The sequence below is a fragment of the Myxocyprinus asiaticus genome, chromosome 36 (genome assembly GCF_019703515.2).
Source record: "Myxocyprinus asiaticus isolate MX2 ecotype Aquarium Trade chromosome 36, UBuf_Myxa_2, whole genome shotgun sequence".
Taxonomy (NCBI): Eukaryota; Metazoa; Chordata; class Actinopteri; order Cypriniformes; family Catostomidae; genus Myxocyprinus; species Myxocyprinus asiaticus.
Window position 1 is genome coordinate 22,407,343 of NC_059379.1, and position 214,120 is coordinate 22,621,462.

The window sequence follows — 214,120 nt, forward strand, 5'->3', positions numbered from 1 at the left end:
GCAAACGGGCGGCCGCTCTTCTCCAGCTTCATGGTTCGGAAGAGCTGGCAGTACTGCTCTGGACTGCGGCCAGCCTGCTGCAAGATGGACTTTTTGAGGTCTTCATAGGCCAGGAGGTTAGCCGCCGGCAATTGTTGGGCAGCAAGCTGGGCTTCCCCGGACAGCAACGGAAGGAGCCTGGCCGCCCACCAATCATGCGGCCAGCTCCAGATCTCAGTGGTGCGCTTGAATAAATCAAGGAAGGCTTCCGGGTCATCATCCGCCCCCATCTTCAAGAGCATGGGTGGAGGCAGGGGGCTCTGGCTGTCCGAGGATGCGGCCAGGGTTCTCTCCTGGCTGAGGAGGCTCCGAATCGCATACCGGTCCTCTGCCTGAGCTCTGAGGATCTCAAAGAACTGACGATCTTGGTCTTGACATAGCTCAAGCAGAGACTGTTGGTGTGACTGGTGTAGGCCGGCAAGGGACTTGAGGCGAGATCTCAGCCAACTGCGAGGACTCCATGGGGCATACTTCAGGATCCCAGGTTTCGGCACCAGTGTGAGACAACTCAATAGCAGGAAGGAAGTAGACACAGGGAAGCAGGGTTTCTTCTGGCATAGGTAAGATTTTTAATCGGCCACTTCAAGGTTTCTCAAGTTCACAAACTTGTCAGATTCACAGCAGGTAGTCAAACAAACACATCAGCTTCACAGGAACGTAATAACCTCAACACATCAGCTTCACACACATAACAGATTAAACCGTTTCAGCTTTGGATACACCGTGGTCTTTCTTGTGCCAGACTATCTCACTCTGCTGCTGGTGGCGTGGCTGGTTATATGCAGCTCTCCCCATGCTCACTGGAATTAGAGAAAGGTGTTAAACATAATCTAGCTCAGGTGCAAGCACCCTTACCGCTTTCTCTCTCTCCGGACGGACAATTGACCACGCCCCCACTGCCACATTCACATATAATTAAAAAAAAATCTCTGTTTCTAGCATTTGGCTGCTTTGTAGCTAATGAGATTTGTAATGTATTTTTCAGAAGAAAAAAATATATTTATGACATTCTGAAAGTATACTCATTAGTGGATACTGAGAAGTTTTATTGTGATCAGAAAACCCTTATATTTGTACCTGACTGTCACAGTACAGGAAGTGAGAGAGCATGAAGAAGAGGAAGACATGAGTGAGGAGAGAGAACAGGACAAATATGCAGCCTTAGAGAAAGAAATGTACTCAACAGCTGCATCTTTAGATCAGTTTGACTTAGGTGAAAAGGACACAGGTCCAAAACAGTCAAAATTACACCATTATCCCCAGGAGCACTTTGGCCTGCAAAAAAAGATAATTCCAGCCAAAATGGTTTCAAACTTTTGCTTGGCTCGAGTACTCACAGAAGAAAGATTCTGCCTACTGCTTTGCTTGCTGTGTCTTTGGTAAAAATGTGAAGCATGTTGTATTTGTGAGTAGTGGATTCAAAAACTGGAAAAAGGCACCCAACGTGTTTCACAAACATGAGGGGACTCAATCACACAAGGATTGTATTGTCTCCTGGAAAAGTTACAAGGCTAGTGCATTACAAGGAAAGGTTGTACAGCAGATTGAAGCAGCAAATGCTGATGAAATTAGACAAAGAAGAGAGTACATGGAACGTGTTGTGGCTGTGACCTGCATGTTGGAGAAACAAGGGCTACCATTTAGAGGTCATGATGAAACAGCAGAAAGTCATAATAAGGGCAACTTCCTGGAATGCACGGGGCTTTTGCAGCAGTTCGATCATTTCTTGCAGCATTACACACCTCCATCAAACAGCACATACCTCTCATCTGTCAGTCAGAATGAAATGATAGAGTGTTGCTCAAAAGAGGTGACAGCAACTATTATCAAAGAAATACATGAGTTAAAAATATTTGCCATTATGGCATATGAGGCCAGAGATGGATACACTTAACAGCTATCCATCTGTGTGAGGTATGTCACTAAGGGGATGGTTAAAGAGAGATTCCTTTCCCTGACAGAGCTGAGAAGTTTTGATGCTAAGTCAATAACAACAGCATTAGAGAGGAAATTACAAGAAGAAGGAATTGCTGAATGAAAGTGTGTTGCTCAGACATACGATGGGGCAGCAGTGATGAGTGGAGCAGCTGGAGGTGTTCATTCTCTATTCAGGCAGAAGCACCCTGAGGCTATTATGTTTACTGTTATGCCCATGAGTTGAATCTTGTCCTGTGCCACACATACAGAGGGATTACTGAGGCCACAGAGTTCTTTAGCCCGCTGGAAAGTCTGCATTCATTTTTTAGTTGCTCTCTGGTCAGCCACCACAAGTTTAAAGAAGCACAAACAAAATTGGGATTGCAACCATGTGAACTGGTGCAGCTGTCCAACACACGATGGGCTTGCCATCTTCACACAGTGAATGCAGTTCTTGACAATTTGCCTGCCATTATTGATTGCCTTTCTGCCATTAACACAGCTGTTGCAGTGGAGTTTAACACAAAAATCAGTAAATTCTCATTTGTTGATTCTTTTCAAGGATCTCCTATCTGTTGTTGCAGGCTTGCACAAAAACCTCCAAAATTAGACCACTGATCTTCCCCAAGCAGTGGCATACAAAGATGCAGTGTGTGACTTCCTAATGCAGAAACACAGTGATCCCACTCCTGCAGATATGTATGCCAGAACAAAGGCATTATGTGAAGTTAATCACATAACAGTTGAGGAGCAACTTTCTGGGCAGAGACAGAAGACAATTAGAATGGATGATTTTGTGGTTGAAACAGCTTGTGTTGCACGTAGGGGAATCAGCACAGATGCCGAACAACTCAAAACAAAGTTACTATATCCATGTCTGGATTGAACGGTAACTGAATTGGAGAACCACTTTTCTGCTGTAAATGCAGCATTGCTTCAAGGTATTCAAGCATGTAGTCCAACATCTGAAAGTTTCCTGTCTGAGCCACATTTAGCAGAACTGGCACACCACTACAACATTGATCTAAAGACAGAGGAAGTCATGGTAGCAAGACACTTTTTGATACATAAAAACAGGCTGGTGCTGCTCCACAAGACATGCTCTCAGTTTACAATCTGCTAGATTCTGATATGTTTCCATCACTGAAATCTGTCATCCAGGTTGCCCTCACTGTACCTGTTAGCAGCTGTAGCTGCAAGAAGTCTTTCAGTGCTCTTCGTCGTCTCCACACCTGGCTAAGGAGAACCATGGGTCAGAGCAGGCTCCATCAACTGGCAGTTATTGAGCAACTGGACCATAATAAAATTATCAATAGATTCGCTACTCTCAAGGCGAGAAGACACAGGTTGATGCTCCCCATGAAAGACCATTAATTGGGCTACAAAGATAAAACTTTGTCCCTGCTTCTCACAGGCTGCTTCATTTTTGCTTCTCATTCCTTCTGATAGTGAAGTGAATCACAGCCCCCACATAGTTTAATCCATTGTGCAGCCTCATACATGTGTTGTTTACATTGCTAATTTGAATAGTCAACATGTAAGTTTAAATGTAGGTTATATGTTTTCTGGTTAAGGTTTTCTGTTTGTAAGGTTTTTACTTGAGCATAGAAAGACAAACAGTAAAATATCATATTTGACAGATTTTATATTCTCTTGTTATACTCTTCAATACAGTTCCAAGATTGAGAATTAATGAAGTATTGCTTACTTTAGTTTGTTTAATCATAAAAAACAAATAAAAAAAAAAAGAAACACAATTGTTTTGTTTATTTTGTTTTTGTTTTTTAATTATTATTCTTTTTTTTTAATGAGCTTCAGGCAACAAGCCTTTCAGTAAATATGTGTGTGTGGGTGTGTGTGTGTGTTTGTGTTTTTGTGTTTGTACAGTGAACAGGTGTGTGTGTGTGTGTGTGTGTGTGTGTGTATGTATATATATATATATGTTTGTACCCCGTTTGTACAGGGATGAAGGAATCAGGTAGTCTTGTATTTAGCTCAGTACACACAAGTAAAGTTACCAATCTATGCAATACATTGGAATACTGCAGTAGGGTTAGTCTACAACCCTACCCTAGTATACAAACAATATATTATATATTTTTTTATCATACCCTCATTGGGGGCTGATCCCCCCTAAGACTGAAATCCTAGAATTGCCCCTGGTGTGTGTGTGTGTTTTGTTTTTGTGTTTGTACAGTGAACAGGTGTGTGTGTGTGTGTGTGTGTGTGTGTGTGTATGTATATATATATATATGTTTGTACCCCGTTTGTACAGGGAAGAAGATATCAGGTAGTCTCGTATTTGGCTCAGTACTCACAAGATACCAATCTATGCAATACAGTGGAATACAACAATAGGGTTAGTATACATACCCTCTTTGGGGGCTGAGCCCCCCTAAGATTGAAATCCTAGAATCGCCCCTGATGCATAGTATATGCATGCCGCAAAACAACGTGTTTTTCCAACTGGAGGCTGGCCTGACCGCATTGCATCTGCTTTGTCTCAATGTGTGGCAGTGAAGTTCATGGGCTATTCGGGTGACTAGGAAGACAATTACTTGTTGTCAGAGAAGGTAAATAATATAATTTCTCTTTTTAAAATGCATTTTAGGCATTTTTGAGACAGTTCTTATTTAGGCATCATGCACAGAAGGGAAGTTGGAGCTGGTGCAATCGCCAAAAAGAAACTTGCAGAGGTACGAGCACATCACCACCCTTATGTGAGGTGTGTTGACTACTAGTCAAATCATTTGCATTCTCAACAAGTTTGTTGTCACAGGCCAAGTATAAAGAGAGAGGTACTGTCCTTTCTGAGGATCAGATTGCACAGTTGTGAATACCCTGATTTTGTGCCTTTGATCCCAAAGATATGCAAGTCAAGACATGAATTATTCATGATTGTTAGCAAACCTCATAGGTGCTCAAAAATATTCATAGATTATAATCAGATTTTATGTGTTGTCCTTGTAGATGTCAAAACATTTAGAAACCTTTAAGACCCATTTGGAGGAGTTTGCCAGCAAGCTTAAACAAGAAATCCGCAAGAACTCTCATTTCAGATTGCATTTCCAAGAGATGTGTGCCACCATAGGGGTTGACCCACTTGCATGTAGAGTTGAAGTCAGACATTTAAATACACTTAGGCTGAAGTCATTAAAACTAATTTTTTAACCACTCCACAGATTTAATATTAGCAAACTATAGTTTTGGCAATCGTTTAGAACATCTACTTTGTGCATGACACGAGTAATTTTTCCAACAATTGTTTACAGACAGATTGTTTCACTTTTAATTGACTATATCACAATTCCAGTGGGTCAGAAGTTTACATACACTAAGTTAACTATGCCTTTAAGCTGCTTAGAAAATTCCAGAAAATGATGTCAAGCCTTTAGACAGTTAGCCAATTAACTTCTGATAGGAGGTGTACTGAACTGGAGGTGTACCTGTGGATGTATTTTAAGGCCTACCTTAAAACTCAGTACCTCTTTGCTTGACATCATGGGAAAATCAAAAGAAATCAGCCAAGACATCAGAAATAAAATTGTGGAGCTCCACAAGTCTGGTTCATCCTTGGGAGCAATTTTCAAATGCCTGAAGGTACCACGTTCATCTGTACAAACAATAGTATGCAAGTATGAACACCATGGTACCATGCATCCATCATACCGCTCAGGAAGGAGACACATTCTGTCTCCTACAGATTAACGTAGTTTGGTGCGAAAAGTGTAAATCAATCCCAGAACAACAGCAAAGGACCTTGTAAAGGTGCTGGAGGAAACAGGTATACAAGTATCTATATCCACAGTAAAACGAGTACTATATAAACATAACCTGAAAGAAACCACTGCTCCACAACCGCCATAAAAACCAGACTACAGTTTGCAAGTGCACATGGGGACAAAGATCTTACTATTTGGAGAAATGTCCTCTGGTCTGATGAAGCAAAAATTGAACTGTTTGGCCATAATGACCATCTTCATGTTTGGAGGAAAAAGGGTGAGGCTTGCAAGCCGAAGAACACCATCCCGACCGTGAAGCATGGGGATGGCAGCATCATGTTGTGGGGGTGCTTTGCTGCAGGATGGAATAGTGCACTTCACAAAATAGATGGCATCATGAGAAAGGAAATCTATGTGGATATATTGAAGCAACATCTCAAGACTTCAGCCAGGAAGTTAAAACTCAGTCACAAATGGATCTTCCAAATGGAAAATGACCCCAAGGATACCTCCAGAGTTGTGGCAAAATGGCTTAAGGACAACAAAGTCAAGGTATTGGAGTGGTCATCACAAAGCCCTGACCTCAGTCCGATAGAAAATTTGTGGGCAGAAGTTATATTTCACCACAATTACAAAGTACAAAAAAATACATCATATTTCTGAAATTTTGGGAAGAAGAAAGTTATAAGCACTAAATCTGTTTATAAACTAAAGCGCTGTGCGGCACAAGGGAAGCTGGCAAGGCACAGCATTATGAGCACAGCAGCAGCTTGCATAAACTGTGTCCTCTATGCTCTAGTGTCTTCTGTCAATATACAAGAACTGTAATACTGTGATTTTCTGCATATTTCATTTTATTCTGGAAAGGAGCCATTCATTCAGGTACAAGAAACCATCTGAACACATTTAACCACTGATCAAACTTCACTTGTTAGGCAATAAGGTGATTTTTGCCTACAAGGCAGGCAATATTTTAATATTTTAACTGTGTCAAACATGAACACAATGTAGTTTGACGTATATGTGGGGATATCTTGTTTACTTGCTACTATATGTCTAAAACAAACTTTTTATATACCTTAGAAAGATACAATGCCAAGTGTAGGAAATTAATGGGGACTTGGAGCAAAAATGCAACCGAAATTGACCAAAATATCCTAGCATTGGCACGCGGAGGGGTAATCACTGGCACACCAGCAAGCGCGAGGGAGGAATAGACTATTTTATTTATATAAATTCCGCACCTGCATTCCAGTCTACATCTTGATGTAATCCTTCCTCATGATCACGCAGCATGTTTTCATGAGCTGAATGGGAGGCTAAATAAAAAGTTCAAATGGGATGAGTCTGCAGTATACCCAACAGACTCGTGCAGCTCATGCAAACCATTTGCGCATCACGAGCAGGTAGCGCTTCATTTTCTGTTAATTGCTTCGGTCAGACTGCGCGGATGACAGCCTACATTCCGTGTTTCATTTGTTTCTTTTTGTTTTCAGAACAACACGTAATGCAATAAGAAAAACACCACAATTAATAATTGAGATTTCCAACCCAGCATACAGGTACACCCTCCTTAAACCATTGTCACACATGGTGAGGTTCAAAAAGTCCATTCAAAATATAAATTAAACCTGGAAATAAAGTTTTTGGATTTTGTAGGTGCGATTAACTGAAAAGGGCTAAATAGTTGATCGGCTTGCACGCGCAGCGCGAGTCTCGTCACACTTTAATAGGGTTTAGCCTCCCATTCAGCTGCGTGATCATGAGGAAGGATTGGGCTTCATCAAGATGTAGACTGGGATGCAGGTGCGAAAAACTTAAAATATAAAATATATTATAAAATAGCCTGCTTCTCTCTCGCTGTTGCTTGTGTGCTAGTGATTAAATGATTACAGTGACATGCAGGATCATGATTATGTCATAATCATCAGGTTTTGCTCATAACTTTCAATCAAACCCTTTATTATCATTTGTAATGAAAAATAAACGATTAAATTAGAAAAATGCAAAATAGAAACATTTTCACAAGGGGAAATTCTCATACATTTGCATGTATGGGTGAGGGGTTGTTGGCACAGCCACTGACCAGGAAAATAAAAAAATGGCACTCCATGTCAAAAATGTTGCCGACCCCTGTCATAGAGGATACATTTCCTCCTCTATGATATTGCATTATATTAGTTTTGTACAGTATGCTAACTTAATAGCCAATATACTTGGACATATGTGATAGAGAATAAACCTGAAATAGAATGTTTCAGTCACAATGCACATTATGTAGTTTAGAGACGATTTAGAGACATTTAGAATGTTACAAATTGCTATTTCTATTTAAATAAATGTTGTATTCTTAAAATGTTCTATTTGTCCTAGAATCCTCTTGCAGCAATGTAGGTCTTTGGCATTTACAAGCTGCTAGTTTAGGACCCGTGAGGAGTCTGTTTCTTTCTTTGTTGTGCATCTGGCCATCCACTTCCCTCTCTATCCTGGTTAGAGATTCTTTTTTCAAAACAGTAATGCATGGAATAGCCTTCATCACTATAAAACAACAGACTTTAGGAGAAATTTGTTTCTTTTTGCTTATTTTTAAAACCAAAATTTGATTTGCAAGTGTAAATCAACTTGTAAGAACTCAATACCTCAGCAAATGGGGAAAAAACCCCACTGTATTGTGATTTCCGTGTGGTAACGCAACCATTTTCAATTGTTATAATAATAAGAACATTTTCTTGAGTACCAAATTAACACTTTAGTATGCTTTTCTAAGGAATAGGTGACACAGTATATGTTTGCCATCACTGGTAAAGCAAAAATTGAATAAATACCACTTAAAACAATTATTTCAAACCATAATAATAATTTGCAATTAATGATTTTGCCAGTATTTTTGATCAATTTAATGCATCCTTGGTGAAAGGAAGAACAAGAACAGAAATGTCTTTGTGTTCTAAAAATGGAAGCGTATATACTATGTATAAAATAATTTGCATAAAGTAACTTGTAACATAATTGAGTAGTTTTTTTGGCAAGCTACTTATTTACACTTACTTGAGTCATATTTCTTAGTACTTCTACTTGTACTCAAGTGAATTATTTCTTCAGTAGCAGTACTTTTACTTAATTAAAAAAAACAAAATCTGTACTCTTTCCACCACTGTCAAAATGTTGTGTCAAGTTTTTGACAAATGCATTATTAATAGTGCATGCTTGCTTAAAGGAATATTCAAGGAGGTTCAGTACAAGTTATTTGTGGCATAATGTTGACTACCGCAATATATTATTTCAACTCGTCACTCCTTTTATTTAAAAAAATAAATAAATAAATGTAGGACTGTTTTGAGTTTACAGTGAGACACTTACAATGGAAGTGAATGTGACCAATTTTTGGAGGTTTTAAATGCAGAAATGTGAAGCTTATCATTCTATAAAAGCACTTGCATTAATTCTTCTGTTAAAACCCATGTATTATTTGAGCTATAAAGTTATTTAAATCATCTATTGAACTTGTATTGAACCCGGAATATTCCTTTAATTGAAAACTTATCTAGAAAACAAAATATCTAGTGATATGACATTATGAACACAAGTCTGATTCTCTCACTCCTTTGTATGTGTGCAGCTGGGAAAGGATTTTGGTCTGAGATGCTTGGAGTCTGATATTTCTATCATGAGCTTGGCATGCAGATCATTGAAGTCCGTTTAGCTCTAAAACACAGAAATGGTGGTAAGTTGTGTCAGTTCAAGTGGTATTTCAGCTGTAATTTTGCATGTTATTATTATAAAAGGCCTTGAACATGATCACGTTGATACAGCCATTTAAAGGGATTGTTCACCCCAAAATGAAACTTCTCTCATCATTTACTCACCCTCATGATATCCCAGGTGTGTATGACTTTCTTCAGCTGAACACATTTGAAGAAAAAAAGAAAAATATCTTATCTCAGTTGGTCCTTAAAATGTAAGTGGATGGTGATCTGACTTTTGAAGCTCCAAAAATCATAGACAGTCAGCATAAAAATCAAAATCATCCATACGACTCCAGCGTTTTAATTAATGTCTTCTGAAGTGATACATTTCTTTTGGTGTGAAAAAAGATCAGTATTTAAGTATTTTTTAACCATAACCATCACTTCTGTTAAGCTTTACGAGAGCGCCGACCCCTCGTAAACATGGTCTCTCGTGACATATTCGCATTGGCATGTTACGGACGTAATCACGTTCTTCTCTCGGTTGAGACATCTAGTATAAGCAAACAAACACACCATTGTGAGTAAAGAAACAGATACAAATACAGATCTAAATCAAAACCAACGAAGCTTCTGTACAGCGTTCCTCCTACTCGGCTGTAAACAGCGCTGCTCTTCCTGGTGTGTCAGGTCTCACATGCCAATGCAATTACGTCACATGCGCATATCGCTGCTGACCGGAAGTGATGGATTATAGTTAAAAAGTACTTAAATACTTATTTAAATATTGACTTTTTCACACCAAAAGCGATCATGTCACTTAAGACATTAATCTAACCACTGGAGTCATATGGATGACGTTTGCTGACTGTTTGTTTTTTGTAGCTTTAAAAGTCTGATCAACATCCACTTGCATTTTAAGGACCTACTGAGCTAAGATATTTTTCTTCAAATGTGTTCTGCTAAAGGAATAAAGTCATACATACCTGGGATATCATGAGGGTGAGTAAATGAGAATTTTCATTTTTGGGTGAATTATCCCTTTAAAGTCTCTCATCACATACTACATGTCAGTATAACAAATAGTCACACTTTGTTCTGTACCATTTCTTTAAAATCTTTCCATAAATTTCCCCATGAACTTAATATGTCATTTTAAAGTGCCTTTGAAATGCTTTCCTTGATCTCAGATTCCTTTATTTTTGCAAGCTTAATCACACTGGAAGAACTTCATCACCGTGTCTTGAAAGGAAGGGGGAAGTTTGCACAAGATGTGAGCCAGTGAGTGCCTTTGATATTCTAGTCTTGTACATTCTGCTCTCTAGCTGTTCTGCACAAATGTATTCCATCACAACCTATATTTGTCATCACTCAGAGATGACTTGGTGTGGGCCATCAGGAAGCTCAAGGCAATGGGAAATGGCTTTGGGATTCCAGTTGGAAGCTCTTATCTAGTTCAGTCGGTACCAGCAGTGCTCAACATGGATCACACCGTTGTCCTTCAGCTAGCAGAGGTAACTGATATTTAAGAAATTCTTAATAACTTTAAAGTTCAATGATATCAGATCTGATTGTCAGTTTATTACAGAAAAAGGGCTATAAGACAGTGAGTGAGATCTGAGAAAGCGAACTTATGTGCTTGTGTGCAGGGAAGCAATAAAAAGCCATAGGAACCATTCTAAGTGCTTATCTCTGATATTAATATCTTTGCTCTGTTTTTTCAAATCACCTGCTGAAAGAGGGCTTAGCATGGCTGGACTCTCAAGCTGTGGGGGAGCCACAATACTGGCTGCCTGCTCCGTTTTCTGAGCTGTTATCACAAGACGTAATGCCCGAAGAGGCCAACCAGATGACACCTTGAGAATAAGATGTTATTTTGTAAACACATGGTCACGATGAAGGGAAAGTACAGACTAAGGGTCAAAGAATGTCAGTAAATGTTTTGAATCCACACTGTGTGAGCTCAACTTGCTTGAGGTGAGAAAAAATGACAATGGAGAATAAAAGTGTCTACTTTGTCACATTGTTCACAACACAGTCTTAATATGTTTATATTCATTAATAATACCTGATTAACCAATAAAAAAAGTTTGGGTAAATAAAAGACATTGAGAGACTACCACTGGTTATTGCACTGTTGTTTCACGTGTTTATTTGAACTTACACCTGTATTACATCTTGCTTTTCTTTATTTTTATCTGTTTTTTTTTTTTTTTTTAAATGGATATTAGGGAGAAAAAAAAACCCTGACAAGGTGATCAGCACCTTAGCACGAATCAGAGCTCTCATGTATCAAGCATATTTATCTACTTGCCAAATAAATAAATTGACATAAAATAGTGACTTGAATTTAAGTTATTTTATTATGTGAGAAGAAAGTGACCGTTGAGATACATGAAACTAGCACAGCTATCTTGGATAAGAGCTGCCTTGGACAACAGTCAATTCTACAGTTATGTGATCATTACAGAAAAGTATCTTACCACAGATTGCCACGACTGACCAATCAGAATCAAGTATTCCAGAGAGCCATCCAATAATTAAGAAATATCACATCATCAAGAGTTCTGTTGCAGCAAATATCAGTACAGCATGACTGCAAGTGTAATATTGCTTTCATACAACATTTCTGTAAACTATAAATGTATATTTTGACTTGCGTTTCAAACAAAATTTCACCAATTTGTATAGTTTTTTTTTTCTCCGCTAACGAAAATAGTTCTCAAAGAAGACTAAGCATCAATCTTTGCGTGTCACCAAGTTGCACAGACAGCTGTCTGGAACGTGGCGGACAGACGAGTAAAGTGATACAAAGAGTGAAAAGTCCCAGCGCTGTTATCTTAAAATACCAAGCACTCTTGGAAAGCTGCTTGTCCAATTAAATTAGAGGATGAAAAACAGCTGTTGTATAATTGCTAATAATAAAAGACATGCAATGCATATATCTAGAAATCCTGGATCATTCAGTACTTTAACCAGTGCCACTACCATACTTTCCTAAAGACAGTATAGCAGATACAGAACAGGACTTGACTAGTCCTCATGACTATAGACGTGGTCTTCAAACGCTTGCTGATCCCAATCATCACAGATCAGAGTGCAGAATGGACACACTTTGTGAGACTGCTCGTGCTGTGCTAGTTCATCCTCGCCGATTCTAGGAAAGCTCTCCTGACAATGCTGGCACACCCTCATCTACACATAAGGAAATACATACAATTAAATCATTTTGATAACTGATTGGACACTCAATCTTGGAACATTGTGGACTTCATAATATAGTCATTACCTTGCTCTCTGTTCCTGCTGGATCTCCTATAATGCAGATAAAAGACATCATGAAGTTAACATTCCTAAGAAGTATTTTTGAGATGTAGGACAACAATTTGGAGAAATTCTGTCTGATGAGAGATTTTGTCAGTATTGCCAGAGACTATTCTCATTTACTAAATGTACTTTTATTATACCAACCAGTCAAGTCATCGATGCTCTCATAGTAGTGAGAGTCAGATGTGTATGTTTGCTCCTGCGTGTTGGCCAATGCAGGTGGGCTTTGAGGGTTTGGTAGTTGCTCAGACATGGCGGCAACAGATGCGAGCTGGTAGTCAAACAATGCCTTGTGCAGTTTTGCTACTTCTGCCTGCAGTTTCTGGGATAAGATCAAATGGGCATGATTCATTAAACTCCACAAACAGTTTTGGCACCAATTTACTGACATACAGTGGTGTGAAAAAGTGTTTGCCCCCTTCCTGATTTCTTATTTTTTTTGCATGTTTGTCACACTTAAATGTTTCAGATCATCAAACAAGTTTAAATATTAGTCAAAGATAACACAAGTAAACACAAAATGCAGTTTTTAAATGAAGGTTGTTATTAAGGGAAAACAAAATCCAAACCTACATGGCCCTGTGTGAAAAAGTGATTGCCCCCTAAACCTAATAACTGGTTGGGCCACCCTTAGCAGCAACAACTGCAATCAAGCATTTGCGATAACTTGCATTGAGTCTTTTACAGCGTTGGAGGAATTTTGGCCCACTCGTCTTTGCAGAATTGTTGTAATTCAGTCACATTAGAGGGTTTGAGCATGAACTGCCTTTTTAAGGTCATGCCACAGCATCTCAATAGGATTCAGGTCAGGACTTTGACAAGGCCACTCCAAAGTCTTCATTTTGTTTTTCTTCAGCCATTCAGAGGTGGACTTGCTGGTGTGTTTTGGATCATTGTCCTGCTGCAGAACCCAAGTTCGTTTCAGCTTGAGGTCACGAACAGATGGCCGGACATTCTCCTTCAGGATTTTTTGGTAGACAGCAGAATTCATGGTTCCATTTATCACAGCAAGTCTTCCAGGTCCTGAAGCAGCAAAACAGCCCCAGACCATCACACTACCACCACCATATTTTACTGTTGGTATGATGTTCTTTTTCTGAAATGTGGTGTTACTTTTACACCAGATGTAATGGGACACACACCTTCCAAAAAGATTCAACTTTTGTCTTGTCAGTCCACAGAGTATTTTCCCAAAAGTCTTGGGGATCATCAAGATGTTTTCTGGCAAAAATGAGACGAGCCTTAATGTTCTTTTTGCTCAGCAGTGGTTTTCGTCTTGGAACTCTGCCACGCAGGCCATTTTTGCCCAGTCTCTTATGGTGGAGTCATGAACACTGACCTTAACTGAGGCAAGTGAGGCCTGCAGTTCTTTGGATGTTGTTGTGGGGTCTTTTGTGACCTCTTGGATGAGTCGTCGCTGCGCTCTTGGGGTAATTTTGGTCGGCTAGCCACTCCTGGGAAGGTTCACCACTGTTCCATGTTTTCGCCACTTGTGGATAATGGCTCTCACTGTGGTTCTCTGGAATCCCAAAGCTTTAGAAATGGCTTTATAACCTTTTCCAGACTGATAGATCTCAATTACTTTCTTTCTCATTTGTTCCTGAATTTCTTTGGATCTCGGCATGATGTCTAGCTTTTGAAGATCTTTTGGTCTACTTCACTTTGTCAGGCAGGTCCTATTTAAGTGATTTCTTGATTGAGAACAGGTGTGGCAGTAATCAGGCCTGGGTGTGGCTAGAAAAATTGAACTCAGGTGTGATAAACCACAGTTATGTTTTAACAGGTGGGGCAAACACTTTTTCACACAGGGCCATGTAGGTTTGGATTCTGTTTTCCCTTAATAATAACAACCTTCATTTAAAAACTGCATTTTGTGTTTACTTGTGTTATCTTTGACTAATATTTAAACTTGTCTGATGATCTAAAACATTTAAGTGTGACAAACATGCAAAAAAATAAGAAATCAGGAAGGGGGCAAACACTTTTTCACACCACTGTAGAAATGAAGGTATCACAAGGTGTTTAATCTGTGGCATTACAAAACAGATTACCTCATTTTTTTTAATGAGATTCTCTCTGTCTAATCTTGATGTCTCAGCCATTTCATAAATTTTGTCCTGTGCAGTATGAAGCTGTGCCTGTTATGACAGAAATGTTTCAACAAGAGTAAGGATCAAAATATTATTTACTTCCTCAGACAGGAAAAGTAATGGAAAAAAGACCTGGATTTGACTGGTTTTCTCGCCCTCAGCCAAATTCACAGCCATCTCTGCCAGCTCCTTTTTCACTGTCTTCAATTCCTGCTCGGCTCCTTCTGCACGTTTGTTGGCTTCTTTGCAATTCTGCATTTCTCTATGTAGCAGCCTCCTGGCTTCTGTCAGCTGAGTGAGCAGGGCCTGAATCTGTACCTGAGGGTGAAGAGTAAGAGTGAGATTACAACAAAACATCTGCATAATTGTACTTTATGACAGCACAGTAATTACTGAAGATGCTTCAGATTTCCTCACTTCTTTATTGTTCTCTTCTCCCCCTCGCTCCGATATGGATGCATGTAATGATTTGTTTTCATCTTTCAGATCTTCTAGGGTCTTTTTCTCTTTAATGAGCTCCTGGATTTCTGCATGCAATTTTTCATTGTCTTTCCTGCTGCTTTGCACATCCACCTAGTAAAATAATTGCCATATTTACATATATTCATTTCTTGTAAGAGACTTTTATCCAACAGAGCATTTAAGGTATACATTTGATTAGTTTATGGGTCATTCCTGCAATTCGGTTACATTTTGGATTTGGAATTTTTGAAAAGTAAAACAAGTATCTTTTACAAGTATCTTTAAGTTTCATCATTAAAGGGACATGTTAAAGATTCTATTAGTCATACTGGTCAAGCTAAATGACAAAAAAAAAAAAAAGGAAAAAAAAGAAGATGTCCATCCATTTAAATGGGCAGGGTCAGGGTTGAAGAAAACAGGGTGGACAACTACGGGGTGGACATTTAGTGGATAAATTAATCACTACATAGTCTGTGAATGACACAAACATATTTGTAAACATATATTGATGATTTTATTTCTGCTAACATGAATATTACATTTTTAAATTACATTAATTTCCCATATATCTTCCCATAATGGGGTGGACATGTAATGCTTGACCACATATGACTAACACAACAAAATAAAGGAAAACATAAATAAAACAATAGAGTTACAAACTTCAAACAACTCAAAATAATTTAAATTAAAGGTCATTGTATCATGACAACAGGGTGGACAATAAAAAATAAAAATAAAAAAAACTCCACTATCAAGTGTTAAAATTACACATTTACCATAAATTAATACATGTTAGTGAGAGAATGTAATTGTAAACTCTTAATTGTATGGGGGGAAAAAATAAAAATTGAATGATTTAGCACTTATTTTTGTCAATGATTTTTGACGTAAAGCTCTGGGGACATGAGAAAATGGCACAGTGCAATTGTTGAAAATGATTTCAACTATTTAATTTTTCAATTTAATTTAACTTTTAGGCCCACAGCAGTGTGCAATATTATAAACTGTCTTAATTCTTTTTACCAAGCCTATTAAAATTGTAATCGGTTGAAATTAAACAATATAAATACCACAACTTGTATTGGGGAGTTAAATGTCACCGATTTGATGGCATGACCCTTATATGTTTCCTGGGAATCAAACCCAAGACTATGGCGCTGCCACTGCAACACTCTACCAGCTGAGCTACAGGAACGTTGTATAGAAAATTGGGTATGCTAAATGTTTTTCCCAATAAGTAACTGAAATATTGCATTTGCATGGTGCATATTTTTAGAATTATTTTCTAACTGACACTAAAAGAAAGAACACTTAAATGCAAACCTGTAGCAACTGAACACGGTCCTGTAGTTTGTAATAATTTTGCTCTGTCTCTTTCAGCATGGTATTTTGTCTGGAAGAAAGACACAGGTGAACATCCCCAAATAATCTTTGTGCACATAAATCATATGTTGGAGAAACTCACTTGAGGGCCTCTGCTTCCTGGAGTTCAACCTTTTGCTGTAACTCAGCCTTTTCCCCCTTCAGCATGTTGATCTTTCGAACAGCTTTCTCACACTTTTCTTGAAGAAGGCTCAGTGACTAGAGTTTGCAAAGCATTGGGAGAAAAGGTTTCTGTTAAAGTCATACACATATCTTGTACAATTCTTAATTCGACAGATAAAAATATTTAGATCTGTCAGTGTTTGCACTAGAGGTCGACCGATAGTGGATTTTGCCAATACGATAACTAAGGTGGTGGAAAAGGCCAATAACCGATTAATTGGCTCATAGTTTTTAAACTCAATTTATAGAATGTTACAAAAAATTCTTAGTCTTACCATACTATGCCAGGCATAGACATTTAGGCTACAAGAGTCCAAAATGAATAAAATCCCAGATGCAGTTTATTGTTCAACCAAAATCCCAATTATAACCAGGAAAAAAATAATAATTGTGCAGAAGATAGGACTTTTAACAGTAAACAAGCCCCAAACACACAAGGGGCTCTTATTTTGAAATGCTCTACTGTATATAAGTATTTACCAAATTAAGCTTTTAAAAGCCTTCATTCACAAAATGAAGGGTTCGTATCTATTGGTATTTCACCAGATGAGTTTTAATGAGGAATAAGGTTTATTATTATTTACAAGATATGAAGTTGGAGACACAATGATATGCTGATGAGGCATGTTTACATATGGTCGCATTTTTCTTTCCATACCCTCGCTTCAATTTAGAACACTTGAAGTGAGGATAAAAATATGGATGAATATTGTCAATTACTAAAGATTTAGATACAGCAAATCCACATATGATTGTTAAACACAAATAAAAAAAAACATCAGCAACTACTGGCATAGATTTTTACAGATAACCAATAGGTCAAAAAAGCTCTGATTAATAGGTAAAACCGATATATCGGTCTACATCTATTTTCCACAATTCAACACAATTTTTTACTGGGAGATTTGACAAAGACTGTTCTTTGTTGACCTCTTCAGTGGCATTGTAATCCTGTACATCTGACAGTGGTGTTTCCAGTTTATCTTTTGACTTCAAATCATCTAGGCAGCTCTGCAATTGAAACAGCACAAAAGCACATGCCATGTTCAGGACCAGAATCACTGTAGTAATGTATTCACCACTACAGAGTTACACTGACTGGAATTCCCCTTGATAGTCAGCACAGGAAATCACAACAATGGCGAGCTGACTAACTAGTAGTACATTTCTCAAAAGAAAACACATCTAAACAGTAATGTGTATACAGGGAGAGAGCCTGACTAACCCTGAGACAGCAGATTTCATGCAGTCTTTCATCCAGCTCATTTCTCAGGATCTCATTTATTTCTTTTAAGGAATCGATCTCTTTCACAAAGTCCTCTTTCTCCTTTTCCATCTTTTCTGCCTGCTCCTACTCACAAGAACATTCATGAAAACTTTTAGTGGCTAGTATTCATTTCATTTTTACAGACGTTGATATTCAGATTGATTTTCAACATCTGAAATGAAAGTTTTTTAGTGGAAAATAAAACAACAACAAATTTAGTTGTGCATTTAAGCTCTGATAAACACATTGTTCCTGATTGTGCCTCAAGAAAACCACATCAGCTGAAAGTAAACAGAAACTGTACAGAATAATGTCCAAATTGTACCTGTGTTGTTACAACTAAGATGTCCTTCTCCAAGCTACAATCAAGACTGGTTTCTGCTGGATTTTGAAAGCAGAATGGCGTGCTGGCTCCTTTGACACGACCGCTGCTATCCACATAGCAGAACTGGTAAAACTCCCCATCATCCTTGAGTAGGTTGCTCTCTGAGACAAAAGTCAAACTGTGTATTTAGTAGGGGTCAAAGTATTTTGAAATGCTTAATTTCGGAAATGAAAAACTGCCCTGCTATGCCCAGGTATTCCTCGCCCTCTGGCTCCACATGCATTTTAATTGCCAAGAAAGAGCTCATCATGGCAGCAAACCAAATTCTTGATGAGACACTTGATGCACCACAAGGTCTCATGATTTAGGACCCCTGAGTAATGTGATAAGTAGATGTGGACCACTGTGGACCATTCAAGCTAGGGATTCTGTCTTTACAAAAATAGCAGCACAAAATCACATGCATGCTGTTTGATGCACAGTAATAACAGTAACCAACATAGACATCGAGGTGGACACGTTTATTCAGTATATTCGTCCCCTAACATTCACAGGGCTCAAACAAAAAGGATTTCTGAGTGACCAATTCTTAAAATTGTACTGTTGTTTCACAAAAATAATGGATTTATCACATCCATGAGTATATAAAAATTTGTAGAACTGTATAAAACACCAATCTGGCTTCCCCAATTCAGGTCACAAACTACTAGAGAGCCGAATCGTGGAGTTAAAGCTTTAGTATGTCATTTCAGCAACACTAGCACCACCAAACAAAATTGCAAAAATCAACAATGTTTTCAAAACAGCTTTCCGAATACGCCCCTCATCTGCTGTCCTTCGAACCGTCAGATAGTCCCGCCCCCAACTCACGCCATTGGTTGAGTAACGTTGTTGGGTCTAAGTGGGTCACTCAAAACAAACACAGGAATTTTATAGTGCCACAGAGACTAAGTTTTTACAGTTTTCGAGAAAATTAACCTCGGAATGACTTGCTAGTAATTGTCTCTTCATATTAAACTGGGACAGAAGTATTTTTAACACTGAAAATGTTACATACTTCAGCTTTAAAGGGATGGCTCACCATAAAATTAAAGGTCTCTTTTAACTTACCCTCATGCCATCCAAGATTCTCTTCTGCTGAATCAGTTCTGATGGATACCAAAATTTAATAAGCATAAAAGTAATCTATAGGACTCCAGTGTATATATATCTATATCTTCAGAAGTGATATGATAGGTTTGGGTGAGAAACAGATACATTTTTCTCCAATTTCACTTTCATATTCTTCGTTTTTGGTGAATCGCATTCTACGTGCATATTGCCACCATCTGGGCATGGAGGAGAATTTATAGTAAAAAAAGGACATAAATATTGCCCTTTTTCTCACCCACACCTATCATATCACTTCTGAAGACATGGATTTAACCACTGGATTCGTATGGATTACTTATCTGCTGCATTTATGTACTTTTTGGAGCTTCAAAATGTTAGTGCCCATTCACTTGCATTGTGCTGACAGAGCTGAAATATTCTTTTAAAAATCTTAATTTTACTTCTGCTGAAGAAAGAAAGTCACACATCAGGGATGGAATGAGACTCTGTAAATGATGAGAAAACTTTCATTTTTGGGAGAACTATTACTTCAAATCAGGTGTTTTAGATAAAGAGACTTCCACAACATGCAGTGTTGGAGGGTCCGAGGTTCCTACCTTTGAAAACCACATGTTGCGAGACTGGCTCAAGTCCGACATGGTCCAGGCAAGGTTCCACCCATACATAGCACAAATACATCTTGGTTGAATTCCAACCAACCTGAGTATGTCCCATACCACATAAGTTTGATGTAGAAGAGGAAATGAAATGGTCAGACTTGATTTAACTTCTTTGAAAACAATGTAAGGTGTCATTTTATCCATAATCAAATGCAAGAAATGTCACACACTGGTCGGAAACTCAAACCGTAATAAATAAGCAACAAAAGAAAATCTGATTGATGCTTGTTGGACACTTGATGAGTTGGTTACCCACCTTGAAGATGCCGATCCAGTCTCTCGAGTTCGGCTGCAGGCCACCGGTGAGAGTGTACCGGCACGTCACTGCGGTGTTTGGAGGATACGTTGGTGGTACGTCGTTGAAAACTACCTGCGAGAATGATGATGTTTCCATCACAGCAGGGATCGTCTCTTCCTCCGTTCTGTCATTCATTCCGGGGATTTATGAGCAACACAGTCACCTATATATTAATTATATGTAGAATAGACCATTTATTTAAAAGGAAATGGTAATTTGACTTTAAACAAAAACAGCCCGAATAACGACATCAATCGACCCAATGCCCCTTTCACTTTCATTTCTAAGGGCGTTGCAGTCACATTCTAGTACAATATCGGCTGGTAAACGAAAATACTGATTTTGTGTTCTCGGTATGTAAATAAATAAGCGTAAGTGGATAAATATATGTATGCATAAAAATGTTTACAAAAGTGTTTAAGTAAACACGATATGGCTTGTAACTTTTTGCATAACTTTTCATAAAATAAAAACGTACAAACTTTTTACGGTTCAATAGCAGCATAAATAACTGTGTAAACACAAACTTTGACGTGTTTGCACATGTAATTTGTTACTATTTTCACGATAAACAACTTCCATAAATAAAATGTTACCTGAACCTCCTTCTGTCGCAACCAAGACCGTGTTGAACGGGCACTGAAATACACTTCTGTTGCTATAAATGGGAACCGAATGTAAACATGGGATCTGTAGTTCTCCAAGCGCCACTACTGTTCCTTCCAGTATTCATTTCAGACTACTGGATTTTCCCGTGGATTATATCATTAACAAAACACAACCGTACACGTTTAAAAATCACACACAAATGACTAAAAACAAAGAGAAACAATATAAGAAACGAGACAAGAACAATCTGGTAAATATGTACTTTATTTAAAAATGATAACTTTACATAAGAATGAATGAGGCAACCTAATGAAACAGATCTACAGGTCTCTTGGTGATCTTGCCCTTCACTGCCTCACTCAGTGGGAACTCTCTAATTTATTTCCCTCATTAATAAGGCACCAAGGCTGAGGCACTAGACATGTAACGGTACATATTAATAATTTCTTAAAAAGTACATGTCTTAACTGGGACAGAGCACAAATGAGTTAAAATATACATATATATGCAACATGTTACTCAGTGTCCAGGATCAGTTGTATATTGAAAGACAGATAATAAAATGCAAAAGTAGAGTATAAAATGATTTTCCCCCCCCATATGTACAGGTGACCTAAAGAGATAGTTCACCCAAAAATGAAAATGCTCTCATCATTTACTCACACTCATGCCATCCCAGATGTATGACTTTCTTGCTTCTGCAGAACACAAATGAAAATATTTAGAAGAATATTTCAGCTCTGTTGGTCCTCACAATGCAAGTGAATGGTGACCAAAACTTTGAAGCTAAAAAAAGCACAAAGTCAGCATAAAGGTAATCCATAAAACTCCAGTGGTTTAATCCAAATCTTCCGAAGTGATCTAATCGGTTTTGGGTGAAAACACCAAAATGTAACTCCTTTTCACTGTACATCTTGCTATTGCAATCTCTAGGCATGATCATGATTCACTATGGCGCTAGGACGTTTAATCGAGTTTGAAATCATGATCGCCAAGGAGACTGCAGATGTTAAGATTTACCGCGAAGATTTATAGCTTTGCTTTTGGTCTGTATTCACCAAAAAATCAATTAGATCACTTCAGAAGATTTGGATAAAACCACTGGAGACTTTATGCTGCCTTTGTGCTTTTTGGAGCTTTAGTCACCATACACTTGCATTGTGAGGACCTAAAGAGCTGAGATTTTCTTCTAAAAATATTCATTTGTTTTCTGCAGAAGAAAGAAAGTCAAACACATCTTGGATGGCATGAGGGTGAGTATATGATGAGAGAATTTTCATTTTTGGGTGAACTATCCCTTTAATGCTAGTCTCAACGAATTTCAAGTTTGAAATGGCAGAACAGATAACACAAACTTTTTCTAAACACATTAGGACATAGACAAACAGCCCATCATTCAATGTTTTTGAGCTTGTCGCCAAATGGAACTAAGTGATATATATTAGGAATCCCATTTAACTTTTTCACTACATGTTTCAGTGTTGGTTTTCGCAAATAATTTCCACCATGGTAATCCAGTCCATACAATTATCAATTATTTCAAATAAAATTACAATTACTGCGTAACCATTTAAATGTCCAGGTGCAGCAGATGTCACTTTTTCAAGAATTCTAATTACTGTTCTTATTGGACAAAGCAGCTACAACAAGTTTCAAGCACCTGTAGCCACCAAAAGAGTTCGGATACCAACAATGGTCATGTGCACGCATAGCCATGTTGGTTTGAAAAAGGTTTGGAACTTAAGAAAGACAAAACCCAGTGCTTGGTGGGCTGAAAGGACTAATAGATGAACACACTGTAAAAACCAAAAACAAAGAAACAAGATTTAAAATGTTGAGCATGCACACATTCTCAAACTACATTCAGAAATATTTGAATTTTCTGAAATTATTTGAATCCAGAGCTAATCGTGAAGATATAGACAATAACTAATTCAGCTATAACTGAGGCCTGAAATTTCTTTTCAAATATGTTCAGGTGTATTATGAGGTGTGGAACAACACTGATTATGCCAACCAGATCTTTCTACTAACAGTACTTTTTCCAATGGATATTTCCATAATGCCCAATAGAAAAGCCATGAAATTCATTGAATTCAAATACAAGTAATATGCTGGATGAGACTCACCTCATATGGCATAGACAGCGACAATAATGGCTATGATTACTATTAAAACAGCAAGGCATACTGCAATCCATAACTTTTTCTGAGGACAGAAAAATTTTATAATGTGGTCACTTGCACTGTAGGTGGTCAATGATTTCATGTACACAGATATGGCACTCACACATTATCATGGACTCACCTTGCATGCTTTTCTTGAAGATTTTACTGCAGCACCTGTTTCTACAACAGCCTTTTCCACATAGTTATGGGAACTCTTAATATTCTCCTCAATCCGGTCCACCATCTCACCCTGAAAAACAAATTTCATTGATAAAAATGTTCATTTCACTTAAAGCCCTGATTAAGGTGAAATATGGACAAAATCACATTCTGGGCACATTTATAAGACATCACTGTTTTTTAAAGTACATCACTGGTTTCTAAATGATTAGACATTTGGTGAACATTTTACTAAACATTCCTAGTGTTTACATTACCTGTGCTTCTACTTCCATTGCAAGGTATTGAAACATATCATGAAGCTCTTTGATGCTTCTCTCCAATTTGATGATCTCGTCATGTCGTGACTCAATCTCATTCAGAGCCTGCCTGGTTGCTTGAGTATCATTCAAAATCTGCATGAATTTTACAGTTGACAAAACTGATATGAGACCTGATATGACACCAATTATTAACATTGTTATGTTTTTGTAATGATAAAATGGCATCTGTCATCTAAAATACAATTATAAAATGGTGATAATACGTTATTTGCTACTGTCATAAATCTCAAGCAAGGGAGTGGAGGGGTTGCATTAAAAAAAAAATAATGAGGTGATCTGAATATGCAAGGCTGGAATAATGACTGTAATCCAAACTCTAAAAAGGAAGTGGAAATCTATGAAGGAGGTACTGAAAATGAGAGACATTAACTTCTAACAGTGCTTTTAATGATGTTGACAACCCAGATTTCCTTTGTCTGGAATTGTAAAAATAATTGGCAAAAACACCATAGGAAGCAATGTGCATAACCAAACATGACCTTTAAAGTTCCCCCAGGATTTTTATTTCCAATTTTAGGTCTTGTATGTAGTTTTTACAGCATCACAAGAATTATTTTCTAATGACACACAGAAAGAGAAGGGTCATGGAACAAGGCATCCTGTGAACAAACAGCGGCTGAGAGCTTTACTAAATGAAATGAAACTATCCCTAAGCAACCAGTGCCCAGCAGGTTAATCAACTTCATCCAAAGCTAGAAACAATTTAATTTAAGATGGATCTGTTCCTTACCAAGGCTCTTACCAAGTAAAATACATCCAGCAAGCAAAAGAGAAGGCTTGAAATGTGACACTTATGTAATCAGAAGACAATAGTAATATTGCTCTGTTGCTAACTGTTTTCTTTAGATGATTGCAGAAAAAGAAGCAACGAATACACCTATAGACAAAATGCTTGAAGATCTACATTTAAAACAGAGAGCTTTTAATAATCATATAAAAAGGCATGCACACTACACAAATCAACAGGCTTACATTTTGTGTGAAAACAGATGTTTCCCCACTCTCAAGCATCGATTCCAGCTTCTCGTCTGTCACATTGTTACCGGCTGTAATGAAAACCAGACTGACTATAGTTTTATGCACATATTTGTATGAGCTCATCTTATAAGAATAATGCAAATGAAAGCTCTCCACATCTGTAAAACTACTGAAAATCATGTGGTTTATTACATTAAACCATAACCATACACAAATCCCATGACACAAAAAGCACTTACTGATTTTGAGTTGTCTTTGTATCCTCTCTACATTTCTGTCTCTGTATTGGGCTTGAATTGTGTTACAGTGACCCATCAACTCAAAAAATTCTCGAGACAAAACACCATGCTTTCAACGGATGTTGAGAGAAAAGGAAACAGATGGTTATTTTGAGCCAAAACAACATTGTTGTTGTTTTAGTAATGATTATATACATCAGTGACTTACCTGGACTCTCTGCATTCTAACGTTTATAGGAATATATTTGTCATCATCTTCAGCTTTCTTAATTTCAATGCCTGCGATGTAAATGTATGGATCAATCTGTGAAATTCCAGTGGAAACACTTCAATAACAATTACTCTTTTTTTATTTATTTATCGGTCTCACTTTTTAACTTTTTTTGGATCTGGTAGGCCATGCTTTTGATGTCTTCCCTAAGGGACTGAAGTTCCTTTTTCATACCTATGGTACAGGAGGATTCATTTATTATTATAAGGGTTATAAATAACATGCGAACACACAATATAAAAGAGTAGTATTTTGTCCTAAAATGTGGGGGATAAAATACTTACTATGAAAACTAAGTCACTCATACTTAACACTATGTTGGATTATTAAAATGATTGTTTATTAGTTTGAAAAAGCACCATGGAGATAATTTCTATTCTCTCCCAGAGTTACTCACTGTCCTCTGGGAGTGCAACTCCTAACACTGTTTTCTGTTTGTTCTCCAATTCAGACACCTTCTTCTTAAGAGTGACAAGCCCCTCTCGAATCTCCTGAACCTATATAGAGAAAAAGATGATATTACTGTGACAACTTAGAGTATCACTTTAAAAACTATGTAGGCCCAAACCAACCAGACTATGAATGGCATGTAATTAAAAAAATGAATGATGATGTATGATTATGAATTTAAGTATGTTAGAGCTGTATGTTAGATGTGTAATTTTCATCAAGCCCCATAGATATCAAACTTGGTAGAAAAACTTTTCAGCAGTTAGCTGTTGTGATTGGGAAAAAACTTAATACTAATAATAATAATACACTTTTTACAGTTTCTGATTAAAAATTAATACATGCACATATTCTTTTTGACTAGAAACGGAAATTTGCACTAGCAAACGGTAAAAAAGTTTGCTTAAAATGTGCTACAATGCTCAAAGATGACCCATGATGAACCTTTTTAAAGAAGGTCTCATTTTCTTTCTCTTCCTTTGCTGAGTTCCCAGAGCCAGGCTTTATCATGAGAGCTGTGGTTTCTCCATCCTCATCTGACACATTAGCAGTCTAGTGAGAGTACAGGAGTAAAAATTAAGAATTTAGAAAATAAATAATTATTAACAAAGTACATACTTTGGTATTTTGGTACGAAACAGGGCTTTAAACAAATGTGAGATTAAAGGAATAGTTCGCCAAAAAATGAAAATTCTCTCATCATTTACTCACCCTCATGCCATCCCAGATGTGCATGACTTTCTCCTTCAGAACACAAACAAAGCTTTTTAGAAGAATATTTAGGCTCTGTAGGTCCATACGATGCAAGTGAATGGGGGCCAGAACTTTGAAGCTCCACAAATCACATGGAGGCAGCATAAAAATAATCCATACGACGTCAGTGGTTTAATTCAAGTCTTCACATCCAAAATCGGTTCGATTGCTTCAGAGCAGACCAAAATATAACTCGATTTTCACTATAAATCTTGACACCAGCAGTCTCCTTGGCGATCATGATTTTAAGCTCGATTACACTTCCTAGCGCCATCTAGTGCCCTGCAAGTGTCAAGAACTAGGAAGTGTAATCGAGCTTGAAATAATGATCGTGCCTAGAGACTGCAATAGCAAAATCTATAGTGAAAATGGAGTTACCCAAAGCCATTTAGATGGCTTCATAACACATACATTTAACCACCAGAGTCATATGGATTACTTTTATGCTGCCTTTATGTGATTTTTTTGGAGCTTCCAAGTTTTGGTCAACATTCACTTACATTGTATGGATCTACAGAGCAGAGATATTTTTTTCTAAAAATCTTAATTTGGGTTCTGCAGAAAAAAGAAAAACATACACATTTGGGATTGCATGAGGGTGAGTAAATGATGAGAGAATTTTAATTTTTGGAATAACTTTTCCTTAAACAAAATTGAGTCTCAATGCTGTCAAGTTCAACAAAATTCATAATTGAATCAGCAACAAACCATCATGGCTGCAAGTTTGTATAAACGCTAAAAAAATAAAAAAACGCAAAACATCGACCCCAACAAGGGCAATCCAAGTTAGGGAGTGTCTCAAAGGTGCAAAACGCACAATGTAAAAGAGATACATTATTCCATGACTACATTAAAAGTGGTTCTTTTTACATGTGTAATGTTTATGTTGGTAAACAAATTAAGTTAAATTTAGATCATTTTTAATTTTCTTGTGACTGATATCCCTGTTGTAACTATTTAAAGTAAACTGAATGATTTAATGAAATAAATCTATTTAACTTTTTTACCTAAAGTTCTCACATCACCTGCAATGTATTTATACACACCTGCTACATATCTTACACAGCTTTGATTGTGGAAATATGTTTTTGTGTATTTTTCTGGAGTTTATAAAATACTAAAATCCATTTAACTTCTTGTTCATTTCACCTGATGATGTCACACCACCTGTAAAATATTCACAAACACCTATAACACATCTTACACGACTTGAAATTTGGAAATATGATTTTGTGTATTTTTATGAATTTTTGAAATTTTCAAATCCATATAACTTCCTGATCATGTGATCTGAAGATGTCACACCACCTGTTATATATTTACAAACATCTAAAACACATCTTACATGACTTGGATTTTGAAAATATGGTTTTGTGTATTTATTATGAATTTTTGACATTTTCAAATTCATATAACTTCTTGTTCATGTGACCTAGTAATGTCAGACCACCTGTAATGCATTCACACACACTTGACACACATCTTAAATGACTTTGATTTTGGAAATATTATTTTGTGTATTTTTTCTGAATTTTTGAAATTTTCAAATCTATATAAATTATGGGTCATGTGACCTAGTGATATCAGACCACCTGTATTGCATTCACACACATATGACACACATCTTACACGACTTTGATTTTAGAAATGTTATTTTGTGTATTTTTATGCATTTCTGACATTTTCAAATCCATATAACTTCCTGGTCATGTGACCTGATTATGTCACACCACCTGTTATATATTTACAAACATCTTTAACACATCTTACATGAATTGGATTTTGGAAATATGATTTTGTGTATTTTTTTATGAATTTTTGACATTTTCCAATTTACTGTATATAACTTCTTGGTCATGTGACCTAGTGATGTCAGACCACCTGTAAAGCATTCACACACATCTTACATGACTTGGATTTTGGAAATATTATTTTGTGTATTTTGTATGAATTTTTGAAATTTTTAAAATCCATATAACTTCCAGATCATGTGACCTGATGATGTCACACCACCTGTAATATATTTACAAACACCTATAACACATAAATGACTTGGATTTTGGAAATATGATTTTGTGTATTTTTTCTGAATGTTTTACATTTTCAAATCTATGTAACTTCCTGGTCATGTGACCTAGTGATGTCAGACCACCTGTAATGCATTCACACACATTTGACACACATCTTACATGACTTTGATTTTAGAAATATTATTTTGTGTATTTTCTACGAATTTATGATATTTTCAAATCCATATGACTGTATTGTTCTTGTTACTTACATGCAAGTTATTTAGTTGAATATCCAAGCAGATGTTTTCCATACAATGAAAGCAGATGCTGGTGGATGTCCTGCTCCAAACAGAAAGCAAAAGAGTAATACACAGTTGTCCTTATAACTTGTGCTAAAGTACCTAAAGCCATATAATACATATAGTATAAACATTTGAGTGAGGAACTGATCAAAAATATAGGTTGTAATTAATTGAAAACCCAATGAAAACAAGTTTCCCTACGTTTAATTAATTCACATGAGAACTATTCCCTTTCGATTACAGTCTCTCAACATTGTATCGCTGACGCTATGGGAAATTCCTTTCTCAACAACCTAGTTGAAGCCCATTGTACAATAATGGCAATTCTAAAATTGGCAATGGTGTTTGAGCCCCGCCCTTTAGGCATGCATTTGGCCTATATAAGCGGGTGCAAAACTACCATTTCCTCATCTCTCGTCTTGACAAGAACCCTCATCTCTGCTTCGCCATCAAGAAACACTCCACCAGCGGATGGGTTCTTCACCCTCAGAAGCAAGCAAAATGACTCTTCGCCTTGACAGCACAGCACCTGCAGTGAGACGACTGACCTGCTCCACTGCAGTGTTCTGGCAGAGACATTTGTATCCTTTATTATTGCTATGATATATTGTGTACAGTATATATACATTTGTATATCTAAAAGAGTCGCTTGTGTGTAGCGCGTCATTGTAAGATATTGTTCCACAAGTGTTTTCTATGTGAGAGACACATCCCGCCGTCAGATGGGCATAAGATATGCATCTGCTGCCTGGGCCGCACCCATGCTGAAGTGGCTCACTGTGAGGGCATGAGTCTCAGGATGCTCCGCTCTAGAACCATCCTCGTTATGGGGGACAATTCCGCCTCCCGTGCCCCCCACATGCCTCCTCTGACTGGGACCACATGAGGACGACGCAGCATCCTCGCCCATGCAGTATGCCCATGAGGATCTCTGTTGGAGTGCAATGTCTCATTACATTTGGTGGATCTGATGTTGGGGACGATGCCATGTCCATCGCTGCATCTATGGGTGAGTGGTCAGGCCCGACGGAGGATGTTGCCGCTTCTCCCTCCGGTGAGTGCTTTGTGTCCTCTCATGGGCGGTCGAGGAAATCATTTTACAGTGGTCCCCTCCAGTCAAGATCTCACCTGGATGAATGGTTCCTACAGTCCTGCCGCCGTCAAAAGACTGCATCCCAAAGAGTAGCGCCATTCTTCCCAGAGGTCCATGTGGAGCTCACAAAGACATGGTGCACGCCCTACTCAGTGCGCTCTCAGGCCAGAGGGGCTGCTTCTATCATATTGTTTGATTGGACAACATAACAATAGTAGCTTACATAAACCTTCAGGGTGGAATCCGATCACTGCCAATGTTGAGCCTGACACGGCACCACTTCCTTTGGAGCGAGCACCTCTTCCTTTCCTTACTTGTTACAAACGTCCCAGGCTGCCTGAACTGCGACGTGGATCTGATGTCCCACCAGGGAGCTATACATGGGGAATGGAGGCTTCATTCTTAGACAGTCCTGAGGATTTGGGACATATTCGGCAAAGCGGAAGTGGACCTCTTTGCATCCGTGGAGACAACCCACTGTGCCCTCTGGTACTCCATTTCCCAAGCCCTGCCAGGGGTGGATGCCATGGCTCACAAATGGCCCACAAAACGCAAGTATGCGTTTCCTCCGGTATGCCGCCTCCATTCTGTCATCTGCAAAATTCGAGAGGACAGGGAAGCGGTTCTACTGGTTGCACCAAATCAATCAATCATGGTTTCCGGAGATGGTGGAGCTACTTGTCAGCCCCCCTTTAGGAAATACTGCTGAGGAGGGATCTCCTCTCTCAAGCACAGGGCACGATCTGACCTCCCTAGCCGGAGCTCTGGAACCTGCATGTTTGGCCCCTGAATGGAGCCTGCCAAACGTGCCAGGATTAACTTGATTGATTATGAACACCATCCTGCAGGCTAGAACGCCATCCACAAGACTCCTCTACGTGCTAAAATGGTGTGTGTTTGCAAATTTCACATGGCAAAGACCTAGGGAATTGCTCATTAGCTGAGATCCTCACTCCGCAGGTCTCACTCTGTCGAAGCTTAAGGTCTATGTAGCGACTATCTCTGCATACCACACCCCAGAGGATGGCTTCTCTATAGGCAGACATGATCTAATTATAAAGTTCCTCAAGGGAGTGAGGCGCTTAAACCTCCCTCACCCTTCTACAGTTCCAACTTGGGACCTGAACCTGGTGCTGATGGTGCTCACACAGCCCCTGATTGAGCCTTTGGAATCTGAGTTATGTGTGCTCTTTCTAAAGACCGTACTCCTGCTGGCTCTAGCCTCAGTTAAACATATGCAAGCGCTGTCGGTAGGCAGCTCATGTCTGGAGTTTGGGCCGGGACTTTCAAAGGCCACTCTCAAACACAAAAAAGGCTACATGCCTTTTTTTTTGTCCATGCCCTTCAAGGCCCAGGTCGTCCGCCTACAAGATTTCTTCCACCTCGCCGTTTAATTCGGATGAGGAGCAGACACTGCACTTGTTATGCCCAGTGCGGGCATTACATATTTATGTGGATGGTACCTATCAGTTCAGACTGTCGGATCAGCTCTTTGTTTGCTTTGGAGGACACACAAAAGGCATGTCTATCTCCAAACAAAGACTCTCTCATTGGATTGTCGATGCGATCGCCCTCGCCGATGAGTCACAGGGTGCGCGATGCCCCAGCGGTGTGAAAGCACATTCCACCAGAGGCATAGCCTCTTCATGGGCATGGGTAAACAGTGTGTCCTTGCAGGATATATGTTTAGTAGCAGGTTGTTCTTCGCAAAGCCCATTTGCCAGGTTTTATAACCTAGATGTGGCCTCTCTCTCTTCACAGGTCCACACTGTCTAAGAGAGCTAATTGTACCAACACTCAATGAGCCCAGGCTAATTTATACAAGGGGGCTATCTGCTATAATTTTGATACAGCCGCCAGTGTGTAGGCCGCTGTCAAAATTGAGAGCTCTTCTTATAAGTCTTTTCCTTCCAAACCCTGGTTGTGAAGTACTTATACTGTGTGTATTTATAAGATTCATATAAATTCCCAGTCTAGATCAATTTTCCCTCCTGGGTTTTTATTATGTAGGGAGATTGCTCATTACTATATACACTTTGAGGTATATTTTCACCGTCCTATGCAGCCTGTGACATCTTATACATATCCTTCCTCAAGTGTCTATGTCTTGGGCAAGGCCCCTCTGTGGATTGCGACGTCACATGAGTAGTGAGGCGTGATTGGACGCTGTTCCCATAGCGTCAGCGACACAATGTTGAGAGGCCATAATCGAAAGAGAATGTTTTGATTGCGCATGTTGCAGACAATTGAGACATTGCATAAGCTATCTGCACTACTGACCCAGAGCTTCGAGGTGCAAGTGTTGCACTCCTTGTCCCTCAGCTGACAAATTCTGAGGAAATGGTGGTTTCACACCCGGTTATATAGGCCAACTGTGCACCTAAAGGGACGGAGCTGAAACGCCCTTGCCAATTTTAGAATTGCCGTTACTGTACAAAGGGCTTCAACTAGGTTGTTGAGAAGGAATTTCCAATAGTGTCTGTGACGCAAAGTCTTGATCCCTTCATCTCAGGGAACCAAGGTTACATGTGTAACCAAGACGATTTCCTTTCCCTCTTTCCTATGGCATTTGAGTGCACTGCAATTACAGCTGTAGTGTGAGATCATCAGGTCACATGACCAGGAAGTTATATGGATTTTACATTTTCAAAAATTCATAAAAAATACACAATCATATTTCCAAAATCCAAGTCGTGTAAGATGTGTCAAGTGTGTGTGCATGCATTACAGGTGGTCTGACACCACTAGTTCACATGACCAGAAAGTTATATGGATTTGAACATTTCAAAAATTCATAAAAAAATCATATTTCCAAAATCCAAGTCATATATGATGTGTTATAGGTGTTTGTAAATATATAACATGTGGTGTGACATCCTCAGGTCACATGACCAGGAAGTTATATGGATTTTAACATTTCAAAAATTCATAAAAAATACACAAAATCATATCTCCAAAATCCAAGTCGTGTAAGATGTGTTATAGGTGTTTGTAAATATATATCAGGTGGTGTGACATCACTAGGTCACATGACCAGGAAGTTATATGGATTTGAGAATTTCAAAAATTCATTAATACACAAAATCATATTTCCAAAATTCAAGTAATGTATGATGTGTTATAGGTGTTTGTAAATATATAACAGGTGGTGTGACATCAGGTCACACACAGGTTTTACTTTTGAAAATAAAAGTTAAAAATCATAAAAAAAATTATAAAGTGATGATTCCAAAATAAAAGTCATGTAAGGTGGAAAGGCGTTGTGTATACATGTGCTATAGGAGGTCTGACATTCATCTATTACTGTTAGATACAAGTTAAATGCAATTTCATTTACATTACATTGTTATTACATATCATAGGGAAAAAACCATTTATGGCTTTAAATGTTTGTTTTTTGTACCATAAATTTCAACTTAACATGTTTGACAATATTAAGTTACATCTGGATAAAACTACACGTTTTTATAGCCACAGAGTAATCTGTTTTTCAGCCTTTGTCCGTTTCACACTTTAGAGACTCCCTAACTTTGCCTGCTTTGCTGAATGCAAGTATCCCTGGCTGCAGCTTGCAGAACGGGGCGGGGCAATACATTGGGCGTGGCTACACTTGTTGCCCCGCCCATAACTTACTCTCATTGGCTCAGTCATCTATGAAATTGTAGTAGAACTGAGTCACATGGACTGACAAATTGTCTGCAATCATTCAAATCTGTAAATCAAAATGTGCAATTTCACAAAGCCTTCATTATAACGCATGGTTAGAGAAATGAATTATGAATTAAATTCATTATAAAATATGTTAAAAAAAAATTATATCACCATAGAGTTAAAATGAAAAAGTGTATCAGTGTTGTTGTAATATAAACATTTTAATTTATAACCCAACATATGGGTTATGAAAACCAACACCACCGTCTACTGTAAATTATCTGTAAATTACACTCCAATTCTCACAAAAGTTATAAAGATGTAATATGTATATTCAAATATCCTAATATTGGGGGACAGAATACAAAAACCCATGTCGTTCTTTCGATAATTTGTTCATAAAGCATGTGCTTGAATGCAATGGGCAATTCTCGAAAAAAACGAGAGCATGCATGCACTTTTAGTCTCCCGGTTTCTGCCATAACAGATCATCATCGAGTGATTATTTTGCATTATTAATAATAGATTCTTTCATTGACCAAGTTTGCTTTATACAAGCCGTCTGCATCTGCTCAATCTATTGATTACTCTGCATTTTAAGAATTTAGGCATTTTAATGTATGCCATCAACAATAGCAAACAAGAGGCTGATGAACTGATGAAAACTATTATGCCATTCTTGCAGTGCTTTCACTCGTATTCTATATTGATTCATATTAATTTCTTTGATGGATTGTAACCGATTATCTCTCCACCTCGCTCCAAAAAGGGTTAGGTTAGGTTAAAAAAAACAACAACATTTGTTTAAGAACATTTTCATGTCAGTTTCAGCCTTTATAAATCACAATTTGTTCCTCACTTTTAACATAGGATAAAATCAATGGAATTTAGGATTGAAGATCACATACAAGTAAGCAAATGGTTTGGCTCAACTATTCAATATCTCTCAAACAATGATAACACACCAGCAACTACGACCACATCTATCATGTATGTCTATGAAAGATGATCGAGCCAATGAGACTGTTATGGGCGGGGCGACAAGTATAGCTCCGCCCTACATGTAGCCCCGCCTCATTCTGCAGGCTGCAGCCAGGTCCTCCTCGCCAATTGTCGAACGAATGTCCAATATAAAAACAATTTTACCGCAGTCTGGTAGCGTACTGTAGATAGATGGGGTGTTAGCTTACAACTATTTGTCTAATTTGACTAATAAATTCAGACACTCTCGACCTACAGACACATAAATAACCGGTCACACAGCAGCCCCGTGAAAATATGGCAAGAGTGTTCTGACCATCTGTGGGTTAGCCCGTTAGCTGTTAGTCGGTTTCCTGACAGCACTGCTCTACTTTGTCCATTTACTCACATTGCCCAGTTCTTTGGTCCGGTCCCGCATTCTCGATGTATGTCTTGTATCCAACTCAGACGAAAAGTTCCTGTCTTAGGAGTCTTCGTTCATCTGTCTGGGGTAAAAAACGAAATGTGGGAGTTTCCCATTCAAAGTCAAATTGTATAATCAGATCCTGCTAACTTCTTCAATAAACTTTCGGATCAGATCGTTGATGAGTGCTCTAATGTCAATGTGTAGATTATATGGATAAACTCGTGTTTGCTTAGAGCTCAAAATAAGACGATGTACTTGTCTGCGAAGTTAGCGAACTTCTCTCTTTCTTCGTCGTCAATTTTAATTTGCTGTCTGAAAAAAACGTTCACGGATTTTACTGACATCTGGTGGGAAGGGATACCATGGAGGGCCAAATTACTAAAATGTAATCATTAAATAATTACTTAAATATTTAAATAAATCGTTAAATACGTAATTAAATCGTTAAAAAAACTATTAAATAATTAATCATTAAATCTCTAAGTAAATCAGTAAGTGTCCCTTTATTTCATTTTGGCACTAGTTTGCTGCATCCATTTTAATTGAGTATTAGTTTTGGGTAGACTTTTTACACAAGCTTTGTTTATTTTCATTTTCAGGGTTATGGTTATCAGTCCGTCACTCAACTCAACAACAGATTTTAAAGTAGGACCTTTTAAAGTAGGACATCTTCTTCCATAATATCCTTGTTTCACAGAATCAACACCTTCGCCAGTGTTACCATTTACACTACAATACTCACTATTTACATTACATTTACTACATTAAAAAGTTGTAAGAATTAAAAGTTGAAATTTAACTTGATGTTAAATAATTTAGCCTAATTTAAAACCCATCACTTTTTATTTAACAAGTACAGTCAAGCTTTCTTTTTATGTAAACACATGACAAAATAAGAAGGAAAAAATATCTAACACAAACTATTAGCTTAAAGTGTCTGATAAAGACTTTCAACAACAACAGTCTTGGAAATCTGGCATAAGAAGACACTTAAAATAGCAATACAATTTACCAATTAAAGATTAATGATGCAAATATTAATAAACAACACTTCAAACATCTCATTCACATAAAGCTACTACTTAAACATTCATTAATAATTAGTGAAACAGCTCAATTATCTACAGTACTTTATAATTTCCACAATAGCAAAAATCTAAATAATTTGCATAATAGCAAACATTTTATTACTGCAAGAACATATCTTGAAAATCCTAATATACTGCAAAGTTTTCCCTTTTTAAAAGAAAATACAGAGAACGATAAATCAAGCTTATTCACAGGCCAATTTGCCATCAAAGGAGGACAAAGTGATGGCAAATGCTTGAAGAGCACACATAGGAAAGCTGTAATCCATGGAAAACACATCTTCTGCAACCCGCCCAAACTGCATCACAATATAGTCCACTGCAGAAAGAGATTAACTACAAGCATTAGAATTAGGCATTGTTATATTGTCATACATTTCACATCTACATGTGATAGAAACTCTACAGTAGAATTTGGAATGTATTTTGATAGAAAAAGGTTAAAAAGGATCATCCATCTCTCACCATTATCTGGATGGACAATCTGAAAGTTTTTCACAGATGCCTGTGTAACTCGGCCATGGAAATTGAGCACATATGACTGAGTCTGCTCATTCCAGCTGGGTGACTTATTGACAAGGGTGACAAGATTCTCTTTGTTGCCATTCTCAAATCTGGTGAGTAGAGATTCTAGCTCCTGGGACATGGAAAACAGAATGAATCTATTGAGAACACCATGAATGATGCAGGTGATTTAATCAGTGAATGAATGAGGATGAAGTAATTTGATATTCCTTATTTGAAAGAAGTGTGGCAAATACTTCTAAATTAAACATCCAAAAGAAATATTGCACAGCGTCTCACAACCATTCAGATATCTCTGGTGCTTGCCAGTGATCAACTAGAATCCACAACAAAATACTCACACTTTTTGGACGAATAACAACTCTCTCATCATTTTCATGCATACCAGGGATGATTACTGTCATTTTTCTGGGACCTTTGAAACCCAGCACATTTTTCTCCTGCGTGACAGTACAGAACAAATAATATGAAGCTTTTTTTTTTTTTTTGCAATCAAAAGAACCAGACTAGATACAAAAAAAACACATTCAGTGCTGTAGATATCAAATCACAGTCTTCATAACAAGCATACATAAAATATTGCCGCTAGTTCTTGTCTGAGGGTGTCCGTTTCTTTGATGAATGGTTTCCTTTCTGGATTCTCGCCATTATCATACACCGTGAATTTAGTCCCCAAAACATTTGATCTGAAAAGATAAATCATATATTTTTTTACATGGAACGAATTCTAAACAATAAAACATAATGGTAGAAAGAGAGAGTTTGATGAACAGTTGGCATGAGGTTATTGTGCGAACCAGACACTGCAATGGCACTGACCTTAGTTTGCCTATGTAGCTGTCTGTATCTCTGGATAAATCGGTTGGATCGACTGATATCAAATAATTAGAAGTTTTGCATTTCTTTCTTTTCCTGCCAGCCATCAGAAAGACCTACCCATTTAAAGTTTTGGAGAAGAGAATTGAAATGTATTGAGCAAGATGCTTTAAAACTTGATCTGTAAGCAGACACAAGCCTCTTCCCTCCCCTGCTCACCTTCTTCCCATCCTCCTTTTCTATGTGGAGGTAATATGTGGGATAGATTCCTTTCTCCATTCCTCTCCTGTCTCTGGTGATCCGGCACTGAATCGTCACATCTCTTGGAGCAGGACGCATGGCAAACTGTTCCAAATCCTCCAAAGACACTGGAGAGGACTGGGCCAGAAAGAGAAAACAAGGGAAATAAATAGAAATGAAAGAGAAATAATTATTTAATAAATTAATACATTTAAACTCATTTGATGCTCTCGTAACATTAAGGCCATGTTCTCATCATTTGAAAATGCATTGATAGGCTTCATTTACGCTTCTCTTCCACACTAGAACAGCTTTTTCCTCCACCAAAAATGGGAGCGTTTTAAAAAGTGCTCACCATTATCGCATGCTTTAGAAAAGGATGACATCATTTTCAAAAAGAAAACAGATTAGTGTGGATGTGGTTTAAATGTCATACCTTTCCCATGTCCAATGAATCACTGTCAGTGGAAGACTCCTTATAGTTGGAGTTTAAAGAAGCGAGATTTTCATTGTTTTTTGCTCGTTTTTTTGGCTTCTTTGGTGTTTTTTTAACCTCCTTTTTGTATTCCTCCTCCTTCTCGTCCTCCTTTTCTTCGCCACTGTCACTGAGATGACATCTCACTATAGTGACAGAGAGAGCACATTAAAAACTGATCCATCAAGCCACATCAAAAGAAACCACCATTAACCTAAAAGGTTAACATATGTCATATCTGTTTACTTCTTTTACATTGGAGATGTTGAGACTGAGTTTTCAACTTACTTGGCGTCAGCTGTTGTTGTTTCTTTGGTGTGGGAGGGACAGGGCTCTTGGACCAGTCTTTTCTTTCATCCTCACTCTCTGATTCAGGTTTTTTCTCTGCATTCATGCTGAACTCTACCACTGTATCAGTCTGCATTGCTAAAATAAAGACCATGGGTGTTGAAGTATTTGGAATGTTAACAATGCTAATGTCAGGTTATTTCCTATTTATGGATGATGCACTGGGCAGTGCAGCAGGAAACGGCCTTTCAACTTTTGTCATCATACTTAACAATGGAGACACATCTCCAGTCCACTTACAAGATTTTTCCACTGCATTCCCTTTCACCTTAGATTCATTTTTCTTGTCCTTCTTCTTTGCAGATTTCTTCTCTTTCTCATCATTTTCCTCTGCTTCTTGTGCAGTTTTTGGCTCAAGTACTTGAAAAGAATTTGCAATTTAACAAAATGTCGAGACACGGCACTGTCAGATACGCAAAGTATCGATGAAATTTGAAAAATCACTTACATTTTGTTTGCCCCTTTTTCATGTCTTTCTTCTTTGTTTTCTTTATATCTGCCTGGTCCTCTGTGTCTAGAGTGCATTTAGGGCTGTTTTTGGGACTGATCTCCAGATCGATTGTCTTGGTGATGACCGGTGCAGTCTCTTCTGATGTCTCTGCTGCCTTGGATGAAATGCTCAATTCTCCTAAACTGATCTCCTCCACAGTGTTTTCATAAACCTGCTCAGGTTGTGTGTCTAATGATTAAAACAAAAAGGGTGTCATTTTCTGTAAAATGACAAATTGTTTGATAAGATGCATGTATGATGGATCATTTTGGTTCCAGCAGAGTAAACATTTACTTTACTAACCATTTAGGGAAGTGCTGCTCTGAGACTGTCTTATCAACAAAGTTGTATCATCAGATCCAGCTTTCTGTTTGCATGTCTTGAGACGAATGTCTTGATTCGCTGTGACCATCCGGGCATCTGCCCTTCTTCTTTGTTGTTTTTTGATCAAAAGTGAACGCTGTGCAAGATATTGATATGATAAGAACTGCTCTTCGACAAACAGTTAAAGCAGGGGTGTCCAAACTTTTTCGGTCGGGGCCAAATGCAGAAAAAAATAAGGAGCCGCGGGCCGTATTGCTGTAATAATTTAAAAAATGTCTAGAAGGTATTAGATTGCCACAATGCATAATCTTCATATTGTACGCTTAATATAATGCACGTTTTAATCATAATTTGTGCTCTATGTATGCTTGTGTAGGCCCTACATTTAAATAAAGGATAGGGTATTTCACTCACAAAGAACACTTATGATGGAACAGTGATGCATCTTAAATAAAATATTATACTCATTTATTCACATTTTTATCTTTTTGACGTCCATTCAGTGGCACTGCAAAGAACATAGATCTGCTACTGTCTTTATAGCTATAGAATTATAACTTCTGTTCTGTTGTTACTTGCGTTACAAATACGATTTTAATTTGATCAAAATGATTGCGCTTCATTTTATTTTGCAGACGTGTATGTGCAAGTGTTTTCAGCGCACTATTCTACAGTGTGTCCTCACTCAAATAGTGCTGGGAAGCCCATGAATCATTTTTCTTGTTTCAACGAAATATTAGAACGAACCAATTAATGACAGTATACTTCCCAGTGCAACAGAGGACGTCCTGGAAGAGTATGTTCGGTTCGCGCGTCTCTGTGCGCGCTCAGTAAACTCTGTACAGATGCTCGCACAACAGCAGCTCTACTCAGTTGTATGATGTGAGGTATCAGGACATTTTTACAAGAACAAGTACATGAGTAAAGTATCTAACCTGATACCAATCCTTTAATAAATGCATCATTCTTTCAGCGGGGCGCTTCATCCTAGGAAATAAGGAGTATTCCTCACCAGTGGATGAAGCTGGTGATGACACAGAACGCACTAGCGGAGACGATGAGCGGCTGCACGTGATAGCGACATCCAGTGCCCAGAATATGCATTACATATAATTTATCCATAGCGGGCCTAACTCTGTTCTATTTCTAAAGTCTCTCGCAGGCCGCATCGGAGCAGTCGGAGGGCCGCAGATGGCCAGCGGGCCGGATTTTTGACACCCCTGAGTAAAAGGAATAGTTCACCTAAAAATGAAATTTCTCTCATCATTTACTCACCCTCATGCCATCCCAGATGTGTATGACTTTCTTTCTTCTGCTGAACACAAATTAAGATTTTTAGAAGAATATCTCAGAATTTCTCATCAATGGAAGTGAATTGTTGCCAGAACTTTGAAGCTTCCAAAAGCACATAAAGGCAGCATAAAAGTAATCCATATGACCCCAGTGGTAAAATCCAGGTCTTCAAAAGCTATATAAGATTTAGTGAGAAACAAATCAATATTTAAAGGGATAGTTCACCCAAAAATTATAATTCTATCATTATTTACTCACCATCATGCCATCCAAGATGTGTATGACTTTCTTCCTTCTTCAGAACACAAATGAAGATTTTTAGAAGAATATCTCAGCTCTGTAGGTCCATACAATGCAAATGAATGGTGGCCAGATCTCTGAAGGTCCAAATATCACATAAAGTCATCATAAAAGTAATCCATATGACTCCAGTGGTTTAATCAATGTCTTCTGAAGCAATACAATTGGTTTTGGGTGAGAACAGACCAAAATGTAATTCCTTTTTCACTAAAATCTTGACAACAGTCTCCTTCGTGATCGTGATTTCAAGCTCGATTACACTTCCTATCGTGCCATCTTGTGCTCTGCACATGCGTTAAGCACTAGGAAGTGTAATCAAGCTTGAAATCATGATCCTGGTGCCTAGAGACTGCGATGGCAAGATGTAGAGTGAAAAGGGGGTTATATTTTGGATTGCTCTCACCAAAAACAAAGTGGATCACTTCAGAAGACATTAACTAAACCACTGGAGTCATATAGATTACTTTTATGATGACAATATTTGGACCTTCAGAGTTCTTGCCACCATTCACTCGTATTGTATGGACCAACAGAGCTGAAATATTCTTCAAAAAAATCTTTGTTTGTGTTCTGCAGAAGAAAGAAAGTCACACACACATCTAGGAAGGCATGAGAGTAAATGATGAGAATTTTAATTTTTGGATGAACTATCCCTTTAAGTCCTCTTTTACTATAAATCTCCACCTTTGACCAGCCCTAACCAGGTGGCGATATGCATCAAGAACGCGAATCACCAAAAAACAAAAGAAGAAGAAAGTGTAAGTGAAAGTGGAGATTTATAGTAAAAAAGCACTTAAATATTGATCTGTTTCTCACCCACACCTATCATATCCCTTCTGAATAAATGTATTTAATCACTGGAGTCTTATGGATTAATTTTATGCTGCCTTTGTATGCTTTTTGGAGCTTCAAAGTTCTGGCCACCATTCACTTGCATTGTATGGACCAACAGAGCTGAGATATTCTTCTAAAAGTCTACATTTGTGTTCTGCAAAAGCAAGAAAATCATACACATCTGGAATAGCATGAGGGTGTGTAAATGATGAGAGAATTTTCATTTTGGGGTGAACTGTCACTTTAAGTTAAATATAGACCGCTAGCATAGATACTTATCTCAAAAAATATAATGAAAATCGAAAATCAGAAGTAACTATTCTATATGTTCATAACATAACATGTTAAAAGTAAAAATGGCATTTAAAAATAATGTAATAATTTTGGCATTTTGGAGTAAACTATACCTTTAAGTGTGACATAAAAAGGGTCAAATAAAGTTTCAAGTCAGATAAAATATAAAATGGAATTTCTGAGATACTTACCTGATTGTCCAGCTTTTGCTGACGGATCTCTGTGTCCTCCATTTCTTCGGTTGGAAAAAAAAAACAGAGACAAGCTTAATGCCAGTACCGTTAACACTTCAAATTTTATATAAATGATACACCATGTTACTATTAAGAGAAGGGTAATGAAGATACACAAACTCACCAACCAAAATGCACTCTCAAATCAGCAAAGGAAACTCATTTCTCATTCTCCCTCTCTGTCTCTGCCGCTCCATCTGACATCCCCACCTGCATGCAACAGAAGCTAAAGAAGATTACAAAGGATAAAGTTCTTACACCCACCACACCACTGAGACGCCACGCAGAATGGATTGTCCATCATCGCTGACATCAGATGCTATTTTATGACTGCACTCTGTAAAGTAGTCTACTGTAAAAAAGTAAATAATGATATTGGCTGTAGAATAAAATACCAGCACTATTAATAAGTCTGAATAAGTAAGACAACTTTATAAGACTAAGTATTTTTGTATTATTATTATTTTAGTGTAAATCTTAGTGTTATTAGTGAATACATTTTCTTTCAGGGGGTTGGATAGTTATATTAGGTGTGTGTGTGTGTGTGTGTGTGTGTGTGTGTGAAGGCCTAGTCAGTGCGTTGCCTACCCAGTCAGCCTGTTTGAGCTTCAGGCAGTGACGTCAGACGCTATGAGACTCTCCAGTACATTAGATGGCAGTATTTCATCTAATCTCGTTTACAAAACGGAAGCTGGTCACTGTTTTTGCTTGCTTACATTCAATCATGTTTTGACGTAATTTTTTTTTTTTTTATATCTCTGAACTGTCTTACTCCTTGAATGGATATGTGCCATCCAGTCTCCTTTTGGCAACCGGATCGGATGAAGGCATTGATATTACTTTACTGCTATTACTTTCTGTTTTGACGTCCGGATCTGTGTGCTCATTGATTTGCGTTGACACTTATACAACCTGGAAATAAAAAGAGATTAGTAAAGTAAGTGTCAAACCAAACAATATACATTTTCTCTTTGTTAGTGTAAGAAGTGCTGTGACCGCTAAAAAGACAATGGATTCCTATTCAAATCCACGTAGAAAGTTGTAGAAAGCCAGAGTTGTTTTTTATGTAGGGTTGTTAATACTGTGTTCAGTGTAAGTCTGTTTTTGTGGCTATGACTTCTTTTTTTTACCCTGTTATCACGGGTGATTCTTGATCACTCTGTTGATCAATAATTATGATTAATGGCCTTTTAGAGGAAGAGGAGGGGCAGATGAGTCATGATGACAGGGGTAATAGAGCAAGTCAGTTGTTGGGCTCCTTTTTTCAGCTTAATACACAAATCAACAATTTGAGATGTTTTGGAAAGTAGACAGGAGCAACAGTTCTGAGGAATCTGTTGGTTTCTCCTTGTATGGATTTGTGAAATTATTTGCCTTGCTCAAGTTATGGACAACAAAAAACAGAAAAGAAAGAATCATGTGAGTTAGATTGCCTTGATAGCAGATGTTTGTTGGTGGTGGATGGATTTCTCTGGTTGATGATTCATATTGTTGTCTCTGTTTTTCCACAGATGTCCATCGTGCCATGTTCCCTCTGGCAAGATGATCAAAAGTCAAGAACAAGATGTAAGATTTCCCTCTCTCTCTACTTCTTTTTCTCTGTCTCTCCCATTTGTTTGTGTGATAATGACAGACTTGGACATTGTGCTAAAGTGACTCACACGGCAATGCAGACCTCTGGACAGACATAAAGTCCTTGTTTGTTTTAAACATGTAAACCCTATTGTGACCATAATAGTGTGTGTTCTGTAATGAGCATAGGCTGATGATCATGTTTAGGACTTATCTTCACTTATCAAAGACTGCAAAAAAACATTGTGAGGCCAAGGCATTCAGTTGTCAATGTTTAGTCGGATTTAGTCGTATTTTAGTTTAGTCTGATTTTTAGTATGAAGCAAAAAATTCAGTCAAATAGTTTATTCTGCTGGATAACAATTGATTTTCTTTTTAAGGGTATAATGTAATGTTTGATAGCTTGCTTCATTTTTCAAATATTGGTCTTGTTTTTGTCAAAGGAATTAATTGCTGTGAGGGTTCAGGATCCTCGCATTCAAAACAAAGGTTCGTGGAACTCATATGTGGACTTCAAAATTTTCCTTCATGTGAGTATTTTTGCTTCATCAAAAATGTGTACGTGACTCCAAATTCACAAATTACAAAAGTTCCAATACTTAATAAACAAATCTTATTAGAAGGCTGATTTTAGAAAGTGATTAGACCATGGTGATTTTTTTTATAAGAATAAAAAAATAAAAAACATTGTTTTTGTTTTGCATATGGATAAATGCATTTTACATCTCACTGGGAACCTTTGTTTTTTTTATTATTATTTATTTTATTTTATTTATATTATCCCCTTTTCTCCCAATTTGGAATGCCCAATTCCAACAAGTCTCAGTTGCCTCCGCTTCTGAGACCGTCACTCCGCATGTATCACGTGGCTCGTTGTGCATGACACCGAGACGACTCCGCATGTGGAGGCTCATGTTACTCTCCGCGATCCACACACAAATTACCACGCGCCCCACTGAGAATGAGAACCACTAATCATGACCACGAGGAGGTTACCCCATGTGGCTCTACCCTCCCTAGCAACCAGGCCAATTTGGTAGCTTAGGAGACCTGGCTGGAGTCACTCAGCACACCCTGTGACTCCAGGGGTGGTAGTCAGTATCAATACTCGCTGAGCTACCCAGGCCCCCGGGAACCATTGTTAATGTATTAGTATTGATTGGATCACATAATGAAGTGCTCCTAGTTTCATTATTATGGTTGACTGAAACACTGAATTGCTTGGAGGGTTTTTTTATGCCATTTGAGTGGTTTATTAATGAATGTAATGGAAATCTTAGTTGACCCTTTCCCTTTTTTTTTTTTTTTTTTTTTTTAATTGAATATTAATAAATATGTGTGTATAGTAACATTTTTTATTGTTTGTCTGATATGGGATTTCAATTACCGATATCAATATCTAGGGTAGCTGATAGGTTGTATATGTTTAAAAATAAAATTTATTCACAGCAAATGAGATGTACACAAAATTTCTGGAATTAAATTTCGACAAGAATTACACAAGATTAAATTTACTTAGAGAATTTGAACAGAATTGTTTATTGCCCAATGACATGGCTGTTGGTAGAGTTTGGAACAACTCAAACAAGTGGGATGGGTGTTGGGGGGGGTACCACTTCTGTTAATCAGTCATGTGGACATGGTTAATGTTGATGGCATTAATCTCAGAATGGGCAAATATCAACAGTTGTTTTTGTCTGGCATTGCATTGTGTTGCCTGTGGTCTGAATTTGTTTTCTTTGTCTCTGTCACCAGACAAACAGCAAAGCGTTCACTGCGAAAACATCCTGTGTGAGGAGGCAATACAGTGAGTTTGTGTGGTTAAAGAAAAAACTGCAAAAGAATGCTGGTCTTGTGTAAGTTCACTTGCATAAAAAATTCCAAATTACTGTGTAGCTGCATATCTGTGTAGATGCATGTCTAAAATCTTTTACATAATGTTTTGTCTAAAATACTCATGATCAATGGTAAATTGAAATTCACAAAAACATACTGTGGGTGGTTGAAATTTTTTATTTTCACGAAGAAATCTTCTAATAAAAATAAATACTTATTAGGAAATTATGCCAAATATGTCCATTTGAAATGGAAATAATTCTGTTTAAAGTTGCTGTAAGTGATGTTAGCTGTTTCGCTAAATTACAGCAAAAGTCCCTCAAAACCTTCTGTTTGGTGAAACTCATAATGCTTGCAGCACCTTTAATTACAATTAATTAATCATTTTTTCTAGTTAGCCATAATGCATTGCTATATTTCCCACAGGCCTGTTCCTGATCTACCCAAAAAGTCATTATTCTCATTTATTAACGATGACTTCATTGAAAGAAGGAGAAAGGGTCTACAGAGCTTCTTGGACAAGTATGTTTTAGATTTGTATTCATAATTTCCCAGTGCTTGCCAGTGTTTTCTTTTCAGAAAAATAAAATCTGAATACTTTAAATGACAGATATTTCAGTGTGCAAATATATAGTTTATCTATATGATTATACATACTTTTCCTTCAGATGAAACCTAGCATTAATTGTCTTCATCTACAGGGTGCTGCACATGACAGTATGTCTGTCTGATAGCCAACTCCATCTTTTCCTGCAAACTCAGCTTCCTGTAAAGCACATTGAGGACTGTGTGCAGGGTCACACCCCCTACACTGTGACAGAGGCCATTCTTACCTATGCTTCCTCCAACTGTGGTTGGGTGCAAGAGGAGGGGAGCGGAGCCCAAGAATTATGGCCAGCCCCTGCTCCATATGAATCCGTAGAGAGGTAGAAAATGATTACCAGTCTGGTCTTTATGAATACGTTTAGGCAGTAATTTTAACATACAATTTGCTAAATCTAATATTTTACTGTCTTGATTTATGAGACTAATTGGCCTATAATTCCCACAATGTTGAGAGTCCTTCCCTTTCTTATGAATAAATGTTATTAGTGAATCTCTAAAAGAAATAGTGTGAGACTTATATTTTTATATATGGTTATAGGTTTCTAATAATATAAGTGTAATAATTGTAGTATATGTTTTGTAAAATGTAGTTGTGTAAATTTTGCAATTACATAAAGGACATGATGATTAAACATTACGATTGCTTATTCTAATGCCATCCTTTTATGCTTTTCTTCACAGCCCTGCTCCTCCCCTCCCTACTTTACAGTGTGCAGGAGCTACATCAAGTGGATTAGTAACTCCAAATGAACTTTATGATGTTTCAGACCTAGAAACAGAGTCAAGACTGAGTGAGGTAGAACAGACTGCACCTGTACTGAAGGATGGTAAAGGTCATGAACAAATAGTTCAAGAGAAAGAGAGTTCCATTAATCTAGAGTTTGAAGTCCACCCAACCACTCTTCTTAATTCTGTAGAGACTGATCTAGAGGTTGAAAACAGTGGATCAAAAGAAACACAATGGCTTGATAAGAAAAGCAAAGATCTACAAGGGAATGGATGTGAATATACTGTCCCACAGAGCACAGGGCTGCTTGAAGACAAATCTTGGCAAGGAGATACACATAGCCAAGGGGAAGGTCTAGATAAAGTGCTTGACCAAGAAACGTCTGTTGAGATTACTTCAGTAGATAGGGTCATTGAGAAGAGAACGCCTGGTGCTATCAATGATGGGAAGAGGGACAGTCAAGACGCTGCCTGTAAGCAGGAATGCACTGTAAGACAAACCCTTGATAAGGATCTTCTTGAAGAAGATCTAAGTGTAAGAGTCCATTATAATGAAGTAACTCTGGATCTCAGTGTTGCCAAAGACACTGCTGAGCAGAGTGACCACAGAGGGCAGGAGCTTGTAGAAACTGTAGCTAAAACTAGGGAAGTTCATGAACTGAATGATGTAGACAGCGTCATGAAGGAGAACACACCATATAATAACGACCAAGAACAAGGTAAAGCAGAGATAACAGTGGATGAAGCAGTCAACGAGAATGGAGTCTGTGATGAAGACTTCAACATAGATGCTTCAGTCAAGGAAGAGGCCACTTTGAGACAAACCCTTGACAAGGATCTTCATGGAAAAGGTTCAGTGGTCCATTATAATGTAGTAACTCTGGATCTCAGTGCTAATCACAGTGACCAGATGCTTGTTGAAAACACAACTAAAATTGAGAAAGATGTTCCACTGTTGGATTGCCATGTAGCCAGCATCTTTGAGGAGATCTTGCCACATACCAAAGACCAAGAACAAGGCAAAGCAGAGATAACAGAGGATGATGCAGTCCAGGAGAACAGCGTCAGTGATGAAGACTCCAGCATAGATGATGCTGTCCAGGAAGAGGCCATGAATGAGACCAGCTGTAAGCATACAGAGATCAATTAAATAAGCCTTCCCTGCTCAAAATGCAACAAAGACATGTTGGTGAGGTGAACAAGCTCAATGCAAAATGTGTCCAAACCGAAAGTGGCATTTTGAAACTTGGGGGAATTGAGAAAGCAGCAATCACGCAAAATGCCCCAATGACAGGGAATGTGCAGAATGACAGCACTGAGGAATCCTATGAAGACAGCAATCTTGTTTTACAAGCCATAGAGACTGATTTAATACAATGCCAGGAGAAAGATAGTCATTTAGTTCTCTATACCCACCAACCAGATGCTAACTGATTCCCTTTAGTAGGGCTTTTGAACTGAATTTACTATAGCCTGTAGTCAACACAAACCGTGGACTCATAGTATACTATGCCATAGTCTTCAGCTGTGATCTCAAAATAGTTGGCGCATGCAGCTGTAAAAGGATGAATGCATCTCTTTTTCCCTGCACTGTTACAGACTGTTTACAGAAGATACACTTGATTAGACGGCTGTAGTTTTCTCCTACAGACAATGTGAAAGGTAATGCACTGACTAATGTGACATTCAGGATGGTGAACAAATTGCAAATGCAACATATAGTTAAAAACACATGATAGGGTGCGAGAAAGGGAACTGTGCAAAGAGCAATGTGCATCATTGTGTTAACTTGATCCTAATATTCACCATTCTTATCCCTAAATATTGTTTGTTTCATGTGACTTTTACAACTTTACTGTCAAACAAGAATCACTCCAAGAAAGGTGCAGACATATCTATTTTAGCATTTTTAAATGACAATTTTGGCTGACTTGACACTTTCTTATGCACTTTCCTCTAATGGTAAAATGTTGCTCACAAATGTTCACTTTACTGGAACTATGGGTGATTAAAATCATATTGCAGTGTGTTATTTTACGTGTTTCTCAATTGATGTCAGCAAGTTCCTGGTATTCTTTGGAATTCAGTTGCCTTGTTTGATTTGTGGACAAAACACTAATTTCCATACTGAAATGTTATGAGCTAAGATAAGCATATTCCTTTTATACAAAGGAAATTAAAGTACACTTTGTTTGCAAGGGTAATAGATTTTAACATGCTAACTTAATGTTGCACTAGGTCTGAGAGTCGGTAGCTCCTTGATTGTCTATTTTATATTCTGATGTGAAATTGTCTTACAGTGGCTGCTTATAATACTCATGAGAATGGAAAAAATGACTCAAAAGGGACTTGCTGGTGTAACAATCCAAATTTACATGAAAATTACATGCTTTATGTCCTTTGAATACTTTGGTGTATATAAGTTCTTAATTCTAAAATGAGTCTTTACAGCACATACAGTTTATTTATTTTTTATATATAAATTATTAACGCACAATCACAATATTTTGATTTGAAAGCATTCTACATGATACATTTTCTATTTATGTTTTAAGGTGTTTTTAACTTACTGCATTCAAATTCAAACATTTCAATATTTGAAGGGTTGTTTTTTTATACTTTTGTTATGAAGAGGACATCTCAGTTAGGTTTATTCATAATGTGTTTTTTAGGTTCACACATTAATTATAAAGGGCCACACCTGTCTACCTTGACTTCATTCTACATGAGTTCCAGAGCTGGTATTTATCACTGTATGTATGGATTCACCAATGTGCTTTCAAACAAGAAACAAACAAATAAAGAGAGGCTGAAAAGTGAGAAAGCTTGGTTTTGATCAAGCATGAATTGTGTACAGTGATGTGTGTCATGTTTTATTTGAAAAACAGATTGACATTCATTTGACAGAAATCCTGTAAATGTAATTAATGATTGTGTTTATTGTTAAAATTGCACTTTATTTCACAGTATGTGTACTTTCAGTATACTTACAGTGTATTTACCCAAGAAAGTACTGAGTAATATTAGGGAACTACATGTACTTAATATGGGTTAAGGTTAGGTTTAGGGTTAGTTCCTAGTAATTACTGAAGTACAGAATAGTGCTACCGTCAATTCTATTAATCTGTTAATGAGTTAATGTTATTTCTCTAAAGTAATCAGCTGTACAAATACAATACCCTTGATTTCTATTATCCAAATAAAATGAAGTTAGTCTGTAGTGTCAGTTATAGAAACAGAATTACCACTAGATGGAGACGTAACAAAACTATGAAATAGTAACAGATGTAAACAAATTAGATACACTAAACAATAGGATAAAATGATTATGATCTATTTTCATCTGTATCTCATAGTCATATTCTTTAAGAAATTGTCTTTCTCAGCAGTACAAATACATATTGCAACATCTTGCACGTTAATGCAACTTCTTAGTAAACTAGTGCAGTTTTCTGGGACATTCAATATTTGAACTATGGTCTTACCAGTGTATGAAAATACACAGTGCTTTTCAAAATGTTGATGTGATCTAACACATTTGACAAACAACTCTGAGTTCAAGGCTGAGCCCACTGACCTCATTTCAGACTATGACATTGACAGGCGGGGTTATGTGGCCAACAGCAGGGGATTGCAGCTGGAATCACGGTGTAGTCGGCCATCGATACATTATCTGTGGCAGTGTCACATAGAAGGGCCTCCCTCTCTCTCTCCACTTCCTTTAGAACAAACCTCTACTCCTCACTCTCAGGGTTCAGAGGTGTTTCCTCTGCCTCCTCCCGTGAAAGGTCAAATATCAGAGGGGGGTCATGATACTGCTGTTTTCCACGTCCTCCACCACACGCCACTGATCCACCTGACAGAGCACATCAGAACTATGAGTGCATTCACTAGAACAAACCAGTAATTAAAGGTGCACTCAGTAATTATATGTTGTGCAGTAATATTAAAGTAAATGTAATAACGTGTGATGTGATTTCTCAGCCTGACGGTTTGAAGGTCGCCAAACTGTCCTGCAGCACCACTATTGGATGCATAAGACTCTGTTGATTGGAAAAAGTCCTTTGATTAACAAATTCCAGACCTGCAAATTATTAAAAAAACTACACTTTTTTTTTGTTGTGCTCAGTACAGTGGTGTGTTTTCCAAAAAGACTGTACCTTATGTCCTGTGTCAGAGTTGTTGCGCAGAATGTCTGTTATATCAATGCCGTCATAACGTTGATCTGATGGTGGTTTTACACCAGCCAAGGAGAGGATGGTTGGAAAGATATTCAGACCACTAAGGAGTAAAAGGAAGTGGTCATATGGTGAAAACAATAACAATGTCACAAAACGTTTCTGATCCTCCAGTACCTCAGCAGGGTGCTGTTGGTGCTGTTGGGTTTGATCTTCTTAGGCCATGTGACCACTGTGGGAACTCTATGACCTGACCTCCTTCCCATGTGGGTCTCTTAGCTGAGCCACCACCTGCTCAAAAGAATGACAACAGACTTTAATATGCTAAATCAATCAGTGGGTTTGTTTTCTGAAACAACTGAAGAGGCATAAGGTATAAGTAGGCCTGCACAGAACCGGCAGCCACAGAATTCGTCAGAAAGCTTTGCAGATTTCCGATGAATTCGATCATTCACAAACTTCTACATATTTCCCGTCACCTTGGATGTTCATTCTTTAGATTGATTATTCTTTCATAAGTTTGTGGTGGCTATTACAGTTGTATTCTTGTAGCTGATAAAGTATGGCTCTTGCAATACCAAGGCCATGGATTTGATTCCCAGGTAACACTCATACTGAGAAAATCTTGAATGCACTGGAAGTCATTTTGGATAAAAGTGTCTGCCAAATGCATCGGTAAATGACTGTCCTTGGTTAATTCTGACATTTCTACATGACATGATATTTTTGAATTCTGTAATATTGTGTACATACAGAGTCATATGTATAATATATAATCAGGCAGTGTAAACTGCATTTTTGTATGTCAGGTTAAATGTATGAAAGTTTATAGAAACAGAAAAAGCACAGTAAATAGAGAGGATCACTGGTAAAACTTTCATATAGCAGCATCTGCTTTACATCTGCTTGTCTGCCATTTTCCAACAAAAGGTCCAACATTTCCTGCAAATTGGCATTTCTGTTCCCATGGCCCATTGTCTCCTGTCAAGTATGGAAATGCATAACAATTTGCATTTCTAAGTAAGCAGAAGAAATTAACATTTGCATATACAGTATGGGACTAAAAACATGCAGTATGATCCAGGTTAACATCAAATCAGTAACTAACAATTTTAGATTTTAGCGTTCTGAAGCTTTCACGTGACTGAGTGTTGAATTAGCCACGCCCCCTCATTCCAAAACCCCGCCCTCCAAAAGAAAATTTTGAGACAAAAACCAAGCAAAAGAGCAACATTGTTTGTTCTTGTGGCTGTCAAATTCAACAGTGGCACAGTGGCAACCTTAACTGACAAACATTATGAATCATACCCTCAATGATCCGCTTCAAATGAGAACGAGCAAAATGACTGAGAGGTGAAAAGCATCAATGTCCGCAGACACATTTGTGTTTGCTGTTAACAAAGTTTACAGCTGTCACAGAGACCGGTGAGATATCTCAGGACACTTATTTCATTCATATCTTTAAGTGAGTAGGACATTTTTTTGCATAATTTTCCATAAACAAAATCACTTACAGCACCTTTAATATTTGATTGATCTCTAAAGAAAGTTACTATTAGTATTCACCAGCAGCCATGGAAAACTCTTGCTAGCCTCTTTAAATGCATTGAGGAAAATAATGCACATCTAATACGTTTAAAATCACTCACCTGTGAACCATACCAATGTGTTTTCTAACTGCTCATAGCTCCTGCATGATTGTGCCCACCAGAGAATCCTTGTCACTGAGGCTGGCTGTGTAGGGATCCTGCGTTGTAACATTTAAGAAGATGTTATGGAACACTCACTTTATATTAGGTGGCCTTAACTACTATGTACTTAACCATTTGATACAATGTACTTATTATGTGCATGCATGTTGTTGAATTGTAATTACATTTAAAGTACCTGCATTTAATTGCATTTGTAGTTACACTGTTAACTTTACCCCTAACCCTAACCCAACCCTTACCCCAAAACCTAACTCTAACCCCTTATCCTAACCCTAACCCTACCCTTACTCCTAAACCTACCCATACCTCAACCACAGTAGCAGCAAATGTGGATATTTTTCAGAACAACCTGTAGACACACAGTAAATACATAGTCCTGTACACCAATCAGCAACAACATTAAAACCACCTGCCTAATATTGTGTAGGTCCCCCTCGTGCTGCCAAACTAGCGCCAACCCGCATCTCAAAATACCATTCTGAGATGTTATTCTTCTCTGAATTCCCTGGTCTCTTTTACAGTTTACATACTCATATTACTAAATATTACATTTATACATAATTATTTATAAATTATCATTCATGGAAGTGGTAAACATACCTGGCAAACTGCTGCTGTGGCATACCATTCTTTAAGGCTCCATGTGTCCAACGGTTGTTCAACTCATTTTCAAAAAGAGGTAATGCCACTTTGGTGTAGCATCCTTCATGCTTCCTTGCAAGGAAAAAATGAACACATTCAGTAAAGGTTGAGACGTCCATATAACGTTATGTGGAATCTGATGTGTGTTTTGACCTAATGATGACCTAGCCAAAAACACACTTAGTAGTATATTGACTGCATACACAGGGAGGGCAGCTGGAAAGGTCCAGGCCTGGTTTGTCAGTACAGCCCACGTCATTACTATAAGGAATCCCAAAGTAATAATCAAAACCTGTAGTGTACACACACAAAGGTAAGCATATCTTGATAAAATAATATAAAGGACATGAATATCAGCCATTAATGTGAGAATTATTTTTTAAATATATGTGTATAGTGTCAAACAATAATTATTTTAATCAGGAAAAAAAATAATTTGAATTCTATTTCAAGAACATCTACTTGTAAACACCATAGTTCAATAATAACAATCTTTCATGTTTAAAATTATTTAAAATATATTTTTCATATTTAAATATCATGCATAATTAAAACAGATTAGAATGGGCACAGAAGAAGCATTACAAGGTAAGCATTTAAAGTTAATACACCAATTTTCCAGGGTTGCCGAATTTGACGCTTTTGTTCAGTCCACTAACCTCTATGAACTGGATTGTAGGTACCATTGTGTCCAAGGTGTTATTTTCCTGTTGTAAAAATCAAGACAAGCATTATAAATAACTGGCACTGAAATATTGCAACACACAATGCATTCGGCTTGAGAGGCTTATTAGTTTCTATGGTGACAATGTGGCATGCATTAATCAGGAGCTAATCTCAGCACAGATTTGAGTTCATTGCACTTCGAATGATAATCGGTTATCTGCATGTTCTAAGAATTTTGCTGTGCTCACCAATCAAAGCTGTATAATAGCCTGCAACATGCAGGAGCTGAGTAAATGTTGTCTCATTCAGCGGCAGTCCTCCGAATGACCCCTCTGAAAAATTGTGAGTGACCCCGTTGTGTAGCCCGTGTCTGCCAGTCAGGAGGGCAGCTCGTGAGGGTGAGCATGTGGAGACAGGAGCTTTAATGAGTCCAGCAAGGGTTTTGGTGTGGAGTTGTCAGGCCTTTTCACCCACAGGTCACCCCATCCAATATCATCTGCTGAAATTTGGTCAGTCCTTCTCATCCGTTTTTCCTACCTTCCTGATAAAACATTTGATGTGATGAATGTGCCATTTTTTTTATGACAAATCTAAAAAAGAAGTATGAAAGTCATTCAAATTACAGAGATACTAAGACTTAGTTTAGTGATCAGAAGTGATCCAAAACAGTTATGAAACACAGTGTGACCAACAAGTGACCTTAATACATTAAATCAAGGTTTCCCAACAGGAGGTTCGCAGACCCCTAGGGGTTTGTGAGATTGTGATAGATGCCAATGCAGAATTAAATTGATTAAAATTATATAACTTTAAAAAAAAGAACACAATGATTTAAACAAAAAAAAAAAAAAAAAAGAAAGAAATAGCATTAGGCCTACTTAAAATTACAAGAAATACTTCAAGTAAATAATAAAATTATATATACATATATATATATATAAAGGTTGGAAACCCCAGAATTAAATAATTACAGTATGTACTGTACTGCCATTAGATGATGATACTGTGCTTCATTTATGATATTGTGATTTGTGAGATTGTGATTGATGCAGAATTAAATTGAACAAAAATTTATAATTATTTTTAATACATAAATGTATCAAATTAAAAAAATCAAAACAGAACATAATGATTAAATAAGTTAGCATTAGGCCTACTTAAATTAAAAGGGATCCTCAAAGTAAACAAACAAAAAAAAAAAAAAAGGTTGGAAACCCCAGAGTTAAATAATTACTGCACGTACAATGGTCTAACTAACTACACACTAAAATCATGTAGGACTATGAGGAGCCAAAATCAAGCTGAGGTTGCTTTTCATGGCATAAGGCCCCCTAGACATCTCGAGAGTCTGTTCACTGTCTTGTTTAAGCAGATCTTGCTGCCTCTTATATAATAAACTTCACCTGATGCACCATTCCTTTTAAAACAGTCAGTACAGTCACTTCTGCAGCCTGCTACCATTTTACACTATGGTGGGGCACTCTGCTTAGTTCCTTTGACATTTCAGCTGAAGGGAAAGGGGGTTGTTGGTGTGGCCTTTCATTCAACATTGACTGTAACCAATCCACAACTAACTGCTAACAGCTGTTACCTCCCACTAAAGAGGCACTCAGTATTTGTGACAGAGGAACCAGCAGCACATGGACTCTTAGGAGTAAACACACCAAAGCAGGGCAGTAGAGTTGCAACATTCATCTCAGACTGACAGGAACAGGTAAGCACTCCATGTTTTGATCATATAATGTTACAAACTACATACTAAAAGAATCTTAAACTATTGACCAGTCAGACAGTGCAGCAAACTGCATGCGTGCACACACAAACAGTAGAATACAGGGACACACATAGATATACATGTGTGTCTTCTTGACCACAGAAATGACCACGTGGCAAACTCACAGGAGCTGAGAAAATTTAGCATGTTCTCACTTTATTGGTACAGAAAATCTAATAAAATCAGATGGTGAAGGATTGTTGGAAGAAATCTGATGATTTACCTGATTTTGGGTGTGATTTAAAAAGTGATTTAAATAGACTCTTTGATTTTTTTAAAATAAAATAATAAATTATTCATTCAAAAGGTAAAATATAGCTATACAGGTGTGGTGGCAAGACTGCCCTCAAAATAGAATGAAGACCACTATTATGAAGGGAAAATCCGGTCAGAATTATCCAAATAAACTTAATCGTGTTTGATGAATATTTGAATACTTCATATCACATATTAACTGTTGTTAATGTATGGATGTTGTGGGTGTTATGAAAGTTGATAATGTGATGAATTACAGCAGTAATAATATAGCTGCAAGCAGCGATGATGGGCCCAAGCACAACTAATCCATTTCCACCCGGTGGCTTTCGGAAAACATTGAAATTTTGAAGCAACTTGGGTAAATATAAGAGGACTATTTTAAAGTCTGTTGTAAGAGCCACACTTCCTGCTGCCAGATGGTGGCGCTATGACTGTGACCCAAAATAGTCAAATCCATGTGATTAGCCCCCAAGTCTAAACATACATCTTAATTTTGATCTAAATCACACATTGCACACAGAAGATATGACACACTTATTGTTTCCCATTTTTCACCATTAATTTAATGCCTCGCCATGGAAACACCATTCAATGTATCAAAATCTGTTTGCAATTTAGCATCAGTGTCTTGGCATAATGTTGTCTAAATGTGGTGACAGTCTCATGAATCACCTAGGAGGATTATTTAAAAGTTCAGAGACTGCAATATTTAAAGAAAATCCAAAATGGCCGACTTCCTGTTGGGAGGAGCTTATGACTATAATTATGAAAGTTGTTCGTCTTGGTGAGAACTATATATGTGAAAATGGGGGTGCTACAGAGGCCGTCTTACACGCCCATTTTAAAGGGGCCGCTACAGAGCCCCCCTTCACTCCTCCCCTCCTTCAACTTTTGCCCAGTCCTAATGGCTGACAACTCTGATGTGTGTGCAAAATTTCTTTAAATTTTAAGCATGCCAAGTGCCTCAAAAATACCCAAATATAGGAAGAAAGGAATAATAACAATTAATGCATTGCCATGGCAACAGTATTTAAGATATCAAACATTCCTTTAAAATTTTACATCAGCAGTGTCTTGACATTATTTTAAAGAATTTTGAAGCAATTCATGTAAACACAAGAGGGCTATTTCAAAGTCTGTTAAAAGTGCCATACTTACTGATGCCAGCTGGAGGTGCTATGACCTTGACCCATAATAGCCACATCAATGTGATAAGCACCCATTACCAAACATACAGCTGAATTTTCATCAAAATCACACTGCACACAGAAGATATAAGGCACTTCCTGTTTTCCATTTTTTACCATAAATGTATTGCTTTGCCATGGCGACACTTTTCAAAATATCAAAAATCTACAATGTCTTGGCATGATGTTGCACAAATTTGGTGCCAGTCATATGAATCCCCTAGGAGGAGTATTTAAAAGTTCAGAGCCTGCGATTTTCAGAAAATCCAAAATGGCCGACATCCTGTTGGGTGAATTTTATGACTGTCAGTGCGAAAGTTGTACGAGAACTTTATATGTACCCATTTTGGTGACTGTAGGGGAAAATAGGGATGCTACAGTAGCACCCCCTTGAAAATGGGCATTTAAGGGGGGGCTTAAATGCCCATTTTCAAGGGGGTGCTACTTCACACTTTCAGTGCTTGGGCCCTAATTATGAAGGAACTTTTAGAGTCTGAATAAGGGAATATAACTGCTGTCCTTAAACTTCTGCCCTATCGAGGCAGAAAATAGCAAAAATAAGCAGAACTCCACATTCAAACTGTATTGAATTTAGAAACCATTATTGTTGTTAGACAGAGGTTAATTGCTCTCCACCCAGTGCTTAATGAAGATGTTGATGAAAGTATTTCTTCAATAATTTTTCAACTGTATGAACATCAGTTGTAGTTAACACTCATGTTTTTGCTGCCGCTAGTGATGGGGAGTCGACTCCAAAAGAGTCGATTCCTCGACTCTGACTCGTCGTAGAATTGGAGTCGACTCTGATAAAGGAATTGATTCTTTTGTTCCACTCCGTAACTTTACGAACAGGACGTTGTGATTGGCTCAAAATAATGAATTGCCGTTCTTAAGAACCAATCACATCCTCCACAAACACCTTTTGGTTGGTAGGACACCACCTCATTCATCATGTGCATTTGAGTGAGAGATAATGGACAGGTTGGGTCATGTGACGTCATGCAAGAAGCAGACGTGTGAACGACGAGCTCTGCGCACTTTGCTAAATTTTTTATTATTCTCATGTTATAATTCGGTGAAATTCGATACACCCAGTTACACATTTGCTCTTTGAGGTAAAACAAGGCAAAGAAGTCAAAATCATTGGGCTCTGGAGACATTAAAAGACACTTACGTGTTCAGGATGAAAGCCCAGACAGACCTACAGACCGGGGACTTGATTTGGATGGCGAGGCGGGAGAGGAGATCCAGCGTCAGTTGTCCAACATGTCGGTGATGTTGACGAAGGTTCTTGCTGACTTGGAGGATCTCACTGTAATACGTCGATCGATTACGGCGATGGAAATAAAATTCTCTGAGTTAGTTACAAGAGTGACTGATGTTGAGAAACTAATCGATTATTTGGAGTCTTCGGAGAGGGAATTAACCGCTAATCCGCCCGCGACCAAAGTTGATCTGGAACGTATTCTTGAAAAGCTTGAAGATCTTGAGAATTGAAACCGCGGGAATAACGTCAGAATTGTTGGAATTCCTGAGCATGAGGAGGGCAGAGATATGGTGAAATTCCTAGACAAGCTCTTCCCGAGTCTGCTCGACATAACAGGCCACAAGTTGGAAATCGAGCAAGCTCACAGAGTCCCAGCTCACAGATCTGCTGAGGGAGACAGGCCCCAACCGATTCTGGCCAAATTTCTGAGGTCATCCGATAAAGATCTCATGTTGCGCCAGGTGAGGAGCAAAGGGAAGCTTTCTTGGAGGAATCATAATATTTTCTTGTTCCCAGACTTTGCGAGTTCGACAAGAGAGAAACGCGATCGGAATGCAAGAAACTCTTACATCGGTGAAAGATCTCGTTTGCTCTAATGTTTCCGGCCAAACTGAGAATAGAAACGAAGAACGGTCGCAAAGTATTTACATGCCTCAATGTCAGGCAATGTCTTTTATTGAATCAATGGGTGAGTAAACCATTGGATGTTTCTCATATGAGTGGGTCTAACTCGCTGTACTTACTCTGGCTTTTGAGGAAGCTGGGCGTCATTTTGGTTTCTTTTTGCATTGGCTCCGCCTAGCGGCTGGAGTTTGTTTTGTGAATAACACTTTCCTTTTAGAAGTTTTTGCATTGATGAAAGATTATTTTGCATTGAAGTTCCTGGCCAGTTTGAGAGTGGACACTACGGATGACCGCAAACTATCTACATGCTCACACAAAGGATTGAGTATATCATGGTAACTTTTATGCGGCCTCCGAGTGAATTGACTTGACCATCCGGGGAACCGGGATGTCGGTTTTGTTTCTTTTTGTGTTGGCTCCGCCTAGCAGCTGGAACTGTTTACGGGACACTGGAATGATTACGTCATCCACTGAACTCATAACAGCTGGCTCACTGATCATTTGTTTGTCTATCTGTGAAACTGAACAGTTTTATATCAGCTGAAATTTGTTTTGTGGAGGATCACACCTTTAAAACAATTCTGTGAATTAATCTACATGCTCTGTGTTCATTCTTCCTTTTGGCTGGGGGTTATTTTACAAAGTATTTTCTGTTATGTAATTTAGCTTCACAAATTTGTGAGGCAAAATTGAGCAATCCGATGGCAAAGATGTCGTGGGGGCTCGTGGGCGTTCATGGACCTTTTGAGTTTAAAGAGATTGACGCCGGTTGGCGCTTTCGTGCGCGGGGTTAATGCACACATTTTTCTTTTTTCTGTTTGTTTTGTTCGGGGGGAAGTTTGGGGTTTGATTGTTTCACCAATGGGGAATGTGGTCTGTATAATTTTGTTTTTGACACACATTTTTTTTTTTATTATTATATCAATATGTCAGTTGTTAATATGAGTGTACTATCTCTCTCCACATGGAATGTGAATGGGTTGGGGCACCCCATAAAAAGAAGGAAGGTTATTACTTTTCTTAAACTAAGAAATATGATATAGTGTTTCTTCAAGAAACGTATCTTTCCCCGCAGGAAGCTGAAAAATTTGGGAAGATATGGGGTGGACATGTTTTCTTTAGTGTTGGCTCAAGTAAAAGCAAGGGAGTCATTATATTAGTAAATAAACATTTACAATTCAAATTTCTCAAACAGGTTAAAGATAAATTAGGAAGAGTCATTATTGTTTTAGCTGAAATTCAAGGGCAAAGGTTGACTTTGGCTAATATTTATGTGCCTAACGCTGATGATCAGGGCTTTTTTATAGATCTTGAAGGAATGTTGCAAACCGCTGGCACCCCTCATGACATAATATTGAGAGGAGACTTTAATCTTTTGATGGACTCAGTCCTTGATCACAGTGAAGCAAAAGTGTGTAAGCCCCCTAGAGCAACCTTGACGCTTCACAGGATGTGTAAAAATCTTGGTCTTACAGATATTTGGAGACTTTTGAACCCATCTGGTTGGGACTATAAATTTTTTTCATCAGTCCATAAAATGTATTCTAGAATAGATTTTTTTTTATATCCAAGTCCCTCATTTCATCTGTTGTTGATTGCTCAATTGGAAACATCTTAGTCTCAGATCACGCCCTGGTGAGTTTAGAGGTGGTGCCACACACGGAGAAAAAGAAATCATATAGTTGGTGCCTTAATGTGTCCCTTTTGCAAAATCCTGACTTCCAACAAATGCTAAAGGCTGAAATCAGTGTTTATATGGAGACCAATTGGTCCTCAGTATCCACTGTGGGCGTGGCTTGGGAGGCACTTAAGATGGTTTTTAGGGGTCGGATCATACAGTATGCCTCATTCATCAAAAAATCCAAAGCACGAGAACTCGTGGTGTTGGAAGGAAATATTAAAAATGCCGAAGCAGAGCTGAAGCGCCGTTTGTCATCCGATGGCCTCAGAGAATTTACTCGATTGAAATACAGATATAATACTATTTTGTCGCGGAAAGTGGAGTTTTGGTTATTCAGGACAAAACAGTCATACTTTGAGTCGGGGGACAAAGCAGGGAAACTTTTGGCTAGATATATAAAGCAGAGAGAGTCTTTTTCTACCATTCCCTCAGTGAAATCTGCTGGTGGTGAAATATTTACCTCAGCCATTGATATTAATAATGCTTTTAAAGAATTCTACTTTGATCTCTATAGTTCCACGTCTTCATCTACTGATGAAGATATTATAAACTTTGTGGAACCATTAGATCTCCCTAAACTGACGACTAAGCAAAAAAATTCTCTTGATTCTGAGATAACCTTGGAGGAGCTTGGCGAGGTTATTAAGGCCTTACCTACTGGCAAAGCTCCAGGGCCTGATGGCTTTGCTGCTGAGTTTTTCAAATCTTATGCTACAGAACTGGCTCCACTTTTGTTAGAAGTTTATACTGAATCATTATAGAAAGGAAGCTTCCGCCAACCATGACACAAGCCCGGATCAGTCTGATTCTTAAAAAGGACAAAGATCCAAGTGAGTGTAAAAGTTAACATCCAATTTCCCTGATCCAGTTAGATGTAAAAAAATTTTACAAAATTCTGGCTAATCGATTAAGTAAAGTTATGACATCACTTATACATATAGATCAGGTGGGGTTTATTCGGGGCCATAGCTCTTCTGATAACATTAGGTGTCTCATCAATATCAATATCAATACATGTGGTCAGTAGCGAATGAACAATCTCCAGTCACTGCCATCTCACTTGATGCCGAAAAGGCGTTTGATATGGTAGAATGGGATTATCTTTTTAAGGTTTTGGAAATATACGGGTTCGGGAGTACGTTTATTGGATGGATTAAGTTACTTTATAGACACCCAGTAGCAGCGGTACAAACAAATGGACTAATTTCAGATTATTTTACTTTGGATAGGGGCACCCGGCAGGGTTGCCCTCTTTCCCCATTATTGTTCTGTCTTGCCCTGGAACCATTAGCAACCGCGATAAGAAAGGAGGATGATTTTCCAGGGGTGGTGGCTGGAGGTATGGCACATAAACTCTTGCTTTATGCAGATGATATTTTATTATTTGTCTCTGACCCCAGCAGATCTATGCCTTGCCTCCATAGAATTATTAATTCCTTTTCTAAGTTTTCAGGATATAGAGTCAGTTGGTCTAAATCTGAAGCTTTGGCTCTGACAGCGTACTGCCCAGAAACGGCTTTCCAGCCGGGTGCTTTCCAGTGGCCCAAACAGGGCACTTTGGATTTGGGTATTTGGGTATTTTATTTCCAGCAAATTTGTGTGATTTAGTTAGTTAATTTTGACCCCTTAATAAATGGTTTTCAAGTGATGTGGGCAGGTGGGCTTCATTACATTTATCTATGACTGGGAAGGTTAATGTTATTAAAATGAATTGTATTCCAAAATTCAATTACTTACTGCAGCCTCTCTTATTTCAAGCAATTTGATAGCATAGCAAAGTCTTTCATTTGGAATGGTAAGTGTCCCAAATTACATTTCAATAAGTTACATAGGCCGATTGACAAAGGTGGGCTAGGCCTACCCAAGATTTTATTTTATTATTATGCATTCAGTCTCAGACATTTGGCTCATTGGTTGCTTACACCTGAGAGAGCCCCTCCCTGATTCCCCTATTTCGCCACTGCAGAGCCTTTCTATCAAATTAATCAGAGAAGCTAAGTTACATCCCGTTATCTCGCACTTGAACTCGGTGTCCAGACTGTTTAATTCTGACATTTTTTTAAATGTTGCCTTGAGCATATGGTTGAACCCCAAACTATGCATCAACAAGTCCCCTTTTTGCTAGTCAGAGTGGATTGGGAGGGGGGTTATAACACTTGGTGACCTGTATGAGAATGGAGTGTTGAGATCCTTTCAAAATTTGGTTCAACTTTTTTTTACAGCTGCGCCACCTGCTCTGTACTGTTTTTGGGAGTGGTTTACACCCTCCTAAAGTGGCAGACACTCTGGGAGAGGTGATTACTGCTTTTGGAAAAGGTCATGAGGCATCGGTGTATTACTCCCTACTAATTCAGAGTCTGAGAGACAGAACTTCAACTTCTCTTTAGAGATTATGGGAGAAAGATCTAAATTTGGTATTGGAGGAGGGAGAGTGGGCTGGGATTCTAAAAAATGTCAAATCTGCATTCAGAGACACAAGGGTTCGCCTCGTGCAATTTAAGATTTTAGAGTCTACTGGACCCCCTCTAGATTGCATAGGCTTGGTCTTAAAGACACACCCACCTGCTGGCGATGTCAATTAGAAGATGGAGACACAAATCATGTCTTTTGGGGATGTGTTAAGATGCAGGAATTTTGGATCAGGATTCAGAGTTTTATGTGCGAGATAGTGGGGGTTGTATATTGATTCTGTATGTGTGTGTTCTGCTATGTATATATTTAATGGTTGAATCAATAAAAAATGTTAATCGGAGAGATAATGGGCACGCATCCAAGAGAGAGAGAGAGAGAAAGCGAGAGAGAGAGAGAGAGAGAGAGAGAGAGAGAGAGAGAGAGAGAGAGAGAGGGGGGGGGGGGGTGACAGATGTGGCAGTGGTTGGAGAAGTGGATTCTCCCAATTTGTCTAGTTTCTATATGACAATGCAATTATTTTCGACACAGCCTGTTTCTTGTTATTTTCCCTCTTCAAATTGGATGTGAGCAGCAACAAGGGAATGACATTGTTACCAGTCGTTTTAAGATAAACATCTCCAATTTGAACAGTACTAAAAGTGCGCTGTTATAATATCAGGAGTTTATGTCTTCATGTCACACTTTTAAAAACTTTTAAGAGAAAATAAAAACTGCATTTAGTGTGGGATTAAAGACGGCAATCTTCACATGGCCATCGCCAGAATATATTGAATAGCAAACACTATTAACTTACAGGCAAGCAAGTGATATTTTATCAAAGCAATAACCACAACAATATATCTTAATTACTCCTACTGATATTTAGTCTGTTGTGGACGAGACAGTTGAGTTTAAAAAGCTGCCGTTTTAAAATTGTCACCATTTCACGTACCATACTGTACGTTGCGTTTAAAAACAACGGTCCAAATTGTTTTTTTTTGTTTTTTTTTTATTCTATTACGTCTCCATAATATGCTTATTAATAGTTATTGAAGTGAATCTATCTAGAAAATATGTGTGATTTGTTTTTCCATCGGCATGGATCTAGACTAAAGTAAGCTTCTCCCGTCCCACTGACGTTAGTGATTGGATTTGGGTAGGAGAAACTGACCAACTGTTACAGAAAAACTTCAACTTTATCATGGAGCGGCAATCGGACGCAATAAGCAGTGGATTGAGTAAACTATATACGAGTGAAAATTAAACTGTGATTTTTATAATCCTGTTAATTTTTCCACTCATGCCTGACAAGCAATTTTGGGGGTGAAAATATGTCACTTGGGAAGGCACTTAGTGTCCACTAATGGCCACCCCTGGGGCAGGTTGAACCTGCTGTGCGTAAATTCAAATTTAGCCTAGTTGTTGCGTAAATGGGCACTAAGTCACAATTTACGCACTACTAAATATTTGAGCATTGCACCATTAAACTTAGGTAGGATGTAACCCTACGTATAAAGTAAATATTTACGGAAGCCTCCGACCATGAGCAAGTGATGGAATAAAAAATCAGACTCATTTAATGACATCAATGAGCTCATGTTTTGCATGACAGGCATCAATCATTTCGACATACATTATGATGTTGACATTTACGAGAGAGAGAGAGAGAGAGAGAGAGAGAGAGAGAGAGAGAGAGAGAGAGAGACGTACTTTTAAGCGGCTCTTCAGCATGAAACGTTAATTTGCGTAATCGTTATGGTAACGCCCCATATAGGGCAAGCGTGCGCTTCGTGCTCTATCTGTGGTGCAGCTGTTAGCTATTTCTCTCTGATCTAACCATTAAAACTAGGTTTATTCATTGCTGTTTTGTTATGTAATCATTTCGTCAAATAATACCAGTTAATTTAGATGTTAACACATGTATTTTAGGTTAGTGTGATTTTAAATCTGGTGTAAGAGGGGCTAAAAGCTCCTTTGGAAGGCTGCGTCCTCCGCAGGTCGCATTTGTCGGCCGCATATGTCATCGAGGCTGTCTCGTTTCAGAAAAGCGAGTAGGACACTTCGAATGCGACCTTCTTTCACGGGAATTCGGAGGATGCATGAGATGTATCCTTCGTGGCCACTCACAACCCACAATTCTTTGCTTCAACGGAAATGTCAAAAAAATATAAATAAATAAATAAATAAAAATAAAAAAAATGACGCCAATTTGCCCGTAAATATGATGTTCAAACGCAAGGAATGTTAATTCCCAAGTTGAAGTACCTCAGTAGATGGGTGCAGAGTATATAATATGTATTATTATATTAATATATAGTTAAAATATAATTAATAACCTGTAATATCTATTTTCTTGTCTCACATCATTATAACTCTCCTAAAATGTACCTCATACATTCCCTTCTAAAGGGACTTTGTTCCCTTCTCACTCAAAGCGCTCGCGCTTGTTAAAGAGTGGCGTGCTGTCATAACAACCGTTTCCGTTTGTCCTACGAAGGCCGTCTCGTTTAAACGAGGCTTGTTTAAAGGAGGACGCTCGGTATACTGCAGCCTTCAAAGGACGCGTCCTACCTAGCACGCAGCCTTCGAAACAAGACACAGCCATTTACTACCTCATTCACACAATTTAGTTATCGTCAAATAAGACTGAAGAGTATTTCATTCATACCACTAATTGTGTGCCATTGAACAAAGATATTATGCGCAAACCAAAACCAATAAGTACACCAGCATTTCAAGTGAATATCCAATAACACTTTTTTGTCCAACGGCCTACTCTTTGTTTTTGTCATTTGCACAGGTCAGTGTTCTCAATATGGCACAGTGGATTTTCAGACTGAAAGGTTGCCTTGGCTCAAAAGTGTACTCGGAGGTCCCAGATGGTGGTTGGGGCTGGATTGTTGCTTTGGCCTTTTTCCTAGTAGAGGTATTCACTTATGGGGTCATCAAAAGTTTTGGGATTTTTCTCAAAGACCTAAAGTGTGACTTCGAGGACAGCAACAGTCGAGTATCATGGATCATTTCAATATGTGTCTTTGTTATGACTTTTACAGGTAAGAAATGAACAGGGTTTTATATATGTGTGGTAACTGTGCAGTAACAGCATTCTAACTATAAAATCATAACTTGATTCTGCTTAGCTGCATGGTAATTGTACTTAATACGAGTATGTATTTTTTCTTCGATATGTGTTCATTTCCTTTACATTGACATCCATGTCCATTTTCTTGTAAGCCTTCAGCTCCTTTATCATCAGTGCTGAGTAATCGATTTGGCTTCCAGCCAGTTGTGATGTTTGGAGGTTTCCTTGTATCCCTGGGCACAATCTCAACTGCTTTCACCACCTCTGTCAATCAGATGTACCTCACTATTGGGATAGTGACTGGTAATTAAAGCATTGCACTCTATGCAAAACAGAAATGACAAATTAGACTTAAATTGTTATAAGGCAAGAACGTTTTTTTTGCAGAAGTGATGTGCTTCTGTTTATTAGAAATTTTGTATATTTGATACATTTTATTGGTTTGAAATATTGGTTTATCTTTCAATTAAGCGTTAAAGAAATATTCCAGGTTTAAAACAAGTTAAGCTCAATCGAAAGCATTTGCAACAATTTTGATTAACACAAAACAATTAATTTAACTTGTCCCTCTGAGTTACAGTGAGGCACTTACAGTGAAGTGAATGGGGGCCAATCTTTAAACGTTAAAGTACTCACTGTTTCAAAAGTACAGTATAGCCTCTGTGTAAAGTTATATCCAATTTTATAGCTTCGTTGTCATTATGACGTAATGCTGCAAACCCTAATATGACGATTTTAAACAACTTTATAGATCAATTAATACACAATTTTTCATGGAAGCTGCTTCTTAATGGAAGATTAATGTAAGTGCTTTTATAAAATTATAAGCTTCAAATTTCTGCTTTTAAACCCTCCAAAAATTGCCCCCATTCATTTCTATTGTAAGTGCCTCACTGTAACTTCGATTTTTGCTATTTATAAAGAAAAGGAGGGACGAGGGATGGAAAACTGAATTTTTGTCAACATTTTGCCACAAATGCTGTCAACTGAGCTTAACTTGTAGTGAACCCAGAATATTCCTTTAATGTGGTATAATACACAACTGCATCATAAGTACATGTTTGCATCTGTTATGCTGTTATATGTAACAAAACTGCTCTAACAATGATAAATATAGCAATTGTACAATGAAACATTAACTATGTACAAGTGTGACTGAAAACATGATTTACTTGCAAATGGCAAAAACAAAGATGGACAAGGCATCTCATGATTTTCAGATGTCCTTTCCTCTCTGTAGGCCTGGGTTACTGTTTGACGTTTCTGCCAACTGTCACAATCTTGTCCCAGTACTTCAGCAGGCGTCGCTCTGTGGTCACTGCCATGGCCTCCACAGGAGAGTCAGTTGCTATATTTGCTTTTGCTCCAGGTGAGGGCAGTCTTGCTCGATTGCAATATAATGTTATCTAGATTTACATGCCTCATTGTGTTATAAATATACTAAATGGTTTTCATGATGAATTGAGAAAGTGTAATGGTAACACAAGCACAGTGATATGCATCCCTTTCTTGTTTTTGTAGCGTTCACAGCTCTTAAGAACTACATTGGCTGGAGGTACACTTTGGTGGTGATTGGATCATTACAGGGGATCATTATTGTTTGTGGGGCTCTGCTTCGGCCCATAGTCATCAAACCAAAGACTTCCCAGACAGGAATAGAGCCAAAGCCCACATCCTCTCTCCCTGAAGAACAACTGAGAAGCTCTGTGATCTCTGGAGATTCTGGTGTGCAGTCACTTGATGAGCTGGAACAGAGCCTCAAATCTGTGAGTGATAAGGGAGAGGTAGAATCACTACAAGTGCCCCCAAAACAACAGGAAACTAAGATCCAGGGTCCAAATAAGCTGCTGGATTTGAGTGTATTGAAAGAAGGCAGTTTTTTATGCTATTCGGCTTTTGGCCTCTTTGCAGCGCTGGGCTTCTTTGCCCCTCAGCTATATGTGGTGGAGCTCAGTGCAAGTATGGGCACTGAGAGGGACAAGGCCGCCTATATGCTGTCAACAATGGCTATCGCAGAGATTTTTGGACGTCTCTTCATTGGATGGGTCATGAGCTGGGGGCGTGTCAGGAAGATCTTTGTACTGCTTGGATGTGTGTCACTGATGTGTCTGGTGTTGGTGTTGTTCACCGCGGTACATGGCTTCTGGGGACTAGCAGTGTGTTGTGTGCTTTATGGCTTCTTGCTCGGCAACATTGCATCCAAACACATCCCCATGTTAGCGGAAGACGATGTTGTAGGAATCAAGAGGATGCCCTTAGCTGTAGGCGTCTACATCTGTATTCAGAGCTTTGCAGGGCTTGCTGGCCCACCTTTAGGAGGTAAGAACATTTAAGTGTTTTATTTAGAACACAAAACTCTCTAAATAAGCAACTAACAACAGTCATTTTCTCCTCAAAATGTTTTAGGTGTCCTTGTAGATATTACACAAAATTACAGCTCTGCATTCTACTCCTGCACCGTGTGAATGGGACTAGGCGCAGTCTTCCTTGGGCTTGTACGTCCAGTGAAGACTGGTTATCTGTGCATAAGAAGGGACAATGGACGGAATAGCCCGGCAGTGGAGCAAGTGTCCAAAGACCAAGACAAGCCTGATGAATTCCTAGAAGTGGAAATACTTACAAACCCAGAAATTAAATCTTGAAACAAAGACATCCTTTATAAATTTAGCTGGATGAACAGAACTTTTGGAACAATCAGAGCTGCTAATATAATGGAAAAACATAGAATTTAGTCTGAATGTATCCACAATAATTGCTTTAGACATGCAATTGTTAAGTTAGACACTTAAGTTTACGAATGACATTGTAGGGCTTTACTGGTTGTTTAGATCAGTGTTACTATCAGAAATAATTAATTATTTCTTTAGTTATTAATTAATATTTAAATTAATTAATTGAATCTAACTCATTAAAACCTCATATGGGGCTCCAGTAAATGTAGTGCACTACGTTTAGGAGCGGGTTTGGTTATTAGCAATAATTAATAATTATCAAAGACAATTATTAATTATTAAAATCAATAGAACATTGATGAGAATCAAAGTTAGCTTTTTCTAATCCTTTAAATCAACAATTATCAAAGATAATCGTTAATTGTTAACATCGATGAAACATTAATTAAAATTAACACTAGCTTATTGATCATTCAAATTCAACAATCATCAAAGATAATTATCAGTTATCAAAATCAATAGAATATTAATAAGGATTAACATTGACGGGGCACCACCCTGGAATCAGGGACTAATAACCAGATAGTAAAACAGTCTCAATATTAGATTGTTTTCTTAGGAAAATCGACATCCGAAGAATATCGATTTTCGGGAAAAAAAAACAACGAATGAAGGTTTGAATCTGAGCACTGACATCCCATCAGCATGACACAGGTGTATGCAAAACAAACCAAAACACTTCTCTTTGTAATATAACAAAGTTTATTTATGCAGTAATATCAATTAATAATCAATACAATGCAGTCAGTAAACTTCCGACTTACAACTACAAACTAAACAGTGATATGATTAGATATGGAAATCAAAATAATCCTATAACACATGAGGTGTGTGTGTGAGAGTGTGTGTGTAAGGAGGGACGTGCACAAAATGGCGGACGTGACTCTCGTGGAGAGTATGTCACGCGAGACTTCCGGCCAGGGAATATGGCCGCGAATGTGGGCGGAGAGAAACCAGTCAATGGCGTCTACAAGTTACCGTGTGTATCTGCTTGTACGATAGCTTAGGGACAAAGCTAAGCTTTATCACGTAGCTATCTACTAGCCAAAAATGTGTCCGAGAATGTTTGTGAGGGATCGCGCGTGTGTGTGTGTGTGTGGTTAGTAGGAGAGAGAGAGAGAGAGAGAGAGAATTAAGTGACGGTTTCACGATCGTGGGAGAGAAAGCAGCTGTTAGTTTATCACTCAGAGACGTGGTGGACGGCTCGTAAACCGTCCCGCGTTCTTTGATTCTTTAATGGATAAACTCAGTTTGCCGGTCTCACCAGCGATGGTGGAAATGCACAACAGCCCAATGTGGTTGGACCACAATACAGCAAATCAAATTCGTGATAATTAATATCCTGAGTATTAATAATGAGCGGACATGGCGGTCCGTAAACTGTACAAGCAATAACCTTGGTACACAGGAATAACACACTATAATATTCTATCTCTGCCCAGACGTAAACCTCTTACTTGAATCGCATGAGGATGTAGAATGTGTGTTCATCCGTCCTTTAACTCAGACTCGGTTCCTCAAGGCTCGGGTGATGACGGGAGGCCGTTTCCTCGCTCTGTCGGCGGGCGGTACGGCTGCTGATTCTCGGCGGGCTGGCGGAGAAATCAGCAACGTTGACTTGATTGAAGAGGGAAGAGAAATCTTTTCTCTTCACTTCTGCAGGCAAACGGATGAAGATGCGGATTGCTCGGCGGTCTCCATCGGATCGCGATTTTTATCAGTATAATTTATGACCTGGTATGTGGGGGCCTGAGTTAGGTTTACGACTGTGTTAGGCCTGCCTTTGTCTTCTATCTGAATACATGAGGCCCAACAACATTTTTACAATAGCTGTCATGAAAAACAGTAAACTAAAGTTGAGCACATACACTATATTGCCAAAAGTATTCGCTCACCCATCCAAATAATTGAATTCAGGTGTTCCAATCACTTCCATGGCCACAGGTGTATAAAATAAAGCACCTAGGCATGCAGACTGCTTCTACAAACATTTGTGAAAGAATGGGCCGCTCTCAGGAGCTCAGTGAATTCCAGCGTGGTACTGTGATAGGATGCCACCTGTGCAACAAGTCCAGTCGTGAAATTTCCTCGCTACTAAATATTCCACAGTCAACTGTCTGTGGTATTATAACAAAGTGGAAGCGATTGGGAATGACAGCAACTCAGCCACGAAGTGGTAGGCCACGTAAAATGACAGAGCGGGGTCAGCGGATGCTGAGGCGCATAGTGTGCAGAGGTCGCCAACTTTCTGCAGAGTCGATCGCTACAGACCTCCAAAGTTCATGTGGCCTTCAGATTAGCTCAAGAACAGTGCGTAGAGAGCTTCATGGAATGGGTTTCCATGGCCGAGCAGCTGCATCCAAGCCATACATCACCAAGTGCAATGCAAAGCATCGGATGCAGTGGTGTAAAGCACGCCGCCACTGGACTCTAGAGCAGTGGAGACGCGTTCTCTGGAGTGACGAATCACGCTTCTCCATCTGGCAATCTGATGGATGAGTCTGGGTTTGGCGGTTGCCAGGAGAACGGTACTTGTCTGACTGCATTGTGCCAACTGTGAATTTTGGTGGAGGGGGGATTATGGTGTGGGGTTGTTTTTCAGAAGCTGGGCTTGGCCCCTTAGTTCCAGTGAAAGGAACTCTGAATGCTTCAGCATACCAGGAGATTTTGGACAATTCCATGCTCCCAACTTTGTGGGAACAGTTTGGGGATGGCCCCTTCCTGTTCCAACATGACTGCGCACCAGTGCACAAAGCAAGGTCCATAAAGACATGGATGAGCGAGTTTGGTGTGGAAGAACTTGACTGGCCTGCACAGAGTCCTGACCTCAACCCGACAGAGCACCTTTGGGATAAATTAGAGTGAAGACTGCGAGCCAGGCCTTCTCATCCAACATCAGTGTCTGACCTCACAAATGCGCTTCTGGAAGAATGGTCAAAAATTCCCATAAACACACTCCTAAACCTTGTGGAAAGCCTTCCCAGAAGAGTTGAAGCTGTTATAGCTGCAAAGGGTGGGCCGACGTCATATTAAACCTTATGGATTAAGAATGGGATGTCACTTAAGTTCATATGCGTCTAAAGGCAGGTGAGCGAATACTTTTGGCAATATAGTGTACCTCAGTACATGTAATTGTAGAGTTTGAACTGAAAAACAATTTATTTATGTTAGTGTTATTAAACACTGGAACTTTTGTTGATGAAAAGTTCTGGGTGCAAAAGAACAAACATTATCTGTGACAGGAAACCACATTTTCTTGGTTTTAGTGATTATAGGCAATGGCTCAATGGTTACTAGGCAGGCATTGGTAAGTAAAGCAATTACCAACGTTAACGTAGAATTTAATGATTATATTTAGCTAAAATTATATAAAAAATTGGTACAGATAAGGGATAATGAACAGGATTTAATGCTTCATTTAAAAAAAATAAAAAATGGGTTAAAAGGTTAGTTCACCCAAAAATGAAATTTTCTCATCAGTTACTCATCCTCATGCCATCTAAGGTCCATTCAATGCAAGTGAATGGTGGTCAGACCTTTGAAGCTCCAAAACACTGATCAAGTCAGTATAAACATAATCCATCAAACTCCATGGGTTAAATCAATGTCTTCTGAAGTGATCCAGTTGGTTTTTATAATTTATAATTATATTTATTTATCACACATTATACATTTTGCACATATACAGTGAAATTCTTTTTTTTCACATATCCCAGCTAAGCTGGGGTCAGAGTGCAGGGTCAGCCATGATACAGTGCCCCTGGAGCAGTTAGGGTCAAGGGCCTTGCTCAAGGGCCCAACAGTGGCATCTTGAACCCCCAACCTTCTGATCAGTAACCCAGAGCCTTAACCGCTGAGCCACCACTTCTTTTGTGTGAGAACAGACCAAAATGTAACTCCTTTTTCACTGTACATCTTGACAGCAGTCTCCTTGGTGATCATAATTTCAAGCTTGATTCTTCCTATTGCATCATCTAGCGATCTAAAATGTAAGTTATTTTTCAGTAAAAAAAAATCTTGATGTCCGTAGTGCGTTCATGAGCACTGTGAGAGAAGTTTGCTGAAAGTGGCACACGTTCACATGAGAACTTGTGTGCCACTGTGAGCGGGCTTTTCTCATCCATTTATGAACAAGCAACGTCAAGATTTTCACTGTAAAATAACTTAAACTTCTGGAACAACATGAATAAATTATGACAGAATTTTTTTGTTTTGAAGGAATTTATCCTTTAACTCTGAATGCAAAACCCGGAGTGTCAGTTGTAAGTTGTTTACTATCATTGCACTTCCAAAGCTTATGACATTGTTCTCAACTGTGAATAACATTTGCATCTGTATTATGTAGAGATGACTGTGAATGCAGAACTCTACAGAGCTCAGCCTGATGCAACTCTGAAATCAAGACAAGGATGGCTAAAGTAATGCAATGTCTTAGTTAAGAACTAAGCCATGACTTTAAATGTGAAAGTGTCTGATATCACAGCTTCATAATGTACTTCTTATAGTAAAACTGAACATGTTGTTATTGAACAACTGTCACATAACTACAATTTGATATATTTGGAAATAAGTTGTATTTGCTGGACAATGAGGCTTTCTATTTCAATGCATAAAAGACAGTATTTGTTATAATCATTTTAAAATCAGATTGAAAAATAAAGATGTTCTTATTTTTTCTAAATTGTTTCCTGATCGAACAGATACCAGGAAACTACTCAAAAATGTGCATGTAGCTTAACTACTAGTTGTCAGCAGGTAGCAAAAACAAAACAAAACATACATTTATGCATTTGGCAGAGCAATTTTCAGTGCGTTCAAGGCATTTTTATTCTGTATGTGTGTACCCATGGACGTGAACCATGACCTTGGCATTGCTAATGCCATGTTCTAGCGGTTGAGCTACACGAACAGATCATACTGGTAGATGAAAGCAATGGATCGCACTCTCACAATGTTTCATCCTCCAGTATATTTGAGCACTTACAGTATACAACCAGTGTCTAGACTCTTGGAAAGCTTATGTTGGTATTGTGTTGCCCAGTGCTGTCAGCTCTATCTTCAATCCAGTACAGTAAAGCCTGTAGAATACATTCTACATTAACAATGTGTGGCATACCGTCTGGCCCATACTAATTGATTTAACTAAAAAATCAGGCTACATCAGTGGGTCAGTTCACGAGAGAATTTGGTGGGTGACAGAAAGCTTATTTTATGTTTTATGTACATTGCAGTGAGACACAGTAAGTTGTCAAGTTAGGACACTATTCCATTACAAACATCTTAAAAATGCTAAAGAATACCTTGTATCTATCAGCTATTTTGAATCCAATGGCAGACTTTAGTTTCCGCAAACAGATGGGGCAGAGGTCAAGTGGCTTACAGTCACACTCCTCTAAGTGATTAGAGCCCTGCATGATACATTGTAACCACTGGCAGTGCTCCACATAAAATTTATATCATATATCATGAGTCAGGGTCTAATATGGATGCACAAATAACAGCTGTCAGTGAAAGAGCACAACGCAAATAAATAGTGCAATTAGAGTACAGACATAACGACGCAATCAAGTGCTACCTCACCTTGCAGGAGCGGAGGAGGAGAGTACTGGTGATTGGAGGTCTAGTAATTCTGGAAAACAGAGTAATCTCCTTGATTTATTGTTTTTATCAACTGTCCTGCATAGCTTCTCATAAAAGTGATCATGGTATCAGGCAAAGCTGAACACTCACATTCCTACACCAAAAAAAAAGCACTTTCAACTTTATAGCAGTGCAAAGAATTATTAAGTCAACCAAGAACACTATACTACAATCAGGGTTGGGGAGTAATGGAATACATGTAATGTGATTACGTATTTTTAAATACAAAGTAACTGTATTCTACTACAGTTACAATTTAAATCATTGGTAATTAGAATACAGTTACATTCAAAAAGTATTTTGATTACTGAAGAGATTACTTTGCATTTTATTGTCATTTGTTTCATTTAATATTTCGTTCTTTCAGATGGAAAACATTTATACATATAAATGATGCGATCCAAATTGCATTTGAACAGTAGTGAAACACTTTCTTATGATGTGTTACATTCATATGAGCAGACAGAGAAGTTTGAAGTAAGTTTGGAGCAGAAGAAATAGAAATAAACCTTGTGTAAATTGTCAGCTTTACGCTAATTTAAAATGCTATTTCTAGCCATTTTACATGCACGTTACCAGGCATGATCATATTTTTTTATCAAGTAAATTCAGTTTAGGTCACAATTTCTTTTTTTCTAGTAAGACCTTTGATATTAGGGCAAAAATTGTATTCTTGGTAAAAAATGTTGTATTGTTTTCCTGTAAAAATATCTAAAAATCCTTAAAACAAGATCAATTTGATTTATCTTGTTTTAGAAACAACACTGCATAAGATATTTAGGTTTTTCAGATAATGTATTTTGTCTTACTGTACTGGCAGAGTTTGTATAGTCAAAACAAGTGAAAAAATCTACCAGTGCTGAAGAAGTAATCCAAAGTATTTAGAATATGTTACTGACCTTGAGTAATCTAACAGAATACGTTACAAATTACATTTTACACCTTTCACACCTATGGGGCATCGTGCACCCTGCGATTCATAGGCGAGGGTGATTGCATCGACGATCCAATGAGAGAGCCTTTGTTTGGAGATGGACATGCCTTTCGTGTGTCCTCCAAAGCAAATAAAGAGTTGATCCGACAGTCTGAACTGACAGGCAGGGCACACTCCACATAAATATGTAATGCCCGCATTGGGCATAACAAGTGCAGGGTCTGCTCCTCATCTGAATTAAACAGTGGGGGTAAGAATGCTTGGAAGCAGATGACCTGGGCCCTGGAGGGTGTGGATAAAACCTTAGGCATGTAGCCTTTTCTCGGTTTGAGGGAGGCCTTCGAGAGTCCTGGCCCGAATTCCAGACATGAGCTGACCGACACCACTTGCATATCACCCACACGTTTAACTGAGGCTGGAGCAAGCAGGAGTGCAGTCTTTAGTGAGAGCACATGTAACTCAGCAGATTTAAAGAGCTCAAATGTGGGGCTCTTGAGCGTCTTCAGCACCAGGTTCAGGTCCCAAGTTGGGACTGTAGCAGGGCGAGGGGGGTTTAGGCACCTTCTTCCTTGAGGAATTTTAAAATTAGATCATGTCTGCCTATAAAGGAGCCAGCCTCCGGGGCGTGGTATGCCGAGATTGTCACTACATAGACAGATCCCCAGTGCCCTGCGCTTGAGAGAGGAGGTCCCTTCTCAGTGGTATTTACCAAGGGGGGGCCGACCAGAAGCTCCACCATCTCCGGAAACCAGAACTGATTAGGTCATTTTGGTGCAACCATTAAAACTGCTTACCTGTCCTCTCAGATTTTGCAAATGACAGAATGGAGGCGGCATACCAGGGGAAACGCATACTTGCATTTCGTGGGCCAATTGTGAGCCATGGGACATGGAGTAACCGAGGGGACAGTGGGTGGTCTCCACGGAGGCAAACAGGTTCACTGTCCCTCTTTGCCAAATATGCTCCAAATCCTCAGGCCTGTCTGAGGATGAAGCCTCCATTCCCCGGGCATCGCCCCCTGGCATGACAGCAGATCTGTGCTGCAGTTCAGGTGGCCTGGGACGTATGTTGCACGTAAGAAGAGGAGATGGCACTCACTCCAAAGGAGGAGGCGCCATATTAGGCTCATCATTAGCAGTGATTGGATTACGCCCTGCCGATTTATGTAAGCTACTACTGTCATGTTGTCCGATCGAATCAGAATGTGGTGATTCGCTACTTCGGGATGAAAAGCCTTCAAGGCTAAGAAGACAGCTAGTAGTTCCAGGCAATTTACGTATGTGCCATGCCCACTTTGCGCCTGTCCAGGTGTCGAAGGCCAGGTGTCCATAGCATAGTCCTCCCCAGCCTGCACTGGACGCATCCGTGGTTACCACCTTTCGCTTGGAGACCTGACCCAGCATGACACCCTGCTGGTAAAAGATTGGAACTGTCCATGGTGCTAGAGCAGCCAGACAGCGGCGAGTTATGCCAATGCACCCCTGGCACCAGGCGTCTCATGGTTCACGATGTTTTAGCCAGCACTGGAGAGGTCTCATATGTAAAAGACCTAATGGTGTGATGGCAGATGCTGCGGCCATGAAACCCAGTGATTTTTAAATGACTTCAGTGGAAGTGTTTTCCCCAGTTTGAACTGAGATAGAAACTGAAGAATGGTCTGGACACACTCGCTTGTGAGATGTGCACGCATGCTCACAGCGTAGAGTCGGACCCCCATATAGGAGATCTGTTGGCTGGGAGAAAGTGTGCTTTTCGCCCAGTTGACATTGAGGCCCAGGCTGTTCAAATGGCAGAGTAGTAAATTCCTGTGCTCGCACAACAGAGCCTCTGATCAGGCTAGTAATAGCCAATCGTCGAGGTAGTTCAAAATGCGTACGCCGTTCAGCTTCAATGGAGCGAGCGCTGCATCGATACACTTTGTGAATGTGCGGAGAGCCAGGGATAAACCCAAGGGAAGAACTCTGAATTGATAAGCTGTTCCCTTGAATGCGAATCTCAAAAACAGCCTGTGATGAGGTGCAATTTGTACATGAAAGTACAATGTAAGAGAGGGAGCGAGCCAGGTGAGAGGAGGAGCTGCTTCTCTTTGGCAAAAAGTGTTTCATCGTTTGCAACTGTTTTTGCACTACAATGAAGCAATCTGCAAAGCCTTCCATGACGTCGCCGAATAATCCAGCTTGTGAATCATGACACAGGGGTGTCGAGGAGAGTGGCTTTTTCTGCATCACACATCTCCGTGAGGTTTAGCCAGAGGTACCGGTCTAGCACCACCAGACTGGCCATCGACCTCCCGATGGCCTGAGCGGTGACTTTTTTGGCCCACAGCCCCAGGTCTGTAGCGCTGCAGAGCTCTTGATACAGCTCTGGATCAGGACTCTGCCCATCCATCCATTTGAGGAGCTTGGCCTGAAACACCTGGAGCACCGCCATAATATGGAGTGCTGAGCCGGCCTGGCCCGCTGCTGTAAATGCCTTGCCAGCCAGCACAGACATCAGTTGGCACGATTTAGAAGGATGGGAGTGGTGGGTTTTCCATCCTAGGGCAGTGGTTGGACAGAGGTGGGCCGTAACCGCCTCTTCCACCGGGGAGAGCTTCAGATAGCCCTTCTGTTTGGTGTGGTCCAGTGTGGTGAAGGCGACAGCCCCATTGATTTGAGCGTGCGCAGAGTAGGGTGTGCACCTCGTCTTTGTGAGCTCTGCGTGGACCTCCGGGAAGAATGGCACTGCTCTTTGGTACACAGTCTTTTGATGGTGGCTGGACTGCAGGAACCATTCATCCTGGTGAGATCTTTCCAGCTTGACTGGAGGGTACCACTGTAAACCGAGCTCCTCAATCGCCTGTGAGAGGATGCGAAGCAGCTCAGCATTAGTGGTGTGTACTCGCTCTTCACCCTCGCTGGGGGGAGGGGCAGCAATATGCTCTGCCAGGCTTGATCACTCGCCCGCTGATGCCGCGAGGGACATGGCATCATCCCTTCGTCAGATCCGTTGAATGTGATAAGACTGTGTGCTCTGATGGAGGGCTGGATATCATTATGGGTGTCCTGCATGGGCAAGGATGCCACGTTGGGAGACTGAGGGGTTTGCGGGGCTTTCGCCAGCACAAGATCCTCCCCAAATTCTTCCAGCTCAACCTCGCTGCCCCACTGTGCCTCCTTGTATAGTCCCTCGGGAGTCACAAAGGAGGCAGACGGAATTATCCCTCAGAACAAGGGATTCTATAGCGGAGCGTCCTGAGACTCATGCCCTCAAATTGAGGGCAGTCTGTCTCCATAAGAGCTGCCTCAGTATGGGCAGCAGATGCAGTTCTCATGCCCATCTGATGGCGGGATGTGTCTCTCAGAGAGTGAACACTTGAGGAACAACATCTTTACAAAGACATGCTACACACAAGCGGCTCTTTTTGTATATGTGCTCTTTTAGATATATATATATGTATTATAGTAATAAAAGGATACAATTTCTGGACAGTGTTGATTTATGGCTTCTGCTTTGCACAGTAAAGCCTCAACTTACATCTGTGGATGCAGTGGCGAATAATGTTAACTGAAAAAGTTTTACTGAAGTATTCCTGCATGACAGTTTTTAGAGGCATCGGAGATCACGCACATCCAGAAGTGGTTTTCCAGAAGGACAGTGGCAAACCACATACTGCCTGCTTTACAAGTGCATGGCTGCATAAGCAGAGTGCGGGTGCTATCGGCCTACCTGGAGTCCTGACCTGTCACAAATTGATAATTGTGGCGCATTAAGAAGCGTAAAATAAGGCAATGAAGGTACAATTGTGCAGCTGAAGACCTGCATAATGGATGGATGGGGGGAAATTCAGCTTGCTGAACTTAACAAACTTGTGTCTTCGGTGCACAAATGCTTAAGTGTTTTTAGAAGAAATGATGTTACACAGTGGTGAACACTTGACTGTCCCAACTTTTTATGTAGCGTTGCAATCGTCTGATTTGAAATGGGTGTATATTTTTTAAAAAACACCCGATGATTCACATTAAATGTATTTTACCCAACATAACGAAATAACAGAATGAAACAATCCTGTAACACAAACAAGTGTGCAACAAATTAATCCTGGCAAGAACATCATACAATTCCAAAAATGCAGCATGATTTTCAAATGGAATTGCATCATGATTTGTAAAATGGAGTAAAATCTGGAACGGTGTTCAGTAGTGGTGAAACACTACAGTATAAATTGTTAAAAAAAACATCCATCACATTATAGAGTTTAGATAAGTGGGACATTATCCATTTTTCACTCAAGCAGGTAGACTGTCTATAGTGGAAAAGAATAATAATAAAATAAACCAATACAATTTTTTTTAAAAAAGCCATTCTGGTAAAACAATCAGATTTAATAGGCAGAACTGGGATCAACAAAAAATTTTTTTTTTTTAAAAATGAACACATACTATACAAAAAGCAAGTGATTATGGCCATAACAAAAGATACACAGCAAATAATTTTTACAGATTTTATACACAGACCTGAATGCAGGCAATCAGCTAATTTCAATGTACTACCAACATTCAGATTACAGTGCTTCTTTTCATTAAGATTACTTTAAGACTTAGTCTCTCCATCAACATATTTCAATTGGCCTAAAATCAAACCAGCTTTGGTTGATCTCAAATGAAAGTGTCCTGTATAGATACTTAAGGCAAACAAAGGTGACCTCTATGGCCTATAAAAAATGAAAACCGTAATGTCTGTACTAAGCAATAAACAGGAATACACATGGACTGCTTTAACAGTCATTTTATAAAACCCTGAGCTAAAGCAGTCCACATCAACCTACACAGGAGCAGACCAAAAAAACAACCAAAAAAAAAAAAAACATTTCTAAAGCGTTCAATATAACGGCTTTCAGAAAACTCTTGATATTTACTGGACATTCAGCAATGCATATTTAAGACTCATTGGAACAGTTTTCAGTGGTTAATGAAGGGTGTATGTTAAGTGTAAAATAAAACATGATTTCAAAAATGTAAGAAAATGAGACACATTGTACAGTCTTGAAAGGCAAACCTCAAAATGTACTTTCCCTTTTATAGAATTGAAAAGTGTACTTCATGAAAAGGTACCTTAAATGTTCTACTTTATTATACTGATCCGAGTGCAACAAAAAAGGCATTTTGATTGTGGGGATGAAAAAGGCAGCAAAACCAGGCTCTTCTATATATATATATATATATATATATATATATATATATATATATATATATATATATATATATATATAAAAAAAATTGCTCACTGGTGCAGAAGATCTGTCTGAATTAAATATTTAGAGCCCTGAGTTTTCTGTTTCTTTCTGAAAAGCTTCACCAAAACAGGGTGCCAAGCCTATGGTTTACAGGAGTGTTCACTGATCCATACAAAATATGCATTCACAAACAAAGTACATCAACACAATTACAGCATTTTGGTGAATAACTAAGGACTTTTCCTTAAATGATATGGCTACAACAAGCTTAAAACAGTTGTCTTCTGGCACATAACAAATTCCTGGCATATACTGTATATGACAGTAATATTATGCAATAATTTGAAGTTTGCATAATTATCCTGTCCATTTTTCTTCAACCACAATATGCATTGAACCACTTTGTATTAAATAAAGTAAAAACCTAATTAAAATGGAATGTTCTGAAAGGTCACCTGGGGTCTTTCATTGTAACATAAGCTGTTTGAGGTTGTCGTGTAAGATGGTGTCTTTGACATCACGGAAGACAAGGCGAATGTTCTCTGTGTTAATGGCAGTGGTGAAGTGATGGTAAAGGGGCTTCTGCTGCTGTTCCCGGCGCTTGTTACGGAAGCACTCCACCAGGAACTTTTGCACATCCTGCAGATTGTTGGACTCCCCTGTGAACTCGGGGAAGTAGTCATTGATGTTCACAGTCATAATTTTTTCTTCCAGCAAGTCTGTTTTATTGAGAAAAAGAATGATAGAGACATTGGAGAAGATGCGGTTATTGGCGATAGTTTCGAAGATGTTGAGTGACTCTGTAAGCCTGTTGGTCAGACGATCTTCCATGAGAACCTGATCGAACTCACTGGATGAGACTAGGAAGAGGATGGAGGTCACAGAGTCAAAGCACTCAAACCATCGCTTACGCTCCGACCGCTGCCCTCCCACATCCACCATCTTAAAAGGAACATTTTTAATTTCAAAGTCGTACTCATGGATACCCTTGGTGGGCTTCCGTGCCAGAAGTATATCCTTTTGGCTAGGCAAATAGTCCTGAAGATTAAATGGAAACAAAAATCAGACAGGCATAAAAACACAAGCACATAAAAACATCCAGTACCTGTATAAATGTTACAATTGAATCTGATTAATCTAATCAAATTTGGCCATTTAAAGATTACCTGCTCGGCCAATTAACAGAAGGGTTCCCTTCCATTTGTGTCCGTTCCAAACTACCAACTGCCTTGTCAATTAATACACTATATCGGTTTTAAATTTTTTCAGTGAATTTTGAGTAAATTATATACAAGACGTCTTCATTACATTTGAGCATTTTTGGGAACATCTCTTTTGTTTTGATTTTGGTATCGGTCAATCACCATCCACAACACATTTCTTTTAAGGATACTAAACGTTAGTTACCGGATGTCCAATTTTATCCATATTGTCCAGGAAATATTTCACAGATTCACCCTATAGAGAAAAAAGAAAAGGAGAAAAACACAATCAGAATTAGGTATCTAGTCTCTGAGCTGTTGTGGAGGGGTTGTGCATGTTTGGCTAATTCTCCTATTTCTCCCTCCACTTTTCTACCGCTTTATACAATCCTGTCCATTCAATACAATAAAAACATTCAAATTAATAAAAAAAAAAAAAAAAAAAAAAAAAAAAAATTTCACCAAAGTTACCATACCAAAAATAACATAATTACCTTGAACAATCTATAAAACATTGCCTTATGGTTATAATCACACCAAATTTGCCAGTTGTTCATGAGTAGGGCTGCATAATTAATCGTAATTTAAGCCTGATCACGGTTTCTGCCTCTTACAGTTAATTAAACAATCATCAGCAGTATTACTGAGCTAGTAAGAAAAAATGAGCAGCCAGGTAAAGTTGCAAATTGTTGATTAAATCACAAGCATTTAGAGGTCCACTTTCACCTCAACTGCTCTATCAGGCTCTCTTCAGAAGTTCGCTACTGACCAATCACTGTTTCACTTTCAAGCATGCTCTGGAATACGTAGTCGCATATCACATGGCTCGTATGTGCTCTACTCTTTTCTATCTGTAGAGTATTAAACATATTGGGAATACTCACGAGGCTCGTGATACGGTGTTTTCAGTGCACTCAAAGTGATTCTTTGAACAGATGTGCTCAGAGTTTGGTTTGTGTGGTTTGCTAAAGTGTGCTGATTGTGTTATATTGAAAGTATTCCAGATTTACTTTAATTACACATTTGCATCATTCCAAATATGTCTGGCCAGCACAAGTTACCAAACAAAATCGCAAGTAACTTCATGACACAGGGGTTTGCGGACAAAAGAGGAGATGAGGGCATTTCACCATGTTTGGAAAGAGGAGTACAAAGCTGTTGTCAACTACAGTACATAGAGAAACTCAAAAGTCTTCCTGCAGTTTTCTGGCATTATAAAAGCTTGAGGCTGCATAGCAATGCTGCGTGCAAGTAATTATTACAGAAATATTAATGTATATTAGTATTTTTAAATAATAATAATAAAGTATATTACCATAATATGATATTCAAGTTGTCTGGATTCCAAAAATAATGCAAATTGAGCAAAGACTCAATTACAAAGTTTCACTAATTTTATTTATTTTACATTGTCTTATTTTTAAATACAGTGATAAATGTTCTTTTGATTTGGGCTAACATAAGTGCAATAAATCTGTTGAAGTGTACTAAAAAACATTGTTCTCAAATGACAGAATAATCATGAATAGAAATTAGAGCAAAATAATCATTATTTAAACCATTCGTGTACAGCCCTATTTGTGAGCAAATTTGCCTACCTCAGAATCAGGAAAATAAGATTCCATAGTGTGGCCTCTGTTGGATCGTTTCATGGGGTATGCAAATCGCAACCCGTTTAACAATGGAGCTTTCAGTTTGAAAACTGGAGCTAAATCCTAATCTCAGTCATGCGTGTTCTACCCCTGAACGTAAATGATCTCGTATTCATAATTGAAATGCAAACGAAGCTCATGCGCAGACAAAACGCCCTCATTGTCATGACTTACAAGTCACTATTTTACATGTGCTCAACTCATCGCTAGGCTTTAATCTCAGACTTCCCAACATACACAGACATGAACCCTGAGGGGAAAAAAAGCACAGGTTCCTTAAGCCTGCAGAGTGCAGACTGAATGCAATAAAAGAGAATCATTCCAATAAGATCAAAAATTACTCTTAAATTCCATTCAGATGTACAAAAAACACAATTAGGCATTACACCAATATTTTACTTGTCTTTGTGTATGGAATTTAGCGACACTATATTCCATACACAAAGACAAGTAAAATATTGGCATAGCACCTGACTGGAAGACCTACTTTGAGTAATTATGCAAGTACAGAACAGAACTGTGTTGGCTTTACTGCACGATTCACAGCTGTTCTCTACTTATCTGCCATGCTTCACAATACCAAGCTGTTTAACAACAGATCAACATTCCTGCAAACTCACTGCCCCCACAATCACACAAAACCTATGAAAAAAATAAAAATAAAGCTGAATAGATTTTAGAGTTACACTTTACTTCATGGTCACCAAGAACAATCAAGCCAATTGATTTGCAGAGCATACAAAAAACAAAACAAATAGAAGGTTTAATAATAAATGTTATAATATAATGAATGCAAAATTATTTCGCATTTACCAGTTGAAACTCTCTTCGTCTGTCATAGGCAATCTGAATACCACTGTCCTGCCACAAGGCACTGATGGAGGGCAGGTAGTTCAGGAAGACTTTGGTCTCCACCATCCCTTTGGCCATCATGGATGAGCGGGTGTCGAAGGCCATCACAGTCTCCATATGAACCTGATTTTCAGGGTCTCCCCAAGGGATGTGCAGTTTCTCACGTGCATCCACCAGCACCCGGATACCTAATCAGACCATAAGAGATAATTACGTTTCAGTGAGAGGAGGTCATGCCATAATTCTCTAATAAGATTACTGAGAACACTTCACATTAAGGTTCCAATTGTTATCATTAGTTAACAACATTAGCTAACAATAAATTAGTGTTTATTAATCTTAGTTAATTTTGACATATACTAATACATTTTTAAAATCTAAAGTTGTATATGTTGGCATTAGTTAATGCACCATGAACTAACAATGAACAATTGTATTTCTATTAACTTACTTTAAAAAAAGGTTAATGAAGGCAGTACAAAATATATTGTTAATTGTTTGTTACCTTATGCATTAACTAATGTTAACAAATGTAACCTTATTGTAAAGTGTTACCAGATTATTACATATATGTTGACATTGTGAAGCAGCAATCTGGTTATTGTTAAATTCATTTTAGGCCCCTGACATGCCATGGTGTGCTTTATAAGAAATTAAAATGAAAGCGATCACGACACATATAAGGATGTCATAAAATGACACGTCCAAATGACTGAACCAGACTTAAGTGGGCGCTGTACTTTCTCTATCGATGCCAGATGTATTGAAAGTGTATTTGTGGCGGTTGAATACAGGCTACATAATAAATGGTCTCCAAAACAGCTGTGTTCGTTTATTTACAGCCAATATCTTATATAAACATCAATAAGTGTTGGTAGATAAACCTCAAACTTAAAAACGCTGGCTTTCGCGTCGTTTCTGCGCTAGCAGAGGAATCGAAAGTTGACGAAAGTTACTTTTCACACGAGAACATCAGTAAACATTTCCACCTGCCCCTAAAATAGTCGACCGTTCGCTTTAAACAATGGACCTGTCAGTTTCGATTTCAAGCCGTTGGTGTGGTACCTTTGATCACATTGCTGTAGATTGTAGCCCGGAACTCTTCTTTGGCCTGCTGATCGAAGTCCTGCCCATGAATTATGCGCATTTGTTTGAGGAAAGTTGACTTGCCACTTTCGCCCGCTCCTAACAACAATATCTTCACCAGTTTCTTCACATACGTCTTCTCCCGAGACAGGCTTTTGTCTATCTCCTTAGACTTTCTGATTTGGTCGATTTCACCGCCCGAGAGGAGACAACTGGGAATACAAACTAAAGCAGTCCGGGAGGGCAGGAAATCCGCCATCTTTGTAGTAACGATTTCATGGATACATCAGTCGCGCTGTTCGCACGCGGCGCGTTCACGTGTTCTTTTCACACATGCGCGGAAACAGCGGGGTGTGGTTAATGTTTGTCTATCCAAACAAGCAAGTCCTTTTAACCCTTTTAGTATGGAGGGCCAAATTAAGCTAAATTAAATAGTTAAAAAAATATTTAAATACATCTTTAAAACATAATTAAATTATAAAAAAAACTATGAAATTAATAATTAGATCAATAAATAAATAAACAAATGCCCCTTGTATTTTATTGAAGCACTAGTTAGTGTCCATTTTTATTTTAGCATCATCTTGTTTCCCACTGTCGTTGCGTGACGTGCCAAAAACCATAACCCTAAAAATGAAAAGACAATGAGATCATGTTTAAATGAAAAATCAACCCAAAGGTAAAGCTAAAATGAAAATGAATGCAAACTAGTGCTAATATGAAATATTACAAGGGAAATTTATTTATTTATTGAGATATTTAATGATTGATTTAATGATTTTATATTTCATTATGCACTTAATGGCTTATTTAAATAGTTAAATATTTAATTCATAATTTAAATTTGAGTAATTTGGCCCTCCATATTTTAGAGCTCCTCGCTTTTGACATTTAGTCATGTGTAGGATATGAAATATAGATAGGCCTATCTATAATACAATTTTCACTAGTAAAAAGCTAACTGTTGATATCAACAGTGGAATTACTACTATTGTAAATGCTAACTTTTTATATCAGTGATTAGATTTGGACTAAACATGTTGTTATTACTTGCGGAATTACCCATTCTTGTTGTTAAAAATGGAAATTCAACTACTAAAACACAAATTACTGATATCTCTAACTGCATTTTCATTAGCAGAATTTTACAATGATCTGTCATTTACTCCTGTTCAAATTGCAATTACAGATACCTGTAATTAATTTCTTACTAGTTGATATTCCAGTTTTACATATTAGCAATGTAGCGCTACTTACTAGTAAAAATGGTAATTTTGGTGTCAATAATTACATATTTAGTTAAAATGCCCATTCCTAAAATCAACAATTTGATTATAACTAGCTAAAATGCTAATTTTTTTATGTCTGTAAGTTGGTTTTCACTACTGGTAATGTTAATTTCAGATATCTGAATGTTATTGTAACTAGTAAGAAAGCTTTTCAAATATCTTTAATTACTATTCAGTTTATTGATATCTGAAAACCATTTCCAGATATGATATCTGAAATACCAAACCTAACATATTGAAATACATTTATAGATTTCAAAATTAGCATTTTCACTAGCTGTAGTTCAAATGTTGATATCAGGAATGGACATTTGCACTAGTAACATTGTAATTATTGATATCAAACATTATTGTTTTCACTAGTAACATTACTGATATGTGAACTTGGAATTTCAACTAGTAATATATAAATTATAGGTAGGCTATCTGTAATTGTGTTTTGAACATAAGTGAATGACAGATCATTGTGAAATTCTACTGGAGAAAATGCAGTTATAAACACTACCGGTCAAAAGTTTTGAAACACTTGACTAAAATGTTTCTCATGATCTTAAAAATCTTTTGATCTGAAGGCGTATGCTTAAAAGTTCAAAATTAGTTTTGTAGACAAAAATATAATTGTGCCACCATATTAATTTATTTCATTATAAAACAAAAAAAAAAAGTTTTTGAAACTGATAACTTGGACCGAATAATAAAGAAAAGCAGCCAATAAGTGCCCAACATAGATGGGAACTCCTTCAATACTGTTTAAAAAGTATCCCAGGGTGATACCTCAAGAAGATGGTTGAGAAAATGTCAAGAGTACATGTCTGAAAATTCTAGACAAAGGGTGACTACTTTGAAGATGCTAAAATATAACACAGTTTTGATTTATTTTGGATTTTGTTTAGTCACAGCATAATTCCCATAGTTCCATTTATGTTATTCCATAGTTTTGATGACTTTACTATTATTCTAAATGTGAAAAAAAAAAAAAAAAAAATTATAATAAAGAATGAGTGTTTCAAAACTTTTGACCGGTAGTGTGTGTGTGTGTGTGTGTGTGTGTGTGTGTATATATATATATATATATATATATATAAATTACTTGTTGAAATTACAATAAACATCAGTTTAATCACTTATGGTGATTGCATATTTATTTTACCAGTGCAAACCTAATTACTGATATCAAGATTTGGCATTTTCACTAGGATTAGGCCTAGTTTAATTGGTTGTTCGCGATTAAATAATTCACGATTAAATGTCAAAAGGTCTTGTGATACATCCTGGGTATTGTATTAAGTAAAATAACTTTGAATAATATACTGTGAAAACTATTTATAGTTTTAATAATGCAAGACCACCTTTATATTAGTAGTTAAAACAATTTTTTTTTTAAATGTGTTGGTCAAACAGTTATTGCTGTTGCAAGTGGTAGGTCTACACATTTTTTTTCCCTTCTTCTTCTTTGTAAAATTTTTTAATGGAAGTTAAGGACAATTATTAATGATTTATGGACTATAGCCAAAGTAGACTTGTAGGCTATGAACCACATTTTGTGTGTGTGCATAGTAGTCAAAACAGGTGCACGAATCTGAAGAAGACAGTGAGCTGAGTCAATGAATGTTGCCATCTACTGGACACAAGATGTTATAGCACAATCATTGCGCTCTATTTTTCTAATGCAAGGGGACTGCATACACAGGTTTACCTACATGAGCGGAGCGGTTAACTTACACAGCCATCGTCTTTGTGTGCATTAATGATGATTATTGATTAGACATAGCCAACGATAGTGCTATTACCTATAGAGTGTTTACACTTTCATTCTCTAACTACGACCGTCGACAGACTGTGCGGTGTGAAGAAGCAAATATGATCATTAGGAATGTAAGGGACCATGGCCAGCGTTACAGACCGCGTATCGCATGCCTGAAGAAGGTGGGTTGAGAGGACCATCCACAGCTCATCATCACCGTCTGTGCTATTTACATTCTCACAACACTCTCGGTTGAGTTAGGAAAAATATTACATTTGATGAGTAGAATCTAACAAGAAACCCTTCGAGCTTAGTGTTTTATAGACAGTCATTATAACAATCAGTTGTGATTTCCACTGTCATTATCATTATCAGTGTTAATTTCCGCCTATTTAGAATATTAAATCGTGTTTCTTAAAAAAAATGAAAGAATAATGTTACCTGAACAATTATTTTTTCAAATAATCAGGTGTATCTTTGTTTTAGTTACAGAGGAACTTTTTAATCAAATGAATTCATTATTAGGAGAGCAGATTCTAATGCCTTCATCAAGTTTGTATTTCAATTAATCATTTTTAATTAATTTACATTATTTTGGCAGGGCAGAATTCTACTACATTGCTTCTTGCAAGTCTCTTTTTTTTCAGTCTTTTATGACACTTGGTTTGTTTCTTTTGTTTTTTTGTTTTTTTTGTAAGTTGTTGGCTTTGATTTGTGACTGATTTTGTGAGTTGTTTTCTGTGCACACCTTAAATTTGTTGTTTTCCTTTTTACAAAATATATTCCTAGTGTTATTTACTGTTCATGTGGTATTAGTGTAACTTTGCTTTGAGCCTCTGGTATAATGCAGCCCTTCTTGTATCACTATGATACTTGAAAGTGTGTGTGCCTGAAGTGTTCTCCCCACAGTGTGACATACTAGGCCACATTTTCTTGCTATATTTCTTTGCTCTCTGCCAATACAGAATGATAGTAATGACCCAATCACTTGGTCAAGTGCTTTCTGTGATCCAGACCAGTCTTCAAAAGCCAGAGACCGTGACAAAGCAAGGCAAACTTCAAACAGCTGAGTCACAAATTAATCTGAACACATTTCTAAGCGGTCAGCTTCAGCCCCTTCAGACCATAAAGCAGCAGGGATGAATCAGACTTCATGGTGGAATATTTACAGTAATGTTATAAAGCTCAGTGTAAAGTGCAAAAGTACCTCTGGTAATTAACTCAAAAATGAAAGTCCTGTCATTATTTACTCACCCTGATGTTGTTTGAAACCCGACTGACTTTCTTTCTTTGGACCACAAAAGGTGATGTTAGGTACAACCACAGCCTCCGTCACCATTCACTCTCATTGCAAATTTTTTTTCTACATACAATGAAAGTGAATGGTGACTGAGACTAACATTGTGCCTAACATCTCCTTTTGTGTTCTACTGAAGAAAGACATACAGGTTTAGAACATCATGAGTGTGAGTAAATTATGACATAATTTTCATTTCTGGCAGAACTATCCCTTGAACTAACCATTTTCTTCGCAGATTTCTATATTGACAAGATGTTTCATGTTATCATGTTGTGCATCCTCTTTCTTTGGCATTCTGTGCATGGTAGATCGAGGCTGTGGTGTTGGAGATGCAGGACCCCAAGACTGGTGTGAAATCTCAGACCCAGAGGCTTGTTATCACCACCATCCCACATGCCATAACAGGTAAGATAAGAAATGGCTGCCTATTTTCACATCATGTGGTACTATTACCCTAGGTCAAGTTCTGTGCAAGAGAGAAGCTTCACAAGAGGTTTCATGCTGATTTGTACTGATTTCTGCAGTTGGATTACTCCTTGGGAGTGCTAGTTATCTGTGTGGTCCATGCATTTAGAGGCTGCTTATGAAGGTCTGAGACTGAAGAATGTATTGCCATGACAACCCCTGAGCAGCTGCCTCCGATGACTCTCTCCTCTATGCTGTGTGGTCTCAGGGAGAAGCGCTCTTGTAATCCCCATTACTAGTCTTAATGCTGTTCTGCACCTAGAAGCTTGAAATAGCTATTTTTTCCATATAATTAAAAAAAGCATATACAGGTTGGTAGTTAATGTCACACATGTTAAATAGGCATAACTGATTCATTGCATTGCTTAAACTTAATTGGAACGGGTGATTATTCGTCTAATGATTATTCAAAGCATTTTTTATGTAATTGATATAATGGAAAGACGCCTGAGGTTATTTATTGAAAAATTAATTTAAATGATATGGTATACTCCACAGGCTAGCAGGCCTCCCACCTTCCTCACTAATGAAGCCACACAAATTCACCCCTGCAGAGTTCTACTCATTAGTCTCCTATCAAGAAAGCCACAGTGGGACACACAGTGGTATACTAAGCCATAGTGCGATACCTATTTTGAGAACCTACAGTATGTTTCTGTTGAATACCCAGTGTGGTTACTAGATGTGCCATTTTCATAAATCTCTCATTTGGAAGCATTTAGTGTTTAGCTTCTATCTATATTTAAAGGAATAATTCACCCAAGAATACAAATTCTGTCATCATTTACTCAACCACATGTTGTTCCAAACACGTTTTTTATTCTTCCATGGAACACAAAAGGTGATTGTAACAGTATAAGGATGGGCAAGGAGGAGGTGGGAACCGGCTGAACAGTCAATGTAAAGTTTAATCAGAAACACAACATAAAACAAACATAAACATAAGGACAGACATGCAACGCGTCCACGTGCGTCTCTCTCTCTCTCGAACTGGTGCCTCCAGCTCCCCTTTATCTCGCTCTCCTGCTGATCAGCTGTTTCAGCGCCGGCCGTGCACCATCACAGCCTGGCCACGCCTTCTTCCTCCTCGTCACAGAGATGTTAGGCAGAATGACAGTCACCATTCACTTTCATTGCATCTTTTTTCCAGTCAATGAAAGTGAATATTGACTGAGGCTGTCATTCTGTCTAACATCTCCTTTTGTGTTCCACAAAAGAAAGAAAGTCATAAAGGTTTGGAATGAAATTAGGGTGAGTAAATGATGACTGAATTTTCATTTAGGTTGAACTATTCCTTTAAAGGAATATTCAGGGTTAAATACAAGTTAAGCTCAGTCGACAGCATTTGTAGCATAATATTGATTACCACAAAAATTAATTTAGACTCGTTCCTGCTTTTCTTTAAAAAAAAAAAGAAAATCTTTGTTCCAGTGAGGCACTTACAATGGAAGTAAATGGGGGCCAATGGGTAAACATTAAAATACTCACTGTTTCAAAAGTATATCCACAATAAGTAAACAATAGTCATGTTAACATGATTTTAGTGTGATAAATCACTTACTAACCTTTTCAGTGTAAAGTTATAGCCAATTTTACAACTTCGTTGCCATGACGATGTAATGTCGACAGACCCTAAAACCCTAAAATGACTGTTAAAATGACAATTGAAACAACTTCACATCTCAAATAATACATGTGTTTAACAGAAGAATGAATGTAAGTGCTTTTATAAAATTATAAGCGTCACATTTCTGCATTTAAACCCTCCAAGAATTGGCCCCATTCACTTCCATTGTAAGTGCTTCACGGTAACCTCGATTTTTGCTTTTTTTAAAGAAAAGGACGGACGAGTCTAAATTAATTTTTGTGGTAATCAACATTATGCCACAAATGCTGTTGATTGAGCTTAACTTGTATTGAACCCAGAATATTCCTATAATTTTTGCCTACATTTTTTATTCCAATTCTACATCTATATTTTTCTTTTACTCGTATCTCCCACTGAATATAGTTTCTCACAATGTTTCATATATCCTGTTATTAGTATTGATTGTCAGTCAGGAGATCTCTCTCGCCGTATTCTCTCTCTGTTGATGACCCCTGGGTAGGCACATTCAGTCTGAATGCCAACTTTTCCACCCACTGATGCAGCCTTTTATTGCACTGAGATGTAGCGTTGACTCTCACTGAAATGTTTATACTGCAGTATATATTTTTCTTTCAGGGGAAGACATTGTTGCATGGATTGCTAATCGATTCAAAATTGATGCCTTGGGTAAGTCATGAACATGGTCTATGTTTTCTAGTAATATAATATCTTTAAAATGTCTTTATGTTACTGACTGTCTTATATAAAATCTACTCCTTTGTACAAGTGGAGTGGTGTGTTCATGTGAATTTTTAGATGCAATAAGTAACTATCTAATACATAATGCTAGAGGCCAGAGCTATGGGTACCATGATGGTGGCTTTTGGGTACATCTATCCACTACAGGATCATAAAAGACTTATCCTTAAACCAGACACATCTCTGTATCGCTTTCAGGTAACATGCACAAGCCACCTCTTTAAATACTTCACCGAAAAAGTGGTAACCTACATTTGTAGCTCAAAGATCTATTTCTACATGATTTAACCCTTAAAGATTGCTTTAAAATTTGCCATGTTGATTTAATCAAATTACATTAAAGTTTTGACCTGAATAAAACCAGTTATTTTGGATGTTACCATAAGAAGCACATTTTAAGGTTATCTGATCAATTTTTTTTACAGTGTACACTGAGAAAAAAGAATGTTAACCGAATAATATGCTTCATGTGGTAACATTGAAATTAACTAGTTTGATTCAAGTCATAAAAATATGATTTAACATCACTTAGTCAACTTGAAAACATTAGGTTACACAGTGAAACAAATTTTAAGGGTTAGATCAGGTAAAAATAGCAAATTAAGGTAACAAAGGCAGGTTACCACTTTTTACAGTGTGCATGCTTTGCACTAATCTTTCACATTTCTTCCAGACACCATATTTTTGGCCTGCACAGCAATGGCCAGTTGAGGACACAGACTTTGGTGTGTAATTATTTTTCAATTTCTACACATGCTTATTCGTTATCAAAGCAATAATTTAGGTGGATGGTTTTAGGTTTTGTAATTACCTAAGCTTTCAGGCAGACAAAGAAAGTGTGAAATATTGTCATATAGTGTTTGATATAACTTTACTGCCAATGTCTGACGTTTTTGTGTGTATTTCCAGCTATTTATTTGGCAAAGAGAAATATACGCAAGAAAGGGATGTTGGAGCTATATGAACAGGTAATTTTGTTTTGATGCAGAGGAAGGTTTTTAACTGTGTAATATAATTATAGCAATTAGTTAATAAAGACTTAATCTTCTGCGATTCTCTACCCAGGAACAGTACAACAACCTTTACAAATGGATGAATCACAAGTGGGATTTTATTGTAATGCAGGCCAAAGAGCAGTACAGGTGGGTCACAGGCAGTTTAGTTAAAATATTTCGGATTAATTTTTATTCCGAATTTTTATTCAGAAATTATATTCATAATTCCCCCAGTATTTGGGAGATATTCATTGCTTTTCAAAAACAAAATGTATTAATGTGTCCCTATGCTCCTGCACAGGGCCATTATTGATCAAAGGGTTTTTGGGGAGTTGTTGGTGCATGATAATGTGCTTATTTGTGTAGGGCGGGAAAGGAGAGGAAGAAGCCAGATCGAGTGGTTTTTGACTGTCAGGAACGGGCCTACTGGGTTGTACATCGACCACCAGTGAGTTGCCTTAATTAGATTTAGCAGACAATTTAATTAAAGTTATGTATTTCTTTTCTTAAGTGGCTTAAAGATGTGAAAGATTGAGTGAGACATTTAAATATGATTATCCTTCAACTCTTTAAGTCAGGTCACAGTTAAATAAACCCCAGAACTTCAGCATGACATTGCAGTTGAGTAAAATATTTATTTAAATTCAACAGCCAGGGACAGTTAGTGCCATGGACTATGGACACGACAGGATGGTCGACCCCAATGTGGAGGAGGTAAAGGTAGGTGCTACAACTAACTATAACTATTAAGGAGCTACATTTGAAATTAAGATATCTGAGTTTTGTTTAGGACTTACAATGCAAAATGATGCAAGCTAGGTTTGGGGGGGGGGGTTGGCCTGGGCCTGGGTAGCTCAGCAAGTAAAGATGCTGACTACCACACCTGGAGTCACAAGTTCAAATCCAGGGCGTGCTGAGTGACTACAGTCAGGCTTCCTAAGCAACCAATTGGCCTAGTTGCTAGGGTGGGTAGAGTCACATTGGGTTAACCTCTTCGTGGTCACTATAATGTAGTTCTCGCTCTCAGTGGGGCGCATGGTGAGTTGTGCGTGGATGCCTTTTTAGTGGAAGAATCTTTTTTTAATAAGACAAGGGGGTGTATAACCAACATTAATAGACATTACCTTCTGAGATAAGTGCAGTTGGAGGCTCAAGTACATGTACATTTACAGTATGTCAGCTAATATACAATAGGATTTAAATGGTCATAATCTCACCGCTTGCAACTGCAAAGCCCTCATTTGGTTTTCCAACAAGTCATGGCAATATTCTTGTTTTACAGTTATTTACCAGATTTTTCTCTTTTTCTTTATCCACAGATTTGATTCCTAAACTTATGTGAGTAACAAGCAAGAATCCACTTGACAGGAAACAGCAGATGACTTCAAAATGATAGCACATGCTCAATGGATCATAAAATTTGGGTTCTGTGTGTTACAGATTTGATGATGCTTTTTCAAATTACTACTGCAAGTCCACAAAGCAATCATATTCAATCTATTTTCACCATGACTCATAACCTGCACATGAGAGTCTCTTCACATCTTTTGATTTAGACGCAGAATTCTTGACTCACCATTTCCTTTCTTTGCACTTAAACTCTGTCTAAACTTATTTTCAGAAAGAAACATATGACTACTACAGAAGAATTGTAAGTATCAACATTATAAATCTAGCACACATATCTTTGTGAGAGGATGTGCATTTTGTTGTTTCTTGACCGATGAATCATTTTGTTTTTTCGTAGATTATGTTCACTCAGCAGTGTATTATGAGGCCAAGGGTGAAGTCATCTGTATCAATTGGAGCGTATGTTATTACGATATAACAGTTCCAGTTATGATTAGCACTATAGCTAGAATTTTATTCTGGATTGAAAATAATACTTCAACCAGTTACAGTTAATTTATTGAAATCTTCTCCAGACTTGTGAAGTACACGGCAACATACAAAGAGCACGACCCCTTTCTCCATGCCTGCCTCCCAAGCAACCCCTGGTTAACAGATGATGTTACATATTGGACCATCAACATGCCAAAGTGAGCCTTAATATCTAAAACAGTACTGAATACATGAAATTTCAATGACAGACACAAACTTAACATTTTATGTGACAAATGATTTGGGAACATGGCAACAAGGCTGTATTTGTTAAGATTAGGTAACTACATTAGTTAACATGAACTTGAAATGAACACAATTCTACAGCACTTAATTTCAGCATGTACTAATACATTTTTTTAATTAAAAGTTGTATTTGTTAACATTAGTTTATGTATTTTGAATTAACAAGAACTAACAATGAACAAGAGCATTTTGTTTAGTAAAATAAAAAGATTAATTAAATAACATGAATAATAAAAAAAATGATGCATTAATAATTAATATGTTATAATGAATAAAAAAATAAGATTATTAAATACAAAATAAATGTTTATAAAAAAACTTTGTTCATTGTTAGTGTTATTGTAAAGTCTTACATAAGGAATAATTGACGACGGACCGTTGAATTATTGAAAAATAATGCACACCTGAGGTGGTAATGCGGTCACGACGCACAGTGGTTTTCAATAATTCAACGGGCCGGAGTCAATTATTCCGCTTATACCACGGTTACCGCAAATTAATACATCGTTCAGGGTTTTATCTCAAGACATTTTCTGATTTTTGTGCTAAAAGAGCTAAAACACTCTTGTGAGTGGAACTGCTTTCTTCCGCCACAGATTCGGCATCTTGCTCTGATACAGCTCAAGCCTTCGTTTCTAGTTCAAAAACGTCACTTTAGAACTAACAACGGAGACGCTGCTTTACTTACTGGAGTGAGAAGGTAGTGAGTTTGTGTGTGAGTTTGTTTTTGAGGGATCGAAAGAGAGAAGCTCAGAAACTGAGAGAGACCACCTGTGGGATTACCTTTATTTGTTGCAGCTCTCGTCAGAAGTAACATCGCTTCAAAATCGGCAAGATGTAAATTTAAGCACTTTTCAGCAGCAGCGAGAGTCGCCTTATTTCCATCGTAAAACTTAACAGCTGTTTTTAACCCTACTGAGATGCAGGTGTGTGCTGACATGATGGCTCTGTTTTTTGCTCGTGAGTGTGTGCGTAATGCGTATATGTATGTGTCCACGTGTGTGTGTGAGAGAGCTAAAGATAGGGGCAAGGGGAGCGCGAGGGTGTTTCCCACAGATATTTCAGATAATATAGAAACTGTTGTATTGATCAAGTGTATCTAGCTTTGATACAGTTCAAGCCTTCGTTGCTAGTTCGTAAACGTCACGTTAGAACTAGCAACGGAGGACGCACTGCTTTTCGGCATTGGAGTAACAAGGTAGTGTGTGTGTATGAGAGTGTGAGTGTGTGTGTGTGTGTGTGTGTGTACATGCGTGCATGTTTGTGCGCACGTGCTTATGTATGTGTGTGAGCGTGTGTAAGTGCGGGGGAGACAAGGATGACGAGAGCGCATTTCAACAGAAATTGAAATTAATTTAGGATATTATAGATGTTGTTTGATGTTCTTAACCGATTTACTTTAACCAATGTCTTTGTTTTTACGATTATTTGGTTGTGGTAGCCTGTAGGGCTCTTTGAAAAAACTGAAATAATTTGCCGAAGTGATATGGAACCGTTATGCGGTCAAGACCTGGAACAACTTCATAACCATGTGTTTACTTGAAAAATAATTGCACACCTTATAACATCCGTCAACCAATCAGAATCAAGCATTCAACAGATCCGTGGTATAATAATGATTATTTGTTAGGCCTTCAATATTCTGTGTATGTTTGTTTTGAACAGTGTTGAGATCCCCACTAGAATGAGGGTGGAACGCTGGACTTTCAGTTTTGGAGAATTGCTTTCTGATTCTCGAGGAAGGGCTGATTTCCGTCTCTTCCTTAAGAAGGAGTTCAGTGGTTTGTATTGTACTCAGCTTGCACCACTTTCTTTTTGAGTTTCATTTTGGGTCCATTGTGGCATTTTTAAGACTGCAACTAAACAGGACTGATGGTTCAAAACTTCAAAAATTGCCATTAATTTTGGGGAGAATGTGACTATACTGTAATATGATCGGTGAATAGGTGAGAATCTTGCCTTCTGGGAAGCGTGTGAGGATCTGAAATGGGGTGCTGCAGAGACAATGAAAGAAAAAGCTCAGCAGATCTATAAGTGAGTATCATATTTTTTGGCCTGTTTTCCAGTGCACATGAAAAATACAGCATATGTTCCTGTACTATAGCATATATGTACCTGATAGAACTATTAACACCAACCTTTTATAATATATAATATATTACATTATATTATATTTTATTAACCTATATAATATTATATTATATTGACACAATGTAATTCTTTTCTTTTTTCAAATATTTTGCTCTACTTGCTATAGTTATAAAGTACATTATTAACTACAGAAATTAAACCAGACATTTTTTTAAAACTCTTATTTAATTAGGACCTTTTTGGCTCGTGGGGCTCCTCGATGGATCAACATTGATGGCAAAACCATGGACATAACAGTCAAGGGTTTGGCACACCCTCATCGCTATGTTTTGGATGCTGCCCAGACTCATATTTACATGCTCATGAAAAAGGTCTCTGAACTAATGTGAAGTCAAATGCTAATGACCTGTGCAAGCATGAAATTAATGTTAGATTTGTTTTCTCATACAGGACTCATACGGACGATATCTTAAGTCCCCAGTGTTCAAGGAGACTCAGAGGAGGGCCATTGCTCCTGAGGCACACAGATTTAGGTCAGATGTGCACTTCCAGTCAGTTAGTGTTATGTTTAATGTGTGTGTTCATGTATTTCATGTCAGCTTTAGTTCCTGTTTCATGTCATGTGTTCCCTTGTCATGTGATTTCATGTTTTCCCTCCATGTTCATATGTCTTGTTTTCATTGGTTTATTGTCTAATTATCTTGTTTAGAGTTCTGTTTGTCCATTGGTTTGTTCTCCCATGACCATGTATTTAAACCCTCATGTTTTCCATTGTCCTTTGTCAAGTATTGTTGATGTAATGTTGGTTCATAGTCTAGCCATGCCATGCCATGCCATGCCATGCCATGTCAAGTCAATGTCATAGTCAAGTCAAGTTCATGTTTATGTTTTATTTACGTTTGGATTTACTGTTTTAGATTTCACGTTTGGATTAAATTGCCCTTGGGGTCTTCACTCCATCGTCTTTGTCATTGCCAGCACCAGCGCACCATCACATTAATCCTCATGCTCTTTTGAGATTGACAATACTGTTGTTGTGGTTGTGGTCAAAGAGACCCCAATGATGTACATGTAAAATTATTAATAGTAATTTTGAAATTAATCTCAAATTCATTTATTTTCAAATTCTATTAATATTCTGGTTTCCGGCAGTCCGCAGCCTCCTTTCCAAATGTTTAGAATGAGTACCAGTTGAAGTGTGCAAAGAAACAAATGACCTGGTATGGGAAAACAAGCCCAAAATAAGGGACTTGAGTCACTCAAAATAAGTGAAAATAAGCTATTTCATTTTTTTTCCCATGTCAGGAAATTATCAGTAGAGAAATCATAACAAGCATAGTATACAGTATAGTATACAGTATTTTTCAAAACAATTATTTATAATATTAAAAATATCCCCCAAAATATTTCAAATATTTCAAATAAACTTCTGGCCATCTAAAATCAAAATATACCCTAAATCTCTGTCTTTTGCATGCAGGCATACACTGAGTGGGCCAAAATTAAAAAAATAACCTTTTTACTCCAGAATAATTGGGGACTTCCATCCGTTTTCATTATTTGTTTTCATTCTTTGAACCGTTTTAGTCTTTGAGTAGAATACATTCTAGTAATGTTGTGTCTGTTTGGCCCCAGTTCAGTGTTAATCATAGAGGACAGTTAAAGCAAGTTCTCATAAGACTGAGAAGATGAAAATGATTTTTTTGGAGCTTTTACTCAAACATGAACAGAGCATGAGGGTTAAACATACTCTTTGTAAACTCCCTTCTAATGTCTCCTAGTGAGGTCCAGTTGGAGCAGAATGCCAAGAGACGGCGGCCCAGCCTGAGTCCCATCGTTCTGAAACAGCAGGAGGAGGAACAGAAGAAAAAACTCGCAGCAAGTGGCCCGGTGGACATTACACAGGTCATGAGCAAACTGGAAAAGAAAGAGAAAATCTGAGGGGATACCTTGTGCACAGTGTTGGGGAGTAACGGAATACATGTAACGGGATTACGTATTTAAAATACAAAATATAAGTGACTGTATTCCACTACAGTCACAATTTAAATCATTGGTAACTAGAATACAGTTACATTCAAAAAGTATTTTGATTACTGAAGAGATTACTTTGTATTTTATTGTCATTTGTTTCATTAAATATTTAGTCCTTTCAGATGGAAAACATTTATACATACAAATGATGCGATCCAAAGTGCATTTGAACAGCGGTGAAACACTTTCTTATGATGTGTTACATTCATACGAGCAGACAGAGAAGTAAGTTTGAAGTAAGTTTGGAGCACAAGAAATAGAAATAAACCTTGTGTAAATTGTCAGCTTTACGCTAAGCTAAAATGCTATTTCTAGCCATTTTACATGCACATGTTACCAGGCACGATCATATTTTTTATCAAGAAAATTCACGTTGGATCATAATTTCTTTTTTCTAGTAAGACCTCTGATATTAGGGCAAAAATCGTGTTCTTGATAATTTTTGTATAGTTTTCCTGTAAAAATATCTAAAAATCCTTAAAACAAGATCAATTTGATTTATCTTGTTTTAGAAACAACACTGCATAAGATATTTATGTTTTTCAGAGAATGTATTTTTAACGTGTATTTTGTCTGACTGTACTGGCAGAGTTTTTATAGTCAAAACAAGTGAAAAAATCTACCAGTGCTGAAGAAGTAATCCAAAGTATTTAGAATACTTTACTGACCTTGAGTAATCTAACAAAATACGTTACAAATTACATTTTACAGCATGTATTCTGTAATCTGTAGTGGAATACATTTCAAAAGTAACCCTCCCAACCCTGCTTGTGCACAGGGAATAGAACATGAGCAACTACTCCATAACCAAAGAGCAATAAGAGTCAAAGTAATAAAGAGCTCTGCAAGACAGTTTAATATTTATGCATTTATTTAGGGAGCAACAGAGACCCTTTTGCTATTTATTTTTGAATGTTTGCTTTATATATCTTTAAAATGCCTCCAGTAATCATTAGCTTTTAGTCACCAATTCATGGAATAGGCATCCATGTAGGCATTGTTTATTTGGCCATTATATGTACCTCCTTACCCAGACTGGTTAACTCTTGCACAATCATTTTTAACCTTTAATGTCATACAGTAGGCAATTATTATTTTGTCAGATTCTACATCGGTTTTTCATTATGTAAAACCAAACATGATCAAATACATTATATGTTATCCTACACATTACTCAAGTTTGTTTTTGTCTTATGTCTGTTTCATTTGTGTACATGTTTCCTAGTAAATCATCATATATTAAAATACATAGTAAAACCATTTCTGACATCTGTGGTCACATCATGTGTATTTATCATTCACGAACAGTATATGTAAATGTATCTCATTGTGTAACACATCAAATTTTGTGTATAGTTGTCACTACCCATGTGTCTAAATTAACTTTGTCGTTTGACTTGTCTAAATGAAATGCTGTTAACAGAGAGGTAATGAATATACCAGTTGTTTTTGTGGTTTTGTAAACAGTGAACAAATTATAACAAAAAAACATAAAACATTAGTTTCAATATTTCTGGAAAAAAAAAAAAAAATCCTGAAAGTAGGTATTTAAAATGAAGGCAAAGTAAACCAGGAGAACAAAATCCTTTCAGATGTTTCTACACAATCTTAAATCAAAGTGTGCTAGTAATATATATATATATATATTAATAGTCTGAAGATGAAGAATAATACAGAAGCAAAGAATAGCAATTATAGTGAGATTTGCATAAAGAATATATATATATATATATATATATATATATATATATATATATATATATATATATATATATATATATATATATATATATAAATTATGACTAAAAAATAACACTGCTTTTCTGAAATAAAAGCAATGTAAATTTGGTGTTATAAACCATGCTTAAAGAACTGATAGAAGAGTAATTAAAACATTACACCTTACCTAAAAAAAACTCCCAGTCTATGTTTAAGAATAGTTCACCCAAAAATAACAATTCTCTCATTGTTTAATGACCCCTTGCTATCCCAGATGAAGAAGAATATCTCAGCTCTGTTGAATGGTGGCCAATGGTGGCAAGTGAACTCTCTGAAGCTCAAAAAAGCACATAAAGGCAGCATAAAAGTAATCCAAATTACTCCAGTGGTTAAATCCATGTCTTCTGAAGCGATATGTTGGGCAAAAACAGATCAATATTAAAGTATTTTTTACTATAAATTCTCCTCTCTGCCCAGTAGGTGTCGATATGCATGAGGAATGCAAATCGAGAAAAAAAAAAAAAAATACTTAAATATTATACTTGCTTGTTTTGATTATACCAACCCCTAATCCCCCCAGGAATCTATGCCCCTGTGGTCATAAATTCGGTCAGTTCTTTTACATTGCATAAGGAAAGCAACACTCAGAAGCAATGTTTCATGACACCTCACACTTGTACCCATGCTGCGTTGATTCAATGGTTAGCTCGCACAAAGAGGAGACCAAGAGATTAATCTACCAAAGGATGCATTATTTTGCATGATCTTTATTTTCTTCCTTAAATGTGGTTGTTCAAAACAAACAATTAGGTAATACTAATATATACTTTGTATGAACTGTTCCCTACAGCTCTGCCGGTTCACAGCCCCTGTGCCTCACCTAGCAGTGTATACAGGTATTTGTGAAGCCCAGTCCACTGCCTCCCCTGGCCTCATGACCCTTCCCAACAGTGCTGCCTGTCCCTCTCCCATCAGTGTGGCAATCGACAGTACTCCAGCCTCAGAAAGGAGGTTTGATGGCAATGGAGGGCCTTCTTCCTCCCATTTCCCATCCATTGCAGAGGCATCAGTATCAGAGGAAGAGAACCAGCCACCTGCCCCTAAGTCTCGTGTAGCTCTGTCACTAAGCAGACTCCTCCGCAGAGGATGCAATGCCCAATCTGTCTTTGCCAGCCTTTCCCCAAAATGTGCAGTGACTTCAGGGGGAGGGAAAGTCCAGCCACTTGGAGTGGAGCCGCTTGCACAACCCAGAAGAATTGCAAAGTTAGTATTGGACATGGAATGGACTGCATAACAATGACCCCTTAAGAAAGAAAAATCACAGATGCAATCTCTTAAATATAAATGTTCTTCTCCTTGTCATTGATGAGAGTGAATGAAGAGCATAGCATAGCTACTCCACATTCATTTTATAACACTACTCTTGTTAAAAATGGACTCATTTCAGCCATTTTTCTATTTCATCTAAAGAATTTTAGGAGAAACATCTGAGAGAAAGTTGATACTTCAATGAAACATAACTGAGAACCTCATCAAGGCACATACAGTAAATGTCTTGGAAAATATTCTTAAAATACTTGAAAAAATGTGTAACAACACATCGTTATTTTCACAGCTTTTTTCAAATCAAAGTTGACATCCCACCCGAATGCCGGATCTACCCCATTGATTCAGACGATGAGGAGGACGACAATCCTGATACAGTGCGAGGAGGTGTCAAAGAAATCATCTGTCCATGGGAAACAGTCACCAAACAAGATGGGGCTGGGTAGAAAATTCATAGAAGAGTCATTGGAGAGGAAGGAAGTACAGTGAACCAACACTTGTGTCATAAATATTTTGTCTTACAAGCCCGAGAAGGCTGTGGTTAGTAATGTATGAAGCAACCTCATTTCTAATTGACTTGTCTGTAATTTCTGATAGCTTTTAGGTAGTGCCTACATGTTATTGTAGCCAGTGGAATGACTTGGTTATAATATGTTTAAATATTGGTTTTATATATATAAATTCTTATTCTGATGCCAGCTCTATTGTCACTGTTGTTTTATGACAAGAAGGGGCCTTATTTTGAGATACGTGGGTTTTTTTTTATTTTTTATTATTATTTATTTAGTGGTGGAAACAACGATTTTGTACTTGGCTTGTTCACTGTTTTATACAGCTACAAAACATGCATAAATGTGAACTGCTTGGAGAATGTTATTTTCATTGAAGTTAGACTAGTAAGGCAGTAAAACAGAATGTGGATGCACATTTGCTGTCTTGAATGTATTGCCTTTAAAATGTTTACAGTTCACTTCAGAATGTGAATTTGTTCGTTCCTCATGGTAAACTTGTGTAAGTGCCTCAATAAATCATTTAAAAGTTAGTTACTTGGATGTCTAATTGGTAACTTGAACTGCATATATATATATATATATATATATATATAGCATTCAGTATAAATGGCATTTATTGTGTTTTATAATTATGTCAGTTCTGATAAAATGTCTCAACAGGCCGCAAAAGAATTTGGAGAAAATGTAGTGAAATGTAGTCTTTTTATTTATTTATTTTTATTTATTTTTTTTACTATAAAAAGATATATATTTACAACAAACAAGGCACCCACACATTAAGAAAAACATCTCAACTAAGACATTAACATAATGACTAAGGAGGAAGAAAAGAAAAAAAGTAAAAATAAATAAATAAATAAAAATAGAAAAAGAAGAAAATCTTAAATAAAACACATTCTATTTATTAACCAAAGTTAGGTCATTCCAAGGCTTTCTAATAAATTAAATTATTTTGTGGTATTCTTCTTCAAAGTAACCTAGTCCTATCTTCTTGTTTTTAAGCAGCATTATGCAACACATTGCAACATATAAATTAGCGAATGATGTGAATGAATGAAGTGAGTGTTTTATTTTATTTTATTTTAATTTATTTTATTTTATTATTTTATTTTATTTTATTTTATTTTATTTTATTTTATTTTATTTTATTTTATTTTATTTTATTTTATTTTATTTTATTTTATTTTATACACAGCTCACTGCGAAGAGCACAATTTCACATTTTCAATTGACTTTTATCTTCAGGAAGTGCTGTGACTCAATTGGCTGGCTTCACACTGCTCTGCGGTTGAACTGCAGAGAGTAGCCGCATGCCTCAACACAGTTGTCTGAGTATGTGAACACCTTTATAAAGCCAAACGATTGCTATATTTCTCTTTGCGACTCGGTAAGTTGTTCAAACCAGACAGGAACGCATGCAAGTCCCCCTTTAAGCGCTGAAAGGCTTGAAATTGTAGAAACAATCTGTAATCTGGCGTAATTCATCCGCTTCTGATGTATTGTTGCTCAGCGCTCATTGCACTTGATCCACTGCTAGTGTCTGTTATTACATACGCATGGAACTGCGGAGAGGATCTGGCCTGCTATATCTGGCCTATGTAGTCTTATTTAAAATATCCAATGATGTTTCCTCAAATGTATGAGCTTCTTGGCAGAACAAGATTCTCACTTCCTACCGTGTCGCATCATTCATGCCAGTGTAGCAGCAAGCAATGATGAAAAGTGTTATAAAGAAATGTGTTTGGTTGTCTTGTTATTACTGAAGCCATAACTTTGTAAATATGTGATTATACCATGATTATACTATTTTAGTTGGGATATATTGAGTATTTGGTGAGCTAGTGCAGGGGCACACCTACTCACCATCAACACACGCGGATCTGACACTTGATTGACACAAACAAACCAACAAGGAGCTACTGATATATTTTAATTAAACCTGTATGGCAGGAAATATCAGTTGATTTTCAGATTTTTTTAACTGCAGGCTCAAAATAATGCTATTACAGATGCATAACAGCTTATTACATAACCCTCTGTATTTACTGATCTACTAACATAAATCCATGCCATGGTTTGGCTATGAGGCTTTGAGATATACATTTAGGATTTTATTTTATAGAATATATCAAATATGTTTTTATATATATATATATATATATATATATATATATATATATATATATATATATTTCACATTCAATACTAAATCTTTCAACAGGCCATCAAGATACAAATGCAGCTGAAATTTGGATCTCATAATTAAGGTACTGTGCTGTTTAATGTTGATGTTGAGTACTGTTGAATAGGTTAAAAAGGCATCATAAGTAGTTCTTTTCCCAGCATAGTTTTACTGGAGTACTTTATTTAACACAATACCAAAGCGAAATTGGAATCACTAATATGATCAATCCCTGAAGTGCATGTCTTTCCATCCATAATTATGTAATTCTCAATGGTAATTAGGGTCAGGGGTTACCTGCATCCCCCTGTGCATTATTCAGGTAAAGGTTTATGCGTTTTTAAGATATGTCTGTGACTGGTGATTAAAGGCAAGTGTGGACCTGCATTATAAGGAATGTCAGGGAGCTCTGTTTCCTTCTTCTTTCAGTTTAGTAAGCCTGCCCTATACATGTCTGAACACTCAAATAAAGTAGAAATGTTCTTGCAAGATATTCCTTCTATCATATATACCAGGTTATATATAATGGTAACATGTGTTATTGGTTTTTTTTTTTCATGGCTGGCAAGTGAAAGACGTGATCTAATAGCAATTCTCAAAGAAAAGAACACAACTAGCCATGGGTCTTGCAACTCTGCTTTTACTGTTTAGGCTTACAGCAAGTGAAAAAAAATATTTAAATGTTCTCAAAAGGCTTTTCAAATATTAGGTAACCACTCAACACTAAATGATTTTTTCTTTCCACTCCACCAAACTTCTCATGGGACCTCAGGGTGGGACTGGCATATTGATAGACCCTAGATGCTGATGAGCTCATAATGAGAAATGCATTAACTAACATGTTGGATAAACCTTACTTAAAAAAAATATTTGAATCATTCAATTAGACATGGCTGCGTTTACACGCACCCTCATAATGCGATTAAGGCAATACTGTGATTAAACTGTTGCTCATGTAAACAGAATACTGTGATTATGATATTGCGATTATGCTAATAATCAGAGTAATGATAATTGCATTAATATATGAGTACTCCTATTTTAATCGCTTTATACTGGCATGTAAATGCTTTAATTGCATTTCTTCCACTCTAACCAAAGTGCGCCTGCACCAGTGCTGCAGACGGATGATGTTACGCTGAAGCACAGGTTCAAAAACATCACGAAACATAAGCTGCACTTACTTCTCGGCTTCATGCGAAACAGCATTTTCTTGCACTGTTTTCCAGCAGTAGTGCTCCCCAACTGCAGAATCTACAGCCCCACGGCAAAAGAAAACATATTTTCCCAAGTTGTGAATATCCGTTTGAAGTCTAGATTTAATGTTGGTGAGATAAAAAAGATTGTATTCCACAAAAAAAATGGCAAGTATGTCTTTCAAATGAGTTTGCCCTCACGGGCGGAGCACAACAACATCCAGCGGTGTATTCTGATTCACAAACAAGTGACTCTTATGAACTGATTCTTTTTAGTGAATCAAAACAGACAGCGCATCCAGTGGTCAAATGGATGACTCTTAACCGGTTCTTTTAATAAAAAAAAGTTGTTCAAAAAGACACAAACTGACTGACTAATTTTCCTTATGCCAAACTGTATTTAAAGATAGGTTACATATGTGCAACAGGATGTTTTTTTGAAATATTATTTTACATTAGCATTAAAACATCACATTTCTCAGCATATAATCAGAGTATTAGAAAGTAGCATGTAAACTGGATTGAAGAGGTTTGCCTAAATCATGTAAAATCTTAATCTAATTATTCCTTATTAATTGCAATAATCAGAGTATTGGTGTACATGTAAACATAGCCACTGATTTTGTTAAAGGATGCCTTTTAAGAACACCAGCCAGCAACATTTCTCAGATGTTCACAGTAAAAAGCAGACCACTATTGTTTTCATTCTCAAAGGGATAGTTCACCCACAAATTAAAATTCTGTCATTATTTACTCACTCTCCTGTTGTTGCTAAACTGTATGACTTTCTTTCTGCTTTGGAACACAAAGAAGGTGATTAGGCGTGGTCACATTTACCTTTGTACGGCCAAATTCTGCAGGCGAAGAAGGCATGGGCGGACGTTGAGAGCGTGAAACCAGCTAAAAACCTTTTTTTAATGCTGCACTTTATACTCTGTGAGAGTGAAGTTCAAAAGAAACTCAGCACTAAAATTATATCCTTGTCCATTGTGAATATTCAGTGTAGCTGTGTACAAAGCACCACCCACACAGAGGTCACTACCAAACCAAGCAACATCCTGTTGGTCAGCGTGGCGAATTCGCTTGTCAAAGTTCACCAAACTTGAACTCCACGTGAAATCTTTGGGGAAATTTTTTGCCACCGGAAGTCCATATTGCAAAATTCACGATTGCGCAGATTTCTATTCAGATGACTGTATTTCACCTGCAGAATTTCGGCATTGCGAAGGTAAATGTGACTGCACCTTTAGGCAGAATGTGAAGGACTGACCACTTCAGTAACCATTCACTTTCATTTCATGAAAAAAAGATGGTGACTTAGGCTACCATTGTGCCTATGCCTAACATCACCTTTTGTGTTCCACAGGAGAAAGTCAAATATATTTTGAACAACATGAGAGTGAGTAATTGAAGACAGAATTTTTATTTTGGGGTGATCTATCCCTTTAAATTGGGCCTTGAATTCAGTTATGGCCACACAATTAATACCCTTACAAATATCAGTAGATGTGCTACATTACCTCACAAATGGAGAATGTGCACTTGTGACTTGGGCTACCAGCATTTCTTCATTTTAAATGCTCGGATTGAACATTGCCATCAGCATGCTCCCAGTCAGATGATACTTTAAGTTGTGTTTAATGTCTGCCTCAGCTGCTCCTTGTGGAGCCTTTACTGCTACAGGGATTGTCCCAGACTTGCTTCCAGGATTTCGTTCCAGCTCTTTCTGTTTAATGCATTCTTCTTCTAACGCTAAGGGTAAAGAATGATAAAGGACAATGAAAGCAATAAAGAATGCTTTGAGCTTATAAAGCAACATGGGCATGTGAACAAAATGAGAAGTAGGCTGATGATGGATGAATGGTTAAAGAAATAATCAACCGAAGTTCAATGTGCGAACTGTGGGTGTTTGAATTCTGCGGAAATCTTGAGCATTCAGCAGAGGTTTGCAGGCGCAAATTCTGTGCAGGACTGCTGATAACTTAAATATTAAATAGCTGTACAATCATTCTTTGTTTAGTTGGAAAAAAAGAGACCAGACAACTTTTTTTCCAAAAATCTTGCTTAACTTACAGCTGGAGGCTTTAAGTTCTCCTCCTGATTGTATTGCATGCTTGTGTTAATTGATGCCTCCAGTTATATTGGAAGACATTGAGAATGTGTGTGTTCCGATGTTGCTCAATGGTTCACGCACATGTTTAAACTTGCGGTGGGATGGTCGTCTTAACTATGCACCTACTGCAGCATTCGGTTTGGAGAGTGTGGGCTTGTGCGTTATAGACCATGTAACCCACCCACAGTGGTTTCACTGGTTTAAATTAAGCGAGTGATAGAGTGTTTCATATAGGTTAAAGGGACATGCATGGCACAGTTTTTCTGTTCTCACGGGCTGTGCTGCATGGGAAGTGTGCTGTTGAAAATGTATTTCAAATTCTGCTCAGCATGGTCATTTGTTGGGGGTGAGATATTTTTATTTGTGCTCTTTGAAAAATACAAATATGTTTTACTATTCCAAGAGGATATATAAAGACCCCATGAAATCAGAATGAGAGTTTTGTGGCTTTTAGTCTATGTGTGCTTGCTTTAGACTAGAGGTCGACCGATAGTGGATTTTGCCGATACCGATAACTAAGGTTGTGGCAAAGGCTGATAACCGATTAATCAGCCGAATTGAATAAAATCCCAGATGCAGTTTATTGTGCAACCAAAATCCCAATAATAACCAGAAAAAATGAAGATTTTGTGCATAACGCTGGATTGAACTAAGCCTAAGCTGGGACTCTTATTTAAAATGACGGAGAGTTTCCTCCTTTGCAATGCTCTGTATTTAAGTACAACCCCAATTCCGAAAAAGTTGGGACAGTATGAAAAATGCTAATAAAAACAAAAAGGAGTGACTTGTAAATTATATTCACCCTTTGCTACATTGAAAGCACTACAACTAAACATTATTTGATATTTGACCTTGTGAATTTTTTTTTTTTTTTAAATGTACAGTAATTTCAAATCAGATGATTGCAACACACTCCAAAAAAGTTGAGACAGGGGCAATTTAAGACTAATAACAAATTGATGAGTTAAAATAACAAGGCAATGTGAAACAGGAGAGGTTAAACAGGTGAGGCAATCATGTCATAATATATAAGGAGCCTCCAAAAACAGCCTAGTCCTTCAAGAGCAAGGATCATTCGGGGCCTGGGTAGCTCAGCAAGTAAAGACGCTGACTACCACACCTGGAGTTGCAAGTTTGAATCCAGGGCAGGCTGAGTGAATCCAGTCAGGCTTCCTAAGCAACCAATTGGCCCGGTTGCTAGGGTGGGTAGAGTCACGTTGGGTTAACCTCCTAGTGGTTGCTATAATGTTGTTCTCGCTCTCGGTGGGGCACCGTGGTGAGTTGTGCGTGGATGGCGCGGAGAATAGCGTGAAGCTTCCACACGCGCTAGGTCTCCGCGGTAACGCGCTCAACAAGCCACGTGATAAGATGCGCGGATTGATGGTCTCAGACACGGAGGCAACTGAGATTCGTCCTCAGCCACCTGCATTGAGGGGAGTCACTACACCACCATGAGGACCTTGAGCACATTGGGAATTGGACATTCCAAATTAGGGAGAAAAAGGGGAGAAAAAATAATAATAATCACATATCATTAATCATAATGAGGTGTTTGCACGTTAAAAAACATAAATTCACAAGTTTTATACATGATAGTTTGATATATGTTCCATGTAAACATGTTTGTATTAACATGCATTTTATACATAGAATTAAACTTATTCAAATTTAATTAAATGTTTTTAAATCAAACTTTGTATATCATGATGCTGTGTGATACAGGTTGTTTTGAGTAGCCTACTCGTATGAAGTGTATGTGCTTTAAAATCTTTGTAAATAAAAAGTTTAAAAATGATGGTTTGTTAAATAATCATTGCAAGTGTGTTTGTTTTACCATTAATTTATACTTGGCAGAATCAAACATATTCAAGTTTAGTAAACATTTGTTTAAATTTATTTTGCATTTCTTGGTCCTTGGTGATACAGATTGTTGTATTTAGTAGCCTAGTTGTATGAAGCGTGCTTAAAAACTTTGTAAATTGCGTTTAAAAATAATAGTTTGTTAAATAATCGTTGTGTGTTTGTTTGAACATTAATTTATACTTAGTAGAATTAAAGTTATTTAAATGTAATTAAACATTTGTTTTAATTTACTTTGTATTTATTGTTGCTGTGTAACACAGATTGTTGTGTTTAGTTGCCTAGTCGTATGAAGTGTGCTTTTAAAAACTTGGTAAATAAAGAGTTAAAAAAGAATAGTTTTTTAAATGTCAGGTGTAAGTGCATTTGTTTTAACATTAATTTATACTTGATAGAATTAAACATTTAAATTCAATTAAACATTTGTTTAAATTCGGGCAACGAGCCACAACTATTGCTTGCTGGAGAGTTGTCTTGAAACATAAACATTTTAGTACATAGGTGGTGTTACATGTTGGCCTCTGTGACTACGCATACACACACCTCGGGGGTGAAACATTTTATCTTTCACTTGAACATAGCGATCGTACATCTCACACCACTTGAGCATTCGGTGAATCTTTGAGAAGATCTCATTTATAATGGTTAGATCCTTCCACTGAAATAAACATTTCATTTGAAACCGCTCGTTGTGCTTGGTCTCAGAGATTATCCCATTTGCTGATGAATAAGCGGGTCATCTCCATGATCATTCAGATCCATCCGGACTTGATTGTACAACACGTTCCAGTCTTTTCCATGAAAAACAAGTAAGGGTCTTCGTCCCACACATACTCCGCATCCACGTTGTACAGTTTCACTTCACAATTTGTTTGCTCAAAATCGTACATACACAGACGATTACCGGTTAAATTAAATTGATACTTGATACTGTCAGAAGGATTGTGGAGAAACTTGGTCAAAGTGGGACCCCACAATCTCTTTGAAAGAAAAAGACGATCTTCAACCATGGTCTTCAACCTTCAGAATAGTTTCTGAATGTGGAGACTTATAAGACACACACCTTATAAACCGAATGCTCAACAAAATTTTTATCACTTAAAACATTTGTCAAACCAAAGGTCAAAACTGGGCAGTTAAAACACACTTCCACTTATTGTTAGCAGACATAAACACCTGTCAAAACATTAGGTATATTGTTAGCTGTGTCTCGTTTCGAAGGCTGCGTGCCAGATAGGATGCGTCCTTTGAAGGCTGCAGTATACCGAGCGTCCTCCTTTAAACAAGTCTCGTTTAAATGAGACGGCCTTCGTAGGACAAACGGAAACGGAAGGTAACATGGTTACTATGACAGCACGCCACTCTTTAGCAAGCGGGAGCACTTTGAGTAAGAAGGGATCAAATTCCCTTTGGAAGGGAATGTATGAGGTACATTTTAGGAAAGTTCTAATGATGTAAAGAGAAAAGAAATAGATTTTACAGGTGTACTTTTAGTCTAATACTTTATTTTAATTATATATTAATATAATAATACATATTATATACTCTGCACCCATCTACTGAGGTACTTCAACTTGGGAATTAACATTCCTCGTTTGAACATCCTATTTATGGGCAAATTGGCGTTATATATTTTTTTTAGACATTTCCGTTGAAGCAAAGAATTGTGGGTTGTGAGTGCCCACAAAGGATACACCTCTTGCATCCTCCGAATTCCCGTGAAAGTAGGTCACATTCGAAGGCTGCATTCGAAGTGTCCTACTCGTTTTTATGAAACGAGACACCCTCGATGACGTATGCGGCTGACAAATGCGACCTCCAGAGGACGCAGCCTTTGAAACGAGACACAGCCGTTATCTCACAAACAGACTTCCTGTCAAAACATCCGGTCATTCAACCATTAAATAGACTTCCTGTCAGACATTTCCGGTCATTTAAACATCAAACACACATCTGGCCAGACTCTTCCGGTCATGGTTATCACGCCCCCTCATAAATCATTTTGACATATAGTCCATTATATAGACTACTCAGATATACTCATTTAAAACAAGGTACCGCAGAAAATCAAGCCATAATCAATCTCAAAATAAAAACTAAAGTCTGTCTTTGACACTTTTGTGTGTAGTTGTTACTGGATTTTGAATTTATTGAAAAGTCACATCACATATGATCATTTTCGATCATCATTATTGATCATTACTGTCACTTCCGAGTACTTGTGCCCATTCTTAGTGAAAACTGGACAGAAAACTGTGCTTGTCAAGCCATTTCATGGGGTCTTTAAGAACCGTCAGAGAGGATGCCAGTAAAACTCTTCAGTTCTCACTCTGCAAACATGACATCCTTTGTATCTTTGTGTTATTCCTGTCTGGGGTGTGTTCCAGTGTCTAATTCATACTTGTCTCTGTGATTAACCTGTTACAGGTCTGACTACTTCACCCACCTGTCACTCTGGCAGCGCAGGAGGCAAAGCGTGGGGAGGAGCTAAACCCTGGCAGCATGGTGTCTGCCGTGGGGAGTGGCACTGTGCCCAGTCCTCAGAGTGAAGCAGTGACCAGTGTGATGCAGGAGCTCTCCCTGCAGTCTGTACCGAGTCTACTGCCCCTGAAAGAGAGGAAGAATGGTAAGTTAACAGAACACAAGTGTTAGTTCATCAGCAAAACTCCCATTGCATCTCAACCATACATTGTAAATTGTCCACTGCTTTTAAAAAAATTACATCGCAGTACAATGATGGTGTCAAATAAATATCACACACACACTTTATGACTTTACAATTATTTTTAAATGTGAAAAATTGTAATAATAAAGAATGAGTAGGTGTGACTGGAATTTTTGACTGGAAGTGTGTATAGATATACACCATGGTATTTACCACAGCACTTTTGCAACTTTTTTGTTACACTGCAAAAAATATTTTTTCATAAGTATTTTTGTCTTGTTTTCCAGTAAAAATATCTAAATATTCTTAAAACAAGATGTTTACTTGACAAGCAAAATGGCATGAGATATTAAGTCTTGTTTTCAGAAAAAATATGACAAAAGTTAGTCAACTTTTTGCTTAAAACTAGAAAAAAATCATCTGCTAATTGGGTTAGAAAAATAAACTTGTTTTCTATTTGAATTGTTTATTTTTCTTACCCCATTTTTTCTTGTTTTAAGCATAAATCTCACTACATTTTGTTAGAATTATATGAAAACAAGACAATAAATCTTATGCAATTTCTAGATGTTGGTCTAGTAAATATATCTTTTTTTTTTGCTTCACCCAATTTGGAATGCCCAATTCCCTATGCGCTTTTAAGTCCTCGTGGTCGCGTAGTGATTCGCCTCAATCCGGGTGGCGGAGGACGAATCCCAGCTGCCTCCGCGTCTGAGACCGCCAACCCGCACATCTTATCACGTGGCTTGTTGAGTGCGTTGCCACGGAGACATAGCGCATGTGGAGGCTTCACACCATCCACCGCGGCATCCACGCTCAACTCACCACGCACCCCACCGAGAACGAACCGCATTATAGTGACCACGAGGAGGTTACCCCATGTGACTATACTCTCCCTAGCAACCGGGCCAATTTGGTTGCTTAGGAGACCTGGCTAGAGTCACTCAGCACGCCCTGGGATTCGAACAAGCAAACTCCAGGGGTGGTAGCCAGCGTCTTTTACCACTGAGCTACCCAGGCCCCCTAATATATCTTGTTTTAAGAATATTTGGGTATTTTTACTGGAAAACAAAAAGAAAAAAAAAATGTAAGAGTTTCTTTTTTGCATTGTAGTATGCCCTTTTCCCCTACCCTTCCATTTCCATTGCTGATTCATGAGTCAAAATTGTTTTTATGTATGCTAAATGTGGCAGCCTGTATTTCTGAGCAAGGAAGTCTGTGTGAAAGCATCATGCAGATCTTTCTGATTCATTATGTTAAGTAATGCCCAAGTTTTTTTTTAATTTTGATAATTGAATGAATACTTATTCATGCCCTAAGGAAGTATGGTGTCCAGAAAAAGTTATTAGCTTACTACAAAAATCAAAATGACATTTTAACTGAATCTTTGTGAAACATAGAAGGACACTTCAAAGGCATGTCCGTTCAGCATTCTGATGTACAGCAGACACTCCGTTTGACTTCCAGGAAACTTAGAGGAAAGAAAGATTTAGAGAAGTAAAGCTTACACACAGCCAGCAGGCAGACAGACGCTGCAGCATGCTGTGACTACTCCAGACGGAAGAAAAAAGGCTTTGCTGCTACATTTTCATCCAGAAGAATCTGGGGGTATTATTTAAGGTTCGCTGTGAGATATCATGGCAAATGTAGGCCAGAAATGCAGGAATGCCAAAAAAGAGTTAAGATCCCATCTACCTGTTAACACCACCTCAGAAGCTCATGGCCTCCCTTCTTTCACTCTTCAGCCCCCCCAAGCTACAGTTCATTGAGGGTTAGGTTGGTAGGAACAGACATGTTAATGCTACAGAAGTGCTCTCAGTTAAGGCTTTGGAAATCAATGCATTCATTCCACTATTTTCTTACTAGTATTGCTGCAAAAAAATAAATAAATTATTTGTCTTGTTTTCTAGTAAAAAAAAATATATAAACATTATTAAAACAAGATAAATTGTTGATAAGCAAAAGTGTATAAGATATTAAGACTTGTTTTCATCTTAAAAGTTAATAAATCTTGTGATACTGGCAGATTGTTTCCCCCATTGTTATGCTTAAAACAAGTGAGAAAATCTGATGATGCACCAAGACAAAATACACTTAATTTCAAGACACATTCTTTAAAAACAAGTCTTAATATCTTGTCAGGTAAAATCAGGTAAATGTATCATGTTTTAAGTTTTTATTAGATATTTTGATTGGAGAAAATATAAACAAATATACTGGTTAAGAATATTTTTCCAGTTTCAAGAAACTCCTTTAATCTGAATTGTGTACATTATGCGACACTGGCATCACCAAACGGAATTGCAAAAATAAACAGATTTCCGAATACACCCGCTGTCTTCCATTTGTCGACTAAACAGTTAGTCCCGCCTAAACTCACTATTGGTTGAGCCAGTGTTGCTCTGTCGGGCTGTATGGTCACTCAAAACAAATTTTAATAGCGCCACAGACTCGCAGAAGCTGGGTTTCCATCCAACTATTGTTATACGAATTTTGAAATTGCACCTAAGAAATCCTGAATGAAAGCGCTTGATATGCGAATGAACTCTCATACTTAGCTTAAAGTTGATGCGCTAGGATGAGGTGGATTTTCTGGAGTTTTGCATAATTACAAATGTGCATTAAGGATATGGAAACAGTTTATTCGCATAAACAATGTGTTAAGGCCATTTGGTCACTTGTTTCCGCTCCTTTTCAGGATTTCTTCAATCTCAGTAGTTTCAATCCTTCAAATATAGCCCTGGTTAGTCGGAAGAACTTCACCCACAGCTCGTCGTTAAAGTGGGTCCTCACAATCCGCCAGAACTGTTTTGAGCGCAGGTGTTCCCAGGTACATAGAGGCTGGCGGCATGCGGGAATTGTCATTTGAGCCCTCGTTATATGAGCAATTGCTCTTATTTTTTGACTTATTTGTTCAATAACATAATGTAATTGCTCTATTACAGCAAATAAAACTCCCTGAAGCAAGGAGATCGTTCAGCTGCTCCATGACACAGCGGGCTTCCTCAAGATAATGTGCATAATACAGTTGATGGAAACACGCAACGTTTAGCATTTTTTTAGAATGCTAATTTTCAGAAACGCACATAAAACGTTTGGATGGAAACCCAGCTATTTTTACACTTTTTGGGGAAGCAACCTACAAATGGTATACTTCTTGCTGTCTCTTCGTATTAAGCTGGGATAGGAGAAAGTATTTTAACAAAGACATTTTTTAAACACGTCAGCTTTAAGTTAAGAAAACCCTTATATATTTATAATTTTTTTTATTTATTAATAGTAATAATTATAAGGCTATTGTCACTAAAGGTCTGAACTTATGGGGTTACTTGCAACCTTGTGCACATAATAAATTGGTTCCAAAACTGTAATTAAATATTTAAGCATGCGTCTGTCATTAGCAAAACACATATAGCTGGATAGTAAATAAAAGCATAACTGTGATCAGTTTGAGGACATTTTCTCTACATTATAGTCTTGGAATTTCAAGCAACAGTTCACTTAACAATGTGCAAACAGGGGGCCTAGTTAGCTCAGTGGTAAAGACGCTGGCTACCACCACTGGAGTTCGCTAGTTTGAATCCCAGGGGGTGCTTAGTGACTCCAGCCAGGTCTCCTAAGCAACCAAATTGGCCCGGTTGCTAGGGAGGGTAGAGTCACATGGGGTAACCTCCTCGTGGTCGCTATAATGTGGTTCGTTCTCGGTGGGGCGCGTGGTGAGTTGAGCGTGGATGCCGCGGTGGATGGTGTGAAGCCTCCACACGCGCTATGTCTCCGTGGCAACGTGCTCAACAAGCCACATGATAAGATGCACGGGTTGACGGTCTCAGACGCGGAAGCAGCTGGGATTCGTCCTCTGCCACCCGGATTGAGGCGAATCACTACGTGACCACGAAGACTTAAAAGCACATTGGGAATTGGGCATTCCAAATTGGAAGAAAAAAACACAAAAAAAAACAATGTGCAAACAGAGTTAATGTTAATCACTTAGAACTGTTTGAAGTACAAGAGTTTTGGAGAGCGAATGGAGGCCAGAGGGGGAACAGTATAGGGCAGTCTTCCTGAAGACTCGACTGCATAACTTTGTGTAAAGAGCAGAAATCCTGCCTCTCAGAAAGCAGGCAATGAAGAGAATGACAGGGCAGCATTTTGGGGGAGGGCCAAAGGTGATCTGGAATGTGTTTGGGCTTTGGTGTTGGGCTGTAGTCTAAACACATTTACTTCTGTAGTAAACAAATGATCTCAAATCAGGACACAAAATTCCTGATTTCTCCTCCCCTCTCCTCTGGAATGAAAAAAAAAAAATCTCTTCAAGGAGTGGGAAAATGAGGAGTTGCTCAACACAGCTGAAAGTGGAGCCTGAGAGCAGCACTTAACCAGTAATAAGCAAGAAACTGGCTTGCACAGAGACAAACACTAACACACCCACTTCTGTAGGGCATGCACACACACGCCGGCGCTGAAGAGACGTTCAGTCAGAGCAAAGGAAGGTGTAGAATTGTCTTACAGACAAGCCTGGAGTTCAGTCGAACTTCATTCATGGGACTGTCTGAATGTTGTCCGATTTGGAAATGGATTAGTAAAGTGTGGAGGTGGTGATTGTACCCCTATCCTTAAGCAGTGGAATGATATGGCCATACATTCAGGTACAGTACTTGCATCTGTTTTTTTAATTTTTATTTTAGAGTTTGATGTTTGTTGTTGTGAATGAAGTCAGGCTACAAGTGGAGGTAAGAAGAAGATGTGGGTGTGGTTTACAACTTTTTTTTTTAATAGCTAAGCACACATTTTTTTAAGTCTTTGCACAGGATTTATTGGTGTTTGAGCTGAGGTCTTACTAGACAACAACATTTACTTTTTCATTATAAAAGAAAGCTGTGCATTTTGTCAATTACAGGTTTTGAACAATTGAATCTGTAAAACAATGTTGTGTATCTGGGGAAATCACAGTGGGCCCAAGTTTCCCATGTGGAAATGCTAAAAATAATTGTTCAGATGTTAACTGGTCAGGAGTGTAACTGGGATCATTTATGCATCTGTACAGATGCAAGTTTAATTTAAACTTTTGATCTCTATTTTTGAAGATGCTCTGTTGTGCACTGAACTTGCGAAAAATATAATTGAGAACTGAAATGCATAAGATGATCTAAAGAGCTGCTTAAAACTCATTCATTCTGCTGTGACACACATTCTTTTCAATTGTTATCTGACTTCTATGTGAAATTCACTACACTACACAATAGAAACAGATATTTGGAGAGCCCACCCTGGAATTGCTCCAGCTGGAAGGGGTGCGGTGTGTAAATGATGGATAGGAGTTCTCCCTCTCTCTGTTGTTAAAACTATCTGTCTTCTTCCATATATTCAGGCAGTGACATTCATAACAGATGCCTTTTGGGACCGAATGTCTAGGTCAACCAGACACGGAAACATTCTGAGTTACTTTTCCATGTTTGATACTGTACTGTAAATGAGACGGTGGACAAAGAGATTTAGACAGACGTCTGGGCAAACATCTGTGTAAAGAGTGAATGATTATCTGTGAGAGCCTTTGATTATCAAGATGAAGGTGCCTTGAAGTCAGATCTTAGGTCTTACAATTCTCCACATTAACTGACAATTTTAAGGTTTTGGCATTTGTGCTCTCATGTGAACTGTCTGATCCCCACTGGTAGTCTCTGTATCAGTCACCATGAGGTTCTACATTGATTTTTAAATGCAACAGATTGATAGATTAAGCTCTCAGGTCATTATCAGTCCCACTTGCACAGTTAACATTTGCCTCAATTGATAATTAGGAGTTAAAGTGATATGTGTATACAGTGGCTCCAAAAAGTATTTAGACCCTTAAGCCACACTTTACTATGTTTAAATATCCATGCATTATATTACAAAATATCAAACCAAATGACAGTTATTTGAAGGACTGTAGCACAAATCCTTTCCAAACAAAGCAATTCACAACAAGACGTTTTCTAAATTTGTAGGTGTGACAAAAGTGTCCAGATACATTTAGGGGCCACTGTACACAATACCCCTTCAAGATTTAGACAGTTAATAATATATGTAATATGCATGATGTACATGTCATTGTGCATTTTGCAATATTAGTGCTTTACAGTGTAACTAGAGCACTAGGTTATTACTCAGACTTGTGCTAGTCTCTATTATAACTGTTAGCCCCTGCAGTGAGTTGCATGCTGGCTCTGGGCTGCTCTGTGGTTTTCTATGTTATGTAACATGTGGGGAAGTTTGCCAAGTTCAACTCCAGCATGCTTACACAGGCCCAGAACATAACAGGATGGAGGAAAAGAGGAAAGAGACCCATAGCTCTGCATTAACTAGACAAGAGCTGGGCTTTATCCATCAGCAGTTTATCAATGGATCTTCCCCCTCACAAACTAATTGGTCAGGCAAATCATAACAGTGGAAAATACACCACGCTTATTGTGATGACAGTGATAGCATGGCAACTTAGTAAACTTAGTAAAAAGACAACAGGATAAATGGGAATTCTAGGAACAAGAAAAGGTCCCAGAATTGTCTGGCTTTGTTGTCGAGAAAGAAGTATGCATTTACTGGCATGCACTGACAAAACCTCCAGTAATAAAGTGCCCTTTATAAGATTCCATCAGTGCAGCTTTGATTTATTTGATTTGTTCTAGCACAGTAGCCAGAACCAATAATGCACTCAATGTATCCTTGAGCTATGAAAAGTGCTTTGTCAGCTCGACATCCTTTCAGCCCCCTCAGCCTTTTTGGGTTTTGTCTATTCGTGTCCTGTTTACTTACTCCAGTGCACCATAAATTGTTTTTCCTTCAACTTCGGGCACTTTTAGCAAGTCTCGTTAAAATATTCTTCACATTCTTACTGCTTTTTAAAATTTGTCTACTAACAATGTCCTTCAGTGTATGTACTTGGAGATTTTCTGAGAATTCTGTATTGTAGAATTCCTGGGTGGAAATAACATTTCTGAAAGAAAAAAAGGCCAACCCTTTTGTCTTGCTAAGGAAAATTTCTAGCCAACATTTTATAAATTCTAAATACACACGATTAAATAATATTTTCACACTTTTTTTTTTTTTTTTTTTTTTTTTTGCATAAATTGGCAAAATTACAGCTTGATAGGAAATTATGGCCAGTAAAAATGTTGTGCTCACAACTGATATTCACCTTGAATTTTCTTTTGTTTTCTAACTCAACTTGGCTCATATTTCATCTCAAGCATGCTCTTCACTGACACTTGTCTGAAAAAACTGTTATTAGAGGCAAAACTGTTTTGATGTGGTGAAAATTTTGTAAAACGTTTTGAAAAACTGATACAAAAAAATCGTTTTCACACAATAAATATTAAAATGTTTATTTCACTCTTTTTTTTAAATTATCACAGTTTTAGACAGGCAATAATTTGTAATTTTCTAATGGATTGGCATAGTTTAATTTTGAAAATTTGCATCTGGGACAATGCAAAAACAACAAAATCTTTACTTAAATGCATTTAAAAAGTACCTAAAAATAAATGATGAAAGAATGGTTAAAAGTTTCCAAATCAGTTTTTATGTGACCTTTATATATCAAAAAGAAAAAAGCTGAAATCTGTTAGTTGTAATACAAATTAAAACCTGGGATATAAAATTGCCCAAAGTTGAAGAAACACACACACACACACGCACATATTTATGTAGAGCGATGGATCTTGAGATTCGAGTTTCATTCAGTTATATTGTTTTCTTTTTATTTATTCAAAAAAACCATTTTTTTCTACTTCTGAACTATATAAACACAGGAACACGAGGGAACCACTCCTATCCACTGCTTTGTTTTGTCTGTCCTTGCAATTCCAGCTCCACTGCTAAATTGATAACATCCAGTGACTCATTCATATATCAATATTTGTAGACTGTTATTTGAATTTTTAAGGCAAATTTTGTACAAGAGAAATCCTTTCAACACTAAATGATTACCTGGTGGAACCTTAATGTTTAATTATTTTCTCCAAAAATATTTCTCTGATAATATTAACATTTCAGGAATTTGGTAAATATTTGCTCTTAGTTCTCATTGATTCCTGCAAATGCAGAAAAAACAGCAAAAGTAGAGTGTGAAGTTTCATTCCAGTTTTGTTTAAATAAAGTGAAAGATTTATCAATGTTAACCAAACAATAAGAGGTAAAAGTTATAGAAGATAATGATCAGTGTGACGTAACTTAGGCTAACAAGTTGTGACAAGCCAGGGTTAAATACTCAGGCATGAGCGCAGTGATTTTCAAGTTCTAAAGAATGTGCATTGTTTCAAGGTGTCTACCTAATTATTGTCTGTAATGTCTTTAAAGATGAACGAAATAAGTAAGGTTTAAGACAGCTCTCTGGGGTAGTGGAGAATTGTAAACACAAAATGCTGTTTTGCTACAATAACTGGATGCAACTATGTGTAGGAATACAGTATTAAACTCCAAGAGTCATGATTTACAGCAATGCTGGAAAGTAGGACATGAGGTAGAGAGTTCAGATGAAATTAGTTCAGATGGAAGTTATGTAACACACTCACAAAAACAGAAGAACTTGGACGTGAACCTCTTTTTCACTTGTCTCTCCTTCCATAACCTCATTTATTGAGCTCAATATAATGTCACTTTTGCACTTTAGAAGCTGATGTTACTAGAGTCAGACAGCTGGCCTGATTTTCCATGTACTCTGTTTCTCATTCCTTCTGTTTTTCACTCTTATGAAAACTTGTTAACAAGGCCTAATTTGGATCAAATTGAGGAGACTTGCTGTATAATCCTGTTTTTGTGTCTGACTCAAGTGTTCAGCGTTGTAGTTTGTTGAGTTTATGCCACAGGTGCCCCTTACGTCAGTGTAGAAACGAACACTGCATAAATATTGATCCTCTAGGACCTATTTTCTGGCTAGTGCTGAAGATTAAGCAATGACTAATGTGTTTGCTTTCAATTTAGTGATTGAAAGCAGAAAAGAAATATATGAATGTGGTATGAAAGTCTTGTGGTGAAAACACCTTGGTTTGCTACATTTCTCAGTATCTACCAATTTCCACACGGGCACCATTGTGGAAAGAAGGGTAATATATATATATATATATATATATATATATATATATATATATATATATATATATATATATACAGTACTGTGCAAAAATCTTAGGCACATATGATGTTTCACAAAAGCATTTGTCTGAAGATGGTTATATATATCTTTAGCTTTAGTGTGTCAATAGGAAATATAAATGTTAGACTCCCAAACATTACTTTTGCAAATAGAAATGATTAGAATAGAAGAACAGGGAGCCCTGCAACAGATGTCATGGCCCCACAAAGCCCCCCACTGAACATCGAGTCAGTCTGAGATTACATAAAGAGACAGAAGCAATTGAGACAGCCTAAATAGATAGAAGAACTGTGGCAAATTCTCCAAGAAGCTTGGAACATCCTATCTGCCAACAACCAAGAAAAACTGTGTCCAGGTGTACCTAGGAGAATTGGTGCTGTTTTAAAGGCAAAGGTGGTCACACCAAATATTGATTTAGCTTTTTTAAGTTTACTGGACTTTGTATGACAATAAGTGATAAAGATATTTATGTCATTAATTTTGAAGACATCCTCACTATGCATAATTTTTCACAAGAGCCTAAAACTTTTGCACAGTACTGTATATATATATATATATATATATATATATATATATATACACACACACACACACACTGGCAGCCAAAAGTTTGGAATAATGTACAGATTTTGCTGTTTCAGAAGGAAATTGATACTTTCAACTGATCACAAAGTATAGTCAGGACATTACTGATGTAAAAAACAGCACCATCACTATTTGAAAAAAGTAATTTTTGATCAAATCTAGACAGGCCCCATTTCCAGCAGCCATTACTCCAACACCTTATCCTTGAGTAATCATGTTAAATTGCTAATTTGGTACTAGTTCAAACACAGTTGAAAGCTATTTGGTTCATTAAATTAAGCTTAATATTGTGTTTGTTTTTGAGTTGCCACAGTATGCAATAGACTATATTCGGTCAGAAATGTCAAAAAAGAAACAGCTTTCTTTAGAAACTCGTCAGTCAATCATTGTTTTGAGGAATGAAGGCTATACAATGCTTGAAATTTGTATTGAAGATTTCATACAAAGGTGTACACTACAGTCTTCAAAGACAAAGGACAACTGGCTCTAACAAGGACAGAAAGAGATGTGGAAGGCCAGATGTACAACTAAACAAGAGGATAAGTACATCAGAGTCTCTAGTTTGAGAAATAGACGCCTCACATGTCCTCAGCTGACAGCTTCATTGAATTCTACTCGCTCAACACCAGTTTCATGTACAACAGTAAAGAGAAGACTCAGGGGTGCAGGCCTTATGGGAAGAATTGCAATGAAAAAGACACTTTTGAAACAGAAAAACAAAAAGAAAATGTTAGAGTGGGCAAAGAAACACAGACAACAGATAATTGGAAAAGAGCGTTATGGATCTTAACCCCATTGAGCTTTTGTGGGATCAGCTAGACTGTAAGGTGCGTGAGAAGTGCCCGACAAGACAGCCACATCTATGACAAGTGCTACAGGAAGTGTGGGGTGAAATGTCACCTGAGTATCTGGACAAACTGACAGCTAGAATGTCAAGGATCTGCAAAGCTGTCATTGCTGCACGTGAAGGATTTTTTGATGAGGGAAAAATGTTTTATTAATTTTTTTATTTTTTATAATTTTGAGCAAAAGTCTTTCTATGTCCTCAGGTCATGGAATAGAACAGGGTGAATGCAATAGAAAATGGAACTCTCAATTTTGTGACTATGAAAACGTTTTGATTACTTACATTTCTGTCTCAATTAGGTGTGCCAATTGAACATGTTAATTTAGAACAATTAATTATAAAAAATAATTAGAGAAAAAATATCAGATTTTATTATGCCACCTGACCTACCAACAGGCTGCATATAATAAGTAAGCAGTTCACACAGGACCTGTTTTTGTGTTGAACAGTGAGAAAGGAACAGAACGAATGGGTTTTAAGACGTGCTTTTTTAATATTGAACATCTATTTACTGGACACACCATCAGTATTCATGACACGTAATAGACAGAAACATTCATCTTGCACGTGTATGTAGATCAACAATTAAAAATAGTGCAGACAGAATGCGAGAGCGCTTTCTGTGTGAACGGCCCACTGACAGATTGAACTTGTTTGCTAAATTAATTGCTGTGGATTTTAAGCCAGTGATAGGCTTATGTTCAATTATATAGAAATAATACAAACAATAAATTTTTGACTTGACTTCTAAAGCCACTTTTTGTCATTTTATTGAATGTTTTACTCATCTGTCACAACAATATAATGAATGTAAACACTCTTCTTTTAAGTTACTGTTCTCAGCAAATATGATATTAAATGTGATTATTTGCAGTTAAAGGGATAATTCACCCAAAAATGAAAATTCTCTCACTATTTACTCACCCTCATGATATTTAAGGTGTGTATGACTTTCTTTCTTCACCAGAACACATTTGAAGAAAATTAAAAAAATATTCTTGGCTCAGTAGGTCCTTAAAATGCAATTGAATGGAGATTTCTCTTTTATAGCTGCAAAAATCACAGTCAGCATAAACGTCATCGAAACACCAGCTGTTAATGTCTTCTAAAGTGACACAATCACTTTTGGTGTGAAAAAAGATCAATATTTTAGTACTTTTAACTATAATCCAGTGCTTCACGAGAGGGTGGAGTCAAGCGGTCTCTCGTGTGACGTATTCGCGTTGCCATGGATACAGATGTAATCTCACATTCTCCATTAGTTTGAGACATCTAGGATAAGCACACAAACTCACTATTGTGACAAAAGAAACAGATAAATACAGATCTAAACAAAAACCAACCAAGCTACTGTACAGCGTTCCTTCTTCTCACTTGTAAACAGCGCTGCTCTTCCGGCTGTGACGCATGTGCGTCAGTTCTCGCGTGTTTCAAATGCGAGCGCGATTACATCACATGCGTGTACCACTGATCACCGGAAACATGATTTAGAATTTCAAAAGTACTTAAATATTTATCTTTTTCGCACCAAAAGTGATCGAGTCGCTTTACAAGACATTAATTTAACAGTCATGTCAATGACGTTAATGCTGACTGTCTGTGATTTTTGTCACTTCAAAAGAGAAATCTCCATTCACTTGCATTTTAAGGACCTACTGAGCGAAGAATTTTTTCTTCAAATGTGTTCTGGTGAAGAAAGGAAGTCATACGCTGCATATCCAGTAACCATCAACCAGTAATGACTCACAGTCTTAACAGATTGTTTGCATTGCTTGTTATAAAAAAAAAAAAAACTACATGACATTACTCATTTAGCTCTGTCTATAGATGTCGAATGAACTTTGGCTTTATTATCTTCATGCTTTGTTTGATCAAGGTGGTGTTTTGTTCTTTGTGGAGAGTTATGGGCTTAGCTGCACTAGACTTCCTCTGTGGTCAGTCTACACTCCACAGTGCTGAGCCCTTGTGGTCAGTGACAGCATGAACTTCCACTGCTGTAAATTCTCACTGAGTGACAATAACTACAGTGAGCTTGTGGGCTAAATGCAGATCATGGTAATGTTTTTGTCTCTATGGAGTTCACACATAGACTTAAAGGCCTTGTGTATTTATGCATAGACATCTTCATTTCCCTAAAGTTTAGAAAGGTTATTTGATAGTGTTTATTATTAGCTTTTAATTTGCATATTGAATGGAGAAGTACAGTGGCCAAAAAAAAAAAAAAAACCTTTTGGTTTTATAAACAGGAATAGTTCATACAAAAATGAAAATTCTGTCATCATTTACTCACCCTCATATTGTTCCAAGCCTGTATGACTTACTTTCTTTTGTAGAACACAAAAGGTGATGTTAGGCAGAATGTTAGGGACCAACAGCTTCAGTAACAATTCACTTTCATTGTATCTGTAAAAGATCTACTGAAGGTGAATGGTTACTGAGGCTAACATTCTACAATCTTCTTTTGTGTTCCATGGAAGAAATAAATTATTACATGTTTGGAACAACATAAGGGTGAGTAAATTATAAATTATATACAATTGCCATTATTTAGATGTTAGTTTGTTGTTTTGGCAAAATTGTTTTTTTGTGTGTGTTTGTAAGAAAGAAAATATATGTGTGTCATGTTTGCAAGCACCTTTGCAGAGGGATAGCAGTGGGTAACCCAATCCAGTGCTTGCACAGGTGATACTGAGCTGAATATAGAGCCTTTCGGCCAGCTGGCCTTACTATTTAAAACTGAGAGAGGACCCGGGCCAGGGAATGAGAGGGGTTCGCCAACAATCTGAAGGAACCACACAGAGGATTGTTGGTGTGTTTGTGCTTGTCGAGACCTGACAAGCAAACTCCAGTACTTTATCTCCCAGAAAGGTCAAAGGAGACCTACATTCTTTCTGTGACCCCTTTTCTTCCACTTCCTCTACTCATGTCAACGGGACTGCCATTATCTCCAATGTGAGGGTATATTCGAAAAATAAAAACATTCAGTAAGCTTCATTACTTTGAGGAAAACTGTTCCATGCAATTATTAATTTTTTTCAACAAGAAAAATTAAAAATCACTTGAATGGATTGGATCTAGCCTTGTTGCCATGTATACTAAAATAAATTGTGTCAAAGACATTTTAAATTAATTTAAATACATTAGAAATATTTGTTATCATGTCCATCTTGCTTACATATGAAAGCAATTTGACGATTCTCGATACCAACTTCGATAGAACAAATAAAAACAACATACAAAGATACAAATTTAGAAAACATTGCTTTACTAAAAGCATTATCAAATATTTCAGGAAGCATTTAGAAATAAAAATGAAATATAAATGTAATGAGTAATGAAACGTAACATACAATTATGTAGTTAACTACAAAATTAGCTAAAGATACTGAAGTTATCCAGCCAAGAGCAGCGAGTGGTTTTCTTGTTTTCTTGTTGTTGTTCTATTAGTATTATTGACATACAGTACTAAACAGTGGAAGGTCTATTAGGCTGCATTCAAGTCTGATATTTTGATAAAATGTGCTTTTTGTCCCACTGTCTACATTCACTTTAGACATAACTGACTGTGTTTACATTAATACTTCACCAAGATTGGCATTTTCACAGAATTTTGAAGTATATTTTACTGATTAGGCACGTATGCGTATTACCGCAACTCTGCCAGCACATAAAACATGTACACATGAATCCGCCTGTCATTCAGTCAAATAGCACGGGTACCAAAATGAGGGGAAAAAGTGATAGCTAAGATTCTTTTTATTTGTGTAGTTTCCCTGCCTAGTCTCATCTTATTTTGACCTGGTAACAAGATCAACCAGTAATTGTCTTGCGATTTTAAGAAACTATATCTGGATCATTCAAATGAAGATTGTGATTAATCTGAATAGTTTATTTTTTTTTGTTTGTTTGTTTGTTTTATACCCAGCCCTCTTAATTACAATCAACATAATTTTTAAAAATAGCTTTCAGATTTTTTTGATAAACATTTGAAACATTTCAATAGTTCACCTAAAAATTCATCATTTACTCACTCATCATATCCAGGCCCTGACAGAATCTGCAGACATTTTTCACATTTTCTGTGGTTATTTTTTGGAAAAATCTGCGGAATTCTGCAGAAGGGATTCAAACATAGCAAAATGTATTAAATGGACTTGAGTAGTTTTAGCTACTCTTATTGGTAGCTAAAAGCATCATTAAATTAGCCAAAAAATTCAATAAACAAACAAGGGATGGGGAATGTGTAGAATGTTTATAAATGACAGATAAAAGGCAGCATAAAAGTAATCCATACAACGAGTTGTTTAATTAATATGTTCTGAAGTGATGCAATCGCTTTGGGTGAGAACAAAGCAAAAATTCAGAACTTAATAACCAAAAAGCTGCACTTCCACCCAGCTCTCCAATGCATGTTCATGAAAGACTTGTTCACACGTCTAGATGTTTGACGCATAAGCGTCTAAACATGCTCTTGCAAGAACTTCCGGTTCTGTCACGAGGATGCATAAACAAACTTCAGAAAAATATTTTTTGAGTGTTGTTCTTCTGTTTTTATATTTATTTGTTTTTTGACTTGAAAAGATGCATTTAAGAGAATAGAACTAGAATCTCATAGCCTGTGAACGTTTTATAAAACCATTGTTGTGTTTTCTGTATTCTGTGAGTGACTGGGTCAGTGTTTCGACCAGTAAAATGTAGATGTGGTGGTGAGTGGGGGTCTGTCCAGATTGTAGAGTGAAAACGAGAGGCAACAGCTGAGCCGAAGCGAGCAGTCATTGGCACTCAGTGGACCCTCCTCTGTGTCTGAGAGCGAGAGACGGGCTGCCCTCTGTCAATGTGTTCTGCTGAGTGCAGAGCAGGCTCTGCCATCCTCACCTTTATGCATTTGCTTCATTGTCTCCCATTGTGTGACAATATCACATAGCAGCGGAGCCTCTATATCCATGCTTGAGAACGAAAGAGGACAAAACAGAGGATCGGACTTTTAGACAAGGAAGAAACCAAGTGGAAGCTATCTGTTCTCCTCTTCTGCGATTTGAAACGCTGTAATTATAGCATTGTTGTTTTGGACAAACACACCTGTTACGGAAGTCTTGTACTGTGCGGTTTCATAATTTTGGACCACTGATGGAATATCAGTTTTGACTTGGTGTTTTTGATTGAGACATTCACACACACGTTTCAACACTGGATTCAAACATGCTGGACACAAACCATTGCCTTCAAATTGATACTTCCTCTTTTGAGGATCAACCAATCAGATATGGTCAAGATAAGCAAGCTGTGCAGCTGGACTGTGACAGACATGCATATCATAGCCTTAAAGAAGGTGGGCCTTGATGTTATTACACTTGCTAGAGTATAGAAAATGGTATGGAATTACAAACACATTCCAACTCAAGAATCCCATAGATTTTAGTTAGGATCTCTTGCCAGATTTTGACTTTAGACTTAATATAGGAAGTTTCTGTAATACTGCCCTGGGTGTGCTAGGAAATAAAATTGGATTCTCATCAAATTTTACTACATTAGAATTTATCTCTAGTCTTAGCACGTCAGACCTGATTATTCTAGTGACTTAGCGGTGAGATCATCCCTCTGCTGCTACTGAGCCAAGAGCAAGCACTGTTTGACCTGTAAGCTGTGCCAGGCCTGGGGGCTTTTGGGACAGGCAGCAAGAGGCATGTTTAATCAAGACCCCAGACACACAGTCTCTCGGATTAAACCAGTTGTTCACATTGACTTGGGGGCTCTTGTTTTGCCACACTTTCCAGGTCTCCCACTGAATTTTACAGGCTCTTGTGACAGGCAGAGAGAAGAAGGAGATAGTGTTGGCATTTAAAAGTGTCTGATTGATTTACACTATCAGGCCAGGTTCTCAAAGAGGTGCGAGAGGGCTTGTGTTTCTTCTTCCGTGGGGACAGAAATAGTGCAGAGCAGTGCTGAGGAGTGGGTGGTCAAAAACAGCTGTTAAAATGAAGTGGGAAGGGGAAGAATTTACTAAGTATTAGTGGAACTGAATTGAGTACATAATTTACAAGTGAGAACAAGAATGGGCATTTGGGGATTTTATGGGAACTAACGACAATGGGGGCAATAAAAACAGGGCATTCATATCCTCAGATCTGATCTCCAAGCAACGTCAGCCATATATGTTAGGGATGTCAAAAATACAGCTACTTCGGTACCAAGTTGATTTTTAATTTAAAAAAAATACAATACAGGTCTTTCTGCAGTATCGGTAGTACCAATTTGGCATCTGAGTGCTGTCTGACTGACAGATTGCTGTGAAATGCTAATGCATATTTGCGTGGTATGTTTGCGATCAGGGGTGCAACCACCCATTTTCGAGGATGTATGCGATACCAACATTGGCACCCTCTTTGGCCCCTCATAACCCCATTGCGCCCCCTTAGTATGCCGTCGGCACCCCCTTAAAATGGTGCCGACAGGCATACTACGGCAAAATTAGGGAGCACTTGTGACTAATTTTATCTATCCTTGCTAATGTGATTTTCGTGTGGGTCTTACCTTTAAATGCTTCTTTACATTATGTATCAGGTCCTTGGAAAATCACTGCATCTTCACAGCTGGAAGGTAAATTGTACTGAACTGTAATGTTGTTTCCCTTTTCTCCGTTGAAGAGACAAGAATGTCGAATTTCCACAAAAATTATAATTGTCTTCCAGTGGCCATTGCAATGAAACAGCACTTTTAATGGTTTGACCTTGTTTGCATTGAGAGCGCAGTGTTGATGTGAGACGGATGTTATTTACACATGCAACAGTAAGTGGCACCAGATCCCACGAGTCATGAGAGAGAACCAGAAGAGATCTTGAATGCGCATCTGATCATATCTGTACCACTATAAAGCAGCGGTCTTTATCATTTTATGTCAGGAGGATCTTTTGTTTATTTTTTTATATATTGAAAATTGTAATCCTGCTAGTAATACCAGTTTTACCAAATGTAACTGTAATCTGAATACGTTGAGTTTTTATGTAACTGTAATGGATTACAGTCAGACATTTTTTTATCCTGATTACGTAATGCTGTTACAAGTATTCTGTTACTCCCCAAGCCTGTTGATGGTTACATGCCAATTTTTTTCATTTAATTTGTTCATACTAACAGTATATTAAAATGTAACATTTTAAATGAAGTGTATGTAATGGTATATTAGTTTTTGCTGTGATATCAATATTTGTATCATGAATTGTGAAATTTTACTGGTATTAGTGTTGACTACTTGAAATATTGATTTTGGGATAACCCTAGTATATGTGTTATACTTTATGGTAGATCGTGCCAAACTGCATTTGTGGCAGCAGTTAGAGAGCCACATGTTCTTATTTCTCAATAAAAGCTCATCTGATCCTCAGACACAATGACTGTGAAGGTCAGAACAGCTGACTGGTGAACACAAAACAATGCCATGCTTGCAATGATGTCATTGTGTTTGGATTGACAGGTGCACACTTGCCTCAGATGTCTGAAAAGCTCAACTGCCTCATGTTTGCCAGGGTGCCATCAATATTCATAAGCCACATCCCTCCCAACACGACAATCCTTGTCATAATGGTGCTTTAACGGCTTGCTGTAATAAAACTAAGCAAACAGGCACAACTGCAACAATAACAAATCTCAGTTGCTTTCTACACTCCACCCTCTTCAAAGTTATTGAGCAACTTACACCATGTGTTGTGCCAGCCCTAATTAAGTTTCTGATTTTGAGCATGGCCCTCCTCTGCCTCACCTTCTTTTTGTGCACTTCTTGAATTGAAGAAAGCAGTTGAGCGTGATGAAACAGGAAGTATGAAAATCCACCCAAACAACCTCAAGATTCACAGTCCCTCCCCTCTGCTTTTACCCTTTAGTAAGACAGAACAGAAAAAAGGCCCTTTCCAGCCCCCGTCCTGACCAGCTTCACTTCAGCTTCTAGTCATCTAGATATAGAGGACGGAGCCATAACGCAGCTATCCTGATGTGAATATCGAGTCTGTCCTTGTCATTCTCTGTATTTGAACACTTTCCCTCTCTCCCCATGCAGTTCTTCAGCTCAAACTACAACAGAGAAGGACGCGCGAGGAGCTGGTCAGCCAAGGAATCATGCCCCGTAAGTCAAATTTCCTCCTTTACCTATGTCAAGCATTCACGCTGCTGCATCACATAGTTTGCATATATGAATCCTCCTGCAGATAAAATTCAGAATGTGGTGTATTAGCTGTGTCAGTAATTTTGAGTTAGGATTAAAGGGACGGTTTACAAAAATTAAAAAAAAAAAATTCTGTCTTGCTGGTCCAAACCCATATGACTTTCTTGCATCCGTGGAACAAAAAAGATGTAACTTAGTTGGTGACTTAGGCTGTCAGTCCCTAAAATTTTGCATAATATCTATTTTTGTGTTTGTGGAAGAAAAGAAAGTAATTTGGTTTTGGAACTACATGAGGATGAGTAAATGACAGAATTTTAATTTTTGGGTGAACTATCACTCTTTTATCACTCTTCTATCACAATTGTTTAGATATAATTTGATGCAACATTCGATAATGTACAATTTCGCTGCATAAATATATAAATTGTCAACTGCTTTATCAATGTTTTTTCCATAACAACAGAAAACCAGTGCTACTTAAATAATATGCAAACTCTTGTTACAAGACTGTTGTACTACAGTTGCAGGAAAAGTATGTGAATCATTTGGATGCACCTGGATTTCTGTATTAATTGCTCAATAAATTTGATCTGATCTGATCTTCAACTAAGATTAGATCAATAGAATTTGCTTAACAAAAAAATAATTAAACACACACCGAGTAAATATTGACAGTGCAGGGTGAAAAAAGTATGTGAATCTCTAGACTAATGACTTTTCCAAAAGCTAGCTTGGAGTCCAATCACGTACGTTTTCATGCAACTGTATTTGTTGGCATGTCAATCAGTTAAGCTGCTGTTGTGGTGCAGCTATGGCTACAAGTATTTCATGTTGGTGTGAAGGATATTGCAACATTCACTGCCACTCATTCTGCATGAAATCGACACAGTTAAATTCAGTTCTGCACAACATTTGTTATGTAGCAATCAACACCCTATCAAGTGCAAAAATGTTGAGTTAGCCTATATTGACAGCTAGCCCCTGTCAGGTTATGCATTATTATGCAGAATAATAGTGCATGTTGCTAGTAGGTTGCAACATGCTTTAATTGATGTGACACTTTTGTACCTTGTTGCACCTGGTCTAGTTCAGCCTCCTGTCCTGAGTCCTGGTCTAGCAGGGCCTTTGTCTTGGCTTGATTGCCAACCCTCAGTCATGATGAAAGGGCCTGTTGTTGTGTTATCAGGTGGATCGACTTCCCCTATTGTTTCCATTTCCTTATTCTATGTTCAGCTCATCAGGCAAGAGGATTTGCAGTTTTCACACTTTTCTGTCTGTGTGGTGTCTCTGTAGGAGGAGGAAGTACCCCAGCAGCACTAGCTTTGCTCTTTAATAATAATGGCGAAAGATGACCTATTTGGTTAGCTTTATAAAGTACTGACCACCGTACATTGCAATATTCACTGACAGTTGCAGCATTTGGCATAGGCTTTCAATGACAGGCTCATTGAGCATATTTACATGCACACCAATAATCTGACTACTCCCAGAAATCAGTTTATTTAAAAAAATCTGACAAAGCAAGAAATCTGCGTTTACATGACATTTGAAATAATCACGTTATTTTCTGCTTTTGACGTCAAACCATAAAGTGGCATGCGCTCAACACATGTGCACATTGGATAAGCTGGTAAGAATGCCGGTTAAGGTGTTTACAGTACATGCAATGCAAAATCGGCATGATGGACAAAAACCTATCCGTGTCGATCGGTTTATTCTTACACGGTTTACTCTTATTACTCTTATATTCTTACCTCGCTTATTATATGACCACACACGTTGTCAGCTTATAAAACATAAAATGTGCAAGAAGGTGCATGTAAATGCACTCATTGTTATCAACTGAATCTGCCCAGCACATGAAAGCCAGCAGGATTGCATTAGGATTTCAAAACTGTTTAATTCAGCTGTACAACTTTACAGGATAAGCTGCAGAAGCTCACATTAAAATTAGTTTGGTATATTTGTCCAGAGCCTACTGCTACATCATTAATATCTATAAACATAACAAGGGAAATGAAGGTTAGGAATTAGGAACAGGTGAGAGGTGAGTATCTTTTCTGTGCTATTTAAGGAGAGCCTTTTTACAGTCCATTACTTTTACAGTCCATTTGTGGTATATATTTTATCAGATTTTATGTTCCCTGAGATTCAAACCCATGAACTTGGTATAGTTACTGCCATGATCTACCCATTAATTAAAGGCCCATCTCAACTTAGCATAGCATACACTAAAATCTTGAATCTTGTTTTGTTCAGGTGAGATTTTACAGTAAGTGTCCCGCAGGTTTATTAATCTTAGTCTCTCCTGCCCAGAAACAGGGCGGATGATCATGGCCAAACCTGACATTGTGGCTTCATAAATTTCAACATATGTTACCCAGTCTCAGCTGTTACATCACAAACATTCTTACTCTGTGATATCCCTTATTTACGTACAGTAGAACAATCACACATGCATTTTCTGTTTCAGTGTTTTTAATTTCCAGCTATATACAGAGAATGTACTGTCAGGGGCAGTTCTAGGGTCAGTGGATATTCAAGGCTTTGCCCAGACCTCAGTGGATACATATGGGGCCATGCTTTTATGAAGTATCAGAATATAGTACACCGTGCAATAAAAGTTTAAATGTTACATCAGTGAGATGTCATTTATTTAGTAATCTTAAAATATTACTGCAACAAAAACAAAAAGGTCCCACTAACTTTTATCTCAGCTTTAGATACACTCGAAAATCAGATATTGCAATGTACTTTAAAAAATGATTTAAAAGACACTATTCATATTGTCCCTTTCGGCTTTCCAAAAAGGCACATTGTTTACACACATGGTGTACAGTTGACAGTCTTATCATTGATTTGTCGGGTGCTTTAAGTTAGTTTAGAAGATAGTAGACTGTAAATAGGCTAAAATAGGTACTTAAGAGGAAAAGATTTTAGTTAGATTTGCCAAAGTTTGCGAGGTTTATAGCATTATGCCTTTATCCTTCTGAGACCCGAGCACGCCTGCTTTGTGCATTTTCCATTTCCCTTTTTGATTTGTAACTAGTAGCCTCTAATAAACATGCAAAAAAATACAAAATTCTAGAGCAAAAATTGATGTCCTGTGGACAGTGGGACTAAGTTGTGAAATTTTAAATAATACCATGCCATAATGTAAAGTCAGACTTTTTTTTTTCCCATCAAATTATTTATTATGTTTCCAGGAGTGTTGGCTGTTCATGTTTTTGAGACATTACAGACATTACAGCTGATTTTCTGCTGCTTTGGAACAATATGTATTGGGAAAAGCACAAATAAAAAAAACTCTACAAATAAAAATAAAAAATAAAAAAATAAATAAATAAATATATATATATATATATATATATATATATATATATATATATATATATATATATATATATATATATATATTGCCTTGATTTGACTTTTATGTTACAATGTTTTTTTTCTACTTTGGCAACAAAATCTCAAAGTTCTCTCTTTGCACAGTCAAACAAACAAGTAAGAGCTAGTGCTGAAGCATTTTACCAATCAAACATTAGCATAAATAATTCTGATTCAAAGTGATGGCCAATATCATCCAATCACTGCCAACCATGTTAAAAAAAAATGTAGCATCATAAATTCTATGTACTGATTACCATTGTCCCATGTCTGCCAAGCATTATCTGTAGCCTAAAACTGAACTTTTGGTTGGATGTTAGGAGTGATTGCACTTAGCTGCAGAGGAAAGCTATAGGATGCTCCCTTGCTCCCTATTTAGTGAATGACTTAACCTCCAGTGTTCTGTCTGTCTGTACTGGTCTCAGAACAGTTTGAAATGCACCTTATTTTTGTCCTAACTCTGTATACAGCCTCTGAAAGCAACATTTTACAGCTTTTGGATGAACCCATTGATGTGACAATGCACAGTAAATATAGGATTTCTAAGGGAAAAATCTAGTCTTTTTCAGTGTAAAATCTTAATGAGGTTTCTTACCAGATGTAGTTTTGTTGGCATTTCTCCCAAAGATGGATCGGTGCCATATTGTTTTGTCATATGAATTGGTGAGTTGAAAATTCATCCCTTTAATGACAGCCCAGAGTGTCCTGAACTGAGATCAAAACATAATGCATGCGCATGAGGACGTGGGATCACATGAGATAATAAAATCTATATATATTTTTTTTATGCAAATACCCTCTTGAATTTCTCGAGCACATCTATATATTACTATTTGTTTTCAGTGTTATACACTACCAGTCAAAAGTTTAGGGTCACTTATTCATTATTATTATTTTTCACATCTTAGAATAATAGTAAAGTCATCAAAACTATGGAAGAACAAAAATGGAACTATAGGAATTGTGTATCGGAAAAATCCAAAATAAATCAAAACTGTGTTATATTTTAGCATCTTCAAAGTAGTCACCCTTTGCACAGACTTTGCAGACATGAACTCTTGACATTTTCTCAACCAGCTTCTTGAGGTATCACCCTGGGATGCTTTTTAAACAGTATTGAAGAAGTTCCCATCTATGTTGGGCACTTAGTGGCTACTTTTCTTTATTATTCAGTCCAAGTCATCCATTTCTAAACCTTTTTTTTTTTAAATACAATTTTAGTTTTGTAATTAAATAAATTAATATGTTGGCACAGTTATACTTTTGTCTACAAAACTAATTTCAAACTTGTAAGCATACGCCTTCAAATCAGAGTTTTTAAGATCATGAGAGACATTTCAGGTAAGTGACCCCAAACTTTTGAACGGCAGTGTATATCTAAATATGGGATAAATATGGGATCTGGGTGGACCAACACAATTTCCAACATCTCAACAAGACAGGAATGTTGACCAGACACAAAACTGTGAGTGCTCTTCTTACATACGCACACAAGAGTTCTGGAAAACTGCTACCAAAAAGACAGTGCGTGTGTACTGAATTGAGTGTGTATTTGGTATTATCGATACTGTAGAAAGACAGGTATCATTAATTTATAAATATTACTTAACCTCATGCGACCCTGCGTCCTTCTGCGTGGACATTGTGTTTTGTCTTCGCCATATGCTATGCATAATTTAATTTCATTCAAACTGACTGATCTGAGTCTCTAGTTCCATCAGATATGCCGTTTTGAAAATGTCATTCAAACGAATGAAAAGTGTGTGCATTCATTCCTAAAATTTGACCAAAAGTTCAATTTCAGGCTGCAGATGATGTTTGGACCACTCAACATGGTGGCAGACATGAGACAATGGTAATCAGTACATAGATTCAGAATGTATAATGCTAAATTTAGTTTTAACATGGTTGGCAGTAATTGGATGATGTTGGCCATCACTTTGAATCAGAATTATATATGCTAATTTCTGCTTGGTAAAATGCTTCAGCACTGGCTATCACTTGTTTGACTGTGCAAAGAGAGAACATTGAGATTTTGTTGCCAAAGTAGAAAAAAAACATTGTAACATAAAAGTCAAATCAAGTCAAATAATTGTTATTTTTTATAATTCTTTTATTTATGCTTTTCCCAAAGCAGCTTTACAGAAAATCAGCTGTAATGTCTGTTACGTCTTAAAAAAAAAAGAATAACCAACACTCCTGTAAACACAATAAGCAATTTGATAAAAAAGAAAAAAAAAAATACTTCCTTTAGCTTGGTATTTAAATTTTCACAACTTAGTCCCACTGTCCCCATATGAGGACATCAACTTTTAGGAAAATTATTTGCTCTTCAAAAAACAATTTTGCATGTTAATTAGATGCTACTAGTTAGAAATCAAAAAGGGAAATGGAAAATGCACACAGCAGTCACGCTCAGGTCTCAGGAGGTTAATTTGAAAATGGATACTCCCGGTTAGACAGGGTGTAATACTAGTCATGAAAGATAGATAAAAACAATAAAGTCACTACTAAGTTCTGCTCAAGGACAGGGCATCATAACCATCAACATGCATAGGAGAGATCTGGAATCTAAATTGTTTTTTTTGGGGGGGGGGGGGGGGTTTCTCCCCTCTTCTTCCCAATTTGGCATCCCCAATTCCCAATGCGCTCTAGGTCCTCGTGGTGGCATAGTGACTCACCTCAATCTGGGTGGTGGAGGACGAATCTCAGTTTGCTGAGACAGTCAATCTGCGCATCTTATCACGTGGCTTGTTGAGTGCGTTACCGCAGAGACCTTGCGCGTGTGGAGGCTTCATGCTATTCTACGCGGCATCCACGCACAACTCATCACGCGTCCCACCGAGAGCGAGAATCACATTATAGTGACCACAAGGAGGTTAACCCAACGTGACTCTACCCACCCTAGCAACCGGGCCAATTGGTTGCTTAGGAAGCCTGACTGGAGTCACTCAGCACGCCCTGGATTCGAACTTGCGACTCCAAGTGTGGTAGTCAGCGTCCTTACTTGCTGAGCTACCCAGGGTTCCTGGAATATAATTTTTGTTGTTTTGACTCACCAAGATTTCAGTAGATTTTTTTTTTTTATCCAGAATAATCCAGCAAAGATTAGTTCAGAAAGTCAAATGTGTCTTGCAACAGTACTGTACTTTTGGACCCCGCTAACACCTGGTATTAAGATGTGTCTCGGGTTATACGAAAAAAACAGCATGGTTTGACAACAGATCATCTCCAATGCTTTTTAACACACCTTTGTTAACAGAAAACCATGGACTGTTTTTTAACAAAAGTTAGTCATAAAGAGTAAAAATAACACTTAAACTCTTGAGCCCAACGTTGAGTTTGATGTCTCAATGTATGATGGATTTACACTTGCTACATTTCTTTCAACTGGACATTGTCAGGTTTTTTTTTTATTTTATTTTATTTTTTTATTTTTTTTTATAGCTGATCTGATTTTAAAGGGATGCTCTCTTTGAAAAAAAAAAAAAAAAAAAAAAAGTTTGCCCTTTAATGAGTAGATTGACACTCTCTAAATAGTTCCTCTGTCAAATATGACTCACCATCAACAAGTGAGACAATCTCTTTTTCTATATGCAGCGCTAAAGAGTCCGGCTGCCTTCCACGAACAGAGGAGAAGTCTGGAGAGAGCACGCGTGAGTGACTTTATCTCTTTACCTCTCAAAGGCATTTTTGAAAACAAAGAATTTGCATTATTCTCACCTTTCATTGACACAATTTTTCTTTTTTACTGTTGCAGACGGAGGATTACCTGAAGAGGAAGATCAGGAGTCGGCCCGAGAGGTCAGAACTGGTGAGGATGCACATTCTAGAAGGTGAGTGTCATATCATGCACTCTTAAAGGTGAAGTGTGTCATTTTTTTATGTTAAAATAGTTTCTCCTATCCCAGCTTAATGTGCAAAGACAACTATAAGTAAGACATTTGAAGACTGATTTTCCCTTAAAGTGTGAACACTGTGGCAAAACATCGCTCTGTTTGTTGGAGCTGAAGCCAGCTCGACACAGCAACATTGGCTCAACCAATGGCATTAGTTGGGGGCTGGACTATCTGTTTGTTAGGCCAGTTGAAGATGGTGGTGTGTTTAGGAAACATGTTTGAAAGCAACCATTATTTTGGTGCAAAATTACACACTTCAGCTTTAAGTATGAAAATGGAACTATAAAGTATGACAAAACAATCCTGTTCTGTTTAATTTACATTTATTCATTTAGCAGACGCTTTTATCCCCAGCGACTTACAAATGAGGAATACAGCTAAATCTACTGCAAGTCATGTTCCTCTTATGCAATTTCCATCACTTGCCTTAGTCACTATCTTACCTGAACTGACCTGTTCCTGTATCATTTTATTAACCCAAAGTGCAGCTATTACTTGAATAGCTTTCTGTAACTTCATCAGTTCTTGGATAACTTATATATTTTACATTTTTTGTTACAGCAGAAACAGGCAGTTGTGGAAGGTTGTGCAGATCAATGTGGAAAAACAGCTAATTTAGTCAATAAACTTTCAGTGGGGAATTTGATTAATTTCCCCCACAGAAACTTCAGCCGAGCCCTCACTGCAGGCCAAGCAGCTGAAGCTGAAGAGAGCTCGTTTGGCTGACGACCTCAACGATAAGATCTCCCACCGCCCTGGACCTATCGAGCTTGTCCACAAGAACATTCTGCCTGTGCACACACTCATTGGTTAGCCTTTAACCACTGTCAAATACAGCACTTATGTCACACACACATTTACACCAATGTCAGCAATATTGCAATGTCACGATAGCAATGCAAATCAAAATCTGCCTCATAACAAGTCATTTCCACAAAGCTCTCATCTTAAAGTGATAGTTCACACAAAACTGAAAATTGTCATATTTTACTCACTCTTATGTCGTTCCAAACCTGTATGATTTTCTTTTTCCTGTGGAACACAGCTCTTCCGTACAATAAATACGGATGGGGACCAGGGGCTGCCAAGGTCCAAAAGGACAAAAAAAGCACTAAAAAAGTCATCAGAACACCTCATGCACTTTATTACAAGTCTTCTGAAGCCATATGGTAGATCTGTGTGAAGATCTGACTGGAAATTAAAGTGAAAATCATGCTTTGAAAGTCTTTGACAGCCCTGGTGACCATTCACTTTTATTGTATAGAAAAGAGCTGCTTGGACATTATGCTGTAAATATGAAATGAATGACATGAGGCAATGAATAATGACAGGGCAAGTAAATAATGACAGGATTTTCACTGAACTGTTCCCTTAAGTGTTTTCTTTTGTCTTAAAATGCTAAACCACAAAGTGACAGTAAGAATGCATAACATGAAACAATTGTAGATCTAAAATATCTGTCTTAATTTGATACTTAAATGTATGTGTGACAGATCAGACATTATTTCTTGTCTATTCTCTCAGGTACTGAGTCTCCGAAGGGTGAGAGCTCCTCACTGGATGAGGACAGTAGTGATGCCCTGTCACCAGATCCACAGGGTAGCCAGGACTCTCCTATGGGCCTTGCCTCACAACACTCCCCCTATGATATGCTGAATATGAATGGAGACCTCTCGCCCATTCAGGTACACTCCCGATTCTGTTGTTTATTATGAGATATATGGACTATTGCAATTTCTCTTTGAAAAAGCTAGAGGGCAGCACTGCTCTACACTTATATTAACTTGGACACCTTCACTGTGTGCAGTGTTCTGACCTAAATCATCTCATTATTACTCAAGAATGTGACTACATATTCAAGATTAAGGAATCTGTCATTTAAAATTTATATTTTGAATATTGCACTATTCTGAAAATTTGTGGTATTTGAATGTACCCCCAAGATTCAGTGTGCACGGTATAGTGGGTACATATGCAGAGAGCACAGTATAAGAAATGCATTATAAACCATTTGCCGTATTTAACAAATGAATATATTTTAGTTCCTCAGACAGGCCCCATCTCCTCTGCTCGGTGCGTCTGACAGCTCCCCACCACAGAATCTAGCCAATGAAATTACTATGACAAACTCTTCCCGTCCACCTACGGGACAGACAAAGGTAAAGTGGTAGGCAACATAAGCTTTACATTAACATGTACATAATAAAAAAAATTAATTGATGGCATAACCTATCAGTTAGAACCTGTGAGAAGTATCATATTTTTCTCTTTATTTCATCCTTTTATCTTCCTTTGCCGCACCATAAGCAGCAGTCAAAATCCAGCACAGATCGGACTTCTCAGCGACCCAAAAAACCCAAAGATAACAAGCCCAAAGTAAAGAAACTCAAATATCACCAGTACATCCCCCCTGACCAGAAGAATGACCGTGAGCCCCCTCCTCAGCTTGACTCCTCGTACGCCAAGATCCTCCATCAGCAGCAGCTTTTCCTTCAGCTTCAGATCATCAACCAGCAACAGCAACACTACAACTACCACACTATCCTTCCTGCCCCTCCAAAGTGAGTGCAGCCACAAAGGACATGGATTCAGGCCTGTGTTGATTTTTTTTTTTTAAATCATAAATCAGTGGAAGGGATTTTAAAATAGCAAAATGTTTTAAATGGACCTGACAGTACTACACTCTTATTGGAAGGCAAAAGCACCATGGATTTGGCAAAAAATAATTCATAAACAAACATGCCAACAGGGATGGGGAATGCATAGAACTTTTATGAATGATAGATATCAAGATTCTCTGAGGCCACGTACACACTGCAACTAAATTTGGTTGTCAGTTCACCTTTTAGTGCTTAATCCTGTTCTGTACACACACCGTTCAGAAAAATACGGGAGTGACAACTGCATTTTACAACCGTATTAACTCCTGAAAAATTCAGGTAGTGACAACCGCATTTTCAAAAATTCCACGCAGTGTGTATGGAACCGAACTGAAAAACTAGTTGTTAATGCCGTGATTAATGGCGCGTGTGAGATGTGTCTGTTTTCTCCTGTTGTAAATCACACTTACAGAGGTATGTGTCTTCATTCATTCATATATTACAGCCTTTTTCTCTCTGCTGAAGTTTCTCTCATCATCACTGCGGTCTCGGGGTAACCTGTACATTACAGTCCAGAGCGCGTGCGCTGTTTAACATCGGCCTCTTAGACGCACGTGACCAAAACACGACGATTATGTCGACGGCAGTTAACTAAACATTGTCAGATGATAATACATCTCTATTGGATAATATCTTTGCTTAAAAATGGCGAACTAAAAACGGGTTAAACTGGTGGCATTCATGTTTCACATGCGCGAGAAGCTACAGCGTTGACTGCACTTGTCAGTCATCGCAATTGCGGGAGTCACTCCTGTATTCCGTACACACATGGAACAGTAATTTAGGGGATTCACTCCCGCATTTAAATGCGGTTGTCACTCACGAAAATTTGTAGTGTGTAAGTGGCCTGAGTTTTCTGCTGAAGTTTGCACTCGCAGATTCCGTCTAGGCATGTTAATGTGTTATAATTCTGCATATGCATATCTGTGAATGTTGGCCAGAGCAGTGGTTCTCAATTGGTGGGTCGTGACCCAAATATGGGTGGCAGCCAGGTCTGTTCTGACTAGGTCAGGGACAGCAGAGAAAAATGCAACTAACCATATAATTGTGCATATTTAGAATAGCACAATTATTAGAGTCATCAACATCAAAGAGAGGAGAGAACACCTCCCATATCTTTTGTTGTTCAAGTTAAAGCCTGTGAGTCCAATCAAACTCAAAGAGCAAATTCATTTGTCACTTGGTAGAAGCATGCCAACATGTTGTGTGACCTACTTTCATCCACGAAAACCATGAACAAAACCATGCAAGATAAAATAAAATACGGCCCAGACTACATTTAATACACGATCACTTGCTATGAGGATCAACGTGGTTTGCGCTGGCCACACAATGCATTTTGTGCAGTGAATTATTGGCTACAAAGATTAATATCAACTCTGTGCGCATTTCTAGACTTCCTGCTGAAAAGCAACAACCTTCCACCAATCCTGGCCCATCCCAGACAACTTCCACCTGCTCTACAGCCTCCTCCAGTCAGAATGGGCCTACTCGTCAGAGCCAGCCTACAGTGGGAGGAGCTAAGCCCAGCAATTTGCCTGCAAACCTGGATGAATTCAAAGTGGGCAACAGTTGCAATTTATTTACTCATACAGGGTTCCCACAGTCATGGAAAACCTGGACATATCAGGGTATTTGAAAAGGGTGATTTCCAGACCTGGAATAGTCATAGAAGTTAAAATAATCACAAGTCATGGAAATTTCTATAGTCAAGATACATTTTTCAAGTTATGCGCCGCTCTAAAATATATCCTCGGCTAGAAATTGCTCTTTGTGAGTGCTATCTTTATGAACCAGTTATCACATATGACAAAAGCCATGGAAATTCATTGGTTAAAATGTGTGGAAACCCTGCTCATACAAAACAAGAACAAATGTATTGTTTATTTCCCTTCTAGGTTGCTGAGCTTAAACATGAGCTCAAACTGAGGGGTCTGACAGTATCAGGGACTAAGAACGATCTCATCGAACGACTGAAAAACTACCAGGAACAGAACTGCAGTTCCTCGGTATCAGGGGCTGGTGCTGTGAAAACTGTGCCTGCTCAGTTACAGCAGGTTTCAACTCAGTCATCTGGTGCTGTCCCACATCAAGCGAAAGACACGACTGTTAAAATGTCAGCCTTTCCCATGGCAGCTACCACCAGGGTCCGCACCACAACTCCACCTCAAATTATGCGCTTCAGCAGCACTAGCTCCTCTCCTCCTGTATCTCCTACCCCCTCTGACCGTTCTTTGGCTGGATTGAGTCCAGATGAGACCAGCTGCAATGGGGATGTGTTTGGAGAAATGGTAGGTCTGAGGGTTTTAAAGGAATAGTTCATGCATTACAAAGCTTCTTTATCACATAATGAAAGTGATGTGTGTGGCATGATAGGTGAGTATCTTAAGAACTTGTCTCTTTCCCTTAACAGGTTAGCTCACCTCTCACCCAGCTTACCCTGCACCCCTCTCCAGAGCATCCCTCCCCGATTAAAGAGGAGCCTCTTGGGCAGATGCAGGCCTCTTGCAGGCTTTCTCACCCAAGTCCACTGTCAGCTGCGCAGCCTCAAGATCCAGCTCTGGTGACTGCAGCAGGATCAGCAGTGCCTACTCTGGACAAAGACCAAATGCTTCAGGAGAAGGACAAGCAGATAGAGGAGCTGACACGTATGCTCAGGCAGAAGCAGAGGCTTGTGGAGACCCTGCGCTCTCAGCTGGAGCAGGGTAAGCGTGGAGCAGCCACAGACGGCATGGACAGCACCATTACCTCTGAAATACCATCGCTCCCCAACGGAGTGGAGGTGAGGGTGAAGGAAGAGATCAAGGTGGAAATGGACACATCAGAGGACTTACAGAAGCAAGTCCAGCCCCCGAAGAAGATGCAGACACAGTGTTCACAGCAGACACTGCTCAAGCTGCAACAGAATCACCGGCTTCAGGTGCAGCAGCAACAACAACTGCAGCAGCAGCACATGCTGGTGGAGCTACCAAATGTACAGAAACTGAGGACGCAGTTACTGGAACATCGAAATCAGCAACAACAAATGCAAGTGGACCTTACAAAACTCCAGCAAGAGCAAGGGAAGACACAGGTATTGCAACAACAGCAGCAGAAGACACAATTACTGCAGCAGCAAAAGACACATTTACAACAACATCAGCAACAGCTGAAGAATCAGTTACAGCATCAGCAGCAGACAACACAGGTACTGCAAAAGAAGCAGCAGAATCAACTGCAGCAGCAGCAGCAGAAGAATCAATTGCAGCAGCAAAAGAAGATACAGTTGCAGCAAAAGAAGATACAGTTGCTGCAACAGCAGCAACAACAAAAGCTACAGCAGCTCATCATCCAGCAGAGTCAGCAAAAGCAACTCCAAACAAATCAGAAGCAGCAGAAATCACAAAATCAGCAGCAACAGCAGTTACAGACACCACAGGTCAGCAGCATTTCCCTCTCTTCTGATAGCTCAGATATAGTTGTTTGTATGTCATTGTGAAGACTTCTTGCAAATGCTCTGATTTTTCTTTCTTGCAGTACTTACCCTCTTTTTCCCTTTATTTGTTTCTTTTACAGATTTCACAAGTGTTTGTCAACCATCAGTCTGGTACTCAGTTTACCACATCTTTCCCACTGGATCTCCTGAAGGCTCACGCCACACCCACACTGGTCACTGATAGCAACGGCAACCGTTATCTAATTGCACTCACCAGTAACAGTGTGGACAGCCTGACGGGAAAGTCTCCTCAGAGCAAATCCAATGGACGGATTACTCTGCAGGTGGCTATAGGCTAGATACATATATCATTGTTTATTCTTGACTAAGTACCATTCATAAACCTCGGTTTTGTTGGGTTTCAGAGATTACAGTCTACACCTACCAAGCTCCCTAGCCAATCATCTTCTGAGATCACTAGTTCTGTCAACCAATCACAAGCTGTCAGAGAGCCCATCACCAAAGTATGTGCTTGCAATACATGGATGTGTTCTGAAAAGGAGCATTTATATGAGATATCTTTACAGCTCTTTGACACTCTTTTGATTTAACAAATTCTGGAGTTTTTCAAGCATCCATTGCTCTCCCACTTTCAGGTGCAGAAATTAGGGCTCCACTTGAACACCACTACAGTTCAAGAATTTAGCCAGCCAGTATCTGCACCACCCAGCTTTGAGCCCTTCTTCTGTGAGGAGTCCAACCCATTGAGCAAATCCTCCTCACCCCCTTCATTTAAGGTATAGCACTGTTAGATCAACATATATCATGAATACCCATGTCTTTTTCCTTTTTCTCCCTCTTCTTTTTTGAGCTTTCCATTTTCCCTCTACCTATCATCTCCTTCTTTTTTAGGAGGAGGTTTGCCCAACCTTTGATCGGCACACTTTGTTCACCCCTTCCTCCCCAAAGCCGAACCCTCACCTCCCTCAACCTTTCAAAGTATGACCCTATCTTTCTTTCTTTCTTTCTTTCTTTCCTTCCTTCCTTTCCTTCCTTCCACTGTTCTGTCTTCTAGTAATGTCAAAAAATGCTCTTTTTACAGGAAAATGTCTCTAACAACCAGCAAATAGATGACCTGTTTGAAATCCTAATCAAGAGTGGAGGTAAAAAAAAAAGAGCTCTTTTGAAATCATTCGAATTTAGAAATCCTTTGAAGCGCTCTTAGTCAGGAAATATAATTTAGTTCACTATGTACATGACAGTTGTAGCTTGAAAACTTTAATTTTTGTGGTTGTTCTCTCTTGTGCGCCCTTTTGAACCAGAAATTTCATCTGGATTAAAAGCCAATCAGGACCCCTCCTTGTCAGACCTCCACTCCAGCCCTCCCACCCCCTCTCCACCTCCTTTCCCGCTCCACCTCTCACCAGCCACACATCACCCTGACCCTAATCCTTCCCAGCAGCTCCCAGACACACAAGGCAGACCCTGCTTGGGAACTGGCCGCCTTGAGGACTTTCTGGAGAGCACCACTGGAGCGCCTCTTCTAGGTGCGGAGCCAGATGGTCCATTGACATTGATTGATGACCTCCACAACCAAATGCTGAGCACTTCCAGTATTCTGGACCATCCCTCATCTCCAATGGACACCAGTGACCTGAGCTTCTCACCCCACCCAACCAGCCTATACTTTGAAGACCCCACTCTGGATGGCATGGATTGGCTGGACATACCTGTGGGAGGAGGGAACAATAATTGTAACAGTGGGGGTATGGTTCTAGCCCCTCTGAGCTCACACACACCACCCAGTGTTTTCTCTGCAGACTTTTTGGACAGTTCAGATCTGCAGCTCCATTGGGACTCCTGTTTGTAGCCATTGGTCTTAATTGCTTAACAACACACAATTTAGCACCTTCAACCTTACTGTGGCTGTACACAAAAAACGCCAGACGCACATGCTGTTTCTTATGCTGTACAGCTTTATTTTTTCTTCATATTCCACAAGATTGCTGGATGGTATTTAAACAGGTCCTCTTAAGCACTGAATTTTAAGCTCTTGTTTATCAAATCATACTCAAATGTTTTACATTACACGGCACTATTGCCTTTGCCAACAAAGAGACCAATCTGGACCCCTGGCCACCATCTTCCCTCTCCTCCAAAAACCCAACTAATGTTGGCCTGACCATTTTATCTCCGACAAGTCCATTCCTTGGTTCAGCTATTAGACCAGTTGTCTGCATCCATGAGATGAGTTCATTCAGTCCTTTTGACTGCTTTCAATCACACCAGGTAGCACAATCTCCACTGGAAGAGATGATAATCCTTCTTAAGTAGCGTGTAGTATATTGTTTTCTGCCCATCTTAAAGGAATATTCCAGGTTCAATACAAGTTAAGCTCAATCGACAGCATTTGAGGCATAATATTGATAACCACAAAAATGTATTTCGACACGTCCATCCTTTTCTTTAAAAAAAGCAAAAATGGAGGTTACAGTGAGGCACAATGGAAGTGAATATGGCCAATTTTTGGAAAGACAGATGTTAAGCTTATAATTTTCTAAAAACACTTACATTAATTCTTCTTTTAAAACTTTTTTAAAAGTTTAAAAGAGCTGTAAAGTTTAAATGGTCATTTTTAGTCATTTTAGGGTTTGTTGACATTAGCCTACATTGTCATGGCAACGAAGTTGTAAAATTGGTTATACCTTTACACAGAAAATTTTAGTAAGTGATGTTATCACACTAAAATCATGCTAGTTTTGAAAAAGTGAGTATTAAAGTATTTAACATTAAAAAATTGGCCCCCATTCACTTCCATTGTAAGTGCCTCACTGTAACCCAGATTTTATTTTAATTTTATTTTTAAGAAAAGGAGGGATGAGTCAAAATAAATGTTTGTGGTAATCAATATTATGCCACAAATGCTGTCGATTGAGCTTAACTTGTATTGAACCAAGAAAATTCCTTTAAGTAAGCTATGACCCCAGAACAACAATGTGGTTACAGTGGTGCTGTCATTCAGGAACTGCTGTGGAGTTAAGTGTATTTCCTCTCTCTTATTGGTTCCTGACATCTCTCCCAGCATCACAATTTTCACACAGTGAAAAAAACTAAAAGGATGAAAAATATGAAATACCAAACCACTGCTTATTTGGCATTTTGGTTTCTCCTGCTTTGCACTTAAGCTGACCCAAGTGGTGCTCTGGTCTAAAGAAACAGCCCAATGTAATGGGCTATGCAGGGAATCAGGTTTGGTGACGTTCACCAGATCTCTATGCATTGCTGTACTTTAGAATCATAATATTGACAAAACCTTTGTTTTTTTCCCACTGATTGTATTAATTAGCTGGTGGAGGTCAGTGCTGGGGTCCAGGTTTCAGAGTATTTGGAACTTATTTAAAAAAAAAAAAGGAAAATAATAAAAGGGAAAAAATGCTATGTTTAGGAGTGTTTTATTGTTGCACCTGCACTCAAACATACACAGTGCATTTAGAAAGCATTCTTCCCATTTGATTACTTATTATTCTGCTTTTTGCAAAGTCAAAAGCAAATTTTATTATTTCTACTTTTTTATGTTTAAAAAAAGAAAGATGCCTGCAGAATTATTTTAAAATAAAAATGAGTAAATTAGTGAAATCTCTCTGAATGTACGCCACACAAACTCCTCCATGCATTTCTTTTAAGAGAATATAACTTCAACTGCTTGTTTCAATTTAGGAAACTCATGTTTTTCAATTGGCAATATATAATTTGTAGTGCTTTTGTTGTGATTCTTGTACCTGAGAGTTTTACACAACACTGAGCTACCATCAGTGACCAAAGGATGGCGAGAGAGATACAGCACAGATTTTCTTCAAAATTCGAGAAAAGAGTCTTGAGGTGTTCCTTGTGGCGAGTTGTGTTTTCTGCATGGACGACCACCAAACCCTTCTGAATTTTACCTGTCCACAGGGGCAGACTGGCCATCGGGAGAACCGGGACTTTTCCTGGTTGGCCGGCCGCGAAACGGGGCCGAATGGGCCACAAAACGGCACCACGATATGCAGAAAAGGATAGCGACACCCCCCTTCAACAACTTTTGGGCCAGTTTCTATGTAAAATCCCAGGCCGATTTCTTTTCCCAGTTCACCCCTGCCTGTCCATGAGGGATGATGGTCTCAATGGCATTAAGTTTGGGAAAGAACCATGCCATGACTTCAAGAATTTATAACATGTATGTAAATAGGCTTATAAAATAAAATACTCAATTATTACACACAAAAACTAACACTGCAAAAATTGTGATTATTTTTTATTATTATTATTTTTTTTAGTACTTTTATTTCAAAAAGAGACATTGCAAATCCAAATTTGAAAACACTTTTTACTTCAAAGCCCTTGGGGGCTGTTCTCACCATACACGTTTTTGCGTCCGTCTGTGATGTTTTTCACTTCTTTTCATTATGTAAACATAATCTAGATGGATAATCTTTGACGTTGCAACGTCTCGTTGTTTTCTAAGGTCTCGCGCAGAAGCCTTGCACAGACGTCGTGTCAAGTTTAAGGAATAATTCACCCAAAAATTTAAATTCTCTCATCATTTTAAATACATACCAGATGTGTATGACTTTCTTTCTTCTGTAGAACACAATTTTTTAGAAGAATATCTCAGCACTGTAGGTCCATTCCGTACAAGTGAATGGATTCCAAAACTTTGAAGCTCATAAAAGCACATAAAGGCTGCATAAAAGATATCCATACAACTCAAGTGGTTTCATTCATGTCTTCTGAAGCGATCCAATCAGTTTTGAGTGAGAACATACCAAAATATAACTCAGTTTGCACTGTATATCTTTCCAGTGCAGTCTCTAAAAACAATTATGATTTCAAGCTTGATTGCACTTCTTAGTGCTTGACCCATGCACAGATGAGCTTGAAATGTAAGTGTAATTGAAAAAGTGTACTCGAGCTTGAAATTATGATCGACAAGGAGACTGATGATGTCAAGATTTCTAGTGAAAAAGAGTTCTATTTCGGACTGTGGATTGGAGCTTCAAAATTTTGGTCACCATTCACTTGCAATGTATGGACCTACAGAGCTGAGATATTCTTCTAAAAATCTTCATTTGTGTTCTGCAGAAGAAATAAAGTCATACACATCTGGGATGTCATGAAGGTGAGTAAATAATGAGAGAATTTTCATTTTTGAGTGAACTGTTCCTTTAACTACAACTTTAAAATGCGCGTCTCGAGACACCTGCGTTCTTTTGCGCTGTGTATAGCTTCTTTTTTTTTTTTGGCGTAATAACTTGTTCGGTGTGAACGGCCCCTGATCATGTTGATTTGGAATTGTTTTTTTGTTTTTTTACCTGTATGCATATCCGTAAATATTCTTGCAAAATATATTCTAGCTATATATTATGTTTTCTAGTTTTGATTTCAACTTAAAATGTTAAAATTTCAATCTCCTAATTAATTTCCTATCTCCTCTTAACTCCAATTGAAGTTAAAAGCCCTTATTCAAATAGTTATTTAACATCTCACAACTAATACACAACACATAAGTAACATTTACAATGTAACAAATAGTAGCCTATATTCACACTTTTATTTCATAAAGCCTATCTTTTAAAAATTTCTAAAATGTAATAGTCTGTGTAGTTATTAAATACAATTTATGTACAGGAATACAGAAATGCATTTAAGATGCTCAATATAAATGTGAAAAAGCAGAAGTGTCTAGTTCACAAAAACATCTGGGTTGGAGAAAAGCATGACTCAATACTAGAAAATGGGAAGCACTTTAAATTTTTGACTACAAACATTTGTAAATATTCAGAAATAAAACTTTTTAGATTTCCTATCAGAGTCTCTGTTCGACTGCAGAAAAGGTTATCTGTCCTATCGGATGTGGTATATGGTATTGAGTTAGATCTTTTTTTCTGTTTTGATACATTGTCTCTGAGGTAAAAGTTTTGTTAACTCACTCTGCTGATCCAAGTTGAAAGAAGGACAAACAAAAGAAGGTAAATAGTACAAGGTTTGCCTACTACAGAACTAGTGCCTTTGAGATCTTGATTTCAATCATGGTTAATTCACTAGAACTGATATTTTTGCCATATCACCCTGTAGCTCAAGACTGGTTGCCTACTGAAGCTAAGCAGGTGAGCCTGGTCAGTACCTGGATGGGAGACCTCCTGGGAAAACTAAGGTTGCTGCTGGAAGAGGTATTAGGGAGTCCAGCAGGGGGTGCTCACCCTGCGGTCTTTGAAGGTCCTAATGCCCCAGTATAGTGATGGGGACACTATACTGTAAAAAGGCACCGTCCTTCGGATGAGACCTTAAACCAAGGTCCTGACTCTCTGTGGTCATTAAAAATCTCAGGATACTTCTCGAAAAGAGTAGGGGGTGTAACCCCGGTGTCCTGGCCAAATTCCCCCCATTGGCTCTTATCAATCATGACTTCCTAATAATCCCAATCCATTAATTGGCTCTATGTGTAAAGCGCTTTGAGTGTAGTATCAGAAAAGCTAACGTTCATTCATTCATTCATTGCATAACTTGATCTATGGAATGATGTGCGTCATTCCCAGATGATTGCTCTGAGCTGCAAGCATCTTCAAGCATGACTGTGCATCTTTTCTTGAGCACCATGAGGCAACCAACTAAGGACAACAATCTGTAAGTGAGCTGCTCAGCTCAGCATGACAGTGAAGATTCACACTTTTAGTCAAGCAGTCTTGAGAAATGGAGACAGAAACTCAGAAATTGTTATTCAGTAACAGATATAACAGAAAGATATGATGAAGTTGGATTATCTCAAATGATTTGATGGCTCCACTCCACGTCTGAGGTGGTTTGGATGTTAAACTAATGCAGCATCAAAAACCAAGATTTCCTCTCTGATCTTTTTGCAGAAAATGCATCCAGGGTCTAGAAACAGTTTTCAGGATTTTCGGAATGTCTGTTTCGATGAAATACTGGAAAGTGTGAGCACTGTGTGGTTCTTGATCAGTTTTATGTTGGCTTTGGCAGTGTGTGTAATTCTTCATTTCATGTGAGCAGGTTTTGCCTCATGTTCACTGACAGTGCAACATGTTTCTTTTGTACAAAGGTGATTGTTGCCCATGGCGGGAACTGGATTATTATGCCTTGTGACAGGTTTTCCCTCAACCTCATTCCCTTAAAACTAATTAGTGATTTAATGAAATGTTGACCTTGAAGCAGAGTTACTGCTCAGACCACAGAGGAAGACTGTGAAATCTGAAGTTGAACTTTCCTCATCAACACAAAATCCTCAACACATCCACGGAAGCTCATACACAAATCCTGGTATGAGAGCAGACATCTGGCTTTTGTAGACGTTCTTTGCTCTTTGACCCTGTTCTTGGACAGGAGAACAAGTTTACGTTGTCGTTTTTCCACATAATTGATCCTGAGGTTGTGTTTTTATAAAGATGAGCAGGATAATGTCCCATTCTCACTCTCTTTAATGACTGATTTAGCCTGATGTGATGACTGCACTGTCCCCATTGAGTTAATGTGGCCTGAGGGGCCATTCCTGCATTTCGGTCTGAACACTCACATCATTGTTGTCTGAGAGAGGAGCGTTCTGCTGCAGTTACACAAAGATCAGAGATGAAGCCAGTAAACTGGGACAGAAAAGAAACCATGAGAAACCAGGAGTTCCAAAGTATGACATGACATTGTATTCTTTGTGTATACAGCCTGCTGACAAACACGATAACAGTCAGGGGTGTTGTTTTCTTCTTTTCCTTTTTCTCAGACAGTTACCTCTGTCTTGCTGTTTGTCTGGTAGGCCTTGAGTTTGGGATGGGGCTGATACAATGGGTGTCCCCCATAGCCTGTGGGATGGGAAAGGAACTCAGGTAGTGCTTCTGTGCTGTACTGCCTCCTGTTGCTGTAAGTCTGTCTGCGATTGGAGTGCCCTGGATGTGAGGTCTGCCGGTGGACGTGTCTTTGCCCAGAATCCCAAGCTTTGAAGGCTGAGTTGGAGATTTGAGAGTGGGTGGTGGTCTTTGGGATGCGGGTCCTCTCCAGCTGGTTGGTTGGGATTGAGATGGAAAGGGGGGAATGGATGTCATGGGAGGGGAGGACCTGGTGAAGGTAGGACTTGTCTTTTGGGTGCATAAGCACCGGTTGGAAGGGTACAGGTGGGGAATGATGCTGGGAGAACTCCATTACTGGATAACTTTTGTAGTAGCCTCGGCTTGCAATATCAGCTGTAAGGGAGAAGAAACAAGCATGAGCTAGAGAGGCAGACATAGCACCACATGAGAAATCTTATCAAAGAATAGCATGAAACATTTCCATCCAATATAAATGCCCACTGGTGGATCTTTTAAATAGTGTTGTTTGTTGAGCGAAAAGTCCTTCACCAGGTACCTGTACCTTTGGTCTTTGCACTGCAGCATGCATTGCAAACCAGTGATTTTACATTAATGTGTCCTGAAAGTTTACCTCCCTTTTCTTATTGCTTATGATTGCACAGTATGTGAAAAAGATCCAGTATTGGAAGCATCAGCTTTCAGTGAAGTTCTTAAAAGTACATGAAACTGCAACATTTGTATTCCTAAGACTCCTGTTGAGAGCTCTACTGAGAGCTTGTCCATTTTATTAAGCAGTGACTTTATGTTGCCTTAAATGTTTAAAGGTCATTCCTTAGACATGACTTATCTGTCTTCTCACGATATTTACCTGCGAGCTGCTCACTCTGTCTCACCACATTAATGTCTGCTTGCTGCACTTGTCCTGTTTGTTCTTGTATTGGATGAGTAAATCAGGAGGTTTTAGATAGAAGGTGTATACATGACATGTGAATGTTTGTCAGGGGACACATTCAGTATGTATACTTGTGCAGTTATAATCAAGCTACTATAGTGGGTTTTTTTGGGGGGGGAGGGGGTTGCATCGTCGGGATACACAAAAACCTGCATCCTATTGACTAACCACCTGCAATCTAGTTTAAGCAGGTGCAATCAGTGAAAAAAACACATTGCACTATTACCGTCCGAGGAAAGCAGGCAGTAAACTTGATTTTATTTCATAGAGATGCTTGTGTACATTTTCTATCCATTATGGCAGCAGTGATTCATTAAATAATTATCAAATGATGGAGAAGAGGGTTTAAACCTGGCACATATCCAGATGCGCAGTGTAGTCGAGTGCATTTTTGATGTGTTAAAGAGAAGATTCAGGTGGAAGGATCACAGTAGTGGAGTGTTGCCGCACAGTCCCAGCAGAGTTAGGCAGATCATGGTGGTCTGCTGTATCCTTCGTTATATAGCACTCAGAACCAGCCCACAAAATTGGAATTGTGTCATGCATTTTATTTTTGGAATTGCGCCATGCACAAGATTTTGTGGCTGCGTTTGCGCTGTTGCCAGTCCCAACTATATACATACAGTATATACTATATATGAATTTATTTATTTATTTCTATATTATTACTTTTCAAACTCAGATTTGTTTTTTAGTATCTCTTATTAAATGCGCAATCATGATTATTAATAAACATGAACATAATAATAACTTTTGATGAGAAAACATTTTTTTGTACGGGATGCAATAAGATAGGGGTTCAGAGTGCAAAGTTATCAAAGGGCCCAAAAAACCCTCACGTCGCCCCTGTACATGACAAATTGCATAATCCAATATTTGAAGGAAGGACGTCAGTTGAGAAAGTGCTGGCAATACAGTACACATTGTGCATCCCCTCTGTATTTTCGAGCCTGTGCACAACGCAGAGGCAGTTGTGGTCCGATTAACATTAATACATGCTGGACAAAGCTGCACTAAAATACATAATCTAGGTCTGTTAGTCTGAATTCGTAAAAACCAGGCTAGTACAATTACAGTCAGACTAAAGTGTTTAAATGCTGTTTTAAAAAGATGAATAATTGCTTTAGTTTAAAATCAAACCTTTGTAGTTCTTGTAAACATACTGATTGTGCATGGGCATACATGCCCGAAAAACACTGTGAAATAAAAGGATTGAGTAAAATTCATGTAGATGCGCTTTTGGTCACAGCCTCATCAAATCCATTGTGGGACCCTACATCAAATTTGTAAACTGATGCCATGTGGCATTCTTTCAAGTAACATAGTCATCAAATTGTATTTTTAGCCGTATTTCTCTTATTCATTGTTACTTTCTTCTTGCCAAAAGGTGATTTGTGTAGATGATGGCTGAAAAACCTTGAGCTTACTCCAAAGGTTATATTGTCAGAGTGCATCATCATTATCATCATCACAATGTGCTGACTGGCATCAGATCTTTGTTCAGTAACTTCAGACACAGAAATGTTATGTTTACGTACATATTTGTCAGCTAATAATGTGTATAGATTATATATGCATCACTAAGTCACTGAATCCTTGTGATTTTTCTACAATTGGCTTAATAAGTTCCCAGAATCTAATGTTCCTGCCTGAAAGTAAATAAATACTGGACAACAGCAAACACCTCTCATGCCCACAAGCTCCCTTTTGCTGTCATTAAAAATGAGTTGTTCTAGGGGGCCTGGGTAGCTCAGCGAGTATTGGAGTTGTGACCCCTGGAGTTGTGAGTTTGAATCCAAGGCGTGCTGAGTTACTCCAGCCAGGTCTCCTAAGCAACCAAGCTGGCCCGGTTGCTATGGAGGGTAGAGTAGCATAGGGTAACCTTCTCGTGGTCGCGATTAGTGGTTCTCGCTCTCAATGGGTTGCGTGGTAAGTTATGCGTGGATCGCGGAGAGTAGCATGAGCCTCCACATGCTGGGAGTCTCTGCGGTGTCATGCACAGCGAGCCACGTGATAAGATGCATGGATTGGCTGTATCAGAAGTGGAGGCAACTGAAACTTGTCCTCCGCCACCCGGATTGAGGTGAGTAACCGCACCACCACAAGGACCTACTAAGTAGTGGGAATTGGGCATTCCAAATTGGGAGAAAAGGGGATAAATAAAAATAATAATTAAAAAAATGAGTTGTTCTTTGACAAAATGCAAGAGGAGCTGTTTGATTATTTTTACAAATTTGAGAGATTAAGAAAAGTAACAGATTGCCTCTTAACATTTTATGCCTCTTGGGTATTTACTTCATAAAGCATCACTTTGAATGAAGCTGTAAAAGACAAGGGGATTGCTTTATAAGAAATGGCTCTATGAACTGAAAGAACTAGATTTATCATTACCCTCATTACACTTCTTTTGCCATAATAAAAATCCATTGTCACTGTGTAGTAGGTGTTGTAAGTCTATTAAGGATCCTGCTGGTAATTCTGACAAAAACAACTGCAGAAAATGTGTCCGGTGTATGTGCACGTCTGTGTAAACGTGTGGCCATAGGCACTGGGACCCTAGTTTGAGTACTTGTGACACTGAGTAACTTTGTAGTACTGCCCCAAATGTGGTCCTCTCATACCAGAGGGCTTCCCAATTTCTGTCAGTCAAACTCAGGCACTGTTGTTCATGGCATTCAACGAAGCATGAAATAATTCAACGTCTGTGAATGAAGTGTGTTTGTGCACGTAAGATTTCTTACCAACTGCCTTTAGAGAGTTGTACTTATTTAGCGCAAGACCTGGTATGCTGAGGTTGCTCTGAGGATGAGGCAGTCCGACTGGTGTACCGAAAGAGAAGCCAGAGTTGTTTAGATGGTACTGCTCTGGAATACAGAAGAAGGGAAGAAAAATATATATAAAAAAAAATTTAAAAAAACATTTTACACGCAGATCCATATTTACAATTTGCCTTGACAGAAGATTTCCCCACAAGATTTTAACTCTGAATAACTTTAAATAAATTTCACATAACTCTAAGTAGTTAGGTGGGTAGATGATGTTTTGAGGGACCTAAAGCCTTAAAGCTTTCCCACCATGTATGATGGGTGTTGCTGACACAGCAGCAAGCTGATGCCTAAAGTGATGAGAGAGATGACTTTCTAGCATAGAATTTTATAATTCATAATGTGCATTTCCACATCTACTCAGCTTAAACCATCCTGCCCAAAACCTGCCCAATGATAACGCATTTTAGTGCACATTCTGAGAGAGGCATGAACTCAGCTGGTTTGAAGCAAAGATTCAGTATCTTCCAACTTTGGGATTAAATGTTTCCTAAGAGCACCTCTCTCTCACACTTTTGATATTTTTTTCCTTGCTTCTGTTGTTGTTTGTGTGTGTGTGTGTGTGTGTGTGTGTGTGTGTGTGTGTGTGTGTGTGTCTCTTGTGCCTACAGTTTGTAGTTTTGTGTGCTTTGATGACACAAATTTTTCTCCTTTTCCCTCTGGCCCCTGCCTATTTGCTGCCCTCTCTCTCTACCCTGGTTGACCCCCTGGTCTGGCTCTATTAATTAATTAATGTGCTTTATAGATATGTGGCCATTCAGTTTAAATTCTGATGAAATGTAGTTTCTGAGTGAGACTACAGCAAGCCTAAATACCTTAAGAAAACTTCTCCCTGAAGCTAACTTGAAAGCAAACAATGTTATGAAGTGTTCTTGAATAAATCAGCATGTTAAACAAAACTTGTAGGTCACAGCTAAACATGCCAGCAGTGCATGAGTGTACTAAACCAAACTTTGTAATTTGCATACAATTCTCCTGTTTAGACAATCAGGTGAGAATACTTCACTGAAGAGGTGTTCGGTTGTGATGTCAATTTAAGCCAACCCGAAAGGCTAATTCGCCAGGGCTTAGCTCTTTCTAACGTGTTTTTAGAATAGCATTTATAAGGACAATGGCTAATATGTACTTAAAGATATGTTCTAGTTTTAATCCACAACATAACCTAGAAACCATCACTCCTTAAATGTGAATTTTAAAACTGTTCTGTAACAGTCTGTTTTGCATAACTATAAACTACATATTTGTAAAATTATTTTTATGTGGCTCGTTGTACTTATTTAAATGTTTGCATTTCATAACCAACTACATTTTAAAACTGCAAGCTTGTTCAAGTGTGATCAATTTGCGTGGTACCTCAACGGATAGAGCGTTGCTCCAAAAAGCAGATCAAGTCAGCATAAACATAATCTATCAAACTCAAGTGGTTAAATCAATGTCTTCTGAAGTGATCCAGTTGGTTTTGGGTGAGAACAGAACAAAATCTAACTCCTTTTTCACTGTACATCTTGAGAGCAGTATCTAGGCAGATCATGATTTCAAGCTCAATTACACTTCCTATAGCGCCATCTAGCTCTGCACATGCGTCAAACACTAGGAAGTGTAATTGAGCTTGAAATCATGATCTGCCTAGATACTGCAATGGCAAGATGCACAGTGAAAAGGAGTTATATTTTGGTCTGTTCTCACCCACAACCAACTGGATCGCTTCAGAAGACTTTGATTAAACCACTGAAATCGTATGGATTACCTTCATGCTGACTTGATCTCCTTTTTTGGAGCTTCAAAGGCCTGGCCACCATTCACTTGCATTGTATGGACCTACGGAGATATTCTTCTAAAAAATCTTCATTTGTGTTCTGCAGAAGAAAGAAAGTCATACTGGGATGGCATGAGAGAACTGTCATTAAAAGTTTGAGAAAACATTTAACTCGCTTTTAGCGCCACACAGTGGACATTTAAACTCAGAACTGATATTAGTAAGGAGCCTTGTTACATTATTTTGCAAAAATATTGCCACAGTCACGTAATGTGACATCAGGCTGAATCCTTGTGTAGTAAGTTGGACAACCATTGTAATCCTTTTGTAGCGACTTATGTTTTCAAAGCACACAGTGGTTCAAAATTCACTTTTGAGGTATGAATGTGTGTAAATAAATGGTAAAAGTAAGTTTTACGTCTAAAAGTTGGTTCGCAAGGAAACCCATGGTTTGTAAATGCTAATTCTCTTCCAGGTTTCAGGACTACAAACTGAAGAGCTCTGTTGTAAAAAGCACAAATTACAACACTGTTAGAATATTTGTCATATGACCTAACTTAAGTGCGAGACAGGCCGTAATTTGAGTCTGTTTGCTGAACTAAGAGACCTACTTAAATTCATTCTATATGCAGCACCTCATCAGCCACCCTATATTGACCGTAGAGATGTGGTTCAGGGCACTCTGATGCCCCAGCTTGGATGACCTATTTTTACTCGTAAGCTGTGGGTGACAGCACAGGAAGGACATTGATGCAATTAAGGAATGTTAGATGTTGTTGTTTTTTTCTCTTTCCTGTTTGTTCCATTACTCATTAGTCATGTTTCATTTAACATGGGCAGTGTGTGGGGCCTGTGTAGCTCAGCGAGTAAAGACGCTGACTACTACCCCTGGAGTCGTGAGTTCAAATCCAGGGCGTGCTGAGTGACTCCAGCCAGGTCTCCTAAGCAACCAAATTGGCCCAGTTGCTAGGGACGGTAGAGTCACATGGGGTAACCTCCTCGTGGTCCTTATAATGCGGTTCTCGCTCTCGGTGGGGCGCATGGTGAGTTGTGCGTGGATGCCGCAGAGAACAGCGTGAACCCTCCACATGCACTATGTTTCCTCAAGCCACGCGATAAGATGCGCAGATTGAATGTCTCAGACGCGGAGGCAACTTGAGTCACTACGCCACCACGAGGACTTAGAGCGCATTGGGAATTGGGCATTCCAAATTGGGGAGAAAAGGGGAAAAAAACAAACAAACATGGGCTGTGTGTTCAACATGAGATGTGGACAGCCTTTCTTTCAGAGTAAACTTGGGTTACACATTCTAAAATTACCCTGGCATTTCCTGGTGGCCGTAAACACATTTTTTTTTTTTTTTTAATGTTTTAAATAAGTGTTGCATGAAAGCCAAGAGCGTGCCATTCAGTGTGTTAATTTAGATAAGTGTGACGATCCCTGCTGGGCTCGTAGTTATTTCTTCTCCCTGGTGTTTGCGGGCTAGTGCTTCTTTTCGAGTGATGAGCCCTGCTCATTAATCCTACATGGATTCACTTGTGCAGAAGGTGGCGAGGGCTTTTAAAACTGGCTCTCATCATTCATGTGGGGCCTTTCCCCTATCAAGATTTGTGTTATTCTCTTTTGTTAACAGTTATTGTGTTATTATTTTTTTCCCCTTTTTAATAAATTATATACTTTGAGCATGATATCCAACGTGTAGTCTCCCTTACTGTTGCGGCTTACAAGCCGGCTGTTACACAAGTATGCTTTGATTTAGAGTACCAAAAAAAAAAACAGCAGAATGTTCTGACATCATCACAGTTCAAGGGAACTGGGTAATTCTGAGTATTAATTGCATGCAATTTACTTTCATTGAACCAAGCTTGTTGCCTTTGGGCACTTTTTACCACACTAGCTGGCAAAGCATATTACCATTAGAGATACACCGATCAGCCACAACATTAAAACCACCTGCCTAATATTGTGTAGGTCCCCCTCGTGCCGCCAAAACAGCACCAACCCGCATCTCAGGATAGCATTCTGAGATGCTATTCTTTTCACCACAATTATACAGAGCGGTTATCTGAGTTACCGTAGACTTTGTCAGTTCGAACCAGTCTGGACATTCTCTGTTGACCTCTCTCATCAACAAGGCATTTCCATCCGCAGAACTGCCTCTCACTGGATGTTTTTTGTTTTTGGCACCATTCTGAGTAAATTCTAGAGACTGTTGTGTGTGAAAATCCCAGGAGATCAACAGTTACAGAAATACTCAAACCAGCCCATCTGGCACCAACAATCATCCATGCGATTATCTAATCAGCCAGTCATGCGGCAGCAGTGCAGTGCATAAAATCATGCAGATACAGGTCAGGAGCTTCAGCTAATGTTCACATAAACCATCAAAATGGGGGAAAAATGTGATCTCCGTGATTTGGAGCGTGGCATGATTGTTGGTGCCAGATGGGCTGGTTTGAGTATTTCTGTAACTGCTGATCTCCTTCATTTGAGCACCCGGCCGCGACACATGCTAAAATCCCCCGGCGTCTCATCTAACTCGCGCTGGGGGTGCGGGTCCGGCGACGCATCTAACTCACACCGGACCCTCACCGCTCCGTTCCTGGACTCGCAAAGATGCCAGCAGGTAGAGACCAGTCTCCAGATGAGAGGCGAGCTCTGCGTTTAAAGGCAGCAGTGTTGAGGCTGTATTGTTTCCGATGACCGTTGGCTGCTGTTGGGCATTCCAATTTCTTCCATTCATTTTAATAGAAGTGGCTCATCTCTGCTAAATTGTCTCTGTTTTGACACGAAGGGAATGTTCATGGAACAGTGACGTCCCTTGACGTCACCAATGAACAGTCCTTGAAATGGTCGATTCACCTTATGCACCAGAGAAACTAGTGCGCAGGTATCTTGAAAATTTTGTCTTTGAACTTCTGGTCTAGCGCATTCTATATAGATTTCTATGGTATTGATGTCTAAGTATAATTAGCTAGAGAAGTAGATGTACGGGTTGTATAGCTGGAAATTCTGTTATCATGAGTGTTTTAAAGTGTTCAGGGGATGTCATAACAACTGGAAGCAGATGTTTAAAATAATAAAAAATGTGGGGTGAAAAAGAAGTACAAATCATTTTCTTTAATGTCATGAACTTGCATGTAAAATAATAAGAGCTGTCTTGTTTGAAATTTCATGTCAACTACATATTTAACACAAATTATCAAGCTGAAACCTTAACAAATCAAGCAGAATTACACGTAAAACAATGAAACACTTGTATCATGAAAAAGTGCAGTGTGTCATAGCTGACTGAATGTGATATGCCAGGACAGGTCCAATTTACCTTTGTGAGTGTCAGAAAACAAACTTTTACAGTGACAGAAAAACATCTCAAGAGCATTTTAATGTAGTAAATGGGTGGTGTAGACTCACACCATCAACTCTTGATGAAAAATACTTTCTGTGCTCCCATGCGTAATCCACTTAGATTGACTCTTCTTAGCTTAAATACAAACAGGAAATTAGATGACAAAATTCAGAAGAGCGGAGCACTGAAAAGGGGCGTAGCTGAATAAGGTGAATAGGCAACATGCTGATTATACAGAGAACAAATCAACCTTTCAGCACAACACAAAGATGCATCCTTACATTTAAAACAAAGATTGATGAAGCGCAAATCCAAATGAAGGGATCTCAGGACATGTTCTTCTAAGTATTAAACTATGTTTAACTTGACATAGCGACCTAAAAATGGTATGTTTATACCATTGTGTACATAACCAAAGTGAGACGCTCTAAAAGCATCTGTCTGACAAAGGTGTAGGCCAGGGGCAGACTGGCCACCATGATAATCGGGACTTTTCCCAAGGGCCGGCCACGAAACAGGGCCGAATGGGCCACGATAAGCTGAAATGGGCCACCACGTTATGCAGAATGGGCCACAAAACAGTGCCACGATATGCAGAAAAGGACAGCAACTTTTGGGCCAGTTTCTTTTTAAAATCCCGGGCCGATTTCTCTTCCCAGTCTGCCCCTGGTGTAGGCCTACATTGGCGCATCTTTAGACAAGCCCTCATAATAAATCTCGGACTGATTGACAAATTCACTTGCAAAATGGATTGCTGTGAACTGTAGGCCAATGATTGGCTTTTGTTCAATAATATGCAAATAAACAATGCATTGGATTCTAGTCTTATCAATGCTTAACTGCTCTGCCACAATAATGTAATGCATTTTAATTATCTAAATATTTGTTTTATAATATTTTATATATAATTTGTGAATATTTAAAGATAACTATTTCTAATTATTTCATCATTATTGAATTGTTTTTATTTGAGGGGCATTCTCAGCAAATATTTATATGTGCGATTAATTCAATTAATTATTCTGAACACCATGTAATTAATTCAATTAAATATTTTAATCGATTGACAGCCCTTATCTTATTTAAAGTTGTTTGATAGCTAATTTACAGAAAATGCTGATATTTGTGTCTTGGGCAGCTTAGTATGAGAAGTTAATTAGGTGGGAGGAGTGGCAATACCGAAGGAGAGAATGATGTGAAAGGAAACATAGGTAAACAAAAGACTTGTGGGATGAGAGAATATGCTAGCTAGAATAAGGCTATTGTCTGAACGTGCATGCAAAACTATGAACCTTATTTCAGTTATGTATGCAAGAATAATTCCATTCAGTGGGTGTTGTCTAAATATACTTATTTCCATTTACCTTTTCAAATGGGTGCACTATTAGAATAGCTGTTGTTGATGCTGATGAATATATTTGTAAAGAAGTTTCTGTATCATTTAGTTTGCTTGTTATATTCTGTTTATTAGTAATTCATTTATATGTAGTCTTAATGGTGCTTTGATCTTTTACTAAAATGCTGGAATATTCTAGACAAATTAGTTTAGGCTCTAAGGAAAATGATATCTCTATCTTTGTGAGTGTTCAATTATTTCTCCAAAAAAAAAGAAAAAAAAAAAGAGGTAATTTGTTTAAGAAATAATACACAGGCTAAGCACATCAAACCAAAACATTATCATATTAAAGAACAATACTATGTTCAATAGAGAATAAATATTTAAAACACACTCATTATGATGATGAAGACAGTCAATAAAACGTATTAAACTTTACACACATATTATAGTAATTCGGCTTGGAGATTATTTTCCATGTTTTTTAAGCACTGGCATCCTTGCCACTGAAAGAATCAAGCCCTTAATCGTCAAGTCTGTATTCAAAGCAGATTAAAAATATCTAATAAAAATATCTGGCAATTGTTTATATTAGTGATGAGAGATACAAACACATGCAAACATAAATGTAAATATATTTTAAGAAAAGCTTTATGGATTCATGTGAAATTGAGGTTTTGAATTGTATCCTTTAATTTTAAATGGTGTCAGCTTCTCTCTCCAGCTGGTATACAACATACTGTCATATTGGTGCCACAATATACAGCAATGTTTCTTTCCAGACCTCATGTGAATTCTTAACCTTAGGGACTTAAACCAGCTGGTGTAAACAATTGCGCTTTAAGGTGGCAGTATAATATTCCCAGTGTATTCCCAACTTTACCTTATTCAGATAAAAGTCTCTGTGAAGATATGTCAGGCCATTTGAACCCTGGCATTAATCATCATCTTGCCAGTGGAAGACCTAAAACAGCACAAGTGCTATAACCTTCACACTATTACTCAGAATGCAGAAAGTATGTAGAGAGACATTAAACCCTCTAAGCACTGTGGAGCAAAACTTAAATCCACCTCATAAAGAGGAAAGGAAAGTGTCCTGCTTAAGCTTGGCACAGGCGCTGATTATCAGAATAAACCCCATATCAACTGTCGGTCTGAAGCCCGCTGCGTCTCACGCCTGTGTAAATCCACCGAGTGGAATCACAGATGAGACAACCTCGCTTGCATTTATAGATGAGTTAGAAAAGGAGGTTACAGATGTATTTTCCTCTAGCTCTGGAGGACAAATTGAAATTATGGAGGAGAAAATGAAGGATTAAAAGCGAAGGTGTAGAAAGATGCACGAAGGCACTTCATCATGATCAAACATCTCTCAAACATGAGTGGCAAGATTCATAGAAGCAGCTCATGCCATATGTGAAGGTGCTCCTGAGACCAAGCAACTAATGTGATAATAAATGTGAATCTCACAAAACTGTCAAAAAAGATAACATTTCACCACAGAATAAAAATAAAGAATCTTTTGATTTTTTTTTTTTTTAAGAACGTTAACTAGTAGAGATTTATTGCATTGTGATAATATTTTCATCACAATTAGCACCCCCATTATGCTTTTTTTTTTTTTTTTTTTTTTTTAAATAACAAATTATTGTATTGCAATAGTGAGAATCTATTGAGAATCACCTGGGAGTAAAAAAAAATCATTTAAAAAAATGCAATATGATGATGATAATGAGAATTTGGAGGGGAAATGTGCTTAATTCCCCTGAAAATAGTGTCACATAAAAAAAAAACTTAATGCTCCTAAAACAGGCTTCTTTATTTTTTTTTCTTTTGATCTGGGGGAGACATGTGACCAGAACAATTTTTTGTGAGATTCATCCAGGAAGATTCTCTTGTCACATTTATTTTCCTTCATTCCCTATTCCTCCTCAGCTCCTCTACTAGATTCCCCCTTTATTAATCTCACTAAATCAAACTTCTCTTCAAATTACTCCAATTACTCAAACAGAAACATTCGTTCTGTCTGGTAAGGAGTCAGAGAGATGACAAAGCAAGATTTTTAATTTGAACACAGACAGGACAGAGACTTAAGAAATGAGATTTGGGAGGAAAATAATAGAGAAAGAGAACAAAGAGTTACTGTAGGATAAGAAGAGGAGGACTTAGGGTGGATGATAAGGTTAGTGTTTTGTTTTTAGTTCTAGGAAAGAATTAGAGCAGCTGTGAGCCAATGATTCATAATATGTGTTCTCACGCAATACTCTAAGGAGCTGAGCCCCTTGAGAAACAAAGCTCACTCTCACAGTGATTCTCCATGCTGGAATGCACCTATGCCGCCAGAAGGATGGTGTACCTACCCACTGGATGCCTGGCATGCCATGCCTGCCCAACGTGCACAGTCAGGGCTCCTTAGAAAAGGTTACTGCTTCTTTGATTTGTTAAAATGTGTGCATGAATGTCATCAAGTCCTTTAGAGAGTTTATTTAAGGTTATGCATCCATATGTGTCTAATCTAATGTTTTTCCCAATGGTTGTATGAGCAGAGAACAGTAAGGTATGGAAAGAGAAAGTGGTGAGAACTGACACTTTGGGGAGCTCACCGCTGTGGCTGCGAAGCATCCTGGCAGAGATGCCATTGTCTCCGATGGAGGTCATGCTGCTCAAAGGTCCATCCACAGGACTCACCTCCCCACCTGGCTGCTTCAGCAACCCTTGCAGGGTCCTGCACAGAGAAAAGAGTAGTAATTTACCAGACCTTTATATCTTAAACGCCTTGGCCATGGACACAACAGATAGCTCAAGGCTTGTTCCTTAAGGGGCACAAACCAGCACATTTCTTGTCACCAGCTCTGAGCTTTGGCCGCTACACTACACCACCCCACCCCATAAGGGCTGTCAACACATACAAATTTATCCCCAAAATACCTCCCAGAATACTCTTACAAATACAAATGTGAAAGATCCATTGGACCGCAACAAATGTTGGTGTTGAAAACACAAATAGCGAAGTGATTATACAACAGAAAAAGCCAATGTGATTGTTCATTTTCAAAACACATTACGAGAGTATAAGTTAGTTTGACTTGTTCTGTGATGTGTGTCCAAACAAAGCTGATATCCGCACAATCCACTTGTACTGAAATGTTTCCTTTAATGTCCTTTGTGTTCTTTACAAATTGTTGCTCAAAAATAAACAGAAAAGAATAGAAAGAAACACCTCTCACTAATCACACATGCACAGATATGGTCTAGAAACCATGCGACTCCACTTTCGTCATTATGATATTAACAATTTTTATTGATTCCATTCAACAAATTAAATAAACATCACAGAAAATGCAGAATCAAATTATGTACAATTAAACCCTTCCCCCCGAACACCCCCACCAAAAAAACACAAAACACGCACACACAATAAATAAATAAATAAATAAATAAGCATATTTTCAAAACAACAGTCAAATTGCACTCACATATTTAAAACTAGAGATCCCTCTCCACTACCCCTCCCCGAAAGCCTTCCAAAAAGGCCAAATATCTGCCCCATTTCCTATCAAATAACCCCAGATTTCCCAGCCTTCTATACATACCTTCCTCAAAGGCTGCCACCCTCCCCATCTCCGAGCACCACTCATGAAATGAGGGCACTCCAACCGACCTCCAACCCCTTAAAATAACTTGTCTGGCGATCATGACGCTCGTTAGGACCCAACTCTTTATGTGCCGATTCTCAACGACAATGACCACCCCATCGCCCACAATACAGAGTCTGGGGCAACAATATAATGACTCCCTTGCTCTTACTTGAGCCAACACTAAAGAAAACATGTCCACCCCATATCTTCCCAAATTTTTCAGCTTCCTGCGGGGAGAGATGTGTTTCTTGAAGAAACACTATATCATATTTCTTACATTTAAGAAAAGTAATAACCTTCCTTCTTTTTATGGGGTGCCCCAACCCATTCACATTCCATGTGGAGAGAGATAGTACACTTATATTAACATTTGACATTTTGATATAGTAGAAAAAATAAATTGTGTGTCAAAAACAAAATTATACAGACCACATTCCCCATTAGTGAAACAATCAAATCCCGAACTTCCCCCCGAACAAAACAAACAGAAAAAAGAAAAACGTGCGCATTAACCCCGCACATGAAAGTGCCAACCGGCGACAATCCCTCTAAACTCAAAAGGTCCATGAACACCCACGAGCCCCCACGACAACTTTGCCATCGGATTGCTCAATTTTGCCTCACAAATTTGTGAGGCAAAATTACATAACAGAAAATACTTTGTAAAATAAACCCCAGCCAATAGGAAGAATGAACACAAAGAACATGTAGATTCATTCACAGAACTGTCTCAAAGGTGTGATCTTCCACAAAACAAATTTCAGCTGATTTAAAACCATTCAGATTCCTCAGACAGATAAACAAATGTTCAGTGAGCCAGCTGTTATGAGTTCAGCGGATGACGTAATCATTCCAATGTCCCGTAAAAATACTCAACAAAACAAACTCCAGCCAGCAGGAGGAATAAGCACGAAGAACGAACAGATTAATCCACAGCTGTTCCAAAGGAGTGTTACTCAACAGAACAAGCTCCAGCCGCTAGGCGGTACCAATACAAAAAGAAACAAAACCGGCATCCCGGTTCCCCGGGTGGTCGAGTCAATTCACTCGGAGGCTGCATAAAAGTATATACCATGACTTACACAATCCGTCAACTTTATAAAAGACATCCTTTGTGTGAGCATGTAGATATTTTGCGGTCATCCGTAGTGTCCACTTTCAAACTGGCTGGGAACTTAAGTGCAAAAGTAATCTTTCGTCAATGCAAAAGTTTCTTTAAGGAAAAGTGTTATCCACAAAACAAACTCCAGCCGCTCGGCGGAGCCAACGCAAAAAGAAAAAAGAAACCAAAATGACGCCCAGCTTCCTCAAAAGCCAGAGTAAGTACAGCGAGTCGACCCACTCACATGAGAAACACCCAATGGTTTACTCACCCATTGATTCTATAAAAGACATTGCCTGATTGGGACATGTAAATACTTTGCGACCGTCCTTTGTTTCTATTCTCAGTTTGACCGGAAACATCAGAGCAAAAGTGATCTTTCGCTGATGTAAGAGTTTCTTAAATTCCTTGAACCGATCGCATTTCTCTCTTGTCGAACTCGCAAAGTCCAAGAACTTGCATCAACAAGTAAAAGACGAGAAAGTAATAGCGGGAACAAAACAGTAAATGCTTCTCAGGCATTTAACGTTACTTAAAGTAGCTAAACTGTCAAGCTACTCATTTGGAATGGTAGGTAGTTAGGCTTACACTACAAGTAACTAACAGAAAGCAGTTAACTACATTAAAGCTATTAAAAGAAGAATTAAATATATAAAATAAATAAATATATGAACTGTATATATTTGATGATTAACTCAGTTTGTTCGACTGCTGCGTGTGCAATACAACGTGACAAGAACAATGTAGTGATTTGTCATGTCATGTTATAAATCATTGTAAAAAGTAGCTAGACAAGCTACACTATTGTGAAAATAGTTTTACTACTGTCATGCAATTGTATAATGTAATACAGTTAGTAGCTAGTTACAGTATTTTCTTCCCAACGCTGATGTGGGTGCATCACAGAGAAAGCTGCAACCTATGTTAAGATCTGCCACTGGATATCAATAAACTACTGACATATATCAGTGTAACATTAATGGTGTGGAGCTGTGTACCCTCAGGCCAACAATCAGCACATTGCCATATTTTTTCAATATAATGATTTATCATAGTCTGGCAGTCAACAGACATTTGTATGCACACTGGGCAGGCAATGAGTTCACACTCAATATGTTCTCTTAACACTCTGTAACCACTGGACAAGTCACATTAAAAAACCAAGTGTAAGCAATTGGCAACTTTTAGCACTCTTCCTGGCATACAGAAGGACTGCATTATAGGGAGTTTGCTGCACACTAATGTCCTAGAGTTCACAAACCCCTTTCCCACATCCCTGGGTCCTCCTGGGTGATTGGTTCTTCAAATCCTTGACACTCCATTATTGCTCTGTTTCCTACGGCCTCTACTTGTATCCCTGTTGAGCTCTCTAAGTCAGTCCAACACCCTTTAACGAACAAGGGACTGTGATGAGATTTAATGTGACTGTCAAGCACAAGTGCACTGCCCCTTGGTCGGAAAATGCCACTGGCAGTAGGCCACCTCAGCCCAAAATAAGAACAACAACACACCAGATTGGCATGAGAATACAGTCATCCACCACAGTCATGATGTCTAAATGCTGGAGACACTTACAGGGAGGACCTAAAAGACATTGGCAGTGGAGAAGGGGAACAGATAGTAATAGAATTGGATGGGAGCAGTCGTTTTGTTGACCTCCTGTGCTGCCTCGGATAGAATCTCAGCCTTGGTTCTTTTGGAATCCCCATGAGGAGAGTAAAATTGAACTCATAGTAAATGACAAACATCATCTGTTTGTTCTAGATCTCCCTGGGAGGCTCACACCTATCGGTCATTGGACTGGGCATTTCTAAACAGCTGTCCTCTCCCAAAATGTCCATGATATGGGTGCATGAGCATTTGTTGGTGTTTACCACATGGCAAGACTGTGCAGACTTCTGTGAGTGTTGTCTGTCTGCTTAATTCAGTGATTCCTCAACGGAGTACTTGAAAAGTAATTTTGATTGTGCTTTGTTAAACCTGTAAATTAATTTTAAACCTAAAAAGAATGATTAAAGATTATTAGGGATATCAGTATATTGAAATTATTAATCTTGAATAATTACAGTTTCATAAAAAAACAACAACAACAAAATAATGTGTACAAGTTTTATACATTAGTGGATGACACATATTTACACAGCAAAATATGTGCTGCTTGGTGAGTCTGTATTTCCTCATACAGAAATCTGATATATGGCAATATAGTGTAAAACACATATGTAATAATGTTTGTTCATGTATGATTTTCACATATAAATCACATACTGTACTTGTACATATACATGTTACATAACTTTTCTAATGAAAAGCTAATGAAATTTGTACATATATGCCCAAATATACAGTATTTCCTATAACTTTATGTATGTACAGTATGTGGTCATTAGTGCTGGGTATATTACTTCTGAATTGCAATCTGGTACTGATTACTAATTACATGACTAAAATTGCAATCAGTAAGTAATCTCTAGGATTATATTTTTGGGTTATCTAATCTGATTACTTTTGGATTACCTCTGACCTAACTCTTGTTTATTTGATGTCACATGCATTTGAGTAGTATAATCTATACCATTTATCATAATGTTGCTTTTGTGTGTGTGTACGTCTGCATATGTGTGTGTAGCCAGTACAGAGAGTGTGTGAAGCATCTAGTGCAGTAGTGCAGTAGTGTAGTAGTACTCCTTGCCACATTGTGCTCTATGCTTGCTACTCTCTGCTTACAGCTATTGTCGCTGGCTAGCCTCCTTGATAGAAGGTGAAAAGAGGAGCAGAGTGTGTAAGTCTCTTCCTGCCAGTACAGAGCCTCTCCACCACCAAGACTCCTGCAGTGCCTCCCCGGGGCCACACACGGAAACTGGGTATCTCACGGTCCCAGGGGAACTCGGAGCAGCAGTGGGCCCCAGAGACAAGGCATGCAGGTCCACCACTGTGTGGACATGCCCTGGCGCCCGTCAACCACTGCACCAGCTATTGGCAAATAGCCCCACTGCCTTGTGGTATGTCTATTGAGACTAAGGCTAAGGGAGCACACCCTGACAGAAAAGCAATGCACTGGTTGTGCGCAATAGGTGGGCCTTAACAAACAAAGGACATGGCAGCCTCCTGCAGCCAAGATGTGGGACCAGTTTTCCCGGGACCCCCCTTGCCACTGGAACACCCTTCTACCAAGTCTCACAGAAACACCTGTTGGCATTAGTGAAAGGCTAATGATCCTCCGTATCCCCTGGCAAAGAAGCGTTATGTCACACTTCTTAGTGCCTATGCACCAACTTTGCCATCTGAGAACGAGGCCAAGGAATGCTTTTATCAGGCACTGGATGAAGCTCTTTGCCGGATCCCTAAGAGTGACAAGATCCTCTTGCTTGGGGACTTTAACGCTATGGTGGGACAGAACTACAGGGTATGGGGTGGAGTAATAGGTTGGCATGGTATTGGCAGGGTGAATGCAAATGTCATGAGGCTACTTACTCTTTGCTCTGAGCATAACCTTACCATAACCAACACCATCTTCCAGCAGAAGGCCAAGAATAAGACCTCGCGAATGCACCCTCGCTCTAAACATTGGCACATGATTGACATCATCATTGTGAGGTGTAGTGACATCAAGGATGTTCACATCACCCGTGCCATGAGGGGTGCAGAGTGCTGGACCAACCATCGTATGATTGTGGCCAAGCTCCATATGAAAGTGCGTCCCCCTCCGTGGTTGCAAAAGCCTAACAAAAAGAAGCTAAATTGCAACCGCTTGGGAAGCAAAGAAGCCAGAAGTGAGTTCCGACGCCTCTTAGCTGAGTAACTAAGCGAGCTGGAACCTTGTCTGAACCCAGAAAACACCATGGAACAACAGTGGACCTATATCAGCTCTGCGCTCTACGATGCAGCAGCCCAATCCATCGGCCATAAGAGCAGGAACCACCAAGACTGGTTTGACGATAACTCAGACACAATACACAACTTGCTTAAGGACATGCACAAAGCACATAGGGCAACTTTAGATAACCCTACATCCACCAACACCAGGCAGCATTGGCAGGCAGCTCGGAGAAAAGTGCAAAAAACAACACGGCCATCCAGAATAAGTGGTGGACTGAAAAGGACATGAAATCCAGTCCTTTGCTGATAAAAATGACATGCATAATTGTTATAATGCTGTCAAAACCATCTACGGCCCAAGAAATTGCTGATCCACGTCTCTGAAGACAGCAGATGGTCTAAAGCTTCTGAAGGATCAGGATAGTATCCTGTTGAGGTGGGCTGAACACTTTGACACCCTGCTTAATCAGGACTCTGATGCAGACTCCACCATCCTAGATGAACTGCCTGAACATCCTCCCATCCATGACCTCAGTCTAACACCAACCTTCCAGGAGGTTCTGTCAGCTTTCCGTTCCCTTAAGAACAACAAGTCCCCTGGCGCAGATAATATCTCTGCTGAGCTACTAAAGGAGGGAGGGTACGTGTGTATGCGCACCCTCTACCAGTACATTACCAAGGCCTGGACTGTTGAGAACATCCCACAACAATGGAGAGATGCAAACATTGTTGTCATTTATAAGAACAAGGGTGACAAGGCCATCTGCGGCAATAGGAGGGGCATATCACTTCTTTCTGTTGCTGGTAAGGTCCTGGCTAGGGTGTTGCTTCAGAGACTCATCAGTAACATCACTGAGTCAATGCTGCCTGAATCACAGTGTGGATTTCGGAGGAACAAGGGTATGGTCGACATGAACTTCACAGCCCGGCAGCTTCAGGAAAAGTGCCGGGAGCAACATCAGCACCTGTTTATGGCCTTTGTCGACCTCTCCAAAGCTTTTGACACTGTGCATAGAGAGCTCTTATGGGATGTTTATTTGGCTGTCCCAATAAATTTGTTAACATACTCCACCAGTTCCACGATGGGATGACTGCTCGGGTGACCATCAGTGGACAAAACTCTAAGCCCTTCCTTGTACGCACAGGGGTGAGGAAGGGGTGTGTGCTAGTGCCATTGCTCTTTAACATCTTCCTCCTGTGTGTTACCAAGGTTCTCCACAACGAGATTGAGAACAGCAGTGGTGTGACAGTGGACTTCGACTAGATGGCAATCTCTTTAACATTAGGAGGCTCCACGCAACCACTAAACTCTTTAGAGAGCGAGTCCTGGAGCTGCAGTATGCAGAAAACTGTGCTTTTGTGGCCCATACTCCGGAGGATCTCCAGTCCGTTCTTGTAGTGGCAGTGAGAGCGTACAGAAGGATGGGGCTGACTGTCAACACCATCAAGACAGAAGTGGTTTGCCAGTGGAGTACCAGTGTCCCATCCACTCTACCTCCCTTCACTGTTGGTGGTGAACAGCTGTCAGTAGTGCCATCCTTCAAATATCTGGGGAGTATTCTCGCAGAGGATAGCGGCATCGACAATGATATCCAGAGCTGGATTAAACAGGCCTCATCTGCCTTTGGGAGACTTTGGCACAGAGTATTTGAGAACAAGAACCTTCATCCCTCCACAAAGGTTGGTGTATACCAAGCGGTCTGTGTCACCACCCTCCTCTATAACTGTGAAGCTTGGGTAACCTACAGCCATTACATTAAGTCCTTAGAGTGCTTCCACGTCAGATGCCCTCAGCACATTCTGGGAATTACATGGTGTGAGCATATGCCTCACACTGAAATACTTGTAAAGACCAACTGCAGAAGTATTGAGGTCATGATCGCCCAGCGCCAGCTGCAGTGGCTGGGCCACATGATAAGGATGCCCCCATGTCGGCTACCCCGCAGAGTGCTATATGGCCAGCTACATCATGGTCGACACTCAGCTGGAGGGCCAAAGAAGCGCTATAAGGATCAAATGAAGATTGCCTTGAGGAAGTGTAAGATCAGACCCGAGGTCCTGGAGTATGTTGCTGCTGATCGTACCATCTGGCGACAGCTTTGTAGGGATGGGGCTTGTATGCTGGAGATGGAGAGGACAACCAGAAGACAACATGAGAGAGCCGGGAGATACACAGCCATGGTTGCCATCACAACCACCACTACTACCACCACATATATATGCCCCACCTGCAATAGAGCTTGTGGGTCCAGGATAGGACTGTTCAGCGATCAAAAATCTCACTGTTGAGTGGACGTCATCATCGGATTTCGATGGACAACCGAAGATACCATTTATCATAATGCTGCTTAAATGCATTTAAGAAAACTTAGTGAATCAAAATATGAGAATTGATGTGATTTTTGTGACTTACCCTGATTGAAATAATAAAAACTTACTTAAAGGGTCATGAAACACAAAAACACATTTTAACTGATACAGTATGTATGTTTAGTCCAAGATGGCAGAAAATGATGGAGGATTTATTTTTTATTTTTTTCAGACTTCCAGAATCAATAGTGTAAAGGTCACTGCATATGATGTAGACATGGTACTTCATAGTTATACATAAGCAGTGTTTAGTAGCTTAATTATTCATCATGAAAACAGATGTTCTAATCATTTGAATGTTGCTTTTGTCCACAAATATGGATTTATTTACAAGATGCATGTTTCCCCCATGGCCCTCCATCAATGACAGACAGGTGCTTTAAATATGCATTGTCTAACGGCATCCATGTGTGATAACAGATCAGATCAGTTACTGTATATTTGTGAATCAACGTAACAAAAAAGTCTCAAAAGTTATCATAAAAGCAAAGGAGCATTCATTTACATTTCAGAAGCAGAGTACAAATTCAGTTTGCAAAACCAAAGATAACATTACCGCACTAATGCTGTAGGTTCGGCATTTATGTGTGGATTACATTGTGAATGTGAAATGATGTGTATTTGTGCATTTTGATGGGTTTGATGGACAAAGACAAGTGACACATGGTTATTTGACAGAGTAATAATTCAAATAATAATTAAAATGTGTTTCTCAGGAGTTAGTCAGATATGCACAGGCCATGCACACTATAGTTCACAAGCCTAATCAGCATGTGAGGTTCTTCACCTCATCTCTATCTTATCAGGTGAATGTGGTGACTTCTTTGATTTCTTCAACCACAGCCAAAGTCCAGCTGTGTCTTTACCATTCAGGGCTTTTTTAGAGTGAATAGTATCTTAAGTTGGTTGGTTTGGTTTTCTATAGTGATGTTACAAGATTGTCCTCATTGAAGGTTACTTTGAGAATGTTCCATGCTTATTCTCAGACAGTTGAAGTTGTTGATTCCAGCTTTGCAAGATATGCTTTCACCCTTTGCCACTGGCTCAGATGCACACTCAATCCTGTCTCCCACTGCAATGCTGTCTCACTCACAGGCACTGAATATGTGTTGTGGTGAGCATGCACATTCAGTGCACCCATGACACACACATGATAAAAATTGTTTGATAAAAATACAAGCCTATGACTGAGAGACAATGGATACATATAAATCCAGAGACAAAGAAAGACAACTGTGGCGTTTCCTTTGAAACACAGAAATAAAGATGTTTGTGCTTTTCAAATTGTTTCGTTAGCTGCCATTGGGTTTTTTAAATAATGGATCATTACTTGTATCTGATCATTATCTGATCTGATAAAAATCCAATAAATATTCTGTACATTTTCTCTTTTATGCCTTCATAATGGTGTTGCTTGTTTAACTATTCATACCAATAATTTCTATAATGATTACAGAGCATGTCAGGTAGCCCTCCTGTCAAATAGGGTGTGTTAGATGGGCAAGGGCGTAGGTTTGATTTGAAAGTTTATGGGGACATATTGCAAGGATAACACTCAAAATGTTGGTATTAAGAAAATGTGAGAAAGTCAGTCCGGTAATATAGGCAAAATAACATTTCTAGCCTACCTCACATAACAAGTCTCATTTCTTATTTCTCTGCCCCACCAAACTAAATATTAGCCTTTATTATTAATATTATTATTTTTAATAAGTATAAACAAATTGCACTTTTTGGAGGAAAAATGTGATATGTGATAAACTTGGATAATGTGACAGTGATATGCAATGTGATAAACCTAAGATTAATGGGTTAAAATCAAATTTGATCTTTTTCAAGAAGATTTATCTTGAGAAAATGTAGGGTACAATGGGGCTAAAGGCACACTTTTAGTGTTTTGGAAGAAAATAAAATCAAAGGAGTCTTTTACCCCGCGGAGCCTTTAGCCCCGTTGTACCCTATTATCCAGCATTAAACAAATGGAAATCTAAACAAAGGGTGGGGTAAATGAACCATTTTCATGTGCAAAATGACACACAAGATAAATTATAGGGAGAATGGAACATTGACATTTTTCCCCACTTTCTGCTTTCCAACTCCCCTCACTCCCACATTTCTCCTATTGCTTATTTACATTTATATGTACAGTACTTACATTTTGAAAAATAGGCCTCGTGAACAAAGTAGGCTTTAGGCTTTCAAATAATGAATGTTTTTTTTTTGTTGTTTTTTTTTTTATCACAAATGCCTTATTTTATTGACAGAACAATCTATTCCAATGTTCTTCTCCAATGTGCAAAATAAACCATTTATTTGGAGTTAAATTATCTTAAATTCCTGCACCTCTTACACAATCATTCAAATTTTAAGGTGTATTTCTCAAGAGGGCTCTTACCGGCTGAAAAAGCAGAATACTCCATTGGGCTGCGTGCAAAACTCATGACATTTTTTACTTAGACAGGAAATATTTGTACACGAAACATATGCTGGATTAAATCTATTAATTTCAAGGATTGGACGTAACATACCAATGGAAATCCGTCCATGTAATATCTAGAAAATATATTTTTTTAAATATTTTTGCATCCTAAACAGCACTGAGAAAAAACACTGATTCTGTGCCGCTTCAGAAGAGGTAGGAAAATAATTTACACGTGAATAATCATACTAAGGACCTTTAATAGTTGTTAAATGAAAATAAAAACATAGTATAAAGTTGAACTATTTTCTGTGTGGTAAAATTCCGATATTCTGAAAGTTGACATGTCTCTATCATTCCTACCTAAATTTATGCCTATGGAGACGGGATATTGCAGCTGTTAAAAAGGGAGCCATGGGATAGCACTACTGAGTCCTTTCTGGGGGGCTCAGACATACAACTATTTAACAGTGTCCTGGCATCCAGCCATGCCGGGTCACGAGCAATGCCATCTGACAAGATTGTTTAATCACAATAGTGCCCAAACATTTTCTCTTTCATTTCAGCAATATGGTTCAAGCAGTGAGCTTGAGCTTACAGACTGCCTCAGGCTTTGCTTTGCTTCATTTATATGTCCCCTTATTATGCAAGAAAACATCAGAACAAAAAAAACAAAAAAACAATTGTTTTGGATAATTAATTATAATTAACTCAAATTAAAATTGGATAAATTGAATTCTTTGAAACTAAAACACCAATAGCATATTTAACGTGTTTTAGACCAGATGGCTTTAGCAGTCTGACTGATGGGTAGATAGTTGTTGTAAGGTAAGTAATATTAGAATTGTACATTTTCTTCTCAAAACTGTCTTTCGATGTGATATCATTCAAACCATCTTGTTTTTTTTTTCCACTTATTTAAATACATCTAACATTTTACATGTATAGATATACTGCACAATAGATTTTTACATAGACATCAGTACAAAAACATTGTAGCCTAATGAGCTTCACCCTTTTAAAATTACAGAACAGTGTCTTTTTTATTTAATGTAATAATTAATATCCCTATCTCATTTAATTGTAATGATCATTACATTATATAATTTGTTGCAGCAATATAACTGGCTGCAGTGCAGTCATTCCAGTCAAAGCTTGCACAGGCTGCCCTGTCAGAATTCCTCTGTGCTCTTACTTCTGTGTGCAACATGACTCTGAATCTTTGGATCCAAGTTGAGTCACTTTATCAGCAATTATTCTTCAACTGTTGTATCAAATAATATTACAGGAGGAACAGCTTTGCCTTCCTTAATACAATGTAGAACGGAATTATTAGTGTAATGTCTAAGCCGCAGAAAGGCAATTATACAAATTTATATTGTGTCATCCCAATAGCCCCTCATGACGTTTACTTAATGTGCACAATTTTATGCAACATTATTTGCATTATTCCACACTATTTATATTATTATTCACTGGTATTATTTTTCACATTTACACAAATGCATTTAGCAGACACTTTTATCCAAAGCAACAGATGAGAAATAATACAGCAAAAACACTAGGAATTCATCTTAGTGGTACAGTAGCATCAGAAGAGCCATGATAAGAAGTTCCAGAATTTCTCATAAAAGTACAAGCTAGTACAGAGATGTAGGTGAGACAACAAAAAGAGAGTGGAATACACATAAAGTAGGGTTTCTTTTTATCCTCTGCATGACTCTATATGGATAAATTTGAAGCAAAAGTTTGTTGGATTATTCAAAGCAATCTTTGTTGTCTTCATTTCTATCTCCTATTCTATTGTTCTTCCACACTTTCTCTCTTTTTCACACTGTTTGTCTTTTAGACTCTTTAGGCCCCATTTACACCTGATATTATGATCCGATTTGGGTGATCACAAGCGGAGAGGTGATAAATACAGGTGGAAACATTGCAAGCTCCAATCACTCAAACCACACTGAGTGGTGGTTGAAAACACATGTGGCCACATTGCATTAGTAGTGTACTCGCTAATTCATCCCGATGCATCCCGGACAAGAAAAACGGATTGCCTGCTCACCAATCAATCATCCATTGCACTAAAAAGAGGGTTTTAAACTTTACCGGTTATGTGTGGCTTTTAAAAGAAATAATCGTCCAATCAGAAAATTTCACAAGAATTCACATAACTTCAGTGTTCTTGATATCAACGTACAGCGACACAGATGAGAAACACACACATCTGAAGCTCAGTTAATACAGGTACTACACTAAAATAAGTGTGAACTCTGCTCAAAAGATTACGTTTGTGCTTATATTAAAATTCCAGCTATCATTTGGAAGAAAAGTTTTTTCATGTTTACTTTTGTGAAATGTAATTGTCCTTTGTACTACAATTTACCTCTAAACAATGACATAATTAACTAGATATTCCCTTCCTGTGGTTTTGCAACTCAATATCTTACATGAATATGGATAAAGCTAGTTCAATATTGTGTCTTTTATTTCTATTGCCAGAGTCAGAAAGTTTTGCATAAGTTCAAAACTGCAAGTACAACAACCTGTAAAACTCTATCTCAGCCAGAGGGAAAAAAACAGCCAGAGGGTAACAAAATCCCAAAGAAAGTGGTGATGAGTGGTTTTATCAGAGGGGACAGACCATCACGTTACCCTGAGAGAAACAGGGGGCTGTACAGTTAGTCATAGTGGAGATGAAGGACAGACGGGGCCAGGAGAATGCAAATGTCAGTGCTCACCCTTACTTAAGACTCAACCATGCAGGAGAGACACAAAGAGACACTTGCACATATACACATTAACACACAAACCCACACAGCACCCAGCCACATCTAATTCATGTCAAATGAGTTCAGACAGTTTGGAGACACAGGAAAGACACAGGTTAAAAATCCGACAAATAAGCCTAGGAGTTTGGAGGAGGAGAGGGGCGGCTGGTTGGATGAGGCATCCAGCTTAATGTTGATGATGCTGGCCATTACTTTTAATCAGAATTATTAATTCAGCTTTATAGAAAATCAGCTGTAATGTCTATAACGTCTCAAACACATGAATATCCAACACTCCTGGACACATAATAAACTATTTTATGAAAAAAATCTTTCCATAGCTTGGTATTACTTAAAATTTCACAACTTAGTTGTCCACATATGTGGACATCAATAAAAATAAAAAAATTAAAAAAAAATATATACATATATATATATATATATATATATTGCACTGACCAAGTTTAGATATGTGAATGGGTGATTTCTGGCACACTGTTTTAGACAAACAGTCTTTTTTTTATACCTACAATAAACATCATTATCAAACATCCAAATAATTGTTTTTGAAACTTGCATTCAAAATCCACTTAACTCAGAAATCTGGTGGGGCATGTACTTGTGATTTAGAGGAGGTTTTTACAAAGGTTGTTTTGAGAAATATGGAGAGCACCATAAAAAAGACAAGAGAAAATGATAAAGAGAGAAGAAAGATAAAGAGAGAGGCTAAAAATGAAAGGGTGATGATGAGAACAATCTATACACAGATTTGAATGTGTCAGTGAATTTCCTTTGCATTATACTCTAGAATGCTGTTGATTCTTGCCCTATTCGGGGGTATCCAAAGGGTCTCACATTATACAAAGTGATCTCAAAGATCTCTGCCCATTAGGACACACATACTGCAAAATAGAGAGTGAAGTACTCTGCCCAGCATGCTAATTCCTTTTGGATGGAATATTTTATGGAACAGAATCTTGCCTTAGGCCACAGCATGCTCTTTAAGATGGGATCTGAACCATGTACTATCTCCCAAAGTATCACTGCTGGAATCTACGATGAATTATGGTTCACATTGTCTGTTATTTCCTCTCCTCAATTTATGACCTCCGTTGTTTGGCAGTGGCATACATTTTAAGAAACATAAGCAATTTTATGTACTTACACAGCAATACTAGAACTTGACCATCACAAGTATAGAGGGAAATTATTTAGAAGCTCAAATCAAACTTTGTGCAAATGTTTGGTGTCCTTTTTCATGGTGTAAATGGAAATTTATTATAAATAAGTTCTCTGGAGTTTTGAAGTGCAGCAGTATCCTCAAAAAGAGTTAATCTGTAGAAAAGTTGGTTTATTCTTAAAGCAGAGTGTTAATCTCAGGAGAACTCTTAATCTTGTAAAAAGAGTTAATCTGGTGTGCAGTGTTCAGCATGTTGGAAATGCTCTGTCTAGGAGAGGTGTTAACCTTAGAAATGTGCTAATCTTTGGATTAATATTTTCGTCTTGGAAGTGTGTTCATATCAATAAGGGGGGGGGGCAATAATGACTCTTGCATTATTGGGTCAATTCATGTCTAAAATAGGGAGGGTTACTGCAGAACGCTGGAGGAATTATAAATTCTCTGTATTTTGTTTCATTGCTCATGACAGGAAATTTGATATTCATAAAAGGATTTTGAATGTCTAGAGCAGTGAGAACAAAATATTCAATTTGAGCACAGACAGGACAGGGAATTGAGGAATGAGATTCGGAGGGAAAGGAACAGAGAAGGAGAACTGGAAGTTGAGAAAAAAGAAAGAGGAAGATTCAAGGGTGGATGATGATGGCTTTATTGTAGTTAATGCACTAATGACATAAATATTAAACTAATCGAAAGACAACATGCCACACATTTCCTTTCACTTTATGTGTCTTATGGAGATGACTGTGAAAATTACAAAGAGACACAATACATTTTAATGCTTTTTGACTAGGCAGAATGCTACACTAGTTACTTGGTAAGTCTGCTTTGTACATTGCCTGGCCAAAAAAAAAAGTCGCTGTTTGGATTTAAATAAGCAAATACTTAAGAGCCTATGATTGGATCATTATTGCAGTGATTAATATGTTTCAGCTGGCAACAATTCTTTTAACCCTAACTGATGCAGTGTGTAGATTCTCATTTCTTAAACAACCATGTCGGAAGACGTATCCCTTGGTCGTGGAAAAATGTTACTGTGTTTCAGAAGGGGTAAATTACTGGCCTGCATCAAGCAAAGAAAACAACTAAGGAGATTGCTTGGATTAAGAACTGTCCAACACATTATTAAAACCTGGAAGGATAGTGGTGAACCGTCAGCTTCGTGGAAGAAATGTGGTCGGAAAAAAATCTTGAATGATCGTGAAAAAAATCAACAGTAGAACTCACGGCTATGTTTAATAGTGAAAGTAAGAGCATTTCCACAAGCACAATGTGACGAGAACTTACATGATTGGGACTAAACAGCTGTATGGCCACAAGAAAGCCACTTGTTAGTGAGACTAATCTGAAAAAAACTACTTCAGTTTTCACACATGAATTTGTCACCACAGAGTCTTGACCTTTAACCCCATTGAAAGTCTTTGGGATGTGCTGGAGAAGACTTTAAGGAACGGTTTGACTGTCCCATCATCAATACAAGATCTCGGCCAAAAATCAATGCAACTCTGGACAGAAATGTTGTGACATTGCATAAGGTTATCGAAACAATGCCACGACGAATGCACACCGTAATCAAAGCTAAAGGCGGTCCAACGAAATATTAGAGTATGCAACTTTTCTTTTGGCCAGGCAGTGTATGTGGTGTAGATGTACATATGAAGTTGAATCACCAAAATATCCATGACCAAATGAGTTTTGGTTAACTATACTCTCTCCAATACACTCTGAATTCACTAGCACACCTTAAACCCTTGTGGGCTTGGAACAGCTCTTGACCAGCTTGGACTAGCTACCATGTTCTAAAACACAGCTGCATGCTTGAGCTGGATTTTCCAGCAGAGCTGTCAAAGCAAAGTCTTTTCCAAAAGGAAGGCAGCATACTAATGCCTTCATTGATACCTTATTATTACACTTACATTAAATTCAATACTGCAAATTATTGTTAAAAATGGTTTAATCTAATTAACTATTGGGACTATTTTACCCATTATTTGTGTGGTATGTATTTTTATGCTTCTTAGTGTATTGTGTTAGCTTAGCAACATGCTAATGTCAAACTCTGGAATCAAACTTTGGAATCAATGAGTCAAGTGTCCTGCGCGCTTCATGTGAGAAATGCAATTTGTGTGACACACATTGCTGCTTATGAAGACTGTTTCAAATTTGTGAGGATCTCTTTAGTTAGGATGCTACCTAAGAAGACAGCATGACACTTATGTAGGCAACAAGGCAGCTTGCTAAGGTTTAGAACAGAGCTGATGATATGTACTCACCTTGAATTACTGAGGTCATTCTGTCCTCCCCGACTCTTCTCCAGCCCCAGTTTCGTGAAGATTCCCACTAGGACCATGATGGCCACCACACCACAGATGATGTACACGATCATGTGGGTGCGATCCCGCTCATGGTCTGGCTGCACCTCAGTGTTGGTGGCCACAGGTTTTCCAGTGTTGGCCCAAATGGGAGAATCATAGTTGGAGCAAGAGGTCTGATCCAGACGTTGTTGACGAAACTGGCAGCAGAACCGATAGAAACAGGTGCCACAACAGTATAGGAAGATACCCGCATTACAATTAAACGGAGGGTCCCACTGGCCCATCACATCGTAGTAACCTTGGCAACGAGTGCCAGTGGGTGGCACAGTATCCTTCTCCGCCTCTGCAGGTGTGGTAAGAGGCCCCTCTGATGTCACAGAAATCAACAAAGGATCTATGGTCTGATAAGCTGTTTGGATGTCCATCTCATTAGTAGTCTCTTCCTGTGCTTTAGTAGCCCATGCCAGAACGGCAGTGAGCAGAAGATGCAGTAAAAAAGAATTTACAGCCATGCTTCTATCGACACACTGTGCCCACTGAGTTAATTGACTTTGAGAGTGAAGATACCTAAGCATAAATATTAAAAGAAAAATTCTTTAAAGTGTTGTTTAATTTTAACATTTGATTGACGCTCATCTTTTGGTTATCACACAGCTATTGCTGTGGTATAAAAAAGAATAATTTTAAAATCCATAATTTAAATAATTTATTATAATTATTTAAGTATTTAAAAGGATTCTATTCAAAAGTATATTTTTTGAATAGAATATATTAAAAAATTGTGTAGTGTATGTTTTTGAATTTTTATAATAAACAAGTTTTTAGTTTTAAATATGTTTTAGAGCATGAAAATTTTATGGTTAACAGACTAAAATAATATTTGAGTTGTTCAACAATTAAAACATAACTCATAAAACACCACAAAAAATGCAGATTTACAGTTGTTGCTATATATATATATATATATATATATATATATATATATATATATATATATATATATATATATATATATATATATACTATATATAGATATAGATATAGATATAGATATATATATAAAAGCATTACCTTTGTTCTTTGAGAGAGGAAATAAATGCTTGGACATTTGTTGTCTTGCTCTGGTCCTGTCCAGATATACAATTCATTTTAAGTTTCCCATCACTGTAGTGAAACACTTATTCTCAGTGCTGATCAGTAGTAAAACTTCCCTTGTTTTAATTTCCTTTTTACCTCTGTCAGTATCTACTCACAGTAAATTGGCATTAAAATTCCTTTACTGTGCAGGTAAACCAACAGACAGGTGTTTTAATCCACAGCGATGTTCTCCGAGTGGCATCTCTAGACCTTGTAAAGAGCAACAGTTCAGGATTCAAATTAAAACTCCTCCCCTCCGAACTGAGCACATCACATAAAGAGAGACAGAGAGACAGAGAGAGAGAAAGAGAGAGAGAGAGAGAGAAGAAGAAGAAGAAGAAGTGGGGGGCATACTGTATTTGCCATCCATTTGCTGCTTATAATGTGAAAGGAGAGGAGTGACACTACTTTACTGAAGGGCTCGGTTTTAAAGGCTTCTGTAGATACTAAAAATAAAAATTTTCCTCACATTGAACTGTCTTTTACATGATTGTGTTTATATAAGTGAACATGAATTAGGACCATCAAAACAAGGGGAAAATAACTGATGCGGTTTATTACCTAGCATCTGTCATTGTGTATGGTTGGTTGTGTACCAAAAACTTTAATGTATACTTACTTTGATCTGATATCACCATAATCAACGCTCTTTTTAACAGCATGGCTGTCTAAAGCATGGCTGTCTTGGATGTCTAAAGCTCAGTCACATTTTGCTTTGCATGGCGAAATTCTGCAGATGAAGAAGGCGTGGATGGATGTTAAGCGAATGTGAACCCTGCAAAAAACTAATTGTCAAGCAGCCTCTTTTTTATGCTACAGTTTGCACTCTGGGAGAGTGAAGTTATAAAGAAACTCACCGTTAAATAATTTGCTCATCCATTGTGAATATTCAGTGTAGCTGTGTATGAAGCACTGCCCAAAGAGAGGTCACATTGCCAAACCAAGCAACTACCTATTGGTCAACGTTGGGAATAGGCGTTCCAAAGTTTACCAAACGTAAAACATTTGCTTTCTTCGCCACCAGAAGTCCATATCACACATTTATGGGGCAATATTAATGTTTGTCTGTGCACTGCACAATGTATGGCCCTATTTTAAAAGCGCTAGGGCTAAGCGCAGCGCTATGCCATAAGTCATAAGTGCAAAGTCAATGGGCATGGCCATGAAGTTTTGGTATTTTCGTACAAGCATGTGCTAAGTCTTGCAGGTTCGCACTTTTAAACATCAGCAAAATTATACCTTTCATGTCTGAATATGCTACACAGCTCCTGATCCAAGCACAGGTCATTTCAAGATTGCACTACTGTAATTCCCTGTTGGCAGGTCTCCCAGCTAGCACATTTAAGCCAGTGCAGATGGTCCAAAATGCTGCAGCGTGTCTGGTCTTCTATTAACCAAAGAGGACTCGTGTCACCCCACTCTTGATTTCACTCCACTGGCTGCCAGTAGATGCCCACATCAAATTCAAAGCTTTGACTCTGGCCTCCAGGACAGCCAATGGAACAGCACCCTCTTACTTCAATTCACTCCTCCAGGTCAATGTCCCAACTCACTCTTTGTGGTCAATGAACGTGTGGCGCCAGGTGGTCCCGTCACAAAGAGGCACAAAATCCATGTTTCTCTGTGGTGGAATGAGCTTCTAACCTCCATACCATCTCAACATTCAAGAACCAACGAAAACACATCTGTTCTGCGAGCACTTAACCAATTCACACTAAATGCACTTACAATTAAACAATGAAAAAAATAAAATTCCTTTTCTGTCTGTATCTTCTGTGCTGGCATCATCTCCAGCCCCTCAAGTCACTGTGTGTAATGGTCCTGTCACTCTGTCTGTCTGGGTTTCTGTCTGACAGGACCGTGGCATCATCGTCCCATGTCTGTCTTATGTTTCGTTGTCTGTGTTTGTGTGAGCGCACGGCTTCGGTTGTATTCCCTCAGTTGTATGCTCCATGTCTGTCTGTTATTGACATGGGTGCATCACGCTTATGTCATCTTGGCAGCATGCACTCGTGTCAATAGATTATGTCTGTCTCTCGCGAACACGGGTGCGCCTCGCGTCGCACTCGCTTTGAGCTGCGTGCCGGGTCGCGAGCTGTCTTCGCGTTGTGCTGAGGTTCGGTCACTTCAGTCTGAGATTTCGGGTTTGTGTGTGTCTTGTTTTTGTCGCCTGTTGTGTGCATCGTGTGGCGTTTGCCTTGCGATGTATGCTCAGGTTTCGTTTAGTGCAGTGGTTCTCAAAGTGTGGGGCGTGCCCCGTAGGGGGTGCGTGGAGGTATTGCAAGGGGGGCGCGGAAGACTGACCCGTCCTCAAATCTCGTTCACTTTCACACATTCGACAAAAATAGTGAAAATACACATAAGAACCAATGTGTGCAATTTATTTTCCTCTGCCTTTAAACATTAGCATGGCACAGCAGCGCATCCTGCTTGCGCAGCTCTTGACAGCCCAAAGCGTTGATGTCAGATGCACTCAAGTAAACAAGGCCTTTCTTGCATGCACGCCAGTTTCAAATGAGTGACGAGGTGAATTAACACTTAAATTTCGGTCTTTTCCTCACACAACACACTATATGACTTCAGAAGAATTGAGATCTAAGACACGAGTGTTATGGATGACTTTAATGGCGCTTTTATGTGAGCTTTCGGAGCTTGGACAGCCACAAACATGATCCTCTCATCCCTCAATCTTGTGTTTCATGGATGAAAAAAGTAATGAAAGATGAGGGTGAGTAAATGATGGTGAAAAAGGTCAGTTTTTATTTAAGTTTATCAGTATCATAAATCAGGTGCAAATTACTGTCCAGAGATCCTGACCGCTACCGAAACAGCGCATAGACGGCACTGTCACGTGATATTTTTTTCAGCTTGCTTGGATGCCACAATCACAGTCATTTATTATTACTGGATGAGGATTTAAAAAAAAACTTTTATAGAGACTGCTGATGCATATTTCCATTCAAAGATATGAATCCTTGCAATTGTAAGTTTTTAAAAAAAATTTTTTTAAAAAAAGTATTCTAGAGTAAAACTGAGATATAAAACTTTCTTGTAATTAAATGCGGATGAATGGAGAATTTGGTTTTCTGAGCAGCCAAGCGCCCCCTTGAGTGAAGTGTAACTTTTCATTCACTTTTCATTGTATTTTTAAATAAAACCTTTTTTGTCAAATGTAGATGAAAGAAAATGTAGTTTAATCTTTTAAAATATTTTTTTTTCTTCAGTAAAAACAAAATGATTTTCGATTAGTTTTTCTAGTTTCAAAGGGGGGCGTGACCCAAAAAAATTGAGAACCACTGGTTTAGTGTGAGAATACATGGCATCGCTTTGTTTGGCATTGCTACGCATTTTCTCATCTTGTTTGTTGGTTGACATGGGCGTATATTGCCTTATTGTCTTGGCGATGTGTGCTCATACCATTCGGGTATTTTATTGTCTTGTGAGAGCACGTGGCTTTGTTTTGTTTCTGTATAGCTGTGTGTCTCTCATACTCTGCCTCCTTGTTTGCCCATTATTCATTTATTAGTCACACCTGCCCTGTCTTATTAACCTGTTGATTTCTCTCCCTATTTTTAGTCTCCTCGTGTTCAGTCTTGTTTACAGTCTTGTGAGCTTGTTTTCAAGTCAGTCTTGTGTGTCTAGTGTGATCCGGTTGGTCTTGTTTGTTCTTCATCCCATCCCTGTCCAGTCCAGTTGGTCCTGTTTACCTCTGCCCCAGCCCTGGCTTGTTCGTTTCCCCCTACGGGGTTGTTTATGTTTCCCCCTTGTGGGAGTTTTATGCTGGTTTTTGTTTTTTATAAATAAATCCCCTTTTTAACTCTACTTTTGGGTCCTGCCTCTGCATTCCTTGACGCTGTGAGAATTTGCTTGTGCGATCCTGAAGATATTGTTGTCTTCTGTATGACAAATTGCTTGTTATGTTCTTCATTTGTAAGTTGCTTTGGATAAAAGCATCTGCTAAATAACTAAATGTGAAAGTAAATGTAAGTCTAGGTGCAAGTCTAGGCACAAATGGGTTTGGCGAAATCGTGCATGCAACGCGCTAATGGGCTGGGTCAACTGATATTTCTTTCCGAGGTTCTTCTCCATTTATTGCAGCATCTGCGTCCTATTATACAGTCCAATCTCTACAGTACAAGCACCAGCAATATAACAGCACATTCATAAGAATCTGGTAGTGTAAATGGACTGTATGCAATGAATTAGAATAATAGAAATATAGACACACTCCTTTTTTATGCTTTAAATGTTATTCTCATCAGGATTTGGATTGCTCCTTTAAATGATAGGGAATGTAAGTATTATTAATAATTTTCATCTACAGACACACAAATAATGGCTAGTATTAAAAGTAATAGTATCGGCACGCACTTAAATTCATTTATTGAAACAAAAAAATTCAACCAAAAATATTTCTAAATTAAAATTACACTTCAAATGTATTGAAAATATAATCAAAATAACAAAATGGTCAAAAAAATCATATACCAAATATGGTAGACCTGCTTTTGAAATGTCTTAGCACAGTGACCTATTTCTCAGGAAAATAGCAAATTGCTTTTTGCGCCACTTCATTAACATGCAATACACCCATAGTTTGCACGCAAACACCCACGCCCACTTGCGCTTTGCGCTGGCACGAATATTGCCCTTCGAATTAGCTCTCTCACAAAAATTTGGATAAGACGTAGTGCATGGTTGTAGCGCTTAGCGCTGGGCTTTGCACACTCGTGAAAATCTCTCTCAAATTTTGATGCCAAAATCCTCTCAAATCCTCTCCCTTCGTCCATCAGCACATCAGTCTTCACCATGTCTTTCAACAATTCCCCAGCAAATATGTAAAGACTGAAACTTTTAAGTATGGATTAAAAATGTCTAAATGACAATGGTTCAAATATCAGTGCAACTAAACCAAATATTTGGATAATTTACAAGATGGAAACTCTTCTGGTTGTTGCAGTTTTTCCTGTCCTCTGCAACTCCCTTCATCTATTCTCCAGAATGATACAGCACATAACTGACAGGCTCTGAAGAGACATGTGTTTTTGATCCACACTCTACACAGGGATGATAAGATGTGACAGACACAGCCTGCAGTTCTGAGGACAGGAAGGAGAACAGGATGGATGAGGCATCTCACAGAACTTTGGTCCTCTCTAACTAATTCTGGCTCACTCTTTTTCCTTCTGTCAATCTATCTTTTCCAGAGTTTTTATTTATTTATTTATTTTTATGTCCCATTGTGAACTGTCCTTTTTTTGAGAACACTTAAGCATTTCATATCTTGCATTTCAAAGTCAAAATTCTTTTAGAGTATTACATTTCTATCCCATTTAAGTTGTTGTCCTACTTTCTTCTTCAACATTATAGAGTAATTCTTTGTGACTTTCTTTCCCTAATTACTCAGACTCTTTTTTTTTTTTTGTCATATCTCATATCCAAACCTGTGGATTTAGGCCTTTTTTACATATAGGTGGTTCATATGGCCAGACGAAACAGATCAGCATTTACTACTGTCTCAAATCCTGCTGTGACCTCTTGTGATTGGATTCCAAGTGGAGGGTCTCTGATTTGTTTTTGTTTTTTGTTTTTTTGTTTTTTTTGGAATTTCTCTCCTTTTCTCCCCAATTTGGCATGCCCAGTTCCCAATGCTCTAAGTCCTCATGGTGGCGTAGTGACTCACCTCAATCGACGCGGTGGTGGAAGACGAATCTCCGTGTCTGAGACAGTCAATCCACACATCTTATCACGTGGCTTGTTAAGCGCCTTACCACGGAGACCTAGCACATGTGGGGCATCTACATACAACTCACCACATGCCCCACCGAGAGCGAGAACCACATTATAGCGACCATGAGGAGGTTAACCTAACGTGACTCTACCCACCCTAGCAACCGGGTCAATTGGTTGTTTAGGAAGCCTGACTGGATTCACTCAGCATGCCCTGGATTCGAACTCGCGACTCCAGGTGTGGTAGTCAGCGTCTTTGCTTGCTGAGCTACCCAGGCCCCAGGTCTCTGATTTCTTGACTAAATCACCTACCAAATAGGCATGCTACTCAAAAAGCACACTTCCAAATTTTAAGTGGAATGTGCTTCAGATGTGCATGCTTCAGATCTGTGACTGCATATCAATGTTGGGCAAATCAGAGAAGTTCCTTAAAACCTTGTGCAAATATTTACAAATTTTTCTTTTAAAAATCTTGTTATAAAACGGATAGTTCTGACTCTAAATTCTGATTGAACGAACCGTGTTTGAACCTAATGTGAACTGACCATAAGTGCACAACTTCGAGCACACGTTTGATTGGCAACTGCAAACTCCTACAGTTAGGATAGTGAACTATATTATTTGGTGCAGCAAATGCTTATTATGATTATTATTAATTATTAAAAAATAAATTTAACTGTTTATTAAACACTAGTGTCTTTTATCATATTTCACTTTGTGCCTAAGAACACCCCTTTCCCATAGTAAAATCACTGTAGCGTGATCCAAATGCAAATTTGGATTATTTTAGCACAATGGATAATTGACAGGGAAGTAAACTGTCCTTTGCTGTTGTCCAGGATACATTAGGACAGATGAGCATTTACACTACAAATGTGATGGCAATTTGCATTTTCAATATTTAATTGATTGGATCACGAGATTTTTTGGACCCAATTTACACCTGTATTCAGCACTGTCCACTGTCACAGGTGGAGTGGCTGAGCTTTGGAATGGCAAAAACAAGGAGGGAACTTAAAGACAGCTTAAAATGATCAGTTAATAAAGAGAGATGAGGATAGAGAAAGATTAAAAAGAGCTGTGGATGAGAGCAGAGAACATGACCTGTGGAAGAGTCAGCTGTGTGTGTGTGTGCTCTGACCTGCTTGTGAGAGTATGTTTCATTTGTACGGATGAATATGAGTCTAAATAATCTCCCCCAATTTAATATTTATCCAGAGCTAGATCCTGTAGTGCCTTTGGCTGTCTGTGTGGAAGAAGATTAATGTGCCCTCTCATCAGAATACATTGCTACTCTGAGGTGAACCAAGTGTGTGTGCGGGCGTGTGTGTGTGTGTATGTGTTTGCGTGCATGCGTGTGTGCGTGTGCGTGTGTGTGTGTGTGTGTGTGTGTGGATGCGTGTTAGGGGTGTTGCTCCTGCATATTTCATCTTGCCTTTTATTCATTCACTTTAGGGTTTCTTTGAATATCATTTTTCTCTATGCAATTTTGCTCTTGAAACAAGGACCGCATTTACTCCCAAATCATTCCATTGTCACTCTTGTTTTGTGTTCACAGTTTACATTCCTCTTTGTCCAGTGAGTCTCGCAATGCTGGTCTTCATGCCTCACTCATGCACAAATAACTCAGCTCTATGCTTCCATCAGGGTCTTCTTTATCCTTATTTATTAACTATTTCAGTCTTTTTAGTATTATTTATTTATTTATCATTGGCAGCCTGTGTGCCTTTCCCTCCCTTTTTGTAAAATATATGAAAAGACTGGTTGAAATGAATGCCATTATATGCAAGGTTTTGGATGGATTTGCTGAGGCATGAAATATAGCCTTGACAGTCAGATATTGGGAAGTATTAACAGATAAAGCACCCTCCTGTATATAGGTTTAGGTATAAGATGGAAAGAGACTGAATTGGAAATGAAAGAATTGGGATGAGATCAGGCTATTTAACAGAGGAAGAGGATATACAATTTGATGAAAGGATGAAGGAATGGAAGAGTGGATATTAATGTGAGGAGCAATGGTCTGTAGTTGTTGTTTTGTTTTTTTTTTTTGGTTATAACAAGACAGAACTTTTTTCATAGGTTTTATTGTTACAACAATAAATGTGTAAGAACATAAAAGTGATGAAGCCACTATGCAATAAACATTTTATTGCATAACGGCTTTATTGTTTTTTTTATTTATTTATTTATTTTTTTTAATTACATTTATAGAAAGATTTTGCTAATTCCCTTTACATAAATACATCAAATTGTAACCCTACATTCTCATACTTTTTGCAATTTAATCTACTTTGATGCTGTGGACATGAATGATTTCTTGGGAGTGCAGCGCAGTTACTTTTCATTGCTATTCCAATACTCTGTATCAGATCAGTTTACCATAAGCAGAAAGTGTGCTGAACACATCTGTAGTACAGTATGCATTTATTTTATCTCCCAAAACACATGTTGCTGTTTCTCTCCTCTTTTCTCTGTAGGTCTTTTATCTTTTAAATGAAACCAAGTGCAAAATAATTCCCAAAGAGTGTAAAAGAATGTTACAAACAAGTGGCAGACCTTTAAAAATTAAGCTAAAGAAAAATAGAAAATGAAGTTCATTCAGCAATGTTGAAATAAAATGTGGGGCATAGTATTAAAAATCATTTATTAAAATAAAGCAATTACATTAAAACCCACAATCCACACCCTGCAATCACTGAGTGTGTTAACACACATCAATAAGCAGTTACAGTAACTACCAAAAGTCAGCTTATTCAAAAGATGCAATCCAAGGAAACCACATTTACATGACATTTGAAATCATTGGGTTATTCTTTTTTTTATTTTATTTTTATCCCTTTTCTCCCAATTTGGAATGCCCAATTCCCAATACTTAGTAGGTTCTCGTAATGGCGCGGTTACTCACCTTATTCCGGGTGGCGGAGGACAAGTCTCAGTTGCCTCCGCTTCTGAGACCGTTAATCCGCGCATCTTATCACATGGCTCGTTGTGCATGACACCGCAGAGACTCCCAGCATGTGGAGGCTCATGCTACTCTCCGCGGTCCACACACAACTTACCACGTGCCCAATTGAGAGCGAGAACCACTAATCGCGACCGAGAGGAGGTTACCCCATGTGACTCTACCCTCCCTAGCAACCAAGCCAATTTGGTTGCTTAGGAGACCTGGCTGGAGTCATTCAGCACACCCTGGATTTGAACTTGCGACTCCAGGGGTGGTAGTCAGCGTCAATACTCGCTGAACTACCCAGGCCCCTGTTGGGTTATGCGTTGCTTTTGATGTCAAAACATAAACAGTCATGCGCACAACACTTGCGCACATTGGATAAGCCGGTAGAACGCCGGTAAAGGTGTTTAAATGCAATGCAAAAATATTTTTTTTGCTTAAACCGTTTGACCTTTCCCCAATAAAATAAAACAAATTCAGAAGTTTATGCACCTAGGATTTTTGTTCCACTGCTTTTCTTCTCCAAAGAGCATGTGGAGCTAGCAACCAACACCCTTGAAGCAACTTTGGTTGGCATTATATTTTCATTACAAAACTTGTAACGTTTCATATAGACCAGAAGAACTGGATTTCCTTTTTTTATCTCACAGTCCTCAATGCCCCCACACTCCTGTCAAGCACTCTTTGGCAGTGAGTGCTGTGATCTACAGTATTGACTCTGTCAGTCAGTGTTGTTACTGTTCCTGAATTGCACTCTCTGTCCAAATGCAAGTTCTATAACCTAACCCATCAGGCTGCACGTGAGTGTGGAGCTGTGTGGCTATCACTTCTCTTCCATTTAATACAAATACCCTGATTTAGACCCATGGTCAAAAGGAGTGTGGCGGCGGGGGTGTGGTCAAGCATTCGTCCAGAGAGAGAGAAAGCGGTAAGGGTGCACACACCTGAGCGCTATAATGTCTAACACCTGTTTCTGACTGCAGTAAGCACTGGGTAGAGTGATATAAGGAGGAACCACGCCACCTCCTTCCCAGGTTTCGGCACCAGTGTAACGGGTAAGGATGGGCAAGGAGGAGACAGGAACCGGCAGAACAGTCAACATAACTTTAATGACATAAAAGAACTGAAAATAACATAAAATACATAGATGCACACACACAGCGGCCACGTGTGTCTCTCTCTCTCTCTCTCTCTCGAACTGGTGCCCCCGGCTCATCTTTATCCCCCTCCCGGCTGATTAGGTGACTCAGCACTGGCCGTGCACCCTCACAGCCTGGCCACACCCTCCTCCTCGTCACAAGGATTAAAGGCAATAAAAGTATAAAGAATCGTAAAAAGTGTGCACCTCCAAAAATCGTTTGAATCCAGGTGCACGACCAAAAAAATTTATCAATAATAACATGCATCAAAGTTGGCACACTGTTGCTCCCAAACCAATTTAATGTGATCACCAAGAGATAAACGAACATGATGTTTCGAGCTACTTGTCCTTCATTAGACTTGAACAAGAGTATAAAAGAAAGAGAAGAGGGAAAGTAGAGACAAAAGCTGGCCCGGCTCCACAGGGGGGCCTTGATGGGCCTGGCCCACCCAATCATGAACTTGGCCCACCTTGAGAACTACACCTACACCCACCCCTCCAACTGTTCGGCCCAACCGGAGGGTCCTATGGCCCACCTTACATCTTAGAGCTAGAGCCAGGCCTGGACACAAGTGAGACACAACACAAGAATGTCCTTTCCCAGTAGAGATAGAGGTTGGGACTGCCAGGCCCCGAAGCTAAACCAGCAGTCACTGATAGAAACGTTGTACCCAAAGCATTTCTGTAACTTATTAATGTTCACTTAAAATTCATTTGAAGTGCCACCACAATGATGAAAGCGCTTTCATCTTGGTCTGAAAAGAGCAGTTGGACTTGATGTGTTTTGCCATATATTTCTCATATCATCTTCCATTGTGCCAGTTTCTCCTGTTCACTTGAAACATTGTAATCCAAGGACAGAGTGAAAGAAAGAAAGAAAGAAAGTTTGGAAATATTCTACGCAAACATTTTTGATTACTAAATCAGCCATGTGCCCTTATAAATTCTCTGGTGAGAGTAGGCTAGGTTCTCTGTCAAACTTGACCTTTACCAAGTGAAAAGAGATGCAAATAGCCAGTCACTTCACTGTGCTGAGTTCTTTATTATTGTAAATTGGTTTAGAAGCACCTGGATCCATTGAGAAAACCTGTCACTCTTCACAGTATTTTAATAACTTTATTTACTCTCTCGCTCTGAATTCTTCTTCTCTTTTTTCACCCTATTCTTTCATATCATCAAAGATATTTGTGAGTTAGGTTTTCTTTTTTAGCCTACTGTGATTTAACCCTTCCTTTTAACCTACATATAGATGTGTCTAAAATCTTAGTGTCTGTTCACGAATACAATGATTACAGCAAACTATGGGAGTAGTTCAATAACTGATTGCATCAGCAAGTTTATTTTAGCTTTGGCCTGAAAGCAGATAATGTTGAAAAAAAAAAAAAAAAAACAGCTGATGTGAAACAAATTTACTGAAATCTTGAGATTTCTATGCTTCGGGCCTCTCCTATTCTCCCCATGGTTTAAGAACTAGATTAAAACCTCACAAAAGTTTTATGGTTTAAAAGTTTTCATACTTTTGAAAAAAAATCGTTGAGTCATTTCTTTATCTCCCAGTCTGAAATATATATCCCAAGCAACTTATACAGTGGGTGACACTGAATTTGACTGAACTGTCCATTTTGTCATCTCTCTAATTTCTGCTGAACACTGGTTAATCATTTCAGTGACAAATGTGAGATCTTGGTCATTTATTATCATGTAACTCTCAGTTTCCTTTCTCAACCTTTCCGTTTCATTATACCAAAGCGGAGTTATTTTCTACACTGCTTGCATTTTTTTCAGGTATAGTAACCATGGTATCAATCGTCTATATCTTATGCCACTTTTTCATTGTGAGAGTAGCTTATCTGAAAAATGATATCAAAATAAGTAAATATGAATACCTTCCACACTTACTGTGGAGCGAGTTCCCTATCTGTCACTCACTCGACGTTGTGTCGATGTAGTGACACTGGGGGTCACTCTTGGGAGCCCGAGACACCTCTGGTCTTTGATAGAAGGCCAATGAAAATTGGTGAGTGGTATTTGCATGCCACTCCCCCGGACATACGGGTATAAAAGGAGCTGGTATGCAACCACTCATTCAGATTTTCTCTTCGGAGCCGAACGGTCATGCTCATTGAGCTGAATTCTCACGACTGTTCATTGACCTCTGCTGGATCTGGTGGCGCATTTCAGCGGCTTCTCCCTCCTCTGCACTGGTGCACTGCAGAGAACGCCCCAGGGCGCTTCGGCATAAAAAAAGAGAGTATATTTTCCTGAAAGAGTATATTTCTCTTAAAGAGCGGCACACACGGAATGTCTTTTTAAAGACGCGTCTTTTTAAAGATGCCTTTCTGATTGTGTGTTATTCCTGGTTGCGGTCGTTACCTCTCAACTTCAGATGGTCACAATCGCTGTCTTTCATGTCTGGGCGCGACCCACCCCAGCGGCTCCCCACCTCAGTCCTTCTACCTACGGGTTTGAGGCCAGTGCGGCTAGCACTGGGGGCGATTTGGGACCCCTATGGGACTGCCTCCGTCAGGTATACCCCTGCGGACCTCCCATTCCCCAGCACGCTCGTCTGCCCCGATCGGGCTTCCGGATGAGTTTGCCGGCTCGTCTCACGCAGAGTTCAACCTCTTGTTCGGAGCCCACGAAGCTGATGAGCTCTCGAGCGTAGCATCGGAGAGCGGGCTTGTCCAGTCAGACGCAGAAGCCTCAGCTGGGCTCCCCCTTCGGGGACGATTGCCCAGTCACAGGCTGATGCAGAGATGATGGACATGCTTTCCCGGGCGGCCGCGAGTGTCGGGCTAGAGTGGAACCCTCCACTCTCCCCTGAACTCTCGCGGCTCGATGATTGGTTCCTGGGCTCGCGGCGCCGCTCAAAGCAGCTGCGCCCCGCTCCAGTGCCTTTCTTCCCGGAAGTGCACGAGGAGCTGACAAAATCGTGGGAGGCACCTTTTACTGCCCGGTCCTAATTTCTCAGTTCCCTCGCCCTCACTACACTTGATGGCGGGGCGGCCAGGGGCTATAAGGCGATTCCCCCGGTGGATAAGGCACTTGCGGTGCACCTATGCCCACAGAGCGCCACCACCTGGCGTGGACGCCCAAAGCTCCCGTCCAAGCCCTGTAGGTTCACGTCGTCCCTGACGGCCAAAGCCTACAGCGCTGCTGGACAAGCCGCCTCTGCCCTGCACGCCATGGCTCTGCTGCAGGTCCACCAAGCCAAGGCGCTAAAAGAACTACACGAGGGTAGTTCTGCCCCAGATCTGATGCAGGAACTGTGCTTGGCGACCGACCTCACTCTCCGAGCGACGAGGTATACCCGTATGTCCGGGGGAGTGCCATGCAAATACCACTCGCCAATTTTCATTGGCCTTTTATCAAAGACCAGAGGTGTTTCGGGCTCCCAAGAGTGACCCCTAGTGTCACTACATCGACACAACGTCTCGTTCCCTCCATCAGGGAATGGAGGTTACGCAAGTAACCAGGACGATATATGTTGCAGGTGGAATTAAAATAACAACTGAACAAAACAAATAACCTTAAGAAATAAAAAGGGGTTAGGTTAGAGTGCAAGTGCACATTAGAAGGAAGACCTAAGCAGGTTTTAGGGTCTTAAAGAGTCATTTTTAACAAAAAAGTGAAACCACTGCGCCGCCATATTGCTATGCCCAAACATTCCAATGTCCCTATTTTATTTTATTTTTTGTAATTAAATTTTTTTTATTAAATCATACACTAGCAATGAAATGTAAACATATATATATATATATATATATATATATATATATATATATATATATATATAAACATCAACATTTAAACCCCACAACACCCCCTCCCCGCCCCCGCCCCCCCAAAAAACAACCCTGTGGTCAAACATAAGAAAATATATAGAAATAAAAAACAAATCGACACACATATATACATATATAAAAAAAATACATATATACATACATACATACATATACAAACATAAATACATATACATATATATACACACATACATTCTTACATACATACACACATAATAATCATACTAACTATAATACACTACTCTCTCCACACCCCACCCAAGAGCCCTCCAAAAACTCCAAATACCTGCCCCATTGCCGAATAAACTTATTCAAGCCACCCCATCTTCCCGATGACACCTCCTTATAAGCTGCCACCCTCCCCACCTTCGTGCACCACTCCGGATATGGGGGCACACCAGCTGACCTCCAACCCCTCAAAATAACCTGCCTGGCAATCATCACATATGTCAGAACCCAGTTCTCTATATGGCCATCCCCCACATCGATGACCGCCCCATCGCCCAGAACACAAAGTCTGGGGCAAAACAAAACCTGAGTGCCCACCACGTCGCACACAAAATTCTGAACCTTCAACCAGAATTTCTGGATCTCGACACACCACCAAAAAACATGGGCCATGTCTCCATCCTCCGATTGGCATCTCCAGCAGGTGGGTGTGTCTTTAAGACCAAGCCTATACAGTCTAGAGGGGGTCCAATAAAATCGATGCAAAAGTTTGAATTGTATAAGACACACCCTTGCATCACTAGATGCAGACTTAACGTTTTTAAGAATCTTAGCCCACACTCCTTCCTCCAATGCCAAGTTGAAATCCTTCTCCCATACTCTCTTGAGAGAAGTTAAGGCTCCGTCCCCCAAACTCTGAATTAACAGGGAGTAGTACACTGATGCCTCATGACCTTTTCCAAAAGCAGTAATCACCTCTCCCAAAGCATCTGCCTCCTTAGGGGGATGTGTGCTACTCCCGAAAATAGTACAAAGCAGGTGGCGCAGTTGTAAATACCTATAAAACTGAGGTCTGGGGATCCCATACATTTCCAAAATCTTAAAAAGATAATCCCATTCTACCATATCAAACACCTTTTCGGCGTCAAGTGAGATGGCAGTGATCGGAGATTGATCATTCGCTACTGACCACATGATATTGATGAGACGCCTGATGTTATCTAGTTGGATCAGGGAGATTGGATGGTAACTTTTACACTCACTTGGATCTTTGTCCTTTTTAAGAATCAGACTGATCTGGGCTTGTGTCATGGTTGGAGGAAGCTTTTCATTCTTTAATGAATCAGTATAAACTTCTAACAAAAGTGGAGCCAGTTCTGTAGCATAGGATCTAAAAAATTCTGCGGCAAAACCATCTGGCCCCGGAGCTTTGCCAGTAGGTAGGGACTTAATTACCTCGTCAAGCTCCTTCAAGGTTATCTCAGAATCAAGAGAGTTTTTTTGCTCAGTAGTCAGTTTAGGAAGATCTAATGGTTCCACAAAGTTTATAATATCTTCATCAGTAGACGAAGACATGGAACTATAAAGATCAATATAGAATTCTATAAAGGCATTATTAATATCAGTGGCTGAAGTAAATATTTCACCACCAGCAGATTTCACTGAGGGAATGGTGAAAAAGACTCTCTCTGCTTTATATATCTAGCCAAAAGCTTCCCTGCTTTGTCACCCGACTCAAAGTATGACAGTCTTGCCCTGAATAACCAAAACTCCACTTTCTGTGACAAAATAGTATTATATCTATATTTCAATCGGGTCAGTTCTCTGAGGCCATCAGTTGACATACAGTGCTTCAGCTCTGCCTCTGCACTTTTAATATTTCCTTTAAACTCCACAAGTTCTTGTGCTTTGGATTTTTTGATGAATGAGGCATACTGTATGATCTGACCCATAAGAACTGCCTTAAGTGCCTCCCAAGCCACGCCCACAGAGGATACTGAGGACCAGTTGGTCTCCATATAAACACTGATTTCAGTCTTTAACATTTGTTGGAAATCAGGATTTTGCAAAAGGGATACATTAAGGCGCCAACTATATGATTTCTTTTTCTCTATATGTGGCAACACATCTAAACTCACCAGGGCGTGATCTGAGACTAAAATGTTTCCAACTGAGCAATCAACAACAGATGAAATGAGGGATTTGGATATAAAAAAAAAAAAAATCTATTCTAGAATAAATCTTATGGACTGATGGAAAAAAATGTATAGTCCCTACCAGATGGGTTCAAATGTCCCCAAATATCTGTAAGACCAAGATTTTTACACATCCTGTGAAGCGTCAATGTTGCTCTAGGGGGCTTGCACACTTTTGCTTCACTGTGATCAAGGACTGAGTCCATCAAAAGATTAAAGTCTCCTCCCATCATGAGGGGTGCCAGCGGTTTGCAGCATCCCTTCAAGATCCATAAAAAAGCCCTGATCATCAGCGTTAGGAGCGTAAATATTAGACAAAATCAACCTTTGCCCTTGAATTTCAGATAAAACAATAATTACTCTTCCTAATTTATCTTTAATCTGTTTGAGACATTTGAATTGTAGATGTTTATTTACCAATATAATGACTCCCTTGCTCTTACTTGTGCCAGCACTAAAGAAAACATGTCCACCCCATATCTTCCCAAATTTTTCAGCTTCCTGCGGGGAGAGATGTGTTTCTTGAAGAAACACTATATCATATTTCTTACGTTTAAAAAAGTAATAACCTTCCTTCTTTTTATGGGGTGCCCCAACCATTCACATTCCATGTGGACAGAGATAGTACACTTATATTAACATTTGACATTTTGATAAAGTAGAAAAAATAAATTGTGTGTCAAAAACAAAATTATACAGACCACATTCCCCATTAGTGAAACAATCAAACCCCGAACTTCCCCCCGAACAAAACAAACAGAAAAAAGAATAACGTGCACATTAACCCCGCATGAAAACGCCAACCGGCGACAATCCCTCTAAACTCAAAAGGTCCATGAACGCCCATGAGCCCCCACGACAACTTTGCCATCGGATTGCTCAATTTTGCCTCACAAATTTGTGAGGCAAAATTACATAACAGAAAATACTTTGTAAAATAAACCCAGCAAATGGGAAGAATGAACACAAAGAACGTGTAGATTCATTCACAGAACTGTCTCAAAGGTGTGATCTTCAACAAAACAAATTCCAGCTGATATAAAACCATTCAGATTCCTCGGACAGAAAAACAAATGTTCAGTGAGCTGGCTGTTATGAGTATAGCGGATGATATAATCATTCCAATGTCCCGTAAAAAAAAAAAACTCATCAAAACAAACTACAGCCAGCAGGAGGAATAAGCACGAAGAACGAACAGATTAATCCACAGCTGTTCCAAAGGAGTGTTATTCAATAGAACAAGCTCCAGCCGCTAGGCAGAACCAACACAAAAAGAAACAAAACTGGCATCCCGGTTCCCCGGGTGGTCGAGTCAATTCACTCGGAGGCCGCATAAAAGTATATACCATGACTTACATAATCCGTCAACGTTATAAAAGACATCCTTTGTGTGAGCATGTAGATATTTTGCGTTCATCTGTAGTGTCCACTCTCAAACTGTCCGGGAACTTCAATGCAAAAGTTTCTTTTAGGAAAAGTGTTATTCACAAAACAACCTCCGGCCGCTAGGCGGAGCCAACGCAAAAAGCAAAAAGAAACCAAAATGACGGCCAGCTTCCTCAAGAGTAAGTACAGCGAGTCGACCCACTCACATGAGAAACATCCAATGGTTTACTCAGACATTGATTCAATAAAAGACATTGCTTGATTGGGACATGTAAATACTTTGCGACTGACCTTTGTTTCTATTCTCAGTTTGGCCGGAAACATTAGAGCAAAAGTAATCTTTCGCCGATGTAAGAGTTTCTTACATTCCTTGAACCGATCGCGTTTCTCTCTTGTTGAGTTCGCAAAGTCCGGGAACAAGAAAATATTATGGTTCTTCCAAGAAAGCTTCCCTTTGCTCCTCGCCTGGCGCAACACAAGATCTTTATCGGATGATCTCAGAAATCTGGCCAGAATCGGTCGGGGCCTGTCTCCCTCAGCAGATCTGTGAGCTGGGACTCTGTGAGCTCGCTCGATTTCCAGCTTGTGCCCTGTTATGTCGAGCAGACTCGGGAAAAGCTTGTCAAGGAATTTCACCATATCTCTGCCCTCCTCATGTTCAGGAATTCCAACAATTCGAACGTTATTCCTGCGGCTTCTATTCTCAAGATCTTCAAGCTTTTCAAGGAGATGTTCCAAATAAACTTTGGTCGCGGGCGGATTAGCAGTTAATTCCCTCTCTGAAGATTCCAAAAAATCGATTCGTTTCTCAACATCAGTCACTCTTGTAACTAACTCAGAGAATTTTGTTTCCATCGCCGTAATCGATCGACGTATTACAGTGAGATCCTCCAAGTTAGCAAGAATCTTCGTCAACATCACCGACATGTTGGACAACTGACGCTGGATGTCCTCTCCCGCCACGCCATCCAAATCGAGTCCGTGGTCTGTAGGTCTGTCTGGGCTTTCATCCTGAACACGTAAGTGTCTTTTAATGTCTCCAGAGCCCGAGGATTTTGACTTCTTTGCCATGTTTTGCAACAAAGAGCAAATGTGTAACTGGGTGTATCAAAATTCACCAGATTATAACATGAAAATAATAAAAAATTTAGCAAAGTGCGCAGATCTCTTTGCTCACACGTCTGCCCCTTGCATGGCGTCACGTGATCTCCTTCCAATGTCCCTATTGACTTAACTGAAAATCATCTAATTTCAGCGAGTAAACATTAATCATTCAACTGCCGATTTTATATCTGAAATCTGCATCTACATCCCTGCAATGCAAACATCCTACATATGTAATTATTTATTTATTTAAAGTCGGGAATTTTCTTGAAAGACTGAGCGAGTTATGTACGTATATCTATATCAAACAGTATCCACCTCTAACTTCATCAGCGAACAGAGTAAACAAGTTCACTGAAACTGAGGTAAAATACGAAGACATTTTCTGAATTATTTATTGTGAACATCGAAGTGTTTGTTCAGATTTACTTGTTTTATGTTTTCATCAAAAAGTGCCTTGTTCTCACGGTCACTTGAATAAGAGCGCGCGCACGCAGAGAGGGAGGGAGACACGCAAATCTGGTTAAAATTAAACTGATATGCAAGGTTTAAATGGCGAAAGAACATTTAGACATGTATCCATTTATGACTACAGAGAGCACTTCAGTATGAAAACAAGCAAATCCTGGTCTTTTAAGGTGATTTAGAAATCCCGGTCTGATTTTTTTAAAGTCCCTTTCAGGGATAAGGACACACTGTCACCCTAAACAAGCAGATATTACAGCTTTTTCTACTTACGTTACAACTTTTGGACAGTTTTGCCGCTTCTTTTGGTGATTGTTGTGCTGCACTGATAGACTGAACACCGAGGCAGGTGAATGCTCTGACATCACGATGCATGTGTATCTTCTCCCTCGTAACGAATATTATCCATAACGAGCAATTTAAACATGACTGTCACTAGAGGGCGAAATGCAACTGTCCTATCCGGAGGTCGAAGGCGGTGAAACGGGTGTTTTCGTCTGTCAGTCATTCTCTGCAGCCGAATATCCATACTTCCCTAACATATTTAGTATGCCAAAAACAGTATGCCAATGGAGTTAGTATGTCCAAATCCAGAGTATTCATGAAGCAGTAAGCGAGAAGATGACATACTGTTTCCAGTGAGATTCTGAAGTGCGGATCAGCTGGATACTTAATGATCCCATAATCCCTTGGGTGCTGAGGCAATGTCAAGTTCATAACGCTGGATTTATAAGAACGGTGGTGAATCGCGAGTCAGATGGCTCTTCTTAACTGTAAGTGCTATATATACTGTACCAAAATAATTGTTCCTTGAGCTTAAATGGTGCTTGTTTAACAAAACCAGACCAGACAGTTTTCACGGTCGTTGTTCTTAACGTCATATATGCAGGTCATGAGACAATGCCCACGTTCCCAAATGAAGTATGTCCGAAATCTATTCATACTACTCGCATGCATACCTAAAAGAACGTACTGTTTTGCCAGCAAATAAGTATGTCCTTCATCAAATACAGTACATACTGTGACAGTACGCAGTTTCAGATGCAGGGTGTAATGCTCTATGAGAGTTTTTGGCATACCAAGATGGCTGCCCGAACACTTCCTGTGGCTTCACCTCCTGCTGGCAGTTTACCGTTGCGTCAGCGATCCAGTTCTAAATATATATCAGTGTTTACTACCAGATTTGCAGCTTGTAGAGTATGTGTGGAGCGTGAACCATGTGCACGTCTCCTAATATCTCTTAAATATTATATCTGTGCACTCTTTGTTTGCTAAATATTAAAAATATGTATCTTATATGTGGTACAGGATTAACTAATTTTTTTACCTCGCTGAGGTCTGAGGGAAAATTTGTCCTCTATGAAGCGTAAATTTCACACTTTGCATAATCTTCATAGTAATTACACTATAATTACACACATGCAGTGTTATTCAGATTAAAACGTATGTTTTTAAACAGCATGCATTGAAAATCGTCATCTAGAATCTCATGATAATTAAGACAGTTTGAAACTGGCAGATGGATTAGTTCATCTAAATAGGAAAAAAACTATTTAATCTATTTGATATAGTGATCCACTCAACAACCAATAAAATAAAATAAATATCCACTCATCCTCTCATCTGAATGCCCTGTGTCTATCATGTGAACAAGCAAATCTTCATCTTACTGATTCATCACCAAGAGGTTTGTTGCAGTGGTCTGCGGGAAAAAGATCTAGAACTGAACTCTCTCAAGAGTTCCTGACTGAGTTCTCAGATTTATTATAGCGTGTTCATCTGTATGCAAATAAGATCTATATGCACAACGAAAATGCTCCATATAAAATAAATAAAGCCCAATAAAAAAATAGCCATGCTGTTGGGGCACCATGAGGAGAAAAAGAAACTGGTATTCTTGTTTTAGAGAAGGGGAAAGAGTCCCGTAACAAATCTGACAGAGCTATGAGTAATTCCACTAAGCTTTCCTTACAGCTCTCTTCCTCCTCTCATTCAGGGAAAAGGTGCCATGAATAATGAAAATGATAGTAAGCTCCTGATTAAGCTCATGAAGCAGCGCAGCATTTCAGCTGGATCTCTCTACATCCTGAAGATGAGTGGGATGAGTTTTGTTGGTGTAACCTAATGTAGTCAGGTTTGACTTGAATCAAACCAGTAAATTTACGTTACCACATGAAGCACATTTTTAAGTCAACATTTGTTTTCAGTGTAGACCAGCACCAAACCAGCTTAAAGCAGCATGGATCAGTATGAAAATTCAACCTAACATTGAATCTGTATTTGGAGATGGTACTCTAATTTGCCCTTACAATCGCCTAAAAAATAGCTTAGACAGACTTTTGGTGCTCTTCTAGGATTGATTGGGCCTACTTCATGTCCATTTTTAAAACATTCTGACCTATACAGTGCACATGCAGCTAATGAGCCAAGTGGTAACTTTGAAAAATGTATATTTAAAAGAACTCATTGAAGAAATAATTTGAATACTTGGTTGGCAACATTCATTTTTGCACACCTGTAAAATCCCCAGCTGCACTCAAGTCTACTACAAATGTGTAATCATCATGCATTTTCTGATAATGTTTCTGTGAACTTAAAAGAATGTTCTGGTTTCAAGTTAACAAGTTAAGCTCAATCAACAGCATTTGTGGCAAAATGTTGATTGCCACAAAAATTAATTTCGACTTGTTCCTTCTTTTCTTTAAAAAACAAAGCAAAATGTTACAGTGAGGCACTTACAATGGAAGTGAATGAGGAAAATCTTTGGAGGGTTTAAATGCAGAAATGTGAAGCTTATGATTTTATAAAAGCACTTACATTAATTCTTCTGTTAAAACTTGTGTATTATTAGAGCTGTAAAGTTGTTTAAACTGTCATTTTTACAGTCATTTAGGGTTTGTTGACATTACATCATTATGGTAACGAAGTTGTAAAATTGGCTATAACTTTACACAGAAAAGGTTAGTAAGTGATTTTATCACACTAAAATCATGTTTACACGCATACCCTAAATGTCTTGTGGCTATACTTTTGAAACAGTGAGTATTTTAACGTTCAAAAATTGGCCGCCATTTACTTCCTTTACAAGTGCCTCACTTGAACCAAGATTTTTGCTTTTTTTAAAGAAAAGGAGGGACGAGTCGAAATTCATTTTTGTGGTAATCATCATTATGCCACAAACGCTTACGATTTAGCTTAACTTGTATTGAACCCGGAACATTCCTTTAACTGTGTACCTTTTTTATTTCTCATCAAATTGCCAAAAGCATGCATAATTTATCCTTTCATATTGTCTTTATTTTTGGGGTGATTGCACATAAATAGTGCCCTGCTCCTTCAGTTACACAACTCCATGCTACAACATTCAAGAAGACCTTCTTCCATGGCATGAACACATCAGCAGTCAGATTATGTTAACCTAACATGTTGGTTAAAATGCTTTCTATTTTGTTTGAGGACTAGGTTTTAAACAGCTTCATTTTCAGTGTTCTAATTCTGGCTAAGTGGATCAGCTTTTATGCTATTAAAGACATGCAGTTGTCGTTCAAAATAATTTGTTCTAAAAATGTCTCTATGACAAAAAGTTACCATGACAAATGGCAACTCACTTTTACTCTCCCTTGCTCTTTCACCCTTTAATTGTAATGTTTTCAAACAGTACACTGGCTGAACATTTCTCACGATTAAATGTAAAATATTTTTACCTGCTCATGACAGTAACAGATGACACTGTTTTGGTGAGGGGATCACACACTGAAAAGCTGTAGAGGTTAATTGGTGCCATGGCACAGGGAATCTTATAAATGTTGACCGTTTTGTGCGAGGACAGCTACTTAAAGAAAACTGCCATGTGAATGCCAGCCATAAATTGTAGAAGTGAGTGTCTTTGATTTGGTGGGCTTACAAGACCCAAACTAAAAATGAAAAAGCTGGAAAAGGAAAGCAAATCATTTTGTGGATTATATAAGTAGTAAATTGCAATAAAAAAAATAAAAATTAAAAAAAAGTTCTCTTTTGCCTAAAAAAAAAAAATGCCTAAGTTAACTTGTCATCAGCATAGATTCACTGGTAGGTATAAAGCCTGTAAGATAATAGAGGTGAGCAAGATGATGCATTTCAAATGCAACTTCAAAAGTACAGACTGTTGTACTTGTGCTCATCTTTGTGTAAATATTTAAGTAAACTGTAACAATGAAAAACTTTAATAGGAGTTAGTGTTTTTGGAATTGTTCACTTTTCTTAGAAAAATTTGAACTAGATTGAAATATGTAAAATATGTATATTAAAAGCTGAAATATGTAACTTAATCATAGTCAACATTTAGATAACCAATATGATTTACACATGAAACAAGCAAAATGCAGCTCTCTTGTGCCACTTGGAGGTCAATGAATTACTAAAGTCATGCAACTGACAACGAAGAACCAAAACATTCAAAAACACTTCTTAAAAATACTTTCAAAATATCTATTTCTTTTTCAAGCAGGGACACATCATTTTCCAGGGTTTTTAAGACCAACTAAAGAAAATGTAAGGAACAAATTGAAGGGAACACAATACGTTAATATGTTCTCTAAATGTAAATGTCTAGGGACAACATAGAGTCACATTTATAGCAACACTTCAAAGTTAAAAAATGCAACTTTCAACAGCTCTCCATTACTTTTTAACTAATTTTACAAAAAGTATCTTATAAGGCTTGAATACTTCTGCTCCCAACCACCAGAATGTGGAAATAACTTTTATCTTCTGACCAGACCCATTGTCTCAGCTATGACACTGCTGTCACTAACTGACAGATGAAGCAGCACATACTGCCACCTACTGTTTTTTGTTCAATGAGTATTTAGCAATCTAATCTAAGCAGTGTGGCGCTGAAATGAGGTCTACTCTTCAATTTAAAATGACTTAAACACAATGAGAAAACAATCCCTAATGAAACATTTAATGCCATGACCTTCTGAATTTAAAACTTGTTGCTATGATTCTATATACAGACACATTACTTTTATTTGAGGAAGAAAGTAATTAAGAGCTCTTACTAATATTTACAGAAGCACAGAATAAGACATGTCAGGCAGCATAACCTGAACTTGATAAACAAATCATACTGTGAAATGTAATACTATGAATGTTTATTACATTGAAAATCTCATGTTACAAATTGTGCCCATATTTTTTAAATTGGTCAGATTAAATATAAAAAAATAACTGCTAATTGGCACTGTGAGTGCAATTTATCCATTAGGCCCTCTCTAAGATGATATAGGATAACAATGGTCCTATATGGACTTAACAAATTTAAGACAATTTACCGTTGGACCATTTAGAGAGATTATAATTTATACTGTATACTGCTGGTTATATATTGGTTATATAACAATTTAATGTGTGTGGTCTGCCCCACTCCTCTTAAATTTGCACCCAGAGTAACAAATGTAGAAAATAGACATGAGTCACAAGATTACAGCTGTCCTTCTGGGTCCATGTGTGCTGGTGTTACTTACACATTTTATAAAGCATTCATTAGCCTAATCTTCATGACACAATTCTGGCTTGTTATTGTGCTTCCTGTAATGTCAGTGACCCTCTAAAACCCTCTGGAGCATATATTCAAGGCAATCTAGGATTGATATTAGGTAGTTCTGAGTAAGGTAAGGTTTAGATAAACAGTTAAAACACAAAAGTCAATAATCAGCAATCAGCAAAGTACAAAGGAAGCAAAGGACTAGGAGGTAAAAGTGACATCTGAAAATGAGTTGTGCATGATCTCTAATAACAATAAAGGAGTATGAATTGTCTAATTATTTTACACATAAACAAAGAACACTAAATGACATTCAATTCTTCAAATCAGTATTAATAACCATAGGATATTTTATATAACGTGCATCCAATGAACTATTTTTCAGTTTGTTTATAAATATTCATATTTTTCAATCATTTAAGTTTAGCATTTAACCAATGTCTGATAACTGTACTTGAGTTTCACAAAACTAACAAATAAAAGCCCTTAAAATCAACACAAGGCATGACAGATCTTACTGAGGTAGGGCAGAGACACCTGCAGTCTGATAAAGGGAATCTTGCTACAATTTCATTAGGCTACATTTTATCAATTTAAGATGTCAGTCAAAATTCCACAGATGAGTGTAAACAGACAATTCATTACTTTTGGATGCTTATGCTAAAAAATGTAATGTTACTTGCAATTTAATTAAATATACTGTTAGATTTGGTTTATACCTTAGATAACCTTTTCCTATTTCACTGTTGGTTACTTTTGCTAACATTTTTAAATTGTATTTGAAAACTTGAGTGGTAACAATGTGTCATAAACAAACTAACAGTGTCTGATCCTTCTGTCTGCACTGCATATCACTGAAGGGAATATTAAACAGTTCAAGAGGAAAAACTCCCATCACCTTATTATTAGGCACTGAGAAGGAAATCTGGAAGACATGTTTTAAAATATGTGATATTTGTTTACACTGTTCTCTTTAACTGAAAAAGCACAATGGCTAAACTAATAATCCTGTAAATCTGCTGCACAAGCTTCATGGCTGTTTTAGTTTTAAATTCTTAGATGCAACCAGATCTACCTCTGGCCAAATCCATTCATGCCATTGCTCCCAGATGGAGTGATGGTGACGGAATCAAGAAAAGGACGGAGTGCTTGGCCAAAAGGTCTATGGAAAGGAAATAGTGTCATTATATCCAGTTTTTAGTAGCACTAATAACACTACTAATATCAATAACATCTTTGATGCAAAGATAAACAATTTATGACTTACGTTGCGAGCACCTCAGATGGGAGGTCAGTGATGTATGAGGGAATCTTAGCTCCAGTTAAGAACTGGGCCACCTCGCAACTGAAGTTGTTGCAGTTGTGTTCAAAAAGGTGGTATTTGTCAGGTCTGAGGAAAGAGAGGGAAGCTGTATTGGACAGAGTAGGCTGTACAGATTTGCATTTGTGAGGCTTTAACATAACTGAATCTCAAAAATCACTGCAGTTTCCTGTTGAATCCAACAACACAGATACAGTACTGACCTATATGTTGACTCACTGAGAGCAGAGAGATATTCAAGAAAGAGGTCTCGAGGAACTTCTGTGTTTCCAAGATCCACAGTGGAATCAGGCATGCCTAAAATTGTGCCACCCTGAAACATGAGAAAATTTCATAATTATGCTGGGTTACATTCATTAGGCCCAATTCCTTATTTAATGACTCTAACTTATGTGATACTGGCCCTTTTCAGCCCCTGGTATTAACATCCGTCGGGTGATCTGATCACAAGAGAATAGCTGTGACAGATTGTTTGTGTCCAGATCAAGAGACCCTCATTTTTTTTTTTTTTTTCAGCAGCGTCCATTTTAGTTGTTAAACAAACACTTTTTATTTTAAACAACTTTTAACTTGTTTTATTCACAACCTTGCTAAAAGTCCACCAAAGATGACATAATTTTAGTTTGTTTTGTCTGAGACACATCAGGACACATTTTCTGTTCACACTACAACTGGAATGTGGCCATATGCGTCCCTGACAAACTCCCGATGAGGTTTGAGTAATACGATCGCAAAACGTTTTGGATTCCTTTCGCACCTGTATTTAGCGCTGTCTGTTTGTGATTGGATCACCTGAGATGGATGTTAATAACAGGTGTGAAGAGGGCCATAGTGACATTTTTCAGTTATCCATCTTCGCTTTTCAGATATCTTGAAAAACGAGCTGCAGCACACATCTAATGCATGAAAAATAATTTATCATCTCTTACCGGATGGCAACTTGAAATGCCCACTCCTCCAAAGAAAAACTCTTCCCCATAAGCCACTATAGAGGTGTGCCTTTATTAAACAAAGACCAATGCATTAAAATAATCAATGCGCATTTCCTATTTAGACCTACATTTTTAGGGTGACCATACGTCCTCTTTTTCGGAATTAAAAAATCGTCCGGCCGGGATTTCAAAATTTGCGGAAATGTCCGGTATTCGGCTTTAGTTGCATTATGATGTACATCTGGTCTAATACTTCATTGTGTGCGCGCGCATATTTGCATCGCTTTAACCCCTCTTTGTAAGTCCCGCCTTCTCGCACACCAATTGGTCAATTATAAGAGGCTTGCAGCAACTATTGGCCAAATTCCTGCCTGTCAATCTCTCCGCGAACACGCGAAGCGCTGTTGTGTTCGGCATCAAACAGTTGCTTGACAGTAGCAGCAAATGACAGCTGAGTGGAAACAATGCCCAAACGAAAGTGCAAATTTACAGAGGATTTGCACTAAAAATTCCCATGCTTTCGTCCAGGTCGAGATCCGTGGGAAGCAGAATGTATGACATGTAAAGCTGGCACTTACAGCTTATATATGTTATGCTAATAGAGTGTCTTTTTCACTGTATTAAAGTTTGCACTCATAGTAACACTGTTTTGAACCCTATTATTCCATTTGTAAAATACATTTCATTTCTCTAAGTAATATGTTTAGATAACTAAGTGTTGCTGACTGATAATATGTAGCATGTTTCCTAAAAAGGTTAAAAAAAAAAATACTCACCATATTCCCTCGAGTTGCCTTCCTGTCAATTTAGGTACAGAAGTATTTTAGTCAGAAATTTTTAAAAAGTTTGCGAAAATTGACATTAAATAAAGTAAAGAGGTACAAGACACTTTTAATTTCTTCTTTTAATTTGACTTTAAGAAGAGGAAGCGCTGTTCTATAAGCATCACCAACTTCCCTGAACAACTTTAGCCGTCTAGCTGAAGAGCTCACCCAGCATCATAGGACTGAGTTGACGGGCCAGTCCTTTTGACATGTCGTAAATGTACAACTTCACGTTATAGGAGCTGTCATCAGCCATAGTTACAGCTTAAGAAAAACCTGAACCCGCAGAGAACCGACGCAACGGCTAGCTAACTAAAGATTAGCTTGAATCTCTCGCGCTTACTTAACTCGAAAAAAACAGACTTCACAGTTCTGCTGACTCACATTTAAGATAATCAAGATAGGCAAAAAACAAAACTCGCATTCATTGCGAGTTTAAATTCTTTCAAGAAAAAGCAAACGACATTTGTGTTGTTCCGCTTAGTCACAGTGAGTCAAATATTTGATGTCATGACAAATTGCTTATTCATTAGGGGGACCGACCAATGGCAGCACAGACAGAGATCTTCTATACTTCAATAACAAACTCGCGTTTTTAACATTGGCAAGACCGTAACAGTAAACTAACGTGTTACGACAGTAAGTCACTGTTTGCGGATACTTTTCAAACGAATGGGGAGAGCCGTAAACTGACAACTACCTGTCGCAAAATTGTCGTGTCCTCTTAAAAAGCAGCGATATTATGGTAGTAAACTCCACACATAGTTCATTCCAAAATGACTGTTTAGTGTAAAACATGTTGATGATTAGCGGTCAGTTCATAAAGTGATAAGCTGTTTCCTCTAAAAATCAGTTTATTCAGCACACTGATGCATCTCCTCCATAGACATCCATTATAAACAACAGCCTCTTGTCTCCTCGCCAGTGTACCACCCATAGAATTTAAATGGGACCGCCGCGTTATGCTTTGCTTTGCTAACCTACGAGACGAAATTGATAGAAGGGCTCTGGCACAGATACGTCTCCGAAACATCTTAATTCCCAAAACACTAGATGGCGAACTTTAAAAACACGCATGATGGTTTTCATGCCGACTACAGAATCAGCATTGAACATTCGCCCAAGCAATTTGTATTAATATATTACTTACTTTATTATCACATAAGAGTGTGATAACTATTTAATAAATAAAGACTTTATATATGATTATTAATAACCTTTTCCTGCAACACGAAATTACCAATTATGCTTTGCGTGTGCTTCTAGGGAGGACGCTCAAGACTTCGGTTCGCAGCTTGATTTAGTTACATACATTACTGAGTTACCTGGACAGCTCTGAAACGGAGGTTGTAATTAGTTTTATTTCATTTCAAAATCAATAATGTCAACAAGCAATGGCAACATTAGTTTGCGGTGGCAGCACGGACAAGAGTATTTAGCAAAGACCATAAACAACCTAACTTTGTCTGTTCCTCACCCATCGAAGTTGGCCAGTGCCACCTCCTGGCTTGATGATATGAAACTCTGGCCAGCAGTCACACATGTTGACATATTCAATTATCTTGTTTTGTCTGAGGGTGTAGGTGGCGAGGAACTTAGAAATTATAAAAGCACGGAAGCATATAATTGCTTACACAGTAATAAAATTGGATGAATTCTTTGTCACAATCATCAGCAGTTCACATTCCTAAAAGCGGAGGTAGAGCTGTATCTTGCACTGATGAGCAGCATAGATGGAATGCTGGGACCAGTAGAAACCTTGAACAGAAAAGACTCAGAAAAGTAAGATAATCTGTCTACACCATGCTATGACACACATCATGACTTCATGGAGACAGTCAGTTCTTTAGACACAAAGCCACTCTGAACTAAAAAAAAAGCTCCACCAGCCACATGGAGAGACTTTGACTTGCAATAAATGTAAAATACATAATAATGAAATGCATAGCAAATACATAGAAATGCAACATCGATCAGGCAGCTGAATTGGAGATTCAAACACAAAATCAGAGTTTGTCAGAGGTTTGGCATAGTGCAAAACAGATAAGGATCGCTGCTAGTTCAGCCAAAGGTGTACCAGGACGAGCAACAACAAATCCTGATAAATTCATGAGCGAGCATCTCTTCCCTACCCTTCGGGGTAATGCGGCTACAAAGTATGGGAGTGAGAAAGAGCCAATAGCTCGAAACCTTCTAGTAGAGAAGGGTCTACAGGTGTCCCTCTCAGGTACCAGGGTCAGCCTGTCAGAGCCATGGCTGTCAGCCAGCCCTGATGGTATAATTAATTGTTCTGAACTTCTGGAAGTA

The 214,120-nt window shown here is 38.4% G+C and overlaps 9 protein-coding genes and 3 pseudogenes across 15 annotated transcripts; 5 read left to right on the forward strand and 7 right to left on the reverse strand.

The window, feature by feature from the left end:
• Positions 1 to 4,598: 4,598 nt before the first annotated feature.
• On the forward strand, positions 4,599 to 11,571 carry LOC127427054 (vacuolar-sorting protein SNF8-like; annotated as a pseudogene).
• Positions 11,572 to 11,708: 137 nt separating this feature from the next.
• On the reverse strand, positions 11,709 to 21,166 carry LOC127427053 (calcium-binding and coiled-coil domain-containing protein 2-like). The gene is made up of 14 exons (XM_051674380.1): positions 21,050 to 21,166; positions 20,412 to 20,616; positions 20,093 to 20,195; positions 18,384 to 18,544; positions 18,017 to 18,142; positions 17,722 to 17,802; positions 16,712 to 16,827; positions 16,570 to 16,639; positions 15,199 to 15,354; positions 14,914 to 15,099; positions 14,743 to 14,829; positions 12,836 to 13,013; positions 12,654 to 12,679; positions 11,709 to 12,559 (listed from the first exon to the last, which is right to left on the reverse strand). Exons 2-14 carry the CDS (start codon positions 20,586 to 20,588, stop codon positions 12,398 to 12,400), a joined length of 1,629 nt encoding a protein of 542 aa, XP_051530340.1. The 5' UTR covers positions 20,589 to 20,616; positions 21,050 to 21,166; the 3' UTR covers positions 11,709 to 12,397.
• A 142-nt stretch (positions 21,167 to 21,308) lies between these two features.
• LOC127427306 (syntaxin-4-like) lies at positions 21,309 to 35,192 on the reverse strand. Of its 2 annotated transcripts, XM_051674834.1 has the most exons (12): positions 34,852 to 35,192; positions 28,706 to 28,775; positions 26,116 to 26,223; positions 25,619 to 25,718; positions 25,321 to 25,395; positions 25,159 to 25,229; positions 24,951 to 25,059; positions 24,706 to 24,779; positions 23,668 to 23,805; positions 23,370 to 23,480; positions 23,192 to 23,270; positions 21,309 to 22,858 (listed from the first exon to the last, which is right to left on the reverse strand). In XM_051674834.1, coding segments are annotated over exons 1-11 (936 nt in total). In that variant the 5' UTR covers positions 34,854 to 35,192; the 3' UTR covers positions 21,309 to 22,858; position 23,192. The 2 variants fall into 2 exon arrangements, with proteins under 2 accessions (XP_051530794.1, XP_051530795.1); XM_051674835.1 differs by lacking the exon at positions 28,706 to 28,775 and having other exon boundaries at positions 34,852 to 35,191.
• Positions 35,193 to 35,492: 300 nt separating this feature from the next.
• Positions 35,493 to 42,360, reverse strand: LOC127427055 (tubby protein homolog). 2 transcript variants are annotated; one of them, XM_051674381.1, is made up of 13 exons: positions 42,254 to 42,360; positions 42,088 to 42,131; positions 39,155 to 39,311; positions 38,810 to 39,040; positions 38,602 to 38,721; positions 38,302 to 38,439; positions 37,975 to 38,159; positions 37,518 to 37,676; positions 37,302 to 37,414; positions 37,054 to 37,168; positions 36,824 to 36,922; positions 36,423 to 36,594; positions 35,494 to 36,276 (listed from the first exon to the last, which is right to left on the reverse strand). In XM_051674381.1, the coding sequence occupies exons 2-13, from the start codon at positions 42,127 to 42,129 to the stop codon at positions 36,143 to 36,145; spliced, it is 1,665 nt and encodes a 554-aa protein (XP_051530341.1). In that variant the 5' UTR covers positions 42,130 to 42,131; positions 42,254 to 42,360; the 3' UTR covers positions 35,494 to 36,142. The 2 variants fall into 2 exon arrangements, with proteins under 2 accessions (XP_051530342.1, XP_051530341.1); XM_051674382.1 differs by lacking the exons at positions 38,602 to 38,721; positions 42,088 to 42,131; positions 42,254 to 42,360 and adding an exon at positions 40,111 to 40,196 and having other exon boundaries at positions 35,493 to 36,276.
• Positions 42,361 to 42,791: 431 nt separating this feature from the next.
• Positions 42,792 to 49,723, forward strand: LOC127427311 (uncharacterized). Its single transcript, XM_051674840.1, has 8 exons — positions 42,792 to 43,066; positions 43,641 to 43,695; positions 44,145 to 44,231; positions 45,457 to 45,557; positions 45,964 to 46,059; positions 46,239 to 46,463; positions 46,825 to 47,990; positions 48,044 to 49,723. The coding sequence occupies exons 2-8, from the start codon at positions 43,672 to 43,674 to the stop codon at positions 48,301 to 48,303; spliced, it is 1,959 nt and encodes a 652-aa protein (XP_051530800.1). The 5' UTR covers positions 42,792 to 43,066; positions 43,641 to 43,671; the 3' UTR covers positions 48,304 to 49,723.
• Positions 49,724 to 50,447: 724 nt separating this feature from the next.
• LOC127426824 (arylsulfatase G-like) lies at positions 50,448 to 54,591 on the reverse strand (annotated as a pseudogene).
• An 11,473-nt stretch (positions 54,592 to 66,064) lies between these two features.
• Positions 66,065 to 69,043, forward strand: LOC127426825 (monocarboxylate transporter 7-like; annotated as a pseudogene).
• Positions 69,044 to 79,908: 10,865 nt separating this feature from the next.
• Positions 79,909 to 85,948, reverse strand: LOC127427249 (guanine nucleotide-binding protein subunit alpha-13-like). The gene is made up of 4 exons (XM_051674727.1): positions 85,624 to 85,948; positions 84,520 to 84,746; positions 82,260 to 82,310; positions 79,909 to 81,890 (listed from the first exon to the last, which is right to left on the reverse strand). The coding sequence occupies exons 1-4, from the start codon at positions 85,901 to 85,903 to the stop codon at positions 81,318 to 81,320; spliced, it is 1,131 nt and encodes a 376-aa protein (XP_051530687.1). The 5' UTR covers positions 85,904 to 85,948; the 3' UTR covers positions 79,909 to 81,317.
• Positions 85,949 to 88,614: 2,666 nt separating this feature from the next.
• Positions 88,615 to 104,096, forward strand: rgs9b (regulator of G protein signaling 9b). 2 transcript variants are annotated; one of them, XM_051674725.1, is made up of 19 exons: positions 88,615 to 88,859; positions 90,286 to 90,382; positions 92,667 to 92,717; positions 92,881 to 92,987; positions 93,463 to 93,514; positions 93,699 to 93,757; positions 93,855 to 93,931; positions 94,151 to 94,232; positions 94,436 to 94,498; positions 95,406 to 95,435; positions 95,532 to 95,593; positions 95,710 to 95,823; positions 97,577 to 97,692; positions 97,858 to 97,945; positions 98,235 to 98,373; positions 98,453 to 98,535; positions 99,784 to 99,907; positions 102,606 to 103,018; positions 103,371 to 104,096. In XM_051674725.1, exons 1-19 carry the CDS (start codon positions 88,794 to 88,796, stop codon positions 103,525 to 103,527), a joined length of 1,980 nt encoding a protein of 659 aa, XP_051530685.1. In that variant the 5' UTR covers positions 88,615 to 88,793; the 3' UTR covers positions 103,528 to 104,096. The 2 variants fall into 2 exon arrangements, with proteins under 2 accessions (XP_051530685.1, XP_051530686.1); XM_051674726.1 differs by lacking the exons at positions 88,615 to 88,859; positions 90,286 to 90,382 and having other exon boundaries at positions 92,696 to 92,717; positions 92,883 to 92,987.
• Positions 104,097 to 104,866: 770 nt separating this feature from the next.
• On the forward strand, positions 104,867 to 149,128 carry LOC127426915 (myocardin-related transcription factor A-like). 4 transcript variants are annotated; one of them, XM_051674049.1, is made up of 19 exons: positions 104,867 to 104,980; positions 105,815 to 105,860; positions 113,372 to 113,570; positions 132,222 to 132,287; positions 139,317 to 139,372; positions 139,477 to 139,552; positions 140,278 to 140,424; positions 141,140 to 141,300; positions 141,658 to 141,774; positions 141,923 to 142,176; positions 143,671 to 143,836; positions 144,174 to 144,566; positions 144,689 to 145,693; positions 145,831 to 146,034; positions 146,116 to 146,214; positions 146,347 to 146,487; positions 146,603 to 146,689; positions 146,793 to 146,853; positions 147,013 to 149,128. In XM_051674049.1, the coding sequence occupies exons 3-19, from the start codon at positions 113,447 to 113,449 to the stop codon at positions 147,558 to 147,560; spliced, it is 3,705 nt and encodes a 1,234-aa protein (XP_051530009.1). In that variant the 5' UTR covers positions 104,867 to 104,980; positions 105,815 to 105,860; positions 113,372 to 113,446; the 3' UTR covers positions 147,561 to 149,128. The 4 variants fall into 4 exon arrangements, with proteins under 4 accessions (XP_051530009.1, XP_051530010.1, XP_051530011.1 ...); XM_051674050.1 differs by having other exon boundaries at positions 141,926 to 142,176; XM_051674051.1 differs by lacking the exon at positions 146,603 to 146,689.
• Positions 149,032 to 184,497, reverse strand: LOC127426826 (protein shisa-9-like). The gene is made up of 5 exons (XM_051673856.1): positions 184,421 to 184,497; positions 183,308 to 183,862; positions 166,342 to 166,463; positions 157,213 to 157,335; positions 149,032 to 153,912 (listed from the first exon to the last, which is right to left on the reverse strand). Exons 1-5 carry the CDS (start codon positions 184,495 to 184,497, stop codon positions 153,452 to 153,454), a joined length of 1,338 nt encoding a protein of 445 aa, XP_051529816.1. The 3' UTR covers positions 149,032 to 153,451.
• Positions 184,498 to 208,194: 23,697 nt separating this feature from the next.
• Positions 208,195 to 212,341, reverse strand: desi1b (desumoylating isopeptidase 1b). The gene is made up of 6 exons (XM_051674716.1): positions 211,982 to 212,341; positions 211,766 to 211,787; positions 210,987 to 211,056; positions 210,261 to 210,370; positions 210,004 to 210,126; positions 208,195 to 209,898 (listed from the first exon to the last, which is right to left on the reverse strand). Exons 1-6 carry the CDS (start codon positions 212,067 to 212,069, stop codon positions 209,808 to 209,810), a joined length of 504 nt encoding a protein of 167 aa, XP_051530676.1. The 5' UTR covers positions 212,070 to 212,341; the 3' UTR covers positions 208,195 to 209,807.
• Between the last annotated feature and the right edge of the window lie 1,779 nt (positions 212,342 to 214,120).

Excerpts from the sequence above, each read along its gene's own strand:
- LOC127427053 (XM_051674380.1), bottom strand. The coding sequence starts at position 20,588 with ATGAATGACAGAACGGAGGAAGAGACGATCCCTGCTGTGATGGAAACA. Across the intron at positions 17,803-18,016 it reads ATGAAATCTGCTGTCTCAGG|AGCTGCCTAGATGATTTGAA; the intron begins GTTAGTCAGGCT and ends TTTCAATTGCAG. Across the intron at positions 15,100-15,198 it reads GAGAAGAGAACAATAAAGAA|GTACAGATTCAGGCCCTGCT; the intron begins GTGAGGAAATCT and ends CTTCACCCTCAG.
- LOC127427306 (XM_051674834.1), bottom strand. Across the intron at positions 26,224-28,705 it reads TTCAACTAAATAACTTGCAT|ACTGCTAATGTGTCAGATGA; the intron begins GTAAGTAACAAG and ends TACTCTCACTAG. Across the intron at positions 25,396-25,618 it reads AGTTGCACTCCCAGAGGACA|GTATGAAAAAGGAACTTCAG; the intron begins GTGAGTAACTCT and ends CCTGTACCATAG.
- LOC127427055 (XM_051674381.1), bottom strand. The coding sequence starts at position 42,129 with ATGGAGGACACAGAGATCCGTCAGCAAAAGCTGGACAATCAG. Across the intron at positions 39,312-42,087 it reads AGCAAAAGCTGGACAATCAG|CGTTCACTTTTGATCAAAAA; the intron begins GTAAGTATCTCA and ends TATCTTGCACAG. Across the intron at positions 38,722-38,809 it reads GAAAAAGGGGCAAACAAAAT|TACTTGAGCCAAAAACTGCA; the intron begins GTAAGTGATTTT and ends ATTCTTTTCAAG.
- LOC127427311 (XM_051674840.1), top strand. The coding sequence starts at position 43,672 with ATGATCAAAAGTCAAGAACAAGAT. Across the intron at positions 45,558-45,963 it reads CAAAAGAATGCTGGTCTTGT|GCCTGTTCCTGATCTACCCA; the intron begins GTAAGTTCACTT and ends TATTTCCCACAG. Across the intron at positions 47,991-48,043 it reads GGAAGAGGCCATGAATGAGA|AACAAAGACATGTTGGTGAG; the intron begins CCAGCTGTAAGC and ends TGCTCAAAATGC.
- LOC127427249 (XM_051674727.1), bottom strand. The coding sequence starts at position 85,903 with ATGGCGGATTTCCTGCCCTCCCGGACTGCTTTAGTTTGTATTCCCAGT. Across the intron at positions 82,311-84,519 it reads GACGAAGAGAGTTTCAACTG|GGTGAATCTGTGAAATATTT; the intron begins GTAAATGCGAAA and ends TTTTCTCTATAG. Across the intron at positions 81,891-82,259 it reads TGGATAAAATTGGACATCCG|GACTATTTGCCTAGCCAAAA; the intron begins GTAACTAACGTT and ends TTTAATCTTCAG.
- rgs9b (XM_051674725.1), top strand. The coding sequence starts at position 88,794 with ATGATCATTAGGAATGTAAGGGACCATGGCCAGCGTTACAGACCGCGT. Across the intron at positions 88,860-90,285 it reads GTATCGCATGCCTGAAGAAG|ATCGAGGCTGTGGTGTTGGA; the intron begins GTGGGTTGAGAG and ends TGTGCATGGTAG. Across the intron at positions 94,499-95,405 it reads TCGACCCCAATGTGGAGGAG|AAAGAAACATATGACTACTA; the intron begins GTAAAGGTAGGT and ends ACTTATTTTCAG.
- LOC127426915 (XM_051674049.1), top strand. The coding sequence starts at position 113,447 with ATGGTGTCTGCCGTGGGGAGTGGCACTGTGCCCAGTCCTCAGAGTGAA. Across the intron at positions 141,301-141,657 it reads GAGACCTCTCGCCCATTCAG|TTCCTCAGACAGGCCCCATC; the intron begins GTACACTCCCGA and ends AATATATTTTAG. Across the intron at positions 145,694-145,830 it reads AGCAGTTACAGACACCACAG|ATTTCACAAGTGTTTGTCAA; the intron begins GTCAGCAGCATT and ends TTTCTTTTACAG.
- LOC127426826 (XM_051673856.1), bottom strand. The coding sequence starts at position 184,497 with ATGAATTGTATATCTGGACAGGACCAGAGCAAGACAACAAATGTCCAA. Across the intron at positions 166,464-183,307 it reads AATGACCTCAGTAATTCAAG|GACCCTGCAAGGGTTGCTGA; the intron begins GTGAGTACATAT and ends TTCTCTGTGCAG. Across the intron at positions 153,913-157,212 it reads CAACTCTCTAAAGGCAGTTG|CTGATATTGCAAGCCGAGGC; the intron begins GTAAGAAATCTT and ends TCTCCCTTACAG.
- desi1b (XM_051674716.1), bottom strand. The coding sequence starts at position 212,069 with ATGGCTGATGACAGCTCCTATAACGTGAAGTTGTACATTTACGACATG. Across the intron at positions 211,788-211,981 it reads ACTCAGTCCTATGATGCTGG|GAAGGCAACTCGAGGGAATA; the intron begins GTGAGCTCTTCA and ends CTAAATTGACAG. Across the intron at positions 209,899-210,003 it reads CCATCTGAGGTGCTCGCAAC|ACCTTTTGGCCAAGCACTCC; the intron begins GTAAGTCATAAA and ends TCCTTTCCATAG.